The sequence below is a fragment of the Lichenostomus cassidix genome, chromosome 24 (genome assembly GCF_008360975.1).
Source record: "Lichenostomus cassidix isolate B80296 chromosome 24, HeHo_3.0, whole genome shotgun sequence".
NCBI lineage: Eukaryota > Metazoa > Chordata > Aves > Passeriformes > Meliphagidae > Lichenostomus > Lichenostomus cassidix.
The window spans coordinates 5,185,021-5,460,848 of NC_139504.1; the positions used below are offsets into that span (position 1 = coordinate 5,185,021).

The window sequence follows — 275,828 nt, forward strand, 5'->3', positions numbered from 1 at the left end:
TGACAGTGCTGGTGGCAGTGATGGCACAGCCCGTCCCGCCGGTCGGTGGCAGTGACAGTGTTGGTGGCAGTGATGGCACAGCGCGCTCCCGCAGTGTCCCGCCGGTCGGTGGTAGTGACAGTGTTGGTGGCAGTGATGGCACTGCCCGTCCCCGCGGTGTCCCGCCGGTCGGTGGCAGTGATGGCAGTGTTGGTAGTGATGGCACTGCCCGTCCCCGCGGTGTCCCGCCGGTCGGTGGCGGTGTTGGTGGCGGTGTCGGTGTTGGTGTCGCTGGCGGTGGCGGCGCGGGGCGGGCTCAGCCGGTTGCCATGGCGATGCCCCGCCCGCGGTGACGCGCGCGGTGACGCCGGTGGCTCGGTGCTGGAGGGGGCGGTGCGGCCCCGGGGGCGCCGCGCGGAGCCGAGCCGAGCCGAGCCGAGCCGAGCCGAGCCGAGCCGAGCCGAGCCGAGCCGAGCCGAGCCGCGCTGCCCGCAGCCGCCGCCGCCCCCCGAGCCCAGCATGGTGATGGCCGAGCCCCGGCGGCCCCCGGCGCTGCTGCCCCGCGGGCTCGGGCCCGTCCGCGTCGGCTTCTACGACATCGAGGGCACGCTGGGCAAGGGCAACTTCGCCGTGGTGAAGCTGGCGCGGCACCGCATCACCCGCAGCGAGGTGGGCACGGCGCGGGGCTGCGGGGGCTGTGCGGGGCTGTGCGGGGCTGTGCGGGGCTGCCGGGCGCTCCGCTCCGCGCCGCTTTGTCCCTTCCGGCACCTCCCGCGGGGACCGGGCTGAGCCGTGAGCGGGGCTCGGAGCGGCGGCAGCCCGGCCCGGTGCTGGGGGTTTGCCTGCCTGCAGCCTCCCGGGAAGGGCGGGAGAGCGCGGGATGGCACCCCAGGGATGGTGCTGTCACCCCTAGGACGGTGGCATCACCCCCAGGATGGTGGCATCACCTTCGGGATGTCACCCCAAGGATGGTGCTGTCACCTCAAGGATGTCACCCCAAGGATGGTGGCATCACCCCAAGGATGGTGGTGTCACCCCTAGGATGGTGGCATCACCCCCAGGGTGTCACCCCAAGGACGGTGCCATCACCCCCAGGGTATCACCCCAGGGATGGTGGTGTCACTGCAAGGATGGTGGTTTCACCCCTAGGACAGTGGCATCACCCGCTGGGTGTCACCCCTAGGACAGTGATGTCACCCCAAGGATGGCGGCATCACCCCAAGGATGGCGGCATCACCCCCGGGATGTCACCCCAAGGATGGTGCTGTCACCCTAAGGATGGTGGTGTCACCCCCAGGGTGGTGGCATCACGCCTAGGATGGTGGTGTCACCCCCAGGGTGTCACCCCTAGGATGGTGGTGTCACCCCAAGGACAGTGCCATCTCCCCCAGGCTGTCACCCCAAGGACAGTGCCATCTCCCCCAGGCTGTCACCCCAGGATGCTCCTGGCCAGCAGCTGGTGCCACTCGAGCAGCACTTTCCTGTCCCCAGGAAGGTTCAAACCCCGTGCAGTGCTGCCGTCATGCCGTCAATATTTCAGGCTTCCCTGCCCTGGGCACTGCTGGGTTACTGTTATTTTAACTGGTCTGTCTGTGCTCAATTCTCCAGTGCAGCATCCTGCAAGTTCACCAAAATCCAACCATTTTCAGCCTCTTTGTTTCACCACCCCCGTGGATTACTGTGAATACCTGCTGCTTTACCTCCAACAAAACATGATTGCCAGCCTGCCTGGCTAAAATGCAGTCGTGTTCACTTTAAAAAAAAAAAAAAGAAAAAAAAGGAGGTATCTGATGAGAGCAATGGCTCTGAAGGATCAGCTTCCTCTTCTGTGTTGTTTTAGGTAGTTTTAGTTGCTGCACCTAGAGGTGAGCTTTTTGCCAGCCTCCCTCCTGGCTGCTCTCATTGCTGACAGAAGAACTTGCTGTGTTGCTCTCTACCTGACAAAAACCATTAAAATACTGTCCAAAGTGCAGGCTGGAAAGGCCTGCAGCTCTTCATCACCGTGGGCTTGCCTAAATGTGAAATGTAAAATGTAAAATGAATGTCAAATCACTCCTTACAGCAATGGAAAAATGCCTTTAAATCTGGAGCTCAGTGAAGGAAAGCAAAGCCCTGCTGCTCACAGGGCTCTGACCACGCTGGGATTGATGAGCTTTGCATCCCAGACACTGAAACAAAGTTCTCTTCTTGCTTTATTCCTCAAGTTCATAATCAACTCGATTCTTTTGGAGTCTTGCTCTTGCTGGAGAGCCAAGCAGTGTCACTGTTCCCTTCCCAAGTTTGGTGCCATGTGCCAGAACTGCAAATGCTCCACTTGGAGATACTCACTTGTCATTTGCTCTTTAGTCCTCCTTCCTTTGGCAGACTTAAGAGGTGGAGATGAAAACTTTAATCTTCATTTTTATTGTCGTTTTAGGAAGCCTGTTTGTTCAAAATAACAAAGGTTGCAAAAAAACAACAGAGCTTAAAAAGCTCCCTGTGATTCTTTCATCTCTGTCCTGAGGAATTGCTGAATTTTGTTAGTCTTTCATTGCTTTTTAACCAGCTTTTCTGTCCACTCTGCAGCCTTTTTTATCTCCTGTGTGATTTTTTCCAGCAGATTTGCCTTTGCTGGAGGTTTTTGCCAAGGTCTTTGATTTTTCAGTCAGCTCTGACTTCTGCAGGGAGCGTTTCTCTGCACTTGAATTGCTGACTTAGTTGCTGGAAGTATTTACCCAACCTTTGAGGAAGGGGAACCCTGTTCAGATCACTTCTGGTGATGTCAGAGGAAATTTAATTCCAGCCAAATACTCTCTGGAAGAAGCACTTGCAGTCTGGAGCAGCAGCTCACCTGCCTGTTGGATCCCTGAGCACTCTGAGTGCAAATCCTGCTCCTTATTTTGTATTTCCAGCTTGTTCCAAGCTGTTGCTGAAGTTGCAGTGGAAGAATATTCAGTTTTCAGGTGCTGGGAGATGCTGTGATGCTGCTGAGACTTGCTCAAAAAAACCTATTTTCAAAGGACTTCTTGTCAAAGTTTCCCCTGAATCTCCTGATTTGCTTTACAATCAGAACCTGTTTGCTGTTGGGCTCTTTAGCTTCAGTATTTTGAAATTGTTTTTTTATATGGTTTTGACCTTTAAAATATTTGCTTTTTTTTTTTTTTTAACACACAACTCTGCCTAGCCAATAACCATCAAATTAAAAAAGATCTTATTACCTTGAATGCAGCACTTATGGATTGTGTACAATATTGTGTGCAATCCATCCTTTTTATGGAAAAACTACAGATGAGAAGATTAAATTATTGCCATAAATTTCTAGCAAAGCAGAGGTGAGAATAAAATAAAAACAAACACCAAGCAGGAGGACAGTGTGCAAATAAAACCCAGAAATCATAAATTGAATTAATGCTCTGAAATCTCATGGCTAAACAACCAAACAGAAGCGTGGCAGTTAGGAAAAAAAAGGGAGGAAATTGATTTGTAGGATTTTTTAAAGGATTTATAGGAACAGAGGTGCTGCCTGACCCTTTTTGCTGGTTATTTTTTTTTTTTTTTGGTGTTTGGTGCCATTTAAATGGGAGCCACGTGGCTTCCCTGCCCTGCTGCTTTATCCTGCTGCCCAGAAATCCTGTGATCCCAGAGAAACTCCTGCTAATGAGGCGTGGAAATGAGCAGAGAGTTTCCTCAGGAGGAGCAGAGGAGAGGAGAGAACAGAAATAATTGGGAGCATAAAGTTGGAGAAGATGGAGATTTGCTTCCAGGGCAATAGGAGGATGTGTGGAATAAGGAAAAAGTTTGGAATAAGTGAAGGTGCTGCTTGGGGGGGAAAAAAAAAATCTGAATTTTTGTAACCTGCAGGGACAGAACTCTGTTTGCATGTGATGAACTTGTTGTGTTGTGGTTTTGGTTTTTTGTTTTTTGTTTGTTTTTTTTTTTTTTCTCCTTGCCTTGGTTTTTTCCTTTGGAAGAATTAAATGAATAAAATCCAAACAATGCAAATGAATAAAATCCAAACAAAATCCAAACAGTGCAAACTGAAAGTTGGAGTAGCTGAGGAGCAGAAGAACTTTTTTTTCATCTTCTCCTGACAAGCATTTCATCTGCACTTCTTGGCACTTGCAATTCCCAGGGAATAGGGAATGGGATTGAGCAAACTCCAGTTCTCTGAGCCTTTCAGGGAAAGAGGGAAGGAAATATCTGCAATTCCTGGTCTTTTGAAACGGGAAGAAATCATGAATGCTGCAGAGATATCTTGGAATGTAACTCCTGAAGCAGCAAAAATCTGGTGATGAGGGACGGCAGAGGATTCCCTTGTGGTTTGCCTTGTCAGATGAAGGATGTGCTAATGATATATATTAAATTTTGGTTGGGATTTTTGATATATAAACATTATATGTTAAATTTCGGTTGGGATTTTTGATATATAAACATGATATATTAAAATTTGGTTGGGATTTTTAATACATAAACATGATATATTAAATTTTGGTTGGGATTTTTGATATATAAACATTATATGTTAAATTTCAGTTAGGATTTTTGATACATAAACATGATATATTAAATTTCAGTTGGGATTTTTTTTTGTTGTCGTTGGCAAGCTGCATTTTTGGGAAGAAAACCCACTTTTCAGATAGGAAACTCCTCCATGGCTTGCAGGAGCTTCTCCACCTCTAGGATTTCCATCCCTTTTCCTGTCATCAAGGCACAGCTGAGCTCTTGGACAAAAAGGAGTTGAACTCCCTGTTCCTTCTCACATCCTCCTGAAGACTTGAATTCTGGATTTTAATTCTTTTTCAAGTGGTTCTTCTCTAAAACTTTGCCTGGTCCTGGCAGGATGAGGATGCAGAATGAACTGAGGTATTTAATCTGAATTTTAGTGCAGCAGCAGAGGTGGCAGCTGCTGCTAAATTCCGTATTCTCCTCTAGAAAATACATTTTAGGGACATTTTTAATGCACATTTTAAGTTGTACAAGGCTTGCAAAGAGCAAGGATTTTTTTTTTTCATTTTTCCTTTAAATAGCTTTTTATTTTCTTTCATTTTTTTAATTTTCTTTTTCATGTTTTGTTTTCTTTTTTCATTTTTATTTTCTTTTTCATTTTTTGTTTTCCTTTTTCATTTTAATTTTCTTTCATTTTTTTCTTTCATTTCTTTCATTTTCTTTCATTTTTTCTTTCATTTTTTCTTTCATTTTCATTTTTTTTTTATTTTCAACAGCAACTTTTTCATCACCCCAAACAGCTCCACATCACAAGACAAAACGTGGTTTGATGCAATGGGGTTTTTTTTTTAGGCTTTGCCACCTTGATCATCCTTTTTCCATGATGCTTCCCAGCTCCATGTTGTGGAGTTTAAAAACTGTGGAATAATAACTCATGAAAATTCTGTAGGATGTGAACCTCTTGGCTGAATATAGCAGAATCATTATAAATTTATATTCGGTTTGGATAAAGCTGTTTTGCTCAAAACTTCAAACATTGAAAAAAATTTAAATGTTTTTACACGTTAAAAAGTTTACACACAAAAATTTAAATGTTTTTAAAAGTTTCACACCTATCCTTTGAAAAAACAACAGCAAAAAGTTTTTTTTTGGATAACTCAGCTTCAAAATAATCCCAATTTCCCCCTGATTACAGTTTATTCACTCTTAGCAAAATCAGATTTTCCTGGGGAGTTGGAGGAAAGACAAGAGACTTCTAAAAAGGGAAAATAACTAGTTAATTGTGAATTCAGGTGAATCCATAATCAGTGTGAGCTCAGCTGATGAGCTTCACCTCCTGTGGATTTCTGTCTGCTGTGCAGCAGCTGGCTGCACCTTCACTAGGGGTGATTAAAATAAAATAAATATAATATAATATAATAAAATAATATAATAAAATATAATATAATATAATAATATAATATAATATAATATAATATAATATAATATAATATAATAAATAAAATAAAATAAAATAAAATAAAATATAATATAATATAATATAATATAATACAATACAATATCTGGAAGCATTTGTAGGACCTACACTATCTGCTCCTCCTTCAGCACTAATAATGTGATTTTCAGGGTGAATAAACACCATTCAGACATTCAGCACTATTTAGGTTTTTCACCCTTTACACATGCAGTTGCTATATTTTGATTTTTTATTTTGATTTTTACTTGGTTTCAATTTAAAATATCTTCTGTTGGAGTTTTTTTTTTTTTTTTATCTCCTCAGCATCTGGAGTTACCTTTCCTTTCCAGGTGTTGGCTAAAAACAAGGTCAGCAAGCCCTGGATGGGTTTAGTGAGCTAATTAATTGAGATGTTTTTTGTGAATTAATGGAGATGTTTTTTGTGAATTAACTGAGATGTTTATTGTGAATTAATTGAAATGTGTTCCCAAGGTCTGACTGATCAATTCACCTGCAGATTCATTTTGCTCTAAAGGGATCAACTGCAGGTCTCCTTTTTTCCAACAGTGTGTTAATGAATTAATTAAAAGTGTCACTGATGAAACTGTGAGGATCCACTGTGTTTGGATTGTTTGCTTGGAGCCAACAGGTCTTCTTTTAAAATATCATTTTTTGGGACTCAGATTTGCCCCCTTGACTCCAGAAATGGACATGATGAAGCTTTTAAAGAAGATTTTTGTCACTGCAAAGTCCTCAGTTGTTGATAGAAGAGCATCTGGAGCACTTCTTCCTCTTCTGTACCTTCCATTCCATGGAAAACCTGATTTTTCTTGTGGAAATCTGCTTTTTCTCATAGAAAACATGTTTTTTCTTGGAGAAATCTGCTTTTTCTTGCGGAAAACCTGTTTTTTCTTGTGGAAAACTGCTTTTTCTCACGGAAAACCTTTTTTTTTCTTGGAGAAATCTGCTTTTTCTCATAGAAAACTGTTTTTTCTTGTGGAAATCTTTTTCTCATAGAAAACCTGTTTTTTCTTGGAGAAATCTGCTTTTTCTCGTGGAAAACCTGATTTTTCTCATGGAAAATCTCTTTTTGTATTTCAGCTACCTGGAGCTGCTTTATCCCCTTTCCTAATGAGGATAAAATAATGAGGAGCACACTGAGCATTTCTAACCTCCCTTTTGGCTGCTCTTCTGCAGGTGGCAATAAAAATCATTGACAAATCCCAGCTGGATGCTGTGAATCTGGAGAAGATCTACAGGGAGGTGCAGATAATGAAGATGCTTGATCACCCACACATCATAAAGCTCTACCAGGTAGGGTTAGCAGGGCTTTTTCCCTTTTTTTCCCCCCTTTTTTTCCTCCTTTTTTTGTCCTTTTTTGTCCTTTTTTCCTTATTTTTTCCTCCTTTTTTCCTTATTTTTTCCTCCTTTTTTCCTTATTTTTTCCTCCTTTTTCCTCTTTTTTTCGTCCTTTTTTCCTTATTTTTTCCTCCTTTTTTTGTCCTTTTTTTCCTTATTTTTTCCTTATTTTTTCCTTATTTTTTCCTCATTCTTTCCTCCTTCTTTCCTCCTTCTTTCCTCCTTCTTTCCTCCTTCTTTCCTCCTTCTTTCCTCCTTCTTTCCTCCTTCTTTCCTCCTTCTTTCCTCCTTCTTTCCTCCTTCTTTCCTCCTTCTTTTCTCCTTTTTTCTCCTTTTTTTCCTACTTTTTCGTCCTTTTTTCTTCCTTTTTTTCGTCCTTTTCTCCTCCTTTTCTCCTCCTTTTCTCCTCCTTTCCTCCTCCTCTTTCCCTCCTCTTTTCCCCCTTTTTCTCCTCTCTTAGTCCTGCTGAATAAACACGAAGATCCCAGTAAGGATCAGTTCAGCTTTAATTCCATTTTATGCAAAAAAAAAGTGACCTCAGCCTTTAAAAAATATTGATTTGCCAAGTCAAGATGGGTTTTTAGGAGTTAAATTTCTGCCTATTGATAACATCTCCCCCAGCTCCTTTCTGAGTGAATGACACCACAGACAAGTGGCAGAGAAAATTTCAATTAATTCTGAAAATCAGGAAGATCTCTTGAAGGGAGGCTGATGCTTATGGAGATCTCTCTCCTTTGCTATTAAAGGAGTTAAAACTGAATTTCAGAGATGAGTTTATTTTCCAAATTGTCCACTTTTGTATTTATTTCAAATTCCAAATTCCACTTTTGTATTTATTTCAAATTCCAAATTCCGGTTTTGTATTTATTTCAAATTTGTTTTCAAATTCCAAATTCCGGTTTTGTATTTATTTCAAATTTGTTTTCAAATTCCAAATTCCGGTTTTGTATTTATTTGTCTCCTGCTACTTTCAAGCCTGTTAATAAATGAAATCCAAAATCAAATTCACTAAGATCTTGCCCACAGACAAGTTCAGCTCACGTTGAACTCTTTTTTTTTTTTGAAATAAACCCAAAATATGTTGAAATTGTTCTGCTGAGGCCAGAAATAACTTTTTGAAGAGGAGAATTTTTCACTCCCAGTGAAGTTTTTCATCATTTTGTTTGCACTCTTTGTACAAAATTGTGGTAATTCCACATGCAAGGCGAGGATTTCAAAGCTTTAGGAGAGAAAACCATAAAAATAAGGATATTTTGGGTGTTTGTTTGCTTTTTTTTTTTGCTCTTCCCACAACCCTCGTGTGTGATTTCTCATCAACAGGTGATGGAGACCAAAAGCATGCTCTACCTTGTGACTGAATTTGCCAAAAACGGAGAGATTTTCGGTAAGCAAGAGAATATTTCTGTGTTTTTAACATCTCAGTGCACTGTGGTCTCTGGGTAAATAAGGATCTTTTGGGGAGATTAAATATTAAGTCTTTGGATATTTAATATTTCTGTGCAGGTTTTGTCTAGATTTGTAATTTTTCTTCTTTATTAGAATGATTAGAATCCTTTTGTAACTTTTGATGGGATATTCAGCTGATGCAGAAATCTCACACCTTTTCTAGATTATTTCAGCATAAACACCTTTCTAGACAAAGCTAATTAGAATCTAAACATTATAATTATTTTTTTAATGATAAAGATTCATTCTAACATTTAATCCAGATTTCCCAAGCTGAAATTCCCATCAATGATTGCTGCATCTGTTCCTAGGGCATTGATAAGACTGGAAATACAAATTGTGTCTCTGATAAGGAATTGATTATTTGATAAGGAATTGATTATTTGATAAGGAATTGATTATTTGTTCCTCTCTGAGTTTGAACTGAGGATGAACTCGATGAGTGATGTCCTGATTGCCTCACACTGATCCCAGATGAGGATCTGGGAGGGAATGACCAGTCTAGGTGGAAGGAGTTTTTAGGGAATGAATGATCTTCCAGGTGAAAGGAGTTTTTAGGGAATGACCATTCCAGGTAAAAAAGGGTTTTTAGGGAATGACCATGCCAGGTAACAAGGGTTTGGAGGAAATGACCATTCCAGGTGGAAGGAGGTTTTAGGGAATGAATGATCTTCCAGGTGAAAAGGGTTTGGAGGGAATGACCATTGCAGATAAAAAGCTTTTTTAGGGAATGACCATTCCAAGTAAAAAGGGTTTTTAGGGAATGACCACTGTAGGTAAAAAGGGTTTGTAGGGAATGAATGACCATTTAGCTGGAAAGGGTTTTTAGGGAATGACTATTTCAGGTAAAAAGGGTTTGGAAAGAATGACCATTCCAGGTGAAAAGGGTTTTTAGGGAATGACCATTCCAGGTGAAAAGGATTTGGAAAGAATGACCATTCCAGGCGAAAAGGGTTTTTAGGGAATCACCATTCCAGGTAAAAAGGGTTTGGAGGGAATGACCATTCCAGGTAAGAAGGTTTTTTAGGGAATCACCATTCCAGGCGAAAAGGGTTTTTAGGGAATGACCATTCCAGCTCAGCTCAGAGCCATGGATGGACACTCCAGTCTGCAGCCAACCTTTCAGAGTTAAAACCCCTTCAGTTTCAAATTAAATTGAATTAATTTCAGTTGGCTTCCAGTGCCTTTTGTCCTTTTGCTAGGTGTTTAATCTGGTGTTGCCTTGGGACAAAATTCCTGCTGCTTTGGGCTGTGAATCTCAACTTGCTTCTGGTTTCTATTTCACTAAAGTAAAACCAAAAAACCCCCAAAATCTGGTGTAGAAAGCAGCCAGAGGGTGACATGAAGCTGATTGGGCCAAAGGTAAATCTACAAAACTTTCCTAGAAGAGGCACCTTTGGTGTTTGAGTTTTTGCAAGATGCTCTGGGTGAAAGGGAAATCCTACAGAGAAATGCAATCCTGCAGTGCAATCCTGCAGCAAAATGCAATCCTGCAGCGAAATGCAATCCTGCAGTGCAATCCTCTCTCCTCCAGCTCTGACCCCAAATCCCAGCAGCTCCTGAGTGTCCTCAGCAAGCCCCAGCTGCCTGGCAGACAGGTTGCTGTTCCCAGCTTTGGCACAGAGCTCCATCCCAACCCCTGTTTGCTCTCTGGTTAATGCACAATCACCTGCTGCTCCTGCAGGAAAAAGGAGAATATCCCAGATTATTCCAAAGGGTTTGGGATCTTTAAATCAATCCCAACCAGAGCCATAAAATCAAGGGCCAGCTTGGCTTCATTACCTTGTTTGCTGCCCTGCTAACAAATGATGGATTAAGAGCTTAGAGAGCTGGCTGGAGCTCAGGGTAATAATTTAGTTGGTGCCTTTGATATCTGACTTCACCTTGATATCATATGATTTGTCAGTCGCTCTGTGCCTGAATGATATTTAGCTTTTGCAAATATTATCATCTCCCTTTCCTGCCAGGCTTTTGTTTGTTCTTGTGCTTTGCCAAGTTCAGCCAGCTGAGAGTTTGGGGGGAGGTGGGCTGGGAGCTGTGGGGGAGTTTTGCAGAGGAAAAGTTGTAATAAAAAAAAATGTTGTGGTGGTTATAAAGCCCCCTGAAATGGTGTTTTAATTAAAAATCTCCCTCAAAAACAGGCTGGTGATGGCAGGCAGGATGATCCTGCTGGGATCATTGATATCACATCTATTTCAGAAGATAAGATCAATCACATATAGATATAAAATCTATACATTTGCTGCTCCGTGGAATTAATTGCATTTTTTGTAGGATGTCGAAGGCAATTCTAACCCCATCCCAAAAGCTGATTCCCTGATTTTATTCCCCTAAAAGGAGGACTGGAATTGGCTGGAGAAGCTCTTTCTGTCCAGGCTCACCCAGCTGCTGCTCCCCTTGGTTTTGTTGCTGAGGATAAATGAAGTTTTTGCTTTCAGGGCTGACAATGCAATCAAATATGAAACCAAAATGTTCTCTCTGCCTGTGACGCAGTGAAGATGAGAGAGAGGTCAGGATGAGCACCTTTAGGGTGCTTTAGCTCCAGAAATTCAAAAATAAAATAGTTTTATCCACCACAGAGCCTCTGCTGAGGCTTCAGAGGGAGGAGAGTGCTGTGAAGTTTGCAGGAATTAAAGCCTGAAGTATCCATGATGGGAAAGCAAATTATTCCAAGTATTCTTCATGAGCTGTGTTGTGAAAATATTCATCAGGTAGCTATAAAAGAGAAGAGTTGGATCTTTTTTTTCCATTTTTTCTCAGGGCTGGGTGGGAGAACAACAAGTTGCAAGCTGGTTTGAGTTCCTTTGTGCTGATTTTTTGGGGAAAATAACTGAGTTTTGTTGTTTGCTTCCAGTTCATTCAAACCTGATTCACTTGATTTATGCTGATTTTATTTCCCAGATTACCATGAGTCCTGTTATTGTGAAAATATTGACCAGGTACCTATAAAAGAAGGAAAAGAGAAGAGTTTGATATTTTTCTTTTTAGTGTTTTTTGAGATCAGGATGGGAGAACAAGTTCCAAACTGCTTTGAGTTCCTTTGTGCTGATTTTTTGGGGGAAATCACTGATTTTCAGGGTTGTTGCTTTCTTCCAGTCCATTCAAACCTGATTCACTTGATTTATGCTGATGTTATTTCCCAGATTACTATGAGTTCTGTTATTGTGAAAATATTGACCAGGTAGCTATAAAATAGAATGAAAAGAGAAGAGTTTGATCTTTTCTTTTTATTCCATTCTTTCTGAGATCAGGATGGAAGAACAAGTTGCAAATGGCTTTGAGTTCCTTTGTGCTGATTTTTTGGGGGAAATCACTGAGTTTTGTTGTTTGCTTCCAGTCCATTCAAACCTGTTTCACTTGATTTTTGCTGATTTTATTTCCCAGATTACCATGAGTCCTGTTATTGTGAATTTCAGTTATTGTGAAAATATTGACCAGGTAGCTATAAAAGAAGGAAAAGAGAAGAGTTTGATATTTTTCTTTTTCCATTCTTTCTGAGAGCAGGATGGGAGAACAAGTTGCAAATGGCTTTGAGTTCCTTTGTGCTAATTTTCTGGGGGGAAAAACCAACATTTTTGGGCTCTATCTTGCTGTGCAGGTGATTTCAAGCTGATTTCTTTGATTTCTGTTATTGTGAAAGTATTGACCAGGTAGCTCTAAAATAGAAGAATTTGATCTTTTTTTCCATTCTTTCTGAGAGCAGGATGGGAGAAAAGTTGGAAACTTGAGTTCCTTTGTGCTGATTTTTTTTGGGGGAAATCACTAAGTTTTGCTGTTTGCTTCCAGTCCATTCAAACCTGATTTGTTCTATTTATGCTGATTTTATTTCCCAGATTACCACAAGTTCTCTTATTGTGAATTTCTATTATTCTGAAAATATTGACCAGGTAGCTATAAAAAGCTTGATTTTTTTGGTTTTTTTCCATTCTTTCTGATCAGAATAGGCGAACAAGTTCCAAACTGCTTTGAGTTCCTCTGTGCTAATTTTTTTGGGTGGAAAAACCCACATTTTAGGTCTGTATCTTGCTGCCCAGGTGATTTCAAGCAGATTTCTTTGATTTCTGTTATTATGAAAATACTAACCAGGTAGCTATAAAAAGTTTGATTTTGGTTTTTTTTTTTTCCATTCTTTCTGAGATCAGGATGGATGAACAAGTTGGAAACTGCTTTGAATTCTTTTGTGCTAATTTTTTTGGGGGAAAAAACACATTTTAGGTCTGTATCTTGCTATCCAGGTGATTTCAAGCAGATTTCTTTTATTGTGAAAATATTGACCAGGTAGCTATAAAAGAAGGAAAAGAGAAGAGTTTGATCTTTCTTTTTTCTTCCATTCTTTCTGATATCAGGATAGGCGAACAAGTTGCAAAATGCTTTGAGTTCCTTTGTGCTGATTTTTTTTGGGAAAAACCAACATTTCAGGTCTATATCTTGCTGCCCAGGTGATTTCAAGCAGATTCCTTTGATTTCTCCCCCAGACTACCTGGCCAGCCACGGCAGGCTGAGCGAGGCTGAGGCTCGGCGCAAGTTCTGGCAGATCCTGGCTGCAGTGGAATATTGCCATGGCAGGAAAATCGTGCACAGGGACCTCAAGGCTGAGAACCTCCTGCTGGACAGCAACATGAACATCAAAATTGCAGGTAATTCCGGGCAGGAACTCCGGATTTTTAGAGCTGTTTTTATATGGTTTTTATATTTTTTAAATATATTTTTATATGTATTTTGATATATATTTTATATATTTTTATATATTTTTATATCTTTTTTATATCTATTTTATATCTATTTTTATATATAATTTTATATATGTTTTATATATATTTCATATATTTTTATATATAATTTTATATATATTTATATATATTTTATATATATTTCATATATTTTTATATATTTTATATCTATTTTAATATCTATTTTAATATCTATTTTATATATAATTTTATATATATTTTATATATTTCATTTTTTATATATCTATTTTAATATATATTTTATATCTATTTTTATATATTTTATATATATTTTATATATATATTTATATATATTTTATATTTTTTATATTTTTATATTTTATATATATTTTTATATATTTATATATTTTTTCTATTTTTATTTTTCTATATCTTTTCAGTTTTTCTAGATTCATTTTTCTATTTTTTAATGTTATTTAAATGTTAATTGATATATATTTTGCCCTATTTAGTATAAATTACATACTAGAAATATAGATAAAAATATATATTTTCTATCTTTTTATGTATATATTTATGTATATGTTGTACATATATAATATTTTACGTATTTTATATGTATATATTATATTTATATCTATTATATTTATGTATCTATTATATTTTCCATCTTTTATCTATATATTCTATATTATATTTATGTATATATTATATTTTCCATCTTTTTATGTATATATTATATATTATATTTGTATCTATTTTCATAAAATAGATTATTTTTAGAATTATAATTAATAATTACTCCAGTAATTCAGGTATTCTGCCCAAGATTCCTTCATGTGATATTTTTCCATGGTGGGTATCAAAGTCCACAGAGCTAAAATATTTCCAATATTAACCTCCAGAAAAAAAAAAAAATTAGAATTATAGACTTTTTTGGTGAGTTTCTAACATGTCTGTAACGCTGCCAGATGTTCAGGTTAAAACAGAATTAATCAAATAACTTCTTCCAACATTAAGAAAAAACCCTCAAAATGGAAGTTTATTGATTTTTTTTTTCTTTTTTTTTTGTTCTTTCTTGCATGCATGATTTCACTTTAATTATAAATTTAGACACAGCAGATGTTGCTGGCAATAGAAATCATTTTCATTACAATTCCATGCTGACTTTATAGCCCAGAGAGAGTGGAAATGGGGAAAATACTGAATATCTTCATTTGGGAGATTGTTGAACTTCAGCAAAAGGGGAGCTGGAAGGAGTGAAGGAAGGAGGAGGAATTTCCCTTTCTCAGGCTGAGAATGGCAAAAAGATAAAACATAAAAAAAGATAAAACATAAAAAGATAAAACATTTCTGCTCCTTGCTGGGTTATTTTACCCTTTTTTTCCCCTCCTAGTGTTTCTGGGATGGTAAAAGGGTTTTCCCACTTTTCCCAGGTTGGTTCATCATCCATTTTTGGGATGTTTTTCCTTTTCTCATTTCTGATTTCACTTCAATTCACCCCCAGCAGCTCCTGGAGATTTATTCACCAGGCCAGTTGATGGCTTCTTACTGAATAAATACTAAATAATATCATTTACCATATTATATATACTATATATATACACTATATATGTAGCTTATTATCGTATATTAAATAATACTAGTTTACATACTGGTAAATACTGAATAAACACTAAATAATATAGTTTACTATATTATATATACTATATATATAGTTTATTATAATGTACTAAATAATACCAGTTTACATACTGGTAAATACTGAATAAATACTAAATAATATCGTTTACTATATTATATATACTATATATATACACTATATATATAGTTTATTACAGTATGCTAAATAATACCAGTTTACCTACTGGTAAATACTGAATAAACACTAAATAATTTAGTTTACTATATTATATATACTATATATATAGTTTATTATAGTATATTAAATAATACCAGTTTACATACTGGTAAATACTGAATAAATACTGAATAAATAGTAAATAATGTAGTTTACTATATTATATACACTATAGATATACTATATATATGGTTTATTATAGTATACTAAATAATACCAGTTTGCATACTGGTAAATACTGAATGAACACTGAATAAATACTAAATAAATACTAAATACAGTCTGAGGGCTGCAGGTCACCTCTCTGCTGGGAGGAATTGAGCTGAAAGGAAGGGAATTTTGGTTCCATTGTTCATCTGTGCTTTTTTCCTGCCTTCCCCCTTTTCCCCACCACACTTTTCCCCTCTAATTCCTCTCCACATCAGCGTGCAGCTCTGCATTTTGTGATGTTCAGCCTGGCAGAGTTTTCCAGGGATTTTTCCAGGGATTTTTCCAGGGATTTTTCCAGGGATTTTTCCAGGGATTTTTCCAGGGATTTTTCCAGGGATTTTTCCAGAGATTTTTCCAGGGTTTTCCAGACATTTTTCCAGAGATTTTCCCAGGGTTTTCCAGAGATTTTTCCAGGGTTTTCCAGAGTTTTCCAGAGATGTTTCCAGGGTTCTCCAGGGTTTTCCAGACTCTCATCCAGATGTTTTCCTGCCCTGCATGTCAGGGATGCCTGGATGCCCCCAAACCCCTCCAGGACATCCCAGGAGAGCCATTATATAATAAATATATATAAAATATCCATTCTATCCATCCAGCTCCTGGGAGCTGCTCTGCCCCAGGGAATTTCAGCTCCTGAGCTCTCCAGGGACTCCAAGAAAAGCTGCTGAATGGCAGTGAGGAGATTGCAGCCCTGCCCTGCCCCTCCTGCTCCACTTGTGTGTGGCACAGAGTTAATTACAGCTGGGCTGTATGCAAATTGATCCCATTAATGAGTTCTGCCATGGATCTCTGCTGTCAGCTTGATAGCAATTCTCATGTCCAGCCTGGCTGGTAAAGGAGCTGGAGGAAAGTTCAGGCTGCTGGAAAGTTGGTAGTGATTGGTGCTGAGTTGGTTTTTGTATTCTTCTGTGCAAAGGGGATGGATGGAGAGCTGCACAGAGGGTTTATTTGGGATTTTTGGGGTTGTCTGGTGCTGTGCAGGTGGCTGGGAACAGCTTCTTCCAGTTGTTCATCTCCTTCATGGCTCATTTATGGAGCTGGGCAGGGAGAGAGGGCAGCCAGGATTGCTGCTCTGATAGCTGGGATTCTCCTCTTGATTCTCTCTGAAATCTTCTCTGATTCAATGGAGGAATTGAAAAAAAAACCATAGAATAACTGAGGAGTTATTTTGATAAAGCTCTTCTTTGTGCCTCTTGATTCATTCTGACTTGTGATTCATTCTTCCAAGACTTTTGGTGAAGTTTTCTTTTACCCTTCAAGAACACAGCAGTTTTTAGTCAAATAGCTAAACGTGTATAAAGTTCCCTCTGTGTTTTCAGCTACCAGGAGGAAAAACTCAAGATTCAAAAATGTTCCTAAACCTTTGGGTTCATGAGATTGCCACCTCTGATGCTTGAGGCTGGACTGAAATTCAGTAGTTTTGTGTTAATATTGCTCTGAAAGCACTGGGACAGGGAGAATTCAAAGGATCTTTTTGCTCTCAGTAACGACCAGAAACAGGATGAGTAAAGAACTTGAGAGCTTTGATAGGTTTATTTTCTAGGAAATATGAGGTGGTTGGGAGCAAAATAGTCAAATTTTAGCAGAAATGAAGACATGAATGAGATAAAATATTCCAGGCTGCAGGTCAGGAATGCCAAGCCAGGTAGTTTCCTTAGTCTGACATGAATTTGTTTTTGGATAAATCTTCTGGTTCTTCCCAGAGTGAATCAGTTGGATTGTCTAGTTGGATTGGATCAGTTGGATTTTACCTTCTGCTGGTTTTGAGAACATCATTTGAGAGCTTTCCATCTCCCTCTGCTCTCCCTGAGCACAACCTTTGCTGGAGGAATCTCCATCCAGCTCTGAAAACCCAACAGGATGAGGGATGAGCTCCCCATGAACCTCCAGCCCCAAATGCTGGCAGCCTGCAGGGAAAACCCAACAGAATCAGGGATGAGCTCCCCATGAATTTCCAGCCCAAAATGCTGACAGCCTGCAGGGAAAACCTAACAGGATCAGGGATGAGCTCCCCATGAACCTCCAGCCCAAAATGCTGGAAGCCAGCAGGGAAAACCCAACAGGATCAGGGATGATATCTCCATCAACCTGCACCCCAAAATGCTGGCAGCCTGCAGGGAAAACTCAACAGAATCAGGGATGAGCTCCCTATGAACCTCCAGCCCAAAGTGCTGACAGCCTGCAGGGAAAACCCAGCAGGATCAGGGATGAGCTCTCCATGAATTTCCATCCCAAAGTGCTGGCAGCCTGCAGAAGCTGCTGGCAGTGTGTGCAGCAGCCCAGGTAGGCAGAGACTGTTATTTTGAAGGAGGCTGGAGTGCTGCTGGACAGGCAAATATGCATTGACGTCAGGAGTGGCTGCTCAGCATTCAGCCCCCGAAGTGGGTCAGGTTTGCTGCTGCTGCTGCTACCTTTGCCTTTCTCAGCACCTCAGCTGCCCATTGATCTCCCAGGCTCACATTTCTCCTCCAACAAAAGCTCCCTGTGGCTCTGTGAGAGCCAAGCAGATTGAGTTCTGCTGCTCCTTGATGGCGATGGATTAATTCTGGAGGTACAAATGGGAGGCTGGGCTGTCCTGCTGGATGCACAGCACAACTTGCAGGGGAGCTGTCGTTCCTCAGGTTGCTAACAGGGGTTGAAATCTCAGGCTGTTCCCATTTTTAACGGGAAAACAGATTCCACCGGCGTGATGCACTCTCAAAAGAATTATACCTTCGAAATTCAAGATTGTTCTGAAGGGGGTGATGAGGTTGAGAAACCGAATACCACACGACTGTGGAGAGCCAATATTTGCAGATTGCACAAACACTGAGTTTATTCAACTGAGCACAATGCTGCAAATGATGGCTTTTCTTTTTTTTTTTTGGCTTTTTTTTTTTTTTTAACGTGCAGATTCAGGCAAATGTTAAGAAGATCACTCCATTATATAATCTCAGTCCTCTGCTAATGAGTCCAATTTCAGTCCTTTTAGAATTCTGGGGCTGGCATATGGTTTGATTTGTTGGGGTTTTTTTTTTATTTTAGAGCTGGCACATTTTTCCCTCCGACATCAGTGATGTTTCCTCTGGAATGAGACATTTTTGTGTTAAAAATGACCACTTTGGATCCAGAATGGCTGTGGCACATCAGCAATTCCAAAGTAGGAACAAGGTGGAAGAGAGAGAAGTCAAACTCATGATTGTTTTTTGCTTAACTCAATGCTGGCCACCCCAAAAAGTGGGGCAACTCAACTGACAGTGCAGTAATTAAAAACTGAAGAAGCCCCATGGACCAAGCATCCAGGATCCCATCTAAATCCTGAATTTTTTTTTCCTTTGAAAGGGTTTTCATGGGTGCTTTCAGTTCTGGAGTGCTTCAAAATGGTTTCCCAGCCATTTGTGTGGGAAGCATCATGGAAACAAAAAGGGGTGACCACAATAAGTTGTGCACCCTAATAATGCACAATAATGCTGATCTCCCCCACCCAGGGAATTGTTTTGTCCAACAGAACTGGATTTTTTCAAGCTGACAGGCAGTTGCTGACATGCAGAACTCTGGTTTTCATTGCTGTGTTCCATGGCAAAGCCCAGTGCCAACCAGGAGCTGGGTTTGTATTGTCACTGCACGCTGAAATTCAGGGCTCTGCTGCCTCACTGGTCAGAAAAAAAAAAGGGATAAATCGACATTTTACAAGTGCAGGTATAAGGCAGAATGGGGAAATGATTTTCCAGGTGTATCAGACAGTTCTGCCACCCCAGGCACACAGTGGGGAGGAATTCCCAGTTTCACTCTCTGCTCCTCCCGGCAGCGTTCGCAGCCCTTTCATTCATGGATTTGCCACCGAAGCTCAATGGGCTGTGCTGTCACAAGACCATCAGACGCAGCCAAGAGCTGCTCTTCCACCCAGCTAAGCCCTGCCAGTTGTGCAGCTCGGGCAGGGAGCAGATCAGCTCCCAGATGTCCTTGCTGCTGAGGTCCTTCTGGTGACCAGAAATCCAAAATTATGAACCACGTGAAGTTAATAATAACATAAACCTGAGGCCTCTCTCATATCGATTCTGTTCCTTTTGCTGCTCACATTTCTTCCTGTCTCTTTTTGAAGAAATCCCCAAAGAGGTAACTTTAAATCCCAGTCTGGACAGGCAGAGAATTCCACTTTTTTCAGGAATTTTTGAAATCCTTGCATCGCCGTGCTTTCTTTCAGCTGTGCTTACAAATAAATGTTCTTGCACTTGTGGATCTGATAGGAAGATTTACGAGGGTGGCACCTGAGTAAGAGCTGCACTTCAGAGATAAAGCCTGATGTTTATCTGCTGCACTAAGAGGATGTTGAAAACCTGACAAATCCGAGATGAGTGAAGGGGAGAAAGCAGGTTTAATGACACCTACACGGAGTGGCAAAATGCTGCTGGAGAGGAGGAATTGCTGCGTGCCTCCCGAAGTATTGTCACGCTTGCCGGGCCAATTATGTGAGAAGAAAAGTCTTCTCAAAGAGAATAATGGGAATAACAATGGGGAAAAATCACAACAGAAGTCTGGCTGGGAGAGGGGAAGAGGGAAAAGAGGCTGTGATGGGGAAAAGGGGAAAAAGGAAAAAGGGCTGTGATAGGGAAAAAAGGAAAATGGAAAAGGGGCTGTGATAGGGAAAAAGGAGGAAAAGGGAAAAGGGGCTGTGATAGGGAAAAGGGGAAGAAAGGAAAAGGGAAAAGGGGCTGTGATAGGGAGAAAGGAAAAAAGGAAAAGGGGCTGTGATAGGGGAAAAGGGGAAAAAGGAAAAGGGTCTGGGATAGGGAAAAGGGGCTGTGATAGGGGGAAAAGGTGACAGAGTGATGAGGATTTGGGGTAGATGTTGTTTTTCCCCCTCAGCCCTTGCAGCTGGAGGTGTTGCAAAGCTGCAGGAGGATGAGAGGAAGGCAGCAGGGATGTTCTCCCCCGTGTTTCCTGGACGAGGCTGGAATCTGAGCTGGCCTTGGCCGCTGGCAGCCCCGGGCTGGGTGACGTCCCTGTCCCTGTGCTGTGACGCTGCTGTGACCTTCACACGGAGCCCTGGCAGCCAGCCGGGCTGTGCCAGCCGGCAGGGCTCCCTTTGATGGGGGACAAGTCCCAAAAGGTCACCCTGGGGCGGCAAGGAGTGGGGTTGCTGACCCTGATGCCATGCAGGGATTTAGGGTTCCACTCCTAGCAGGGATTCAGGGGAGTGTAAGATGTTTCCTTATAGCAAAATACGTTCATTATCCACTCCAAAGTCCTCTGCACTCCTGGTGTTCCCAAAACTCCATTTCTGAGTGATCTTGCAGAAAAATTCTCTTAAAGGGCTGCTGGAGCTTCTGCTAGGAAATCATTCCTTCCCCAGGGTCAGCAGGCAGATTCCCTCCCAGGCTGCTGCTCTAAACCAACTCCAGGCTCACTTTTCCCCCAGTCTTTGCTAAATCTCTCTGCACTGCTTTGATTCTGAGGGTTTTCTGGAGGTTCTGTAGCTCCTGTGGCACAGGCAGGGTGGATGGGGTTGGTCGGTTCAGCTGGGATCAGCACGGTGGTTATCAGCTTTTTATCTGCTGGTCAGCATTGCCACCGTCCCTCTGATGGAGGGATCTGGGGCTGAACCAACAGCCTGAGCCCTTTGTCACCACTGTGAGCTCTCCTGAGCCCTCCTTGTCACCCCTGTGAGCTCTCCTGAGCCCTTTGTCACCACTGTGAGCTCTCCTGAGCCCAGGTTGTCACCACTGTGAGCTCTTCTGAGCCCTTTGTCACCCCTGTGAGCTCTCCTGAGCCCTGCTTGTCACCCTGTCACCCAGGGCTGCTCCACTCCCAGCAGCTCCCAGCAGCATCAGCCTCTTGCTTCTGCCTTTCCACCGCCGAGTTAGCAAAATTCTGATTGATGTCAGACCTGTGTGAAGCCGTGAAAAGCAACATTTGGAAGGATTTTTTTTTTTATTTCTGGATTGGGGATTCTGGTTGGAGGCTGAGAGGGCTGCAGACAGTCCCAGGATCAGGCTTTGCTGACTCAAATCACTTTGCTTTTGCTCCTCACCACTGGGTTATAAAAATTCTGATTGATGTCAGACCATAGCTTGTCCTGTATGAAGCCATAAAATGTAAAATTTAAAAGGATTTTTGATTTGTGGTAATTTTTTCACGCTGGTGATTCCAGTTGGAGGCTGAGAGGGCTGCAGACAATCCCAGTAGCATTGTCCTTCCCAGTAAAAATCCTGCTGTTTTCCCATCTCTGTTGCTCTTGGCTCAGCTCCTTCCTCCCAGCTCCACAGCCTGGCAGAATTTGTTGTGTATCCAAGGCTGGAGAGCACCTAAGGAAAGCCCAGGAAACCTCAGATCTCAAAATGATCTCTTGGCAAGTCAATAATCTCATTTATCTGCCGTGACTGTCGGTGGTTGGATTTTAACGATGGCTGTTTGTCAACTGGTAAAACTGAGTTTATTCAAAACTCCTCCAGGTTGTGAAGGTTTTGGAATTGAATTGGTTTTGGAATTGAATTGATTTTGGAATTTAATAACTCCACAATAAGAAAACAGCAATCCAGCACCTCAACATTTTCAGTGGAATTCCCCACAAAAGGATTTGGGATGCAATCAAAGTGGACTTTCAGGCCTGAACTATGCATGTGATTATTCTTTGTGGTGAAATGGGAGCTTGGAGTGACTTTTCCTTGGATTTTTTCCCCCAGATTTTGGCTTTGGGAATTTCTACAAGAGCGGGGAGCCTCTGACAACGTGGTGTGGGAGTCCTCCCTATGCAGCCCCAGAAGTCTTTGAAGGCCAGCAGTATGAGGGACCCCAGCTGGACATTTGGGTAAAAAATCCTTTATTTTAACTTCATCCAAGTCAAATTTTAGGAAGCTGGAATGAATCTGTGATTTTTCCTAAGCTGCAGATCTGGAATGTTTTGATTTTTTTGGAAGTTTTTCCTCTTCAGGTTTATTTCTTTATTGCATCAAATGCTGCTTAACACTGCATGGAATTTGAATTCCCTGGCTGGATGAGTGAAATTTGCTTTTTTTCAGTGCATTTTAGTGTTTTAAGTGGGAATTATTGATGAGATTAAAGGGTTCTGAAGCACAGAAACCCAGGAGAGAGGGAACTGTTCTGGGAGCTGGAAATTTGCTCCTTTGTGCCCCAAAATCCTCCAGGAGCAGCTGCCTGGCTGGAGTTGGTGTCTCCATGTCTATTATTGCAATTCAAGAAGGTAGAGAGAGCAATCCCTGCTTTTCTGTAATGGAAAAAGGACTAAAAAGAACATTCTGAGAGAGCAATCCCTGCTTTTCTGCAATGGGAAAAAGACTAAAAAGAACATTCTGAGAGAGCAATCCCTGCTTTTCTGCAATGGAAAAAAAGACTAAAAAGAACATTCTGAGAAGGTGCAGAGGTTCTGTGCATCCTTCAGAGCCTGCTTTTCATTCCTAATTTGGGTTTTTTTGGGTTTTATTTTAATTTTCTGATTTTATTTTAATTTTTTATTTTAAATTCATGGCTTAAATAACCAGGGACAGGATGCGCTCTGTCCTCAGGTTAGCAGGGAGAACACTTTTAGGCCAAAAGTCACCTTTGGGGCTGCTGAGTTGGTTTGAATCCACCCCAAACTACCTTCCCAAACAAAAGTTGGTGCTTTTCCACCCTTTTATTTGTGCTGATTCTATAGACACAAGGAGGCAATGAATCCAATCCTGCTTTTCCAAAGGCTGCAGCCTTGCTGGACTCTGGGGATGGACAAACAGGGAGCAGACGTCAGCCAGGGGACTCTGATGTCAGAGGGGAATCCCTGAATTTGGCAAACATCCCTGAAATAGATCTAAAGGCCCGAAATCATTAACTGGAGCTGCCTGGCCACGCAGAAAGGGATGATAGTGCAGATAAAACCTTTATAAAAGTCTTGAAATTTCACTTAAAACCATTATAAGTGTTGATATTTCAAATAAAACCATTCTAAAAGCATTGATTTTTCACTTAAAACCATTCTAAAAGTGTTGATATTTCAGATAAAACCATTATAATCATTGATATTTCAGATAAAATCATTACAAAAGCATTGATATTTCAGCTAAAACCATTCTAAAAGAGTTGAAATTTCAGATAAAACCATTCTAAAAACGTTGATATTCCAGATAAAATCATTCCAAAAGAGTTGATAAGTCAGATAAAATCATTCTAAAAGCATTGCTATTTCAGATAAAACCATTATCAGCGTTGATATTTCAGATGAAACCATTCTAAAAGTGTTGATATTTCACTTAAAACCATTATAAAAGCGTTGATATTTCAGCTGAAACCAGTCTAAAAGCATTGATTTTTCAGATAAAACCATTATAAGCGTTGATATTCACAAAACCACAAAACAAAACAAAAAACCATTATAAGCGTTGATTTTTCAGATAAAATCTTTCTAAAATTGTTGCTATTTCACTTAAAACCATTCTAAAAGCGTTGATTTTTCAGATAAAACCATTCCAAAAACGTTGAAATTTCAGATAAAACCATTATAAAAGCGTTCATTTTTCAGATAAATCCATTCTAAGCATTGATATTTCAGAAAAACCATTATAAGCATTGAAATTTCAAATAAAACCATTCTAAAAGCGTTGAAATTTCAGATAAAAGCATTCTAAAAACGTTGATATTTCAGCTAAAACCATTCTAAAAGCATCGATTTTTCACTTAAAACCATTCTAAAAGCATTGATATTTCAGATAAAACCATTATCAGCATTGATATTTCAGATGAAACCATTCTAAAAGTGTTGATATTTCACTTAAAACCATTATAAAAACATTGATATTTCAGATAAAACCATTATAATCATTGATATTTCATATAAAACCATTCTAAAAGCATTGAAATTTCAGATAAAACCATTCTAAAAAAACCAAAAAACCACCAAAACAACAAAAAACAACAAAACAAACAAAAAAACCACAAAACATTGATATTTCAAATAAAACCATTATAAAATTGTTTATATTTCAGTTAAAACCATTCTAAAAGCATTGAAATTTCAGATATAACCATTATAAGCACTGATTTTTCAGCTAAAACCATTATAAAAACGTTGATATTTCAGTTAAAACCATTCTAAAAGTGATGAAATTTCAGATAAAACCATCCTAAAAGCATTGATATTTCACATAAAACCATTATAAGCATTGATATTTCAGATAAAACCATTGTAAAAGTGTTGATATTTCATAGAAAACCATTACAAAAGTGTTGATTTTTCAGCTAAAACCATTCCAAAAACGTTGAAATTTCATATAAAACCATTATGAGCATTGATATTTCAGCTAAAACCATTCTAAAGGCATTCATATTTCAGATAAAACCATTGTAAAAGCATTGATATTTCACTTTAAACCATTCTAAAAATGTTGATATTTCAGTTAAAACCATTCTAAAAGTGTTGATTTCACAAAACCACACAAAACAAAACACAAAACCCAAAAAAACACAAAACCACAACAACCAACAAAACCACAAGTGTTGAAATTTCACTTAAAACCATTATAATCATTGATATTTCAGCTAAAACCATTCTCAAAACATTGATTTTTCAGATAAAACCATTATAAGCATTGATATCCCAGATAAAACCATTCCATAAGCATGGATATTTCAAATAAAACCATTCTAAAAACGTTGATTTTTCAGAAAAACCATTCTAAAAGCGTTGAAATTTCAGTTAAAACCAGTCTAAAAGCATTGATATTTCAGATAAAACCATTCTAAAAATGTTGATTTTTCACTTAAAACCATTCTTAAAGTCTTGAAATTTCACTTAAAACCATTATAAGCATTGATATTGCAGATAAAACCATTCTAAAAGTGTTGAAATTTCAGCTAAAACCATTCTAAAAGCATTGATTTTTCACTTAAAACCATTCTAAAAGCATTGATATTTCAGATAAAGCTGTTATAATCGATATTTCAGATAAAATCATTACAAAAGCATTCATTTTTCAGATAAAACCATTCTAAAAGTGTTGATATTTCAGATAAAACCATTATAAAATTGTTGAAATTTCAGATAAAACCATTCTAAAAGTGTTCATATTTCAGATAAAACCATTATAAGCATTGATATTGCAGATAAAACCATTCCATAAGCATTGATATTTCAGTTAAAACCATTCTAAAAGTGTTCATATTTCAGCTAAAACCATTCTAAAAGCATTGAAATTTCAAATAAAACCATTCCATAAGCATTGATATTTCAAATAAAACCATTCTAAAAATGTTGATATTTCAGTTAAAACCATTCTAAAAGTGTTGATATTTCAGATAAAACCATTCCATAAGCATTGATATTTCAGTTAAAACCATTCTAAAAATGTTGAAATTTCAAATAAAACCATTCTAAAACCGTTGAAATTCCAGATAAAACCATTGTCATGTTCTGAGTTAAAGATTATTCAAACAGCTCTGCTGAAGGCGCTGAGCTTGCAAATCCCCAGTTCAGTTTTTGGCAGAGCTCTTTTAAAAATAATACATATATTTAATTGTAAAAATCTCTGCGTTTTCACAAAGTTTTGAGGTCAAAACCTACATTTTCTCCCTCAAAAAAACCCCAGTCTGGTGTGGTTCTCTCCTGCTATGTTTTTGGCAAGAATATTCCCACTGCCAGTGCCAATTGCTGTGCATCCTTCCAGGAATTAGCAACGGGAGGAAAACTCTTTCTGCTCACATTAAATAATCCCCTAAACTGCCTGTTCATAGGAACTCTTCCTCACAGGCTTTTGCAGGCTTTAAGTATAAAATATTACATTTTTTTACTTCGAGTTGAGGGTTGCTTTTGTGTGAGTTCAATAAAAATATCCCAAATTCCCAGCTGAAGTTTGGCTTCACTTTCCAGGTATCACCAGTGTGATATCCTTTTTTTTTTTTTTCATCTAAATCCCCAGAATTATTTCCTGTTGCAGATCTTGGTTTGCCACTGCTGGGAGCTTGGGAACTGAACTGAAAATTCCCTTTTTTTTTCCCCCCACAGAGCATGGGGGTGGTGCTGTATGTCCTGGTGTGTGGAGCTTTGCCCTTCGATGGTCCCACCCTCCCCATCCTGAGGCAGAGAGTGCTGGAGGGCAGATTCAGGATCCCTTACTTCATGTCAGAAGGTAACAGAGCTTTCACTCTCTTGGGAATTAAATTTATTCTCTTGGGAATTAATTTCTTCTCTTGGGAAGAAATTGATTCTCTTGGGAAAAAATTCTGGAATAATCTGGGCTGCAGGAGGGGAATGCCACTGTTGGCCACACCTTGAAAAAATTGAGTTTTTCTCTTCTTTAATGTGAATTTTAATCTCCTTTTGAGAGATTTCCAGCAGCAGGGAGGCAATTCCTGCTCCAGCTCACTGAGCAAGTGGATAATTCTATTTTTTTTCACCCCCACCAGAGTGTGAGCACCTGATCAGGAGGATGCTGGTCCTGGATCCCTCCAAAAGGCTGAGCATTGCTCAGATCAAGGAGCACAAGTGGATGCTGGTGGAGGTTCCTGCCCAGAGAGCAATGCTGTATCCCCCTGGGGAGGAGAATGAAGCTGCCCTTGGCGAGTACAATGAGCAGGTGCTGAGGCTGATGCACAGCCTGGGCATCGACCAGCAGAAAACTCTGGAGGTAAAGTACACTCACATGGGGAAAAATACACTGAAATGGGGGTAAAATACACTGAAATGGGGGGAAATGCACTTAAATTGTGGGAAAATACACTGAAATGGGGGTAAAATACACTCAGATGGGGAAAAAAATATACTCAGATGGGGAAAAAAATATACTCAAATGGGGATAAAATACACTGAAATGGGGGGAAAATGCACTTAAATAGGGGAAAATACACTCAAATGAGGGGAAAATAGACAGATGGGGGAAAATATATTCAGATTGGGGGAAAAATATACTCAAATGGTGGGAAAAATACACTGAAATGGGGTAAAATACACTTAAATGGGGGGAAATACTTTTAAATGGGGGTAAAATACAATTAAATGGGGGAAAATACACTCAAATGAGGGGGAAGTACACTCAGATGGGGGAAAAATATATTCAAATGGGGATAAAATACACTCAAATGAAGGGGAAATACACTCAGGGGTAAAATACACTTAAATGGGGAGAAAATACACTCAGATTGGGTAAAATACTCTCAAATTGGGGCAAAACACACTTGGTGGTAAAATACACTGAAATTGGGGGAAATACACTGAAATGGGGCAAAATGCACTCAGTGGTAAAATGACTCAAATGGGGGTAAAGTACACTTAAATGGATGGAAAATACACTGAAATAAGGATAAAATACAGTCAAATGGAGGTAAAATACACTCAAAGGGGGTAAAATACACTGAAATGGGGTGAAAATACACTCCTGAGTGGGGTTGGGTAAATCCTTACCTTGGCAGCTGGAGAGACAGGAGGGGGAATTGGAAAGTAATTTTGTTTTGTTGAGTTTTTAAGAGGGTGGCAAATAAAAATCTGAGGAAATTTTGGTTTGAGCTTCTAAGAGGGAATTTGAAAAGGAGCATGAAAGCTGAGAGCAGCTGATTGTGTCTGTCCTATCCTGAGCCATTCTCACGAGACATAAATTGATTGTGCCAAACGTAAATTGATTGTGGCAAATATAAATGGATTATGGCAAACATAAATTGATTATGGCAAACATCAAAGGATTCCCTGTGGGATTAACAGCACCCTTTGCTTCAGGATGGGAGCTCAGTCCCTCCTGCAGGTTCCCAGTGTCACCTGATGGGATTTGTGAGTTTCCCATCCATCCTGGGGATCACCACAGCTCCAAAATCAATATTTCCCCGTGCTTCCCACAGCATTCCCCTTCCCCTCTACCCCCTAAATCCCCCAAAATCCCATTTTTTCCCCCGTAAAACACAAACCACACCACCCACCTGTGCTTTTCACTCTCAGTCCCTGCAGAACAAGAGCTACAACCACTTTGCTGCCATCTATTACCTGCTGGTGGAGAGGCTGAAGTCCCACCGCAGCAGTTTCCCGGTGGAGCCGCGGCTGGACGCCAGGCAGCGCCGGCCCAGCACCATTGCTGAGCAGACCGTGGCCAAGGTGAGCTGCTCCTGCCTTTCTTCAGCCTCATTCCCATCCAGAATTGCTCCATTCCACATGAAATTCTGGATTATTCCACCTGGAGTTTTATGCTGAAGCCTGAAATGTGAATAGAGTTTGGCATTAGTGGGATTTCTGGTTTTAACCTCAACTAAAGCTCCTCCTGCTCTCCTGCCCTTGTCCAGCTTCATTCCCATCCAGAATTTATCCATTCCACGCAGGATCCTGGCTAATTCCACCTGGAGTTGTGTCTGGTGGAGTTTCATCCTAAAGCCTGAAATGTGAATAAAGTTTGGCATTAGTGGGATTTCTGGTTTTAACCTCGACTAGGGAAGGGAAAGTGCTGTGCACAGCTAACTGGAAGAAGTCTCATTTTTGAGAGTTTCAAGGCTTTTTGTTGGTGAGAAAGTTAAAGAAATGCCAGTTGTGGGGACTGTGGAGCACTTGGAATGTCTTTAATGGGATCACCAAGGAGCTGTTGAGTTTATGGAAGCTAAAATCTTCCAGGCTCTGCTTGGGTGGTGGAAGCACAGGCACTCTGAAGGGACCTGGGGAAAAGAAAAATGACTTTATGCCCTGCTGTTCCCAGTGAAATGGCAAAGAATAGGAAAGAGGGGACAAAAAAAACCATTGGTGATTAATTTCCCAGGTTAAGATGCCAATTCATTGGAGTATCTGAAGTACCTGATAGAAATGTCATTATCTTGAGCCACTTAATTGCTGAAGACTCTGAGATTTGTTCCTAAATAATGTCATTTCTCCAGGATTTGCACCACTTTTTCCCTCCCATGCCCCAATTTCCTGCACAACCTCTGTGTGCACAGAGCCAGCGTGGTGATTAATTGATCCAAGCCTTGAGGATGTCACATTTGTTTTCTCAAGAGCAGCTCTGGGTGTTCTTTCCATCCCTTCCAGGCCATGGCTGCACACTCAGGATCTTCTAATTCCCCTGATTGATCCAGCACAGCCTCTCAGGCTGCTTTTCCCTCCTCATTCCCTTCACCAGGAAAAGCCAGGAGCAGTTTATCCTGCTTTATTCCAATAATCCTGAGATTTTTATGACTTTTTTTTTTTTTAAACGTTTCTTTTGTTTCATTACACAGCCACTGTGCAGCTTTTTGATTTCTATTGATGCATCACTGGGAGCAGGAAAGGCTTGGCCTGAGATGACTCAGATTTCTCGTGGTCTCAAGTAAATATTCTCTCAGTTTCAGCCTCCTGGGTGCTCTGTGCCCAAATTCCACCTCCACTTCCAGCAGAAATCACAACCAAGCTGCTCAGCAGGGACTTTTGGATTCTGCTGAGGTGAAACTCAGCTTCAGTTATGGAAAATACAGGTTGAGGAACAGTCTGGCAAAGATGGAACTCAGGTTGAATCTCAGTTCTAGCCATAGAAAGTCCCAGTATAAAAAAAAAAAAAGATTAATTTTAGGATGTATTCAAAAAGAATTAATTTTAAGATGTAATAAAATGAGAGAACAGAGGATGGAGGAAGAAAACACCTCCTTGTCCTGAATTGCTGCCCTTCAGAGCCACATTCCCACTTTTCCCTCAGCGACATCCTCCCAAGGGCCTGGAGAATTTGTTTTCACACATGGTGGCACCACAGCTCCTGGCTAAAGCTGATTTTGGGTTCCTTTTGGCCAGGCTGGTGGTGTGGGTGCTGCACTGAACCTGAAATCCAGGTTCAAAAGCAGGGAAAGAAATCATAGTTTTGCTGATTGTGCTCTGCCTGCTTTCCCTGAGGCTCCTCTGCTCCCATCCCTCCTTCCAGACCCAACCTCTGCTCTCTTCCTCCTTCTCTTCTTCCCCACTGCAATCAGTGAAATGGGGGAAAAATACACTCAAATGGGGGAAAATACACTTCAAAAAGTCATTGCAACCTCCTGGGAATAGTCAGGGGGTTTGGTACTGAATAAAAATGGAGATTTTAGCACCAAAAAGCCCCAAACTCTGTCTGTGCTGCTGGGAATAAATCAGCTTCAACAAGTCCTGAGCTTCATGACATTTGGGCTTTGCTTGTGTGTTTTGGGGGTGGAAATGTTGGGTTTTTTTATAGTTTAAAGGCTAAGAATGTTATTCATCTCGAACCAAGGAATAAATCTCGCACTTCTGCTCTGGCAGTTTCTCCACATTGTTCAGTCCACGACTCTGGATGTTGTTTCTCCACCTCAAACCCTTCCAGCTGAAATTCCCCAATGCTGTTTTCCAGGCACAGGCTGTGGTCCCCTCGGTGAAGCTGCATTCCCAAAATCCAAGGCTGCTGCAATCTCCAGGTCTTCCCTCAGCCTCGGGAGGAGAAGCTTTTTCCTTCCCTCCCTCCAGCTGCCAGGCAGAGACAGCGTTCATGGAGGAGGAGAGGGTTGAGACACCAAAGGTACAGCTTGAAATTGGTATTTTTTGTTGTTTTGTTGGTTTTTTTTTTCCCTAGAAGTCATCACAGCTAAAAAAATATTGTTGCCTTTTAAAAGCACAGCGCTGCTTTGTGGAATTTGAGTGTTTCAGAGTTGTAGGTATTTCCCATCCTTTTTTTTCCCTGTAACTCTCCCTGGCTGTGTCTTTTTTCATCATTAATCTGCCTCCTGTTCTTTGCTGGCATTCCATTCTCACCACGTTGCATTTGGAAAGGGGGGAAAAAAAACCCAAAAAATGAGTTTCATTCCCTTGTTCTTCTCAAATTTGTTTTCAAGAGCCCTGGAGATTTTCCTTCTTCTAGAAAAGGGTGATGGATGCAGCTGGAGTGTCCAGAGGGAGCTCCAGCCTGATCCCTCCCCTTGGCCATCCCACTGAAATCCCTCAGAATCAGCATTTAGAAGGGGAAATAGCTCAAAATAATCACATTTATGAAGTATGTCACTCTCATAAAACTGTTGCTCTCCCTCTCGTGCTGCACCACGTTATAACTTGAATTTCAGCCGATTTTTTTCTGCCTGCTGCCAGCTGGGGTTTGATTTCCTGCCTTGCCACTCTGAAGGGTTTATTGCTCCCTGGTTTGTTGCTAACACCAAGAACGTGGCCCTGGCTCTCAGCACTCCTTGTGTGGTCTCTTGCAGCTGGAGAGCAAAAAGCAGTTCAAAGACAGCTGAAAAATTAACATTTCAGGCTTTGTTTTGCATCCCCCTTTTGCTTTGGAGGTGCAGTTTGGGCAGTGAGGTGTCAAGTCTCAGCTCGGTGGGGAATATTCAGATTTTTGTAGGATGTGTTCACTAAAGGTTTCCAGGCTCTGATCCCTGGAAAACTGCAGGATTTGATCTCCTTTTCTGCCACATCAGTGCAAAGCATTTCAGTGGGAAAGTCACAGATGGGCAGGAAGGTGTGCAGGAAATTAAACTGCAATTAAATTTAGAGGTAAAATCCACTAAATCAAAATAGAGGCAGCAGAGCCAGAGTTTTCCTGTGCAGGAATCATCATTTTTTCCTGGGGTTTGAACTATTTATAGCTGTTTCTTGATGCTGCTTTAAATATTTTCCTACCATATAATCTGCCTCAAGACCATTTGTTAAGAGCTGCTGTCGATGTGCAGTGAAACCCCTTTACCAAACACTCTTTCTTTTCAAAATACCAAAGAACTTGGAGGAAAATTCAGGAATGGCTCACATAAAATATAAAATATATAAAATCAGCTGCAGCAGTGCCAGGTTTTGTGCTAAAGGATTTGTGGTGTTTCATCCATATTTTACCCAGTATGATCCTATTTGTGCAGCAGGATGGGAATTACAGACCAGACACTCCAAAAACTGCAGGATGTGAGCCTAAAACCCAAATAATTTTATATGATAAAGATTGAATCAAGGTGCAGAAGGATCCATAGCAAACTGGCTTGGAGAATAAAACCAGAATTAAAATCCTGGAGGAGATTTGGATGGAAAGATCTGAATCCAAACCTGGGGGAAGCTGCCTAGAGCTTTATCAGGCTGGGAAAATCCAAAGAGGGAGATTCCCCAGCTTCTCCAGGCAACCTGTGTGTTTGCAGGGGAACAACATCAATCAAGTGCAGAATGGTGCATTTATGGAGTTATTCCTGAGCACAGCCCTGCAAGGATTCCAGACAAGGCTGGGCTTTTTCCTGGTGTTTATCTGAGCATGAGGAATGGGCACAGGAGGTGTAGGAAGGGGAGAACAGCAGTATTGTACATTCCAGAAGTATTTTATACTTGTGGCTAAGCTGGCAAGGTTTTTAATAACTTTTAAAAGAAAAAAAAGGAAAAAAAACCAGTAAAAATCTAACCCTGGAGAGCACAGAACTGTGGGAATGAGAGTGTTTAGATTTGATTTGAGCATAAAGGGAATGTCAGGAGGAAATCAGACTTGACTAACAAGTCTTGTTTAAGTGAGTTAAAGATCCCAGTTCATTCAGGCTGGAGATTTCTGGGGGGATTCTTTGGGGCCAAAATGAAGCTGGGCACAAAGCAAAACTGGGCAAAACCCAAAACTGGGTAAAAAGCAAAGCTGGGCACAAAGCAAAGCTGAGTAAAAACCAAAATTGGGCAAAAACCAAAGCTGGGCACAAAGCAAAGCTGAGTAAAAACCAAAATTGGGCAAAAAGCAAAGCTGGGCACAAAGCAAAGCTGAGTAAAAACCAAAGCTGGGCAAAAACCAAAGCTGAGTAAAAACCCAAGCTGTCCCCAAAGCCAAGCTGTCCCCAAAGCCAAGCTGTCCCCTCTCCTGTGCCCCAGGTGAACGGCTGCCTGCTGGACCCTGTGCCTCCGGTGGTGATGAGGAAAGGATGCCAATCCCTGCCTTCCAGCATGATGGAAACCTCGATTGATGAAGGGATAGAGACAGAAGGAGAGGCAGAGGAGGACTCAGCCCAGGCCTTTGCTGCTCTGCAGGCAGCAAGAGGGGGGAAGAGGAGACACACCCTGGCTGAGGTCACCAACCAGCTGGTGATGGTGCCAGGCACAGGTACAGAGCTCAGAGCTCCTTTTCTCCCTCAGTGTTCAGTCTGATTAGATGATGAGGAAAAATGTGAGGTTTTAAGAGTGATGAGTTTGAGACAAAAGGGAAAAAAAATAACAAAATGTCCCCAAATCTGCTGTAGGAACTGTAAAATCAAAGCAGCAAATGTATAGATGATAAAACTCATGTGCAACCCCAACAGCAGCTGGGAAAGTCTGGCAAATTGGCTGCTTTTTCAACTCAATGTCCCTAAATCATTCATCTCCTAAAGATGTCCTGGTGGAGAAAATTAAACCTTCTGCACTCCAAAACCAGTGAGGTGACCAAGCCGTTCAGGCTACAGGATTTATCTATGGGGAATAAAAAGCCCTAAACACTTCCCAGACAAGCCAGTGAACATCTGCAAAGGGTCTGACTGTTGCAAAATAATGCAAAAACCAGTAGCAAACCCCCATTCTGCAAATCCCCAAAACTGCATGTTTTACTTGACATTTCCTTTAGGAAACTTGATTTTTTTGGCCATTCGCTCTAAGATAGCCACTGTTGGCAGGAGCAGCTCAAGCCTGTGGCACTAATTCCCACTGCACTGGCCTTTCACCCTGCTTTTTGGTTTCTTCTTCATCCCAGGGAAAGTCTATTCCTTGGATGAGAATTCCTCCCTGGGCAGCATCGACTCGGAGTACGACATGGGCTCCACGCAGAGGGACATCAAATTCCTGGGGGACACCCCTTCCCTGAAGGAGATGGTGCTGAGCAGCCAGCAGGCAGCCAGGGTGAGCCCTCCTTTCCTGGGGCTCAGGCCTGCCAACCCAGCCATGCAGGCGCTGAGCTCCCAAAAACGCGAGGCTCACAATCGCTCCCCGGTCAGCTTCCGCGAGGGACGCCGAGCCTCCGACACCTCGCTCACCCAAGGTACCTCTGCAGCCTGAAGGACTCTTATTAATTATCTCTTTTAATCATCATGACACCCAGGCAGGGCAGGAAGTGCCCTCTGTGCACAGCAGCCACGCTGTGGGTTGGTTATCACCCAGCTTATCTCGTGTTTCCTCTGCTAACCAGAAAATTGATTTTCTTGGTGAGGGTTTTTTATTTTTTTTTGCTTGATTCTTCCCCAGGAATTGTAGCATTTAGGCAGCACCTCCAGAACCTGGCACGAACCAAAGGAATCCTGGAACTGAACAAAGTCCAGCTGCTGTATGAACAGATGGGATCAGAGGAGGAGCCTTCCCTGACATCAGCAGCCACCCAGCTGCAGGAGCTCATCAACAGCCCTGCACAGGTACTGCAGGCAGAAATCCACTCCAGGTTAATGCTTTGGGACAGATCAGGAGAGGATGAGGTGCTGTGGAGATCTGAGAAGAGCTAATTGACAAATAATTTCCCTGTTCTCCTTTCTGGCTTGCACAGACTGGAGAATTTGCAGCTTTTTCCATCCTTGTGGTGTCAGTGAGTGGTTCTGTCAGGTTCCAAACCCACCAAAGTCACTGCTTTGCATAAGGATGTTTTGGATTTAGCAAAGGCCAGTAACACATTTCCATGGTGAAGCCAGTCTGGTGTAATTGTCTAATTGCAGGAAGTGATAACAGCCTGATTTGCAGAGTGAAATGATCCATTTCACTGATAAATGATAAGTGAGTTATTTCAAGTTGTTTCAAGTGGAACAACACAACAACCACGAAACCTCTGGCAGGAAAAATCCTTAAATCAAAGGTTCAGCAAGCCTTTTGTGGAGCTGCAGCTTGTTCTGTTCCCTCTGCAGGAGGAAGGCTCCCAGCAGCAGCAGCAGCAGGAGGCTCCATCTGCTTTCCCCAGCGGTGCTCACCCCCCGTTACTGTCCCGAAGGCAGAGCTTGGAGACTCAGTACCTGAAACACAGGCTGCAGGTACCCCCTGCCCCCGGGCTGAACCAGCACAGCACGGCAGCCTGGGCCTGCCTGGCACCCAGGGAAAGCTCTCTGAGGATGAATGGGCAGAGAGCAGCAGGACTGGGAACGACTCTGTGTTTGTCTGCTGTCAGACAGTGACCCTGATGGTGCAAATAGTGCATTATTGCTGTTTTCCTCCTCCTTTTCCTTTCCTCCTTTCCTTGATCAGTGCTGCTGAATACAGATTATTGCTGTAATGCCCATAAAGGTTCTGCATCAGCAGCTGAGGAGTCACTTCTTAACCCCCTGGGCTTTCCTCTTCCACACCCCTGTTATTTCAAACCCATTTTTGTATAGCTTTAGTTTGTAAAAAACTCCTTTTTCCCTCCAGTTTTCCAGCTTGCAGCTCCTTTCACTTGGGAATAAAGCTTTCCATGGATCTTTTATGGTACAATCTCATGCAAAAATATTGTCTAAGGGTTAGAAGCCAATGAGCAGCATTTTTAATGGGTTTAAAGCGTGGCTCCATGGACAGCTGGGCAGTTACAGGAGGAGAAAATCTTTTTCTTGCTTTCTGGACTAATGGATTAAATCAAAAGCCATTGAAACCAGTTCTGCTTCCCTTGCAGAAGCCCACTCTGCTCTCCAAAGCTCAGAACACTTGCCAGCTCTACTGCAAAGAACTGCCCAGGAGTCTGGAACAGCAGCTCCAGGAGCACAGGTGAGAACCTCCCAACCTCTGCAGGAAAATTACTCTCAAAAGTAATAAAAGAACTGGAACAATCTTTGTCCATTTAGAAATGATTTGAAAAAAGGAAAGCTTCACTTCCAAACTTGTAATAAAGAGGGAAACAACAGTCCTGCCACGTGTTTACAAATTTCTCTGCCTGCTCCTCAGCTCCCAAATTCCCCAGAGCAGGCTTTAAATACAAGCACAATGCATCTCATTCTTAGCAAACTCAATCAAACAACGCATGGAGTCAGCTTAAAAAATTGATTAAAAACCTTATCAGAAGGAGATCTCTGCTCCTTGAAAGATGAGAATTTTGATCTGCTACAGAAGGTAACGAGCAGGATTGGCCAGGGGATTTTCCAACGTGCTCAGAGCTGTGTGAGTGGCCCTTGGGAGCCCAACTGGCACCAAATAACACTTTTCCTGTCCTTGCTGCAGGCTGCACCAGAAGAGGCTCTTCCTGCAGAAGCAATCCCAGCTGCAGGCTTACTTCAACCAGATGCAGATAGCCGAGAGCTCTTACCCCCGGGCCAGCCAGCTGCCCCTGCCCTGCCCGGAGGAGCAGCAGCAGCAGCAGCAGCAGCAGCCCCAGCAGCAGCAGGAGCAGCCAGCCCAGTTCAGCCTGCAGCAGCAGCTCAGCCCCGTGCTGGAGCCCAGCTCGGAGCAGATGCAGCTGGAGCCTTTCGGCAGGCAGTTCCCCAAGGTGCCCAACTCGTCCCGCCTGTCGCCGGCGCTGCAGCCCCAGCAGTTCCCCTACCAGACTCGAGAGCTGCCCCAGGCTGAGCAGTGCCCTTTCCCCCTGGACACTGCAGCCCAGGGCAGTGCAGAGAGCCAGGCCAGCCCCACAGAGCCTGCCTATGACCCCCTGCCCCTCTCCGAACTGCCTGGACTCTTTGATTGCGAGATGATGGAGGCTGTGGATCCCCAGCACGGCGGTTACGTCCTGGTGAATTAATTAGCACAATTCATTAGCGCCGAGGTGGCGGTGAGAGGACAGAACGGAGCAGCATGTGAATTGTTTTTGGTTGTTTTTCGTTCCTAACCCCCCCCCCCGGAATTCGTGGTAATTTTTCGACCCTTGAATTAGCAGGGGAACTAAAAATCCACCTGGCTGGGAGAAAAAAAAAAAAGGAAAAAAAATGCAGGAGGTGTTTGGCCCTGGAGAACAGGGAGTGCAGTTTCGTCCCACAGAGTCTGCGGAGAAGGAGGCAAAAAAAAGTGAATTTCAGAGGAAGGAAAGAGCCCCTTCTAAAAAAATTTGGGGAGTTTGTCAGCATTCATCCCACATTCACTTGAGGAGAGGAGAGCAAGTGCACACTTATCATACTTCTTGGCAATAAAAGCAATAGTTTTCATTGAAATTCAGGGTAGATTTGGGTCTGCGCTGATGGCAACTGAAACCCTCTGGAAGACAGGAGCACGAGGTGGAATTCAAGGGAAGTTGCACTTGGGTTGAGCTCCTGGTCTGGAACTACTCTCAGGCAGCCTCCACTTCCTCCTGCTGGCACCTCAACAGTGTTTCCCAAATCTGCCAAGGAGCTCTTTGCTGTCTGCTGAAGGAACCTGGAGCAAGGGACAGCTTGGCTTTGTCACAGGAAACCTGGGACTGACACCACGGAGGTTTGGAGAGACCTCTGGGTGGGAATGGCAATGCTGGAGGATCAAGGATGAGCCAACAGAGACAGAAGGTAAGGAGAGCCACGAAAGAAAGCAAGAGCTGCCGAAAATGGAATTAAAAATATAAATCAAATCCACCTGGGTGGCTTTTAAATCACCCCTTTTTGCAGGAGGGCTCTGTCCTGGACAAGCTCTGCTTGCTGGAAAGGATCCACCTGTCCCTGGGTTGCATTTAAAGAGAAAAAAAAAAACAAAAACAAGCAAACAAAACTGTGTTTTGAATTTGCAGTATGTGTTGCTGGTGGTTTATTGAGCTTTGTATATTTGGACAATTATTTAGGGTTTTAGAACTTTAAGGATTTAAAAAAAAAAAACACAACAAAACAACGAGCTTATAAAAAAAAAACAAAAAAACACCCCTGTGAAGTGATAGTGCTGTGCCTTTTTCAGTTCTTTATCAGCCTCTATGCTTTTTTTCTGAAGAAAGTAGACAATACCCCATTTATATCCTTGCTGTGGCCAAAGTCCCTTCAGAGCACACGTCCCACCGTGTGGGACATGTTTAGTGTTGGAGTGGCTCCATGTATATAGGGTTTCTACAGGACATTGAAAGTATCACAGCAATACTCAGCATCAAACTCTTGATGTGGCAACCATTTCAAGGGATGCTGCAGCTCCTCGGGGAGCTGTGTTTCCAGAACTTTCCAGCCATGGAATCCTGGGAGAATTTCCTGGAAAAGCCATGGGATCCAAGTCATAGGAGGGGGATGGCTTAGGGAGCTGCAGGGGGCTGAGATCTCCAGTTTGGGGTTTGTCTCTAAGCTGGAAATGCCATGAGACAGGACAGGACAGGGGACAGGACAGACAGGGGACAGGACAGACGGGGGACAGGACAAGCCTTTCCTGAGCAAACATTAAGCACAACTTCATTACAGCTTCGTTAAAGCACAAAGAACGAGAGGAACTGATCCCAGCAGTGTTTGCTGCAAGGTTTGGGCTTTGGCAGTGCAGATCCTGAGGGTGGAGGGAGGTGGAGAATCAGCATTTACAGCAATAAGACCACATTCAAACATGGACCAGAAGGGTTTTGGTCACTGGTGAGAAGGGGGAAGGGTTGGCCAGGTGACCAGGAAGGCACCTGTGTGCTCAGGTGGACACAACTCTGCCACTGCCCAGGTCTGACTCAGCCCAAAACTGCTCAGCTTCTACCTCTGACACCACAGGCATTCTCAAGGCAGAGGGTTTAAAGAACAGGAATCACATCCATCCAAGACACAGAGGGCCAGAAAGCTCTGCTTTAAATAGCTGACAGAGAAGGTTTTGCTGGTGTGGTTTCCCTCCACGAGGAGATCTGTGTGACAGTGGGACACACAGAGCCCTGTGACACCTGAAGGGACTGACAGGGGCAAGGGAAACAAGAACTCCAGCAGAGCAGACCAGGAAAAAAAGAGGAAACAGAGTCCTGTCCTTTCAGTCCTCCTTCCCTACCCCATATGCTCTGGAATTTCAGTATCTGCCCAAACTCACAGAGCTGTGCAGTGAGAGCTCCTTCCAGGACAGCCAGCACTCTGGAGACAGCCCAGTCCTGCTCACTGACTGCCAGAACCATAACCACTTCCTTCCCCATCCAGCTCCAGGATCCTGCACGTTTTGGGACTCAAAAGATAAAAATAATTCTGTCCTGGGGTTCTGCAATTCATTTATCAGGATGTGCCAACCAGTCTGAGCTCCTCTGAGCTCTGCAGTGCTGGGCAGGGGGAAGCTGCAGTATTTTTTAATGTAGTTTAGACTGACTCTTTCCCCTCAGCCAAAAGCATAGTTAACATTTCATGTAATTTCCTTTAAGCCAATTAGGACTAAAAGGCTTCTGAAGCCTCTTCATACAGAGAATATCCATTGGGGCACCACTTCTCAGTCCTTTGAAGTGGCTTTTTGGTTCCAATCTGTTCTGTTCTACCATTAGAGAACTGTGTACACTACTGTTAGAGTAATTATTAGCTTTATTCTCTTGTACTACAGCCTCCTTTGAAGAGACTTTGGTGTGATGTATATGGGGTACAAATTTCATACGGAGAAAAGTGCAATATGTGTGTGTGTGGTATGTTCTTTAATGTATTTTTTTAAGGATTTAGAGGGTTTAGTCTCTGCTTTGGGATAAATGCACTAGTTTTGTGAGCTCCAGTTTGGCAAGTTCATCTGTAGTATTTACATGCAACTGATCTGCTGGACTCTGTAAAGCAGTTACAGTGTATTAATACAAAATAAAGAATATGTGCATTTCATTTTTTAAATTTCTAGCGAGCTGAAGCAGCCCCTGCCACTCTTGTCTTCATTAGAGTCAGGTTGTTTTCTCTCTGAGGCACCAGGAAAATTCATGCCTGCTGCAAACACTGGATTTTCTAGGCTGAGGTTTGCTTCCCGTGGTTTTGACACACTTGGGGGAGTTGGCACCACTGACTCCTGCCAAATATTAATTGGGAGAGACTGGAAAACTCGGTGCCACAGGCTTGTCACAGCACTTCTCACCTTCACTAATAAAAGGCTCATCCAAAATTACTGAAGATGAGATCAAAAACCAGTGGAAAAAACCTCAATAGCTCTAACATCTCCAGTGACATTGCTGTGACCCTCGTGCTTCCTGCTGATACCAAAGTGTGATGTTTGGAGATAAAATGCAAAAGTTATGGAGTTTGGAGATAAAATGCAGTGGGTTCACCTGTCCCCCTACCCCAAACTGCTTTAGCAGGTGACAGCCCCAGCCAGCCTCCTCTGAGGGTCCTGGTGACACACAGGGACACCAAACCCTTCAGACAGCACGAGGGTGACAGCTCTGAGCACCTGCCCTGTCCCCTCCCGTGTCCCCAAGGAGCAGAGGTGCCAGGGAGCCTCCAGACTGTGCAGCAGGACAGCTGCCAGCGCTGCTGGCTTTGTCACCCTGCCCTGGCTGCTTGCCCCCATCTGCTGCTCTGCTGATCCCCAGCTCCCCGCGGAGCCTCGGGCAGCCACCCAGCACCCAGGGTGACGTGCTGCATGTCCTGCCCGGCCACGGACGTCAGCAGGGGTCACAGGGGACCGAGCTGCACGACAGGCACTGCCTGTCCCCTGTCCCCAGCAGCCCCACGAACAGGCCATGGGGACAGGGACAGCGCAGCACAAACACAAACCCCTCGCAGACCCTCGGCCAAGCAGAGGAGGTGACACGTTCAGAGACCTCAGCTGACCTCCCCAAGCTGGTGGGGGACACTGCTGTCCCTGCTGCCCCCAAAGGCACAGGCTAAGCCATCCTTATCCCAGTGCAGACAGGAGAAAGCTGTCCTCCCTCCCTCCCTCCCTCCCCCGGCTGGGCTCAGCGCTGGGCAGAGCCTTTAAATCCCTGCAGAGCACAGCATTTCCCTGCTGGGCTCCGAGCCAGCTCAGCTTTCCTTTGCAGGGTGCCCTGGCTGCCAGCGATCAGCGGCAGGGCTGTCACAGGAGCGCCACACGCACAGGTCACACGGGGGTGACAGCACAGCCACACAGCCCTGCAGCATCCCAGAGGAGCCTGAAAACCGGCTGAACTCAGTGCACACAGCTCTGCTGCTGAGCTGGTCTGAAAAACCCAGGGAGAGAGTTAAAATTCTCCTACTTCAGTGCACAGAGCTCTGCTGCTGAGCAGGTTTGAAAAACCCAAGGAGAGACTTAAAATTCTCTTGTTTCAGTGTGCACAGATCTGCTGCTGAGCTGTCTTGAAAAATCCAAGAGAAGCCTTAAAACCATGTGTGAATTCAGTGCACACAGATCTGTGGCTGAGCAGGTTTGGACAATCCAAAAGGAGATTGAAAATGGTGCCTGAATTCAGAGCACACATCTCTGTTCCTTTGGACAACCCTAAAGGGAAACCCTAAAGCTCTGGCTGAACTCAGTGCACATCAGCTCTGTGAGTTTTGGCCTTTTGGCACCTCACAGCACATCCTAAACACTGCCAGGATAAGCCTGGAAAAGCTTCCCCTCAAGTTCTTTTGGTGCAGGGCAAAGGAAAGGGGATGTGGAGGAAAGATTTGCTGAAGGAAAAGAGAGAAAGCCTGTGGAAGAAAGTGGGGAAAGAGAGAGCTGTAGGAGATAATCACATGAAATCACATTTTCCCCTCTCCTAAGACCTTGCATTGTCACAACTCTTTTCCTGAAGTTACCTGAAGAACACAAAATCTAAGTGGAATGAGTGTTACTGGGCAACAAAAAAATGGGAAACACATCCTGGATTTCATGCTAATATCATTTTAGGGTATTTAATAAAAACAAACCAGCCAGACTCATCCTAACTCTTGTTATTTCCAAGTAAGAATGAAGCTGATGAGCAGCTTATTAAAAAAACAATTGGGGGTGAATTTTGCAATTGATCACCCTGTACCTGAAATTGAGGCATATATCCAATTGAATAAAAAATTACAGCAGGAATTGGTTCTCCTCTCCTCCCTTTCTCCCTCCATTGCTGGACAAAGAGCAAAACTGGAAAATGAGGCATAAATGGTGCAGCCCTGACCCTGATGGGAACGTGGCCAAGCAGGTCACTGTGGGGAAAGAATTGCAAGTTCAGACAGCAGAGGGTTTTGCTGATTCAGGTGATTTTCTGATGGGAATATTGCACTGGAGGGGAGGTCAGATGGCAGAGAACTCGTTTGAAATATGATGAAAACAACTTCTAATGGGGTGACTCTCACAGGGAATCAGCTGGGAATTAGGCAGGCAAACCCTGGAAGGGAGAAGAATCAGGAAGGGAATGGAGAAATCAGGGAAATGTTTCTGCCCACAGTGCTTTGAGGGTCCCATTGCTGCACCTCAGGGTACAGAGAATAACTCAGTGCCACTAAGGTTTCCAAGGCTAAAGGAATAGGCTCTGTGTGGACTAAACCTGATATGCATCTGATTTTGGCCAGGTTATGCTGATTCTCAGTGGTTAAAAATGAGCAGAACAAAAAGTAAATTGTAGGAGAGCAGGGAGAGGCAGGCAAGTGAAGAAATTTGAGGTTAATCTGAGTGTGAAACCACAAGATTGAGTAGAAACTGAAACCAAGCAAGGAACATCCTCTAATTTAAAAGAAATGGCCCGGATGAAAAACCATAGCTGCAGCTCCAGCAGCAGAGAATGTCACCCAGTGCCAGGAATTTAATAACCACAAAGCAAAGTTTGCCTTCTGTCAGAAACCCCACAAATCCTACAGAGGACAAGGAATAAACCTGGGGGTGAAGGAGACAGGGGTAAAGACTGAGAAACAACCCTGACAGCTCCAAAAGGCTCATCCACATCCCCCTGATCCCAGGATAACCATGGAGACACCAGCAGGGATGCTCTGAGCATCATCCCATCCCAGGGAATCCCAAAAGGAGCACAGGGATACAAACCAAACACCCCATGGCAACTCAGCAGTGTGGGTACAAAGGCACAGCAGGTTTATCTTCTTTTTATCTTATTTTAAAAGCTCTATCTGCCCATTTTTCCAGGGTTTTCAATCCAACATCCCTCCCAGGAAAGCTCCATTTTCCCCAGAGTTGTATTAGTACAGAGTTCCAATCTGGGGTTTCAGCAGACACCTCTCCACCCCAAAAAGGTCCCTAAAGGTGGTGATTTCCTGCGAGGGAAACGCCATAATGTGGTTTTCTGTAACAACCCCTGCTGGGTTTGAGTTTTCCAGCAAATAAAGGCTGCAGTGTTTTGATAAGGATCCGTGTGGGGTTGGTTCGCAGAGCAGCAGCAAAGCCACTCACACACCGAGAGCTAATGGGAGGTTTGTTCCCAAAATACCCACAAAAGCACATTTCCCGAGCTCGGAGCTCCGTGCCAAGCCCTGCAAAGGTTAGGCACATTTTGGGAGTTCAGAACTGCCTGCTGGAGAGCAGAGAGCTGGGAGGGAGCAGCGCTGACGTCAATAGGGGAAATTATCCCAGGGGCTGAATCACCTGGGGTTGCCTTCCCCGGGCAGCAGCCTGGGCTCACAGGAGCTTTTTCCATGGAAAATTTTACCTTGGAGCAAGGCAGGGCTCTCCAGGACCACCAGCCCCCAGCAAAAATTGTATAGAATATATTATATTTTTACATTAAAGTGAATTTTTGTGTCTCTTTGAAAGCACCACACGCAGATTACAGAGCAAAACCTCTGAGAAGGGAGAAAATGCAATATTTTCCTGTTCCTTCCCCTATTCCAGAGCAGGCTGTTCTGTTCACAATTAATATCTCACATCTTGGGCACTCAGAGAAGCTCCTGCTCTGGGGATTTAGGGTTTAAACTTCACCAGAAATATTCTTTTCACGGCAAAGGAGGCTGCAGGACTTTGGTTCTTCTCTCCAACAAGCCAGACCCTCCCAGCTCAGTCTGCACCTAAAACCTGCTGGGGATTTAGGATTTCAGTCAGGAAACCCCAACCCAGCACCCCAAAACCAGCAGGTGCTGCAGGTAAATAACTCTAAATACCTCTAAAGCCACAATCCTCCACTCAGAACAATTCCCGAAGCTGGAAAAACAGATCCCAGCTCTCCCCAAGCACCAGCTCCCAGTTCCTCCATCCAACTGGGTGTGCTGGATGGGGTGGCAGAGCTCAGGAACGTCCTTTCCCCCGGGTGACACCCCTGTCTGGGTGACAACCCCGCAGGAAAAGTGGCTTTAACCTCCCTGCCTCCCTCCCTGCCAGCCAAAAGCGGGAGCACATCATTATCAACGCGGCAAATTAGCAGCGAGCCTCGTTAGCGTCAGCAGCTGCGTTAGGGGCTGGCAGGGAGGTGATGAATTAATTATTTATTGGCACTAATCAGGGCCCGGGCAGGGCAGGGCAGATGCTCCTCGCTCTCCCCGTTTCCGTGGAGCTGTTGCCATGCCAACACATCAGTCTGGACCATCCCGCTTGTCAGAAGTTTGAGGTAATTCAGCTCGGAGAGGCTTTAACCCTTCCTCAGGGTGCAGAGAATTCCCACAGGTGAGGATGGGAAGGGAAATTTCCCCAAATTTCCCCTGCCAGGGCATCCACCAACTCTGGGTGCAGCAAGGGCACAAAAAACCCCAAAAAACAAAACTCAAAAAACCTTACAGAAACACAGAAGCACACAGAAAACTCTCAAAATGCAGCAGGAATTGCCCAAAGGCTGAGGTAGCAAACATCCCAGGGCTCAGCAGCCCCTGAGAGGAGCAAGTTGTGCTCTAAACCCCACAAAAAGGTCCCCAGAGCTTCCCCCTCATTGCTCCACACCCCAATTCCCCATTTCCAGCCCCAAATCGCCCTTGGCCGACAGACAGAGATCCCAACCGTGCCAAACTCGGGTTAAAAATCAGCACAACCCTGACCTCCTTCTGGGACCGTGAGGCTTCAACCTTTCCCCTGCCCAGTGAAACCCAGAGCCTTTCACCTCTGCCTCCAAACACTTCGTTTTCATTAATGTTTATTGAAAATAATCACATTTCTGAAAAGAAGCCAGAGCTCTAAGATCAGCTGTTTGTCAGGTCTTTGAGCAAATTTATCCTAAATATTTACAATAATAGGTGCATTTAATATCCCAGAGGGCAAGATGGACTTGAAAATCAAATACTCTGAGTGCCATTTGCTCCATTTCAGCAGTTAAAACAACAGGAATTTGGGGGGAAAGATTTCCAAAACCCCCACTGGGTAATCACTCTGCTCCCTGAGCTCCAAGATGCCCCAAATAACTCCAGCCTGACCCACTCAGATGCCACGATTTAATCAAGATGAAAACAAGGATTCAGCAGCAGCTCATCCCTGCCTCAGAACTGAGCAAGAAGAGCAAAGTGGAAGGAGAAATCACCAAGCAATTCTGGGTTTATTTTGAACACGTTGCCTGGAACTCTGGCACAGCACAGCCACATTTTTCCTCTTCCCCCTGGGGGTGTTTGGCCCAGAATACCAGCCTTTAAAAGGGGCTGATTTTTCTATCAACAGTTCTTAGAAGCCACAATGGCGATTTTAATTGGGGTTTTTATTTTTTTTCTCTGAAAGAATTAATTGTAAGCTGCCTAAAAATAAGCCTGGAGAGACTCAGAGGGGAAGGCAACACCACTTTGGGCAGCTCTGGGAGTTCTCCTTCCATTGTTCCCAGCTGGGTCGCTGGGGAAACCTTTCCAGACCCAGAAGAGGCTCAGAAAGAGTCAGAAATTAAGGGAAAAAAGGGAAACAGCCATACATTTCAGCTGGTAACCAAAAGGAGCTGCAATAGGAACAACAATAAAGGTAAAAAAGGAGCAAAGCTCACCTGGCAACCCCAAAGCTCCTCCAGCCTCTCCTCCATGGCAGCAGCAAACCCAGGCAGCTCTGCCTGCATCTGGAGCACCTTCAGAGCTCTCAGGTGGTGAAACTTTGGGTGATTGGAGCCCCTAGAGCTCTCAGATGATGACAATTTGGGTGATTGGAGCCTCCAGAGTTCTCAGGTGGTGAAAATTTGGGTGATTGGCATCCCCAGAGCTCTCAGGTGCTGAAAATTCGGGTGATTGGAAACCCCAGAGCTCTCAGGTGGTGAAAATTTGGGTGATTGGCATCCCCAGAGCTCTCAGGTGGTGAAAATTTGGGTGATTTGGAGCCCCTAGAGCTCTCAGGGGGTGAAAATTTGGGTGATTTGGAGCTGTCTGTCCCCAGGCTGTCCAGCCAGGTGTGATTCCTCCCCACCTGCAACCCCTTCAGGGGTGGTTTAGGGGCAGAAATGGGGCAGGAAGGAGCCAAGCAGGAGGGAGAGCTCTGAAAAGAGCCAAAGTGACAAACAAAAAGCCTTTTCCAGGTTTTGGGGGAACATCCCTGAGTGATGAAAATAAAATAATAGTCAGGATGTTGCCCTGCCAGCACTGCAAAGCCTTTCCCAAACCCAGCAGGGATGTGGGACAGGGTGGGTTTCCCACAACATAATTTTTGGGGTGAAGGCAGCGTGTCAGAGGTGATTTTGGGCTGGATCTACACAGGAATGGTCACTCCATTTGCTGGCAGCAGCCAGGGTTGGGTGCCAGGAGCACAGCTGGGTTGGTTTCTCCCCCAGTTTCAGCCACCAGGCTGAAGGGCTGCTGTGGCAGGGGTGATTCTGCAGGCTGAAAATGCTCCATGAGGGATTTTTTTGGATGTAGAAGTTCTTGTTTTATAACAACAAATAAATATCCGAACCCTTCATGCCAGTGGGGTTAAAATACAACTGGGGAAAACCTGATTTTTCTCCCCAGGTTGTGAGGACAAGGCTCTGCTCTGCCCTGCTGTGGGGCATTTTTCTGGGAAGGCACCAAAAAATAGGAATAAATTCCCCTAAAAATTTAGGGGAATAAACCACCACGAAAACCAGGCATTTCCAGCAATTCCAGCTGCTCAGATCCCACATCCAGAGCCACCACAGAGGTTCTTTATCCCCTAAATACTGGAATTAAAGAGGAGCTGCTCCCTCCCCAGGGAGATCAGTCAAGTCCTACAGAATTACAGAGCAACCTTTGACATCCATCGTTAAATATTCATAAATATTGTAATAGAGCTTTTAATAATAGCATCTACACATGCTGAAATCCACTCTTATTTATATCTGCTCATAATTGCTCGTTAATCACACATCAAGCCAAGCTGGAACTGCCTGAAAAATTCCACTTGAAGCTTTGAAAATGCCTGTGGGTCAAAGGGGTGGAAGCAGCACAAGGTGGGATTTCAGGAAGGTTGGGATACAGCATTTCTGAAAGGATTGGGGTGAAGGTTGGGTGAGCAAAACACATTTCCAGCAAAAAGATAAAATGCCAACAATGTGGTTTTGGGGCTTTATTGCCCTCTCCCCCTCCCCTGCAAGGGTGTAAGTAGGAACTGAAAAGGTTGCATGGTTTTCCACAGTTTCCAGGATTTTTATCAGGAATTATTCTCCCCACTGCCACTTTTGACTCCATGAAATAAAGGAATTGTGATTTTGAATAAACCCCTCAAAATAGTTTAAAAAGTGCAAAGCACAGGGCAGAAACCAACCAGACTAAAACTGATTGATGAATTAATTTCCCAACAGGAAAGATGAATCCAACTGGAACCAAAGGGTCAAATAAACACCTTTTTTAACCAGCGATTTCTCCTTTTCAAGGCAGAACTTCCAAATAAAGACAAAAGGCTCAAATCACCCTTCAAACCCAGCGTGTTTGGTGCACAGAGAGCTTTAAATCTTCCTCCTCAAGCACCCCAGAGGTTAGAAATCCCAGGAGAGACAAACCCAGGCTAACCCAGTGAGGAGTTCCACAGCCCAAGGGAGAGAACGATTTGGCTATTTTTCTGAGGGCACAAAGATGGGTTTCACTTGGCCAAGCTGCAGGATGCAATTAAGGAGCAGGCTGCCTTCCCCCAGCAGTGCAGGAGAGAAGTTTCCTGCTGCAGCCAAACAACTTTCACAAATCCAAGAGTTTGCCAGGGCAGATCTTTGCCAGTGAGGATCATGGAGCTTTTTGCTAGTGAAGCAGAAAGGGAGGGCAGCAAGTGTAGATCTTCCCTGGGAAAAAAGTGCTTGGGGATGATAGGAATTGCAGAAAAAAGGAAATTAAGTGTCTCAAAAATTGAAAATAAAGAGAGCAAGGACCCGCAGTGATAAAGTTCCAGCTAATGTTAGACACAAGTGGTGCACACACCAAAAATCCATCTAGACAGGGCTGTGGCACAGTGTCTTTATCAGAACTCCTGAAAATGTTGCTGGAGATCATCCTTGTCACCTTTCCTCCTGGATCTTCATGGGAGGAGGATTTCACTTTGGGATTGAGCAAACCATCCTGTGGCTTCCTCTCAAAATTTCACTTTGGGATTGACCAATTCATACTGTGGCTTCCTCTAAAGATTTCACTTTAGGATTAAACAAACCTGTGGCTTCCTCTCAAAATTTCACTTTGGGATTGAACAACCCATCCTGTGACTTTCTCAAAATTTCACTTTGGGATTGAACAAACCATCCTGTGGTTTTCTCTCAAAATTTCCCCTTGGGATTGAACAAACCTGCATCTTCCTCTCAAAATTTCACCTTGGGATTGAACAAACCATCCTGCAGCTTCCTCTAAAAATTTCACTTTAGGATTAAACAAACCTGTGACTTTCTCTCAAAATTTCACCTTGGGATTGAACAATCCACCCTGTTTCTCTTAAAATTTCACCTTGGCATTGAACAAACCTGCATCTTCCTCTCAAAATTTCACCTTGGCATTAAACAAACCATCCTGGTTTTTAGCTTTCTTTCAAAATTTCACCTTGGGATTGAACAAACCATCCTGTGGCTTCCTCTAAAAATTTCACTTTGGGATTGAACAAACCATCCTGTGGCTTCCTCTAAAAATTTCACTTTGGGATTGAACAATCCATCCTGTGGCTTCCTCTAAAAATTTCACTTTAGGATTAAACAAACCTGTGGCTTTCTCTCAAAATTTCACCTTGGCATTGGACAAACCATCCTGTTTTTTGGCTTTCTCTCAAAATTTCACTTTGGGATTGAACAAACTATCCTATGGCTTCATCTCAAAACTTCACCTTGGGATTGAACCAACAATCCTGTGATTTTCTCTCGAAATTTCACTTGGGGATTGAACAAACCCGTGGTTTTCTCTCAAAATTTCATTTGGGGATTGAACAAACCTGTGACTGTCTCAAAATTTCACCTTGGCATTGACCAACCCATCCTGTGACTTTCTCAAAATTTCACCTTGGCATTGACCAACCCATCCTGCAGCTCCCCCTCCCCAGCCTGCAGCCCTCCTGCAGCAGACAGGCTGCCCACCCTCCCCACACCCTCCCCGCTGGGAGCAGCAGATGCCAGCATGCCCTGGCAGTCCCTGCAGCTCCCCCAGCCGTGTCTCCACCAACACCCACTGCTGCACAAACAAAAGCTGCCAGTGTGGGAGACTCTGGGGCAACATTCCAGCGAGGCAGGAGAGACAAAACACCGAAAACAAGAGAGCAGCAGCACTTGAACAGCTTGCCTGGGAGAGTAAATATTGACTGGTTAAGGGGGAAAAGGCAGCTCAGGCTGTTTTTTGGTGAGGAGATCTCCCAAGCCAGCGAGAACACAAAACACAAGGAAGTCTCTCAGCAAATATTTCTGGAAGGTGGTGCTGGGTGAGTGATGTGCACAATGGCTCTGTTCAGGGCAAAGGCACCCCAGAGAGGAGCTGAGAACACTCCAGGGATTGCCATGGCAGGGAAATGGATTCTCCACACCCCTGGAGTCAGAACAGAGCACCAGGACAGCGAGTCCTCCAGCAGAGCAGGAAACCAACCCCATCTCCTCCTCCCGGGGAGGTGCTGGACCTTCCCTGCCCTCTTTTATCAAGGAGTCCTTTCAAGAGGCTGCAAAAACCAGCTTTTGCCTGCACCACTTTCCCTCGGCAGAATTTGCTGCCCAAGCAGCATCAGCACTCCAGTCAGCTGAGGCAGAGCTGGCCAGAGCTATTTAGGGCGTGAAGAGCTGAGCACAAAAACACATCAACAGTTTTCATCGCCCCTCCGGGAGGCGCAAAGTCCACAGCAACGCGTCTGGGAAGTCACCAGAAAACCACAGCACATCCTGAGTGGGAGGGAGTGTGGAATTCACCCCCTGGCCCTGCACAGACACCCCAAAATCCCACCCTGGCAGCTCCTGGAGCTCAGGCTGAGCCCACTCCCTGGGCAGCCTGGCAGTGCTCAGCACCCTCTGGGGGAAAAGCTTTCCTGCTCTCCATCCCAACCCTCCTCTGAAGCAGCTCCAGCCTGTCTCTGCTCACAGCGAGCTGCAAAAATGCCCAAATTCACACCCTTCCCATGCACATCCTCTCCTGGTGTAACTGCAGGGCCCTGCGTGGGCACTGCCAGACAGCCGAGGGGGAAAGCAGATTTTGGGGGTGGCAGCACAGCTCTGCATCATCTGCCTGTCCCAGCTCAGAGCTGCTGCTGCTGTAAATCATTCATGCACCAGAGCCCAGGTGACATTTCAGAGCAGCCCTGTTAACCCTGAGAGCTCCCTGGAAGCTTTTCTTCCCTGTGTTTAAACATTTTAAGTACCTCCCTGCCGTGGGATACACGCTGCAGCCAAAATTCCAGGCAGTTTTTATGATGTAAAAAAAGGAAAATAAAAAGGTCCTATGGTTTGTTCTGGTTTGTTCTGCCTGATTTTCACAAAAAGAAGTCAGGTCACCCATTTCTCCCCTAAATTACTATTCCCCCTCACCTATTTGTGCCCAAAAAAGTGAGTAAGGATTGCACCTAATCCTTCTCAATGATTCCCATCTCCAGGCTGGGAAAGACAAGCACAGCCCTGGATTCCCCACCAGCTGCCACAACTTTTTCTTTGGAGATAAAATATTTGTTAGCAAACTCTGCATGAGGCCAGGGAGCCTCATTGAGAGGAAGCAATGAATCCTGAGTTTTCCACACAGACATGGATTATCTGTCAATAGGTGTAACCCCCCTGGAGAAAATAAAGCCAGAAATAATCCCAATGAGGCAGAGAAGTTTTTGTCCATCCCAGAAGTGCAGATTCCCCCAGGGACACCAAAGGAAGGATGTTCCACTTTCCAGCTCTGCAGGAGCTGCTGCAGCCTCTTCCCTCAGCTCTGGCTGCCCCAAAACCACCTGAAACCCCCAAACTGGAGCTGCAGTGCTGTCACAGCCACAGGGACAGCTCAATTCGGGAGGGACAAATCCAGCAGCACAGAGCCGGGTGCAGCTCCCATCCTGAAATCCAGTTTTCCTGCAGCCAAATCCCCAATTCCCCAGGCCAGGGCTGCTGTCCCGGCTCTGCCCGGTTCTCCTGGAGCGCGATGCCCTCTCCCGGGAGCCTGGGGAAGAGCTGGAGCAGCATTTCCCTCCTGGAGAGAGGGCAAGCCTGGCCAAGGTCCCACCAGCGACCCTCGGCGCTGAAAAGGAGGGGTTTGAAAGCACTGCCAGCACCGAGCACAGCCTGCAGAGGAAGCTGAAAGAAGCAAAAAGAGCTGAAAGATCACAAAAACAGCTGTGATTTGCCACCCTGCTGACACTGGGGTGGATGTCATTCCCACAGGGAAGGATGAGCTCAGGTGGGAAGAAACCCCAAGAGCAGAGCAGGCAGGTTCTGGAGGAGCAGAGATCTCTTTTCTTTGCCAGAGAGAAAATGATGGTTATTTATAAGCAAACCTGTCTCTAAGGCAGCAGTTTCCAAAGTCTAATAATAGGATTTGGGCTTGTTTGTGGTGTGGTTCAGCCAGAACTGCACAGAGCAGCTGGAAAGCTCCTGTCCTGGGAGATGATTCCCAGGAATCTGCTGGGAAGGAGCAGCCTGGTGATCACTGACCCTTTGGAATCTCCCACCTGCAGCACGTGGAGCACCAGAAATTCCTGGGAAAACGCTCTGGGAGAGGCAGGGAGGGGCTGCACCTGCTGGAGAGGGTGCAGGGATGGGGAAAATCCCCAAAATCAAGGTGAAACCCCAACTCTACCCTTGCCTTGACCAGAGCTGGCAGTCTGAATCAACCACCAACCCCACATGCAGTTGTTTCTTGCTGACTCAAAGGGTTGGAGCTTCCCCAGGCAGCTCGGAGGGGAGGATGAAAAACAGGAAAGGTCAAAACAGCCTGGGCTTTGTGCAAGGGAGAGAACAGGGCTGGGCTGGGCTGGGCAGCACCTGGACAGGCTGTTCTGGGCTGGATAATTCCAGCGATCAGCTCCCCACCCTGCTCCTCGCTGAGCCTTCCCAAAGTGCTCATCCAGCACAGAATTGCTCTCTGCCCACTGCAGGCTGGACAGTGAACACCACAAGGACCAGCAGACACCAGAGCAGGCCAGAGCAGCTGGGTGGGACACAGAGAGGCTTCACCCTTGGTGTGGAAAGGTGTCTGAAGCCTGTTCTGCCTGTCAGGTGTAACACTCACCCAGGAATTCACCTGCCAAGCAGAACTGCTGGAGCTGCAGGACACTGAGGGAGAGCATTGCACCTCTGCTCACTGCCAGGAACCAAACACCTGCTGTATTCCCCTGGAAAACATGGATAACTCCTCATTACTGCCAAGTTATCAGCTCCCAACCATCACCCCAGATCAGGAATCCAGCTGGAAAGAAAGGTGGAGCAGCCACAGTGGTTTCCAAGGGGTATTTACTGCACTGGTCACACCAAACACGTGGTTATGGGTTGGGACAACGAGGGACAGTCACACCAACAGCACCACAGAGCTGCTGCAATCACCTCTGCAACTGCAGCTCTGATCTGATTGCAGGTCGGGCTCAGCAGGGGAAGAGGCAACAAGCAGGGCAAGTTTTGGGTTGGATTTCCTGGCCCTGTGGGAAGCTCAGCAAGGGCAGAGCTGGCTGAGGGAGGAGATGAACTCAGAACACTGATGTTGGCTCTGCCCTCACCCAGTCCCCATTTCCTCAGAAACCTCAGGAAGGTGAGCCCTGCATGGGGTGAGATCCATTTCCTAAGGATGGCCACGACTCAGACACCACCCTGAGCATTCCAGATTTGAATTTAGAGCCTCAGCTTCCCAGTGCTGCTCCACAGAGTGAGATTCTCCATGGTGAGACCATCCAGACTCCACTGCAAACCTCCTTCCTGCAATGCAGGGGATTCACAACCTCCTCCTGGGTTTCCACAGCTCTTTTTACAATCCAGCCCAGCCTTGCTCCTCATCCAGCTGCTGTCCCAGCAGGATCAGGTTGGATCTCAGCCTTCCCACCCTGCATTCAGCACCTGGATCACCACATGGATCCCCAGAGCTTTCCTGGATCCCAACAACCTCCAAACCTCCAAACCTGCTGCCTAATCCCCTGCTCAGACCAAGAGTCACACCATGGAGGTGGAGCAGAACTTCCCCTCTGCTCCATCCCATCCCATCCCCACAGAATTCCAGGGATGGGAGTGCAAACAGCTCCCTCCATCCAGCTTGTGATGCTGCACATTGAAAAAATGGAGATATAATAAGCACAGCAGGGCTCTGAGGCATGTTGGACCCACGTAACACATCCTGGCTATTCTGGGAAACAGAACTGCAAAAAAAAAAAAAAAAGGGATTTATCCTTCTCCTCTCTGGATGATTTCAGAACTTTTAAGATGCTGGAGTCTAGAATTCAAAGGATCTCGAAAAAAAATCATCAGAAATAGCAAACGAACACTTGATTTCACAGATAACACAAATGCTCTGATCCCATTAAACACATAATTGTCTCAGTTTGGTTTTTTGTTCCCAAAAGCACAGGTTTGTCCCTGGAAATGTCTCCTGGCCAGAGCAGCTTCAGGCTGTTCCTCTGTGGTGCACGATGCTCCATTCCTGGAGATTCAGAGCACTCCAGTTCGTTGTCAGTCAGCTGTTTTTCCTCTTTTCCCCTCGGAAAAGGAAAACTCCTAAGCTTTGTTACCTGAAAAAAAACTCCCTAGGTGAAAGAAAGCACTGCTTGAGCAGATGAGGACAGTGGAGAGGTGGGAGAGAAGAAGAGAATTTGAGCTGGATTTTCCCAATTTGCAGAACCTGCTGGTGCCACACCTCTTCATTTCCCATCTGGAGAAATTCTCTGGTTCAAGAGAGAACACCACAGGGAGCAGCAGGGATGATGCAGGGGTAATTCATCCTGGATTTTCCAGTGGTTTGATGGAGAGCAGCAGAGGCTGCAGCCTCCCTACAGCCAGAGCTCATCACAGACAGAATCATCATCACACATCTTCCCAGCACCATCTTTCACCCAGGGAGCTGAACGTGGCTCAGGCAGCTGTCCAAGAGTGCCAGCAGATGCTTTGGGGTTGTTGTTGTATTTTTTTTGCTGGCCCAGGTGTGTTTCTAGCCTCCCATTTTTTTCCTGGCTTGCTTCCTGCGGGATTTCAGGATGGTGTAGTTGGCATAGTGGGTGTAACGCTCCGACAGCAGGGGGATGTAAAACGCCCTCAGCAGCCGGGAGGACCTGAAAAACCAGAGAGGAAAAGCAAATCGCTCTGAAGTGCCCAATTGTCCCCTCGCTGGTGCCACCAGAGCCACCAGCACCAGCTCAAGAGCAGCAGCTCCGTGCCCATCAGCATTCCCAGCAGGAGAAAGGGCTGGAATTATTATTGAAAGAAACTGAAATCCCAGCTATCAGCAGCCTGGGGGTCACACAGGGCTCCTCAGGTGGAGGTGAAAGGCTGCATTTACCTCCTGGAATCTCCTTTCTACCCCATCTTTTGGCTGCATGTCTGGGGAGCAAAAGGCAGCTTAGATGGACACTGCACAGTTTTGCTCTTGCGCTGATCTTCTGTGGAAATATCGAATTACAGAGAGCTGGGCAGCTCTAAAACTGCCCATTCACTCCATGCCCTGCTAGTGCCGGGAGCTGGCATCTCACAGCCTGTCAAAAACTGGACCAGTGGAGCATGGAGGGCTTAATGATGTGAAATTAGCACCTTTGATTGGGCTGCTAATTGCTGGAGCCGCGCTGGCTGAGCGCGTTTTGAATGAGTTATTCTCTCACTCACAGTAAAGCCCAGGTTTCAATGGGAAGTGGACAAATAAAACACCCTTCAGCAGCAGCAGCTCCCAGCTTTGTGAAGCTTCAAAAATCTGAGCAACTCATTGAAATCGGGGCTCAGGCAGAGTTTTGCTTGCTCAGCACTGCAGCTTCTCTCTTTAGGTCTCTAAGATCAACTGGATGGGAAAACATCAACCCTTGCCAGCCACAAGTGTAAGCCCAGCCATGGAAAGCCTGGAAAAGCAGCAGAAGCACTCCAATTCAGATTGCTGAGTGGCCAGGGATGGCACAGGCTTGCTGGTCACTGCACCTCACAGCTTTGAGGGCTCTGGACATCCAATTCAAGCCATTTTTTCCAGCAGAAAGATGAACTGTTTTGTTTGCTGTAAGGCAGCACTGAAATCTTTCAAAACCAATGGCAGGAATTGCCAGTGGGAGCTGCATCTCCCAAGGGGCTTCAGCTTGGGCAGTTTCTGCACCCAGCCATTGTCCCTCCTAGCCCAGGGACAGCTCTGAGGTCACAGAGAGGGAACCTTCACCTCCTGTCACCTCCCTGTGTCAGGCTGAGCCACCTCAGACAGCAGATGGCACATGGAAGGGGCTGGGTGACAGATGACAGGGAATATATTTAATGTTCTATTTGCATTTGCTGCTAAATTTGTCCCCCAGAGACTGAGTGTGCAGAGCCTCAATCAGCACAAAGCTCCTGAGCAGCCTGGGGGTAGCCAGGGGTCTGGTTTTCCAGGTTTTTGGGGTTCTGAAGGACACTCAGCAGCTCCCAGGCAAGGCAGAGATGCTCTGCTCTCAAAGCTGGAACCACAGCACTCCTTGGAGCTAAGCCTGTTTCTGCCTGAATTTCAGGAAAAGCAGCTCAGCTCTCTTCCAGCAGTGCCAGAGGAAGCTGCTGAGGGATGGAAGGAAATCCCAAGGGAAGATGTTCCAGTCCCTCCTTGCCAAATTCACAGGCTGACATGGAATGGCAGCACTTGGACACCTGCAGTGGGAGAGATTCTTCCTCAAATGCACTTTGTATCCTGATTTTGGTGACAGCAGAGCTCAGAGAGAGGCAGGAGAAGGGAGGAGAGCAGGGAATGGCAGGAGGAAGCTGAACCTCAGAGCAGCTCCCAGTGCCTCCCAGCTACAGGAATTTCATGACCAAAGCTCTCTGAAAAACCCATTAACGTTTGCACTTCCTCTGGGGGTTAAATTCGGTACCAACACACACATTTCAGAAGTAATTCAGCTACTTTTAAAACTAAACCAGGGAAAACAACTCAAGGAAAGCACCATTAAAGGGAACAAGATAGCCTCTTATCAAACCAGGGTAATGACATGCTCCAACAAGGTGACCCCAATCATTCATTTTTCTCAAAGAATTTTCCCTTTTTTTGATGGCAAATCCAAGTGTTTGGAGCAAGCAGACGGCTCAGCCTAAAGAGCTGGAAAATATGTGCTCCTCAGTGGGGAGCTGTGATATATTTCCCCTTTCCTGTGCCAGATCTGGAGCTCTCAGCCAATATAGAATTAAATGGACCTTGGCAAAGCAGCTTCCTGAGGAGCATAATTAGCTGGTGGCTTGGAGTGCTCTCTAATTCAATTAGCAGCACCATTTATCAGAGCCAGCTGAGATTTACATTTGCACTTGCTGACGTCAATGGGAGACTTGCAGAGAGTCCCAGAAGCCTCCAGTTGAGCAGGAGTGATGGGAGCTGCTGGGGTCATTTGTTCTCACACAGCCAGAGCTGAGCTTTGGGGTGAGCTGGGGAGCTGCTTGATGGGGTTTTTTTTTCCTACCCCAAGTGCTCCTTGCTCTGAGCTGTAAACCTGAAATCTCCACTCGGCTCCATAGTGATGCTTCTGCTCCTCCTTAGCTTTTGTAAAAGCCAAGAAGCTGTGTTTTCACAGTGGTTTCACACTTCAGCACAGCAAGGGGCTTTTCCAAGGCATTGGGTGCAGCCTGGAGCATTGCAGGAGTTCTTGAGCAGCTCCCCAGACCTGTGTGATCCCAGGAAAAGCTTCCCTCAGAGATCCAGTGCCTCTGGGATCCTTTAATTCTCTGATTTCTAGCACAAAACTTGCTGTTACAGCCCTGACACTGCTCTCCTGAACTCCCTGAAGGATCAAGAAGGGACAGCAGTGCACAGATTTGTTGTCTCAAATCAAAATGACTATGGGATTTCCATACCTTCCCCCCTCTGAGGTGTATAAAAGCACCTGTTGCACCCCTGAAACAGCTCTGAGGTTTTCCAACCTCAACAAAAGGACAAGAGGAAATATTTGGATTTTAGACACAAACACCAGAGCTCTCCTGGGAGCTGCTCTGACATTATCACTCCTTCTCCCTGCTTTTCCCAGCCCCCTGGAGGCTCCTGTGCTAGGAAGTAAGAAGGTCTCACATGGAGAACAGGAGGGCACTGAACTCTGGGCTGGTTTTCTAGAGGTTTTTCTCTCTGTCCTGGTGTGAAACCTCCATGAGCAGAGCTCCCAGTGACTTGTGCAGCTCAGGGTTTCTGTGTTTGCAGCAATGGATTAACAACATCCCCAGATCTTGCCCTGTCAGCCTGGAGGAGAACAAACCCAACCTCTGCTTCCCACAGAGATTCAGACACACCAGCAAGTTGTTCAGTAGTGCAGAAGAGATTCCAGCAGGGATCTCTTCCATGGATTTTCTGGTGCCTAACAAAGGTGTGGCCCTGTTGACTGCCTCCTCCTCTCTCTGCCAGCTTTCATAAAATTTTTAAGAGCTCATCCCCTCTGGGAGTGATTTATACCTGTCTTGAATTTGGCTGGGACAAGACACATTGAAAAGCCTCTTGGGAGGAGGTGACATCCACCTCATTTCTTTGGAAAGCAACCCCAAAAAAACATTGCTTCAGCAGGAAGTGCACAGGGAGGATTCTGTGTAAAAATAATCCTTTTCACCACCCTCCTCACATAGTTTCACCCTCTAAAGCAACTTGGGTCATAAATTTTGCAAGCAGGAGTGTGACAGAGGTTCCACTTTGCTGGCAACTGGATTTCAAGCTGGCATTTGGATCTTTCCTCCCTGTGCACAGCTATTTTTGCACATCACAGACTGCCAGCCCTCATCCCTCCCTCTCCAAAGGGCAAATCCTACCTGGAAGCATCCAGGAATGGCTTGTAGGCAATGGTCACCCACTCCTCTTTGTTGGAGGAGTACCTTGGCTCCCTCGGGGTCTCTGTTGCTGTGTCCAAGTCCACCAGGTAGTGGCATTTGGAAATGTCAATCTGCAGGGAGACAGACATTCCTGTGGTTCATTTCCTGGCCTTTCTGTCTGTTCAGCCACAGCAGTGAAAAGAGGGTTCAATATCTAGCAATAGGTAAGAGGGTTTGAATGTTTTCAAGCAAAACCTGTGTGGGAATCCAACAGGAGACTCACATGATACAAACCTCCTCCTCCCTGCAGGGAATGCAGCATTCCTGTGTCTTACCCTGCCTTACTCCCTCAAACTCATCCTTGAGGGATCCCACATTTCACTCTGCCACAAAATTGTACTGCAAATTTCCTCGGCCATGCTAGAGATGCCTTTTCTGAAGCCCCTTTGGGGTTTAATGTAACAATTTAGGCTGCAAACAATTTAATTAGGGGGATAACAGATGGCTCTGTGGCATCACAAGTGAGTGGCAAATGAAATTACACCACAGGAAACTCAGCTGAGGATGCTGAATCCACTTCTTGCTCTGTGTGAGAGGAACCTTCCAGGCCCTGGGAGAGGCTCTGGCTCATTAGCAGAAGGACTCCCAAACCACTAACCAAGTTTTTCTGGAAGTGATGTAGAATCATTCAGAGAAAGACAAGCTGCTGCCTCAAGGACCTCACTTGTCTCATCCTAAACGCTGCCCTGAAGGGGTTGGGACTTCAAATTGCAAATCCAAGACAGGTTTCCCTTGCATTTTCACACGTTACAGTGCAGCCAAGGGTAATATTCCTCCTGCTCAGAGGGCCAACACAGCACCTCTGCACTGATCTGGGGATTCACACAAGACTCTGGTGATGCACAGACCTCGAAATAAAGGAAGAAAGAAAGGAGTCTCAGTGAACAAAGCTGCGAGGGATTTCTAAATTACATCCTCTCCTCCTCTGTTCCCTTTCCTTTTCCTCCTCCCACTCTTTCTTTATTTGATGCAACTGCTCTGCCAAGTGGAGGAGAGCTAAATTGGATGCCATCCTGACTGACAGGAGTGGGAACAGCACAGAGCTGCAGCTAAGGGCACATCTGCTGCTGCCACTGGGGTCTGCATGGTGCTAAAAAGTGCTTAAAACCCCTTCCTCTGCAGCCAGCTGCTGTTAACAGCTTTTAGGCCTGATTTGCTGGTCCTGCTTGGATGTACCTTGGTAAGAAATGAATTCCTGATCTTTTTCTTAGCAGTTTCAGACACAAATGCACCTCCCCAGCTGGGCAAGTGCAAGGAAAGTGCTGCTCAATGTGATTAAGGAAGGCAGAATTGCAAAACAAGATCAAATCACTCTTTCCTTGGTGTCTCATAGCAACAGAAACACTGAGGTTCACTCTTCCATTTCCAAGCAGAGCAGTAATAGATACTTGCACCTGAATCAGTGAGTTCTGTAGCCATTAACTGGCTTTATCCATGGCTCAGATAATCCTCCTGAACCATGTTTTCTCCCCTTTACATGACCAACAGCCTGGTGTTATTTAGATTTACTCACTCTCATAGCCCTGTCTAGTTCTTGCTAATTTTTCTTCTATTTTTTTAAAATCTGAGTATGCTTGTGCTCAGTAAACTCAGGAAAAGATCTTGATCTCTTGGTGGAATCAGCAGGTCAAAAGTAAGAGGTTTAACCCCCCTCTGTTTAATTCCTGAGTTCTGAAGTCCTAGGCCCTTGAGCTTGCATGAGAAATAACCAAGTTGTAGGATGACATTAAGGAACAAGCATGAAACAAAAGTGTGTTTTGCTCCATTAGTCACAGGCTGTGCAGCAGCCAGCTGTCTGTGCTAAAAATAAGCCCCAGTTAAAGATTTCATAAATTAAATGCACTGCAGCAGACAGCTCCTCTCAGGTGGGAACACGCCTCCTTCCCATTTCCAGTAACTACATAATGAGCCTCAAAATAAAGAGTTTTAACCCAGAAGATTGCCAAGATTTAACCTGTTAGTAATTTTCAGTCAGCTAGTGGTGATTTTGAAATATTCCCATTTGTGCTCTGGTTTTGTTTAGGTAACACAGTGCAACCAGGAGATAAATCAGTAATAGCAATATAAATTAACAGATTCCTACTGAAATCACTAATGCAATCAAGTTCCAAATTAAGTTCCTCCTCCTCAGTTGCAAATATGAATAGTTTTGTATTTAAAAAGAAATGAAAGCACACAGCAAAATTTCAACCCCTGCTCAGTGACAAATATTTTCTGTGGGGGACTTCAAACTACTCAATTCTTGTGATCACATGAACACACTCCACTAAACCCAAAACTGCAATAATTACGAGTTATTACTTCTGCTGCTTCTTTTATTATCATTATGTCTAAAAACTGGCAGATGAGAGGCAAACAGAAAGCACTCACAAGAATGGGGAGATTTCCAAGTGCTGCAGAGGATCACTTTTGGTTTGGAACTCCCCAGGAAACAGAAATGGGGAAATCCACTCCTAGACATTATATTAATTGAAATTCCACAGCGAGGTGGGGGAAAGAAAGCAGGAATCAGTGCTTACATATCGAGATGGCTCCTCCTTGTTCTGGTCGTTCATGTCCGTAGGGATGAGCCGGGTGGCCATGGGTCCCTTGGCAAAGGGTTTGGGCAGCTGACCCCTGAATTCTGACAGGATGAACTGCAGCTGCCAACTGCACACAACAGGGAGAACATTTTGGGTGGAGAGAACCAACAGCATCGCCAAGATAGAAACACAACCTCATTCCCAAGGGTGGGATGCCAAAGGAGCAGGCACAGCCCAGATTTCCAGCAGTTTGTGGCTGATGTGCTGACAAAAAACCTTCAGAATCCTTTGGTTTGGCTACTTTAACATTGTTTGTGACACAACAAACAACAACAATAACAAACAATAATAATAATAAGCAATCTCTGCTGGCGACACCAGAGATCCAAGGTGCTGAGGGTTACCCACACACATCATTATGCCCCTTGTTATCAATCTCACCAGACTGGATCTTGTCCCCATTCCAGCACTCACTTGTCTGGCAGGAGGAAGCTGCTGGGGAACCTGTGCCACTCCTTGCCCACGCAGACATTGACTGGCCTCCCCTCTGGCACCGTGTGGATGCTGGGGTCAGTGGCGATGCGGTGGAACTCGGGGTACAGGTCCAGTGGCCCGTGGTAGCCTGTGGAAGGCACAAAATCAAAAGCAAGGCTAAATGAGAGAGGTGTTCAGTGAAAGCCTGGAAAAAATGGTTTCATACATAAATTTTTAACTGGTAAGTCGTTGAATTAATGAATTGGTCTGTGCTAAAAAGTGGTGATTGCAAAACTTCCTCTCCACCACCTTGACTCACATGCTGTCCTGGCTGTCAATGGCCACCAAAACCCAAAAAATACTGATGAGGTGAGAAAGCTCTGATTCCAGGAATGCCCAATCCATCTCCATTAAGGACTCATGGACCTAATTCAAGTTCTACACAGGAAAATCTTTTCCAAGTGGGATTATCTACCTGAAAATTGAACTATCTGCTTCAACACCAGCCAAGTTTTAGATCAGTGGAGTTTACTGGTGGAAGGGCAGCAGATTTTTAATTTACATAATTCTGGTGATCCATTCATGGATGAATGTGCACAGACACACATCTAATCAACAATAATTAATTAATGCTGACCATCAGAACTGATTCTTTTCCCTGCAGCAAAGACAACCAAACTCCTCAAGGTTCTTGATTCCTACAGGCAAAGCAACACAACCTTTGCAGGCTCTAAACCCAACAGGCAGGAAAGCAGAGGGAAAATCTGAAATACCAACCTCTGAATAAGGCAACAGAGCGTGACAGTGACAAAAGGCCAAAGAGGAAGACTGTCCCCAGGGCCAGCCAGTTGGAGGACACTGTGTAGTGCTCCAGGCGGTAGCGCTGGAAGATGAAGTGGTAACATTTCTGAGGGAAGAGGGAAAAAAAGAGGCAACTTGAAGTTAATCAAACTCTGAGGTGCTCAGCAAAATTCTCATTTTAATAAGGGCCTTAGAGCAATCGTCTCCCACCAGATCTTTGGTCTTTTTTAGTTCAGAGCCATAAAAACACATAGAATAGGGTTTAGTCATATTGAAGTGATAATCTGAGGTACTTAAAGAAGTTTTCAGCTCTTTTCCCTAGAAAGGCCTCTGGACTTCTTGGTTGTTGCCAGAACAACAGGGGCAAGTGTCCCTGTCAGACTCTTCTGCAGAACTTCCCAGCACAGCCACACCTGATTTTCCAAGCTGGACTGAATTCCTGTCCAACACAAGCTCCATGACCCAGATTTATGGAACGACCTATGGCTGTTTACCCTGCCTGCACAAACCCCAGCTTTGAAGTGGATAAAAGAACACAGAGCACGTTCTGCATCCAGCTTTGAACACAAGTCACTCTGAAAGTGATAATAGAAAAATTGATAAAAGAAAAGTCCTTTAGGTTTTTTGTTGTTTTGTTTTTTTGTTGGTGGTGGGTTTTTTTTAAAGCCTTTCTGGGAATACCCAGGAGGAAATACATCCAGTCCCTGGCTTGGGCCCTCCCTCCTGCTCTGCAGGAGTGGTTATTCATTTCCTACCCTCAGCTGCTTTCTGTTTCTCTTGTCCTGTTTGCATTTTTCTCATAACAGCCAAATCCACGTGGTTTGGAGGGGGAGAGTGACAAGCTTGTCCTGCTAGGGGGCAACCAGTTCCAGATTCTCAGCTGCATGCTCCACACTGGGCAAAATGTCATCAAACAGTGGTAAAATATGCAGGAAATGTACAGTAAATTTTCCTAAAGCCGTATTTGGCAGAAATAAAAACAAACAAACATTGCCCTGTGATGTTCTGAGAGCACAGAGGAATTCTCAGAGCCAGGAAAGTGGTGACATTCCAGAGCTGGATGGATGGATGCAAGGATTGGAGCTCATCTGGGGAGTGAGGGGAAAGCCAGAGCCAGAACAGTGTCTGAACAAGGGAGGGATGAGTGAATGGAGGGGTGGGCAGGAATTGCAGGAATTGCAGGAATTGCACCAGTGCTGCACAGCAGGACAGAGGAGGAACAGCAGGATGAGGCCAAACAGCTGGAAAAGGCTCCAGCAGGGACTCCTGGCTGAATTCCTGTGCCTTTTTAACAGCAGGAGATGAATAATTCTGAGCTTTGGGAAGGTTTATATCAATCTGTATTAGTGCTTTGCTCTGTGAAGTGTTTCAAGTGATGTTTACTAAACATCCAGTTTTTGGCTCTTCCGAATGTTCAATGTGATTACCCAACATTGAAATGAGATCCCTTTTCCCTTTTTCAACCCAGTGAGGGATTCCTACTAGAACACAGCAAAATGCATTTCCTACAGACCCACCCTTACAACTGAACAGCAAAGGAAGCTCAATTCCATCAGCAGGTTACTAAATCCTCATGGAATCTCTTGGATTTTGTGTGGTGTTGGCATTACAACATCACAGCTCCAGGAATTCCCACTTGGGATTGGAGAACAACTCAAAATCACCATGAAATAACCAGTGGCTGGGAAATATTCTCAGCTGTTTATTAAAACTCACTAAAATTTACCTGCAGAGCAGAGAGAGCCACAGCACCAGAGAGGCAGATGAGGGGATAGATGGGGAAGAGAAACCTCTCCTCTTTGTGGGGCTGGCTGAAGAAAATCAGGATCCAGATGTACATGGGAGCCAGGGTCAGCCAGTAGGGACGGCCCAGATTCTGAACTGCAAGGAACAAAAACTCAGCCAAGGAGCAATGCAAGAATTCCCTCTGTTGCACAATCCCATCTCACACCCAAAGGCCACTCTTGAGACACAAACACGCCCTGCTCTGAGCACCCCTGCCCCTCAAATCCAGGTAACACACCCAGACAGCCAGCAGGCAATTTTCCTCACGGGATTTTTGCAGATTCCTACAATATGAGCAATTTCAACAGCTTTAGGAAGACCAAAAGCAGAAAATAAAGTGTTGCTGAATCCAAGCAAGACACAAAATCCACCAGGAAGTGCCAGTCTGAGCAGGCAGACAGAAGCACTGGATTTCCTGCTGGGCATTGTACACACAAAGATCAGAAAGGGCTTCCTCTGGATCTCCCCTTCCCCTTCCCAACGCTTGTTTAGTGCCTGAAGTTTCCCCAACCTTCATTGCCTCATTACAAAAATAACACCAGGAGAGGTCTCTCAGGAGCCTTCTGCTTGACAGAGGAAATAGCTGATACAAAAATAACAACAATTACCCTGAATTTCAGTCGCACTGAGGAGGGTTCTACACTGCCTGACAATTTCCAGTCCCTTTCCTACCCCCTTACTACTCCCAACAGCCGAGTAAAGCAATTAAGCCAACGGCATTTCACAGACAATAAGAACAAAGCACTTGGCAGAGTTGCTCCTGCTGTTTAGTACAAGAACATCAAGTGAACAGCAGGAAATCTTGCATTTACAGGAGCTCCTACTGAGCTTTTACTGCTTTCTGAGACTTTGTCACTCACAGCAGAGAAGAGATAGAAGCAAGCACCCCTTGACATACATTTTCATCGAGGATAATGTTACTGTTTCTTGTATTCAGTAAAAAAAATAAACAGAGGGAGAGCAAAGCACTGACTGGACTGATGAATCTGGAGGCTGTTGCTGCCACTTGATGAGTTTTCCTTAGGAAAACAGCGGAGAAGAATTTACACTTCCCCTCTGGAGCCACTTACCAAGTGTCATGTGTTTCAACTGATGTCATTTTATTCAAGAAAAAGCCCAGTGTGAAGTAGGGAATATTCTGGTTCCTCATTTTTTTAACTCTCAGTGTATCCACACCCAAAGGGACATTTCCCAGAGCATGGGGAGCCTGGCAGAGCTCAGTCCTGTCAGCTGAAAAATTCACACTGCACACAAGCCCAGCTTCAATCCCCAGAAGGTTCCTACCCATTTCCAGCTGCAGCCAAGATGGGAACAGCAGGTACAGCTCCTTTCCCTTTTAGGATTATTGACTGGGCCATTCCTAACACCTTAAATGTCAGGATGAAGGTTAGGAACAACACACCTTGTTAGGCTTGATTTGATACCACATTTTTCCTCTTGAGATGGAGGCAAGGAACAATCCTGAACTCTAAGGAGCTCTAGGAACTTTCCTGGTGCTCCAAAGGCTCTCACTGAATTCAGGTTCACTTCCAATGAAGAAAAGCTGCTCTTTGGCAGGCAAACCCTCCTGAGCTTGGCTCTGCCAGCTGCCCTGCACTCACCACGGAATTCCTGCAGCAGACACTCCATCAGACAGGTCAGGGGCAGCACCAGCAGGGCCAGGACAAATGCCACCGTGAAATTCAGAAAGCCATTGACGAAATAGAAGGTCCAGGGCTCTGTACCTAAAGGGTGAGAATAAAGGAAAAAAGAGGTTTGAAATACAAGCATGAGCAGATGAAACAGCAGCTTTGCCTGACACAGTTCACCACAGAATCTCACACTCACACCTGCCTGAGAAACTTCATTGTCTTTCTTTTCAGAAATTATTTTTCTTGTTATTTTTTCACAGGGGATGGAATATAGCATCATTTCTGCTGCTCATGAATTCCAGACTACTCCAACAGTCAGCAGAATTCTGTGTCACAGCTCATCCTTTCATTCAGAAAGCACAGCAAAGAAGTAGAGGTGGAAACTTGTGAAACTGGGAAACTTGACCCCAAATTCATTCTTTCTTTCTAACTGCAGAGAAGTAACACAAAACCACACAATGCAATATAATTCTGGAGTGAGGATGTTCACTCTGCGTTGGCAGGGTTAGAAAATGTACCAAAAAAGGAGGAGAAGAGTTTGCATTCCCACTTCACCCCAACAAAGGCTCTGCCACCAAATGCTGGTTTTGGTCCCTCCTTAGCCTCAGCACTATTTAAATGCCCCAAATTCAGCCTGTTCTGACACAAACAGGAGCGAGGCAGCTCTGCCTCCACCCTCGGGAACTGGCTGCAAGCTCTGGAGGATGTAAACTGAAAGCAACTCCAGTCCAACTGTCATTTATTTAGACTCTTGCTTCAGGATGCTTCAAACCCTTAACAATAAGGAATGCCAGTTCCTCTCCACACATTTCCCACTCTCGCAGTGTGATTAGCTCAATCAGCCAGTAAATGACACGCGGGGGCTTTAATCACTGCACTGTTGTGACATGTGTCACATGCCACGGCAATTTCCTGCAATCAGAGCCACTTAAATTGGGTCCGTGTTGAAATTAATCAGACAACTGAACAGCAGCAAGGAAAACCCGAAACCTCTGCAGTTCCTGCAGATGAAAAAAAAGGGGAGAAGCTGCACTGGGAATGTCACAAACATGGCACTGGAGTCACTGGTTGGCTAAGCAACTCGGGTTTGTAGAGGAAAGCTTGAGTTATTAGCACTGAAAGCAAACAGCAATTAAAAATAAGTCCTAATTTTTAAAGGATAACTCCAGGGAGCATCCTGTCACCCTGCTATGGAAAGCAAAGGAAATTCACCCTGAATTCACCTCTCTCTGCTCTGATCTCTGATTTGGCAGCCTGGGGGTCAGGAGTGAAGGACACTTTCTGAAACACAACTCCTCCACAATCCAAACACAGCCCAGACAGCGCTGCTGCTGAACAGATCAGCTGCTCTGAAGCACAGCTTTAACAAAAAAAGGCTGCTCGCTCACATTTTTTTGCAGTGTGACTGAATTGCCCATAAAAAATAAGCACCAGAGCCTCAACTCCTTCTCCAGTGAGGGATTTTCTTCTCTGTGAGAGGATAAAAAAAAATATAAAAAGGGAAAAAAGAGAAGAGAACAGTGCACAGCAGGCAAAAAGCACTCACTAGGATGGGTCACTGGTGACTCACCCATTCAGAGGCACTCAGGCTCAAAGCCTCCCAGGGCTAAAGGCTTTTATTGCTGTTATCCACACGGCTCAAGGTGAACTGAGACACAACTGCGGCCTTCAAAAGGAATGACCCCATTGCATGCAAGAAGTCCTGGCCCAGAACATCATCTCTGAAGCAGGGAGAGACACTGGAGAACTCTCCGTGTTCAGCATTAATGGGAAGATGCTTTCAGAGCACTGGAGGAGATGGAGCTTCCTGCAAGGATCCCACAGCTGGGCAGATGTGGGATACAGGAGAGAGACTGGTGAAAGCAGTGGGAAAAGAACACCCAGGCAGCTCCTGGCACGGTGGTTCCATGGGCAAAACCAGCTGGAAGCACTGTCAGGCACAGAGCAAGAAAATGCTTTGAACTCTGAGGTGTGTGAATGGCTCTGGGAGCAATTCCAGAGCTCACACTCAGGAGTGAATCAAATTTAACCAGGCTGCACCTTGGCCACAGGAATGGTGAGGGCAGCTCAGGCCAGAGCAGAGGAGTTGTAAAATAGGTTTCAGATAAGGAGCCCCACCCCGGGCTGAAGCCTGAGTGCAGGACTGCAGCTGGGAAGCAGTAACTGAGCTGCAATAATTTGGTCATGAGTCACAACCCTCATTCTCAGCGAGTCTGATTCAGTGCTGCTACAATGAACAGTCTGCTTGCTGCATTTTGTGTATTCTCACTGTTCAAGAACCAGCATTCAACAGTGTCACATGAACAGCTCCAGCACGCTCCACCCTAGCTGAACAAAGCTTGCCAAAGTGGGACAGAACTTCTGTCACAAAGTGTGACTTCTTAGAATATAAGTACACAAAAACACCCCAAAGCCTCAGAATCAGGGATACACACTTAGCAGTTATTTTCCCTTGGCTGTAGCAACCTTCTCACTCTAGGGAAACATTAACTGCATGGATAATATTTATGTAGAAGGAGTGTATTGCTAAAAACAAGAGTAAAAAAAAATAAATTGAACCTTGTCTCCAAAATACTGTGGTGCTTACACTGGAGATGATGTGGGTTGGTGACTCTGCTGCCATCATGTGAACGTTGGGAAATCCCAGCTTCCCAAGCCAGGAGGGATTGGCCAGCCTTTCATCTCCCCTGGCAGTGTTATTTTTCCCCAGTGTTTTGAAGCTCTCTAAACACACAGCGTTGTCCTGGCCACACTGCATTAAAGAGCAATTCCAGGCAGGCTCTTTTACTAGCCCGAGGATGTTGTATGAATGTCACTGTGAATAAAACACTTCAGGATAGATTGGTCCCTGGAGGCTTCTTGAAACAACTCATGCACCAGTGTGGAAAAGGTCAGGCACAAGCCCCTGCCAAAACCTATCAGAGACACAGCCTGGAGTTTACTTAGAGAAAACTCCCAGCTCCACACTCCAGAGCCTTCCTGCAGAGGCCAAGAGCCGTGGCAGAGCAGCTGCTGTCCTGCTGTGCCACAGCACAAGTGACAAATCACCACTCAGCACCACCCAAACCAGCCCCTCCATTGAAGCTACGAGCACAGCTGCCAGAGCAAGGCCTGCTGCTGCTCAGCACTGCTGAACCCTCCTGGAACAGCAACCCTGGGCTCAAACACAGCACAGAGATGGTGCAGGCATCCTGTGCTCTCTGCCAGCCCCTCTGAAACCCTGAGAGAAATGCAATACTTTCCTGCTGTTCAGCTCTGGAAGTGCAGGATATGGAGAGAGAGAGAAGGATGGATTCTGCACCACTCCTCACCTCCTCAAGGTTCTGCACCCTGACTGTGAGGAACACCAGCCAGGAACAAGAGTCAAGCTGACACTCACGGGCCACTTGTGCACAGACACTGAGACATCTCCTGGCAGTTCTACAGAAGTGGAAAGTGAACGAAAGCAGCACAACTCGCAGCCTGGAGAGAGTCGGCAGCGCATTCCCAGCTCGACAGAGACATCCCGTGTCCAGAGGCTGCAGCTGCAGCCTTTGCTGCTTTTGCTTTAGGACACGTCAGAAAAAGCACTGCCAATCACGAGCCACGGCACTCAGAAAACCTCAGGCTCCCTTCCCGGCTTGTTACCCCAAACTCACCGTAGAGATCAGGGCCGTGGGGGGTGAAGACGTTGTACAGAACAATGTTGAGAGGTGCCACCACCAGCTTCCCGTAGTAATAGCTGTCCACGATCACCAAGGGCACCTGGAAGCAAGCAGGTAGTAGTTAAAGTGCCAGCAGCTCCAGCTGATTTTCCTAAAGGAACTCATCCCTTCTGTTGCAATCCATTCCCTCTTTGTGTTGTTACAGACACTCACCAAAAACACGATCAAGGACACCACACACCAGTTCAGGAAACTCTTCCACCTCTGCTTCAGGATCAACAAGTCAAAGGCAATAGGAAGCCTGAAAGAGAGACCAGCTGTCAGCTGGAGACTCTGAGAACCCCACTGCAGGCTCTGCTGCCCCTTCAAAGTGAGAGAGAACCACCACTTCACTGGCCTCTGCTTCTACTCCAGATTCCAATCATCCAACTCCGATTTTACTCTTTATTAATGTCAGGAAATCTCCCCAACCTAATTTTTTTCAAAAGCCAATAAAGCAACGATCCTGGACTAAGCTGGCAGCTCAAACCCTGCTGATTTTCTCCTCCACCCCTACATTCTCCCCACCCAGGTGAAAAACCACACGACAAAGGGCCAAAAACTCCTTACCCCAGAGCTGCACTGAAGGGCCAGCCCAGCAGGGCTCCAGCTGCCACCCCCAGCACTGCCACCGAGGTCTTGTCCATGTACCAGCCTGTCATGGCAATCACCGTGGTGTACATGCAGAAACTGCTGGGCAGGAAAGCTGCAGCACAAGGGGAGAGAGGCTTAGCTTAGCTTCTCCACGCCTGACCCAACACCTGCAGCATTTTACACAAGTCTGACAGTGGCTGGGAGAACAGGTACAGCCAGCCAGAGGGGACAGGACACAAAGGCAAATGGCAGTGCCAAAATATCAGCCTGCCTCCTTAGAATGAAAGATGTCCAAGGCAGGCAGGCCAAGAGCTTGTTTAAAGGGCACAGCAATAGAAAACAACACAAGCCAGCAACAGAAACAGGCTGGGAAATTGTAACACACAACAGCGACACAGAGAATGAAATCTGAATAAACACTTATTCTGTCATGGAAAACACCTCCAGCTGAACACAACAAAGATGTGTTAGAGGCATGGATTTTTTTCTCTCTGGAGCTGCCTGTGGTCATTGTTAGTGCCAGTGCCAAGCCAACTCACCTGCAGAAGCACAGAACATCCCCGTGCTGAGCACTAGGAAGGCCAACATCAGCCTGCTCACATGCAGCCCAAACTTCTTGCACACAGCCCTGGGGAAGCAGGACAGAAACAGATACCACAAAATATCCTCGGGATGAGCAAAGAACAGCACCCAACACATGCAGAACCACTAATAATCCATGGAGCACCTTGAGAGCTCTGAGCTGGGGGATTCCCATTACTCAGCTGGGATTCCAGCTGCTGAGTTACACCAGTGCAAAACTCTGGATGGGACTTGGCTTCTCCCAGCTGTGCTTGTGCAAATCTCAGCCACATCAATCCACCTACGAGTCTCACCCCTCACAAAATCCCATCGTCACACGAAAAGCCACAGCTCATCTCCTTAATCCCAGACTGCTGGCAACAGGATAGTCATGCAAGGCAGTGGTGTGGAAGTCAGGAATCAAGAGGCGGCAGGTAAAAATAAAAATCAGGTTTGGACAAGGTAATTGCATGTTAGGGCTACTGCTTTTAGTGGATGTAAACAGCACTGGCTGAGAGATTACAGACAGCAACAATCAATGTATTCCAGTCAAATTCACTGTGATAAGCAAACACAGCACCAGACTCTCCTCAGTCTACAACACTCCCACCCTGCTTGCTGCCAGCAGTGAGAAAACGAGTGGAGTCAACAAAACGCTGGAGTAGAGGTGTGGGCGGCAGAGCTGGGAGTACAATTTTGTCCTAATTGTGGCATTCTGACCAACATCTCATTAAGTTATCACAAGAACACATATTTTCTCATCTCCACATGAGGTTCAAAGCATATTTCCTGTGGCAATAACTGTGCATGCCACTCCCCCTGCTCCCAAACGTTCCCTGCAGACAGACTCTGACACTCACTTGTAGAAGTAGAGCTCACAAATGCAGCTCAGGAAGGCCAGGAAGCATCGGAGGAAATAGAAGATGAGAACCTAGGAGACACAGGCAGAGTCTGAATGGGGCACAGGACATTCAATGGGCTTGTAAAGCATCGGGGAAAAGAAATAAACCCTTGGAAATTGACAATGTTTGTCAACAAACCAGTGTTTTATAAACATTGAGTCTCCTAATTCCAGCAACAAACAGAGCAGCCGTTTCACAGACTAAAGGCACATCTATTCCTCACAAAAGCAGCTTCCACACGTATGATTTACCTTGTTGGTTTGCAGAACCCTGGCGTGGAACCAGGCTGGCAAGGCATGGAGCCACAGGTAAGCATAGGAGCGGATGGCATAGGCTGGAGAGTATTCCCACGTCTGAAACCCCTTCCCATAAATGAGGTAGTGTGTCTGCAGCGGAGAGCAAATAAATAAATTAGCCTGCAGCACACAGAGTTTTCCATTCTCCACCTCTGAATTCCAGAGCAAAAAAATTTCTCATCGAAACAGAGAGATTAGCATAAGGTTCTAAATAAATCTGCATTTACATGAGCAAACTACAGACTGAAACAGAGAGCACAAGGCCCTAAATAAATGTGTATTTGCACAGGCCGAGTACAAATTCCCAATTCCAAGGGCAGGGAGGGACTCACCGGCTCCCAGTAGTTAAAGGTCTCATCACAATCCGAGATGTTGCTCAGCAGAGCCGCACAGAACCTGGCCGAGATGAGACACTTGAAAGCTGTTGATCCTTCGGGGGCCCAAACTTGCCCTGCTTTGCTCCCGGATGATCTAATCCAAAAGGAAAAATAAAATACAAATATGCAGCAGGCAGACTCGGCAAGGAGCTCAAGGTGACAGCGAGCACAGGGCTGAGCGTGGCATTAGTGGGGGATGGCAGTCCTCTCACAAGGCGGGATCGGTTCTGCTCAGGGTCCCCAAAACAGCCCCGCAGGTCCCCAAACAGCACCGAGCGGGGCGATGCTCCAGCACCGGCACCCCGCAGCACGGAGCAGCCGTGCGACCGCGCGGGGAAACACCGACACCGGCAGCCCCTCAGCCCACAGCCCCTCAGCCCCGCTCCGGCCCCGGCGGCACCCACTCTGCCCGCGCCTCCTCGCCGCCCGCGGGCTCCGGCCGCCGCCCCGCCGCTTCCCCGCCGCCCGCCCGCGGCCGCTGCCGCGCTCCCTTGGCCGCCATGCCGACTACGGGCAGCGCAGCCCCGCCGGCAGCCGTGGCCGGGCCCGCTTGGCGGCCATGCCGAGTACGGGCAGGCCGGGCCCGCCGGCCGGGCGGCAGCGGCGGAGGGAGCGAGGCTGAAGCCACCGCCGCCATGTCGGGTGTGGGCAGCGCGCGCCGGGCGGCGGCGGCTGCGGCGCGAGGGGCGGCGGGAGCGCGCGGGCGGCGGGACGGGAGCGCGCGGGGGCAGCGACAGGGACAGAGACAGCGACAGGGACAGGGAGAGCGATAGGGACAGCGACACGGAGAGCGATAGGGACAGCGACACGGAGAGCGCTGCCCCGCACAGCGAGGTCCATCGCACACCTGGTCACTGTCCCATATACACGTGTCCATCACCCACCCAGGTCGGTCCCTGTCCGAACACACGTGTCCATCGCACACCTGGTCACTGTCCCAACACCAGTGTCCGAGCCAAGGTCCATCCCCGCCCTGCCCCTGCCCGGGCAGCGCTGGGCAGGACAGTGAGGAATGGGGAATGCACCGCTGGAGAATGTTCTTTATTTGGGACCCACTGTGCTTGGCGGGTGGGAAAGGACATGGAGGGGCTGGAGTGTGTCCAGGGAAGGGAATGAGCACCAGGAGCGGCTCAGGGAGCTGGGGAAGCTCAGCCTGGAGAAAAGGGGCTCAGGGGGACCCTGTGGCTCTGCACAGCTGCTGCCAGGAGGGGACAGCCAGGGGGATTTGGGCTCTGCTCGCAGGGAACAGGGACAGGAGGAGGGGGAATGGCCTGAAGCTGGGCCAGGGGAAGCTCAGGATGGACATCAGCAGGAATTTGCATTAGTAAGGAGATCGAGTCCACTCTCACAGGACCCTAGAAAAGCTCCACTTTATAAAACGAGGTTTCATTACACACACAGAGAACAGGAAAGCTCTTGGTCCTCATTATCAGGAATTCCCACATTTAAACGTGTGCAGGTGCTCAAAGTCCACCCCTCCATTGTGAGAGGCACTGCAACAACACCGTGTCAGCTCCAGCGAGATGCAGGCGACATTTTCCAGGTCAGAAACTGGCACAGGAGCTGCTGGAGCCCCTGAAACCCACAGGAGATGTTCTACCTCAGAGTCACACCCAGGTGTTGCTGTATTTCCTGCCGAAAGTGCAGCTGCATCTCTGCTGCCTCCCTGCAGCTCAGGGCTCTGTCACAGGACTGGAAAGTCACCCTGTAGCAGAGGCTCCTCCGTCCTGTCCCTGGCTGCTGGAAACTGTCCCTCAACTGGATGGAAACCACCGTTTCACCTGACACCTTCCTGGCAAGGGTGTGGAAAGCAACTTCATCAAACTGCCCCCCGTCAGGAACCCAGAAGCTGACATCGTGCACGTAGGAAGGTGGATAGAGGGAAAAACTCTGGAAAAGCCTCAGCTCTCCCTCGGGAAACTGCCTGAGGAAGCGCCTGTCCGCTGTCCAGAGCATTCTCCAGTCGGATATTCCACACAGCAGCATGGCCAGCAGGTCCAGGTTCAGCGAGGCTGAGACAACAACCAGCTCACTGCTTTTGGACTCGTGAGGAGCTGTCCTGACAACCCCCAGACAGCAGCCCGAGGGCTCTGGGTTTGTCCCCACACAGATGAAGTGCTGAACTTCACCAAGCTGACATTCAAAAGCGGCAAAGTCGTTCGGCTCAGTTTCAAAAGCTGCTGCTTCCTGCAGGGTGATGCTGGGTTTGATGCCAGGAACGGCCTGGTGGAGAGAATTCGTGGTGGCTTGGAGGTTATCCACCAACATCTGGACACAGCTGTCCTCTGTGCCCCTGCTGACTGCAAGGACAACGAGCATCTCATGGAAAACAGGCAGGGAGTGAGGAGAGATCCGACACTTCCTGAAAACTGGCCCAGAGAGAACATGAGCTGTCCCTGGGGAAAAAGCTCCTTTTTGAATCATTGCCTGAGCATCAGGCAGGAGGGAAGGCCTGAGGTAAAACTGCTTTGCAATGGAGCATCCTTGCACATTCTTACCAGTGTCCTGGCCAGAATGGGAAAATAAAACTGTGTTTGCCAGTCCCTGAGACGTTTCCTCAGTGCTGGGAGCCTCCTGTGGGCTCAGAGTGACCCAGAAGATGCTGGAGTGGCAAACCCCACCGGGGTGACCCTGGTGGAGCAGGGGAAGGCAGGAGTTGATGTTCTGCACTGGAAAAGCCTGGCTGAGCCCTGCACTGAGCTTCTCCTTTATCGTCCTTACTGGATGACTTGAATTCAGCTCTAGGAAACCCCTGGGAAAAATAAAAGAGCAAATTATAGACAACACTACAAATATTTCTTTCCTATGGTAGTAATTTGAACACAGCAATTCACCCAAAATATTCTTAAGCCAGTAACTACCTGACCAAGCCAAGTTTTTCCCCAAGGGTGCTGCACACTTTTAGGGCAGTGGCGTTTATCCCCACAATCAATTAACTGCAATTTTCTGGTAAAAAAGTACTTAGCAGTCACCATTTATCTGACTGCTCAACTGGCCATTCCCACTGAAAACAGGAGAGTTGCTATTGCCAAACAGAAACTAATTATAAAACTCACCTATTAATTTTATCCACGAGGACTTGTGGCACTTGGAAAGAAACCTTTTGGCTTCCCACCTGTGTCTTGCAGCTCAGGGGTGTGAAACACGGGGCTGGTGTGCTCCGTGTGAAGATGTGGTTCAAAGCACCCTCTATGCAGAAGGATTTATCCTGACTCCTGGAAATACACAAAACCAGGGCAAAGTCAGTGATAATTTCTGATATTTCATGTGCCACAAGGAGGCAGGACCAGAGGAAGGCCTGAAGTCCCTGCCAGCACCAGCCCCCAGTCCTGCTGTCTTTAGGCTGAGATTGATATTTGCTCTGAAATGGATGCTTTTAACCTTTAAAATCCTCAGAAAGTCTCATTTTTAGAGGGTGGAAGCTTGGCAGGAGGCTTGCATTTTAATCTTGGCTATTATGCTTAGAGATGAACAGGAACTGCTGCTATTTTAATGAAAATTTTAAGGCAAATTTCAAGGAAAATTCAAAGGATTTCCTCTCCAGCAAACAAGACACTAAAAGAATATTTTACTGGTGGGCACTTTAGGATCACAAACATCAGAATTTCAGTTTTGCCAAGTGCTGCTTACCTGTAACCTGTGCACTTGTACCCGTGGATAGTCTCTGCTCCAAAAGGATGGACGTGGCTCAGGATAAGCCCAGCTGCTGCTGCCACAGCCACGACCTGCCAGCTGTTGTGCCACTCCCTGGGCGGCTGATCAGCTGGGGTGCCACCCTGCCCATTGCAAAGGGCCACGTGGACCTCTCCCTCCTCTGCCAGCACATCTGCACAGCTGGAAGGGAAACCAGGTGACAAGGAAAGTCCTGTTAGCAAACCTACAGATGTCCCAAAACCACCTGGAGCACAGCTGGAAAGCTGTGCCGCTTCGGTTAACTGGCACAGAATTATTTCTGGTTTGCTCACCTCTGGAAAAAGCAGGCAAGGAGCTCCCTGTTCTTCACCACCCCAGCCTTCCTCCCGCAGTGGGGGAAGTTGAAATGAATGCGATCAAATTCCCGTTTTTCTGGTAAAAAGTACTCCTTCAGCTTGGTGCAGTCCACAGAAAACACAACCTCAGCTCCTGCAACAGCAGATGGGAAACAAGGCTCTGGTGGTTACCCAGAAGGAAAAAATTAAAGAAAGGTGGGAATGCAAGTCCTCTAGGGCATTTTGAAGTGTAGGAGAGCTGTCAGGCATCTCCCCATGATTATTGGGAACACCAGGAAGCCCGGGCTCTCCTTGCCCTTTGCCCTTGCCCTCTTTCCAGGCAGCAGGAACTTCTGAAAACAGCTCAAAACAGTCGTTCCGGCACCATTTCCCTACTATTTCAGCCAGATCGCATTTTAAGCCATTTGTTTCAGCCAGCTGGGCCATTCCAGTCCCTCCAGCGATGCCTGGGGTGGCGGGGAAGCTCCCAAGTGACACTGCAGCCGGGGGGGGGGCAGCGATGATGCTCTGGGTGACACCAGGGTGACACCAGGGTGCCAGCGAAGGGCTCAGCAGCAGCGCCACCCCTCCATCCCCACCCTGTCCCCTCTGTCCCGGCTGTCCCCGCTGTCCCTGCTGTCCCCTGCTGTCCCCTCTGTCCCTTGCTGTCCCCTCTGTCCCCGCTGTCCCGGCTGTCCCCGCTGTCCCGTGTCCCGCCCGCACCGCTGTCCCGCAGCTGGCGGATGCTCCTCGCCGCTCCCCCTCTCCCGGTCGCCTCCTCCTCGCTCTCGTAGCACGTCGCCACCAAACGGATGCCCGGAGCTCCGCACAGGGACGCGGCGAAGGAGAAGTTGCCCTCGCCGAGCAGCAGGACGCGGCGGAGCGGCGGTGCCATGTCCCCAAACCAGTCACCACCGCCACCGGCGCTCGCTCATGACGTGCGGCTCGCCCAGCGGCCACTGCTGGTGGCGTGGTGTCCCCGCGGGCAGCCCCGGGCACCTCCCGGCAGTGACATCCCCATCCCCGGGGGAGAGGCGGCGGTGCGGCGGAGAAGGATGAGCAGCAGCATCCCCGGGAATGGGAGAAATTCGGGAGAGGGGGTTGGGGAGCTTTCCCGGCCGGCGTGCAACAGGAAATGGGTGTTGCCTTAAAAAAAAAAAAAAGAAAAAGCTGTTAGGAAGCTGAGGCGTCGCGGAATCGCGGAGTGATTTGGGTTGGAAGGGTTCTTAGACCCTTAAATTCCCAATAATCTCTCTCCGTCTTTCCTGGAAGGGCACAATTAGGTCACCTCAAAGCCTCTCAACAATCCCAATTCTCTCAGCTTTTCCTCATAGCAGAGGAGTCCCAGCCCTATAATCAACTCCTGTTTCAACTCATCTTTACCTGTACCTGCAGTTCTGACACTTGGACAATATTCGTGCTGCTTTAATTCCCAAAGGAGAGAAGGAGAGACAGACAGAAAGAGAATAAAAAGAGAAGTGAAGCAGTGGAAAGGTGGTGGAAGCATCGTTTGGTGTCAGATAATTGCAGACATAATCAAGGTGTAATAAGAAGGTGTCTAATTTCTCAACAGGGTGATACAAGGTAAATTAATTACCCTGCCTCGCATATGTGTTTATGCACATGCCTTTGAGAAGAAAGGAAATTATGGTATATAATATATACAACAGCCAGGTCTGGGTGTCTCCTGCTGTATTTGTGTCCCCACAGCTGCCCCACAGGGCAGGGACAGTGTTTCACATGGATAATGACACAATGGAAGGGGCAAAGGAGAGCTCCAGCACAGAGCTGGTGAGCTCTGGGCCAGGCACTGCCTCCCTGTGGCTTTGGGAGAATCATTTTGTCTCTTTTAAAGGGCAGGAAAGTGCCCTGGAGAGGTGTTTGGCTTTGAGACATTCGGGAAAAGAGTTACCACACAACGTTCTAATAATTAAAAAAACCCTCCAAAGGTATATTTAGCCATGCTAAATTTCAGCTGGAAGGGAAGCACAGGAAGCTTTGGAACAGCCTGCTTCAGATTACAAGGGAAACATCAGAGAGGGAATTTTACGTGTGCAGAACTAGGACAATCTGGGTTGGATGTGAGGAGCTCCTCAGTGATGTTTGTGCCTGGAGATGACAGGGATGTTTTCTGTCATTCTCTCCGTGCTGGGCTGTGCTCCTGTGCCACCCCAGAACAGGTATTTCAGGTCACTCAGGGAGTGGTTTTGCATTTCAAGTATTCTCGTCTGGCTGACCTCATCCACTTTATCCCCAGAGAGCTTTCACTCAAAATGCCCATTTCTTGCTGCTGATTTGAGCCTAACAAACCCCTGGGCTTTAGGAAAAGTTTCCCTCATTTCACTCTCTGGATATATTCTTTCTATTATACATTTACTTCCTTTTAATGTGGATCATTTCTGGATTTGAATAAAAACCTCATTGATTTCCAGGCCACCAGTCTGAGCTGGAACCTCCCTTGTGCAGCTCAGTTTCTCAGTTCTGCTGCTCTCCAAATGGAGTAGGAACAAGAAGGACACAGGAAAAGCAGCAGAAACCGTCCGGAACCAATGAACCAGGGATTTCCATCCAGCACAAGGAGCTGTCACACATGAAAGACATGTGGAAAATGTTCTTCCTGCTCTTTAATCCGTGTTTGTAAGCTCTGTGTGTGTGTGTGGTTTGTTCTTGTGTGCAGAGGTGGCTATGCCTGGCCAGACAAACCCAATTAACACCTTGGTTGGGAGAGATTATTAGAACCTGTTAATAGGAACCTTGGAAATGGGGTGGGATTTGGGGTGTTGGACAGTGACCCCACATCACAGAGAGCTCATTTTATTTTCCTCGCCTAAAGCTGCAGGAGAAGGATATCCTCCCTGCTCATCTGAGGTGTAATGTGATCCCTTGTAATAGAACTTTTGTCTTAGCAGGGATAAGGAGCACAGAAAATAGGTCAGGTCATGACTGAGCATGGTGATCTGTGCGACAGATCTGTCCTTTTTGAAGATGAATTTTTTTAAATTCAATTCCAGCAATCCAGACTTCCCTTTACACCCCTTTGAAGAGAGGTGCCAAGCAGAGGAAGATGCCTGAGAAGGACTTTAGCAGTGGTTTGTATCACTCAGCAGCGCTGGCATAAATCAGATTATTGGTGCAGACATCAGATCCTGCTCGCTGTTTGAAGGGCACTAACACCAGAGTTTCAAAGGGGTGTGATTTGCATCATCAGAGCAGAATGTTTCTCCTCTCTTTGCACAGATCTGTGTTTACTGCAGCCCTGCAGTTTTCACCTGCAACTGCTCTGAACCTCAACACTTCTCCATGACATGAGTCACTCCAGAGATTTCAGATACAGTTCTCTTCCAGCCAGCTGTTATCAAATACCCACACTTCACATGGGTTTCAGCTGTCATGGAGCTGTTTTACCTGTTTAATCTCCACGGGAGAAACTTTCCTGTTGCTTGTGAAACACTCTGAAATCTCCTGGCAGCGTTGAAGGGAGAGAGAACACAAGGTGTGATGAGCAAAGTGCTGCTGAACACCCAGATAAGCTGTCCTGGACACACCTGCCACCCAAGAACGATATTCTTTTATCCACCTTTCTCATCCCAACTGATGCCTTAAGGATTTTTAGCTTTTATTCTTCATGTGTCTATAGATTGGTGTGTAATTCTAGGCTTCACAAAGTGCTAAAAACCTCTGCTCCCAGCGTTTTAGACAAAACAATTGAAAAATCCGAGGACACTTTGCTGCACCAAATATGTAAACAACAGTGAACTGGGGTGACTGACGTCATTGCCTGGGGGTGTAATTGGAGGATTAAGGGCCCATATGTTAATTGGACAGAATTTATAAAATATGAAAACTTCGTGACTTGTCATCCATTTTGGGTGTAGCCTCTGGAGTAAGCTCTGTCTGCCCTGAATGTACCTTAAAGACCTTTAATAAATTAACCTGTTTTTTATTCTCCTAACTGTGTCTACCCCTCTGCATCAGGTAAGCCCGCTCTAGTCACCACAACCCCTCAGCCACCCGAAACAAATCAACCCACACTGCTTATCCACGGTTTATTCGTTAGTAAACCTCCTCAGCATAAATAACACGAGGCAAGAGCTCCGTTTAGGAATGGCTCCCGAAAAAGGGTGACTTTGGGGACAGCAGAGCAGCCCCTACTTCCTCTGGGCGCCTGCGATGGCCGGCTTGTCCTCGCGGGTGATGGGGATGGTGCGCTCGGGGACGTCGCTCTGCTTGCGGGGAGCGCTGACCGTCAGCACGCCATCCAGCGACAGCGACGACGTGATGGTCAGCGGGTCAACGTCGTCCGGGATGCGGTACTTCCTGTTGAACTCCCTGGCGATGAAGCCGTGCTCGTCCTGCTCGCCGGGGAGGAGGAGAGGGGTTTGGTTGGGAATGTTCGCCTGGTTCTGCCTTCAGCGCGGGGCCTGGGTGGGAAGGGTGGGGCTGGGGAGGTCTGGGGGCAAAGGGAAGCTTTTTGGGGAGTTCTGGTTTGCAAAAAAAAGCTTTTTGGGGAGTTATGGTTTGCAGAAGAAAGCTTTTCAGGGAGTTATGGTTTGCGAAGGAAACTTTTTGAGGAGTTCTGGTTTGCAAAGGAAAGCTTTTTGGGGAGCTCTGGCTTGCAAAGGAAACTTTTTGGGGAGTTATGGTTTGCAGAAGAAAGCTTTTCAGGGAGTTATGGTTTGCAAAGGAAAGCTTTTTGGGGAGTTGTGGTTTGCAGAAGAAAGCTTTTTGGGGAGTTGTGGATTGCAGAGGAAAGCTTTTTGGGGAGTTCTGGCTTGCGAAGGAAATCTTTTGAGGAGTTTTGGTTTGCAAAGGAAAGCTTTTTGGGGAGTTCTGATTTGCAAAGGAAAGCTTTTTGAGGAGTTTTGGCTTGCAAAGGGAAGCTTTTCAGGGAGTTAAGAGGGTTTTGCAGATGAGCTGTCCTCTTTAAAGAGGCAGAGTGGGCCTGGCCTGCCTGGCTGCAGGTCCTGCAGCACACAGAGGTTACAGGAGGAGGTTTGTGTCCCAACCCTGTGCCAGGCAGAGCTTCCCTGTGCTGGCTTTGCCAAGGGGAACAGCACCAGAGCTCCCTGCAGTGCCAACCACACTGCCCTGGACACCCTCAGTGCTTGGTCTCTGTGCTTGGTTATGTTCTTGGTGAAAAAAATTCCAGAAGTTATGCCAGTAGGTGGGAACAGGGGATGGAGACTGGAAAATGGTGTTACATTCACTCTGGGCATGGCTTTGGGTTTCTGCCTGCCCAGTGTCCACACAGGTGGCCAGAGTTGAATGAATGACAGCAGAACACAACTCTTAAGGATTAGAAACTGATAGCTGGGCCTAGGAAAGGTAACACACAGGGCAATGCACTGATTCATCCTGTGGCTCAATTATTACAGTTCATTTTTAGCTCGCTGGACGCCTCCCTGCATTCCTGGCCTCTTCCCAAAAAGAGGGGAAGCCCAAAAATGCTCATTTCACAGATGATTTTCCAGTTCAGCTCACAGTTCATGCACCATCAGCAATAAACCTCCACCCACCCTCTTGCTGCCCTGTCTGGCATCAGCTGGGGGGAGCTGCACAGAGCGTCTTGATTTCAAAAAATCTCAAATATTTGAGATGAGCACAGGATTGCTTTGCTCCCAGAGGCGAGGGAGCTCACAGTGGTAAAGGTAAAGCAGAGGTACCTGGCGCTCCTCGTGCTTCCCGTGGATCTCAATCATGTCCCCAAGCACCTTCACCTTCAGCTCCTCGGGGGAGAAATGCTTCACATCCAGGTTCACATAAAATTTGTCCTTATCCAGGCGCATCTGCAAGAACAAGGAGGTGGCTTCAGGAGCAAGCAGGTGAGGAAGGCTCTCGGAATGCAGCAGGTCAAGACCGAAGCTGATCTCTCCACACACACAAAATGACCTTTGTTTTGGGATCTGAGCTGAGCTGTGTGGCTCTGGCCCTTGTTGGCCTTGCTTTAACGCCCATCGCTGCAGAACCTGAGATCCTTGACCTGGATTTGGGAAATCTGACTCTTGAGTTAAAACTGACTCTTTATTACGGCTGCTTCACTGGGCAGCCAGACTTAGGTCACTAAATCAGGGAGAACATTATGCAAGGATTAAAATAATACTTTCACTCCTTCTGCTTGGAATAGCTCCATGAGCTCCTTGTAAATAGGACTTGCAGGAGAAGCAAAAGCCTCTTGGCTCAGCCTCTGGAGCAAGGAGATGTCTGCTCCGTGATCCTCTGGGTCGTGGATCTTATTAAAACTCTGATTTTCTGGGTAGGGATTGTTTAAAACAGGCCCCTTTTCCCTCAGCAGCCATGAGCTCCTGCACTGCCTGACATGAGCATCCCTGTGCTCTTGGCTTCTCGGGTGGGAGTGGGATTGAAATTTTGGCACAGCACACTGGGAAATTAGGGAAATCTGGGAAAATTAAGCTTCCTCCTTCCTCCTGCCAGCTCCTGGGGTCTTCTGCCAAGCCCACTGAGCTCCGTTTGCCTCTGCTCCCATCGCTAGGGCAAGACTTGCTCCATCCCAAACAACGCAGAGGCACAAACACAGCCCCCTTTTCCCCCAGCTTTTTCCCTAAAAAACACCACCTACGGGCATCTTCCAAGCTCTCAGCTCTCCTGGGCCTCCAGAGCCACCAAAGCCGTGACAAAAAGCACGAAGAAGCAAAGATTACCTCCGAGAGTCCTGTCTCTAGCCAACTGGGCATCCGCAGGATGGGGGATCGCATCAGGAAGGGGCTGAAGCTGGGGGAAACGGGGAGCAGCTCCGACTCCGGCAGGTGCTCCCCGAAAATCTGGTCAAAGATACGACTCGGTGCCAACCAGGAGAAGAAGGGTCTGCGGATCAGGGGGTTGTGGATGGTGATATCCATTGGAGAGCGCTGGAGGAGCCTGGCAAACGACGGAGCTGCAGTGCCGTGCCGGGAGCGTGGGACAGCTTTATACCCGTGCAGCTGGCCTGGCCTTCCACCCCCCCGAGGCCTCTTGAACAGTGGTGTCAGGGATTTTATTGTCCCACTCCTGGGCTGGGCCCTTCGGCGGTGCCCAGCCGCTGTCTGAGGGATTTGAGCGCCTGGCTGAGGAGGAGGGGGAAGGGGAGAGGAAGAAAAGGAGGCTGGTGGGGCAGCAGAAGGCCGGGTGCCCATTGCCCGCCCCGCTGCCCACGTGCTGTTTACCCGCGCAGTCCCAGGCGGGCTTGGCGGATGTTCCCAGCTGCTCTGGATGCCAGCGGGATCAATGCCGCTCCTATCTTTGGCTGGCGGTGACAGTGACAAGGGGCCCTTGTTGCGGCGCCCAGACCTCCTCACCCGCCAGGGCTGTGCCTCTGCCGGCTCTGGGGCAGGGAAGGTGCCAGGAGGCTTTGCTGGGATGCCCTGGCACCGCGGCTCTGCTGTCCTCGTGGGGTGGGGGAAGGAAGGATGGATTTCTCCACCCACGCTCCTCAGCCTTTGCCCAGTGCAGGAACTGCTTTTCTGGAGAGGAGAGCCCCATGCCATGAGCCCAGAGGTGACCTGGGCATGGTCATGTCCCCACAGGGTGCAGAACATCTCTGTCTGCCTCTTCCCCTGCACTAATGTGGTTTCCTGCTGCTCTTCTCCCAATAATTCTCACATTTATTTTAATTCCTGCCTGGCCTGTGAACCCAAATCACTGGAATGGGTTCAGCCTAGCAACTGTTGAAGGGCAAGAGCTCCTCTGCCTCTGAGAGCTCTCGATTTGAGGAGAATTTCTGGCTCAGAGGCACTGCCAGCACTGCCAGCGCTTTGCAAAAAGGCTCTGAGCCTCTTCCTCTCAGCTTGCCTGCAAGAACAGGGAGCAGGATTTGCTCTGTGCAGCAGCCCAGGCCATAAATACCCTCTCCAAGTCCCCATTACATCAGCAGCACTGCACCTGCTCTCTCACACCGCAGGGCTGAAGGAAATCTCTGGTTTCAGGCTGTGCAGAGCTCAGCTGGGCGCTCCTCCCCGGCTGCAGCACCAGCAGCCCACCAGCCCTGCTCAGTAAAGCTGGATTGATGCCAGGCTCAGAGCCTGGATTAACTGGTGATGTCTGGCACCAGCATTTCTCCAGGTCCCATGACGCTGTGCCAAAGCCCTGGGCAAGAGGACAGCCTGGACATGGATGGGGAGGTGACAGCAGTGGGATGTGGGTCTTGTCCAACTCCCTGCAGCCCTTCACCACTGAAGGAACAAAAGTCTTGAGCTCAGCTTTTGGGAGAACCAGGCTGCTTGTGTGGGGAGCAGGAGGGGTTGGTTTGAGCCCCAAGCTCCCAATGGGACAATGGATGGGGACAGTGATTGGCTTCACTACCCAACGTGAACAAGCACCACACACCCACAGGGGCTTAGGGCCACCAGTCCCAGCCCAGGGACTCCCTGCAACGAGCCTCTTACTGGCCTTTCCTCTGGAGCAGCAGAGCCTGGCATCCGTCCTTCTCCCTCCTGCTCCAGCCTCGAGTCCTGCCTGTGCCCGACTGCCCAACCCCTGCTCCAGGGGACTCTCAGAGGCCAGGAGGACATTCAGGGTGTCCCCGAGGTGTCCCTGGGCGCAGGCACTGCCTGCCCTCCCTGCTGGAATGCAGCTCCCAGCTCCCCCGTCACGCTGGCCCGGCATCCTGGGGCCTGGCGCGGGGCTATTTTGGTCCATCTTTTTTCTCCCACACTCCTCCCTTTGGAATCCACCCAGCCGAGCCCTCGCAGGCTGCAGCCTTCACTCTGCGAGGCAGCAGGGGCTGGGAAGGCACCATGGCTGCCCGCACCGTGCCCCACGCCTACCCCATGAGCTCCGAGTACGAGTTTGCCAACCCCAGCAAGATCTACGACCAGAACTTTGGGGAAGGTAAGGAGGGAGGTGGGATTTGCCCCCCAGCCTTGCACCTTTCTGCCCTCTGCTGCAGGAGGGCTGGTGGGGTTAGCTGGTTGGGCTCCAGAGCAGGAAGCTGGAGCTGAGGAGTTTTGAGATCAAATCGAAGGGGAATGGCCAGGGAATAGTCACAGAATGCCCAGGGAATGCCCAGGGAATGCCCAGGGTCTCTCTCTCCATGTCCACCTCTCCATCCATGCCCACTGCTGCCTGTCCTGTCCCTCCCTCGTGCCACCCATGCACATGCTGTGCAAACATGGAGCGAAAGCGCTCAGGGGAGGGGGGAAGCTTTTCCAGCCCGGGGGATGTGGAGAAAAGCTGAGCTGGGGCGTTCAGCACAAAGCTGGGCAGTGGCTGGCCGAGGGGAAGGAATGTGGGCAGCAGCAGAACCATTCAGCACCAGCACAACAGCGTGAAAAGGCAAAAAGCTCCAAGGAAAGCCCCCCGGACAATGGCACACAAAAGGCCTTTAGTTCCTCAGGGAGCTTTCTTCACTGTCAGCATTTTCCATGCCCATCCCTGGCTGTGGGCTCTGTCCTGCAGAGCTCCCAGTGCACCCACCGGGCCCTCCCTGTGCTCCCAACATGCGAAGCTGGATGCCAGCCCTGGGCTGGCAGCTCTGGGCAGCTTTTTGGGATGGCAGGGCTGGCAGGGATGTGGCTCTGCGACACAAAGGTGGCAACTGCGGCAGACTCCACCCACGGTGTGGTGATGCGGCAGGCACAGCCAAGGTGTTTCCCAGGTCCCAAACCCCTCCTGTCACCCTCCCCGACGTGCTGTCACCTCCCACCAACCCGTGGGATTGGAATTCCCTGGAATTCCCTGGAAACTCCTCCCCGGGTCTCCTTCCCAGGTGTGTCCCCATCGGAGATCTTAGCCCCAGCCCTGTACCACGGCTACTACATCCGGCCGCGGATCAACAAGCAGCTGGAGAGGGGAACCTCGGAGATCTGCCTGAACGAGCACAAATTCCAGGTGTTCCTGGACGTCTGCCAGTTCCTGCCCGACGAGCTCAGCGTGCGCACCGTGGACAACCTGCTGGAGGTGGTGGGGCAGCACCCGCAGAAGGCTGACCGCCACGGCTTCATCTCCAGGGAGTTCACCAGGACCTACATCCTGCCCCTGGATGTGGACCCCTTGCTGGTGAAAGCCACCTTGTCCCACGATGGCATCCTGAGCATCGTGGCTCCCCGGACAGGCAAGGAGCTGAAGGCCAGAGTCAACGAGGTGAAGATAACGCAGCAGGAGCAGCCAGCGGGGAAAGAAGAACAGGCTGAGGGAGGAAAGGAGAAGGAAAAGTCCTAAATGCCCCCAAATCTGGGAAGGTGGGGGGGCAGGGATGGGGAATCCGCAATGCCAGACCCCTGTTTGTCACCATCAGTGCTCAGCAGGGCCCTGAGGCAGCCAGATTTCTGCTTCTCGAGGCTGATGGCTGGGTAAAAAAGGGACTTGGAACTGGAAAAAAAAGCGTGGGGCTGAAGTGTGAGTGTGAGTGGCTGTAATGCAGGTTTTCTCCTAGGTCAGGGCACCGTGCAGGGAGCTCTGCTCTCACCCCAGGGTCACTCCTACCCTCAGCTGTGAGGCTGAATCTCAGTGGACTGTGCTCTAGCCCAGAAGGGCACTGGGAAGAGGGAAAAGATAATCCCAGAGGGAAAAGATGATCCCAGGGGGAAAAGATGATCCCAGCGCCTGGCTTGTGAGCTGGTGGCTGAGTTCTGTGCCTGTGCAAGGTGGGTGTTGGTGTGTAAAAGTGCCTGCAGCAGTCAGGAGGAAAGAGGAATAAATCTGCCTCTGCTCTTCTCTTGTTTTCCTTGGATTTGTGTTGCTCCTGTGAGCAGAAGGATGGACAGTGCCCAGCTGGGAGCCATGCAGGGACATGGAGGGACCTTGGCCACCTCTGTGCCTCACCCCCTGGCCCAGGTGCTCTTTTTAGGGAGCCCAGGGTGTAGTGGCCTCAAGGACAAAAAGGTGTGGAGTGCTGAGCTCTGGGAAGATCCCTGAGCACCTCCAGCACTGCAGCTGGAATGAATGAGCCCAAGTGAATGGGGGAGAAATAAATGCCAAACCACAGCCTGTGCCTGCCCAGCCCTTGAGTTATGGGACATCCTTCACACACAGCCCTTTGTGGGGGGACTGAACCCCAAAACACTGATGGGAAAGGCTTTGCTGGCACCCCAGCCCTGTCTGTGGGGTCAGGGAGGGGCTAAATTGGGTCCTTTTGCAGACACAGTGATGCTCCATGAGCAATGTCCCCGCGGTCTGGTGACACCGGGCAGGGATCGTGTGTGCTGCTGGCGCTGGCAGCTGCTGCCCCGGGGGCTCAGCAGGTGACACTTGCCACCCTTGTGTCGTCAGGGCACACAGAATGCTGTGTCAGTGGCTAAATTTGGGGGTGTTCGTTGCGCAGCTCTCCCGCAGAGAGGAGAAGAAGTCTTGAAATCCTTGGGGATGTGACTTCCCCCTCTCGCTGGGACTCTGCCTCCACTCCTCTCTGCCTCCAGGAATTCGTGGGCCCTGCTGAGGAGCCTGTCCAGCACATCCCTTTGGAAGCTGGAACAGGACACGAGGCTGATTTTTGTCCCCTGCCAGGCACAGTGGGATCCAGACCAGAGCGAAGCACTGCGCAGCTATTTTGAGCTATTTTTTCCCAGCACAGTCAGAGGAAGAGCAGCTCTGCCTGCCAGGCTCAGGAGGCAGAGGGAAGGTGGCTGAGCCTCCCCCAGCCCAGGGCAGCCCAGCTACCCTCAGTGCCCCAGCTCCTGCCCTGGCTCCTGCAGTAGAACCAGATGGCTGTCAAAAGAAAAATCATCTTTAAAACGGGCATTGTTTAAGTCATTAATGAAAATTCCAGAGATAATTCTGGGCTGGGGACTGTCAGTCACCTGCATCCCATTCACCCAACGCCCACCCAAACCCCAGATCTGAGGAGGGTTGGGTTCCTGAGCCCCGTGGCTGTGTGTGGCCATAATTTCCTTAGTCCCCCGTCATAAAAATCTTCCTCAGCCTCACAGACACTTCATGGCAGCAGCTACGAAAGGCTTCTCTTTGTCTCTGATGTGGCAAGAAACGCTGATGGTCGCTGGGATTTCCTGGGAGGTTTCCTGGGATTGGGATGAACTCCCTCTCCGGGCTGGGGATGGGGAATGGCCAACGTGAGCCCCGAGTGGGCAGAGCAGAGCTCACACAGCAGACATGGCACAGGCACACACCGAATGCCATCTGTCCCTGCTCGGCAGCTTTCCGATGCACTGGGGGCTGCAAACAGCACATGGCCAGGGCTGGGGCTGCACTGCAAGCAGATTCTGAGAGAAAAAAGTGCCTGGAAGGGTTCAGATCTCTCCCTGTTTCACTTTTGACAGACAATGCCAGCTTGCTGTGTGCCTGTGCCACACCTGTCACAGTACCTGCCAGACCAGAGCTGCTCGGCATTAGCAGTGACCACACAGTTCTGCTCCCTCTTCCTCGCCCTATATTCCCTCTCCCCCGAGCTCTGTGTCCCCGCCGGGCCCCGTGCGGGGTGGCAGTGCCCGGTGCCGGCCAGGGCTGTCCCTGCGGCCGCAGGATCGCCGGCAGCCCGCCCGCTTTCATCCCGCAGACAGCCCGGGCAGGGAATGCGGAGCGGCAGCCAAGGACTCCCCGGCCCTGCCAATGTTTGTGATGCTTTTCTGTTTGTCTGGTGGAGCTCGAAGCGGCAGCTCCAGTAGTTGTGAAAGAGGCTGATGGGAACAGGCTCGCAGCCTTTTTTCTTTCTCTCCTTCCCCACAAAGCAACAAAGCCCAAGTTATCCCAGAAATCCAAACAGACGCTGGTTCGTTAAAACAACAGTGTCTGTGGCGAGCCCAGAGACACACAGTCTGCAGCTTCCCAAGCAGGGACAGAGTCCTGGGAACACCTGCTCGCTGCAGGACCCTGAGAAAGTGGAACTGGCATTGAATTCCAGCTGCCTGCATGAATCTAATCCTAAATTCTCAATTCTCCAGCCCCACGCTGAGGGGCAGTGTCACAGCAAGGCTCAGTGCAGGTCACAGTGCAGCTCACCCACGACTCAGCTGTGACCTTTCCAAAGCAGAATCCTCCTTCCACCATTCCCAGACAGGTCCAAGCTTTGCTCTGGCCTCGGGCAGATGACCAGTGGTGCTGTGAGCCTGGCTGAGAGCGTGGGCACACCTGAGCAGGGGACCAGGGCCAGCCCCTGTCACAGCAAGGGGAATTAAAACTCCTAGGACACCCTTTGGGGGAGCAGACCTGCACAGAACTGGGGCTGACTGCAGAGTCAAAGCTGAGGGGCAGAGTTTCTGCTCAAGAATGACATTAAAGTATCTTTCTGGAGTATCAGTTTTCTTGGATCTGCCTGAGATTAGGTCCCAGGAATTGGCTAATCGTTAGGTGCAGGAATGAGCAGGGCTCTCTCAGACAGCCTGAAGGGCTCTCAGCAGGGGCAGAGAAGTGAAATACACATTGCTGTTCCTGTCTGACCCGCTGAGGGTGAGCCAAGAGCTGCACTGCGCCTCCTTAGGGATGTCAGGTCCCTCCTGGCGTCCTGCCACTCTCAAAGGCACAGAACTGCACACTGTTATCCAGGTAGCTTTAAAAAACTGGATTTCCACTTTCCCTGAGGCTGTGGGTCAGCAGCAGCAGCACCAGAGCTCAGCCGAGAGGAGAATTCCAAGAAATCCACTCTTTCCCAGGTGATGCTGCACATGCCACAGGTGATGCCACATGTGCCACACGTCTTCCTGCCATCCCGCCCGAGGTGCGAGGATGAGCAGCAGGAGCAGCACTGACAGCTCCCACCCCGGGGGTTCTCCTTTCCTTCAAAGTCCCTCTTCCGTCCCCTTTTGCATCACGGCGCCGGGGGGACAGAGGGACAGCCGAGGGACGGACAGAGGACAAAACCGAGTTTTGGCCGCAGGGTGACGCCTGGGGACACGGGGAGACCTCGCCGGGCGCAGAGGCGAGGTGGCCGCGGGGACATCCCCGGTAGATGGCACACGGGGCCAGCGCAGCGCGGAAACCCGACACTGGCAGACACTCCCTGGGACAGCCAGGGGCCGAGCAGGAACCAGGAAATACAAGCTCTGCCTGTCCAGAAATCGCCGCAGCTCCATGGGGGAAGGAGCGACATGGGCAACCTGTGCAGCTGCGGGCGGCCGTGGTGAGTTTGGCGCCGCGAACAACTTTGGGGAGGACTTTGGGGACTTTGACAAGCTTTGCGCCCTTGTGCCGGGCTGGCCGGAGCTGCGGCTGGCGCTCAGCCTGCCCCTGGCCGGGGAGGGACAGGTGAGCGCGGGGACAGCGCTGTGCAGGTGACCGCGGCAAGGCAGGAGGGGGACAAGGGGTTTTTTTGTCACATCTCAGCCCAGACGGGTTGGCAGCTCGGGGTGCTGCGGCCACTCGGATTTCCCCGGAAAATCGCTGTCCTCACGGCAGAGCTCTCCGGCCAGGTAGGACCAGAAGGTGTCACTCGGAGGGTCCAGCTGGGGTCCAGCCACCCCATCCTGCTCTCAGCCCTTCCAGCCCCTCTCCCTGGCTGCGTTTTATCAACGCTCGGGAAATCCCGGCCGCGTTTTGGAGATGCTGTGGCTCTTTCTCCCGGCGAGGGACGGTGACACTTTAATCCCTCCTGGCTCCTGCCGTGCCCTGGAGCTCCTGCTCGCGGAGAAAGGGCATCACTCGGTGCCAAGCGGGAATATTTTCAGCTCTGGGCGTGCTGCGAGGGGAAGAGCCAGGAATATCAGACGAAGCTCCGGGGACGTTCTCTGTCCAGCGCTGCGTTTGTTGAAAGTTTGAGAAATTCGTCCAGGATTTTTAATAATTCCAAGAGGCACAGCATCACCTAGTGGAGGAAGGTTCGGGAGTTCGGGACGACGAAGTTCTTCCAAGCGCTGAGGAATTTGGGATTTAGGAGCAGGAGCTGTGGGTGAGGGTCGGAAAGGTGATTCTTGACAGGTCGCCCACCAAAAGTCCCGATTTTGATTTCCTCCGTGCTCTGGCTGAGGGTAAATGAGGAATCCTCAGCAGACAAGGAGTGCCTGGGGCACAGTCTGAGGTCTTTAAAGAAAAGCTATTACAGGAAATTTATTCCCAGGGGGAAGTTATTGATGAGGGAATTGTGCCCTCGGGTCTGGGCGCTTCTGCCCTGCGCAGGGCAAGCTTCCTCACCATCCCAGTGGCACTAAAGTGTGCCCAGGCAGGGAAAGCTGCCCAAATCCAGACCCCGGGATTATGTAGGGCAGGAATCGGGGTGGTCTTGGCACGGGGAAAGGGGAAGCAGCCGTGCAGGAGCAGAGCGATGTGCTGGCATGGAGAATCCTCTCAGGCTGGGAGTTACAACACTGACCCGCTTGGGAGGGAGGGAGGGAGGGGAGAGGTTTCCCTGCTCCCATTTCCCGTGTCACACGTGTCCCCATTCCCGGCGAGATGCCGTGATGATCCCGCCGACAGGAATAGCTGCAGCCCACACAGCGCCTGCGGTGCTGCTGCACAGAGGGAGCAGCCTGGAATGCCAGCCCAGCCGCCTGGCTCCCGGCTGAGGGGGCAGGAACCCTGCTGGTTCTGCCCCAAAATGATGCTTTGGGGACAATCCGTGATGTCTGAGGGCTGGGAGGGAGGAAAGGGCTCTGGAACCAAGGCTTGGCAAGGGGGAGACACTGCAGACAGGGGAGGAGGAGGCTGTGAGAGAACCCCACAGAGACAAAGCAGTGCTGCTGGGAGTGAAACCCCCAATTCCTGGGGAGAACCCCCCGGATTTTGCCTGGGAAGGGCTGGAGGTGCCCCTGGGGCAGCCTTGGCCACCCTGCCTTGCCCGAAGCTGCCTGTGCCTCCCCAGCTCAGCAGGCCTGGTTAATCATTGCTGGCCCTTCTGGAGCTCTCTGCCTGCACTCACAGCGAGTTTTGTTTCCCCATGGAGAGCCAAGGCACTGCTACCCTGGCTGTGCTGTCCCTGCCTGGGAGAGCTGGCACGGGCACAGCTCTGCCCGGGGCACTGCAGGGCTGGCTGGAAATGCTCACTGTGGGACACACAGCATTCCCTGGAGCCCCAAAAGGGAGCCTGGAGTGCTGGGCAAGCACTGTGTCAGCTGCTGAGCCCAGCCACAGCCCCTGCGAGCCCCTTGGCCAGCTCCCCAGGGACATGTGTGGGCAGGAGGGGACACACCCGGGCTGCCACCTGCTCCCCGACCCTCTGAGCGTGACATTTCCGTCATACATCTGTCCCAGAACGGGACACAAGTCCCCCTGCTGCTGCCAGCCTGCAGGAGCTCAGCTCCAGGCTCTGTTGTTCCAGCTGGGATGGATTTGGAACTGATCCATCCTCCTGTCCTCTCTTGGGACAGACCTGTGGTTGGCCTGTCTCTCTCTGGTCGCACAGGTAGGGCTGAGATGAGGGTTTGGCTTGGCTCGGGACGAGGGCAAAGCTTGTTTGGTTTGGTTGTGCTCTGAGTGGAAAACTGAGAACAGGGAAAGTGTCAAACATTCAGTCAGAAACTGAAACATTCAGTCAGAAACTGGAACATTCAGTCAAAAACTGGAACATTTAGTCAAAAACTGAACCATCCAGCTGCTCGCTGGGCGAGGGGGTCAGAGCACAGGGAGGGCACAGCTGACCCCAGAAGAAGGGGTTTGTGCCGGTTGGGATCGTGTCCTGCACCCTGCACCTGAGCAAAGGGAGCTGCACAGCTCCAGTGAGAGGTGTTCCCATTCCTTGGGCTGCCTCCTGGGCAGGAGGGGAGGCAGGGAGAGCCGGGCTGGCTGTGGGGTGGGGTGGGTGTGTCACAGGAGGAGGAAACACATCCCACTCCTTCCCTTTGGACATCTTCCCTGCGAGAATCACTCGGGCTCTGCTGTGGCTCTGTGCTGAGCCTCCTGTCTCATCCCCTGGTACCCAGGTGTGCTTTGGGTTGGTGATTTTAGGGGGGAAAGAGGTTTGGGATTTTCAGGGCTGATGTGTCTCTCTGGTTTCAGGAAGTGTCCTTCGCCTTTCAAAAGGAAGAAAGAAAAGCAAGGTAAGGATTGGTGGCGATGCTTTGGAGGTGGAGTGACAGAGCCCCTGGTGAGGTGACATCGGTGGCTGTGGTGGGGACATGGGTGTCTCAGCCTGAGGCTGACCTCCTCTCCCACTCTCCTTTTGTGCTTAACCTCCCTCAAGAGAATTGAGGCAACATTTCTTTAAATCTTAAAGTGAGGAGGGTGATGTGCCACGGGATTTTGGTGAAGGGACTTCAGCAGAGCCTTGAAAATCACCAATTCCACCCCAAATCACATCCAGCAGGGCAGGAGCTGCAAACATCTGTCTGACAACACTCCCTGGAATGAAGTGCATTCCTTAGGCTGCGTCCTGTGGCCTTTGGACCACGCTGGGCAAAACATGTTTGCCAGGAGCAGAGGAAATAACAAAGTTAAAACTGGATCTGACTCCTCCAGGGCCTGACAAGGAGCTCTCTGTGCTCTGCCTGGGTTCTGCCAAGAACACTGCGGTCCACAAGCCTGCTGGCATCCTGGGAAATCTTATTTTTCCCAAAGAAACAAGCAAAGCCTCTCTTCTTGGAAGCATCAGGGCAGCTTTAGGGGTGTGAGATGAGGTGGAAATTTGATTTGTGCCCCGGGGGGGAGAGCCCATGGCAGCCTTGCTGCATCCCAAGGTGGAACAACAAACTGTGTTAACCTCACCTCCTGGTGTTTCTTCTGCAGGAGCTAATGTGAGGCGTGAGACTCCACAGCAGCAGCCTGGCAGGAAGGTAAACAGCTTTCCAGAGGGTTTTTTTTGTGAGTGTGCTTTGAGAAGACAGAGCTGCCCGAAACTCCATGGGCTGGGAGGACACAGGGCAGGATTGAGAGCCAGAAATCCTCTCACCCTGTGAGGATTAGAGCCACTTTAGGTTCTGATGTGGGCACAGTATCCATGGCTTTCCCCACAATTTTGTGCCCTGAAGGGCAGTGGGAACACCCTGAGGTGTCAGAGGTGGTGCTGTGTGGGGTCTGTTGGAGCAGCCCAGAGATCCCAATTCCCAAAACCTTCTCTCCCCAAAGGTCCCCACGTACGAAGATGTCCCCGATGTCCCTGTCTACGCCACGGTGAGCAAGCCCAAGGGCGTGCAGCAGGATGACAACATCCACTACGCTGACATCCAGGTGTTCTCCAAGGCCAGGGAGCGCTCGGCGGCCGAGGTGAGGAGCCTGCAGCTGCAGAACGCCACCGAATATGCCACCCTCAACTTCCCCAGGGCCAGGCTGAAGTACGACAGCAAGAACGGGACCTTGGTGTGAAGGACTCGATGGCTTTTTCCTCCTCCTGCAGCAGGGGAAGGAGCTCACAGCTGGAGAGCCAGGAAAGCTCATGGACACATCTGGGAATCGAGAGAGGCTGTGTCTCCCACTGCAGGCATTCTCACCGAGGAGTTTCCCATCTGCTCCTGCTGGCCAAAATCCCCTCCTGCCCTCGGGAGAGCTGCCCCTGGAGCTGGCAGAGCATCTCCTGCCAGCGCTGAGAGGTGGCAGAGCTGCTGCTGAAAGCTCAGAGCTGCAGGGAGAGGAATCTCCCCAGCCGAGTGCAGGATTTGGGAATGAGGCACATGGAATTTAGGACTAAAGGGAAGTTTTGGCACAGGATTTGGTGTCAGTGTTAAAGTTCTGAGCGTGCAGAGTGCCACGGGGGTGATGCCACCTCGAGCAGGACCTGCTGCAGTGTCTCCTTGCAGCAGCTGCCCCTGGAGGTGCAGCCAGGCCTGTGTGCATGCCCTTCCCAAAAATCAGTGTTCTACAGCCCTGCACACACCTGGCAGCCAGAAATGAGGGATTGCTGAGGGCTACAGAACAATTCCTGTCACTGATGTGCATCCTCACCCTGCCATGCTGACAATGAGGAGCGAGCTCCTGCCTCTGGCTGGGAGTGAAACAAGATAAAATTGGCAATTGAACTGCAAGCCACAGCCTGTGTTGAGGGCAGAGCTCCAGTCCTCCGAGTCCAGCAGCTGTCTGCATGCCTGGGATACTGGGAATGAATCCTGGGCAGCTCTGGAGGGGACTTTGGACTTTGCCTTTTTCTCATTCTGCGCTGTCAGCCTCGGTTATAAACCCCAGTGACACAGAGCACTCGTGGTGTCATCAGCCCCACCCTGGAGAAGCTGTTCCTGGATTTCAAATGGTGATGATAATTTCGTGGAGCAATTCCATGGTCTGAAAGGCTTTTGCCGCTGGGCAGCACTGGCAAGGAACTCCACCCTCGGGCACTAAATCAGTGCCTGGCACATTGTGTTCCTCAGTCAGAGCAGATTGTGGGGCAGCCCAGGTTATCAGCAGCGTTTGAAAATGGTACCTTTTATAAATATACACAACTCTGCATGGTGTAACTCAGCTGCAGGTAAAGAGCATGAGGGAGTTCCTGCTTGTGGGGAAAAATAAAGCTGCTCTGGGCTGTGTTTGCCGAGGTGGAAGTGTTTGAGGACCAATCTCACCATTTTTCTGTGGGTTTTAATGAGCAGCAGAGCCTCTGGAATTGTTTATCTCCCATTCCCCGAGGAGCTCCAGCTCCCCACCCGTGGGGCTGATCCTGGGAGTGCAGCTCATCCTAGAGACAATTCCTTGCAGTCATTCAGATGATTTTTGCCTGTTTTCCAGGCTTCCCATGGAGAACTGTGGAAGCCACGTGTTCTGCAATAAGGATTTCCCTGAAGGACTGGGTTTTGCACTGAATATTAAATGTTTATCTCCTGTACTCCCCGCGGTTGTCACGTGTGTCAAACGAGTGCCGATGTGTTATTAAAGATGCAATATTTCGTTTTAAGCAATAAATCCTCACTTTGGGCGAGGCTTTGAGGGGCTGGGGGGGCAAACAGGGTTGTGATCCTGGGATGGCATGCGGAGCTGGGCGAAGGCTTCTCCAGCTGGCCCCGATCCCAATTCCGGTCCCGATCCCGATCCCAATAACGATCCCAATTCCGATCCCGATCCCAATTCCGATCCCGATCCCAATTCCGATCCCGATCCCGGCCCCACGATGCCGGGGGAGGAGCCAGAGCCACCCCGCCCCATCCCGCCCCCGTTCCCGTGGCAACCGGAGACGCGCACCGGGAGCAGGTAGGGCAGGGTGCGGCTGCTGGTACTCACCGCATCCCATCCCATCTGATCCCATCCCACCCCACCGCATCCCTTCTAATCCCATCTGATCCCATCCCATCTCGCCCCATCCCTTCACCCTTCCCATCCCACCTCACCCCATTCCACCTCACCTCACCCCATCCCATCCTATCCCACCCATCCCATCCCATCCCATCCCATCCCACCCCGCTCCCTGGGGTCCCCACCTCTCCCCGTCCCCAGCATCTCCTCACCCCCAGCACTGCTCTGCTCCTGTTCCTATGCCTGTTCCCCCATCCCAACCCCACAGCCCACCCCAGCCCCACAGCCCACCCCAGCCCTGCTCCTGGGGATCCAGACCCCATCTGGATCTGCATCCAGACTCCCCATCCCCATTCAGACCCCATCCCACCCCGTTTCCAGCGGCACCTGGCACCCCCCAGCCCCTCGGAGGGCTCAGATCCTCCATGGATTTGATTTCCTTTCCCCTCAGGTTCCAGGAGCGCTGGGATCTGTGACCTGCAGCATGGGGACTCTGATGGACACGGTGCCCTGTCACCCCCCGCCGCCTCCTGCGCCCTCTGTGAGTTCCCAGCAGCCCTTTCTGTGTCCTTTCTGTCCCTTTTGGGTGCTTCACGAGGCGTTTGGGGTCGGTGACACAAATGGCTTTAAGCAGCTCTTAGGGTCATTGCTGCTCTCACTGCCCCACAAACCCCACAGCCGAATTCCCGAACCAGCCTCGCTTGTTTTCATCCCCCAGCCATAATTTTAGTGGCAAAACCTGTGCGAGGGCAGGGGTTGGGGTCATGCTGGAAGTGGCCAGGAGATGGCAATGCCACCAACAGAACTGCCACCACCCTGTGGGCTCCGGCCGGAGGTCACCCACCGCAGGAGCAGCTGCTGGGGACACCACTGATGGTTTTGGAATCACTGGGGAGATGATTCCCTCGGGAAAATTCAGGGAGAATGCTGAAGCGTCGCTCCTGTTAGCGAGAGGCTTTTTGAAATTGGCTTCTTGCAGCTGAAAGGCAATTTAACCAATTGTGTAAAAGTGACAGGAAAATACAATCCCTGCCGCAAGCAGCTGGAAATGAGTGAAATGTGTTGAGTGAAACACAAAAGGGAGAAGTAGAATTTAATCCTGAAAAGTTATTTTTGGCCCACACAGCCACCCCAGACCCATCGGTGTCCCCACAATGGCCAGAAGAATGGCTCAGCATGCCTGATTGCTGTTCCCCGGCATTCAGGCAGCTCTTCCAGAGATAAGAAATCAAATCTTTGATGAGAAAATCTCTGAGCAGAGCTGTACCTGAGCCTGGCAGGGAAAAGGAGAACATTTTGCCTTTGCTGTGCTGTGCTGGGGCTCTGCAGGGGGGAGATGGGATGAAAGGTAACCCCTGCATGCCAGACTTCAATCCCAGCTCTTCCTGGCTGACCCAAAAATCTCCACCACCTCAGCATCCTTTCCTGTTATGTCACAAATCTCTCATGAATGTGTATTTATTAGGTAAAAACTGGTTAATAAATATATATAATGTAAGAAATATAAATATATACGATAAATTATTACTATAGAAGAGCATCAGACAGTCCACAGTGAAAGCTCAGAGTGTGTTTTGCTGGTTTTTCCTTCAAAATTAGGTCACTTTCTGTCTCGTGGGGAAACCATTTAGCTTCTCCACACGATTTTATTGGAATTGCACGGGCATAAGCTACTCGATTGCATTTTAAAAAATGGGGTTAAATATTTATTTAATGGCATTTTGAAGCTCAAAAGTCAAAGGGATCAGGGCGCCAACCCCCCATCATCTCCAGCTTACCAGGCTTTGTGCAAAGCCTCGCTGTAATCTGTTGTTTTGCTTAACAGTTGTGGCATTAGAATCGATGAAAACACAAAAATCTCAACTCCCACGGAGTTATGAAAAGCAGGGCGAGCAAACGTGAATAATTTAATAGTGGAGAGGAGGGAACTGACTCCTTTTGGGGTGATTAGAGAAGGAAATTACCTGTTGCTTCTCTCCCTGTATTTTAGTTGTGACAGAGTAAAACAGTGACATTATGCCACTGATCTTTCCTCGTGATGCTTCAACATTTAGGCAGGAAAAAGTATTTGTTTTTAGATTTATCTCACACTTAGAAATGTATTCAGCAACCTGAAAGCACCAGGGTCAGTGCTGCTCTGTGCCTGGCAGGCAGAGCCCCTGACTGGAGAGGTTTTCACCCATTCTGCTTTCATTTTCCTTTTTTCTTTTCCCCCTTTTTTCTTTTCCCCCTTTTCCCTACTTCCTGTAAGGTGATACCACCTTCGAGAGGCTGCCCGGAGATATTTGATACCTATTTCTGTGACGGGTGCACTTACTGATTTAGAAAACCACCTGCGGTTTGTATTTAATTGTTCGAACGCTTTCTGTCGGGGCTTTTTTTGGTGGGTTTTTTTTCATTGAAAAACGCAATATTCAAACGTGCAAACCTTCCAGCTGCCGTGGCGTGGTTTGCAGCTTCCTGTGGCTGCAGAGTGATCTTTTCTCTGTGCTTTCCTCCCCGTGCGAGGAGGAGGAAGGGAGGAAAGGAGGAAAGGAGGGAAGGAGGAAAAGAGGAAAGGAGGAAAAGAGGAAAAGAGGAAAGGAGGAAAGGAGGAAAAGAGGAAAAGAGGAAAGGAGGAAAGGAGGAAAAGAGGAAAGGAGGATGCATCACCTCCCTGCCCTCCTCCTCCTCCTCCTCCTCCTCCTCCCTACCAGCCCCGCTGCACGCCAAGCTCTCTCTGAAAAATCCCACTCCCCCAGCGGCTTTGGGGGTTTCTTTGCGCTCCGCACCGGCTGGAAATGTGTTTCAGATGTTTTCCCCGCGCCTGCATCTCGTAAAGCCGCGGCGTCGCCTTGGCAACCGAGTGACATCCTCGCTCCCTCCTCCTCCTCCTCCTCCCGCCGAGCATGCCCAATGCGAGCCGCGCCGGGGCTCAACTCTGCCCGGGCTGCACAGATGGGACCATGAGCGAGCTGCCCCATGAGCTCCCAGCCTTTGTGCTCGGCAGGAAGAGCAGCGAGAGGAGCCCCGCAGAGCTGCCCGGCACCCCCTGAGCCCCCCTGAGCCCCCCGGGATGATGCTCGCCTGCCTGGCCAGGGGCAGTTTGCTGGATATTCTCCAGGAGGGCTTCACCGAGGTAAAGCCACGTCTTCCTCGGGGTGGGGTTGTGCGGAAAAGGAGGGAGAACCGGCGAGGTTTGGTGGTTTTGGTTTTATTTTAGGGCTGAGGTTCGGCAGAAGTTTGGTGAGGAGTTCGTGGTGGTTTTGCAGCGCGGTGTAGCTCGGGGGGTTTGTGCTCTTCTCGCTGTCCCAGTAAATAATACAAACTGCGAGGCTGGGGAGAAGTTTATTGTGTGAAATTAACTCCTCTCCCCATCGGTTGGAAATCTGCTTTCTAGACTCACATTTCGTGGGAGAAGCTGACAAAGAGCTGGCTTGGGTTTTTCCCCCGTCTTTTTCTATAAGTTGAATCCCCAAGGAACTGAAATTCAACTTGGCCGGGAAAAATGTAATTTTCAAAGCGTTCTTTATTTGCTTATTCTGCTGTTGGGAGGCTGACGAATCGTAAAATGAGGAGATGCACCAAGAAACTCCAGAGATGGGAACCCCGTGGCTGCGTGGGGAGCGCAGGGGGACCTCCCGCTTTAGGGGGCACAAAAATGAGTTTTGTTGGATATTTATGCTCTCAGTAATGCCGGGGCAGCCCTCGGTCTGCTGCCTGTGAGCTGAAAAGGAAGACAAACCGGGAGGGATTTGCTGGAAGCAGAGAGTGGCTGCTGTTTAATTTCTCATTTCCTCGCAGGGTCTGTCTCTGGGGGGCTTGTATTCTTTCTCAGAGCGCAGAACTTAATTTTGCTTAGTGCTCGGTGATTCCTCAGCCGCGCAGAGCTGAGAATGAATATTGTCCCCACAGAAAATGAGTGCTGGACATCCCTGCTGGGCTCGCAGGGAACTCAAGCCGGGCTGAAACCTGAGCCCGGCGGCTCCACGTCGGCCGGAGGCTGCTCTCATCGCTCCATCCCCTCCTCCGCAGGCTTCAGGCTCCTTTTTAGCCGCCCGAGGGCTTGGTTTAGATCGGGCGAACACTTCCTGTGCTCCAGGGCAGCACATCCTCCTCAGGCACGGGCTGGGAGTAACTAATAATGGAATTAATAACGGAATTAATAATGGGAGCAAAAGCCGTTCAGTGCCTCATCCTGGCTGGTTGGACCCACAGAGAGCTCAGTTGGGGAAAAAGTGTGTCTCTCCCACCATAAAACAGATTGGTGGGATTTCTCTGCCTCCTCACCCACTGCAGAGTAGAACAAAAGTAAAACTGAAATCGGTTTTGCGAGGGGAGAAGGTGTGACCTGCCGAGGATGTGCATCACTGCAGGCACTGGAAATGAGAGAGGAACACTGTCACTCCATTCCTGCTGCTGTGATCCCCAGCTGTGCCTCCTCCCATCCCTGTCCACCTGTTCAGGTGTTTATTTACCCAAATATCGATGTGGAACTGTGTCCTGCAGTGTGATCCCAGCTCAGCCTGGTGACCAAACCCAGCTCAGCCTGGTGACCAAACCCAGCTCAGCCTGGTGACCAAACCCAGCTCAGCCTGGTGACCAAACCCAGCTGAGCCTGGTGACCAAACCCAGCTGAGCCTGGTGACCAAACCCAGCACAGCCTGGTGACCAAACCCAGCACAGCCTGGTGACCAAACCCAGCACAGCCTGGTGACCAAACCCAGCACAGCCAAGCGACCACAGCAAAGTTCCTTTTGTTCCCTCGCCTCCTTTTCTCTCCCTCTCTCCATCCCTTGTGACTGAGGCCACCTCAGCCGCCCAATTACGCCCTAATTAGTGCTGGAGAAGGCATCACCATTGTCCCTTCTGCAGCTCCTGCCTGCTCTGCCTCACAGCTCACGCTGGACTGGTGCTTTCTCTGCCATGCAAGAAATCCCAGCCTGCTCAAGGGGCCCCTAAATGCCCAAATTATCACTTCAGACCAGTTTATTTCCCTTTTCCCCCTTCCCTTTCAGAGCCACAAGCCTCACGGGCTCTGTCACCTGCAGACATCTGAAGCAGGATGGTTTTGTTTGATGTCTAGAGGCAGCAAAGTCCCCCGAGGGCATCAGCAGCTCCTGTGTCCCCCTCATTAATGGCCTTGAAGGTGTTTCCCTGCTGGTTTTTGGGATTTCTGCTGCTCCCAGGCACATAAATAATTCCATCCCACAGCTGGACGCTGCCCTGGGGACGTGTGGCTGCTAAAAGCAGGAGTTTATAATGAAAGGGAGCCACACAGTGGGGTCTCATCTGCGGTGGCTCTGTCCATGTGGCCTCAGCCTGTTCTCCCTCCTCGGGGAAATGCAGTTTATTTATGTGCTGACGCTTCTGTCAGCTCTTCACAACAGATGGGGCGCAGAGAAATGTGTCAGAAATGGGCCTGGCAGCTCCCAGCCTGCTTTTTAACAATAGCACACCTTCTCTTTTTCGAGCTGGGGGATCATTTCCTCTGGCAAGCTTCATTATGTGGCTGCTTGGGTGCAGTGAGTAATTTTAAATAATTATTTTTTTTACCCCCCGAGATGATGTTGAACAAACAGTTTGTTCCAGAGAGGACGGGGAGATTTTAAGAGCACAAGCAGAGGTTGTTTGGAAAGGAAGGTCTGCCACCAAAGTGAACTGCAGGGTTACCACCAAGGCTCTGCCCACGAGGGGAAACCTCTCCCCGTTTTGGAGGTGAGAACTGTGCAGGCAGGAAGTGCTGCAGGGCAGGCAGGGCTGTGTTCTGTCCTGGCTGTCCCTGTCCTCTCACTGAGGGCTTGCTGGAGTGTTTTTCTCAGCAGAGTGGGTAATCCCTGAATTTCCCACGTGGAATATTTTCCCTGGTTAGCTGAGTGGCTAATTCCTGCATTTCCCACACATACAGCCTTTCTTCTTCACCCTTTTTTGCCACATCCTTCGGTGGAGTTGAGGTGATGAGGTGCCATCCTACCTGTGGGATATGAATCCTCACTCTGGGGTTAGATTTGGGTTGATTTTGGCTAGTTTCTCTGTTTGGGGTTATTTTCTGGCAGCATGGCCCAGCCCTGGCTCTGCTCCCCTCGGGGAAGGTCTGCTGTGTGACAAAAAGCTCTCTGCTGCCGTGATCTCAGCACAAGGAACTCACACTCACCCTCTCCCTGCAGTCAGGGCTATTTATAGGATTAATAGGATTCACCATGGAGAGCTGTTTTGACTTCTGGCTCCCTCATCCTGCTCAGCCCCAGTGCTCCCCACAGCAGTGAATCCCTCCGTGTTTCCCAACCTCTGGAGAGCTGCTGCTGTTTTTTTTCCAGCCCAGATTTGTTTTGGGGTGAGGCTGGCAGTGTTTCACACCTCCTGCACCCTGGCAGAGCCACGGGCTGCTGGCTGGAGCTGAAGAGCTTTTCCAGCTGTGTGAGCTGACTGGGCAGCTGCTGCCCTGAAACCCCAGAAAGCACAGCTGGGGCTCCCCACATCTGGATTTACCCCCAGATGTGCTTCAGCCGATGATTCCCCGCTCTAGCAAGGAATTCTCATCAGTTTTCCCCCAAAATCTCGTGGCTGGCCAGCAATGGGACTTGTCAGAAGGGAAGGATGTATTTGCTGCTCTATAGGATTAGGGTGGAGCCGTTGGGGTTCAATCCCTGCCCCGATGGCTAAGCCAGGCTGTCCCTTGGCAGGCTGTCTGCACAGAGCATTGGCACACAACACTCAGGGATTTCTCGTTTCCCAACTTTTCACCAGGAATATGAAGGTTATTCCAGCTGCTTGATGGGTAAAAAGTGAGGCTTGGAGAGGTGAAGAGGCCGCCACGGGCAGAGGGAACTCAAAATTGTGTCCTGAATGTGCCTTCAGTGCCTTTCATCCCGGCCCAGGGAGCCTCTCTGGGTGTTTCTTCCCCGCAGCAAAGTTCCTGCCTGCGGATTTCTCAGTCCTGAGGAGCTCAGGCTCCTCACAGAGCTGCCTCTCCCTGCCTGGGGTGGATCCTGCTAAAGAAGGAACAAAGCTCCTTTTCTTCCCCGCAGCATCTCAGTGTTCTGACAGACCTTAGACTTTGTTTGGGTGCAGTGCAACCGTTTGATAACTCAGGCTGAATCATCTGCTCCAAAGCCCTGCCAGTTTGCACTCAAAGCTCAGCTTTTTGCCAGTTTTTGCCTTTATTTTTTTGCCTGTAACTGGCATGGAAATACTGCCGGGGTGGGAAAAGGGCTTTGAACACCAAATGAACATAATGTGAGTGGTGCTGCTGCTTCAGGATCTCACTGTCGCATTACTCAGCCCCTTCACAGCACAAAATTAATAAAATACTAATGTATTTAGGCACAGGCAGGGATTATTTCATCCTGCACTAGAAGCTGGGTGACTCTGGAATGGGTCAGGGCAGTTCTTGGCTTCACAAGAAGTGAAAATCCAAGTGGCAGAAATCATTTAGGGAGTTAGAATGGAATTGGACCTTGCTGTTTACACCTCAGCTCTTCCTGTCAATGACCAAAGGACTGAGAAACGTGTGGAAAACTTCACAGTCAAAAATTCCATGTCCTGCTGGAGAGCTGGGAATGCTGGAAATCAACACCTCGTGCTTCAAATTAGGAGTGTTGTGAAGGAGAACTCCTGAGGGTGTTGCTGGTCATTCTGGCATCACCGTGGTCATAACTGGGTGGTTTTCACTGCTGGATGCATCTCAATACATTGAAAAGCCTGAATCACATCCAAGCATCAACTCTGAGAGACAAAAAAATATCCTCTGCTGGCTTGGAGAGCAGAGAGAATAATTTTCTTCGCTTGGGAGTTTGTGTTTTCTGCCTCTACAAAGGCCTCCTTGAACAATAACAAAAATAAATCAGCAAACTGGAGGCAGGCTGGGTGGAAAATTACAGTTCCCATCTAATTAAGGTAATGTCAGAAAGCTTAGAAATCAGCCAGGCCCTCAGCCACCACATCCTGATGCAATTAGGCTGCTGCAGACCTTTGGTTCAGTGCTCAGGGAGGGAGAAACAGGGAATTCCTTTCATCCTGGGAGCAGCAGAGCAGCACGAGGGCTCTGCTTGCTGACCTTGCTAGACCTGGGGCTTGGAAAATGGGAAATGAGGGCCAAGAGCCTCAAAAGCACCATTCCAGCAGGATTCCCTCAGTGATAAGGATGGATTCAAACTGATCATGTTAATGTCGAGAAAGGATCTGTTTCTGGAAGCAGAGAGTGTTACAGGATCTACTGAAAAATGAGAGTGAGGAGGGCAGACCCTCCTGGCTAAAAAAACCCCGATTTTCTCCATTTGTTCAACAGCAAAATATGCAATATTTTAATCTCAGAGAGGTGAAAATTAACCTCACACAGTGGAATAAAGCTGGGACTGATAATGAAGGGCAGAGTAGCACATCCAGGGTGGTGATCCAGTTATGGTTCATGGAATGATGATGGATGATGGATTGATGGATGATGGATGGATGGATGGATGATGGGTGGATGATGGATGGATGGAGAAATGTGAGCCCTGAGCAGCTGGTGGGAGCTGCAGTGGAGAAATGAGAGCAGCAAGGACACCTTCACCTGGCACCCCAGAGCTGGGCAGGACAGCCTGTGATGCAATTAACTGTAATTATCCAGAAGGGTTTGGAGCTGCTCAGAAAAATGTGGTGTCCCTGGAAGGGCATTTTTATCCTATCAATGGGAAACACAAAATTACCTCCTGATTTCCACAGGTCTGAGTCCTCTCTCCAGGGCAGTGAATGACCCAAAGGGCAATCCTGCCCTGAGCTGTCCCTACTCAAACAGGGACATCTGGAATGTCCCAACCTGTCCTTTGCCCATGGAACTCTGTTGGGAAGTCCTGTAGTCCCTAAAATCTTGCTTTTAGAATCCTCTCCTGTCCTGCAAAGTCTTCCAGAGTAAGAGATAAACATCCCACAGAGATCTGCCTGGTAAAGTTGCTGCTTCTCCCATGGCAAGGTCCAGAAAAAAGGGGCTTTTTTTGGAACACAAAGCTGTGTTAATGTAAACAGGATTAAGCTTAGCTCCACCATAATCCCAAATAATGTGTGTTCTGTATAGTAAACCCCACGCCAGGCTGGTTTTCCTGGGAAAAACTCTGGGTTTGGAGGAAGTGTTGGTGAGGAGTAGAGCAGTGTGAGCCTTGAAAATTCTAAGCCTGGGCAGAGCAGGAGCTCAAACCAAAGAGCAGGGGGAGGAGGAACACTCCAGATGGGTTGTGCTTGTTCCCAGACCTCTGTTTTTGGGATCTTGTTGTCTAAAAGGAACAGGACCTGTGTGAGAGTGGATGTTTTGATGGCTGCAGCCCCAAGTGGGGATGGACCTGTGGGTTTGGGGCAGTGCTGGGGGCAGATGAAGGCTCAAGGAGGATTTTTGTGTGGTGGGATGGGATGGGATGGGATGGGATAGAATGGGATGGAAAGAGCTCCTCTTCTCAGGGCAGGACACATCCCAGCAAACCTTTGTCCTCCCTGTCCTGGGAGACAAAACCTGGAGTATTTTCCAGGATAGATGAAGCAGGAATGATGCCCATCCAAGCAGTAAATCATGGTGCTATGATAATGTTTAGGGCTGTGTTGGGGTTTGAAACAAATGGAATGGTGAGGGGGTCAAATAAAAAATCTACCACTTCTTTTTGAGGTCTGAATCTGTGGATTTAGAGGTGTGAATCTGTGGATTTGGAGGTCTGAATCTGTAGATCAAGGCCCTCTGCTTGTGGCCACAATGTCCTCGTTGCTCCCCAGCTGATGGTGAAGTGAAGCATTTTTGACTCACCAGCTTCAGAAATTCCCTTGGGGTTCTGCTGAGCACCTTGGGAGCTTTGTCCCTCCTCAGATTTCACAGCACTTTTCCATTTTTAGGTCACTTTTCTGTCTGCTGTATTTCCTTGGTGAGTTCAGTCAGTGACAACTCCCTCCCTGCATTTCTGGGCTTTGCTGAAATCTCAGTCTGCCAGGTTTTTGGGTACAGAGTTAGGAAATGCTCTTCAGTCCAACTGTCTGAACTTCTGTAGGAAAATCTTACGTTTAATGGAAAAAATAAACCCAAAACCATCCAACCAAGTCTGTTAATGAAGTGTAAGTCTGCAGAATCACAGCAGCCACTGCTAGGAAATTCCTTTGTCGTGGTGACATCCCAATTCCATTGCCTCCTTTTAATACTCACTGTTTAAAATGTAACTGCTCTGGGATTTGGGAATGGCTTTTTTTTTTTTCCTAATAATAACAATGTCAACCTCCTCATGCTTTTAAGAGATAGAGACTCAAAGCTTGCCAAAAATTCTTGTGAATGCACGAGGAATGTTCTGAGAAAAAGAGTAGAAAACAAAGTGCTTGGTGAAAGGGTTTTTCCTTTCAATGAGGCAGAAGTGGGAGAGACTCCTCCAGAAACTGCAGATTTTCTGTAGGCTGGTCCTTGTGGAATTAGTGCCAGCTCCTAAAATTATTAGAAAAAGTAGAAAATCAAGATTTCCAGGGCTGGGCATTACTGCAGCCAGAGAAGAGCTTGCAGAGTCCTCTCCAGGGCAGGCCAGCAGAGATGGATCAGATCTGCCACTTTTGCTTCTTTTCTCCCCAAACCCACCCTGCAGCCCCTCAGTTGTGTCCCCTGCCAGTGCCCAGCCTGTGCTGAGCGAGCAGAGCTCACTGCACACAGGTCCAGCCACCTTTCTGAGCCAGCAGACCGAGCCATGTGTGATTAAAGTTGGATTTCCTACGTCAGGATAATTAAGAGTGAAGCTGTGACCAGATTGTGACTTTGATGGGCTGTAAAAGCATAAACTCTGCCTGACACTGCTGAGATCATATGGAATGGGGGCTTAAAAGCTGCTGCATGGGCACAATAATGGGAAGCTTAGTGAAAAGGGAGGTAATCCCATAAATGGATCAGTTTGTTTACCCTCCATGTCCCACAGCAGCCTCTCCAGCAGCCCTGGAAGTGTGACAGAGAGGGGGATGGAGAGGGAAAGGTCACTGGGATCTGCTCGTGGCCTTGGGGTCATTAGTGCCAGATGGGTCCTCAAGCTGACCAGGAGCCTGAGGGTGAGTTTCCCTGATCTCTGACACCAACCAGGAACATGAGTTTGAGTTTCCCTCATCTCTGACACTGACCAGGAACATGAGTTTGAGTTTCCCTGATCTCTGACACCAACCAGGAACATGAATTTGAGTTTCCCTCATCTCTGACACCAACCAGGAACATGAATTTGAGTTTCCCTGGCCTCTCACAGTGACCAGGAATGAGAGTTTGAATTTCCCTGATTTTTCACACTGACCAAGGACCTGAGTTTGAGTTTCCCTGATCTCTCACACTGAGCAGGAACACAAGTTTGAGTTTCTCTGGCCTCTCCCACTGAACAGCAGCCTGATTTTCAGTTTTTCTGGTCTCTCACAGTGACCAAGAACCTGAGTTTGAGTTTCTCTGATCTTGTACCTCAACCAGGAGCATGAGTTTGAATCTCCCTGGTCTCTCCCACTGACCAGCAGCCTGATTTTCAGTTTCCTTGGTCTCTCACACTGAGCAGGAGCCTGAGTTTGAGTTTCCCTGATCTTTTACCTCAACCAGAAACACAAGTTTGAGTTTCCCTGCCCTCTCACACTGACCAGGAGGCTCATTTTCAGTTTCCCTGCTCTCTCCCACACACAGCATCCCTCACGAGCTGCAGGAAAGGCTCTGCTCCTTGCTGCCAGGGTCCAAGGCAGCTTTTCTGCGTGCAGGAATAGAAACTGGGCCATTGGAAGTGCTGAGGCAGCTCCCAGGGCGTGGGGGAGATGTACAACTGCTCCAAACGAGCCACGCTGGGAGTGGTACAAGGGAGGCTCTTGTCTCTTCCAGGAAATCTCCCCGGGTTGTCCTGGAATAGCTTAGTGGGCAATAATTCAGGGCTCTTGGCTCACTCATCGTGGGTTTTCTGCTTTCTTGGTGTGAAAATAGCTCGGATGGGACACTGAGTGAACCAAGTGTGGCCCCAAAGTGAGGGATGGGTGCACTGGTTTGGCACAAACACACATCAGATGGAAGGAGAAGCTCTTTGCTCAGCTGAGGGGTTCTGTGCTGCTCCCTCTTCCCATCCTGGGCAGGGATGAGATCTTTGGTGTTTATTTCCAAGGGCAAACCCCTGAGATCTGCGAAGCTCAGCGACAACAGCGAGAGCCCTGCAGCTCACCCTGCCATGCAAACCTTTCATTTTCTGTCTCCAGCAACAGCTGCAGGCATATGTAGCCTGGGTGAACTCGCAGCTGAAGAAGAAGCCAGCAGTGAAGCCAGTGCAGGACCTGCGGCAGGACCTGCGGGATGGAGTCACCCTGGCCCTGCTCATCGAGATTGTAGGTCAGTGCTGCCATCTGCCTCTGTTTTTCCCTGAGTCTCTGCCTCTGTTTTTCCCTGAGTCTCTGCCTCTGTTTTCCCCCTGGCTCTGGCAGCTGTCAGGCAGATGTTCCTGGGGGTGAGGAGATGGCAGGAGGAGAAAACAATCATAAAGCAGATCATCAGTGCAATTCCATTAAAGGCCTTATGGTTTGGAGGCAGTGCCAGCAGATGGGAGGAAGCTGGCAGGGCAGGGGAGCTCCACAGGGCTGGCAGGGAGTCAGGGAGGGTTTTTTGGGAAGGGTGACCTGTTTGCTGGTGGAATCTCTTCTCCCTGGGCAGGGGATGGGGAATTGGGGTGCAATGCCTCTGAGAGTCCTGAGTGCTTCAGCTCTCCTCTGATCCAAGTTTTCCCTTCCTTCAGCTGGTGAGAAGCTGAGTGGCATCGAGGTCAACCCCAGCAGCCAGCAGGAGATGAGGGAAAATGTGGAGAAAGTCTTACAGTTTGTGGCCTCGAGAAAGATCCGCATGCACCAGACCTCAGCTAAAGGTTTGTGGCCCTGGGGGTGATTTTAGCAGTTGAAAGCCTTTTTCTGGCTCTGTTTTATATCAAACTGGTAATGCAGGAGTAAATTAATGTGTCAGTTTGTGGGGGAATTCAGGGTTTTTCTCCCCCTGTGATCTGGAGAAGGTTTTGGGTTGAAAGATGCACAAAGCACAGAAGTTAAAGTGACTTTTTTTCCTGCTGCTGAGCACTCAGAAGCTGGGAATGGTGTGATGAGGGATACAGACTTTGAATCTTTCACCAAAAGGACACATAAACCTGTTAGAGTGAAATGAGACATGGAAAAAATATTTCTGGTTCACTGGAAGCCACGGCCTGGAAATGAGGAGGAGACACAACACACAATCACATGTCTGTGGCTTTAGTCAGGGCTTCGAGTGGCTCTGACTAAACTGTTTTGGGAAATCTTGACCTGAAAGGGTGGCTGATCCTTGCCATGACATCAGTGTGCTGGAAAATACCTCATGTGATATCATTACAAATGATTAATTAACATTTGCAAGGTGCTGCAAGCAGTCTATGGCACAGTTTGCTGCCATGCGTGGCTGTTCTGTCTTTGGTGTTTAAAAAAAGGGAATTCTCTGCTAATAAACTCAGTGATTAGAGCTCAGACCTGCTCTGCTCCTGAGTGAGCACTCAGTAATGATGTGTGCAGTAATTAACTGCGGGGTTGGTGGCTGGAAATGGCCATAAAGGAGAGGCTCAGGGCTGCTCAGAGCACTGAACTGATTGGTGCTGTTGTGTCCTGCAGCACCAGAACAGCCCTGCTGGGTTTAATTTAACTGAGTTTCCACCTTGTTGGGCAGCACAGCTCCGGCAGTGCTTCACCCTAACAACCACAACGTCTCCTTTTGCAGATATCGTCGATGGCAACCTGAAATCCACCATGAGGCTGATCCTGGCCTTGGCTGCTCACTTCAAGCCAGGCTCTGGCAGAGCCAACACCCCCGGCTCGGGGGGCAGGAGCTGGGCAGCACCCCCGGGCAGCCTCCGGCCGCGCTCGGCCGCCGCTGTGGCCCAGGGGGCTGTGGCTGCCCTGGCTGATGTCCGGCAGGATGTCCAGCAGTCCGGCCGGGATGTCTTCAGGCACAGGCAGAGGTGAGGGGCTTTGCCCTGCTCCTGTCAGAGTGGGTTGGATTAAAATTAAAATTGAAATTGAAATTAAAATTAAAATTATTAAAATCAATTTATCCTGAAAGTTCCTGGTGTGAGGAAGCTCCTGTTGTGCAGACAAACACCTAAAAGGTGCCCTCACTCACCTGGCACTGAGCTGGCACTGCCATCCCAGGTTCTGTTCAGGTTTTAGAGCAAAATCCCAGCTGGGGCTCTCTTTATGTCCCTGGAAAAGAACAGGCAGTGATGGCCAAGGCAGAGGGAGCTGTGCTGCCTCATGTTCCCCTCGGTGCCCTTGGTGTCTCCTTGGAGATGTTCTCATGGCAAAAGTCAGGTTTTCACCCCAATTCTGGGCAGAGATCTGGGAGCTTTATTTCCAGAACTGAGGATGTCGTTCAAATCCATTCTGGCTCCTCCATTGCTGCTCCTCCCAGCGCTGTGTGCTGAGTTCTGGGGATGCTGGAGGAATCACACAAGGGAAAATTCTGAAATTCCCCTTTGCCACTTGCCAAAGGTGCTTTGTGGGTGACAACAACAATAATAGAAACGACATTTAACAGAGCCAGGTGCTGGGGCTGGGCAGGGTTTCATTTACACAGCTGAAGGTCATTTGCCCATTTGATATTGGCTCAAGGGAGCACCTCTGGAACAGCCTGGAAATGAGGCTGAAATGGCATATTTTGTTGAAAAAACGAAATGTTAAAGGTTTCCCTTGCAAAGGCCTTGGAGTTCTTCAGGAAAGCCTTGTGCTGTTTGCAAATTCTGCTCTTTTCCTTGCCTTCCCAGAGCTTTTGGAGTTTTCTAGTCCCAAAATCAGGGATGAGTTTAAACCATCGAGTCCTGTTTGCCTGTTTTTTCTTGAAAAGACTACGATCATGGGGATCCCTGCTAGAAAAATCAGCATTTTTCCACCTTTCCTCCTTTCCCTTAGCTTCCCTCCCCTCCCTTTAGGAGACAGCAGAATTCCTGCTGCAGTCAGGCGAGGCTGCCCTGATTTTGTGGTTGTTCCCTCCAGGAACAGCAGCATGGACGAGGAGATTGAGAATCCCTACTGGAGCGTGCGGGCGCTGGTGCAGCAGTACGAGGGGCAGCAGAACGTGCCCTCCGAGTGCCACCCTGCCAGGTAAGGGATTTCATCACCAAGATGGGACTTTTGGCCTTCCCCAAAGTGCCTGTTCTCCTCACCGAAACCTGCTCAGCTCTGGAGGATGAGGCATCAATGTAAAGCAGTTTTTTGTTGTTGTTTTCATGGATATTGGAGAGAGACTTCAGGAAAAGTCGGGAGTTGGTTAGGGAGTCAGGGATGGTTATCCCTGGATGTGTTTAAAAAAAGATTGGATGTGGCACTCAGTGAGGTGGTGTTAGGGCATGGGTTGGACTTGGTGATCTTGGAGGTCTCTCCAGCCTGGTGATTCTGTGTAATTTTGTGTGAAAAAAGGGCTTTTGAAGAAAAACTGCTCCACTGAGGGAGCTGATCCAGCATGGAGAGGTTCATAGTAAAGGGAAGTTGCTCCCTTTTCCCCCAGAGAACCAGAAACCACTTGGAGGAGCAGGAAGTGTGTTACTGAGCACACTGGAGCTCCCTCTGGAAATGGAGCTCTGCTCCAGTTCATCTCATCTGGAGCAGCTCCGAGGGCAGAGCTGCACGGTGGAGCTGCAGCTCTTCAGCTCAGGGTTTGGTTCAGAGTTCCCTGTTCCCTCTGAGAGCCCCAAATCCATGTTCTCCTCCTGCCTGGGCTGCTCCCTGAGTGCCTCTCTCCAATTTGTGTGGGAGAGAGGAGCTCATTTGCCAAGGACAGATTGCCACTGACAGCCTCTCAGCAGGCAGGACATTTCCCCAGCGTTTCTCAGGCCAATTTTTCTGCTCCACGGCACAAACCATTCCCCGTGTACCTGAAAATTAAGATGGCTCGGCCCAACAGAGGGGAAAACCATCTGAATTTGTGTTCATCCCCCCAAATTTGCTGTCTGTCATGGAGAGCACGTTTATAAATAGATATTTGGAGGAGTGTGGGGCTCCCGGGGAGGCAGTGCTGGAGCTGAGCCTCCACATGATGTCAGCAGTGTGCTTTTGAGGCTGCCCTGCCAGGGGGTGTCAGATCCTGCTCTTGGCAGCAGCACTGCATGGATAATGTCACAGGAGCTTGGCTCTGAGCTCAGGAGTGCCACATCCTGCTCCCATCCTCCAGGTTCAGCGAGCTGCGATATTTTATGTATTCTTGTCCCCTAGCAGGGATTGTCAGGTGGCTGCTGTTTGCTCATATTTTGGTGGTAAACAAGAATTTCTCTGCAAATCCTAAATGATTTTGCATCGGTTTTTATTTTTTCTTCCCCATAATGGCATGAATTCTCTGACCACGGTGCAACGCTGATATTATTGCCGATAGGGCAGAGCACAGCGAGGTTCAGATGCCCTTCACATCTTTACAGAAATGATCCAAAATCGAGGGAGTTCTGCCCCTCCAGCTCCTGGGGGTGTCTCTGCTGACACAATCCTGCACGATGAAAACGAGATAATTCCCCTTTCCTCGCAGGGAGAAACGTGCTGAGCTCAGTTAGGAGATCTGGCTGGGAGAAACGCGATTTTTAAATTTTTTTTTAATTAGTGAGAGACGTGGTTATGAATGCAGCCACCCCCTCCATCACAGCGCGGTGTCCCAGGGCAGCATCCCCAGCCCTGCAGCAGCTCGCACAATTCCCAGGCACGGGCAGCTCCAACAAGCGCAGGCAGCCGAAATGATTCATGGAAAAATTTGCCAAAATCAGATGATTCCCATGCCGCCGAGCCCCTCACCCACCCCTCTCCCTTTCCCCTCCCCTTCCAGCAGCATTCCATCCCCCACCGCTGAGGCAGGCGTCTCGGAGAAAGGCACAGCCCGTGTGACAGCAGGAGGGAGAGGAGCTGTGCCTGGGGCTGCCAGAGCAGCCTGGGAAGGTCCCAATCCCCCTGGAAGAGCTCCTTCCCCTGCTCCTCGCAGATGCTCGGCAGCCCAGGGAGGGCAGCGCGGCATGAGAAGCACCCCGGGATGAGAACAGCCGGCTGTGCAGCTAGCTGACCGAAAATGCAGCAGCAGCAGCAGCAGCAGGAGACAAATAACCCGCGAGGAAAAGCAGCAGGAGCCGAAGCCGGGCTGCAGAATTCCCTGACTCCGGAATCCAACCCATTGCTGGAGGCTGCGGATTTGCCTCGCAGCCAGCGAAGACCCTGAGTTGTTTTTTATTTTATTTTTTTAAATTTTTTTCCCCCGTGTGCTGTCTCTGCTGGGAATCTGCTCAGCAGGCTGGCTTGCAAACCTTCCTCCAGTAGTTTGAGAGGAGCTGGCGACCTCTGTGCGGCGAGCTGAGCAGGTGAAGGGAAGGAGGGATGCCTGGAGCTGGGATCCTGCGGCTCCCCGGGACCAGGATTCTGTGAGCAGAGAGGCTCAAGTGGGATCATGGGAGGGAAGCAGGTCAAATGGTGAGCGCTTGTTGCCATTGTGCTTGGGAACAGCAGGGATGTTGATTAAAACTGGGGGAATTCAGGCAGCGCTGAGGTTTGCTGCCCTAAAGCCTTGGCTGTGCTGTGCTGGAGGATCTGGGACTCGGGGGAGGCAGGATGTGGGTTAAGGAACCAAGTGGTGAGAGGAATAAAAGTGGAGCAGTTTGCATCATAAACCTCTCTTGGAAAGCTTTCATTTCCCAGCCCTCATTTCTGCATGCCTTCCCCGTGAATTGTTGTGTACTTTTGAAGGAATTGCATCAGTGGGTATTTCACACTCCGATGGGTTGGACTGATACAGGACCTGTGGAAGTGTTTGCAGCATTAATTTGGTGATGCATGAAGCAGCCTGACCTGTGCTGCTGCTTCAGCTGCCTCTGGCTGTGCCACTGCTTGGGGTGTTTGGGAGGTGGTTATGGATGCTGGGTGGCCTTTTGGAATGGGAAAACTCCCTGGGAAGGGTCTGGGGATGTGGCATGCCTAAGGAAATGTAGAGCTGCTGTGCTGTGGGGACCTATTGTCACCTGAGGTCCCTTCTCTTGGCTTTGGGCTGTGGATCCAGCGCTGGGAGAAGCACATTTGGAAGAAGGAAATGTTATTTCCAGGCTCAAATCCTTGTTTTCCATCCCGCTGGTCCTTTCCAGTCCCTGTTTCACCACCTTCTCCCCCATCAGTGGTGTTTTTCTGGGACAGCTTTTGCACGGCTGAGAAGCAGCAGTGCCTTAGGGTGAGAGCAGCTTGAGAGAATTGGCTGGGAAGATGAGGGAGGCAAAGCTGAGCTCTGTTCCTAGAAGGAAGTGCAATCCCTCCTGGAGCTGCTGGCCATGTCAGACCAGCTGGGCTTCCTGCTGGCACCTGGGCTGTGTGAAAGTTCCATCCTTTCCTCTGGCCCTTGTTGCATAATGCAATCCCAGCAGAACTGCCAAATCAAATCATAAACATCATTAAAAAAAAAAAAAAAAGGGAATTTTATGGCCCCACAAGCAGGAACAGGGCGCTGATTACAAATTTTATAGAAAAAATATTCCTGATGAGGGACTGCTGTGATGGGTTTGGAACTCCTGGAGGTAAATCTTGGAGCAAAGCCAAGTGGTCTGGATCTCTCTAAGCATCATGCCCACACCTGAAAGGACAGGTGCTGTCCCTGCTGGACATTTCTATGGGAAAATGCTTATTCTTTAACTTCCCTTTGACATGGGGGAAGTCTGGACCCCAAAAAGCTGGACTCAGGGCTGTGATTTAAATGAGGAGAGGCTTGCCCTGGCCGTGGGAGTGGGGCAGGCAGGAGCAGCAAGTCATTTCCATCTGTATTGCAGGGCTTTTCCCATTCTGTGGGAGCTGTGGGAGACAGAGCAGCAGTGCTGGGAAGATGCAGGGAGGGAGCTGCTGAAGCCTCTTCTTTTTCTAAACCTATTCTATTATTTCCACACTGTTTTTTCTTTTTTGTTCTCTGCCCTTTGTTTCTGTGTTGGGGGAGAATGAAAAATTAACTCCTGCCCGCACTTGTGAGGATTTAATTCCTGCGACTTTCGGGGTACATTGAATGGGTCAGTGAGCTTCAGCCACCTTTTGATGTTGTCTGGGTGATGCACTCAGGAAGAATTTCTGAGAAAAAGATTGCTTGAAGCTCCCAGTCGGCTGAGATAGCTCCTGAGAAAATCTGTGGGCCCTTTCCAAGAAGTTTTAGTTGGAGAAGATGAGTGAGTGGAATCTGACTCTCAAAAATATTGGGATTTCAAGTTGAAGTGTTTCTTCTGAAAGCTCTGGAGTGAGAGATGAAGGCAAAGTGGCTTTTTGTCCAGCAGAAGGCTGGCAGTGAATTACTTCTGAGTGGTCCTACCCCCGTGTGAGAGTCTGAAATAAAAAAATTACACACCCAGTTTGGTTTGTTGAAGGTTTCTCTAGGATGCAGATAATTCTTAGCTAAAAGTGAATGTGGAGAAATGCTTGTGAAAAATCAGTGCTGATCAACATCACCTTGATCTAAAAGAACTGTTCTCTCCTTGCTCTGCAGTCTGACCTCACCCAGCCCTGTCCACAGCACAAAGAGTGACTCCACTGTAGCCCCCTCAGAGGAGAAGGAAAGACTTGTGATCCTCCAGGCTGAAGAAACAGAGACTAAAACAGGTAAAGCACTGGGACTCTGTGATAAACTCACTGACAAGCTCCCCAGGGGCTGGAATTGTTCAGTGCTGCCTCCAGTGTGTCCTTGGGTCACCTCTGACCCTCAGGGATGCTCTGCAAAGCCCACAGGTGCTTTGCTCCCTCTGTCACACACACTGTCCCCATGGCTGTGCTGGGAAACCTCCCTGAATCTGCTGCAGCAAAGGTATCTGGGATAAAGTGTGTGGAGGAAAATTCAGTTTGCCTGAGGGATGAGGCACAAATCCTTGGGATCAGGCCAGCTGTCCCACCTGTAGCCACTTCCTTGTGGTGCAAGTCCTTCCCAGGCTGCCCTGAGCACAGCCAGCTCCTCTCTCTTGCAGAAGAGACTGACTCTCACTTCCAGCCCGAGTGGCAGGCAGGGAACTCTGGCTCCTACCTGGAGAACTCATGGGAGGAGCAGCTTTTGGAGCAGCAGGACCACCTGGAAAAGGAAATGGAGGAGGCGAAAAAGATGATTTCGGGTTTGCAGGTGAGAGGTTTTTCATCTCAGACAGTGTTTCTTTCCAGGGTCACCCAGTCCTGCATCAGCCATTCCAAGAGCTTGGCTGAACCTTCATATTTGGCTCCTTCTCCCCACGATTATTTATTTGTGGGACCTCACCCTTGCTTCCCCTCCTGCCCCTCAGCCCAGTGTGGGTTTGGCTCTGCCTGGGCAATAGAGCCCCTGATCCATATGGTGAAGGCACTGAACTCTCTCAGGAATATCCCTTTCTGTTTGTGCTGGGAACCATAGTGGCTCGGAATTGTAAATATTTATGTGGCAGTAAACAAAGCAGAGATTGTGTGAGGAGCACAGGCAGCTGGGCGGGCACTTTCCCCGGGGACAATGGGCAGGACACAAAAGAGTCACCAAAAAAAAAAAATTCCTTGGTTCACTGGTAAAATCTGGCTGAGTTTTGTGCCCACTGGGAGCAGGGAGAGGAAGGACTGGCATTGCTGCCTCCTCATCCCCAGGGAGTGAGGAGAGGCAACTGAAGTGGCCAGGCAGGAAATTGGATTTGGTTCATCGATTTTCCTCCTGTTGCTCAATAATTAAGAGGCTCTAGTTGGTGAGAGTTGGGTTGAAATATTGGGGATGTGATGCACACACACCCTATAAGGTGCTGAAGCTGAGGCTTCACTCCCTGGAAAGCAGAGTTGTCCTTGTTTGGTTCTTTCTGTGGGGAAGAGCATGGGCTGACAGACCCCTGGGAGAGCTGTGTCAGGGGATAAATCTTCTTGGTCATTCCTGCAAAAACCCACTCATTTTTGAGAGGAATAAATCAGTGGAAATGGGAAATGAAGCTGGCTGGGCACTGCTGATAGGAGTGACTGCTGGCCAGAGCTTCACCTCACCAATTCCCTTTGAAATCTCTAAAAAGGAGATTTTTTTTTCCCTCCTTTCTCTCCCCAGGCTTTGCTGCTCAATGGGTCTTTACCTGAGGATGAGCAGGAAGGCTCCTTTGAGCTTTCTGAGCGTGGAGCCTGCCCTGAGGAGCAGCTGGTGAGCACATTCCTGTTCCCAAATTTCCCTGCCCTTTGCACTGCCCTGCCCCTGCTGCACAATAACAACACTAATATTTTGCATTCAGATCATCATCCGGAGCCGTCTGGACCAGAGTGTGGAAGAAAATCAAGATCTAAAGGTTAGAGAGTGACAGATGGAGGGGAAAGAGAGGTTTTGGAGATTGTTTTGCTTGATTTTTTGGAGGGGAAATGGGGTGGGAATGGCCCAGGATGGACAACATGATGGATGAAATGGGAAATATTCTGTTAGGGCTCCAGCTCTAGAGGTTTGGATGATGGGAGAAGTGTTTGTTGTTGCCCTGAAGGACACATTTAGGGGACTGGGCAAAAATATTTTTCCTCAGGACTTTCAAAACAGCCTTTGGCATGTTTGTAATTAATTAAAATAGCTCAGGACCTGTCTTGCTCTTGGATCTGTGGGAAAAGGTGGGCTGTGCTTTCTCCTGCAGCAGAAAACACCAACTCTGGTTGGCTCTGAAGGGGTGACAAGGTGCCTTTTAACCCAATTGTGTTGCATTTGCAGAAGGAGCTGCTGAAATACAAACAAGAAGCTCGGAACCTCCAGGGAATAAAGGTGAGCAAAGGGACATTTCATCAAAAATAAACAGTGGTGCTTTAGATGAGCAGGGCCAGCAGCAAGCAGATTTGAGGAATCTCAGATTGTGTAAGGAGGAGTACTGAGAGGCTTGTGTGATAAACTCTGTGATAAAACAGAAATAAACTGTGGTTTATTTCTGAATTTTTAGGCAGGTACAAGGAGCTGGGTTTCCCAGTTTCTGCTCTGTCTGTAGGATTGTGGTCAAATATCCCCTATTTTGGGGTTTTTTCCCCCTCTGTTTCTCCTGAAAAAAGTGAGGCATAAATTGCTTGCTTCATTCTCATGGCTCTTTTATTCCCTCCTCTCCCGGGGTTCACACTCAGTAGCATTGGCCCACTGAACTCATTCCTGACAGCACAGGAAAAACACCCTGAGGTCTCCCTGTCCTGCCCAGAACCTGCTCTGTTTGAGTGTCTGGAGTGGTGAACTCTGCTAATCTCCTCCTGACAGAGGGATTTCTAGAGCTGCCTGTCAGAAGGCAGCCAACAGCAGTAGCTGTCCAAGGTGGAGCTCAGGGCCCTGGGTGAGTGAAAGGTGCAGAATTAGTGCTGCCTTTGGCCTGTGCAGAGAGGATTTCACTGCACAACTGGGTCACACTCGGGGCTTAAGGCTCCTCGTGTCCTGGGCTGACGTTGGCCTCTCTGTGCCCTCTGGATCAGGAGCTGCAGGGCACTGCACGCCCTCCAGAGCTCTTCCCTCCGTAAGATCCAACGTCCATCACTTCTGGAGTGGGAAACTTAGGTTGAAGCAGAGAAATCCCTCTGTCCTGGTGGCCAAAATGTTAACAGGGAAATCAGCTTTGGGTAAGAGAGAGGCAGGAGGGCAGAGCAGCAGCAGCTCAGCCCTGAGTGGCCCCAGAGTGTTTGGCTCCTCAGGGAAGCTCCCTGCCCTCCTGCCCTCCCTGCAGAGATCCCCTCTCCCTAGGATGCTCTGCAGCAGAGGCTGATCCAGCAGGATGCTGCTGTCCTGCAGCTCAAGCAGGAGCTGCTGAGAGCCAACATGGACAAGGAGGAGCTGCACAACCAGAACGTGAGTCGCAGCTGCTGGGGCGGTTTGGGCAGGAGGTTGGTGGCCCCAGGGGTGCTTGCAGAGGGGATTTTGGGGTCGTGGGATAGTGAACAAGCAGCCAAAGGCCTCTGAACAGCACAGGCTGCTCACAGTCTGCCGGCCAGCTGTGAGGCTGGAGATTCCTGACCTTCACTCCCACTTCCTGTCCTCCAGGACCTCCAGCTGCAACAGGGAGAGGTTTTCCCTGGTGGTTTCAGTGCTGCTGCATTTGTCCCTCCTCACTCCCAGGGTTAGCAGGTGGCACCTGCCCTGGGCAGAGTCTCTGTCCAAAGGCTGCCACCCTAAACAGCAGCTCCTTTGACCTCTGCAGGTATTTGGTCACCCTTTAGCACAAGGGGCAGAGGTTTTCACCTCTGGGAATATCTGCTTCACAGCTGGATGTTATTCCTGCAGGCTGACCTCCAGAGGAAGGTTGAAGAGAGAAACCGGCTCCTGGCAGAATACAAAGTAATGGAAACTCTTCTCTTCTCTGGGGCTTTGGGTGGTTTTCAGTTTTGGGAATGGGATTGCTGAAGCAAACACCCCTGGGAATGAGTTGCAGGAGGAGTTTAGTGAGATTTTCTTTGCATTCCCACCAAAGCTTCTTACAGACCTTTTATTGTTGTGGCTTTCGGTGGTGGCTGCTGAGTGCCCAACACTTGTGCAGAGGAGTTGGGTGACCTGGTTGTCCTCAGATCCCTCAGGAATCTGTGTCCTCTGGGACAGCTGTGTGGCCTCAGCAGTGGATCTTTGGCCGAGGGGACTCTGGGCAATAAAAACCTGATTGGTCTTGTCAAACAAAAGCTCTGACACTCAGCTCTAACACCTGGCCAAGCACACCCTGTGCAAGTCACCCAATCCTGGCCGATGACAGATTTTCCCTGCCATGGGAAGATGTCTGAGCCTCCCTCACAACCCTGCTGATTGCCTGGATCCCTGTGTTGCAGAAGGAGCTGTGCCAGAAGGATCGGCACCTGCAGCAGCACCAGAGCAAGCTGGATGAAATGCTCAGGCAGCTCTCCGAGGCAAACTACCAGCAGGTAGGGAGCGGCTGGGCTGCACTGGGAGCTGCTCTGGGTGGCTCAGTGGTGGTGACTCCTCTGCTCCACCTGCACAGGTGGATTTGGAGCGAGAGCTGGAGCACAAGGAGGCCCTGCTGGCTCACTGCATGAAGAGAGAAGCTGAGGAGGTATGGGAGCCTTGCTCCACACGTGGGGGAGGTTTGTCCAGCACCTTGTAGCCACCTATCTCCAGAAACCTTCCCCTTCATCCCTCAGGGGTCTGGCTCTGCCTTCTCGCTCTCAGAGCCCTGACCAAGGCAGGCAGACCCCACAGAGCACCCAACCTGCCAAAAATCCCAGTGCTGAGCACTCTGGCTCAGCCTCTTGGCTCAGAATCCTCAGCGATGAAACAGTGAGGGAAAGCCAGAGACTTTCTCAGCTTCCAGCTTCAGCTCTGACACTGGCAATGGTTAGACCACAGCTCAGTTTTCCTCCTCCTTTTCCTGCTGGCCCTAGTATTGAAGATTTGGGAAAGGCCATCCCCAAAACCTGTCTCTGCACAGTGCCACCTGAACACTGACTGTCCTCACCAGAGCTTGCAGAGCCCTCTGATGTCACAGCAGGCTCCTGCCAGGCTCTGCCTATTTTTTTTCACCTTTGTGTGAGGAATCAGGTCTGTGCTGTGACCAGGAACTCCCTGCACACTTTAGGCAGTGTCTTTATCTGGGAGAGGATGGGAGTTACATCATGATGTGGAAAGCTCTCATTCCCTCTCACTTTGAAGCTCATAAATTGGGATTTTTGGGGCAGTCCTGCCACTCACACTCTTGGTTGCACCCACCTCTTCCCCTGCCCAGGTGATGGCTTACAGCAGCCACAGTGCCCAGAGCAATGGCTTTCTCCAGACAGCAGGAAAAGGAGCTGCTCCAGCCACCCACCGAGGGGTAAGTGCACCTGAGGGGTGCATTCCCAGCCAGACACCCTGGAAACCTTTGATTTGCTGAGACCTGTGGGTCTAGATGGGGAGGCAGCAGGCTGGTCTCACCCGTGCTGTCCTGGGCAGACCAATGACCTGCAGCTGGTCCGGGATGCTCTGCGCAGCCTCAGGAACAGTTTCAGTGGCCACGACCCCCAGCACCACACCATCGACAGCCTGGAGCAGGGAATCTCCAGCCTCATGGAGCGCCTGCACCGCATGGAGACGCAGAAGAGGCAGGAGAGGAGGGTAAAGGCTTCCCAGGGCTCTCAGCTCCTGCCTCTCCCGCAGCAGCCGCAGGGCTCTGAGTGGGAAGTGACACTTGGTTTGTTCTTTCAAACACCCCAGGTTCGGGGGAAATCACCAGCAAGCAGAGCAACCAACGAGTGTAGGGACTCGTGGCCTCCCAAATCCAGTAAGTGCCTTGCACATCTTACCCTTCTGCTGCCAAATCCATTGCTCAGGTGGAGAATCGCCTTGGGAATCTGCCTCTTCCAGCTTTACCTGCACGGGACCTTCCCTGGATCAGAGCTCCCTGCAGAGGGAAGGGAACACAAATTTATGGCTGCTTGTTTGCAGAGCACCATCTCGATGGGACTCTGGGCCACTTGGGCAGTGCTGCAGCACTAATAACCGTGGCAATCGCTGGGAAAAGGGAAGTTGTCCCAGCTTTGCTGCTGCTTTGCACCATCTAGTGGGGACAGTGTTCCCTGCCCAGTGTTTACTGCCTTTCACATCCACAGAACACCACAGTCTTTTTTAACACTGCATTTCCAGGTGTCCAGGGTATTTTCTGCATAAAAGGAGCCTTAAAATTGGAGTCCCTCAGTTGCTCTGCTTCAGCTCTTGTGGGGAAAGCAGGAAACAAGGCAGGGGTCAGGGAGAGAAACACAAATGGGCAAATTAAAATCCACACACACCACCATCCATCCTGGCCAGCTGGGATGGGGAAATGGGGAGGGGAAATGATGCTGAGGGATGATAATCAGTGAGTTGATGCTTTGCAGAGCTGCCTCACTCCCAGAGCACGCCTGTGATGAGCACCAGTGCCTGCACCAAAGTGTTGTACTTCACCGACCGCTCCCTCACCCCCTTCATGGTCAGCATACCAAAGAGGTGAGGCTGGGCCTTCCTGACCCTCCTGTGCCCCTAAAAACATTTTTTAAATTTCCTGGGAATTCTCCCGGCCAGCACAGGTTTGCTGTGTGTTAACTTGGCCCCTGGATTTCATGCAATTGGCTGTGGAGAATTAAATCTGAAATAGTCCCTGAGCTTTGTTTCTCTATTTTGTTTTTGTATTTATTTCCCCTGCAGGTTAGGGGAAGTGACTCTGAAGGATTTCAAGGCAGCCATCGATCGGGAAGGAACCCACCGGTACCACTTCAAAGCCCTGGATCCAGAGTTTGGCACAGTGAAGGAGGAGGCAAGTGTGAGACTGAGCTTTGGGATCAGTGTCACCTCACAGCCCTGGAGGCTGCGGTCACCTCACTTTTAAAATAATGAAATATCAGATGTTTTCCCCAAACAAAACTGTCTGTTTTGCCAGGTGCACATTAAGCTCCTCTTGTGCTAAAATGCGATGTTTTCATCCTCAGCTAGAGCAATTCCATGGATGTGATTGTGACTGCCTGGGAGCTGCGGAGCCCCTTGGGCACAGCCAGTCTGTGACACAGCTCAGGGGACACCACAAAAATCCAAATTGCACTCCTGGCCCTTCCGGGGGCTTTATAAAACCTGCTGCAATGGGAGACCCTGTATTAAAAATGTATTCACTTTCTCTTAAAGGTTTTTTAGAGAGAATTGTTCTTGTGGCATCATTTCTGTGTGCTCCAGTGCAGCCCTGTTCATGCTCAGACTGGTGTGGATTGGATTCATTACAGGTTATTTGGACAGTTCTTGCTTCACAAATTAATCAAGACAAGGGCAAAGGGTCAGCCAGCAGCAGCAGCTGGAGGTTGTAGTCTGGCTCAGAAAAGCTGTGTTTCCTATCTTTAGTTTACCTTTTCTGTCAAAAAAAAAAAAGAAAAAAGCCAGTAATAATCCTGATATTTATTGGTTACAGAGGCCTGGTCTGTTTTTCACCTAAAACCTGAAAAAGGGACTCACACCTCAGCCATCATTCCCATGTCTATATTCCCTGGGCTGTTTAGGGCAATCTGAGCTAGGATTTGATTTAATGCCCCTCACTCTGCAGAGCAGGGGTGTCCAGACTCCAGCCATGACCGAAATCCCTCATTTTATTTTGCAGGTATTCCATGATGATGACATCATTCCCGGCTGGGAGGGGAAAATCGTGGCCTGGGTGGAAGAAGACCACGGGGAGAATTAATGGAGCTTTCAAGTGCTGTTTCTATGGAAACCTGCGAGTGTCTGCAGAGCTCCGAGAGTGACCGAGGAGCTCACGAGCTGGGAGGAGGCCACTTCAAGCTGCCAAAAAAGAGCCTCGGTGGTGGTGCATGCTGTGTGCATGGACAGCTGGCACCTGAGTGCCCGTGGGCAGGGCGAGTTCTGAGGCTGTGAGACACAAATAAGCCACCTTGGCTCTGTCAGCAAAACCCTGGAGGCCTTAAGGATGCTTTGCCCCCTCCTCGTGCTCCTCCATCCCTGCGCTGTGTGCTGCAGGCTCAGCTGGGCATCTCCTGGGCTGGAGGCACAGAAATCTGCACTGATGGCGAAAATGTGAAGCTTTGCCTTCATGGAGGAGAAGCTGCTGAGTTGTGAGAGCTGAAGGTTGGACCAACGTTTGTCCTGCAGGAGCAGAGTGAACTTGGGACATCCCAGACTGACAGGAGCTGTCCTGGGGGGAGGAAGAGCCCTCTGGAGGGTTTTTGCATGGTCTGAAGCAAAGCTCACCAACCTGGCCAAGCTCCCTTTCTCCCAACCTCAGGCTTCCATTTCCCAGCCCTGCTTTCCCCACCTGCTCTCCAAAGCTGTTCCCACTTCTGAGGCGCTCTGGGTTTGCTCTGCAGCCATGGGGACTGTGGGATCTTGGTGCTGGTTTGTTTGCTGAAGGATTTCACGGCTGGGGGAGTTGGGATCAGCTGCTTCTCGAGGTCCTTACACCCCCTGTCCTTGCTGAGCCTCTGTCCCTCTGCTGTCCCCACCTTGCCAGGGCCACCAAGCACTTACCCACACTGGTTCCTTGCTATGCTGAGTCCTGAAGGATCAGGAAAGAACTGCTGGGGAAAGAACAAGCTCTAAAATCCCCGAGGGTGGATTTTCCCCTTTGGTTTTGTGTTTCTGCATTGCCTGTGGGTTGAAAAGGTCAAATGGCAAGTCAGGGCTGTGCTCATTCCCAGTTCCTGTCACCCTTCCATGGACTGTCTGTGTGTGCTGTGCATGAGGCTGGGAGAGGGGGCAACGTGGTTTTACTGTTTTATATTAACATGTCCTTTTGTAAACATGTTCTTGGAATTATTTTGTACCGATTCACATTTGTCTGAGGACTGTGGATATTTTTATACTAGTGCAAGTGCTCTCTGTATATTTCTGCACGCATTATACTGTGTTTTACTCCTTTCCTGGTGGATGCTGAGATGTTTTGTATCGTCTTCTGTTGACACAACACTGGGCTTGTAATTTTATTTTACTATGGAAATCCAACAGGGTGCTATTGGTTTTTGTATCAAGGCTCTTATGTGGTTTTGTGCCACATTGGCACAACTCAACCTGCCTCCTGCTTTGGACAATTTGTGTGACTTTCTTACAGACAGCAGGAGGAAAGATCATCAATGAACAAATTAATTAAGGGAGGGGGGGTACATCCCTTTTGGAAAAGAAACAAAGATTTTCTTTCTCCCCGGACATAGTTTCTCTGTTGCATGATCTCCGGTGAAGAGGGCATGGGCTCGTGATACTGAGATCAATTGTATTTGAATTGCAAACTTTTTCACAAGTGTTTCATTCCTCAGGTTGTACTCATCAGTTTTATTTCACCGAGTTTCATGGAGCAAATTAAGACAGTTTTCAAGGTGTGGAGCTGCCAGCTTCATGTCCTTCTCTGCCACTCAGAGGAGCAGTTCACTTTGGGAAGTTTCTTCCTGATAAAAGCAAAAGATGTCACTTTTCCCTCAGTTTGGCACTGCTCTAACCCTGACTCCAGTGGGTTTTGTTACAAGAGAAACTTACAAGGATAGGAACAGGAAAGCACCTCTGAGGAAAACTGGGCAGAAATAAACAAACTGTAAGCAACGAAATAGACAAGTCTGGGATATGATGATAAGGAAAGGAAAGAAGTTGTTGCTCGTGTGGAGGTGCAACTCGTTGTGGTTTATATTTTATGGCCATTGCTCCTCGTCCTGCCAGGAGCAGCAGCACGGAGAGCCTGGCACCATCCCCTCATGAGATAATGTGTTCTCCCGGAGAATCTCCCTGCAGATAATGTGTTCTCCCGGAGAATCCCCCAGGAGCTGATGTGCTCTCCCTGCTGCCCTGGCCCAGCCTGAGGCTGTTCCCTCTCCTCCTGTCCCTGTTCCCTGGAGCACAGCCTGACCCCCCGGCTGTCCCCTCCGGTCAGGGAGTTGTGCAGAGCCAGAATATGACCCTTTCCTCCAGGCTGAGCCCTTCCCCAGCTCGCAGAGCCACTGTGTCCCGGCGGTGCGGGGCGCTCCGTGAGGCGGTGTCTGTCTGAGGAGTTCCGTGAGGCGGTTGGTGAGCCGGTGTCTGTCTGAGGAGCTCCGTGAGGCGGCGTCTATCTGAGGAGCTCCGTGAGGCGGTCCCTGAGGCGGAGCCGCAGCCAGGCCCGCCCCGCCGCCGCTTTACGGCCGCCCCAGTGTCGCGCCGCTCCGCCCGCACGGAGGTCACCGACTGCCGCCGGCACGGTCCCGCCCGGCTCCAGCCCGGCTCCAGCCCGGCTCCAGCCCCAGCATGTGGCGGGTGTTGGCGCGACGCGTGTCCCGGGGCGCGGCCGAAGCGCCCGGCCTGGTGCGGCCCCGCCGAGCGCTCGGGGCCGGGGTCGGAGCCGGGGCTGGCTCGGCCCGGCGCGGCCCGGCCTGGGGCAGCCCCACGCCTCGGCCGCTGCTGCCGCTGCCCGCCTGGCCCCGGCTCGTCCCGCGCTGCTACTGCAGCCTCCCGGAGCACCAGAAGGTGAGAGACAGCGCCGGAGCCCTGCCCCGGCTGTCCCCCGTGTCCCCTCGCTGCCCGTGTCGCTTTGCTGCCCGCTCGTTTTCCGTGCCCTCCCCGTGCGGCTCAGTTTGCCCCGGGGATAGTTATGGGATCATCAAGGTTGGGAGCGACCTTTGGGATTAGCGACGCGGCAGTGCCGCTGGAATCCCTAAAGCACAGCACCCTCAGGGCTCTCAGACACCTCCTGGCTGGGGACTGCCCCGCCGCCCTGGCTGAACCGATTCCAACGCCTGGCCGGCCAAACGGGAAAAAAGCTGTGATTCTGGTGCCCTTGGCACCGCCGTGCCTCCAGTCCCCCTCCAGCTCCATCACCTCTGGCCTTTATCCCAGCCCCGCTGGTGGTCCCTTGGCAGGCCCAGGCCAAGAGCTGGCTCCCTGTAATCCTTCCTTGGTACAATCATGGGGTGTTCAGGGGTTGGAATGTACCTTAAAGCCATGTGCAGGGACACTTTGACTATCCCGGGCTGCTCCAAGCCCCATCCAGCCTGACCTTGAGCACTTCCAGGGATGGGGCAATCACAACCTCTCACCTCATCACCTCATCACCCGGCGTGGCTTTGCTCAGGGCTTGTCACCAGCAGCTTGGGGCAGTCCTGGGGATTTGCTGATGGTCAGTGCCCCTGGTCCCAGGCTGAGCTGAAGGTTTGTCTCTGCTGTGTTTGATTCCTGCTGCCGGATCAGTCTGGGTGGTGACACTGCCCTGTCCCTCACAGGTGGCCCTGCCAGCGCTGTCCCCCACCATGCAGATGGGCACCATAGCACGCTGGGAGAAGAAGGAGGGGGACAAGATCAACGAAGGAGATCTCATAGCAGAGGTATCCTGGGGACAAGGCTGGGCTGGCCTCTCGTGAGCTGCCTGGGGGCTGGCCCTGGCTGAACACAAATCTTGGCTTCAGGATGACAGATCCCGAGGGATGCTGGTGGGAAGAGTGGCTGGCAGCCTCTCAGGGCTGGTTTGAGGGCAGACTGCCCTAGAGCTGCTGCCTCAGGGTTGTTTTTCCAGAATTAGGGATGCTGTGACCCTACAACAGGCTCTGGGCTCACCATTTCCTCTTCTCTCTCAAAGGTGGAGACAGACAAAGCTACAGTTGGCTTTGAGAGCCTGGAGGAATGTTACCTGGCCAAGATCCTGGTGCCAGAAGGAACCAGGGATGTTCCTATTGGGGCCATAATATGTATCACAGTAGAAAAGTATGTATTTTGCCAACCCTTGACTTGAACTTTCCTCTTGGGCCTTCTGGGGTACCTCATTTGAAAGGCATAGAGATCATCACCTGACTGGGTTTGGGGCTCTGTGTTTTCTTCTAGGCCTGAACATGTTGATGCCTTCAAAAATTACACCCTGGATTCTGCAGCAGCTGCTCCCCCCGCAGCCTCAGTGCCTCCCCCTCCAGCTGCAGCCCCCTCCCCACCACCTCAGCCTTCTCAGGCCCCTGGCAGCTCTTACCCTCCTCACATGCAGGTAAGAGAGCGCTGCTCCTGCTTTAGGGCTTGTTGCACTCTTTTTCTGCCCCAGGGATTGCTACCTGTGGAGCATTTTGTCATAAAAACTGTCTGCAATGGGAATTTATTAACTGCGCCACTTCAGTTGTTGTGTGCTTAAAATAGGTGTTGGGGGACATCCCAGAAAGGTTTTTTCATAAATTTATTTCAGCATCCCAGCTGCTGATGGAGGAGAGACTTGTCCCTCCAGGGTTGTTGTCTTGAAAGAGCTGCTAAGTTTGCATTATTTGGACAGTTGTGGTATAAAAAGACCTTGTGCTTAGTGTGAATAAGCTCTGCTCATATCTCAGAGCAGAACTACAGTCTGTAATGCTCTGGTGAGCACACCAGATGTGTCTGTGGGTGACTAATAATGAATTGTGTTTGTGGATGATCCTTTTGCATTGCTTAGGCTTTGCAGTGGATCCACTGATGGATTTGAGCGCTTTGTGCAGTGGCTTGCTGTGCCATTCCTTTCAAAATCTGAAATGCTGAACCCCACCCCACAGATAAAGCATGTGGGAACTGATTTGTCTGAGATGTTCCTCAAAAAGAATGAATGAAAGGCTTCTTAGTCTGTGTTTTGGCTGCTGCAGTTGCTCCCTTCCCTCTTGCCCCCTCTGCCCTGCTGTGCTCCATGTGTGTGTCACAGTGACCAAGTGACTTGCTAAGCCTTCCTTAGCCTTGCAGGTGGCAGCTGCAGGATGATGGCAGTGATGACTATTTTGATTTTTCCATTTCTTGCCCTCTGCTCTCGCTTGCTCTCCTGCTCAAGCCTTGCTAAAAGAAGCCAAAGCAGCACTGTGGGACAGCTGTGTGCTTTGCTGTCATGGAGCCAAACCTAAGAGTGCATTAAAGCTGCTTCTTTAGGTTGGCATCATTTCTCAGGGGGTCAAACTGTGTTCCTCAGCCTTCTGGATGACCAGGATCTGACTGTGTTGTGTTCTCTGGCTTCCCAGATCACTCTCCCTGCTCTGTCACCTACCATGACAATGGGCACAGTGCAGAGGTGGGAGAAGAAGGTTGGGGAGAAGCTGAATGAGGGAGACTTGCTGGCCGAAATTGAGACAGATAAAGCCACAATAGGTGAGTCCACAGCCAGCAGTGGGTGGGATGCCCCTGGAAGGATCCTCAGCAGCCTCTGCCAGCTCTTCTGGCTGCTCAGGGGGTGATGCTGTGGGACAGGTTTTGTTAACATCTCATCCCTTTGCAGAGCTAAACATTGGAGCTCCTAAAAACACTTGTATTTCCTCAGCAATCCTCCTTAGCAAGTGCATGGAGAGGATTCCCTGCTGGAAAGGATTCTCCTGCAGGACAGGGCTTCAGCTGCCAGAGTCTCCAGCAGCAGCAGCATGTAGAGCAACTCTTCTGCTCCTCAGTGTTGTTTCCCTCCCTTGCAGGCTTTGAAGTGCAGGAGGAAGGCTACCTGGCAAAGATCTTGGTGCCTGAAGGAACAAGAGATGTGCCCTTAGGAACTGCTCTCTGCATCATTGTGGAGAAGGAGGCTGATATTCCAGCCTTTGCTGACTACCAGGCTGCACCAGTGACTGACATGAAGGCAGCAGCTCCTCCTGCTCCTCCTCCTCCACCCGTAAGGAGAAGTTTTGGGCACTGCTGGGACTTTAAAGCCACGTGCACGGACACTTTTACTGTCCCAGGCTGCTCCAAGCCCCATCCAGCCTGACCTTGAACACTTCCAGGGATGGGGCAATCATGATGAGGTGATCTGAGCTGTTCCTGGCACTGTGGAGTCCTGGCTTCAACAGGAATGCTCTGATTTGTGAGGGCAAGGCTGATCTATGTGTTGAGAAGTGCTCACTAAAACCTGCAGCAGGTTTCATTCATTGTGGGCTCTTTCTTGGCCTATTGCTTGTGCCAGTTCTGATTCCTTATCCTTGAAAATGGGGAGCATAATAAAGCTTATGCTTTATTGCTGTATTTTATTTGGTGTATAGCCCAGCTGACCTCCTTCCCAGTGAGTTTCTGATTTAATTTCTGCCACTGGGAGCCCCTGTGCAGATTAGTGATTATCTTGGCTGTTCTCTTGATTGATAATTAGATGGGCCAATTCTCTTGCTGTGCCTTCCACTGATGGATTTGATTCTTCTTAAGGTGATGGCAACTCCTGCAGCTGCTCCTCCTCCTCCCCAGCCTGCTGCTGCTCCTGCTCCAGCAGCCCCCACGGCTGGGCCACCCCACAAAGGAAGGGTGGTGGTCAGTCCCCTGGCAAAGAAATTGGCAGCAGAGAAAGGAATCGACCTTACCCAAGTGAAAGGTACCTTTCCTTTCCATTTCCTTGCTCTCACTATCAATTTTCTGTCCCTGTAAATCTGTATTTTCCTCTTCTTCCTGGCAGGAATATCCTAAGTATGCAGCTGTAATCAGGAGTTGTGTTCAATGATTTCTCTTTGCTAAATAATCAAAATCCTCTCACGTTTTCCTTTGCCCCTTTCAGGTACTGGACCAGATGGTAGAATCACCAAAAAAGATGTGGAGTCATTTGTGCCATCAAAGGCTGTTCCAGTGAGTAGGCCATAAAAATGTAGGAATGGATGTTTCAGGAAGGGAAAGGCTCTGTAGGAGAACAGTTCCTACATGGAACTGGCATTGCTGCATTGTCTGGGCTGTGGTGACTGTAAGGTTGTGAAATTTAACCTGTCAGAAACACAGACGAAGCTTTCTCCCTTAATTTTTCCCTTTTTTAAATACCCCTGACAAAAAAAAAACCAGTGTGATCCCAACCCTTCCTTCGGTTCCTAAATCTTCTTGGGCTGAGGTCATTTTCAGCATTGCTGAAAAGAGGTGATCAGAAGGAAAGCCAGATCTAGGAACCACCACCCTGTTCTTGCCCCAAAAACGTTCTGATCCCATGGTTTGTGTTTTCCCTCTGTGGGTGGAGGTGTTGCTGTGTGTGCTGCACTTTGGGAGAGCCCTTCAGCACAGCTCTGCTGTCTGTAAAACAACCAGGGAGCAGCACTGGCTGTTCTGGGAGCTTCACAGCAACATCTACCAGTGTTGCTCTGCTAAATGACTCAAATACTGCATTTAATAATCAAATGCAGGACCTAGAAGGAGCCTTGTGGGTACTGGAGAGGTGAGAGTAGCTGCTGTTGTTGACCAGAGGCAGCTTGGCCTCGGTGCTGAGCTGCTGTTTGGCTGTTCTGGGAGTGATGCTGGTTTTCCCTGCAGGCTGCAGCTCCAGGGGCAATTCCTGCAGCTGCTGCAGTGGCAGCACCCGAGGGGACCTTCACAGACATCCCCATCAGCAACATTCGGAGGGTAAGGAGGTTTCATTCCTTTCTGAGCTCATTCCTGCCAGCCGTGAATTTTCCGGGCTGATTTGTGTTCCTTGCTCTGCACAGGTCATTGCTCAGAGGCTGATGCAATCCAAACAAACAATACCTCACTACTACCTGTCCATCGATGTAAACATGGGAAAAGTCCTGGTGCTAAGGAAAGAGCTCAATCAGGTGAGTTCTGGCATCTTGGCTTGGGAAAAAAACCACTCTTTTCAGTGCCTCTTGTGGGTCAGTTCTGGACTGGCTGGGACAGAATGAGATTTTTCTCATGTCTGCTGATTCCTGACTTCCCAAAGAGGGCAGCTCTGAGCTCTGCATGGTGGTGAGCCATTATTTCAGGTGGAAAATAAAAGGATAAAAAGCTTTTTTAATAGCAAGAAACACAAAAAAATCAGGCAGAACAATAATTCTAAGCCGAGTTTGCGGAAAACTAAATATTAAAAAAGCTACTTTCTGAAATTATGAAGGAGATGCTTTCACCTCATAAATTATCCTTGAATATTAATGATTGTTTTCTACCATTTCCTGTGAGCTGCAGTGGCTGCCCTCATAAACTGGGGTGATATGTAGGGGACAAACTGACACCTGGAATCTCTTTCTTTGCAGGAGGTCTCGGATAATGTTAAGCTTTCTGTCAATGATTTCATAATTAAAGCTTCTGCTTTAGCATGCTTGAAGGTGCCTGAGGCAAATTCTTCATGGATGGACACAGTCATTAGGCAGTAAGTTTATGGCAAGGTCAGAGCCAGGAACTTTTTTGGTTCATGGCAAAACAGAGGAACTTTTGATGGGATTTGAGGGAGGGGAAAAAATACAATGCAAAGGTGAGGAGTTTTGGTAAAGTGGCAAAACCTTTGAGTCTAAGGCTGGTGTGCAAGGTGAAATAACTGTTGCAAAATTAATTTTGGGTTGTCTGGGCTGTTTTTTTTAATTTCTCCTGTTTGTTCTGTTGCTGGAGTAAGCAGTGCCCATTGTGTGTTGCAGGAATCATGTGGTGGATGTGAGTGTGGCTGTCAGCACTGCCGCAGGGCTCATCACCCCCATCGTCTTCAACGCTCACATCAAGGGCCTGGCTGCCATCAGCAAGGATGTGGCTTCCCTGGCAGCCAAGGCCCGGGAAGGGAAGCTCCAGCCTCACGAATTCCAGGTGAGAAATCCTTGTTCCAAAGGAGCAAAGGCTGTTCTGTGATGTTCAGTAATCACAGAATATCCTGAGCTGGGAGGAACTCACAGGGATCATCCAGTTCAACTCATCAGGAAACTGCAGACTGGGATGAGGTTTCCTCTGCCCTCATATTCCCTCATAAAACAGTTTTTGTGAGTTTGCCCATGAATGTGGTTTTTTTTTTCCTTCTAGGGTGGTACTTTCACCATTTCCAATTTAGGAATGTATGGGATTAAGAATTTCTCTGCCATAATCAATCCACCTCAAGCCTGCATCCTGGCAGTTGGTTCCTCAAAGGAAAGGCTAGTACCAGCTGATAATGAGAAAGGGTGAGTTTTTATCTGATCCTGAACTCAAATTTTGAAATCATGGCTGGTTTCCTAACACCTACCTTAGATAATAATTAACCCCTCCCAAAATGTATTGTTTACACAGTGCTTTCAGCACCTGCTTCAGTTTGCATTTAAGGAAAGCCTAAAGGATGGGTTATAATCCAAGTGTCCTGTAATATAATATTGGAGCTAAAATGGTTCTTTCTCTTGGATTGTGTGGGGCTGTCCTAGTGCTGCAGGGAAAGCTGAGCTCCCTGCCCTAAGGGGAGCACACAGAGGTGTTTGCAGTGCCTCAGTGAAGTTAGTTTTCCTCAGAGAAGGAATGAACACGATCTCCTCTCCAGTATAATTGGGAGAAACATCTGTCACCAAGCACCAGCTGCTATTCCTGCTCTCCAAGAGATTCTTTCTGCCGTGTAGGTGGCACTGCCCTGCAGAGGGGTGTGTTAACCTTTTCCTTTTGTTGTTTTTCTCCCAGCTTTGACGTGGCCAGCGTGATGTCTGTCACCCTGAGCTGTGACCACCGTGTTGTGGATGGAGCAGTTGGAGCACAGTGGCTTGCTGAGTTCAAGAATTTCCTTGAAAAGCCAGTAACCATGCTGCTATAATTTAACAATGCAAAGCAGAATTTTCCTGGGTCACACTGTTGTGTTTTAAACAAGCTATTTAGACTTTAGTGTTCAGACTTTGAGAGAGTTCCTTTTTTTATTTAAAATATGTATTATATTATCTGGTAATGTTATTTACCAGTCTGTACAGAAAAAAAAAAGTTTGCAAAAGTGCTTTTCAGAGCAATATTACATCCACACTGTATATTTATACAGTGAGTTAACTTGCAAACTCTTCTAAAACAGAGTTAAGCATCCCAGATTAAAAAAAAAAAAACTATCCTGGCATTGTGCCAGCTGCTTCTAAACTATTGGGGGTGCATCCCAATAATTTCATGACCTCAGTGTCTTCAGAGATTGGAATTTCAAACATCTCTTCACAGGAGTGCAGGTGAGATGGTCACAGAAAGGTACAATAGGAGGAGAATTCCCATGTTATCTGTTCTGGGGTGGGGAGATGGCACATGCACTGAGGGACTGAAGTGCCTGGGGATAGAGTCTCAAAGGCCAAGTGCTGCTGTTCCAGAGCTTTTTTGGAATTTGGCACTGGCTGGGACCTTCTCAGCTACGTGATCCCTTTTGAGCACTTTAAGGTGAAGGAGCACTGCTGTTTGTGGAGTCACAGCTTGGCTGCCACAGGGAATGTGCTGTTCTCATGGACTTCACTGACATCTGCTTTCTGTAAGAAAACTCCTGTTCCTCTGCTGTTCCTCTGGCTAAGTTAACCCCAGCAATGCCATGGAAGTAGCTATTGTGCAGAATGTTCAAGGTGTGTTGAAGGCCAATGTAGACAAATCACACAGAAAAATAAATCACAATGTAAATCACACACATGATAATCCCAGCAGGGGATGTTAATCATGTGAGGACTGGGATGTTTGGAATTTTTCATTTCAGGCATTCTAACATAGGAAGCTCTGACTTAAGCCACTGGAACTGCAGACCTTCCCTGGATTGTCTATGTTGTCCAGCCTCAGTAAAGCTGCAGAATGTGCTCTCCATGTACATATTGTATGTAAGGTGCTTCTCTAGTTTGTTGGACTCGTGTCCAGTTAACCCCAGGCATTGTATCCTGCAAGGGGTGCAGTGCTGAACATTATGAAATTCCACTTTCCACATGGAAACGTTCATGTAAAAAAGGACAACCATGCAGTAATGACAGAGTGACCAGGAGAATTAAATGGGGGCAGAGTTGGGAAAAAAAAAGGAAGAAGTTCAAGCTGATCCTGTTATTCTGTATATTGCATTAAGTACTGTCTCCTGTAAAGTTCTACAGAATTCACTAAAGATATTGAAAGAAAATACTGTGGAAATTAAATATTTTTGTGGGAACTATTTAGTGTCTGGTTGCTGTGATACCCGGTTTTCATGCCTTGCTTAAGCAAAAAAAAAAAAAAAAAAAAGTGCATTAAGGTTTTGGATTTTCTTGAATGACCTGAACTACCCTGGTTCCAGACTGGCTTCAGTGAACCCATGTTCCATTAAATGTTTGGAATTGACAACTACTAAACCATGTCCCAGTGCTTTTCTCTTCAGTCGTGTGTGGCTTTTCTGCTCTGGGTCCGTGCTCTGCAGCCATCAGTCTCACAGTGAAACTCACCCTATTAACCTGAAATGCAATCGCAGATCTTCCCAAAAATTTGCTTTTTGCTCTCTGCAGCTTCCTGTCTGCAGTGTTCACGTGGGCAATGGGGACTGTGTGTGACACAGCTGGGCAGGCTGTTCCAGCACTCAGTATGTGGGAGAGCTGCTCTAACCCTGGGAATCCATTTATTTAACAAAAAACACATCATTTATTTAACAAAACCACTGTTATTGCTGTCCCTTGAATGGTGTGGTGAAGGGTGTAGGCATTTGTGGTTCTTTACTGCAGCTGTTACCTGTAGGTAACAAGTACTGGAACAAAATATATTCACATACTCTCTGAATATTTACAATCTTTTATTTTTTTCCTAAGTTTGGTGGTGCTACTCTTCCTCCACCCTTCCTTTTGTAATTAAATCTTCTAAAGCCATTTGAGATACTCATCCCCGACAATTAAAAAGCGAATTAAAACCACTCCAAACCTCATCACCATCAAAGATTTTCACTCTGAGCTCTTGTGTAATCTGCGCCCAGGAACTGGGCAGGATGGAGAGCTTAAGGATCTGGTACCCTGGCTGTGGCTGCTATAATTTGTATTTTTCCCCCAAAAAGGACTTCTTTAGAGCTGCCACCTGCTGTCCCCAGCATTGTCCCAGGGACGGGGAGCGGAGCGGGGACAGCGCGGGCAGAGGGATCCGGTGCTCGTTGCGGTGCTCGTTGCGGTGCCAGCCCGGCGGTCCCGGGTGGGTCCGGCTCCGTCCAGGCCGGTCCGGCTCCGCTCAGGCCGGTTCGGTCCGCTCAGGCCGGTTCTGTCGGCTCAGGCCGGTTCTGTCGGTCCGGGCCGGTTCGGTCCCCTCAGGCCGGTTCTGTCGGTGCAGGCCGGTTCGGTCGGTCCGCTCAGGCCGGTTCTGTCGGTCCGGGCCGGTTCTGTCGGTCCCCTCAGGCCGGTTCTGTCGGTCCAGGCCGGTTCGGTCAGCCCAGGCCGGTTCTGTCGGTCCCCTCAGGCCGGTTCTGTCGGTCCCGCCGCCCGGCACTGGCACTCCCGCACTCCGCGGCCCGGCGGCCATGGCGGCCCCGTTGCCCTGGAGACGGCGCCGGAAGCGGCGCGCTCGCGGCCCCGCGCGTTTCCGCGTCCCCCGCCCGGCCCGGCCCGCCGCCGCCAGCGACAAACAGCGACAGCGACACCGAACCCGCCACCGCCGCGCCCGGCACGGGCCCGCCGCAGCGCCCGCAGCATGTCCCGCGTGCCCGTGGGGAAGGTGCTGCTGCGCAACGTCATCCGCCACACCGGAGCGCACAACAAGGTGAGGGCCGCGCCGCGCCGGGCCTGCGGGGCCAGGCAGGGCCTGGGAGCGGGACAGCCGGGAGAGGGGACAGCCGGGAGAGGGGACAGCCGGGGAGAGGGGACAGCCGGGGAGAGGGGACAGCCGGGAGAGGGGACAGACCGGGAGAGGGAACAGCCGGGAGAGGGGACAGACCAGGAGAGGGGACAGCCGGGAGAGGGGACAAACCGGGGAGAGGGGACAGACCGGGAGAGGGGACAGACCGGGAGAGGGGACATCCTGAGGCTGCCAGCACACGCTGGGATGCAGGGACATCCCGGGGGTACGGGGACATCCCGGTGTGACACAAAGTGATGGGGGGACATGCCGGCGGTGGTCCTGCTCCATCCCAGGCTGCGGGAACATCCCGGCGGTGCGGCAGTGTTTGGCAGAATAAAAGGAGTTTGGTAAATCGACATCCTCACCCTCCCTGTGGGTTTATCGCTGTTTGTGTCGAGTTCAGTTGAACCCCATTCCAGTTTCCCCCAGTTTCAGTTTAACCCCGTTTTGGGAATGTGTCTGTATTTACTTAAAAAGTAACAAATCCCTAATAAGTTTGTTTCGTGTTGTACTGTGTATATACATTCAATTGCATCAGAGACTTTGAACTTTGTGTGCACAGGGAGGATTTTAGTGCAAGATTGAGCAACTCCATTAAGTTCAGCAAGCTGCTTCATGAATCCCTGACATAATTCAGCAGGTCTAACCACCATGTGGAAGTTCTCAATTTGGATACAGCTAAATATTTGTGTGAATAATTCTCTGTTTGGGGATGATAGGGCAGGTTGCTGTGAGTTTTCTCGGCAGGAGTGTGGAGGCTGGAGCTCATGTGCTGCATGACTGTGAATTTCCCCTGATGTTAAAGTCGTTTCCCTTCTGTGCCTTTCAGCTTCAGGAAGAGACAGAAATGTGGAAAATAAGGGAGTGGGAGAAGCAGACAGAAGAGACTTACTGGAAGAGGCAGAGCAGAATGCTGTCAGACACCTCCAGGTGAGATACACTAGAGAAATATTTATTTTCTCCTTAATGAGCCCCTGGAAACAGGTCAGGACTCTGCTCAAGCCTGACCACTTGTGTTCATTAAGATGCAAAATCTGAAGCTTGTGATTAGAACTGCACGTTCATGGGGTGGGGTTGTCTGGAGCTGTGGGGCTGGGAGGTGTTTCCCCAGCTGAAGGATGCTACTGTTCCCTCTGCAGCAGTCGGATGCGCAGCGATGGATTCGATGAGGAGGGACACAGGGCAGACTGGAAAGCCAGGAACCCACAGCTCCTTGACCTGGTGGAAGATGATCTCCTCAGGGCCAGATCCTGGAATAAAAAGCTGTATGAATGTGAAGCCAACATGCCAGACAGGTCTGTGTGGGAATTAATGGTCTGTGATTATAATTGAAACATTATTTTGGAGCCCTGTACCAAAAAATCACACATTTCTGTTCAGTGGAGTTTCTAAGCAGGAAAAGCCCAGCCCTAAGCTTACCATTTATTACTTTGCCCAAGGAGCTTAAAAAATCACAAGACACACAAGTCTAGAGTTGTTTTAAAGAAACCTGAGTTGCAGTCTGAGAACATAAGGTGTATTTAAACAGCACCTACCAAATCAGTCCTTCCTCCCTGTTTGAACTCAGGTTCATCCTGTGGCTCTGGGTTTTTGTCCTCAGATACCTTGTGTGTTTTTAATGGATGGTTCTGCTTTCTTACAGGTGGGGGCACAGTGGATATAAAGAGTTATATCCTGAAGAATTTGACACAGACAGGTAAGGCTTTACTGATGGGTTCAGAATCTGCCTTCTGACAAGTTCTGCAGGGAGTTCTTCAAACTGAGTTTTACATTTTGAGTATGGATCAGCCTTGAATGCAAAGCTTTGCTGTTCCATGAAAAAAATCAAACCCATTAATGTGGTGTGAGTCTTCTGAGAATCTTTTGTGTTAATTAAGATATTCAGGTTTAGCTGGAGTTACTAAAATCTATGAATCTGGGAGGAAAATAAATTCTTGCAGTATCCTGAAGAGTGGAAAAACAAGGTTTGAAGACATAATTAATTATTTTTAACCTACACCCAGCAGAATCATCAATATGTGTCAGAATTACAGATTCGATATGAATGAGTTTCATCATTCAGTGGCTTTCAGTTCACCTCCTCCTGTTCCTTTTCCAGTGACCAGCAAGAAGGAGATGAGCAAAAGGCTGTCAACGGGAAGAAGAGATCCCACCTGGGGAAGCAAACAGCCCGCGAGTCTCACAAGAGGAAAAAAACCAAGAAATCCCACAAGAAGAAGCAGAAAAAGCGCTCACACAAAAAAAGGAAGAAAAAGAAAAAGGAGCAGGGGAGAACTTCCTCAGATTCCTCCCGGGGGGAGAGCGAGGGCTCAGCAGAGGAGACTCCAAGCACCCGGAAAGGAAAACACAAGCGCAAGAAAAAGACCAGGAAAGTGCCTGCCAAGGAACCTACCTCTTCTTCTGGGCAGGAGAGTGACTTTTCCCATGCAAGCAGCTCCAGCACCAGCAGCTCTGAGGACACTGAATCCGAGGGGAAAAAGGAGAAACGACCCCCAAGGAAGAGGAAGAAGCGTCCCAACTCCGTGCCGGAGAGGCAGAGTGAAGTGCCGGAGAAGAAGAGCAAGAGGAAGAACTGGAAGGTGGCAGGGGATGAGAAATCTGAGGACAGCTCTGATGAGGACTGAGGGGTCTGGGCTGCAGCTCAGAGCAGGGGGAGAGGACAGAGGCAGGTCTTTGTCATTCAGCACTGCCCACACCCTGCCAGCCCACGGGGAGCAGCTGAGCCTGGGCAGCCTGGCTGCCCCTGGACTCACAGTCAGCAGTGCTGGACAGCACTTCAGATTCTTTGGTTGTGATCAGGATGTTTCTTTCTTAAATTATGTCTTAACAGATTGCTCTTTTGGCTCAGCACAACAGTGGCCAGTAGCAGAGAGGACAGGCTGATCAGTCAATCTGATAACAGAGGAAATGTCACTGTAACCCCACGGCAGTTTTGTCTTCCCATCTCTACCAAAAGCAGAGCTGTGGGGGCATGCAGTGGGTCAGCTGGACACAGAGGGGAGCTGAGGGAATGCTCTCACTCCAGCTGAAGGTGCAGTGACTTCTTCTCTGCTGATGAAACAAGCCAGCAGTGCATTTGCTTGGTTTGAACTCCTCTCCAGAGCCTGCTGTGGGCTGGCCGCTGTGTCTACCTTCCTTCATTCTCTATGGGGATGCTGAAACCATCTGTGCTGACAGAGAGGCCTTGGTGGGTGTTGTGTCCTGTCTCTGCTCTGCCCAGTGTGTTGCTGGAGAAAGTGGTACCAGGCCGTTCTCCCTGCAGCGAACAGCCAAGCCTTTTAATAAAATAAATCAATCCAGATGTGGTTGATGCTTCTGTCATTGTTCTGGAGCGAAGCCCGGGGGCAGAGCACAGGGCTGGGAGTTTGGGTGGTGTCTGTGTTCTCCCTGTGCTGTTTTGTTTCTGCTTGATCACACTGGGAGGAGATGAAATCAGGGACTGAGGAAATGTGTGGGGTGATTGCTGTGTGCTGGATGAGCACAAAACAGTGTCAGTGCCCCCAAATCCTCACTGCAAGCCCTGATTGCTGCTCCTTTTTTAACTCGAAGTGGACAGAAAAACGGGATGTTCACGGAGATGTCTGTTGTGTGCACAAAGGTGTTTCATCAGTGCACATGCAGGTGAGCAGCAGCTGGGACTGCTGTGCGCCTTGTGGGGTTTAATTCCAGAATTGCAGGATGGTTTGGGCTGGAAGGGAATTTGCAGATAATCCAGTTCCAACATGCCAGGGGCAGGACACTTCACTGTCCCGGGCTGCTCCAACCTGCCCTCGGGCATTCCCAGGGATGGAGCAGCCAGCGCTTCGAGCTCACAGGGAGGATTCCCTCCCAAAACCCGCTCACATCTGCCCCGGGAAGCTTTGTTCCCGGTTCCGCTCCGTGCCGCGCCGTGCCGCGCCGTGCCGTGCCGTGCCGTGCCGTGCCGTGCCGTGCCGTGCCGTGCCGTGCCGGAAGCGGAAGCTCGGGCGGCGGTTCCGTGTCCGGGCTCGGTGCCCTTGGAGCGGACATGGCGCTGGCGCTGCTGCGGGCTCAGCCCCGCGGGGCTGCCCTGGGTGAGTCGGGCCGGGGGCAGGGCGGGCAAGGAGCGGGAGCCGGGAGGGTGCGGGACTCCGGAGGGTGCGGGATCCCGGTGGCAGTGGGACCCCCGGTGGCAGCGGGACCCCGGTGGCAGTGGGACCCCGGTGGCAGCGGGACTCTCGGTGGCAGTGGGATCCCCGCGCTCAGCCCTTGCCCCGTTGTCCCCGCAGCTCTGCTCGGCTCGGCTCTGCTCCGCCGCCCCGCCGCTCTCGGTGCCGCCGCCGCCCGCTGCGCTCCGAACCGCGAGAGCCACGGCCCGGCCCGCCAGGGACACGGTACGGCCCGGTGTGTGTGTGTTTGTGTGTGTGTGTTTGTCTGTATGTGTTTGTCTGTGTGTGTTTGTGTGTATGTGTGTGCGGAGAGCTCGTCTGGCCGGGAGCAGGGAGCGCCTTGCCGCGGGAGGTTCCCTGGCATCCCTGGCAGTGCTCAAGGACACGCTGGATGGAGCTCCGAGCAGCCGGGTCCTGCCCGTGGCAGCGAGCTGGGATTGGATGATCCTTGGGGTTCATTCCAGCCCTTTAACTCTCTATGATTCTATCGGGATTAGATGATCCTTGGGGTTCATTCCAACCCTTTAACTCTCCATGATTCTATCGGGATTGGATGATTCTTGAGCTCCATTTCAACCCTTTAGCTTTCTGTGATTCTATCAGGATTGGATGATCCTTGAGCTCCATTCCAACCCTTTAACTCTCTATGATTCTATCAAGACTGGGTTATGAAGGACCAGGGTTTGGTTGGGGACCAACAGCAGTGCAGGGATGTAGGACAGAGGTGATGCAGGTGGTACCCTATGCTGGTACAGGGACTCGAGTTCAAGAGGAGCTTTAAGCTCCCTCCCAACCCCAGCCAACCTGTGAGTCTGTAATTCTTCTGAGCCAGGTAGGGGGTTTGAAGTGGCAGCTGTAACAAAGGGCAGAAAAGATTTGCACGTGGTACAGTGGTTTTTCTTGGTGTCTTCTTGGGTGAGGTGGGGTTACAGGTGTTACCAGCAAGAGAAAAAATAATCCTAAATGCCAGTCGATTTAAGGGAAAAGTTGTGAAATGCTGAGCGTTGTTAGATCAGGAAGTGGTTGTGCAGAGATGTTATTTGTGATAAATAATTGTGAGTGGTGTGTGTACCCTCACATTCAGCAGCATTGTTACCAGTTAATGGCACTTGGATTTGCACTTTGCCCAAGTCCAAACCTCAGGTCCTTTGCTTTCCTTGTCACTTTCTGCATTTCCTTTCTCCTTGCCAAAAGGAAGGAAAACATTTGCATTTTGGTTTAGGTGGGTGGATGTTATCTGTATGTTAGCTGAGCACTTTGGGGGTGTTGTAAAAGATCATTTCAGAGTCAATTCTTGATGTTTTAGACCTGGGCTGATGCTCACATTGTGTTTCCAGGCGTTGCTCATGCTGCGTTTTGGTTTGCAGATCTCAGTGCCATTCCTCCAGCCCCTGGCTGAGGGATTTTCCCTGAGAAGTGTTTCTCCTTGCAGGCACTTCCAAGGCTGCATCTCTGCACTGGACAGGGGAGCGAGCGGTCAGTGTGCTGCTGCTGGGGCTGCTGCCTGCAGCCTACCTGTACCCTGGACCAGCTGTGGACTATTCCCTGGCTGCAGCCCTCACCCTGCACGGCCACTGGTAAGCACAGCACTGCTGAACTCACTGGGAACTCTCCAAACCTCATCCTGCTCTGCTGTGAAAACACCTAGAAAGAGGAAAATCCTCGGTCTGTCCTTTGTCACGCTGCTCTCCCAGTCAGGAAAGGAATCCATAAAAATTCCCTAGTGTTCTACACAGTGTCTTACCTCAGGAACACTGCCTTGGCCCTGGGTGTTTTTAACCTGTGGAAGAACCAGTGTTGTACAAACAGAGGAAACAGAGGGCAGATCTATATAAAAATAATAGAAAAATATTCTTGCTCTAAAGCTCTGTGCACTGGCTTTGTGCATCTGAGTGGTGATGAGGTTCTGCATGATAAATAGCTCACAGGAAATATTCCACTGAGGAGACCTGGATTGTTATTATTCCTTGATTCCTGGGAAGTGGATGTTTGCTCATGATGCTCAGTGTAGTTCTGCTGTGATCCTTCATGACAGCAGGGGACAGAGCTAATTAGGAGTGGATCCAGCTGCATGGTTGGTCAGACTGGCAGCATTCACCTTCTTGAGGTGTTCCTGCTTTGGACTTCCTTGCCACAAGGTTAAAGCAGATTTTTGTGCTAGTTTGGGGTGTCAGATTTTCTTAAACCTCAGTTTTGCCCTGAGGAATTGTGCCAGGGATTCTTGGACTTTCCTCACTCTGACTGGCAGCTTCTTCCCAAAACTTGGTGGCACCCTGTGCCTTCTGTTCCTAGGTAGTTTAAACCTGAACAGGAATTTGCTTCCAGATGTGGAAAAACTCCAAATTATGGTAATTTTTTTGGCTGCCAGTGTTCTAATCTGAACACATACCCAGGAGTCTTCTGTGTCTTTGTGACAGTGGTTGGTCCCAGATATTTCCTTGGTTTTCCTCCTTCTCAGTCAGACAAGAAGGCAGATTCCAAGGATTCTGTTGTCTGGACAGCTGTGCTCAGCACCTTGTGTCCTCAAGAACACCCCGAGCCAATCTGTGTGTTTTTAACAGAATGTGTGGAATGTTTTGTTTTGTTTTTGCAATAGATGCACCCTCTTTCTGAGTGGGAACTCTTCAGGAAGGCTTGATGGCAGCAGGTGACAACAAGCAGCATTTGAAGCATCTTGATAGAATGGTGACACAAAGTGGATGAATCCCAGGGAGTGACCTTTGCTGATGTGAGCTTTTCTCTGTTCTTTTCAGGGGTCTGGGCCAGGTGATCACTGACTATGTGCACGGGGACACCCCCATTAAAGTGGCCAACACGGGGCTCTACGTCCTGTCTGCCCTCACCTTCGGCGGCCTCTGCTACTTCAACTACCACGACGTGGGCATCTGCAAGGCTGTGGCCATGCTCTGGAGCCTCTGAGTGTCCCCAAGTGTCCTCTGAGTGTCCCCAAGGCCTGACACACACGATTGTCCTCTGCTGCCTCTGCTTCATCAGCTCGTGACCGACTTCAGTGCACAGCAAAGAACCAGCTGAGGGTCCCTAGTGAGAGCAGCCTGCAGGGAGCTCAGAGCTAGTTTAGAATATAAATAGAGAAAAAAAAAAAAACCAGATTAAAACTGGAAAATGTCCAGTGAGAGTGAAGTGATTCAAGCTGCACTGGAAATTGGGATGGATTAATTACATCAGTGGCAGACTTGCATAGCTAAAGGGAACTCTCCTTGTAAAACCAGCTTTAATGAGTGTTTTTCTAAGGTAACTGTTGGTTGGTTTCCTCTTCTGTAAAACAAGCTTGGCTTGTGGAAAACTGAACTGCTGCTTCTGGCATCAGTGTGTAAGGCAGACCCTGTAACTCTGGACCCTGGGAGTTGATGTAGAAAAGGGAATTCTTTTTTCTTAATCCATGCAATAAAGAATTTACAGAAATTGTGTGTGTGCTTCTGAACCGTTTTTACTACTTTTGGGTTGCTTCCAATGTTTTCTCTGCAAATGGGTTTACTCTGCCTTACTTCATTTGGCTATTGTAAAACACAGAATATTTTCATTAATTAATTCTTAGAGCTGTCTTAGACTTGAGTTAACATGAGGATAATTAATGTCCCTTGGAAAATACAACATGAATTGACCTGGAAGAGAAATACTTTTGCAGATTGACTTCAGGAGCACATGACTTTCAAGGTTTTTATGCTCATCTTCAGTATTTTTTGGGGTTCTTCTCTAAATACTCTGATCTGTGTCATCCTGGGTGACTGAAAAGACAGCAAGCAGGAGGCTGAGGGAACATTCTGGTTTTTTTAGGGTTTGCAGCATTTTAGAGGGGAACTGAGATTGTAGTGTTTAACTTTCTGCTTCATCCTGTCTGACTTTCACATCAGTAAGGAGTGGGGAACTCTTTCCACATTCTGCTGGTACTTTTGTGGCACTATGAATAGTAAGAGGAAGAGAATTGTGTTACCATCAGAGTGGTTATGCAATGAACAGAACAACCAAGTCACTGTTTGAATTCTACAAGACTTTCTGATGGTTTTTTTTGGGTTCTTTTTGTTTGGTTTTTTTTTTTTTTTAGAAATCAGGATCGGAAATTGTATTTATTTATTTAGAAAAGGTTAGCTGGCCAATTTTTTGTTCGTTTTGTGGGCTGATTTAAATACCAGCATTTGTTATTTTGGCACACATGGGTGAGTCATGGGTAAATCCCCCTGGCCAAGCTGAGAGGCTCTCATGGAAAGTGAGATTTCCTCACGCAAGACACATCTGTTTGTAGTGTTTAAGTCACTTGGGTGAGACATGAGTTATCTGGAAGTTCTGGGAATGTAAAAAACCCAAATCTAATTCAAGAGCTGTTTGACCAACAGCCACTAAAGATTTTAGGGATCAAAATCTACAGGACTGTATAGATATGCACATTTTTCTTCAGTGTGTTAATGCTGTCTGACTGGAAAACATTCTTCTGCTGCTTTTTGCCAAGAATTTGCTTTTTTTAAAAAAAATTTATTTTTTTTGTAAGTACTGACAGTAGTGAAAACATAAAACTGGCTTGTTTGAATAAAGACATACTAAAGTTGCTTTTATAAAACAATATTTTAAAACTGTCGACGTGTTCTATTATAGGTTGTGATTTTCATTCTGAACTTGGCTAAACTTAGATACACTTATCTTCATGGTTTCATCCACTTCATCTTTTGACAGTTTCTTTAGAGTTAATTTTCTTAAGTAGCCTTCTTCCTCAAAGGCCAAGAACATTCCTTGTTCCAGGGAATATTCAAACTTAAAGGCTCTGGAGCAGGAGGACGTAAATGTCTTTTTGAAAAAGATGATGTTGCTTTCACCAGGAATTTCTTTGGGAACTTCTCCTTCCTGAGGGAGAAAAAAGGGAACAGATTACTCCCAGCACAAGGCCTGACCAGTTTAATTCCAGGTCTGAGTTGTTAATTTTGCCTGTTGGTTTTGTACAGATGTGGAGAGGGAAGCAGATCCTTACCTTAAATCTCACAATCATCTCCCCACGTTCCTTCTCACAACACATGTAATAACTTTTGTCTTCCACTTGGACACTGAAGGCCACAGGCAGCCCTGCTGAGGGGGTGGTGGTTTTGTAGCAGTGAATGCTGAACTGCATCCCTTTGCCTGAAATAAATTGATTATTGTTGATTATCTGCCTCAAGAGAGCTTCAACAACTGAACTCAGTGATGTCTTACCATCCCACTGGCAGCTCTAGCTGTCTTCCCATGACATTTTTCCTGGCAGAAGAGCCAGGACTGGAATTGTTATGACTTCAGGTTGTACCTTTTTGACTTTGTGCAATCAAGCCATAACCAGTGTGCACCAAAGCAGCTGAGGGTACCAGCCAGGATTAAAGGATTGACAGGGGGGAGGACTCAGATCCTTCTGTGTGCATGCAGAAGGTGAAACTGGGATGGGTAAGTGACCATCTAAAGCAGACCATCATATTTTCTCCATAAAGAAATGTGGTCAACAAGTACAGTTCTAAATAAATGGCTGAAGCACCCTAAAGGTCAAAGCCAGAGCTGTAAGTTTATTAACTACTACTAGAAGAAAGACCTTGTGGTGTCAATACATTGTTTAGATTTTAAAATGATTTTTTGTAATCCAACATTCAAAAAAAAAAGGGAAATTCAGGATTTTGGGGTCAGAGCCAAGCCAAAATCTTAACAGCCCTTTTTCTGCATGACATCCTGCAGGCCTCAGCCTAACCCAGAAATCTCACCCAAGACACAGAATTTGACTTGCAAATGAAGTTTGAGTCATTGCTCTCAGTCCCCTCACGATGATTACAAAGAATAAAACCACCTCTAGGACAAAGCAGCAGGGCAATGGTGATGATTTCTATTTGGAAATTACCAGATTGCATCTCCTGGTCTGTCACATCCTCAAAAGCTGCCACGTTCAGGTCTGGCCGCACCACCAGCAGTTGGCTGTGCACGTTCCTCAGCACTCGGTGCAGAATCTTTTCCCTGCAAAGGGCATCACATTCCAGCTCTGCAGGAACAATGAAGGAAAATTCTTAATGTTTTAGCTGTTGTCTCCTCAGATCTTGACAGTTTGCTGCCAGATTAGTCTTGGCATTGTGGATGTTGTGTGAGGTGAATTCTTAGAACGACAGCAAACAAAAGGAAGGCCACATTATTTTTCACACCTCTGGCCTGAAGCAGATTTCCCAGAATACAGGAAGTTATAAGCCAGAGGAGCTTCTGTCTTTGCTAGTGAGAATTCAGAAGCAACAGTTCTCTATTTTGCCCAACAATTAAAGTGCATTGAAAGGTGCTGTCAGGGAAGATACTCTCCTGTGCCTCAGGAGGAATTAAAGCAGCGCCAGGAGCAGTGAGATGTAGCTCTGGTTTTCTTGCTGCCACTCTCAGTTTGAAACTTGTCCTCTCTGGGTTAGTAAGTGAAATGGATAATAAAGGTAATAAATGATCTCTCATCTTACCATCGTCATCTTGGTTCCAAGGGAGCCGTGAAAAAAAAAGGAAAGAAAAAACAACATTAAGCTCTGCCCCCACAAGAGAAACCACTCTGCACCCAGGCAAGGCTGGAAGACAAACAGCCACCTACACATCCTCAGTGCCACCAAGTGCTGTCACTGCAGACAGGGTTGTTGTGAGCAAAACAAATGGTGAAACCCACAGTCATTTGAGAACTGGAGTCACCCCCAAAGCTGAGGTATGCAAAATGCTTTCTCAGGGTTATTTCAAGGTGAGCAGGTCACTCTAAGCCTAAAACTGAGGAATAATTGCATGCAAATTTTTGGTTTTATCAGTGCCTTTATTCTAAGGGAGCAAAAGGACAAGAAGCATTACAAATTGCTTTTAGAGAAGAAACTGTCTTCTAACAAACTTTATTCTGTAAGATTGGAAATTACTCGCTCCAAGTCCACACCCCAGTATTTCAACTCTTCTGAGAGTCCCTTCCCAGAATGTTTAATGTAAGCATCAAATATTCCCCTGGCTCAGATCCTTGGCTAACAACACTTAAAACTAAAACTTACGGGAAAATGAGGTGAAATCAGACTGGCAAAGGAATTGTGTTAAATCAGTATTCAAACAGAAAAGATTAATAAATGCTCTAATTACCGTCAAAATAGAGGCAGAAGTTTTTTCCAAGTTCTACTGCACGCACCAGAATCTCTTCAGCACTCATCTTCACCCTGCCCAAAGCACACAGAGAGGAATCAGAGTTAAGCTCCATGCTTCTTGCTCTATAAAGTGATAAAAGCTCAGTCCACACAGACTGATTTTACCAGGCTACCCCTAGAAAAGAATGAGCTTCCAAAATACCAAAAAATTAGAATGCATTCTGACTGCCCCTCAAAAAGTCATCCCTTACATCCCTAAACATAATCCATGTGTTAAAACCAGCTGAGCTAATGGGAAGATCTGGTTCTTCCACTGGGATTTTATTGTGCAATCAAAAACAGTCGGCTCCCTTCCAAAGCTTTTTTACCAGTTGAAAAATACTTCTTATACCAAAGAAATGAGCAATATCAACATGAAGTAAACACCCACGCCCATAACGATTAGGGTTGGTAATGGCGGTGATTTTCTTGCCCCTCTAGCGAACCACTTTGAGAAAAGTATTTGCAATTGATTTTTTCCCTTTCTATATGATCTCTGGTGCAGAAGAGGCAGCCAGGCTCCCAGCAGCATCTTTCTTTGCAAACTGGCACTCCCCAAGCCTTAGAAACGAGATACCACAACTCCCAACCCTGCAAGCTTCATCCCCAGCAGACTAACCACAAAGGCAAGGACGACTCTGTTATTCTAAAGCCGAGGGGCAGGCACAGGCAGGACCTTTGACAGAGGATTAAGGGAAAAGGTGGAAGGGAAATAAAATGGAAGGGGAACACCCTTATATTTATAGGTGAAACAAAACGACTGGCTTCTTCCCTTCATCACAGAATCATAGAATCAAAAAGGTTGGAAAATACCTCCACGATCATCAAGCCCAGCCTTGAGTAGTAAAAGATGATCATCAGACCTTTTACCACGCACATTTGAAAAGAACGGCAGACCCTGAAAGGAGTTTTCAGCTGACTGTCGGACGTGGAATGACTCACCCTGAGGAGCCGCAGGGATGCGGGGCGGCAGCAGAGGTGGCTCTGCTGATCTCTGGTGATCCCTCCTGGTTCCTCGGAGCGAAGCAGAGCGATGGGAACCAGGCGGAGCTTGGGATGGGTGGGTGGGAGCAGGGATAGCTCCCGGTGGTCCCTCCTGGCTCCTCGGAGCGAAGCAGAGCGATGGGAGGCGGGAGGAGCTCGGGATGGGTGGGTGGGAGCAGGGATGGCTCCCGGTGGTCCCTCCTGGCTGCTCAGAGCGAAGCAGAGCGATGGGAACCGGGCGGGCGCTGCTGCGGACGGACAGGAACTCCCGTCGGATCGCGGCTGTCCCAGCCACCCCGGCTCACCGCATCGCTGCCGGGGATGCCCCAGGCGGAGAGAAGCTGCCGGGAGGGGCTTTATAGCGGCCGAATCGAGCCGCTTTCCCAAGATCTCTGCCTACGTCGGCATTTCTGGCGCGGCATTTCCCCTCCTCGCCGGCGCGGGCAGCGCCTATGCAAATCTCGCGCACCAGGGTGGCTTTGTGCCCTCGGTGTCCCGCTGAGGTCAGCGGGCTCGTCCTGTTGCTCCACCAGCATCTCCAGCCGGTCCACGAAGCCTGCTCGGCACTTTGGGAACAGCTACAGTCCGTGCCCGTCCGGACTGCCCTTGCGGAGAGCCGCTTTGGGACGGGAATCACCGCGGGTGTGTTCTTGATGGCAGCAGTGCCGAGGAACGCTGGCACGGGGCAGGAAATCTCCTCTCCCAGCCGTTTGGGCAGAAGAAGATTGATGAGAGGAGTTCAGCTCCTGTTTTGGGATAAAGCCCGGTTCCTGCATCCCGCCCTGCCTTTATGAATGTTTAAAGCTGGAACTGCGGTTATGGGACAGGCCCCAGAAACCAGGAAAGCGAGCTTGGAAATGACTGATTTACCTGTTGGCTATCTGCAATCTCCATGCCTGGATTTGCTGATTCTAATCCTGATCAGAATTTAGGGCGTTCAGCTCTGCAGCTCCGTGGGTAAACTGAAGCGCCCCAAGTTGTGGGGATGAATAAAACCACCCCAACCCCCCAAATCAAACCCAAACCCAAGTCCCCAGGATGTTGTCTCAGCTGTTCGTGTGTCTGTCACTGCTGGTGGAGGTAAAAATAAGAAACCCAAAGTTCATAGGGAATGCTTTAACATCTGTGTGATAAAATCAGGGAGATAATTTTGAGCTTAAAAGCACACCATTAAATCTTATTTGAAATTATAAAGATAAAAGCACTGTCTCTTTTACTAATAACCCTGGACTTAGCGTGGTTTACCTTGGGAGAAGTGTATTTCAAGTAAACAAAAACTATGTGTATGCAACAGAAATTTTACTGCTTTCTTTAAAGTTTTGCAATAAACAAATGAAATTGATTCAAAAGAAACCTAAAAAGCAGGAGAATTTAGCATCAGATTAAAACATCCTGTTTGCAACAGATAAGCAAAGAAAAACACATTTTTTCTAGCTACTGTCTCAGATAAGAATATATATCCTTATTTACAGACTGAATTCCAGCAGGACACAAAAAATATATTTGTATCTTTCTAAATGTAACTGACTTCTGTTTCTTGGCCACCCATTTCTGTCCATTTTCCCAATATCCATTTCGTAACAAATAGTTCCTCCTGCAAGCAGGATCAAAATGCCTCTTGATCTTTTTCAGCTAAAGCACTCTGTTTCAGCCCTTTAAGTTTCTACCTCTGGATAATTTTCTTCAGCTTCAAAATAATATTCACGTGTCTTTTCATCACCCCGGTTGATTTTTAATATATTTGAATTTTGGGCACCAGAGCTTTATTCAGGAGAGTTCCCCATTTGGGTGATTCTTGTTCACAGATTCTTTGCATTTCACTGCAAAAAAAAAAGTTATTTAAAAAATTGATACTGTACTAATAATTTTTCATTTAAATTTAAACATACATTCAGATAATTATTTATTTTGTATCAGCTGTTGGCCCTAATGTTTTTGGCCTATTGATATTCCATATAAAGCTGTCAGGAAGGAGGACTTGGTCTATCAGCCTTTGAGAGCCTTAAAATTCAATTAGGTCATTCAACACATTGAATAAAAGATATTTCCTTCTCTTTAGTGTACATATTCGTATTTTTGAGGACCAGACTCTCAGTCACACAACAGCTTTTGTGGTAAAGGTTAAACTTTCATTTCTCCTGGAATTTATTATCTCCAATCTTAAAGGAACTGCAACTACTTCTAGAGTAATGGCTTAGACAATTTTTCTCCAATTTAAAAGGAACTGAAACGCCAGTAAGAGTGAACTGTCACCCCTTAGATAATCTTATTTTAATGTTGTTTTTAGTCTGAGCTTTATCCATAGACCATCACATCCATAAGATAATGGAAATGAAAATTCAGATGTTTAATTTGTTTGACTTCAGGTGCTCTGTTACTAAAACCTACTAAAGGTGACCCAATTAAGTAAACACCTTAGGAACATTTTGCTAACATACTCTGTCCTATCTGTTTCTTAATGTTTAAACAGTATTGCTAATAGCATAAATGTCTATAAAATATTTGAGCATTAAATGAAATGGGCCTTGGCAGCTTATTAAAAATGGTTTCTACTTTATGGAAGTATTTAGTTCTCATTCTTTCAGCATTCTTTTGATTTCTCGTGCTGGGATTTTCATTTCAAAGCCTCTTTGGATAACGTATGTGAGATTAAGATCCTTTTTACTCCTAAAAGCAGAAAATAAAGATAAAAGGGGGGAACAAAAAAAGAGAACAAGCCAGAGACAAAATTTATGTCCTATAACATAAATCACATATTTTACATAATATAAATCATATCCCATATCACATAAACCACCCATCACAATATACAACTTCCATACCTGATTTACATATGTTATTTACGTTCCCATAACTTCAGATCTGGCAATGATACATTTCACCCTAGGGAACAATACCAGTATTTTGGAAAGCAATAACTCAGTGTGGCGTTTAATCTTTTTGGATGCAGAAAGTTCACTGCTGACTTCTTGTGTCCTGTTTGGTCCTCTTGCAAAGGAGCCCAGGGGTAACTCAATCTTGGCAAAACAAAACACCACTTTTACCTACAGAAGTGCAGCAAATCCTCAGGAAAACGCAATTTTTTTACGTGTTCTTTGGAGAGAGTGAGACAGAAAACGGTCTTGGCAGTTGTGCGTTTTAGTGTTACTTGTTTTAGCAGCGCTCCTCATTTCAGTGGTGTTAGTAATTTCTACTGCCTCATCTCTCATAATGCACTAATTTACGGCTCGTGTTTCGAGGAGGATCCACCGGTCATAAAACGCATTCCAGAGCTTTCAGCTAGAAGGTGAAATTTGACAGGAATGGATGAGGAACTGTTTAAAGCTTTAATTGAACAGCCCGGGCCGGAGCCGCTCCCTCGGCCTGCGCGGCACCTTGGGCCGTGCCTGGTGCCACCGAGCCGGGCAGGGCTGGGAGGGTGCTGCCGGCCCCGAGGAGAGCTGCTGTCCCCTGTCCCCTGTCCCCTGTCCCCTGTCCCCTGCCCCTGTCCCTTTTTAACTTGTCCCCTGTTCCCTCACGGCCACTCCCTGCCCGGCCCTGTCATCCTGAGGGAACCCTCAGCTCCTGACCACCTCGGTGCCCTCAGGGACAGGAGGGGACCAGAAAGGGACAAGAGGGGACCACAAAGGCATAAATCCCCCCGGATTTCGCCTTCAGCACACCCCGCCATCCCCCCACCGTTCTGCAGCCCCTCCGAGGCGCTGCCCCGCCATGAGGAAAGCGCCCTCGCAGAGGAGCAAATCGCAGGTTTTACACGTTTTTATTTAAGCATCCTCCCCCGAGCGAGCGCTCGGCAAACACCCCGTGCTGCCCGTGAGGCAGGCAGGGCGAGCAGCGCGCAGAAAGCGGATGGAAAGGGAAATAAAGGCAAAAAGATGGAGGTGAGCGGTGCTGGGTGAGGAACTCCCTCATGGCCCCTCTGGACTGAACCACAAAGGATCACGGCACTTTAGGGAGGTTTGGGGAAACAGAAATGATTTTTTTTTGTGTGAGGGAACCACAGTTTTCCTGAGGGCTTGAAGGCCACAATAAATTGGGTAAGCACTGGGCAAATATTTATATAGGACTTCTTGAGAATGAGCTTCTGAAGTACACAGCTTTTACTAGATATATACACTACATATATCAGTGTATCTATATATAAATGTGTGTGTGTATATATAAAAATAAATCTGAGTGTATTTATAGTGAGATCTCAATCTGGTACTTCCCACCCACTCCCCAAATGCTGTAAACCCAACTCCACTCACATTTTCCCCAAAAACACTCACAAAATATTTTTAAACCTCTTCTTTTTTTTCGCCTAAACTCTGTGCTAAGCTTGTTTTAAATCCTAGAACCTGTTTTTGTTGTTTTTTTTTTCTAATGTGCTCTGTTGTTAGAATGAAGCTTTAGAAACTCCTCAGTTGTCTGACAAAACTCCTTCTAAGGACTCGCAGTCCAACACTGAACCACTGGAAAAAGTTTTAAATGGTGATGTATTAAATGTACTGGAAGTAAGTATGGAATGACCTAATTTAATGCTGAGATTCATTCAAATGTTGAAATAAAATTGTTTTTTCTCTCTTAACAGAGACGAGCAAAGAAATTAATAACTTGTTATCAGAATATGTTGACATTATAAGGCAAGTTAACTTTGTCCTATTTGCACAGCAATTTTTAAATTCTCTAGGTGATGGATGGGTGGCTGCAGTTTAGGGAAATTAGCATTGAAAACTGTCAAACTCAGACCTTGAAAGAAAAATGCTGTTCTCTGTTCCAACAGAGAGCTAATTTGGTCAGAAACTGGGTATTGATAGACAACACATTTTTAAGAATAACACAAAAATAGTGAGAAAGTTAATGCCATTAACACTGATTTTAACTACAGATTTTTTCATTTTAGTTCAAGAGCAGAGTTGGATTCTTCTTGTGTCCAGGAACTTGATAAAATCTTAGAAGAAGCCAGAGCCATAGAAAACCAGCTAAAGCAGAGAAGGGAGAGCCTGAAGCAGAGATTCACTGCCGTTGCCAATATTCTGCAAAGCTAAACGGAGTTTGTTGCAGAAATGCAGAGCCAAGGTTGTGTTTGTGTATGAAAATAAACTGCTATCAGTGTTGTGATGTCTGTTTCTTAGATAAATATTCCTGGCAGTTCAGGAAACTTTCAACAAGTTAAGTGGCTACTTAGTGTTTAAATACATAGTGTAGTGGTAGGTAGTAAAAATGATTCTGAATATATATTTTAAATCCTGTGACTCAATGGATTAAGACATTAAACCATGTGGTTTTTACTGGTTAACCTATTAAAAATAGTAAAAAACATTTCTGTGAAACATAGATTTTTATTATGTAAGTAGAAAAGGACCTCAGATTTTTTCATGTTAACCATTTTCTGGTCATGTTGTTTCCTTTTTTTTCTTTCTACTTTAAAAAATGTTTTTGTGTTAAAATCTTAATCGAATGTACTTGCAATGTTATTTTCATTTTGTCTCTGAGTGTAAACAGCTTCAAAAGATCAGTTTAGAAATAGGAGAGTTCTATTAGGAATGCTACTTCGGGAGAGTATAAAGTCTTAATTTAAAATACCTTGTAATACTTGCAGAGCTTTGCAAGGCCATGTTGATATAAAACATAAAACTTTGCTGTTGGTGTCAATAAATAAATAGATAATGCTAACATGGTCTGGAATGACAGTGTCCTGTTACTTTGCTATTTGGCTATGTGAGTGTTGCTTGCTGGTACTCACTTTATTTGAGAACACTGAGTGCTTTTTCTTTCTTGTCAGTCGACTCTGTTAAGAAAGAAAAAAGATGAAACATGGAGAGTACAAAGGATCATTTGTACAAACTGTGGGACTTATGTAATAAAGAAAAGCACTCGAATAAGATATATTTACATCTTTACCCCAGTAGTGTGCAGTGATTTCCTCTTTAAATCCTCTCAGACTTAATCCATCCTCCTTTCCCCCTTTCCTTAGCTCAAAGCCCAATGTGCTACGTGTCGCAGTGACACGATTTAAAACAAATAACGAGAGGAACTGGACATGTAGGGTGAGATTTAGATACCTAAAGATGCAGATATGTCCTTAGCAGGATTTTCAAAGTGCCTAAGCATGGTGTAAGCGCCTTACATGCTTAGGAATTTTGGAAAATCCCATAAGGTGCCTATCTGCATCTTTAGCATCTAAAGGCTTTCAAAAGTCTCACCACTGCTCTCCATCATGTTTAGCAGCCTCTTATTTTGTCCCTGATGTTCTCACCTTGCAGTCACTGCCGTTTAAACAGAGAAATGTGGCAGAAAAAGAGAAGAAGACTTAGAGAGTGACATTTTCTAAAATCCTGTGCTGAGGGTTTCTAATTACTCATCACTGTGCTGAGTGTTTCTAAACTCCACACTCATCTGTGGTGATGACACAGCCCAGAGTTTCAAAATGATGTCTGTCAGAGGTCTGAACTCAGCCATTTACCCACAGATATTTATGCAAGGCTTTCAAGAAAAGTTACACAAATGTAATCACTGATGAATATCTGCCTGCTACCTACATTTTAGCTGTTTGTGCTTGGAGAAAGCATGCAGCCTTTTTAGATCATCTGGATTTGGATTATCTAGGTTTAGTTTATGTGGCTGATTTAATCAACTATTACTAAGCATCAGAACTTGGATTTTGGGGTACAATAATTTTATATGTTTTTTCCCTTAGGGGATTAAGTGTTCCTGTTGCAGCAGTTTGCTCTATTTAAAAGTTTCATTAAATCCAATAAAAATTGGTAAAACTCCACTTTTTAGAACAATGAAGAGCTGCTTAGTGCACTTAAATGCAAGATACATTTTCTGAGTAATGATTCCTGTTTTGCTACAGCGATTTCTTATACAGATGGTTGTCATTCCATTTAATAAGATTTAATAGAGCAGGATTTCTGGGATAATAAGAGGAATTTAGAATTTGAGGAGCTACTGAAAGTAAAGTCAGTGAATATGGCCATAGTAACTTAGGTGAGCTTACGAACAGTGTGGTTATAATTATTAAATTTTTTTAATTACAAAGAGCAACAAAGCTTCTGGGTTTGCTGCATGAATATAGGTGAGGATATATATATTTAAAAAAAAAACTAAGTAGAATGAATTACATTAATTTAAAGAGTTTTGGCTTGAAATGGTAAGTTCAGAAAGATAAAAAGATGTGTTGAAAAGAAATTTTTATCACCTCTTTTGAAGCTAAATATTTCAGCAATGGCAACACATTAATCATTCATTTATCTCTCTGTCTTTTAAGGGAGCTTTATATAATTGTTGTGCTGGCCAAAAATGTAGAGTTGGCTGCTCTGCAGTGTTCCACCTGATATCTTAGTATATGGACAGACTCTTTACATACTGTTTTCCTTCGAAACCATTAAAAATTTTGCCATTTTCCCATTTGTTTACCACTCATCCGCCCCACAAATCGCCTCCCTTACGGATTTTGGCGTTTATTGGGAGAAACAAAGCGAGTTTTCTCTTCTGATCTGACACTAAAGGCTCATTCGTGCTCTCCTTGAGGACTGAGCTCCTCATGAAACCCAACTGGCACCCATCCCGTCCCTATCCGCTTTCCAGTTTTACTCAAGGAGGTTTGGACAGAAAAGTAATTGGCTTTAAAGCTGCCAAATCTGATCAGCAAGGCTCAGCTGGGAACTACGTTTTCTTTTAAGCTTCTCCCCTCCTCGTTTAAGCTTCAGCCTATAAATTAACAAGAAGGTCTAAGATGACAGATCAGTAACAGAATATAAATGGATTTTTTAAAAAATCTGGAAGCATCTTAGATGAAGTTCCAGCCCTCTTGGAGTGAAGGGGATCTTGACACTGAGCCTTTTGTGTTTCTGAGCTTGATGTGAATTTCTCCACAGGCTGGAAAGTGTAAGTGGAAAAACTCAATTCTTCTCATTGCTCTTCTATTGTCTAAAATCTAAACATGGGAAATAACAGATAATGCAGAAAGTGTTCAGGTAATCAGTGATGGGAAGTTTTCGCTGAGAAAAGGCTAATTCTGACTGTTTACTTAAAATGAAACTGCCTTTTAGCATTGATGGAACAATGTGGGTCAGAATAGAAAAATACCAAATCTAGTAGGTAAAAGAGTGGTTTATTGACATTCTGTCCAGAACTAATCAGAATTCACTGGAATCTTAATTTTTTTCCTTTGAATTGTCTTTGAAATCCTGATGGTGGAGATGGCATTGGAAAAGAACAGAGTGGGTGTTTTGCATGATCAGGGGGAAAAGCCAGAAAAAAAAAAAAAAGGCAAAGACTCACAACTTAGTCAGCCTAAATCCCATCCTGGAGAGAGCCTGAAGAAAATTTCTGAACTATGACTTAGATAACAATATATTTTTTTTAAATCCTTTATCAAAATAGCTGACTTAATATGGAAAAATTATCAGTGAGTACAGCTTGGTGTAAGGTTACACCATCCTTTATGATACATAAAATAAGATAAACTAGTAAGTAGGGGCTAATATATGAGTTTAAAAGTAACCAATACTCATTTCTTTTTCTGCAAGATCAGCCTATGTGGTATTGTATAGTGATCTGCTTCCAGCTTTGCTTGTTCCTCCTTATCCCAAATGACTTAGAAGAAGGACTTTAGAGGATACAGTCTGTTTTCTAAAGAGCAGCAACCTAGAGGTCACAAATGCTCTCAATAACATACCCTGGAAATTCATTGCAATCTCAAGATGAAGGGTCGAGCAGTAATCAAGATTTCTGGAAACCAGAAATTAAATAAAGAGCTGAGACAAAGTGATCCGTGAGAAAAGGTTGAAGCAGTTGGGTTTGTTGGGAGAAAGCACAACTCAAGGGAGTGCATGATAAGAGATGAGTTAAAGGAATGCAGGACGGGTAGGAAGAAATGAGCTTGATTTGCAGCAGGTTTAGGATAAGTATTAACCTGTCTGTGGAATGGGGTCCCTGGGGTGCTGCGCCTCCTGCCCTGCTCCCCCTCCAGGCACAGGACAGCTTTCAAGAGCTGCTTAATACCATGAAATAAATATTCCAGCACATTTTCAAAGCGCTGGCAGCTTCCTCGAGGCATCCCGAGGGAAAGGGTCCATCCTAGGTCCGGCTCAGTTGGGAACAGCAGAGCACAGCCCATCCTGCTGGACTGGGAGAGAGAACGCGGTGTGACAACCAATATTCCTGCAACCGTGCGATTCACCAAGATGCGAAATGACTACGGGGGGTTGGCAACAAAAGCACGCTGTATCCCGAGTATTTCTGGGAGATGAGCAAGAAGACCAGGCGAGAGGGCTTCCGAAAGGATCTGCCTGCAAGCCTGGCTGCTTTGATCCATAGATCCCCATCTCATTTTTTTCCCGTCCTCCCGCCTCTCCAGCTATGGCAGGGCGCTGGAGCATTTTTTCCCGGCGCGGCAATGCCCTGACAGTCGCAGCTCCCATTTTTTTCCCGGGGCGGCAATGCCCTGGCAGTCTCAGCTCCCATTTTTCCCGGAGCGGCAATGTCCTGGCGGTCTCAGCTCCCACTTTTCCCGGCGCAGTAAGGCCCTGGCAGTCGCAGCTCACCTGGCCCAGGTGCCCGCCGGGCTCGGCGGCCGCAGAGCGCGCAGGAGCCGCGCGGAGCGCAGCGCGGACAGCCCGCGCACGGCTCTTATTGTGAAAGGATGATGAGAGGCAGCGCTCACCTCCCGAGCCATCCCTGCCTGCTGCTCGCCGCCCTGGCACCGCTACCTCTGCCCGGCACTCCCAGCCGATGCCTCCTGCCCGCCGGAATATGTTAGCCAAAATCCTTTTCTCCGCCGCCAGCCTCCTGCTCGCTCACTTGCGGCAATTCCTCCTCGCCTTGGTGCAATTCATTCCAGGTAAAATGCGTCAAAAACAATCCCTTTCTTCCCATCCCTAGGGAAAGGGGTTGCTGCCCTGCCGCTGCTGTCGCGTCGGGAGGACAATTCCATTTCTATTGTCGGCAACTCGGCACCGAGCGATGCGGTGTCTTTGTTAGATGGCAGAGCCCCTGCTATTTATCGAATAGATAAACGGGAGAGGCGAGGATTACAGCAGATACAGATGGTTTAGAGCTGGGAAAGCAGCACACAGCAGATTCTCTGGGCGAGGCAGCCAGCTGGAAGTGGGCTCGGAGAGGCTTCTTTGGAGCTGCGGCGTTGCTGAGGCTTTAATCTGACCGTGCACACGGGGAACTCTCCCGAAGGATTTTTGTACCACAACCCGACTCTGCAATTCGTGTCAATTGCACGGCTTGAGCTGCTTTTTGTTTGGGTTTTCTTTTTCGTTCCTTTGTTCGCTTCGTTTTGTTCATTTGTTTGCCCGAGATTTTCACAAACTGGGAACCAATACAAATCATGGCTTAATTAATGAGAATTTCTGCTTTTGGATGGTAGTGGTGTTTGCCTGCCCTTTAAGCTCAAAGCATTGCTTCTGGGGTATCCAAAGAGCTGAAAGATTCTCAAACCTGCCTTCTTGTGCCACCAGAAGACCCCAAAGAGTAGAATGTATTTCTGCTGGTGTCTTTGGGAAACTCAAAGCCATTTCATGTTCTTTCACTGTCGCCTTTCTCCTTTCCTCCCTTTGAGCCTTCCTTTGCTCCTTTTCTCAATTATTTTTCCCCTCCTGTGCTTTCTGTCGTTTCTGTCATGTTTTTCTTTGCTTCTTTGTCTGTTAAGCGAGGAAGTGGGTGGCTGAGCCCCTGGCCATGGGCAACCAAGCAGCTGCATGGAACAAGGAGCCCAGCACGTCCTGGCATTCCCAAGGCAAGTGCTGCGCCTTCCCTTCGCAAATCCCTGTGGGACACGAGGGGCAGCTCAGGGTCCAGGCAGGGGTCTGGAGGGCACTGATCCACAGCTCCAGGTCGGGCTGGGCGTTGGGGAAAACTGGTTTGCTTCCCTGTTGCTCCGACCTGTGTTTCGTAGGGAACAAAATGCAGCTTGTGCCAGGGGATTATTGCCAGTTGGAATGGTCCTGAGGGAAAACAGAATTCCTGCTTCGCTCTCCCTGCTTGAAGAATGCCTTGACCATTCTGTTGGCTAAATTCTGCCCTTGATTCTGGTGGTCCTTGTGAGTCAAACAGTTAGACTGTGTGTGGAGAGGCGATTCCTCAGCCTCAGGTTGGAACCTGTAGGTTAAAATCGAAATGGATTTTCTCTCTGCCACGTGTTTCCCGGGCTAGCAAATGGCTCCCATGGCTCCTCCAGCCACCATTAATGACTTCATGTCCCACCCACTGCTGCTGAAGTAGAATTTAATGTCTGAGTCGTGGTGACTCCACCCCCAGCAGCTTTCTCTTCAAGATCCTCATCCTTCGTCCCACCATTTCTGGATGGAAACGTCAATAAATAATTAATTCGGGGCTGTCAGTTTGTGCTGGGCAGTGCAATCATGGCGCATTGTGCCGGGAAACAGGGGATGAACAAAGAGCTAGGCCAGGATAACTCTGCAGTAATTGCCTGCTATGTTTAGAAAAGGTTGGAGGAAAGTTACAGCTCCGTGTTTGGCACTGCCTCCGCTCGGAGATGCCAAAGAGCTTAAGCCTGTTGTTAAAAGTCGGAGCTAGGATGGAGACTACTGTGGAGAAATGAGGTTTCTGAGAGGGCAGGTGGTGATCTTTGTTGATTTTCAGGTGTTCAAGCACACACGGAGAGCCCCACTGGGACTGGAGAGCTTGCATTGGGGATTCGAGTTCTTCCATCTTGGAGCATAGCCAGAGCAGTAGCAGGAATGACTTTATTTATGCTCCACTTAACATTGAAAACCAGTCTGTCTTCTGCCTTCTGCAGAGAGAGATTGGTCCTTTATTGGGTAGCTGGGTGTTACAAAGAGTTATGATTTATGACTGTTTTCCCCTGAAGGTGAAACACAGCTTTTAAATTCCTAATTAACTGTGTTCAGGCAGGAGCTGTTTGTGTTCCGTGTGTTCAAAGTGCAGCTAAATGTAACAGTTTTTAGAATTATTATTCTTTTGTGTTGTTCAATAGGGAAGATAATGTAAGATTTTTTTTTTCCTTCTTGCATCCCTCCCTTCCTCCTGGCTATTCTTAATTTACTTGAATCTTTCTGGAAGCTTCTGTTTTGGCTCATCTGGGTCTTGTGATTTGATCCAATTTTTCACACACTTCTACCAGGATCTTCAGCTCATTTGAGTGATTCCCAGAAGAAAAAAAAAAAAAAAAATCCATTCTCTTGCTGTGCTTCTTTCTCCCTCTCTGGTCTGGGGTTGGGACATTCCCTTAAATATTCTTGTGTATGGTCCATTCTATGAAAACTCCACTTTGGAGGGGATGCCTTGGAATGAATTCTAAGGAGATGAATTCTAACTAGATCAGATTTCAAGAAGGATTACCGAGATGATCACGTGAATGGTTATCACAGGACAAGGAAAACAAAAAGAACTTGGCTTACTTAGCTTAGGAAGTGATATGATTCTTCACCCTAAATGCAACACGAGGAAGGGAAAACTACCAAAGCCACATAACAGAGCTGACAGAAAAACAAGAATAATGTCCTTTTGGTAAATTCAAAGCATTTTTCTGATCATTAGGACAAGGGGTAGTTACCTAAAGAGGGAATAGGTGCCAGGAGACATAGAGATATTTAAAACAGAGTTCTTATAGATGAATTTCTGGGACAGCAGTTGGGAGGGGATGATGCAGGAGGTCTTTTCCAGTCCTGTTCAGGCTCTTTTGTGGAATATATCTTCCCAAAATTTCCATTTACAATGCTCTCCAGGAAGTTCCAATGCAGTGCCATGCTAAGTCATGCCAGCTTTGTTTCTGCTTGGAATCAAAATGTCTCCTCAGGGATGCGTTCCCCCCATTTAAAAATTATTTTTTAATTATTTTGCACCTTCGCAAGCTAAATCTGCTTTTCTGCAAACACTTAGTGATCTAAAGGAGGATTTGGGGATTGGCAAATCGAAGAACCACATTGGAATCTCACATTTTACCTCCCTGCGTTCCTAACACCCAACCTGTGGGTGGTTTTGTGTAGAGAAACAAGTTTAGGAAAGTTCTGCCTGCCAGTTCAGCTCCTTTGCAGATATTCTGGCTGAAAAAGCAAATTTCCTCTGGTGGTGTTGAGCTCAGGGTTTCAGAGGAGGTTAATTGGGCAGCAGCAGCACTTGGTCACCTGGATGAAAGGATGTAGGCCAGAAGCAGCAGCGGTGAAAGAACAAAAAAATCAGAATGAATTCAGCAACAGCCCGGATTCCTTTGAGTGAGTGGTGTCTGCACCACCCTGGCTGGTGGAGCTCTCTCTGCCACGTGCCCTTTTGGATCAGCATTTCAGTCCCACCCCAATTTCCCCAATCCCAGGCTGCTTCTGTGCTCCCTGGAGAGCAGCAGAGCAGCTCCAGGGAGGGCAGGATGGGCAGGTGCCAGCCGGGGAGGGGAGGAGAGGCACCCCTGGGTAAATCCCCGAATGCAGCTAAATGGATTGCTAAAACAATCCTTGTGTTGATGAGGCTTTGCAAAGCAGGCGATGGAGCCAATCACTGACATCACTGCTCGCTCACGGCGTTCCAATCACTTCATGCCCCGGTGGGGCTTTTGTCCTGGAAATGGGACTAATAAGGTGTTCTTGCAGTCAGACCAGAGGCTCCATCAGAAATTATCCTTCTCTGCTATTGCTTACCTCCTTTTTAATTTCCTTTAAAAATCTGTTTTGTCCTGTAAATGTCTTTCAGCTCAGTTTCATTTGTGTTCTTCCTGACTTCCATTCTTTGGGGATGGCAGATTATTTTTCTTTTTTCTCTTTTCTATTTTTTTGTTTGTTTTCTTCTCTTAGCTATTTATGAAATTGAATCCAGGTATAAATTTCTTTCATTAAAAGAAAAGTTATCACCTTTTCTAGACTCCTATATTCTATTACCTCCTTTGGGCTGCAGAACAGGTGTCTCTTGTTAACTAAAATTAACTCTTGTTAACTTTACGCAGTAGAGTAAAATCCACTGAATTTTCAGCTCCTGTGGATATGGTAGGTTTTGTAGCTTTGCCTTGAGTATCCACTACAACTTGGCTGCTTGCAGATGCTGAATGCTCTTCTCCCTGACGTCCAATCTCGAGATCTAGCATTTATCACTTTATTCTGGTGAAAATCCAATTCCCTGCTTTTTGCTCTCCCTGCCCTCTTTGCAGGTTTCAAGAACTACCTGCCCAGCCCACCCAAGGAGCAAATCCTCTGCCACAGACCCAGGGGGCTGCAGTGCATCTCCCCTCTAGTGCAGAGTGTGGAGGAGACCCCTGAGCCCATCCCAGCCAAGATCAAAGGACACATTCCCAAATGGATCAATGGAAACCTGCTGAGGAACGGCCCTGGCAAGTTTGAGTTCGGCAATGACAAGTAAGTCTCCTTTACGTGAATTTTAAAATTCAGGTTGTGGCCTGAAATCTAAACCTAAAGCGGATCCCCTTCACCATTATTTGGAGCATCTTTTAGTTTCATTTTAAGTAAGGGGAGGAAGAAATATTGGTGTCACTCACTGGAGAGCAGTTGCTGAGAGGCTGAGTCACAGAGAGGTGACAACTCACCGTGGTGGGCTGGGGGATGAAACATCCCCACCTCTAGTCCTCTGTCCTGAGCAAAAATCTGCCCCTGAGCACTCTGAAATCCAGGGTAGGAATTGGGAGAGTTGGTGTGAGTTGCTTTAGAAGAAAATCGACACTATTTTATAAATACTAAATTAAAGTATTTCCAGAAAGCACCTGCAGCCTGTGGCTTGGAATATGTCATTCTAGACAACTGCCAACCAAGCTGATGGCAGCAACTGGCCAAAGCTGATCTCCTTAGCATATTCCCAGAGTTAGACTATCAGGTTTTCTGAAAGTCTCCCAAATTTCTTGGTTTGGAGAGAGTAACACCCTGCAGGAAGCTGAGAGCTGAAAGCTGCTGGGTTTGCAGTAATAATTTCTATTGTTGTACAGTGCAGCACAGACTCTATTCCCTGTGCAGGAGTGGGTGGTTTACCTGTGTAGATTATTCCCCAAAATTACAGCATTTTCAGGCTTCCCACCCCACATGCACTTGTTCTGGTTTATTTGGTTCAGGTGTTTTCCCAAACAAAGCTGTGCCTGTGAACCAGCTTTTACAAACAAACCAAAAAGAGGCTACCACAGAGCATCATATAACAAATAACTCCTTTATCTCCCATTTCTCTCTCCTGGCAGGTTTAACCACTGGTTCGATGGCATGGCTCTGCTGCACCAGTTCCAGCTGGCCCATGGCACAGTGACCTACAGGAGCAGATTCCTGCAGAGCAGCTCCTACCTGAGGAACAGCCAGCACAGCCGCATTGTGGCCTCGGAATTTGGTACCCTGGCCATGCCAGATCCGTGCAAAAGCGTTTTTGGGCGTTTCCTGTCCCGCTTCGAGCCGCCACGTAAGAAGGGGTTCTGTAAGAAATGAGAAGTGCTCTCAGATTTTCTTGCAGGAACTTGTGGTGAGGTGGAAAGGGAGGTGTGAGGAAGTGGGACAGGCTTTCTGTGAGGCTGTGTTTTTCTCAGGATGTGACCCAAACACAAGCATTATGTAAATTGCTGTCAGCCTTAGCTGGGGGAAGCACAGTTTCATGTTTTAGTGCCACTTCAGCTCGCTCAAGCCCAGATCTGGTTGCAAATTTCCCACAGAAATCTGTCCCTGAAAGAACATCCTGTGCAGTGCTGATAATGAGCATTACACCCTGATGTTCTACCTGAGACCCAGCTTTGCCCTTAAAACACCTCGCCTTGCTAAGCTTGTAGGGTAAGTGGGCTAATCCCTCCCTTCCTGGACTAAGGTGCAGGAGATTATGGAGTAGGGTGAGGGATGCAGTTGCACAGGAATGGAAGTTCCAGTACCTGTAGGATTCTGTGTACGTCAGGGAAGAAAGAGGCTTAAAGGGAAGCAAAGTGTTCCCCAATAAAACCGGAGCAGCCCTCAAATCTGCCACTGTCTGCTGATGGCAAGGAGAGGAAAATAGGGATAAGGAGAGGAGAATAAGGACAAGGAGAACGTCCTCTGTTCCTTATCCCCTCCTGCCATGCCATCTGCCCTTTCCCAAGGTGCTCACACCTTCACTCACTGTGAAGCTCCCCAAATCTCCACCCCACCTCTCTCAAGACATTCCAGACCTATCCACAGCTCCAGCAATGGGTCGTGGGTAGGTCTGGGATTCCCCAGAATGCCTTCCCCAGCTCCAGCAGTGATTTCCATCCCTGTCCTTGTCCTTTTAACCCAGCTTCACCTGCACACACAGTTTCCCTTCGTAGATTAGAGAGATATTTCCAATCAGTCACACGGGGATTAACGTCACAGCAAATGGGTTTATTTGTTTAAACACGTCTAACTTGCCATAATGTGACATGAGCTGTGCACAACTCCAGGATTTCTGTTCCAGAGCCCAGCGACAACGCCAGCGTGAACTATGTGCTGTATAAAGGAGATTATTACGTCAGCAACGAGAACATCTTCATGCACAAGGTGGACCCAGAAACGCTGGAAACGAAGGAAAAGGTGGGATGAGGGAGCTGGGGGACAGATGGTGCAGAATCACACCTTGCTGCTTCTAAGTGCAGCAAAAAGGGGTTTGTCAGCAAATTCCAAAGGGGTTTGTCTGGACCAGCAGCATCTCTTCACGGCTGAGTCCCTGAACAGTTTTGTAGCAACAGGGGTGGAGATGCTGTCACTGCCCAGCTGGGCACAGCTGGCATTTCTCCTCTGCTCTCCCTGCTTGCCTGGGCTTGTCTGCACCTCTCAGCAGAACAGGAAACAACTTTTTTCCGTGCGCAAGAAAAAGTTAACACTGCACATCTCACATCTGCCTCCTTCCCTGGTGCTTTGCTTCCACCTCTGCTCCCTTTATCTGCATTTCACTCCTCAAGCTTTACACCCTCCAAAGCTTCCCTTCAGAGTCTTGACTGAAACCTCTGTTGCAGAGGGGTGATCCAGCTGCCACTTGATTTTCTCACTTCTAGAAAATGACCCAAACATCAGGGGAGTCTTTCCCTCTGTCCTGTGCATCCTCTCCTCGGGGTGTGGCTGGCTGGGACAGCAGGATGTCACCTGGGACAGGACAGCACAAGTGTCCCCCTGCCTGCTCCCTGTCAGGGGATTTGGGCTGGACAAGTACTGAAAGGACTGAGGGTGGATTCTCCCCTTCCAAAATCAGAATTTCCTGCCCGTTTGGCACTGCAAAATGCCAGCTCAGAGCAGCTTGAGGAGCCATTCCAAGAGTCTCTCCCTCGCTCCAGGGTCAGCAGTGAGTCATGAATAAACTGTGTACAAAGCACAGCTACCGATGGATCCTGGGCAGTTGGGTGATTTGCCATCTGCTCTGTTTGTAAACCAGAATGCAGTGATGAGAAGACACGTGGGGTTTTTTAGGTTCAGCTCCGTTGAACCACTTTGTCATTAAAAAAAAAAAAATCCCCTTAAGCTGCTTTTTTAGATGCACACTGGTAATTTTTTTTTCCTTTTTTTGGCCAAGTGAAGGAATGGAAGGGATGATTTCACGGTTAAACTCTCCAGTTTCAAATGCCTAAATAAGACCTGGTTTTCTAAGCTTCTGGTGACAGAAAGCGTGGTGATTTTTTGGGGCAGTGACTGTCTCTTCACACATCTGTCTGTGCTTATTACGGGCAACATTCCCACTGTGTCAGCACCTGTGCCACTAGGAATATTTATGTCTTCCAAGGAGTGGCTACTGCTATTAGTCCTGCTTTACTGATAGAGAAATATTCTTAATTTTCAAGGATTTCAGGAAGACTGCAGGCAGCATAAAGGCTGAAGCCCAAATCCCCCGTTATTAACCATGAATAAAACCTGCTCCTCTCCCTCAGCCCTCCACAAAACTAACCTTTGGGAAAGTTCTGCACTGACTGAAAACCTTTGGCGTTTGCAGGTGGACTGGAGCAAGTTTATTGCAGTGAACGGAGCCACTGCTCATCCCCACTACGAGGCTGATGGGACAACCTACAACATGGGCAATTCCTATGGGAAACATGGTGAGAAGGCCATGGGCAGGCCTGGCTTTTTGGGGTAGCTCTTGGATAGCTGTTAAAGGAACACCCAAAGGGACCCTGAAATTGCTGTTCTGAGTCAAAAGGTCAATATCAGTCTGTCCCATACAATTGGCTTCTCTCTGCATTTAGGTTCAGATGCTTCTGACTTTAGCCTGGGAATATCCAGCAGATTCTCCTCTTCCTCTCCCAAGCTTTGCTGGAAAACAGGAGCATGATTTGTTTTTAGGTCCCATCTTTCTCATCTTGATAAATTTAACAATTAGTCACGTGTTTTTCCCTTACAATAATTAGCTTTTGATGAGCAGAATGAGGTTTTTTGCAGGGGAGAAGATGGAATCTCTTCCAATAGCCTGCCTGTCTTACAGCAAAACTGCATTTATAGGATATTTTTCTTCTTCTCAGAACTCTGGGCATCTTGATGGGATCTTGTTTCATGCACATGGCTGCTCAGAGCTGTCAGTCCCTGTCAGCTCTGTGAAACCCTTCTTTTCTGGAGGCCTCTGAAAACAGCCACTGCCCTTTATTGTGATGCCTCAGGCTCGTTCCACATTTTCCCTGTTTTGATCACTTTTCATTCTTGCTGTTTTCATTTCCTTTTGGCCTCAGCAATGTCCAGCTTTGCAGCACAGGCTTTTTTCAGCTGGACACCCCAAACGAGATTATTTTTATTCAAACATGCTGCTCTTTCCTGCTCATACGCTCACATTCATTAAATGAGCATCACCAAAGCTCGAAGTTTTCATTTCCTATGAGCTTGATTTTCTTCCTGCTCCTGTTATTGCAGGATAGCACTGCAGACAGAGCTGGAATTCTCCCAGACTGAGAAGATCCTACCACATCCTTTCAAGCTTCCTTTTTTTTGGGTTTTTCCTTTAGTAGATAATCCTCTGTGGAATGCTTTACCGCCTCTTGGTTTTCTGCCCAGTTTAGCAGAGGTGATCCCAAGTATTCTTGGGGAACAGGAAGGAGCAGAGCCTGAGTTTGGCTTTAGGGCTGAACAACCCCCAGGTCTGAACACCTTTTCCCCTTTGCAGGCTCCAGCTATAACATCATCAGGGTTCCCCCGCAGGACCCCAGCCTTGGGGACACCTTGGAGGGAGCCAAAGTGCTGTGCTCCATCCCCCCCATGGACAGGGCAAAGCCATCCTACTACCACAGCTTCGGTAAGATTCCATCCCAAAATCCGGGATTTGGGCAAACGGGAGGCAGGAAGGAACTGTCCAGCTCCCTCTGCCCTCGAGGTGTTTTCTTGATTGAAATCTCCCTCCTCAGGAATGACTGAAAACTACATCGTTTTCATCGAGCAGCCCCTCAGGCTGAACCTGCTGAAGATCATCACCTCCAAGCTCCGTGGAAAAGCCATTTTTGATGGGATAAACTGGGAGCCTCAGCACAACACCTACTTCCACGTGGTGAACAAGCACACTGGGGAGGTAGGTGGGTCTTTGGGCCCTGCAGCAGCTGAGCTGAGCTTTAGATCCCAAAAGTGCTACACAGCAGCCATAGGTGGTTTGTGAATTAATACTGAGGTTACAGCAATAAAGGCTTTAAAACTGGGGGGTAGATTGGTTAGAAATGGGATTTCTTCATGCATTTTCCTCTCTAATCATTCATTTCTTTGCCAGCTCTGAAGGAATAGGCAGAAAGAAGCAGTTTGGGGCTCCTGGGACTGAAATGCATGTCCCAGGGTATGAAAAGGTCAGAACTTGTGAAAGATGCACAGCAAGGGGCTGCTGGATTTTTTGGTTTCTCTCCTGTTTTTTGCTCCTTACTGGCTCAAAGCAGCCCTTTTGTAGCAACACGAGGACAGAAGGCAAATCCCAAGGAATGAAAGAGGAGGGGACAGAGAGGATAAATCCCTCTGAGGTGTGGCTGGGAGCTGTGGGGAGGAGCTGCAGCCTTTCCCGTGTCCCTGCAGGTGCTGCCAGGGCAGTGGTGCACCAAACCCTTCGTGAGCTTCCACCAAATCAACGCCTTCGAGGAGCAGGGCTGCGTGGTGCTGGATCTGTGCTGCCAGGATGATGGCACCAGCCTGGCCCTGTACACCCTGCAGAACCTCAGGAGGAGTGGGGAAGGGCTGGACCAGGTGAGATCTCTGCCTTTGTCTCCCCAGGAGCTACTGAGACAAAACAACTGCTGAGAGTTGTTTGTCTGCAGGTTCATGGAATGGAAAACACCATGGGGACAACAATGCCACAACTCCATGAAAACTGAAATTATGATCTCTTGATGGTTTCTTTCCTCTTAGGTTTCACATTCCCTTGAAACTTTTCGAGCTGGTGTGTGATGCAGAACTCCACAGCCTGGCAGAATGTTCTCCTGGTTTAAAATCTTGGTTTTAATGACATTTGTTTTCTTCATCCCTCCGTAATACAGTTTTCCCCCCAAGAAATGATGCAAAATGAGTTCTAGCATGACTTCTAAGTGGAAAAAGGAACTGTGTTCCTCAGGGCATTACTTCAGAAAGGGAGCAGTTTGTATGAAGGTCACAGAAGCACAAATACCACGGAAAGCCCTACATTGTTCCCCCCAGTCACCTCACACCAGCACGTTCTGATAAATGATTTATTATGTCCAGCTCTGTGAAAACCCCAATTTCAGGCCACGTGAGGGGCATTACTTTGCATAGGTCAGCCATGGGAAAAGCAGGGCTGCTATCAGTTGGTCGCCCTGCAGATGTGTTTGTTGCAAACCCAGTGTGCTGCGTGTTCAGACAGGGCTGAACTTCCTCTGTCTGAGTCCTGAGCTGTCCAGAACCAGCTCAGCTCTGACCTGAAAGGAGCTCAGCTGTGTCCCACTGGGTTCTGCTTTCCTTTGTCGTTGCCTTTTGGTTTTTCAAGTGTTTTTGGAGCATATTCAAGTACAGCAGAATACGCTCATCTGTTAAAGTGTGGACAGATGTGTTAATCCTGTAACATAAAACAGTACAAAAGGGTGTTAATCCCATCTTTTTTCACCCTTCTCTGAGCACAAGCCAGCTGGAATCTGACGTGGCTGGAGCCTCTTTCCATCACCCACATCCTTCAACAGCTGAGTGGCATCACCCCCAAGCTTTAGGCTCACACAGGAGTCATTTCAGAACAGAATCTCAAACCTCACTGCACCAGAAGCCTCAGGCATGTCTGGGCATGCCTTGTGTCCTTTCCCCAAACCATGCTCAGTGCTTTTGGTTGCTCACCAGCCCGTGCTTTGTCTGTCAGAGTTCCTCAGCAGGTTACACGAACCAGAAGATTTTAAAAACCGGGTTTCAGGATGAACAGGTGTGATTAAAGTGAAGTTTCACTTTTAACTGTTGAGCTGCAGGTTGGAGTAACTGAAAAGCACCAAAATAGGGTCGTTGTCATCTATTTAACATTTAACATTGTTGTCTATTTAACATTTGGGAAGATGACAGGGTCTAAGCTTGGCTTGAACAGAGCTTTAGTTTAATGGGGGAGTTATTTATTATATTTATGCATAATATATATAATATATATATACTATATATATTATATTTAGTTTAATGGGGGTGTACTGGAATGTGCAGAAAACTTCTTTCCATGATGTTCCTTACCTTACCAGTACGTGGTAAAACATGTAACAAAAAGAAGAATTCAGGGCTGTCTAAAACTTCAGAATTGTCCCCCAAAAGTGTATTTTGCCTGAAATACCTCTCCTCTCTCCATCACCATCACCTTGTGTCTCTGTAACAGGTTTATGCCTCGGTCCCCAGAGCCTTCCCTCGCCGCTTTGTTCTCCCTCTGGACGTGGATTCAAACACACCTGTGGGGAAAAACCTGAACCCACTGCCTTACAGCCTGGCAAGGGCTGTGAAAAATGCAGATGGCAAGGTGTGTATGGAACCACAAATGCATTTATGCAGCATGGAACCACAAATGCATTTATGCAGCATGGAACCACAAATGCATTTATGCAGCAGGTGCCACCCTGTGCCATTGTCTTCCCAGAGCTTTCAGCACCTCTGGGCTGAGCAGGGCTTGGTGGTTGGGCAGCTCTTCTGCCCTGTCCCAGCCCTGCTGTCATCACATCTCTCCCAGGTCTGGTGCACACATGAAAATCTCCACCCTGAGGGCTTTGAGAAGGTTGGGGGTCTGGAGTTCCCCCAGATCAATTACGCTCACTACAACGGGAGGAAGTATCGCTACTTCTACGGCTGTGGATTTGGGCACCTGGTGGGAGATTCCTTGATCAAGGTGGATGTGGAGACCAAGAATTTCAAGGTGAGGTGAAGTCAGATCATGGAGTCCATTCACTGAAGTGGATTTGGAGATGTGGCATTTCCTGGGGGCTTTAGGGGTCTTTGCCCAGATGGGTCTGGGATGAGATTTCCAATTTCTTCCCTCACCTGGCACCTTGTGAACATGGCACACTCACCTCACCTCACCAGAGAGGCGAGGATGGCACCATCACATCAAAAGAATTCATTAAAAGGTGGAAACTCTCAAGTTTCTCAGAGCACAGAATATTTCCAGGTGCCTCTGTGGGGAGCACTCTAACTTGCAGCTCTGCTCACTGCAGTAGACAAGTATTAATGACATGAAACTCATCCATATGTTCCTGAAACTCATCCATATGTTGCTGTGCTTGCTAGATTTGGAAAGAGGAGGGATCCTACCCGTCAGAGCCTGTGTTTGTGCCAGTGCCTAACGCCACGGCAGAGGACAGTGGAGTCATCTTGTCTGTGGTGGTCTCCCCCACTGAGGTAACTTGCTGTCAGCAGTTTGTCAAAGTCACGCGGCGTTAGAAACACTTTTTAAACCCCAAAAAGTGGGTTTGAGGCTCCCTGGCAGAGAGTTCTGTGCTCCCTGTGGTGTGTGGCTCTGCCATGGTCAGGCCCAGGCAGTGCAAGCAGGAGTTTTCCTTGGAATGTCAGTGTTTCCTGAGTGGAGCCTGTGAGTCTCGGTGCTGCTGGCCTGCAGGTTTAGACCTTCTGTAGCCTGGTTGTGCCTTTGGGCTCTGCTGTGGGCACTGTGGGAAGAAGCTCAGCCTGGATACTCATTCTGCCTTTCTCCCCCTCCTGCAGAACCAAAGTGCTTTCCTGCTTGTCCTGGATGCAGAGACCTTCCAGGAGCTGGGGCGAGCAGAAGTCGGGGTGCCAATGCCTTACGGATTCCACGGCATCTTCACTGCCCACTGATGAACTGCTGGGCACCTCCTGGGACTCAGGGCTGAGCCAGGCTCAGAAAAAACCTCAGCTGCTTTCACCTCCCACCTTTCCACCACGTCTGGGATGAAGGAACTGCTTTTTCTCTACTGTAACCTCCTGTATTCCTAACCAAATACAGCCAAGGAAGGCAGAAGCCCCTTCGCTCCCACAGCCCACTGCTTTATCTCCATTTTTTACTACCTTGCTAGACCAGCTGTAGTAGCAGTTCACAAAGGATGCCCTGTTGAGGCTTCAGGGAGGAAATGGCAGCTGAGGTGAGCATGCCCTTCCTTTGGCAGCAACGTGCTCTGAAGGGAAGAGAATATCCACACTCAGGGCTGTGACTTTGGCTAAAGTATGGAAAGAAGAGAGGAGGAAAAAGCAGCTGGTGGAGGTGTAATTACACCCCAGTGAAGGGGTGAATCCCCCCATTGCATCGAGGCTGCCTGCAGTGAACTCGAGGGTAGATGCAGACACTCAGGGGCTGTGCTTGTGCTTTTCTCTGTACACAGTAACAGTAGCAGTGTCCTCAAATAAAACCTTGGGAAGTTTTGCCTTTCTTTCCCTGCCCTCACACAGTCTTGTAGAGGTGGAGGACACATCTCCAGAGCAGGACACAGCTCTGCTGGCTGTTCCTGCCCTTCTCCCAGTTTGACCAGTAGGAAACATGGAGAGCTCCACCATGGCCTTGGGATCCCTCTGGGGTTAAGTAGAGCAGAACAAACTCCAGCCCCTGTGTCATCCAGGCTTCTCCAGCTGCTGGACTCGGGGCTGTAGGTGGGTGGGGGAAAAGTGAAGGCTTCCAGGAGTTCTGTTTCCTCGTTGTGAGAAACCTGTAGAATTTTTTGTGTCATTTCCGAGAGAGAAAAATGAGCACTTTCACCCACGGGGCTTCACCTCCTCTGACCTTTCCTCACCTTCCTGACAGGTCTCAGGGAAGGACACGGCAGAGAAAAAGGACTGAGCACCGGAGAGGCACAGGAGGCTCTTTGGCCCTGGCCAAAGCCACTAGATGGCAAACAGCTCCCGTTGCTGCTGCTGCTCCAGCCCTGCCCTCCGGCCTCCTGTGCCGCCGCCTCCGGGTCACTTGTCACTTGTCACACCCTGCCCTGCCGGAGCAGCCCCGGCGAGCTCACAGCCCAGGAACCGGCAGCAAAATGATGCTGAGAAGTGTTTAATGCACTTCGGGCATCGCTCATTCTCTTTTTTAAACTTTTTTTCTCGATGAGGTGGGAAGCGAAAAGGTGTCAGAGGTTCGTGTGCAGCCTTGTGTGAATTCCAGGGGACTCAAGGCAGGGCTGCACATCAGAATTTTGCCCTGCAGGGCTCTAAACTGCAGTTTTTAAAGCTCTGCTTCAGCAGCACGCAGTCTGGCAGTGCACCCAGGCTGTGCTCCACCATCCCAACAGCTCCTCCTGATCCTGCTCCTCTCTCACACATCCTGCCCCGAGCCTTGGCGTTTTCCCACTCTGCCAAACTGACAGCTCCACTCTGTTATCCCCAGGAGTCCCCAGGAATTAAGGGAATGTGCATTCAAATCCTTGCAGCGCTGAAAAATCCAGGTCGTCTCCGTCCTCCTAAACCTTTCTGAAAATCACCACACTTTTGGGATTCCTCTGCTTGAACTCCATTAATGTCATTGTCGGGGTGGAGCTCCTTCGTGTACACAACCAGCCCTGTGTCCAGCAGCGGCACAGGGGGATTGGAGCATCCCGGGGGGATTGGAGAATTCCGGGGGGATTGGAGCATCCCGGGGTTGAATACAGGGGGATTGGAGAATGCCGAGGTTGAATACAGGGGGATTGGAGCATCCCGGGGCTGAAAACGAGGGGATTGGAGCATCCCGGTGCTAAATACGGAGGGACCGGAGCATCCCCGGGACTCGGCGGGCGGATCCCGCAGGCTGGATCCGCCCCGGGGCCGGGATGAAGCCGGAATGGATCCGCCCCGGGGCCGGGATGAAGCCGGAATGGATCCGCCCCGGGGCCGGGATGAAGCCGGAATGGATCCGCCCCGGGGCCGGGATGAAGCCAGGCTGGATCCGCCCCGCTCCGTCCCCGCCGCGTCCCCGCGATGTCGCCGCGCTCCGCCCGCCTGGCGCGGCTGTCGCGCTCCGTCACCTTCAGCGCCTGCCACCGCCTGCACAGGTGAGCAGCCCCGTACAGGTGAGCAGCCCCGTACAGGTGAGCAGCCCCGCGCAGGTGAGGTGAGCTGCCCCGAGGCTCCGGTCCCTCGCTGCGGTTCCCGATGTCTCCCAGGCTCAGCCCCTTCCCGGAGATCCCAGCTGCAGTTCCGCGCTCGAACGCGGAGCATGGCGCTTTCGCTTTGTAAGCATGGCCATGATCTGCTGGTTTCCTCCCCGAAACGGATGTATTCCGAAACAGAGCCTTGACCTGAAACTGCCTGGAAGGAGGTTTTGGGCTCAGCCTCTTCTCTCGGGTACAAGTGACAGGACAAGGGGAATAGCTCAGGCTGTGCCCGGGGAGGCTCGGGTTGGATATCAGGAGGAATTTCTCCGTGGAAATGGTGGTCAGGCACTGGCAGGGCTGCCCAGCGAGTCGCCAGCCCTGGAGGTGTCCAGGGAAGGCCTGGAGGTGGCACTCAGTGCTCTGGGCTGGGGACAATTTAACCCAGGTTGGACTCGATGATGTCACAGTGCTTTTCCAACCTCAGTGTTCCTGGGATGCTGCGATATTCCCAAAATGTGCCTTGACCTGAAACACTCAGAGCACTGGGACTGCTTCAGAGGGAAGATCCAGAGATCCTTTGTACTTCTCGGAGAGCCTCCCTAAGTTAATTAATGATAAACCCAAATGTGCAGCTTGCTCCAGGCTCAAGGGATTTTGGGCCCAGATGTTGAACATCTCTCCAGCAGTGGTGGCAGGCAGGTGCTGTGAAACAGAAACAAAACCACAGCAAAAAAAAAAAGACTCACTGTTGCCAACAACATCTTCTCATGGCCCAAACCCTGTTGTGTTTCTGCTTGTGCCTCCTGAGTAGGACAAGCTGGGGGTTAAATTTGGGAGAGGGGAGAGCTGGGAAGCAGAGGGAAGTGAAGCCATGAACACCTGGAATGGATCCTGACATGCCATGTCTGCTTTTCCCACAGCAAATCCCTGAGCGATGAGGAGAACCTGAAGGTGTTTGGGAAGTGCAACAATCCAAACGGCCATGGACACAACTACAAAGGTGAATTCCAGCCTTTTTCAGGGCTGGTGCTGCTCTCAGGGTGGGAAGAATCCCCACCAGGGTTGGGCCACTCATTCTCAGCAGCCTAACACAGCTTGCAGCAGCTGGGTTTGTGTTTTTATTAAGAATTAGAAGGAAATTTCAGCAGCAGGTGGTTGAGCCATAGCATGGGTTTGCCATCTATTTGGCTGAACAGATAATAAATATTTATCTTCACATGCCTCTTCTTGAATCAAATCTGCTTGTTTCCACCCTGCAGCGTCATTGTGATTTGAATGGAGGTTTTTCCAAGCAAAAGGCATGCAAATTGAACAGCCTGTAAGCATTATTTGAATGTTGTTTCCACAACTTCTCCTGTTTCTACTCCCTGGGCACATGGAATCGGATCTCTCCAGCTGCTGCAGCAGCTCCCTGGGTTGTTGGCACCCTGAAACCTCTGCTGAGGAGCTGCTTTGTCAGGGGAGCCAGGCTTGTCTCCATCTGCCAGGGCCATCAGGCTTTGGAGAAGGATTTTTGTGACTCTGTGTTGTTTTTTATGGAGTATCCCCTCATTTTATAAAAGCAGCCCCACTGCTGAGTGCTGGGAGCCCTGGGGGTGAGCAGGGAAGGGCTTGTGGGTCAGATTTGGGTTTTGGTTCAGATTTGGGTTGTGGGTCAGATTTGGTTGTGGGCTCATGGGCAGCACAGTGACCTGAGGTTTTTTTCTCTTTTTCAGTCATAGTCACAGTGCGTGGAGAGGTGAGTGCAAGAGCATCTTCTGTCCCTCAGTGTGGCAGAATTGCGTGAATTTCTTGCTTGAAAGTTCCTCCAGTGAGCTGTTCCTCCCTGCTGTCAGCTCTCAGGACAGAGGGGAACCTCTGGAATTGTTTCCAGGCTGTATGGAGCCCTTGGGAACATCCCAGGAGAGCCCTGGGAACTCTCTGACAGCAGAAGGATATTTTCCTCGTGGCTCAGATGAGCTGAGCACAGATATTCCTGTCTGATCTGTGCCACCAATGTCCCTTCTGCTTGCCCTGCAGATTGACCCAGTCTCAGGGATGGTGATGAACCTGACAGACCTGAAGGAGTACATGCAGGTAAAAATAGCCCAGTTTTACTCCAAACCCCCTGGGAGAATTGATCAGAGCTCAGCAGTTTGTCTGGCACCAGCATGGGCACGTGGTGAGGTGGTGACAGCAGGACAGAAAGAAGAAATTAAGGAATGATTAAAGCATAAATGGCTTAGCTCTGTTCTGTGAGGCTCTACACGTCTCCAGCTGGGAATTTCACAGCTGGATTTAGGGCTCTATCCCCTGTTTCACCCCCTGCTGCCTGTCCCTGTGTGGTTATCTGAACCTCAGGCCACCCAGGGACAGGGCTGTCACTGTCCTCTCTCTGCAGGAAGCCATCATGGAGCCACTGGACCACAAAAACCTGGACAAGGACGTGCCCTACTTCTCCGAGGTGGTCAGGTGGGTGCTGGGGGCTCCTGGAGGGACTGGAGGAGTCCTCAATGCCACCTGGGAGCCACCAGGCTTTCCTGGACACAGCCTGGCAGGCAGGACCTTCCCATCCCACCCACATTGGCTGGCAATGCCACCAACCCCACTGTATTCAGGTGTCACCAGCTCCCCTCCAGTGTCCCTCAGCCCATCCTGGCTGCAGCTCAAAAACTGCTGTAATTCCTGACGTTTCAGTCAGCCCTGCTCCTGTTCCTGTTCCCCCAGCACCACGGAGAACATTGCTGTCTTCATCTGGGACAACCTGCAGCAGCTGCTGCCCCAGGGAATGCTCTACAAGGTGGAAGTGCACGAGACAGAGCAGAATGTTGTCGTCTACAAGGGAGAGCAAACCATGGTGAAGTGAAATCAGCAGCAGAAATGCTCCAGAATCACCTCTGGGTTACCCAGCCCTGGGGTGCAGATGTTTCACAAGGAGCTTTGCAGCAATTTGCCCCTTTGGGTTCTCACGTTGGGTTGGTTTTGCTGCTTTGCCTCAAGACCTTCCTGTTTTGCAGAGCTGAGCTGCCCAGCTGATGTGAAATGTGGAGTTGTGCCCTGGTAGATAAAGCAGCTTTTGAGAGAGGAGCCTGGCAAAAATCACAGAAGGTTTTGATTTTTCTCTAATTAAACACTGAATTCATTTATGAGATTTAATAATGTGGGCTTTGGTGGTCTTTTGCTTCTCGATCAAGCAGAGGAACATTTTCGAGGATGAGAACTACATTCTCTTTTTTTCTTTTTGGCTTTTTATCAGTTTATTTCCTGTGCTGCAAGCACTTTTCTTCCTGTGGCCAGCAGCTCTGTCTCTGTGTGTGAGGCTGGGATAGGTATGACCATCAAGAATAAATAAGTGGGTGTAATTAAAAAAAAAAAAGTTATAAAAAGGGTAGTAATTGGCTTACTCTCCAAGGAAACGGGGAATTTGGACAATGGGAGCAAACAGCCCCATTTGGAAAGGTTTAATGAACAATGTTCACCTTGGTTCACTCTGCTCCAGGCTGAGGGTGAAATGTCCTCTGCAGCTACCAGCTCTGCTGGGCAGGGAGGTTTACACTGCCAGAAAATTACCTGTGATGGCTTTCAAACTGCTTGAAAACTGCTTTCAAACTGCTTTTGCATTGAAAATGGGGCCTGAAAATGTCCTCTTCACCTGAGGACAGTTCTGTGCTCTCCCTGCCTTGCTTCAGCTTCACTCAAACTTCTCAGTGAGCTTCAAAAAGCGACATTTACCCCTTTTCTCCCAGTTTTTCTCCCCAGATATGTAAATAATAATTTTTTCCCAGCGTTGCCTCTGTCCAGGGAGGTTTTGCTGCTCTCCTGACCCCTCCTGCAGCCCTGGGGCTCGCTGGTGTGGCTGTGCTGCAGCTGAAATGATGTCAAATCAAAGCTGTGGTGATTCACAGTGAGTCACAACAGCTCACCCACATCATGTGGTGTCTCTGCAGGCAGGAATTCAGCTGCTGGCAAACGCCCAGCAAACAAAGGGTGACATCTGCCCAGCTCTGCCCTCTGCTTTTATTGGCACTTGGGCAGAAAAACCAGCTGAATTGCTGCCCCTTCTGCTGAGGTTCAACAGCCCCACAGCAGTTTGAATATTGGGATTTATCTGTGCCAATCAGCCTGGTCTCTCTGATGGAAATTGGGGAGATGGGAATGAATCAGTTGGCTGAGTGGTTTGGGTGAAAAGGGTTGGAAATTGGAATTAAATTGGAATTAAATTGGAATTAAATTGGAATTACAGCCCCTCATCCTGCTCAGAGGATGTGGAGCTGGGCAGGGAATGGATCTTCCTTCTCTGCAGGAAGAAACCTCCAAATTCCCCGCTGAGCAGGGAGAGTTTTACAGGGACAGAGTGAACTCCCAGAATTAAACATTAAACTCTGAGCTCCTGAGTGAGGAAATGCTTTGAAGGGAGAGCTATTCAGGTGACAGTGCCAGCCATGGAAAGGTCACAGCTGCTCCCAGCAGAGCAGAACTTCCAGCCTGAGTGCACAGAAATGAATAATTCCAGGGTGGGAATGGCAGGAAATGTGCTGGGTTGTGTTTAGTGGGACTGAGAGGAAAACGCAGCTCACATGGTAAATAAAATCAGATTTTGTGGCAGAGCTGAGGGAGCAGGGAGGCTGTGGAAGGAGCTGCTTGAGTTTCACATCGTTGGGTTCTGTCAACCTAAAGTTTGAAGCTGCCCAGGAAATCTGGCAAACAGCTTTTTATTCATTTAGGGAGCTTTTTGTCATTCTGCCTCGCTGGAAGAGGAAAAATCTTATTCTTTTTTCAGTGTTTAAACTGTTTTTTTCAGTGGCCACAGGAGGAGGAAAAATATTTTTTTTTTCTGTTTTTAAAGCCCAGTGGCCACAGGAGGAGGAAAAATCTTTTTTTTTTTCTGTTTTTAAAGCCCAGCAGGTGCAGCTTTGGCAGTGGGGTTGATCTTTTCCCATGTCTGGGGTGAGGTCAGAGCCCAAAAGGAGCCCCAGGCTCTGCTGCCACTCCTCAGGCTGGATTTTTCCAGCCCTTTGTAGCCCCAACAATGAAGGAGTTAATAAATAATCCACCTGTTGTGGGGTGAGGATGAATTCAATTAATGTGGCAAAGGATTAAAAAAATTCTGTCCCAAGGCAAGGCACCTCTGGGCCAAATGTTTCTAATTCAGATTTCCAGGTATAAAAATCCTGCAAAGAGATACCTGAGAGAGGGAAACCAGCAATATTTCCACCAGAAATGCAACAATGAGAGACCCAGGGCTAAAATTCCATCTCACTCTGCAGCACTGAGGGTTTGGAGGGATGGAAATTCGGAAAATTGAACCCAGAATTCCTCCCGTGGCAGCCACAAGATTGTTTTCGTGAGAATTCATCCCCAACCCAAAAAAATTGTTGGGATTTTTTCGAGGTGGGATGGTGCAACAGCCAGTAAAACATCAGGATTGCAGGAAGTCGGTGGAAGGGTGAGAAAAAAAGAAATTTAATGGGGTTTTATCCAGTTGTAATCACTGTGTTAATGATTAATCAATGTTTTAAGAGCTCAGGAGTTCCAGTGAGAGCTCTCTGCTAACTCCAGATTTCATCGCTGTGGCCTGAAGAGTTGATCTGGTTGATCCTCAGAGCTCTTCCCTGCCTGGTTATGTTTGTGAAATCAATTTTCAGCAGGGAAAACAGACAGGAAATGTTCATTTTTGCTGCCAAATAGTGTAAAAATGGATGAAAATGCCATTTTTCCCTGAGGCTCGTGGATGGGACAGAGCAACAGGAGCCACCTCGGGGTAGTTGGGGACAGAGCAGGTGCCACAGGGATATTTAAATGCAATTTCATATTTATTATCCCAGGCTGCAATCTTGGGAGATAGTTGGATCAACAAAGAGATTGGGATGGAGTAATAATTTACAGCACTAATTAGGATTTTATTGTGGGCTGTGCACTGGAATAGCAGCAGATAAAGCATCCCTATCTCTGCTAATCACCCTGCCTGCTCACCAGATGCCAATTTTTGAATGGCTGGGCCCTAAAAAAGTGTATTTCTCCCAAATTCTGCAGGAAAATTCCACGAGTGCCACCGGGGTGATCGAAATTTCAGCTGTGAAATTGTGTTTTCTAGCCTTGACCCCTCCACAGCCTGGCAGGAAACTGGGGAAGAAGTGGGATTGAGGATGAAATAAGTGGAATTGAGGATGAAATAAGGGGAATTGAGGATGAAATAAGTGGAATTGAGGATGAAATGAGTGGGATTGAGGATGAAATAAGGGGAATTGAGGATGAAATAAGGGGAATTGAGGATGAAATAAGGGGAATTGAGGATGAAATAGGTGGGATTGAGGATGAAATAAGTGGGATTGAGGATGAAATAAGGGGAATTGAGGATGCAACAAGGGGAATTGAGGATGAAATAAGTGGAGTTGAGGATGCAACAAGGGGAATTTGCACTGACAGCATGAGAGGGAGAATTATCCTTTTCCTTTGAGGCAAAGCATGGACTTTGTACAATTACAACAACCATGAGTTGAGGGAAAGCTCAGCTTGAAAACAAAACCAGCCTTAGCAGGTGTTTAATCACAACTGCCCAGTTAGATTGTTAATATTTCAGACGATTCTGGAGGAAGGAAACAAAAATCCCTCTTAATTCTGATGTCTGAGAAGTACAGATGGTCAGGGAGAGTTTTTTTGTTGTGTTTTGTGTGAAATTTTCAGGTTCCTTTATTCGCAGGCTCTTTAATCACTTGGGAATTAGGATTAATTCTGCAGAAATCAGGGGGGACTTGAAGGGCTCTGAAAATGGGAAATATGTGAAATATTGCTGTGGTTTGGGCTGAGGAGGAAGATCAGGAGGATTAATGGGGCAGGGATGTCTCACTGATATTTCCCTCCAAAACCCCTTAGGGTCACTCTAGCCAGGATTGCAGAGGAATTCTTTATTTTAATTATTTTTATTTACTTATTTTAATTATTTAATTATTTAATTATTTAATTATTATTTTATTATCTTTTTTATTATTTTATTATTTTTATTATTATTATTATTATTATTATATTATTTTATTTGTTCCTTTCTGTGCTCACCTGTGGGACCAAAGCCAAACATTTCAGAATCATTTCAGCATCATTTCAGCATCCCCAACACTGCAATGAAGGCTGGAAATAACGGGAGGTGCCAAAACCAGGTTTTATTCCTTTTATTCCTTTATTTATTTTATTTCAGTTTAAGAAAAAAACCAAAATTACTCTCCGCAAACGGGGAAATTTCTAAATAAACATTTTACCCATATAAAAAATACAAACGACGACGACAAAATCGAGACATCCACGCAATCTTGCAAAATCAGGTGTTGGAAATAAAAAAAAAGGAACACAAAATGCCCACCTTGCCTCGCCAGAAAAACAGGAAAAAAACCAAACAACAGAGAGAAAACAAAGAGAATCTTTATCATGGGATGAAATAACAAATTTTAGGGGGTTTTGGACCAAATAACAGCATGAATTGCCTGGTGAGGAGCCTGCAGGACCTCCAGCTGCTCCTGCTCTCTCCCCAGTGCAGATTTGGTGAAAACATTGATTTTCCCCTGGGTTTTAAGGTGATTTTCAGCAGCATTTCCCAGCAGGAACAACCAGCCACCCCTCCTGGAGCTTCTCAGCAGCTCTGGAGCCCCAAGGAGAAGAGGAACTTTTCCTCTCCAGGCGTTCTGTGCTCCCCAGAACCCCAGGGGATGAGGAAATCCTGCATTCATGAGTTCCCCTGGCCAGCTGGGCTCTGCCTGCCCAACCTGCTGCCACAGAGGGATCTCTGCAGGGAAATATTTCATCTCGAGGGGAGCAGGGTCAGCTCGGGGGTCAAAAACCCTTCCCAGTTTCCTGTGGAAGTGCAGTTTTCATGCTAACACACACCAGGGAGCAGCTTTGCTGAGCAGGAGGGCAGCCCAGGTGGGTTCCCTGCCCTGAGCCCTAGGAGAGCAGCTTTCCTGTGAGGAGCAGCAGGGGAAGCTGCAGGGCAGCCAGGCAGAGGGAGTTGCTCTGAACCGTGGGCACCGAGTTGGGGGTGCTGGCAGTGGGCAGCCTGGTGGGTTCTGCTCCTGGAAAGGAAGGGAATGGGGTTAGAAATCCAAAATTTGATTGCATCCTGCTCCAGCTGGTTCTGGTTTACTCTGAAATCGCAGAAATGGGGGTCAAACCCCTGGGTACATCCCTGACACCAGGGGAGCATCCCCAGCCCCCCAAGGGGGTGCCAGAAACACCCTGATAGCAAAGCCACAGCTCCCAACCATTCCTGTGCCAGTGCTGCAGCAATAAATGCATCATTGGCACAGCCTGGCCTCTGCTCTGTGGCTGTTTCATGGCCCTTCGGGCAAAAAGGAAGCTTGAAAAGGTTTTAAATTGAGCATTATGACTCGCAAACCCTCTGTCTTTGCCTGGCTGCTGGAGGTTTGGGATATCCCTCAGCTCCAGGCACCCTGAGTCCTTCTCTCCCCAAACCCAGAGCGCGAGTGAAGCCCCTGCTTGGGGTGTGCTTCCTTCCCCAGCTGCTGGAAATGAAGATTATTTACCTTCAGTGAGCATGAAAATCGTCAGCTCGGTGGTCTTATTAGGGAGGCTGAGATAAACCCTGTGGGAGGAGGGAGAGAGGAAAGTTCAAAGGAGAGAAGCTGAGTGGCTCCCGTGGGGATTGAAAGGGGATGTCAGAAGCAGGTGAAGGACAGGGATTTTGGAGTCATCCTGAGCTCACTTATGTTGCCCTCCAGCCAAACTGAGCTTTCTTTGGGTATTTTTAGCACCTAAACACAGTTTCTCCATCACACTTTGGCTGCTCCCCTGCCCTCCTCTGCCTGGGATGGAGCTGTCTTGCACCAGGGTAATTAACAGGGAGCAATCTGCTGGCTGTAATTAGAGCCATTCCCGGCAGGAGCTCTGCTGTCCCTCCTTCCCGCAGGTAAGGCTGAGCAGACCCAGGGCTCTGCTTCCCCTGCACAGACACTTCCCACCCCGTTAGAGCTAACGGCAGAGCTCAATCTAGCCATCTCCACTAAGCCAAAATGCAATTTTACCAACGGGAACATCCTGAAACCCCCACAGCATCCATGGGGTGGCCTTTGGCAGCTTCCTCAGTGCTTCCCAGAGAAAATCTGGGTTGTGTCCCAGCTGGAGGCTCAGCTGGAGCAAATCCTCACCTGATTTGCACAGAGGACAGGTTGCTGCCGGGGGATGTCCAGCGGGTGGTGTTCTGGGTGATGTTTAGCAGCGCTGTGTGGATGGAGCTGCAGTTCCTGCTGTCTGCGTCCTCCCACTGCCCCACGGAGCTGTTCTGGGGGGACAGAGCCTGCAGCAGGTACTGCCCCGAGCTCCCAGTGTGGTTCCTGTCATCCCTGATGGTCACTGGGGACAGAACCGGTTGGACAAAGTGAGTTCACTGCCCTGCAGGACCCCAAGGTTTGCAGGATTTGCTCACAACTCTGGTGACACTCGTGGTGACAAACACCCTTGATGTGCTCCCTGAGCTCCTCAGTCCCCAGGCTCAGCCCCTGCCACACCTGGCAGCGAAACCAGAGCCCTCTGGATGCCATGCAAATGGCAGGGGATGGGGAAAGGAACCTTTGGGCACGGCTGGGTGTGCCTCAGCCTTCCCTCAGCCTTCCCCTGTCCGGTTTGGGGTCTCCCAGCTTTCCCCCAAAGCAGGAGGAGGAAAGAGGAGGGGAGCACAGAGGATCTGTTGGCAGCAGCCAGGAGCTCCTGGGAATGTTCTGTCACGGTCCTCAGCCCCCCTCAGGTCAGCTCTGCTCCAAACCAACCCTGCCAGAACCTCCCGGAGCTGGGGGGAGGCGGGAACCGCCATCAAACCTCAATTCTGTGCTCAAAAAATAAAATAACAGCAGTGAACAAATGAAAAAAACCCAAAAAACCAAAAAACAAACCCAACCAACTGCTGTGGATGTTCCTCGGGTGAGATCTGAAGGAATCTGTGCCAATTTACACCTCCTGCCCTGCAGGAAGGGATCAGGAAGTCTCTCCTCACCTATTTTCTCAGCATTGAGGTTTGGCCAGTCACCCCATGCTTTTGTAGGATTAAAAGCCATTTCCCATGATGGATGCTGGATGTTTGTCAGCATCCCAGGGAGCTCTTCCCCTTCGTCCCCACAGTACTGAGAAGGGCAAAGTGTCTGAGGGGAGGGAAGGGAACCAAACCACTAAACAACTTCTGTGTTTTCCAGAGCATTCAGGTCCTCCTGTGCAAATTTAGGCAGAAAGATGAAGGGAGAAAAAAACCATTCTGAGGAACAAAAGAGAATTTGGGATTGAGCCATAGACAGGAACATGAGATAGGAACAAAGAGGTAACAGCAGTGCCATTTACCATCTCCTGCCTGAAATAAAAAGAATTAACAGAGAAAATGAAGTTAGAGCTCCAGTTTAAACACATCTGAGGGCAGCACAGGAGTCAGGGAAGCAGCTGAGTTGGGACAGAGCTGGGAGCAGAGCTGGAGCAGAGCTGGGGCAGAGCTGGGAGCAGAGCTGGGAGCAGAGCTGGGAGCAGAGCTGGAGCAGAGCTGGGAGCAGAGCTGGGAGCAGAGCTGGGAGAAGAGCTGGAGCAGATCTGGAGTAGAGCTGGAGTAGAACTGGAGCAGATCTAGAGCAGAGCTGGGAGCAGATCTGGAGCAGAGCTGCCTTACCCACGTAGGTTTGGTTGGCCTGGTAAATCTTCAGGTCTGTATCCACAGAGAAATTCCCCTCGGTGGCATTCCCGAGCAAAAGGCACTCCTCTTGGCCAGCTGCTGTCCCCAGGAGGAGGAGCAGAGGCGCCAGGAAGAGCCAAGCTGCCATCACCCCTCGGATGTCACCTCTTCCCCCACCTGCACCTGGAGCAGAGACAGCCCCGTGCTCTCCCAGCCTGCTTTATATGCTTCGATGAGGTAAATGCAAATATTTCCTCCTCCCCATCCAGCTCACACACCCACACCCCCTGGGAGGTTTCACTGACAGAGACACTTCCTCCTGACCTGCCCAGCCTCGCAGAGAATGAGGGGTGACCCCAAATGAGGGGTTGGGATGGCCAGGGGGACATCCCTGAGGAATCCATGGGCTGGACGTGGAGTTCTCCACATTTCTGCATCCCTTGGGATGGTGAGCACTGCTCTGGAGCTGTGGAGGAGCATCAGTTCTGCTCCCAGCTCTGGCCAGGCTTTTCCAGAGGGCAAAACAGCTCCAGAAAATGTGAAAAACCCAGACAGGGAACATCCTGGTTCAAATGCTCCAATGTGGCTTCTGCTCCTGCTTGGAAAAAGCTGCATCATGAAGGGCCAAGTGGAAGGATGGTCTCTCCTAGCTCTCTTTCCCTCCAAATGAACACATCAGGACAAACCCCTGATGCCGTGATTCCTTAAGCAATTTTGGCTGAACACCTCAAATAACATCTCATGAAGCAAACAGCTCGAGTTTCTCTTGCCTCTCCTTTCTGGATTTCCCCATTCTCCCCTCAGGCCTGGGGCTGAATTTGAAGTTGGTTTTGAAGTTGATTTCGAGGCTGATTCTGAGGTTGATTTTGAGGTCGATTACAAGGCTGATTTTGAAGCTGATTCTGAGGTTGATTTTGAGGTTGATATCAAAGCTGACATTGAGGCTCATTTTGAAGTTGATTTCGCAGCAGATTTCCAGGCTGATTTCACAAAGTGCTCCCTGAGCTGTCAGGGCAGCACTGTGGGGTCAGTGCTGGGGGCAAGGACAGCACTTCCCTGTCCCTGAATCGCTGGGATTCCTCCTGCTCACCTTCCACCTCCCTGGGACAGGAGAGAGCTGAGGCCAGAGCGAAACCCGGCGGGTGAGACACCCAGTGATTAGAGGTGATGATCCTGAATCAGCTGCCCTGGAATGGAGATCACTGCAGAAGCTCCCAGGGATGATCCCAGCAACCTAAATGAGCAACACAGCTCTTCCAGGCCAGCTGGATCCCCAAAATGAGAAGGAGTGGCCTCTCTTCTCCCTGTCTGCCTCACACTTGCAGAGCACAGAACCCCAGGATGGTCAAGGACGGAAAAAACCCCAAACCACATCCCCTGTGCCACTCCCAGCAACCCCACCACCTCCCCGGGCAGCTTATTTCAATGCCTGACCACTCTTTTTTCCATTTTTCCCCCTGTTATCCATCCTGAGCCTCCCCTGGTGTGGGGGATAAACCTCCCTGGCGTTTCTGGTGTCCTCACTGGGGTTTTGCCAATCCCATTCATCCTCCTCCTCCTCCTCCTGCCTGGCCCTGCTGAGTCACTCGTGCTGCCTGCGGGGGAGGTTTGGGTTTCTCTCCCTGTGCTCATCTTCCTGTGCCCCAGAGCTCCTCACCCCGTGGGCTGAGCTTGGGGAAGGAGCTGCTGGGGGAGATGTTTCAAGCAGAAGTTGGACAGGAGTGAGAGAAAAAGGAGGAGTGGAATGGAATGGGGGAGTTCAGGACAAAGAGGAGAGCAGTGGGAAAGGTGCCAGGGAGAAAGAGGATGTGCTGGAGGAATGCTCAGTGGTGCTGCGTTGGTTGGAGGTAAATTTGTCGCTAATGTGTGGGCAGTAAAAAATGGAGGTTTTCTGACCTGCTGAGTTCACAGAATCAAATTCCCCTGCAGAGCCTATTTCCTTGTGGTCTTTATCTTGTTTTCTGCTCTTCTGGGAGCTTCCCATGGCAGCTCCTTTGCTGCCCAGGGCTGAGAGGGAGAGAGTTCATCAAAGGGACCTCAGGCTGCTCCTTGGAAATGGGAATTGCTCTTTCCCACCTTTTCTGGAAGCACCATAAGGAACACGGGGAGTCTGTCAGCAATCTGTGGGATGGGGAAAAGGAATGGGGATGGCAGGAGAGGGTTTTGCAAGCCCAGCTGCCTTCGTGGTGCTGTTTGCCCAGGGCAGTTTCACATAAATTGTCCTTGCAAAAGCTCTGGGCGGTGGGGGTGACTCAGTGGGTGTCACTGGGACAGGGCTGGAACCACAGCTGATCTGTCCTCTCGGAGAGAATCCCGCTCAGGAAGGAAAAGGCAGGATGGGATTGTGACAAAAACCTCCCCAGGAGTAAAGAGAGCCTTCTAAGGGGTGGTGGAAATGACAATTTTTATACATGATCTACGCTCTGGGGTTTTTCAGCTTTGTTCCTTGTTGGTTCTCGAACAGGTTGATCTTCTGTGGGGAAGTGGGAGCCTGCCTTGAGCAGAGGATACAGCCAGAAAGCTCTGGGAAGCAGCAAAATCCATATTTTTATCCCTACAGGTGACTGCACAAAGGTTAATTCAGCCAGGGATAAACCCATGGAATAAAGCCAGCCAAACGGGTGTGAAGTCCAGTGGAGGAAGGGCAGAAAACAGGAATTTCTGCAGGAGACTCAGGTGTGTTCCAGAGGATCCTGAGCTTCCAAAGGGCCCAGAATATCTGGAGAGGAGCTGGCAGGGCTCAGAGCAGCCTCCAAAATCCCCCCGGGGAGCAGCAGCAGCCCAGAACACCCCATGGCTGGAGCAGCAGCAGCCCCAGGGTGGGGAATCCAGGATCTACCCCAGCCAGCTGCCAGCTCCAAAGTCTGGATTTCAGGTGCCAAAGCAAACACAGGCTCTGGGTCGGAGCAGCTGCTGCTCTCCCAGCTCGGCTCTGCTCCTCGGGGGCTGGTTGGAAATGCTGTCGGGGTGTTTCCCTGGCTGCCGCCCACGCTGCCAGGGTTGCAGCAGATGGGATGACTCGGGCTTTTCCTCCCTCTTGGCAAGCAGACAGGAGTTATCAGCCTGTCTGGCTGCCTCCTTGCTGGCACCAGGGCTGGGGCTCCTCCCTGCTGCTGTCTGCCGTGCATCTGGGAGGGCAACGGGCTCAGGGAATATTCGGGGCAGGAGTGGAGCAAACAGGCAAGCAGCAGCACTGGGAGCTCGGGCTGTGCTCCGGGAGTGAGGCTGAAACCCTCCAGACACTGGGAATAACCTGGGGAAGTGCAGAAAGCAGGAAACCCAAACCTCCTCCCACCTGCAGCTCACCAGGGTGGGATGGCAAGGGAGGGAGTGCATGTTTGGGTTTTTTGGTTTTGGGGTTTTTTTGCAAAATGCAGCAGTCAGAGAGAATAAACAGCTGCACAGACGCACCTGCTTGGCAGCATGGAAATGTGAGCCACAGGGAAAGCGGCTCAGGCTCTCCCCGGGTCAGGCAGGGGTGAGGGCAGGGCCAGGGCAGGGTGCTGAGGAAAGCAAGGACACAGAGTTCTCTCTCTTCCTGGTGCTGGTCTGGGCTGGTCTGTGCTGCAGCCACCCTGCATCGGGGCATCCTCTCCCTCTCCCTCTCCCTCTCCCTCTCCCTCTCCCTCTCCCTCTCCCTCTCCCTCTCCCTCTCCCTCTCCCTCTCCCTCTCCTCTCCTCTCCCCTCCCCGCCCAGCTCCGGGCAAGGAGAGCTGTGTTTGCTCTGATCTCCTCGGCAGAGCTTTATGGGATTATTTGCTTTGGGTGAAGAACTCGGGGCAGTTGATATTTACTGGCCTGTTTTGCAAATATTGCGCTGGGATAAAGGGTTCTTTTACTGCCTGAGCCGCTGAGCTGGCTTGAAAAGACTCCTTGTCCTGCTGGAGGTGTGGGGTGAGCTCCCAGTGCCGGGATGGGCTCTGGATTCTGTCCCAGCACTGTCCCAAAAGTCACCCCATCCCTGCCTCCCTCCAGGGGGAAAAACAGAGAGGAGAGGCAGCAGGGCTCGTGGCTCGCTGGAGTTGCAAATGAGGTGTGGAATGAATTTTGCATCCAGAGGCGGCTGGGAGGCTGCCAGAGCCCCACGTGTGCTGGGAAACACCTCGGTGCTGGTGCCCTGCCAGCCCGGCAGGAATTCCAGCAGCTCTCCGGGCTTCACCCCAGCCCGGCAGCCCGGGGAGGCTCTGTCCAGGCTGCAAGGAGAAAAGGTGGATTGTTCTCCGCAGGGACGAGGCTCTAAAATCCCCCTTGTAATCCGCGGGAGGAATCGGGAAGGGCAAATCTTTTGGTAAAAGGCACTTCCCCAAAGCGAGCAGCTTAACGAGGGAATTTTCCCGCTGTTTGCCCTTCCTCAGGCAGGTTCCTGGTCCCGAGAGGCAGGAGGAGCAGCAGCCAGGAGCTCGTTGAGCCGCAGATGGGAGCTCTGGGCTCGCTGGCTTCCTCCAGCCTTTCTCCCCGAAGCGCAGACAAGTTCTGCTGCCGGAGCAAAGCCCTGGCTGCTCTCTGGCTGTGCCTGCAGAGCCTTGCTGGAATTAAACCCCTGGTTTAATTTGCTGCTCTCCTCCTCCAGCACTCCTCCTGCTGCTCCCACCGCCGTCCCTTCTGTCCCCAGCCCTGGGGAGGCGACAGAGCAGCTCAGGTGTCACCTTCAGCAGGGCTGGGGGGAGGCAGGGCGCAGATCCTGGTGATTCCCGGGATTTTGCCTGCGGCTGCAGCCCGGAGCTCACCCTGTTTGGTTTGGCTGTGGTGGCACAGAAGCTTTGTCACGCAATCACAGCAGGGACGTGGCTGCTGCCTCGGTGCCGCAGGACAGTGGCTCTGAGGGGAGGATTTGGGCCAGGAGGGAGCAGGAACCCTCGGGAAAAGCAGCTGGGAGGGGGAATAGGTGCCCAGCGGAGCCGGGCAGCCCAGGAGATGGCAGCAGCTTGCCACGGGCTGTGCCAGGCGCGGTGCCAGCTCCGGTGCCCCGGTTCTGCTGGGTGCTGGCACCGGGACAGGGCTCAGCTCTGCCCCCAGCTCGGCCAGCCCGCCTGGAAAGGCTTTTTCCGTGCCTGATTTACATGTTCCGAGCACCCTGAGGAGCAGGAGCAGCAGGAACTGTGATCCAGCACAGCCGGCGCTCTGGAAGGACAGCGCTGGGCTGCATGTGCCTGGCTGGTCCCTCTGCTCCTCCAGAGCCACCTTCGGCTCCCAGGGCTGGGCAGGAGTGTCCCTGCCTGTCCCCGGGCTCCTTCCTGCCTCCGCAAGGGCAGGAACATCCCTGATGCTCAAACTGCGGGCGGAGGCGGCGAAGCAGGGAGACTGGAGGGTGTGGGAGGCTGAGATCGGCTGGCAGGCTGTCCGAGCCTGGACCCGGACCCGGCGGCTCTGAGGAACCAGCAGGGACCTCCTGGGAGAGCTGGCAGGATTAAACCACCCCGGGCAGCTCCCTGGGGCTGCTCTGCAGCCTGGGAGATGCGAGGATGGCAGGAGAACCAGTTAAACAGTTAAACAGTTAAACAGCTCCAGTGCCAACCACCGATCCTGTTGCATCCCCTTGATCTGCCTTCGGGAAGAGTTGTGTGAGGAAACCTCCGGCTTGGAATTCAGGATTTGTCCTCCCAAACCCCGAGCTCCAGGACACAGCCTCTTGCAGAGCCTGGGAGGTTTTCCTGCCTGGCTCATCTCCTGGCAGATGGGATGAGGCAGCAGAGGTACCTGGGAGAGCAGCAGCACCTGGAACAGAGCCTGCTGCTGCTGCTGCCGGAGCAGCTGCCAACTCCAAGGTGGAAAAGGAGAGTTTTTTGGCTTCAGAGCCAAGATGTGTGGTCCTGCCGAAGGAATCTGCAGCTTTATCCCAGGGAGGTGTTTCCAGCTCTCTGCTGAGACTATTTATTGACCTCCTATGGTACGTTTGTCCTTCTGAACCTGCTCAGCAGGAAGGTGACTTACAGCAGGGCTGGAAGGACGATGGATCCAATCAGTGGTGCATGTTTAATCATCCCTTCCTAATGGCATGTGGGGATTTCCTATTTAATCAGTAATTAATGTGCCTGGCAATTAATTTTGCAGGACTCTCGGTGCCCTGAGCGCCGCAGGGTGGATTCTGAGCAGCCCCTTCCTTACTTTGGGGGAGTTCTGAGGAGTAATGAAGTTGCCATAATGAATTGCAAGAGATAATCAGTTTCTTTCCTGATTTCTTCTAATGAGTATGAATTTTTAAAACTTTTTAAAAATTATTTTTTAACGTGTATTTCACTTCTTGGAGGACAAGAGCCAGGCAGGCAAGGGAAGGAAGGGAAAGACTTTGCAGGAACTGAGCTTGGCTGTTCCTGGACAGCTCCTGATGAGCAATCAGCTCTCAGTTTGAGCTCCAAGAGCCTTGAACTGGCTACCATTCACGGAGGAAAGGGCTTGTGGAGGAGCCACAGAGCTCTGGGAGACAAAAGTGCAGGAAAACCCACGGCAGAGCAGGGCTGGGTTATCCAGGCTTTGCTAAAACACTTCCCCCACCTCAGAGCACCTTGACCTGATCGTCTGTGTTTGTGCTTGGCAGCTCTGCGCTCACTGGGGAGAGGGGAAGAAAAACAGAGGAGGAAAAACATTAAAAACGCTTCACTTGAGCTGGAGATTCAGCCCTGCCTTGGCTTTCTGCCGGCTTCAAACACAGCAGCAGAACCTCTTGTGTTTAGCCCCAGAGGAGTCCCTAATGAGTGGAGAAACTGCAAAGCTCTGAACTTGTTTGGGAATGCTTTAGCGCGGTGGCTCCCCGAGGTTCATTAAACAAATGAATCCGGAGCAGTCAAATAGCTGGGATCTTCCAAGTGACAGCGACCTCGGCCCAGGCTGGCACTGCACAGGAGGTGTTTGCTGCCATGGGTGGAGCTGCTCGCACTGAGGAAACGGGAAAAAGGAGCCATGGGCTGGAGAGATTCCCAAAGGGAAGGGGCAGCGGTGTTCCCAGGGGCTCTGGGTGTCCCTGGAGGGGACAGGAGGGTGACAGTGAGGGGACAGGAGGGTGATGGGATTTTCCAGCGGCTCTGGTGCAGGCGGAGTGGGACAGAGGTGTGCGGAGCAGGAGGAGGACAGGATTGCCCCAAAGGCTTTGGGAAAAACCCACAGCAGCTCTCCTGGCTGATTCGGAGCGAAGCCCTGCAGATCCCCGGCTCGGTGGGACACGGAGCGAGTGTCACCCGCAGTGCCCACTGTCTGGGTGCAGAGGGGCTGGCAGAGCCCTTGGCAGTGACATTTCCTGGCAGGGCTGCAGCTGAGCTCCACGGAACGTTCCCAAAGATCTCCGCTGCCTCCAGGGTGCGGCTGCTCTTTCACTCCCCAGCCCTTCCCTGGGCTGGCACTCCCCGCAGAGGGGATTCAGAGCCATCCGGATGGAGTTTGAACTCCGCCGGGATGGAGGGGAAAAGGGAAGAGCTGCACGCCTTGCCCTGTGGGGTCACTGCTCACCCCCTGCCCGTGGCCAGGGTTCAGCCTCTCCCCGGCCCAGCAGCGTCCAGCAATGACAAACTAATGAATGGTGCTGCTTGGAGAGCCTCTGTGGGCTCCGGAGCTGCTGTTTGTACACCCAGTTAGTGACATTAATGCGACCTGACGGGCTGGAGTTCAGCTCGCAGCCTGCCTGCTCAGGTGCTGCTGCTGCTCCCCGGAAGGCATTTCGGAATTGCTGCCGTGTCCCGGAGTTTGCCTTCTCCTGGGTTTTCTTTCCTGATCGCTTTGACCCGGGAATTGGCAGGTAAACCTGTTCTTTTTTATCAGACATACTTATTTAAACTTCAGCTCTTGGTGTTTCTTTCCATTTCAGTGATCGTTGCTGCTGCGAGATGCAAACTCGTTTCTCAGAAATTTTGGGTGAGTGAGACTTCTGTGCTGAATATTTGGTGACTTTTTCTCTGACCTTAGAGACAACTTATGCTATCCTCCTGCCCTGTCCTGCCCTGGCACTTCTTCTGCCCCTTTTCTGAGGGTAAAATTATTATAGTTTGGTTTATCTCGGTTATGATTTTGAGTCTTTCCAGTGATGGATTTTACCTGTTGGAGTTTCCCACCCCCTGGGCTCACAGGGAAACCTCACAGGGTTGAGCTCTCTGATAAAATCCTGATTTTCTGTGCCTTGCTGCTGCTGCACAGCTCCGATCAGGTTCCTGGAGGAAGGTTTTGTTTCCCTCCGAGGACACTGATTTCCCACCGAGACAGGGCTGGGGACAGAGCCAGAGCCACCCAGCTGAGCCCGAGGTGTCACCCTGCAGAAATCACCTCAGATTCTCACTCCAAACACACTTAAATATCGCAAATCCCTGGCAACCCTTGGATTTTATAAACTCCTTGGACTGATTTTTTTCCCCCTCGATGAAATCCTCCCACCGCGGGATCCAAGTTCATTTGTATGAATGATACAGTGATTTAGTTAATAACCTTCCCCGAGTGCTGTGAATTCCGCAGTGTCCATGCAATTTATTATTGAAATGCTGCATAAATCACGCAGGACAGGCGGAGGGGAGGATGGGAGAGGAAGGGGCAGCGGGAATGGGGAAAACAGGAGGAAAACAAGGCATGGAGTGTGGGATAGAGCGCTCTGGGGTTCGGATAAACCCGGATTTCCTTCGATCCCCAGGTTCCCACGGAAGCTCCCGGTAAACAAAAAAAAAAAAAAAAAATTAAAATTTTATTTTACTTTTTCATAATGCAGGGAAAGGCTGAGTCACCACAGGCTGAGATGGAAGTCACCCCTCAGAGCAGCTCCTGTCACTTACAACAACTTAAAGAGCAATTATTTCCGAGATTTTATTGTTTTTTTCCCCAGGTAAATACGTCACAAAAGCACTGATTTGCTCTAACATCTATTCAGCGAGTGTGGAGCGCACAGAAAAACATCAAAGGAGTTGTGGGTTCACCGCAGCTCTACCTGAACTTGGTTTTCCCCTTTTAACACCTCTTTTTTTCTCGGTTATAATGGGGTATTTAACACCTTTCTGCCAAACCGACGCTTCTTGCAACACCCGTATAACTGTGTTTTAGTTTTAATTTCTAATTGTTTTTGCATTGTTCTCCCGAGGTGAGAAGGAGGTGAGAACACGTGGCTATAAATCATTGAGGAGAAGCTGCTCGGAGCGACATCTCCTGCCAGCAGTCGGGCGCTCGAGGCGTGATCCACATCTGAACAAAGCCTTGCAAGGTGTTAATTAGTTCATCGCCGTAATGAGCTCTGAACGTGGGAAAACGCCCGCGAACGCTAATTATGATTGCGGTTATCAGCACGGGTAATTGGGGGTTGAGCTCCGCGGGCGCAGAGCGGTTCAGAGGCACAGCCCGGCTGCGGCAGCGGGCTGGAAACCGGGATTGGCTCGGGATAAACCGGGATGGGCTCGGGATAAACCGGGATGGGCTCGGGATAAAGCGGGATGGGCTCGGGATAACCGGGATGGGCTCGGGATAAACCGGGATGGGCTCGGGATAAACCGGGATGGGCTCGGGATAACCGGGATGGGCTCGGGATAAACCGGGATGGGCTCGGGATAAACCGGGATGGGCTCGGGAAAAGTGGGAACAGCTCGGGAGAACCGGGATCGGCTCGGGATAAATCGGGATCGGCTCGGATAAACCGAGATGGGCTCGGGAAAAGCGGGAACAGCTCGGGAAAAGCGGGATCGGCTCTGGATAACCTGGAACAGCTCGGGATCACCGGGATCAGCTCGGGGAAGGCTGGAACATGGGGATGTCAGGGCTCTGGTGCTCCGACATGCCTCTCAGGCAGCCGAGGTGTCACCGAAACTGCGGGAAAACACAAAAAAAACCTCCAAAAACATCTTTAGAGAGTCAAGGCATGACTCTATTTCCTGGCCAGGATGTGCCACAGAAATCACCTCGGAATCATTCCATGGCACATGGCTTTTCCAAGATTTCCCCATAACTTTTCACACGAAAAATCCACAGAACTTCCTGGGTTTGACGTTCATTGGTCTAAAGCTGCGGAGCCTTTATTCGGTTTCTAATTGCATCCGGATTTCTTCACCTCTGCAGCTGATTAAGTCTTCACTCCCTGATTTCTTATCAGCGCTTTCCGGAGGAAATGTCTCCAACTGTGCCAGAGGCAGGGCTGGGGCAGATCTTCATGGATGGCTGTTGACGTTCTGCTCATGGGTTTTATCTTTATCTGATCTCTTTTGGGTTACTCCCAGTCTGTTGATACCTTACACTCATCCCCGTGGAGTCGTGCTACACCCTTAAAAAAAAAATTAAAAAAATTTCCTTTCACTAAGGCAAAGGCAAACCTAGCCTGATTAAAGTGATATAATTTTTTTTTCCTGATGTGTTTTCTATCAGAGGCTTTGAGAAAAGTATAAAGCTTTGAGAACACCACGTGCAGAATGCCCCTGACAGCCTCTGCAGGGAAATCAGCCACCGATCTGCCTCTGCTGGCTTTGCTGGAGTTAATAAATTCTGCTGGAGAATAAATAGATCCTAAATTACACCCCGGCCTGGCCAGAACTTTTATCTTGCCTGTCAGGACTGTGTAATATTAATTATAGGCTGCTTCAGCTGCCCTGAGGGAGAGCTGGCACATGGCTGCAGCACTCAGCTGTAACTCCCCCAGCTCTTATTTGATTTTTTTTCCCCCTTCATTTAATCAATGCCCAATAAATCTGTAATCTCCTGAATCTGGACATCTGTGCTTAATGTATCCGGGGAGTGACCTAATTAAATCCCAGTTTGGAGCATCTCAGGGTGGCGCTGGACCCTTGGATTCCTGTTTTTGTGGCATCCCAGGGGTGGGGAAATATCCCCAGGGAGGTTGGGGAAGGCCAGGGAGCCCCAAAAAGTGACCCCAAAAAGTGAGCGTGGCACAAACTCCATCACCCCAGCTCCTGCGAGGGAAGGATGGGAACAGGGCAGGAAGAGGCAGTGCTTGTAATTCCCGGGCTGGATCGCCCAGCCTGGTTTTGGCACTGAATGATGGATATCCAGAGATGCAAAAGGAGAATTTCTGTAGTGCTGCCTTCCCACTTGGGCTTTTAAGGACTCCCCGATTGCAGGGCAGCGCCAAGAGCTCACCTTCAGCGGGTGCTGCTGACTGATGGAAGGACAGATGGATTTCTTGCTTTTTGGGAGCTCTTTATCAGCCCTGACCCAGCGAGCTTCGCTCACCACCACCAACCAGAGCATTTCATCTGCAGCTCCCTCCCTCCTCCTCAGCCTCAGAAACGCCTGTTGCGGATGAAATGGATTACCAGCCCGTGGTTTTTATTTCAGATGAACAGGAGATAAATCCCTCTGCGGCACAATGAGATTTGCTGGTTGTGTCTGCTTGTTAATACAGTTTATTTTGCCCGCCGACCACTCCCTCCCCTGAACCCTGTGTGCATTACCAAGAACAGATCCCATTCTTTCACGGGGCAAGAACCTGCTTTGTTTGCTTTGTGCCGATCCCAACAACCCCCGTCTAATCAACGCTAATTGTCCTTAATGCCCTAAATTAACGGCAGCGTTCCCCTCCGTGTCCCTCTGCATCCAAAGTCTCCATGGCAACTCCTCCCCAGGGAGAGCATCCCTGTCTGCCCAGCCTGGGGTCAGCGACAGCGCCGGGCTCAGGCTGTCCCTGCCCTCCTGGACTGCTGGGAGAGGAGCCGGGGGAGGCTCCGAGCAGGGGGGAATGAGGGATTTTAAAAAAATCTGGAGCTGGGAGCAGCCCCAAAGTGCAGCTGGGCAGTGTGCCTCCTGAGGGCCTCAGTTTCACCTGCTGGAAACCAGAATCCAGCTCTCCCAGACTGTCCAGACTGCTTGGGGATACAGTGATGGAAAAAAATATCCAGAACCCAGCTCTCCCAGGCTGCCCAGGCTGCCTGGGGATAAAGTGATGGAAAAAGGAAATCCAGAACCCAGCTCTCCCAGACTGCTTGGGGATGCAGTGATGGAAAAAGGAAATTGATTGATGTCTCTCCCTCTGTTTTTGGGGATGGGATTGATGCTGGAGGAATTCAGCGCTCAGCCACCCTCCCGGGAAAGGGTTTCTCCCTCAGGTCGGGGGGATGTGGCTGTGATGATCCTTTGGGATCCTTGACCATCGCTTCCAGCTCAAACCCCTCGATGATTCCATGGATTCCCCTGGCTCCAGGGGTCAGGCAGAGCTCCGGGCTTCCCCTCGGTGCCAGCAGATGGCAATCCCTGCCCGGGCAGCGCTCTGCTCCCTGCTCCCTGCTCCCTGCGCGGCTCCCGAGCATCCCGAGGCGCCCCTGGCCGTGCAGCTGTGGATTCACCCACGGCAACAGCTGGATCTTCCAGCAGCAGAGGAATTGCTTTGTCTCAGCGAGGCTGGGCGCTCTGAGAGAGGCGTGGGGTGGATTTTTGGGCAGTCGGAGGGCAGGCAGGGCTGGCGCCTTGCTCCGCACGGATTGCGGCTCGGCTGCCGCTGGAATGTTCATCCGAAAGGAGGAAACGCTGCTGGTGTTTCGCTCTTCTCGCACGCTTGGGGCAGGAAGGGGGCAGAGCTGAGGTGCGAGGGATTGCAGAGAAGGGAGATGAGAGCTCTGCGCAGATTTGTGGGGATAATTCACTGCTGGGGAGAGGAACAGGCGGGAAAGGACTGCAGTGTGGTGGGGAATGTGCTCACTGGGGACCTTGACTCCAATCCCTTGCTCTGACTGCCAATCCTGCACGACCTCGGTCACATCCCATCGTCTCCTTTTTCTCTGTGCCAAGAAATACCGTGGGCTCTGCAGGGACAGCAGCTTTCGGGGTGGGACACGAGATGGGGACATCATCAGGGATCAAACCTCTCCCTTCTCACCCCATCCCTCCTCTCCCTTCCCTCTGCAGCTCCACTAGGGGAAATATTCTGCTTTTCTCTCTCACTATTTGGTGTTTTTCATGTTCCCTCCTCTCCCTTCCCTCAGCAGCTCCACTGGGGGAAATATTCTGCATTTCTCTCTCCCTGTTTGGTGTTTTTCATGGCCTGCTGGCTCTGTCGTTGCTGGGAAAACCAAATGGAAGCACAGGGCAGCAAATCCAGGATTGTTTGCTCCAGTGGCTCCTGATGAACTCCTGGCAGCTGAGCGTGAATTTTTCAGTCCCTCCAGCTCCACGTGCATTTCCTTTCCTGCAAGAGGTAGAAAAATCCCAAACGCTGCAATTATTTTGTCTCTGAAAGTGTTTTTTGAAGCAGAGTGAGGCTTGTTTGGCAGTCACTCTGAGTTTGTACCCAGACGCTCGGCCTTGGGATTTCAGGGCTTTGCCAAGGAAATTCAGTCCCCCAGGAGTTCTTTCAGTGGCTTCAATTCCTTAAATTTAATCTAAAACCCCAGGAATCTCTGGGGGTTCCCCTGCTGCAGAGGAGCAGCACAAACTCCTTTTTTAAGCAGCGTTTTTATGGATGGGAGTGTGGCCTAGAAACCTCATTCAGCCCATGTTTTGTGTTTTCTTAGCTTCAGAGGAGAGATAAATCCCAATATGAGCGTTTTGAGTTCCGATTTTTCTGGGTTTCTCTGTTCTTCCTCATGGAGGGAGAGTTTTCACTGCAGCTCCATGCCAGGAACTGTTTTCTAGCTCAGAAAAACAGTGCATTTTTAAACTGACTCTTCTTTTTGCCCGTGCCTCAAAAGCACTCATGAATTTTGCAGTAACATCTTGAAACCTTTCTTGTCTCGTTACATCAAAAGCATTTTCCAGGCAGTGTAGAAGATCAGCCATTCCTGGGACCATTATCATATAAAAGCAAGCAGGTATTGTATAATTTTTAAATAGTTTTGAATAACTTTCTTCTGACAAGAATCCTCTGAAGCATTGTCCAGGTTTGGGGCATTTTTTGGGGTTTTTTTTGGTCATATTTCTCTTAAAAACCGTTTTCAGTAGCATTTTACATCCTGGCCCTTCTGCTTTTGGATAAAATGTCCTCTTTTTTTTTTTCCCTCTTTATTTTTTAATTAGTGTCTAAATCTGACCTGAAATCCTGCAGCATCCAAGCCAAGCCTTCCCTCAGCATCTGCATTCATTGCTGGGGATTGGTTTGTGATTCTGCCTGAAGAACTGGTGAACAAAAAGAAAACCACAGAACCCAAAAGCTCAGAAACTGATGGATAAAAACCACTTCATTGCAGCCCTGTAAAGCTATTTTTGATGGAGTTTTTCAGAGCTACCTGTCCTTTAAATCCACCCAGGAAGGAGCTGAAGCCAAGGCTGAGCTGAGCTTTGGGGAGATTTTGCTGTCACTGTCCCAAACCCCATCTCCACACCTCTTTTTCCCCATCAATATTTGGGATGAAGCCCTTTTTTCACATGCTCTGGTGGTGTCAGCCATCCTTCATTTAAAGTTTTCCACCCCAAAAAACTGCGAGTTTGGCTCTACACAAATTAAACCAGCAAAATGCAGCAGGATCTGCCTTAAAAACACCCTGCCTGAAATTTCCTCCCTGATCCACAGCTTTCACCCTCCCAGACCTGCTAAAAAGCGAGCCTTTTCTCTCTGCCAGCCCCGAGAAATGATCAGCAGAAGGAAATTGTTGCTCTTAAGAGCCTTATTGCTTATTAATGGAGGTAATTAAATGGCTCTAGGCTGGGGCGGGCGTGCAGCTGAGAGCGCAGCTCATGTTCCCCGGCCTGAGAGCTGCACTCAAATTAATAAAAGAATTGATGCAGACAGTGGCTGATGGCTGGGAATTGCTCTCGAGACTGTAATGAACACGCTTGCCTCCTTTCAGCTTCCTTTCACTGTAATAAAGCTAAAAATAGCCCGGGTTGACACTCGCGACTGAGCAGCTGTTGTGCAGCAGCGTTTGATGTCACAGAGCGCCCGGAATGGATGGAGGGTGGAGGATCCAGGCTGCTCCTGCTGCTGGGAGAGCCAGAGGGAAGCAAAGAGCTGGAGAAGATGGAGATGAGCTCCTTGAACCCTCCTGTGCCTGTTTAACGTAGGGCTTTGGGCTTGGAGTTAGCCAAACGCAGAGATTTCTGTGCTCTCTGCTGTTCTGGAGGGTTGGGGAGCAGGGAAACCTCTGGAGCTGAAATCTGAGGGTGCTGTGTGTAAATAATGGGAATATGGAGCAGAAATGGCCCAGCAGTGCCACCCCTGATGGGAGGCTGCAGGGTTTGCAGCTGAAATCTGAGGGTGCTGTGTGTAAATGACGGGAATATGGAGCAGAAATGGCCCAGCAGTGCCACCCCTGATGGGAGGGTTTGCAGCAAAACGCCTCGGTGGCTGCAGCGCTGGGCTGTCCTGTGCTCTGAAGGGAGATGGGCAGAGATAACAGAGGTGGGACTGGGGTCAGGAAAAGCTCAACTGGCACAAAACCCTGAATTCTCCACTGCCCAACCCTTAGCGCTGACGTGTTGTTATTTAGCTCTTAACAGAGGTATGTCGTTTAACTTTTACACATGCATTGTTACTTAACTTTTACACACACATTGCTATTTAACTTTTACACACACATTGCTATTTAACTTTTACACACACATTGTTTAACTCTTACACACATTATTTATCTCTTACACACGCGTTGGTATTTAACTTTCACACACACATTGTTATTTAACTTTTACACATGCATTGTTATTTAACTCTTACACACACGTTGCTATTTAACTTTTACACAGGCATTGTTAACTTTTACACACACATTGTTATTTAACTCTTACACACGCATTGTTAACTCTTACACACACATTGCTATTTAACTTTTACACACACATTGATATTTAACTCTTACACATTGTTATTTAACTCTTACACACACATTGTTATGTAACTCTTACACACACGTTGTTATTTAACTTTTACACTTCATTATTTAACTCTTACATAATCCCAGAGAGGTTAATTCGGAGTTTAACCTGCCAAACCCCACCGGTGAATCAGAGCTGCTGTGTTTTGTTTCGCTCGCGCTAATCCCATCAGAGGTTGCAAAGGTCCTGGGATTGGGGTGGCGGAAAAGCAGAGCCGAGGGACCAATTTGGTTTTTCTGAATAGCATCAGCTCTGCTCTGCTGAGCAGCTGGAACACCCTGCTTCCCATGAGAAAGGCACGAGCAGGAACTCGGCCGTTTGACAGGTTATACAGAATATTTTGGCTTCCTGCTGTTAAGCGGAACATCAATTTTGGGTTCTGGATAAAATACTCTCCGGATTCTGCTGCAGTTCAGTGGTTCAGTGACTTGATTTTCTGGCTTATCAAGGTCCCAGCAATGGGAAATCAAAGCTCTGAGCTGGCCCAGCTTCACCCGGTGGGGTTTGTGCCCACGAGACGTGAGGAGGAGTTAACAGAACCCCTGGAGGATGAGGAAATGCCTGGAAAGACACACAGGGAGTGTTTCAAGGTTTCCACGAGGCTGAGCCCTGCAGGAGCTTCTGAAGGGAAGAGGAAGTGCTGCTGATGAAAGGAGAGGATCAGCCGAGTGCTCTCCAGCACGCTGATGGAGCAGGAGTTCCTTCACCCTGATCAATCAGCTCTCTCCCTCCGCAGTGCTGCCGGCTGGGGGAAGCTGTCTCGGGATGTTCTTTACGGCTCTGCTTTCCCCACTGATCAGTGGAAATCAACCACCGGGAACTCGCACCATCTCCTGATGATGTGATAAGCGAGGAGCGAGGAGCAATCAGATTTTTTGGCAGCGCTCAGTGACAGCCTGTGGCTCCGAGGGATCACACACCAGCTTTTCTTTGTCAGCAGCTCCCCTCAGAAAGTCCCCGCGTGCTCCAAAATAAGGCACACGACGAGGTGTAAAGATATATTTCAGTCAGGAAAACCCTGTCTGGCAAAGAAATCGGGCCTTTCCTTGGAGCTGATTAGATTTCCCTGCCTGAGATTGAAGGTGGTAATAGGAAAGTTGCTCTTTAAAAGCCTCCATGCAGCAACATCTGAGCTTGAAGGAGCCAATCCCATTTCATCCAGAGGCTCCTGGGATGGTTTGGAATCTCGTCCTGCATTGCAGGTGGTGAATAATGAGGAAAAGGCCAAAGAATTCTGAAGCCCCTTCGTTAGGAAATCCCATTTTAATAGGAATAGATGAGTGTTTACAATCAGTTTCGGCACTCGCCCTGTGTGCAGCCACCAGGTGGGAGGCAGAGCAGCACAGTCATCCCGGGGAGGATTTATTGCTGCTCTCCAGCAATTTCTGGGAGGCAAATGTTCAGTCCCAGTGCTTGGATGGAGGCTTTAAGGCTCGTGCTGGGGTCAGGAGCTGAGCCAGCTCCAGCACCCCGTGGGAGCAGCTTCTGAGTGGAGTTTGTGCTTTCCAGGAGAGGAAAACTTGCAGAAATCCTGGGCAGGAAATGGAGCTTTTATCACTCCTGGAAATGGCCTCAGAGGTCCTGCCTGAAGGACTCTGTGCCTGCAAGGGGAGCAGAGAGGGAGCTGTGGATCCTCTGCTCCTGGCTGAATCCCCAAAACTGGAGCCAACCAGCCCAGCTGGGAGGTGGGCGAGTGGGAGCAGAGCCCTGGGATGCTGCCGGCGGGAGCTGGCTGTCGCACGTGTCACATCCCGGTGCCATTCCAGCCTTCCCCGAGCAGTGGGAGTGCAAGCGGCAGGGCTGGGCGGAGGCTGAGCGGAGCTGCCTTTGATGTCCCCCGGGGGAGAGGAGGGAGAGAAGCTGAAAATAGCGGAGAGAAGGCAGCGGGGCAGGGTGGAGAGGGAATCCCCCGGAATGCGTCACTGGAGAGCGTTCGCATCATCCCGCAGCCTCCCCGCCCAGCCGGGGCACCGGAGAGGAATGATTTCAGCAGCAGGAGGAGAAAAGGAGCTGCGGAGGGGAGAGGCTGAGCCAGCCGGGCTCAGCTGAGGGATGAGGAGCTGGCAGCAGCCCGGGGTGCTCCAGGGCTCTCCCAGGATGTCCTCTGAGATGTCCCAGCGCTCGGTGGGAAGGTTTAGGCACTCCTGGTGTGCAGAACTGACCTCTTTTGGTCTCTCTTTTTGACCGAAAGAGAAGCTCAGCAGCACCTGGAGGAGAGGGGAGGTCACTGGGCAGGAGCTGAGCAGGCAGGGATGATCCTTGATAATTCCTGCCATCCCTTCCTTGCCCAGCCCCTTCTCCTCGGGCAGGTGATGTGACAGCTCCCAAACCGACACCTTTCCCGTAGGGAAAACTCCCTCTGCTGCTGTCAGGATTTTCCAAGCTGGAGATTTCCTCCCCTGCTCTCACAGCCTCAGAAATGAACTCTGAACGTTTCCACACTAATGGGATTGAAGGCACGACTGTGCCAGCCTGGAGTTCAACCAGAGCCCCCAGGGGAAACCAGCTCTGCTTTTGCTCTTTTCTTGCCCTTTTCTCGTGCAATCTGCTCCAGCCGAGCTGCCTGGGGTTGCTTTGCTCGCTCCGGTGGCTCTGCCTGGAGATGTCCCCTGGATCCAGGGACATTCCAGGGCTCAAAATCCCAGCTTTTGAGCTCAAAATGGGCCCCGCTGATGGCTGCAGGCCGGGGGTTCACGTGGGGATGGGGCTGGGAGCACTGAACAATAGCTGCGGTTTGGGTTTAATGCAGCTCCGTCCCCGCGAGGATGGAAAATCACAGATCAACTTCTCATATTGGCAAGAACAACGCTAATCCCGGGAGATTTCCTTAATTACAAATAAGAATTTAAGGCAAGCTGTTCCCTTGCCCCCGTTGGCTGGATTATAGCAATTTGTTTTTTCTTCTTGTGGCGGTATTTTTGTGGTTTTTTTGGGTTTTGTTTTAATCTGGAAAATGATCTGCCGGAGGGAAGACAATGCAGACATTGTTGTCTCAGCTTGTTGAATTCCACCTTGGAATTTGGGGCTGTTCTACCTGTCCTGGGTGCCAGAAGCAACTGAATTCCCTCAATAAAAGAGGGATTTAGCATATCAAAGGCTCACCTGCCGAGGAAAAGCCTCAGCTCTAGTTATTGCGGTGGGGCAATGTGGAGCCCTGAAGCTCAGTCGTTGCTCTGTCAGGTTTGTGACGCTAAAACAGAGTTTTTCGGGAAATTCTGCGCTCTGGGAATTAGGCACACTGTAATTGCAGCATCCCAGCCGGTATAATGGGGTGTTGTGGGAAGGGCGATGTGAGGGGACGGGTTTGACCCAGGAGGGCAAAGAGCCACCACCGAGCCACCGGGGGCCGGCAGGTGACACTGGCACAGCGCAGTGACAGCTCCCAGGTGGTGACAAAAGCAGCCCCGAGCCCCCTGGGGGAAGGAGCTGCAGGCAGGGGAGTGTCAGGAGGTGTAAGAAATAAAAGCACAGGTAGAGCTGATGCTGCTGCATCTCCGTGCGAGGAAAACCAGCCTGGATATTCCAAACAGCCCCGGGAAGGGAATTCCGGGATCCACAGGGAATGGGGAGCATAATTCTGGCTGAGGGGGCTGGAGGGCAGCAGAGGTGAACTCCGGGAAGGGAAATCATCTCAATCATCTCCAAACTCTGGGCTCACCACGATCCTTGAGCTGGATCTGGTCGGACAGCTTCTCACGGGATAAAAACCTCTCCCCAGCAGCTCCTCGAGGGACATGCCGGGTGACTGAGGCGGGCTGTGCTGCTGTGACACTTCCCGGGGGTGGCAGTGTGGCAGGGTGGCAGGGTGGCAGGGTGGCAGGGTGGCAGTGTGGCAGTGTGGCAGGGCAGGGTGGCAGGGTGGCAGGGTGGCAGGGCAGTGTGGCAGGGTGGCAGTGTGGCAGGGCAGGGTGGCAGGGTGGCAGGGTGGCAGGGCAGTGTGGCAGGGTGGCAGTGTGGCAGGGCAGGGTGGCAGTGTGGCAGTGTGGCAGGGTGGCAGGGTGGCAGGGTGGCAGGGTGGCAGGGCAGGGTGGCAGGGCAGGGTGGCAGGGTGGCAGGGTGGCAGGGTGGCAGGGCAGGGTGGCAGGGTGGCAGGGTGGCAGGGTGGCAGTGTGGCAGGGTGGCAGTGTGGCAGGTTGGCAGGGTGGCAGTGTGGCAGGGTGGCAGGGTGGCAGTGTGGCAGGGTGGCAGGGTGGCAGGGTGGCAGGGCAGGGTGGCAGGGTGGCAGTGTGGCAGGGTGGCAGGGTGGCAGGGCAGGGTGGCAGTGTGGCAGGGTGGCAGGGTGGCAGTGTGGCAGGGTGGCAGTGTGGCAGGGTGGCAGTGTGGCAGGGTGGCAGTGTGGCAGGGTGGCAGGGTGGCAGTGTGGCAGGGTGGCAGTGTGGCAGGGTGGCAGGGCAGGGTGGCAGTGTGGCAGTGTGGTAGTGTGGCAGGGTGGCAGGGTGGCAGGGTGGCAGTGTGGCAGGGCAGTGTGGCAGGGTGGCAGGGCAGGGTGGCAGGGCAGGGTGGCAGGGTGGCAGGGCAGGGTGGCAGGGTGGCAGGGCAGGGTGGCAGGGCAGGGTGGCAGTGTGGCAGCGACAGGCTCCAGCACGGAGATGCTCACACGTGTCCCCGCAGGTGACTGCAGCTGTGCCCAGCGCGGCTCGGGGGGAGCTCTGGGGACAGGGGGTGGCAGGGCTGGCTGGGAGGGGCTGCTGGCTCGGAGCAGAGCACAAATCCTGGTGACAAGGGCAGGGGGAATGCCCCAGTGTCAGCCACGCCTGCCAGTCCCCTCCCGGAGCAGAACGGACGCTTCCCTCGGCAGGAATGGCAATGCTGGGAAGCCCTGGAGCCTGGAGAGCACAAGAAGAAGATTTTGGGGGTTTGAAGGGAAGAGCTTTGGGGGTGTTGGACAGTTTTTGTGCCGCTGGGCCTTGCAGGGAGAGCCGACCGGGAATGTGGAGGTGGGAATGTGGTTCTCAGCTGGGATCCAGCCTTGCTGAACACGGGATCTCCAGCCTGTGGCATCCCCTGGAATTCCCATCCCAATCCTCCTGGAATTCCTATCCCTATCCCCATGGAATTCCCATCCCAATCCTCCTGGAATTCCTATCCCTATCCCCATGGAATTTCCATCCCAATCCCCATGGAATTTCCATCCCAATTCCCATGGATTTCCTATCCCTATCCCCCTGGAATTCCCAATCCCCTTGGAATTCCCATCCCCATCTCCCTGGAATTCCCAATCCCCTTGGAATTGCCATCCCCCTGGAATTCCCATCCCAATCTCCCAGGAATTCCCATCCCCATCCCCCTGGAATTCCTATCCCCATCCCCCTAAAATTCCCATCCCTATCCCCCTGGAATTCCTATCCCAATCCCCATGGAATTCCCATCCCCATCCTCCAGGAATTCCCTTCCCCATAGAATTCCCATCCCGATCCCACCCAGGCTCCTTCCCTGGGCAGCTCCCCTTTTCTGTCACATCCCCAGAGTTCCCAAATCCCTCGCTGGCTCCCCGCCGCGTGTTTTCGCCGGGGCTGGAGATCAATCCAACTCACTTGGCTGAATCGGCGAGGGGAAGGAATTTAGAAGAGGCAAAACCGCCTCGGTGATGCTCGGCTTAGCTCGTTGCTATGCGACACCGTGCCGTAACCATGGCGACGCCCAGCGCACAGCCCTTTTCTGGGACAGAAAACGGGAATTGGGATCCTGGGGGCTTCTCCACACCGCCGGGAGGGTGGGCTCGGCAGCCCAAATTTGTCCCTGTATCCCGCGGGGTTGCTTTGGCGGCTCCAGCTGGTTATTTCTGCAGCCATTCCCCCAGAAAATGTTGGATTTTCCTGATTGTCAGGCTTTGGATTGAGAAAGCCTGGCCGGAACAGCAATAAAACTGCAGGGGAGCCGAGCAGGCGGTGGTTACACGGGGCTGTGCTGTCCTGAAAGCAAAACAGCAGATTTGTTCTGTGGTTTTGCTGGTGGGGAAGGGAATGGTGTCCTTGCTGAGCTTCCTCCTGCAGGGTTCAATGGCAGCTCACAAATAAACGCTCCCTGCTCTGGCCGGAATCAGCTTCTCATTGCCTCTCCCAGGGAAATGGGCGAGGAAAAGTGGGAAATCAGGGATGGCAATGAGGTGAAAGTGAGGAGTTCTGGAGCTGGGGAGCCACGGGTGGCTGTGCCAGCAGCTCTGCCGCTGCCTGGTCCCCAGGAAAGGCGGCTGGGATGGCAGGGGGTGCGAGGGAGGCTAAATCAGCTCTTCACAGCATCATTCCTTTCCGTTTCCGAGCACAGCAGTCTCCTCTGCATCTCTCTGAAACGCGACCTGCCAGGACAGAGCTCCAGGCACGGAGTGTTCCCGAGGGTGTCACCATCATCCTTCCCCCTGCTCAGCCCGGGCACAGCTCTGCTGCTCTCCTCGGAGGAAAGCACAACCCGCAGGACAGCAGAGCAGGAGGGACCAGCTGGAGACGCTGCTGCAGAGGAGATAATTAAAGAGATTGAGAAGAAAAAGCGGCTTTTGGGAAGGAGGAGCACGCACGGGAGTAGGAGGCTTGGAGTAAAAGATGATAAATGTTTGGGATTAAGCACTAAAGCCAGAAGGGGAGAGTAATCTGGATGATTCCTGAGGAGTGGGAGTGACTGGCTCTCCATCTGGAGTGCTGGCTGGTGCTGTCAGCAGCGCAGATGTGCCTGGAGAGGGCTGGGACAGGGACGGGGATCCCAAAACCTGCCAAAAGCCGCGAGCAGGGCGGGTAGGGCTGCATTACCCACTCCAATCTGCCGGCTGGGTCCAGAGCAGCTCCCAGATTTGACTCTGTTTCCTTTCAAAGGCATCGTGGGAGGTCAGCTCCGGAGCTGAGAGCAGCAATTGCCCTCGGGGGAATCCAGAGGCTCTCCAGATGCGGAGCAGGGAGGAGCAGCCCGGCTGTGGGGTCACGGAGCTTTGCTGTCCTCAGGGGACAGAGCCAGGGTCACAGAGTGCCCAGGGTCACTCCCTGCCAGCACTGACCGCTCCAGCCCGTCGGACACATCCCGATGCCGCGAATTGCAGGCGCAGGGTTGCTAAGCAACAGCGCGATGCTGCAGCAGCATCCCGAGCTCTCACCTGCATCCCTCTGCCTTCCCTCTGCCCTCCCTGCTGCTCCCAGCGCTCTGCCCTTCCGGCTCCTTGCAGAACCCCAGCCAGGGAGCTGCTCTGGGGCTCCGCGGTGGTTTGTGGGGTTTAGGAGCTGGGGGAGCAGCGAGAGCGGCTGTGCGTGCTGGAGGTGAGCCTGGCAACGGCACGGCCTGGTGTGTCTGGGAAAAACTGGAATAAACCCAGGCAGCACCTGGAAAGCTTTGTCCCCTTTGTGTCTCACAGTGAACAAAGCTCGTTAAATGCCTTTAATCTATAAAAGCTGTCAGTGGGACACTGGGAGCTCAGCAGGAGGGGCTGCAGGGCACAGTCAGGCGTGTCCCCAAATTCCCAACCTCATCCCCCTGCCATGGCATCCCTCCCTGCCCCACCTGGCTCAGCCCAGCAGGGGCTGCAGGTCATGATCTCCCGCCCACAATGCCCCAGAATTGTGAAGGATGGAACTCGGCAAGAAATCCAACCCAGCTGAAGTGACAGGAAGGGAGTTCAGGGCACAAGGCAGAGCTGGAAATTCCCAGGAGGACTGGGAATCAGAGAACTCCTGCTCCTTGCTTTTTGGTATTTATCCATTCGCTTTGATTACAGTTGTAATTTTTAAATCAACTTCGAAAGAAAGTTGTTTTTGAGGTGATCATTCCTCCACAGAATTCCAGCCCAGCAGCCTCACTCTCAAAATTTACCTTCCCCAGGCCAGCATTTCCCAAGCAGTAAATACCTTGTCCTGCTCCTAAAATCCATGAAATTCCCATGGAGTGTCAGGGGAACAGCCATGGCAAAGAGAGGCAGGGAGGATTCAGTCGGAGGTGTCTGTGCTGCTGGGATGGAGATAATCAGTTATGGATGGCAGGGAAGGAGATTGGCCACATTTGGGGTTTGAGGCACAGAGAGCTCAGGAGCCTTTCTGCTCTGCCTGTCGGTGCTTCAACCATCAGAATGGTTTGGGGGAGAGCAATGTGAACATCCCACTGATAGAGGGGAAATCATGTCAGTGTGGGGTGTGAGATCCTCCAAAAAACCATTCTGGAATATTCCAGCCAGTCACAAACCCATGTCCACAACAACAGCAGCAATTCCTCCAGAGGAGAGCTGGCCCTGGTGTTTGAATGCTGGAGTTATCCCCAGGAGTGGGGAGCTGAGCGCTGATTTCTGCTTTAATGCTGTTTTTCTCCTCTCTTTTATTTGGAGTTTGGAGTGGAGAAGACTTTTGTGGGCTCTCCTTCACTGCCAGATGACACAGGGTCCTCCCCTGGGTGTTTGTGCCTCGCCACAACTCCCCCTTAATTTGAGGTTTGTGCTGAATAAACACTGCCTTGCTGTTTGATTTCACTTCTTTAAAAAACGCATTTGTGATGACAATAAATTAAATTGCTTTCTGATGTTTGACAAATATAATTTTCAGGGTGGGTTTTTTTCCTCTTTTTTTTCTACAGACAAACATGGCAAATACAAAAAAACAAAAACAACTCAACCAGCCATCAACTCCAGAACGCAAAAAAGTGCATTTTATCACCAGAATGAAATTAGATACCTGTCAAAATACATTTGTCCTCAAAATAACTATTCATACACTTCATTTTCCTGCATAAATAGATACTCATCTGCTCTCTTCTGCCTGTCATTTGTTACTCCCAGCCAGCGCTGGCTGTGGGAGGGAAATATTTGAAGATGCTTCCAAAGCGATGGGCAGGCTGGGTTGGTAATTTTTGCCTCTGGCTTCCTTCACTTCATTATGAACGAGGAGGGAAACATCTATTTAAAGTCAATCACATCAAATTGGCTTCCAAAACACGAATTCCTGGCTGCATCCCCTTGTCTGGGCTCTGTCAGACGAGCAGCTCTGATTTCCCAGGTGGGGCAGAACTCCTTGGGGTGCTCAGGGAGATCTGGGGGGGTTTAGGGCTCTGGAATGGGAAATTTGAGGTCCTTTCCTTAAGGGATTTTAGGGCTCTGGAATGGGAAATTTGAGGTCCTTTCCTTGAGGGATGGAAAGTGGTGGCCAGGGAGATCCAGAGGGTGATTAGGACTCTGGAATGGGAGATTTGAAATCCTTTCCTTAAGGGATGGATGGATGGATGGATGGATGGATGGATGGATGGATGGATGCTCCCAGTCTGTGGTGCTCAGGGAGATCTGGGGGAGTTTAGGGATCTGGAATGGGAGATTTGAGGTCCTTTCCTTAAGGCATGGAAAGTGGTGGTCAGGGAGATCCAGAGGGTGATTAGGGCCCTGGAGTGGGAGATTTGAAGTCCTTTCCATAAGGTTTGTCCCACCAGATTTGTTTGGAGGGCTTTTGGTGAAAGGTCAGCTTTATCAGTCCCAGGGATGATCACCCACTGTCCCTCTGGGACTAAGTCCCTCTGGGACTGTTCTGCTTCCTTAGAACCTTCCAGGTGAAAATTCCCTCTGGAAACAAGCAGGAAGGGAGAGCTCTGAGGAGATGGTGAGGAAACATCCAAGCAAAAAGCAGTTTTCTCCCCAGATCAAACCCCCAAAGATCCTGGATATCACACGGGAAACAACCTTGCAGCACAGCCTCGAGGCCGCTGGGATTTAGGATTCGGTGTGGTTTGGATCCAGCCTTCCTAAAGGTAAAAAGTGGTTTCAAATCCCTACCCTGCTGCTGGAATTCGGGAGTTTGGCTCTCTCCCCTGCTCTGCATGGCACAGGCAGCTCTGGCAGGCAATTCCTGGAGGGAAGGAGCAGATCGCTGGCAGGTTTGTCTGAAGTGTGTGGACTGGGTTTTAATTTGCCAGTCCCAGCCCACCGCGAGGAGCTGTTAATAAGATTTTCTCTCTTTTAAAGTCTTCCAGCACGAGCAGAGCACATCTGAAAACGCTGCAGATAAAAGAACTTTTTTTTTTCCCTTTTTTTTTTTTTGACCAAAGGAGAAAACACGGATTTGAAACCTTGCCGAGCCAACAACACTCATTAGCATCTGCCTTTCTTCTGGAGGGGCTCTGGGGAGGATGGCAGCACACTGAACACTGCGGGTATCAAAGCAAGTCACTCGCAGCTCAGCAGAACAGCGCTGGTGACAAAGTCGCGATGTCACAGAACACCTCTGGGGGCAAAGAAAAACACCTCTGTCTGCCCAGCAGCATTTCCTTGCTTGGCTCCCGGATCTCCCAACATCCTCCTCTCGGCAGGGCTGGGAATTCAGGCGCAGGTTGTTCATTCCCTGGCCTTGTTCTGGTTTTATTGCTCCGCAGCTTTTGCTGGAAAAAGGGGGAAAGGGGTGGGTGAGGAGCTGGGGAGAGGAACAATCCCATCGATCCCATTGATCCCATCGATCCCATCGATCCCATCAGACCCCATCAGATCCCATCGATCCCATCAGATCACATCAGATCCCATCGATTCCACCAGATCCCATTAGATCAAATAAATCCCATCAGGTCCCATCAATCCCATCGGATCCCATCAGATCAAATAAATCCCATCAGATCCCACCAGACCTCATTGATCACATCAGATCCCATCGATTCCATCAGATCCCATTAGATCCAATAAATCCCATCGGATCCCATCAGATCAAATAAATCCAATCAGATCCCACCAGATCCCACCAGACCTCATTGATCACATCAGATCCCATCGATCCCACCAGATTCCATCGGATTCCATCACACCCCATCAGATCCCATCGGATCCCATCAGACCCTACCAGATCCCATCGATCCATCAGATCCTATCAGATCCCATTGATCCCATCAGATCCCTGATCCTCGCCTTTCCTCGGAAGCTTTCCTGGCTGTCTCCTTGCCTAAACGCCCCGCGTTTATCTGCACCAGCAAGGGCTGCTTTTCTGCCTGGATCACCTTCCCGTTCCATTCCCGAATTTGCGTTTAAATTAAGTGGGAACAGTGCAGGTGGGAAGTGAATCCCCTGTCCCCCCGAGGCCCTGGGGGGTTGGACACATCCACAGCCAAGCCCGAATTTCCAAAAGGTGAGCCTGAGTTGGTTTTGCTGCCTCGAGATTCAAATCTGGACATCCCCAGGGTGTGGAAAATATTCCAGTGGGTTTCCTCAGCAGCTTCCTGCGATGCAGAGAGGGGACAGAGCACATCCCAACCCCAAATCCCGCTGATTTAACACCCCCGGAGAGCCCGGCCTTGCCCTGCAGGGGTGGAGGAGCAGAGCAGCGAAACCATCGTTAAATCCGCAATTCGGAGCTGAAATACCCTTTATCAGAAATTTATAACCCATTTAAAACGAATCCATTCAGGGCCCAGCGAGGGTCCTGGCTGAGGGAGGAGATAATTCCCCAGGTTTATTTATATCGTTTGATAGCTTTTATGCCAGGTTAGTAAAAAAGAGTCTGTGCCAATAAAATGCTTTCCCTGCCTGTAAAACTCGGCAGTGTTTTATCTGCAGTGCTGAATGGTGTTGCCTTTTATCTTTCTGTGGGATCGGGGGGGAGGCAGCAGGGAACAGCTCAGCCTCTCTTCCCGGGATCCCAAACCATCCCTGGGCATCCAAACCATCCTTTTTGTCCTCCTCGAACTGCTAATTTGGGTGGAGAGGGAGCTTGGGCACACGGATGGAAGGAAAACCCATTAATGTCTAATCAAAAATCCCTTCAGCTTTCCACCACGGGGAATAAAGGAGATTCAGGGCCCTAGGTGAGATTTGCCCTAATCTGAGGCTCTTTCTCAGCTCCTAAACTCCAGGGATTGTTGGTTTGGACTGAAATTCCCTGTTTTTTCCCCTCACACTTCAGTGCCCAGCTGGATGAGGCTCTGGCTTTGGTCGCAGCTAGAAGGTGCCAGGCAGCACCAGTGCTTTCCTGGTCCTTGTTAAGGAAAGAAGAAAACCGAGAGGGAAATAAAGAACGTGGAACTCCAAGCCCCACAGGGCAGTTTTAGTCTTGGTTTTCTGTGCTAAGCTGTCCCCAGGTGGAGTTTAGTGCTGGTGGGGTAATAATAGCAATTCTAACCACTCCGGTTCGATTGGAATGCAATTTCTGCTGCAAAAATATCTTTATTGTGGAATTTACTGCGACTGGGGAAATGCTGGATAATCCTCTGCAAAGTGAAGCGTCGGGAAAAGGCAACAGGGGTGATGCTGCTGCTTAATTTCGTGACCCAGGAGTGGTGCTGGGAACTCGAATTCTTGGAAAAACATCAGGAAAAAATGCTCCCCTGGGATGGGGGAATTTCACCTGGGAGGGAATGTCCTGCCCAACAGCTGCTCTCGCGTTTTGTGCTCTGGAAAAGACCTCAGAAGGAATTCTCCAGAGGCTGTAGGTGTGAGAGCAGCAGCAGAACGGGTTGGAGGGAATTTGTGATCCGACACGCTGTTATGTAAGGAGTTTTGTTCAGCCACACCGCCGAAACCAGCCGGATTAACGGGAGCGTTTCTCAGGCACGGGGAGGAAAACGAGGTGATCAAATCGGAGCGAATTTCCCCCTTCCTGAGAGAGCCGGGAGCGATCCCAGGACAAGGGAATCTGCGAGAACTGAGAGGAGCTTTTGTGAGAACACAATGGAGAGGAGAAAGGAAACTCGGCCAGGAGAAAGAGGAGCTGGAGGGAGAGGCAGCGGCGGAGAGAGGAGCAGGAGCGGCGGTGTTATCTGTGACAGCGACACGATGTAAACCGGCGACATCAGAGTGACAACGGAGCCTGGCGGAGCGGCAGCTGGGGATGCGGGGAGGGAGGGAGAGCAGCGGCACGTGGCTGCGGGAATTAGTGCCAGAAAAAAGCGGGATGAAGGATGGGGACGATGGTGGGGAGCAGGGGGAGGATGCCACTGGGAGGGGAAAGCATCCGGACACTGAAAAATCCCGATTTTCCGTGATTTGGGGACACAGCCTCTGGCAAAGCAGCAATGCCACCGTGTCCCCAACATCCCCGGGGAGCAGCTTTGCCCTGCCCTGCTCTCCTCCTCTACAGGTGGGTGGAGGCCGCAGGTAAATTCTGCCACTTTAGGGAGCACAGAGAGCTCCTAACACATCTTCGGGGAGCTGAATTCCCCCAAGAAATGCACATTTGAGAGGAAGCAGGGCGAGCCAGCCCGCAGCGCCAGCACGCTGCTAGAAAACTCCTTTCCCCCAACTATTAAAGTAATAACTATAATCAATCTCGCCGCTGCCAAAGCAGGAGGATCCTTGTGAAACCAGCCCTGAGCAGAGCTGCTGTCGGGGGGATAAATATTGCCGGGAATGGCTCGGCGTGGGGATGAGTCACGGCAATTATCCACGCGTTAAAAGGTGGTTATACTGACGTGTGTCATGGTGTGGAGTGTGCGGGGATTTAGCTGGGATTTTGGGGAGGAATCCTTCCTGGGAGGGTGGGGAGGGCTGGGATGGGATTCCTGGAGAAGCTGTGGATCCCTGGCAGTGTCCAAGGCCAGGCTGGAGCAGCCTGGGATGGCAGAAGGTGTCCCTGGGCAGGGATGAGCTCTGAGCTCCTCCCACCCCAAACCCTCTGTGATCCCATGGAATTCCCAGCGTTTCCCCGGCAGGATGATGCCAGGAGCTCCATGGCCATCCCTGCAGCTCCACCTGTGCCTGCAGCCTGTGTCCCTGGGATTCGGGATGGCAGAAGGTGTCCCTGGGATTTGGGATGGCAGAAGGTGTCCCTGGGATTCGGGATGGCAGAAGGTGTCCCTGGGCATGGCAGGGGTGACACTGGATGGGCTTTAAGGTCCTTCCAACCCAAACCATTCCAGAATTCTGTCTGCTTTTCTGGATTTGCAGCAGAACAGGTGAGCTCCGAGCAAGCAGGGTGGCCGTGGGACAGAGGGATCCCTCTGATGTCCCCAAAGCCACCTGATCGTGACGGGATGGCACTCGGGGAGCAGTCAGTCCCGTGGATTCCGTGACAGATTGAACAAGAACGAGCAGTAAATCACCTCCATCCCTCGCTCAGCTCCAGCAAGAACCAAACGCACCAAATCCGCCAAGTGGGGCCAAAACCAGAGCGGAAAGGGGCGGCTGGAACGGCAGGGAACATTTCCAGGCTGATTCCCCCAAAACGCTGCCCTGCCAGGGCTGGAGGAGCAGCAGGGACAGTCCCCGCGCGGGGACAAGGCTGTGCTCGGCTGCCCTGCCTTGTTTACAGCCGAAATGAGCAGCGCAATGAGGGAACGCGCTGCTGACAACTCCCGGGCTGGTAAACCCCAGCGGAGCCGTTCTGCTGAGGTGTCCTGCGAGGTTTGTGGCCCTGGGGATTAATGACCCTGCGCGCTCTGGAAGCCAAATTGAGAGGACAGGGAAAACACTGATTTTTGGCCCCCCTTTCCCTTTGTTTTATTAGCCTCTAAATAATTAACAGGCGAATCGTGCTCCGTGGCTGCTGCTCCGCAGCCCAAGAGGGCCCTGGAGCAGATGAAATCCAGGACTTGCCATTCCCAGTTCCCTAGCAACAGCCAAAGCAGGGGAAGGCGCTGGGCTTTGGCACGAAGAGATGTTCAAATAATTAATATTCATCAGCGATGGCTGGGAAGAGCAGCCCTGCCGGAGGGATGGGCTTGGGGAGGGTGAAATGCGTGAATGGGAACATGGGGGCACAGAGGGAACCTCTGGGAGTTAAAAAAAAATATTATTTATTTTTTAATTATTAAAATTTTATTAAAAAAATAAAATGATGAAGTCCTGCACCTTGGCACAACAGCGGGTGGGAGCTGCGTGGAAAGCATGGATTTGAGGGTTAAATTCTGGTTCTCCAAGCTGGAGGACTTCATTATTTTATTTTTTTTTATTTATAGCAGCTTAAAGCAAGCTCAGAATTCAGATTTCTCAGGCTTCATGCAGATCCCACCCGTGGGCTGAAGGACTGAGTTGTTCCACGCTGTGGCAGCAAATAAATGAGATTTTGGGGTCCTTTTTAAAGATTTTTTTGGCAGCCAGGGGTGAATGGAGAACTTCGCCTGGGGAAAACACAGCTGGGCTGGGAGAAGAAGGAACTATTTTAACCAATTCCCTTGGTTAAAATCAGGACATTTAGAGAGATCAAGTCACCTGCGCGGTGAAGAGGGACAAGGGACAGCAGCAGGAGCGAGTGAAGGTGAAGAAGTGTCCAAACGGGACAGGAATGCCCCAAAAGGACACAAAACTCTGCGTGTTGCATCCCCAAAATTCTAGGTGTGCTCATCCAGATTTTAATTTTTTTTTTTTAGACAACGTGAATTATCCCATTATATTATTATATTATTTTTATATTATAATATTATATTATTATTATATTAGCCCATTATATTATTATTATATTATCCAATATATTATTATTATAATATATTATATTATTATTATCATTATATTATCCCATTATATTATTATTTCCTTGGCTGCTGCAGGGAAACTCTCTCCTCGCCCTGCTCTACATAACCCAATGAGAAGAGCATTGCCTACTGAAGCTTGGAGGTTTTGGGGGTTTTTTTTGGGTTTTTTTTGGGTTTTTTTTGTTTTTTAATCACCAGAATGAGAAAACTGGGGGGTGAGGATGTTAAAACCCAACCAACCAACCCCACCGAGGATCTGCTCAGAGCACTGTGCTTTCCTACAAGTTTTTTTGCGGATGAGCAGCAACTTCAAATTTCCTCCTGCCAGAACAACCTCTGCCAGGATCCCAGGTTCAAACACACTTAATTGACCTCTGACTCGTTAATTGTTCGAGGGGGGGACGATGGCGACACTTTCAGCATATTTAATTCAACTCCCAGAATTCGGCGGCGAGTTAATTACCACCTAACATTTGCCTCTCTAACGAACGCTTCTTAAGACGGGCTGAGCAAGGCAACAATAATTGTAACAATTAATTAGAAATGCAACCCATAATGGCTACAGCTGCTCACAATTAGCAGCTAATTATGTCAAGCACTTGAACCCTTCCGAACAGGGCTGGAGGCTGCTGGGAGGTGCAGGTGGGGAGGGATAAATAATTCGCTCCGCCCACCCCAAAATTTGAGGTTTTTGGAGGTTTTTTTTGGGAAGCGACAACTTCGGGTGTGGTCCAGGTAAGGCTGGAAATTCTGAATTGTTTTGAGTTAGCAAGGATGGGCATGGAATGAATGAGAAAATTTATTATTCTTTTTTATCAATGGTTATCCATGTTTGGAAGACTTTAAGCCCTCAGGTTTTAGGGGAACATCAGTATTTTTAATTTTGTTTCAATGGGAACAAGTGTTTCTAAAAGGTTCCACTCAATGAAAATTCTGAATTATTCTGAATTAGCAAGGATGGGGAAGAAATGAATTAAAACTTGTTTGTTCTCCTTGTTTATCAATAATTATCCACATTTGGAAGACTTTAAGCCCTCAGGTTTTAGGGGAACATCAGTATTTTTTTTGTTTCAATGGGAACAAGTGTTTCTAAAAGGTTCCACTCAATGAAAATTCTGAATTATTCTGAATTACCAAGGATGGGGAAATAATGAATTAAAATATAGTTTGTTCTCCTTTTTTATCAGTAGTTATCCATGTTTGGAAGACTTTAAGCCCTCAGGTTTTAGGGGAACATCAGTATTTTTTACTCTGTTTCAATGGGAACAAGTGTTTCTAAGAGGTTCCACTCCATGAAAAAGCTGCTCTTTCTCAATCCTTCATTTCTTCTCACTTTGGAAAAGAATAATTTCATGTCTTCAATGCCTTGGGCCTCTGGTTGCTTCTGAAACTCAGTCATGGGAAAAGAAAAAAAGCAGAAATATTTGACACTTAACGACAGTGAGAAATCTCTGTTGCTGCTGAGCTGCGATGGGCGATGTCCCCTTGGGCTTTGCCTTTACAGGAGGGGAAATTCATCTATTTCGTGTCTTTCCAGCCATGCCAGGGCAGGAATTCCGTGGTGTTCCACGAGGCAGAAAGCCTTTTGGGGCAGGAATTTGGTTTCTCGAGGTTTGGGCTGAATTTTGAGGCTCTAGTAGCTTTCATATCCCTCTAGAAATTCTCTTTTGGGCTCTCTTTGGTGTGAAAGCACCATAAAAACGGGTTTGTTTGCTGTTGGGAGAGCTTGGAGTCTCTGCTGCTGCTCTGGGCAGCTTCACCCCATCTCCCCTTTCCATTTCTCAGAATCCTGACTGTATTCCAGCACAGCAATTCCATGGAAATGCTCCCTGCCTTAGCTCCCCTGAGCAGGGCAGTGCCAGCAGCAAAAATATTGGTTTTTTTCCCCTGAGGATAACATTACCTTTTCCCCTGAAGCATCTCTGGTAGGCAAAACATAAATTTGGACTAATCTGGGCCCCAGGGGTGACCTTGGGCCATTGTCCCCTGGCTTGCCCCATGCCATGGTCACCCACTTGCTCTTCTCTCCCCAAACCACAGCCTGTCAGCAGCTCGGGTTGTTTTTGGAGCAGAACGGAGGCTGGACTTTGCCAGCAGAGACAATGAAATGTAATAATTGGAGCTGTAAAACCCATCTGTTCGAGCATGAGGAGGTTTTTTTGGTTTTTTTTTTTCCCTTTCCACGATGTGGAATTGCTCGTGCTTTCCATTTATATTTAAATCCTGAGCCTGTGGAGAGAACTTTCCCTGGCAGAGGCTGTGGGGTGAGGGAAGAGCTGTGCAGAGGAATTTCCAGGGCAGGGTTGGCTCTGTGCACCTTGGGAAGGCACAGAACTGCCATTCCCGAGGTTTGCACCCAATCCTGGCGAATTCTGGGGGATTTGGGGGTCAAATGGAGTGCTGTAGGTGGGCAGGAAGGATGTGCAGCTCCTGCTTCTTCCACCTTTATCCCAGGCTGGCAACCCAAGGGATGCTAAAGCCACAGGGATGTCACTCTTCCTCAGGTGTGGCTTCTTGTCATAATCCCCTTTTGAGCCCAGCAGCTGCAGGTTTGTGCCATCCCACCCACATTTGTGGGGCTGAGAGGGGGAATTTGCCCCAAGCCCTCCCCAGGTGCCTGTTTGGGGTCAGAGGCTGAACCAGTCTGGCCAGCAAGGACCCGGTGAAGAATTACAGGATCAGTGTGATGGAACTGTTGGGCTGCATGTGTAAAATCCCATGTTTAGCCTGATTTTTCTGTCCATAACCCCATTCCCTGGCTGCCCCAGTGCTCCTTGCAGCAATGCTTCCTTGCTTTGGCTGTGTTTGCCTATTTTAGATCATAAAAATGATCCTTAACACCTTTAATTCCAAACTCTCCTGCACAAAGCACTTGCAGCACCTTAGGGAAACCAATCTGCAGGGCTTGGGCTCCCCAGAGGTGCCTGGAGAATTCAGCTTTTTATTTTTAGCCAAGGAGGCCACACGTGGCTCCTGCTGCTGCTCAGGAGACACATCCATCAGCAGGCAGACAGGTAGGAGAGCGAAACGTGGAGATGTTGTTTTCCCCTGTGCTGAGGCAATCAGCAGCAAGATATTCTGGGAGCTGCTTGAAGGGGAAAAAAACATCTGGAGGCACCGAAACCAAAAATCCCTGTGTGGCTGTCAGATCTGGGGGGGGAACTGGAACTGAAATGAAATGAAATTAAAGGTTGTTGAGCAGTGTTTTGTGAGCTGGGGAGGCTGCAGTGGCTCTCCTCTCATCTCTCGGGGGATGTGGCAATGAGGTGACAAATCTACACCGAGGCACCAGCAGGGAGGTGGGGTTGGGTCTGCAGGGTGGCTGCTGGTGATTTTGGGAGGTCTGAGGGCTGGAGCACCAGGAAATCCAGGAGTTCTTTGCCTTCCTGCAGCCAGGCTGGAGGAGCTGGGGATGGCAGCACGTGGAGATTCCTCTTGTCAGCAATTCCCTGGGTTTGGTGGTGTGGGGAGGAAAAAATCAATCCCTGAATGCAATTCCCTGGATTTTTTTAGTGTGATGAGGATAAAATCAAGCCCTGAACACAATTCCCTGGATTTTTTTTGGTGTGGGGAGGATAAAAGCAAACCCTGAACACAATTCCCTCTGTTTGATGGCGTGAGGAGGATAAAACCAAACCCTGAATTCATCCCTGAGCACTCCCTGGATGCTCTTGGCTGGAATTCTGTGCCTTTGGCCAACACTCCCACCCTGCAGGAGCACTCAGGGCACCTCAAAATAAGAATGAGCAGCTCCTGTGGCTCAGCCATCAATGGCAGTGAAATATCAACCGGAATGAGGGCTGAAAATGAGTTTGATGTGAAGTTTAAAGGGGATGGAGGTTCATTCAGGAACGTTTAAAGCAGAGAGAACCAGCAATGGGCCAGGAGAATTCAGTCCTGGTTTGCCAGGGGGTTTGGGAAGGGGATGAGGCTGTTCCAGGGAGTGGAAATGTTTCCTCATCCTTTCCTTTCCCAGTCTGTGTGCACAGAGGAACTCAGGGCTGTGCCTTGGTTTGTCTGTCAGGATCCCAAACCCACCCTTTGCAGGCTCTGGGACCCCAGGAGAGCAGGGAAAAGCCAAGGCAGGAAATCTGTATCCCCTCAGCTCCTCTCAGACTGAAACAACCACAAAAACCAAACTAAAACCTGCAAAAACCCCAAACCCTGAACATTTCTAACCTCCCCATTTTGCTCCCTGCTTTCCATCCCCAATCCTTTGCAGCTCTGCTGTTTGAAGGAAGCTTTTCCCACTCCTGCTCCAAACCCCACAGATTCCTGACCCTAATAAATCTCCAGCTGGGCTGCAGAGCCCATTGCTGCCTGAATAATTTCTCCTCTGTTTTAGGATGCAGTTTAGATAATTTTAGGAGTTTGGGGAGCCCATCACTGAATAATTTCTCCTCGTGCCCAAACTCTGCTTTAGGATGCAGTTTAGATAATTTTAGGAGTTTGGGGAGCCCCAGTGTTGCACATCAAGGCTCACATCAGCATCTGTTGGGTTTTTCCAGGTGGATTTTCTGGGTGTGTAAAATTCCCCTTTCCCTGCTCTGTTCCCTCAGTTCTGCTGGCAATCACAACATCTGTGCCTCACACTGCTGCTCTTGCCATGGATATGAGCAGACAGGGATTTTCTCTGCAATAAAAGTCATCAGCAGAGCCATGAAATGCGTTTGGCTCCTTGGCTCGAGCTGCATGTCCAGACAGTAAAATCTGTAACTCAGAGGTGAACGTGCAGTAAAAAAAAGGGATAAAAAATAGCAGCATAAGTTTGCTTCAAGTGTTTTTCTTTCCCTTCTGAAGCTGGCAGTGTATTTAAGGATGTTTGTGGCCTTGTGCTGAGGATTGCCTTGATAAAATTTGGGTCAGAGATGGATCTCTGCGGGTGTTTTAGCACAGGGGAAGAAAATATTTGCAGAAGAGGAGCTCAGGAGATCCCTGCACTGGTTATACTGGGATTGCTGGTATGGTGGCAGTGGGGATGATATCCTCTGGAATTCCTGGTTCAGGGCAATTCCTCCCTCAGAGGATTCCTCACCCCCTGATCTCACTTTGGGCCCCTCCTGCAGGGCTGCTGGAGCCTCTTCCAGGCGTGGATCCATGGATTTGTGGATTCTGATGCACAGAGGTTTATTTTTTTTAAAGCCAGGCGTGTTTGCAATTACCCTAAGTGTGAACACATGCTTCCAATCCTGCTGCAAAGCAAGCCCTGGCTCCTAATGAGATTTATTCCTCCAAGCCTGAAAGAAATGAAACATGGCAGCTCGGGCTTTTCTTTCTGCAGCAATGCAGCGAGGCTGTAAATATTCCTGAAGTGATCTAATCCTTTTGTACTTCTCACCAGGCAGCAGCACTTCCAAGTGATTCCCTTTTAAGGCTCCTTTTCCACCCCAATTCCCAGCACAGGGGTGGTTTTGAGCCTCTGCATTGGCAAGGTTTGGGGTGAATCCTCCTCAGCACTTGGAGGAGAGCAGGGAGAGGAGCCAGGAGAGGAATTGGACATTTTGGGCTGATTCCTGATGGATTTTTTTTCCCCCTTTTCCATCTAAGTTTTGGGACTGTTGTGGCCAGGAGGCAGCGCTGCTGGGTTTGCCATGCTCTCCCTGGAATATTCAGCTCCTGGAGGATCCCAGTGCCCTGCAGGAGCTGTGGGTTTGGGGTTGGCTCTGGACAAACCCCCTTGGCTCAGGGCAGCTCTAGCAGGGCTCACCATTTCAATCCTGGGCAAATCCCCTCAACCTGAGCCTCAGCTTCTGGTTCAAACTGGGCTTTCAACCTTTGCTGCTGTCCTGTTCCAGGCTGGAAATCCAGGGGGAAGCAGGGAAGGTGACAGCAGGATGGATGTGAGGCAGCCGAGGAGTTTGGCTGCAAGCCAGGAAGGCTCCCAGCTGTTTGCACATCTGGATTCTCTGCTTGTGGTTAGAGAAGATGCTCAGTGTTGTGCTGGAGATGGCCTGACAAAAATTGCTCTGGAAAAAAAATTTCCCCCCCTGCTCCAGGTTTAATTTGCCCCGAATAAAAGTCAATTAAAAGTTTGGGGTGTGTAAAGAGTAACTTACTACAGGCTGGAAGTAGCTCTGAGTAGCAGAGGTGCTCCCTGGGAGCTGTGAGGAGCAACACAAATCCCAGGCAGGAATTAAAGGTCTCTCATCATGAGGAATGAAATTAATTAGGAACCTCAAAGGGCATAAAAAATGGCAAATTCTGGGATGTCATTTGCTGGCAGTGACTTGATTAATGCTGGGCTAAGCTCTCTGCTGGGCTGACAGGTGAAGTGGGGCTTGGAGGAGCTGCAGAGACTGAAACCCCAAATCTTTTGGCAATTTGGTGGCCCCAGGGTTGTTCCCAGCTGCCTTTTGGGGTCTTTTCCCATTATTTTCTCAGCCTCATTAGCACTGACACTCAGCCCCTGGCTCGCTGCCCATTATGGACTTTCCTGTCAATTTTTATTGGGATTATCGATTGTTAATTAGCTCTTCCTATAATTACAGCCAGGAAAACCTTTCCTTTGGCACCAGGACCTGTTAACTCAGCTTTCCTTGGGCAAGGCAGGGAATCAGCTCAGCAGATTTGGGTTTTTAACACCCCTGGCACTCATTCCCTTCAGCTCCAGCCCTGGTTTGAGCCTGGAGGGAACCTGGACACCCTTTTTGCACTGCTGCCTGTGGTGTACATGGAATAAAGGGGTAAATCAGGGTGGAATTGGGACTTCAGGCCTTTTTCCTGGAAGGGGAATTCCTCCCCCAAGCAAATCCTTGAGATCCAAGAGAGCATATGGGAGACAATATCTGGGGCTGGAGGGTGTTCAGAGAGCCAGGAGTCCAGCAGGGAGGTGAATAGAAAATATTCATTTTATGGGATATTTGGGGATGAAAACAGACTTGTGGGTGAAAGTGAAATTTTGGGGAGAATTATTTTTCTGTGCAAAAATAATTTCTGTGCGACGACTTAAAATCATCATCAGAGAATTTCAATCTCGGAAGATGTCCTTAGAACTAAAGCTCAGATTTTTAATTCCCAGTTTTGGAAAATGGAACCATGTCAGTTCCTTTTCCTTCATGTGGTCTTTGGGCTGTAAAATCCTCCAGGTTTCCACCTGTTTTCTGGGGGAAAAAGGGCTGGAAAAACTCGTTTGATGTTGTTTCTCAGGAGACAGAGATGACTTTATCCTGCATCCCATCATCATCCCTGGTCATTTCCATTCAACCCCACAAGTGCAGGAGCTGATAGAAACCTCCCCCACAGCAGCCAAGTGCCCTTATCTTAATAGGAAAGGACCTTTGGGGTTAAAAAGGACTGGAGGGAGGCAGGAGAGGGAATCTCTTCCAGGAGAAACGAGGCAGCACTGTGTGCTGACACTGCTGAATTGATTTCTTTACAAGTGGGGCACTTCAGCATCTTCATTTCACTTCAGCATCTTCATTTTCAAAAGGAAAATTTTGAATTCGGTGGGTTGCAGACAAGCTGGGAAGCTCAGTGGGCTGGGACACTGCAAAATCCACCAGGTGGGAAGGATTTGGGCAGGAAACCTTTCAAAAAGAGGCTCCTGGATTTTGATTTTTCGGACACAGTGTGGGGCTTTTTCCTCCTCAGAGCAAAAGGGAGCTCTGATGTCAGAGCTGAGGACAAAACAAGCAGGAATTTGTGAGGAATTAAACATCCTGACAGCTCCTGTCTCTCCCAGGTGCACATTTTGGGTTTTCTCAGCCTTTTCCAGCCCCTGTGGGGTGTGAACAAGGGAAATTCACTTGGATTTGAGGTTAGCAGTGGCAGGAACTGTGGCTGCACCTGAGAAATTCCTTATTTTTCACTCTTATCCTGCCTGTTTCTTCATGCTTGCCTCCCCCTTGCCCGGATGCAGCTCCAGAACAGTGTTTTCTAAGCAAATCACATCTTTTCCCCTAATAACCCCCGAGAAAAAGAGTTCCCTGCCAGCCCCAGGCTGACACGATGCAATTAGGTGAGCTGGTGGCACTGTGCCCCTCGTGCCTCACTCCCTGTGGCCTTCTGGGGACAGCCAGCTCTGCTTTTACTGCCTTCATTATCCTTTTCCCAGGAATTAATAGCTCCTGGGACTGATGGCTGATTGGTGTTGGGATGGAGCAGAGCAGGGGAATTGCTGGTTTGGGCTGGAGGTGCAAGCAGGGGACAGAATTGCTCTGGGTGTCCCTCGGGGTTTGGGAGTTGCTGCTGCTCCCCAGGGTCACCACAGAGCTCTGCAGGGGCTTGGAAGCTGAATTATTGCTTTAATTTTTACAGTCTTGTGGGAAATGTGCCCTGGAACTGCAGGAGTGAGATGGGTTTTTACATGGGGAATGTGGGAGCAGCACTTGGGGAATTCCAGCACAATCCTTATGGGATTCCAGGTTGTTCCCTGGTTCCTGAGAGGTGTCTGTGGTTGGGAAATCCTGTTTGCTGGCTGTTGATGAGCCATGGACAGATTTCACCGTGTGTGGGAACTTTCTGCAGGCTGAGAGTGCATCAGCTGGAATTCTGGGGATGCTTTTTCTCCACACTCTGTGTGATCCCTAAAATCCCCCAAATGTCAGGCAGGCTGGGTATTTCAGTGTGTTGGAGGTGCTGTAAGTGCTGCTCTTGCAGCTTTTCCTCTGTCTTCTGAAAGATAAATTCTATCTTTCACTCTCTTTTGAAAGATGAATTCTCCCCTCCTCTGTGTTTATCTGCTGAGGGATGAAAGAGAATTTTCTGTAGCCTTGCTGCAAAAACCACCACACTGGTGCCACAGGGGCAGGGAGAGGTGAGGGGTGGGAGGTGGGAATCTTGCCTGGGTAAACAGAGAATTTGGGTTCTGCAGAAATGGAGTTCTGCTCTTCACCCATGGCAGCAGTTAATGAGGGTGAGAGGGATCAGAGGGGGAATTTTGGAAGTTCCTGCCTTGGGAGTTGAAGAATTCGGATCTAAACTAAGGGGGAAGGTGGGTTAGCAGGTGGATAAAATGGAAGATAAGGCTGAACTGGGCACAGGAGGGGTTTGAGAGCTGGCCAGGGAACGTGGAGAGCTTTGGTAGTGCAGGGGATGGGTTGGGCTGAGCTGCACCATGGCAATGGCCAGGGGAAAGGCCAAGAGGCAGAAGGGTTAATCCTCTCTGGGTTTATCACATCAGCCCTTGCCCTGCTGCTGGGTGAGGTGAGAGACCCCAAATCCCCTGTGCTGCTCCCCCAAACCCACCGTGCTGCTCCCCCAAGCCATGGTGTGGCTCCAGGGCAATCCAAGTGCTCAAACCCCACACTTTCCCTGCCCAAACGGCTCTCCCCATGCCCAGCTGCTGCTGCCCTCATCCCTGCAGCCATGGAGAGCTCTCTGCCAGCTCCTGCCTTGGCTGAGGGGGAGAGCAGAGGGGATTTGCCCCCCATGTGGGGCTGGGGGCTCAGGGCCACTGGATGGCACTGCTGCCTTGCACAAACTGGGAGGGGAGGAGCTGCCTGGATGGGGAAGGGAGATGGGAATGCTGGCAGGGACAGCCCTGGGATGGCATTTGTCACCTGGCACCATGGCTGGGTCCTCGTGGCACCGAGGGAAGGAGGATCTGGGAGTGTTCTCCAGCCAGGAATGGCCCAGGGAGCCTCAGCTGGGCTCATTCCCTATGGAATCTGGCATTCCCAGTGCCATTTTCCCAGCCTGGATTGGGCCAAGGTGGGATCAGCCAACCCTCAAGGCTTCAGAGCAGGATGGATCCCAAACCCCCTGGCCATTCCTGGGTGCCCTGAGGTGCCTTCAGCCCCTGTTGGGTGGGTCAAGGACAGCACTGCAGACCCCCAGGGCTTTGCTTTCTGCTCCTTCCCAGGTCTGAGCTGACTGATGGGAAAGGGAAAAGCCCAAGGAGCGCCAGGCAGAAGAAAACCTGCAGGGGGAATGAGAAATGACATTTCCTGGGCTATGCTCAGAGGTCACACCCTGTTCTGGACCCTCTTCAGAGCACAGCCACAGCTGGGGGAACCTCAGGCAGAGCAGGGATGACCGAGAGGAAAACTTTGTGTGAGATCAGCAGATGAAAACCCAACCACTTGACCTTCTTTGAACTGATTTCAAACCCATCAGGCACGGAGCAAATTGAGGCTATAACTCAGGTTGCTGCTGTTGGTCACATTACCAATTCCATTCCGCTGGGCTGTTTGTCTTAATTGAGCTGCAGCCTGGCCTATGACTAATTGCCAGGTCACACTGGCCCTAAATTAAAGAGCAGCGTTGGTTTCTTTACTTTTAACAACTTTAAACTCCAGTTATGGTCACATTTCTTCCAAAAGTCTGTGGGTTTTCTCCAGGCAGGCTAAATGGTGTGCTGAGTTCAAACCAAGGCACATTTTTCTTCTTGGGGTGGTTATTTATATTCCAGCAGTGGCTACACAGAAAATGGCCCTGGAGGTTACTTTGAGCTTTGGGAGTTCATTACATCAACAGAAAAAAGGCGAAAAACTGCATCCTGCTCCAAAAACTCCTCAGAGTTTTGTAAGAGGGCTGGAAAGTGAGTTGAGACAGAGTCAAATGTGGTGATTTTGAGTAGAAAGAAGGGTCTGGAAAGGATGAATTATCAATTTTTTTCCATGGCCAGAGTGCAAGGCTCAGTCTGGGGCACTGACAGAGCCTCATTCCCTCCCTGTTCCATGGCACTGCTTAGGGAAGAGCAGGAAGAGCTGCCTGATCTCACTCTGAGCAGCTCTTCCCTACCCAAACCTCTCCCTGAGGCTTTCCAGGCATCCCCACTGGATTTGTGTCCCTTGGCAGGAGTTATCGTCATCCCTCACGGTTACAGGACCTTGCTTGTAATTATTCTCCCTCCAAATCTCACATCCATTTCAAATTATCATTACAAGGCGGCTGGCTAATGATTCTCCCCCCTTTGATTTATTGGGCATTTCCTGTGCCTGGGCTGGGGCTGCCAGGATGAGTTCCAGGCTCTGCAGAGAGACGAGCAGGGCTGACAAGCCCTTTGCTGTGGCTTCCAATTAGGGAGGAATTACAGCACTTCTGGAGGGGAAAATCAGAGGGAGGAGAGCTTGGGCTGCCTGTGGAGCAGGGGAGAGGCTGGGCTGGATTGTTCCTTCGCTGCAAAGCACTCAGAGATGTCCACAGGCAGCGTCTGCTTTGGGGATGCTGCTGAGGACAAGGAGAGCTGGGCTTGCAGCTCCTTCAGAGAGCGAGGACAGCAGCAATGATGAAAGCACTGGGTGTCCAGAATGCTCTGGAAAGGGTTTGTGAGGCTGGGACAGGCTGATCTCCCTGCCTGGGGAGGTGGAGGAGGTGGCACAGGGAGGAAATTCCTGGTGTCCTTCCCTGCAGGGCTCAGGGCTTGCTCCTCTCGCTGCTAGCATCCCCAAAAAAAAGCCAAAAAAAAGCCAAAAAAAGGCCAAACAGAGCAGTGCCCAGGGTCTGTGAAGGTCCTGCACCCTACCCCATGGCAGTCACTGAACTCCCATTGCTCCTGGCCTAGAAAATGAGGATCAAGCCCTGCTCTGTCACAGGGAGAGGCTAATCAATATTCACCAGGCAAGGTGATATTCCAGAGGAGGGAACGGCTCTATCTGCTGTGCCTAATGAACATCTGTCACCTCCAGCGCCGGGGAAGGCAGCAGTGACATAAAAACGTGAGGTGCTGCTGCACACCCAGCCGTTTAGAGCTGTTTCCCCACTCACACCAACCAAATTATCACCTGCTGGGGAGTGCAGGGCGTTCATTCACATAAACAGGGTTTTTTTTCCACCGAGGAATGTGTTTCAGAGATAGAGGCAGCCTCACTTTCACAATTAGGCAATTAACGGGGCTGTTAAAAGGGAGCTGAGCTCGTGGAGCCAAAATGAAGAGCAAGGAGAAATTTGGGATTGGCATCACAGACGGAGAGCAAGGTGTGGTTTCTGGTGCCTGGGATGTGACAGTGAGCTGGCTCTCCCCAAATTTCTTGGAACAGCATCAGCAGCACTGCAGCAGCTTCAGCTCTGAGACATCTGCTGTGCTCTGCTCTCAGTGGGACACGGTTGGTGTAAAAATATTGCATTTGAAGGGCAGAAAGTTAAAATTAAAACAATCCAGGTGCTGGATAATGCTGCTGCAATGCCAGGGAAACTGCCTGGAAGTTGGTGAGGCCCAAAGTCCCTGATGCAAGCCAGGTTTTGTGAGTTGTGACAGAATTATTATATCAGAGTTATCTGCCCTCCAAAGGGCTCTGATCCCATCCTGCCAGCAGGGAATAGCTGCAAAAATGTGGGTCTGACTGGACCTTGGAGCAGATTCTCTGTGCCTGTTGGATCAAAGTTTGGCAGTGCTGCCTCCTTTTTATTTATATTTTTTATGGTTTATTAACATTCACCTGAAGGATGATGGGTGTTTTTAAAAGAACAGAATTCAGAAAAACAGCTTCACCCTCTGCTGTGCCCCAGCCCAGCGATTTTGGCTTCCCCACCAAGCTTCTCCCCCCACTCCCCATTTTTTCTCCATCCAGGAGCCAAAAGAAACGCTGAGAAACAAGAGTCTGTTGAAAGGGGAATGTTGAGGGAGCAAATAAAAATCCCCCACAAGAAAAGAGGTCAAGAAATTATCAATAGAAGAATCTGTCAAGGTGGCCAGTGGCTCAGGTTTGATTCCTGTGAATGTGTCCTCTCTGATTAGCTTTACATCTCGGGGCTATTATCGAAGTGTATTGTGTTGGAAAGCATTCTCCAAAGGCAGAAAATGCCCCACTGCTTCTCAGGCCCCTTTGTGAGAGGCAGGAGTGGGAATGTTTTGTGTCTGGGATGAACCATGGCCTCTCCTCCCTGCCTGATGCTTCCCAGATTGTTCTCTGATTTGGACACACTTCAATGGACACTTTTTAATAATATTTTTTTTTTTTTTTATTCTGTCTGTAGGTCTTTTGTGTGTTCTCTTTGTTTCCTCCTCAAGGCTGAGAGGGAGTTTTGAAGATAACAAGTCCATTTGTCTCCTGATTTTTATTATTTTTTTAAAATTTTTTTTTGACATGTAGATATCGATTTTTGTTCAATTTCCCCCGTTTGCACCTGAAGTCAGCTGGACACAGGAGTAGGGCCAGGGAGACAATGATGAATCACTGAGGAGAAAGATGAGCTGGAAAGCACCAGGAAACTCCCCAAAGACTGAGTTGCAGCTCTCCCGTCCTTTTCTAGGTGCTGGGAGTGAGTTATTCTGACCAAAAGCTTCCCCCAGTGCAGCCAGGAGCACAGGGAATGTTATCTTTGGCTGCTGTTTATTGACCTTTTATTGACTGCCTGGCCCAGCTCTGGGCTTGATGTTAAATTCACCTGAAGTTTATTCCTTTATTCACACGGAGGTGTTGGCTGGGGGTGGATTTGGGGCAGCAGAAGCAAGGAGAAAGAAGAATAGATCATTAAATAACGAGCAGGAGGTGCTGAATTCCCTGATTGCTGTGTCTGGCAGGATGATATTCCTGCCTGGGTGCAGTGGTCCCCAGAGAATTGGGATAATTGGGTTTTTCCCCACCAGATTTGCCTGAAAGCTCTGGAGCTGCTGGTAGAAGCTTTAGAGCAGCTCAGCTCTGCCTGGCTGGAAGGTGGGCAGCAAGGCTGGGATGAGATAAACCTTTCCTTTTGGGAAAATGCCATTTGTGGGACACACAGTGCCATAAATATGGGTTTTTTTCTGGAATGACCCATTTCAGTGGAAATATCCTAGCTTAAAATTGTCTTAAATCCACATATCTCCATTACCATCAGTTCACTTTTTTTTTTTTGGGTGAACTCAGGATGTTCCGTTCTCCCTCTCAGCATTTCCAGGGCTTTCCGAGGAATTTCTCTTTCCCTTCCCAAGAAGCAGGGCTGATGCTCTCCACATCAGGTGGGAACAACCTCCTTGAGCTCGTTTGGAGGGGAGGTGGCTGTCACAGCACCGCCCGGGATGTGACATTTGAGCAGAGCTGCTGCAGGCTCTGCGCTCATCCTGGGACGCTGAGCATGCTAATGAGATGCAAATTGCGCCGAAATATTTAAACGAAAATCAAAACAAGCCGCTTTCCCTGCTCCATGCCCAGCACCCATGGCATGGCAAACATCTCCAGGAGGTTTGGGTGAGGAGGGGAAGGGGAGCAGGGAAAACTTCCAATGTGACCTTTAAAGATTAAAATCATTTGTTCAGAGCAACATCTGGGTACACAAAGCAGCTCTGACAGCTCCACTAGGGAGTTTTCACAAACTGTTGTTCCATATTGGGATCCTATAATGGCTGCACACTTATTTATTTGTTTTATTTTATTTTATTTTGAGGCTATTTGTTGGTAGGGAGGTGGGAGAAAGGAAGAGCAGAGGCTGTGGAGTGAATTTCCAGCTTTGTGCTTGGGCAGAAATGGGATTTCCCTCCCATTTCTCAGGCAAAAATGAGATCAAACATCCCCAACTTCATTCCCTGGAGTAGTTTTTTCCATTTTCCCCAGGGAAGGGAAGCTTTTCCTGACACAACTGATCAACACTTCCTGTCGTAGCAAGATGTTTGTTCTCTCCGTGCTTCAGTGGAGAAATCCAGTGTGGAAGGAGCCACTGGAGCTCTGCAGCACTGCCAGAGGGACTCAGCCCGTGTGGGAATGGTGGAAAAGCTGGGATTTGGTTGGAGGAGAAGCCAAAATTATGGAGAAGCTGGGATTTGGTTGGAGGAGAAGTGGAGATGATGGAAAAGCTGGGATTTGGCTGGAGGAGAAGCCTTGGCAGCAGCTCAGGCTCCAGCAGCAGCTGCCTCCTGTCACTGAGGGGGACTGAGGGACAGACTGAAGTGAGACTGAAAATCAGGGCTGAGATGTGAGCTTTGCTGCTTGGAGGCAAATGGAGAAGGATTTGGGATTTGCTTCCTTGTTTAGAAATGTGTCAGTGGGAGATGTGACTTCTAACTCTTGTTTTTGCTGCTCAGGGGCTGAAAAACTTCCCTTGTGTTTTATTCCTCATTTTCACCTCTTTTTTTCCCCTCTCAGGCCAGAATTCCCAGTTGCCAGGCTGTTGCTCCAGCTGTTCTCTCCCCACACTGAGATTTGCTTCATCTCTCCAGCATTTTCTGTGTCACTGCCACTTCCCACTGCACCCTGGCTGAATTTGGGGACAATCCTGTGGTGATTTCAGACCTCCCCTCCTGCACTGCTGGGGTTTTTTTGCCCAAACTCTGCCCATAACATCCTCAGCCCCAGCTGGGGGAATGGAAACTCAACCAGAGCCCCAAACCTTCCTGCACCTGCTGGATTCCTGCGGAATTCCTGCTGGATCAGGTGCTGAGGATGGGGTCAGGATCCATCCCTGAGCATCCCAGCAGCTCCTCTGGCTGGAATTCCCTGCTCCAGGTGCTCAGCAGCTTCCAGGGGTTGCTGGGGTGTTCAATCTGCACCCTCAGAGCCCCAGAAAAACCCAACTAGGCAGCTTTGCTGTGCTCAGCCAGATGCCTTTAAATTGAATTAATCTCCAGCTCCTGTTCCTGTGCAAACTCCATCCATTTGTCTGCAATTAACTCGTGGCTCTCACAGAATTAAGTTTGGGGTTTTTTTTCCCCTTGGAGTGGGTTTAAAAAAGGAAAAAAAAAGCCCAGCAGCAGCCGATGGAGTCCTGCTTTTCATTCTCCAAACTGCCAACTCCAGGCTCTTTCTCCTCATGCCCAAAAACAAGGGGACTTTGCCTTCGTTAGGTTTTATTGCTTCTGCTGGATTGAACAATAACAAAGGTGCAGGAGTTGGACTGCAGGTGCATGGTGCAGTTAGTGCCCTTAATGAGAGGCTGGTGAGAGGATTTCATGGGGTGGAACCTCAGAAAAACACCAGCAAATCTGAATTTAGGGTGTGAGGAGAGAGGTTTAGCCTCAGTTGTCTGTTTTGCCGTGGATTAATGGAGTGCAGAGATGTATAAGTTCATTTTAGTTATAATAATTTGTTCGGCATGTCTGACTCTGAGCTTTCACTTAATGCAGGGATTATTTCCTAGGTGGGATTTAGGCTCTGTGTGTCACTAGTGGGGAGAAAAAAAATTAACTGCTTTGGATAAACTTGCATCTCACAGATGCCATGAGGCAGCAAGGAATTTACACTAAAAATTATAAAAATATTCAATTTTGGCGTTGCCTCTTGGGAGTTTGAAGCTTCTCCAGCCAACTCCAGAGCTGGAATGTTGTCTCTGCTTTCATAGGCAGCCCTTGGTAAAAAGTTCTGGTGAAATTAAAGGGTTTGGTTTCTTTGCTTATCTTTAAAACTCCTCTGCCCCTGGGGGTCAGCCAGCTGGACACAATCCATGGATGGGTTTGGGAATTGGGTCACTCGGGTTTCATTCATTGTTCCCTGCAAGAAAGGAGACAAGAAGCAGCTCTCCCCCAGCCCAGCGTGTCCCAAAATGGACAAGTTTGTTCCAAATCTCCCACTGTCCCCATTGCTGGGGAGGGGACACTTTGGGGACTGAAATAGGATCTTCCTGAAGAGCTCCTTCCCCTTCAGAGCTGTTCCCTTTGGAGTTAGAACTGAAAATAATGATGGAAAAGGTTTTTTGTGTGAGTTTGCATTCAACACGTGTCTGTGAAGAAAAGCTGAGCAGGCAGTGGGTGTGATTTGGGGCAAAACTGTGAGGATTGTGCAGGAAAAGGTGACAGGATCAGCTGGATCCTGTAAAAAAACCCCAGTATTTACCTTCCCTGCCCTTCCTCGTGCTGCTGAGCCTCCTGATCCATAGCAGGAGGATTCTCCACGTCCCTTTTCACCCTGTTGTTCTGCTGAGCTTGAGCTGTGCAGAGAACAATCCCAGGAGGGTCTGCAAACCCTCCCTGCCCTCTGAATTTCACAGCCATGCAGCTCTTGTCTTTCCATTTATTTTCCTTGGGTTTCAGAAAGGAGAGGAGTAAAAGAGAGGGAAGTGGGCTGGAGCACTTCTTCATCACTTTTTCATCTTTCACTTTTTCATTGTTGTGCTGCCTCGATGAAAAGTTTGCCTCCAGGAGGAGATGGTTCTTTCTGACTCCTCCACCCTTCCCTGCACCCTGTCAAGGCTGCCCAGGGAGCTCAAAGCAAGCAGAGATGCTGTTGGCAGGGCTGAGATCAGCTGTGATTCCCTGGAAAGGTCAGCCGGGGAGGTGTTTGTGGAGAGCAGGGATAAGGGAGAGCAGCAGGCTGGCAGTTTGCACAGGATGAGGCCAGACAGCTCCAGGGGAAAAAAACCAGCAGGGAAAGCAATCCCTGGCTTGGATCATTCCCAGCTGGGAGCTGAGTGTCCATCCTGGTGAAGAGTGTGGTGAGATGTCCTTAAGAGACTTGGAAAAATGGGGAAATGTTGTGTAAATTGGAATTAACTGGAATATTCCCGTCTGATAAATGAGCATGGTGGGATGTCCCTGAGAGCCTTGGAAAAATGGGGAAATGTTGTCCAAATTGAACTGAAAAAACTGTAATATTTCCATCTGATAAACTTGCACCTCTGCAAACATCTTTATGATGGTGAAACCTTTGCTGTTTGGTGACCAAAGGATGTCCTGGTCCTGTCAGGGGTGATGGAGCCAAGAAACGTTCCTCATTCAGGAACACCAAAGTATTCGAGCCAAAGCTTAAACTTTTAGGGAAGATTTGTTGTATTAGAAATATCAGAGTTCTTCTCCTGACCTAGTGGACAAAGGACAGTCCAAAAAATGGGGGAAAAACCCTCTTGGTCATTAATTTGTGGCATTTTGGTCAAGAAGTCACAGTGAAACAAAGGGAAAAGGGAATTCACATGCCTTGATCCATGACCTCAGTAGGCTTTGCCTCCGTTATGAACTCTGGAATCTCTAACTTGCTTTTCCCTGGAGCCTCAAGACTCCTGGAATGAACTCCAGCAGTGTCACTGCCTCAGTTTCCCCAGGTGTTCCCACAGTGAACATTCCAGCTCTGTCAAGCATTCCTGGCTTCCTCCCTGAAGCTGTGCAATTCCTCCCACTGGCTAATTAGGAGCTGGGTAATTAATGGGTGTAAATCAGGGGTCTGGGATGCAGAGCGTGGTGTTAATGCAGGGAGGAGACATTTCCTGACCTGGAGCTGGGGATGCTGCTGGCTGGAAGTCAGGGGATTCTGTTCCAGGGGAATTTGATGGTTTTGCAGAGCAGCAAAAGGGGAAAGGAGGAGTGAAAATGCAAAGTGTGGGGCTGGGAGGTGTTTGGGGTTGTTTGCAGAGGAGATGGGCTGGGGGAAAGCTGCAGGGAGTAATTCCTGGCTCAGCCCACCCAGGCTGCTCCTCTCCCCATCACTGGGTTATCGATGCTGCAGTGAAAGCCACGAGTAAACACTGGGGGAAAGCAGCTGGAGGGAAATGAGGAGTGGAAAATGCAAGTGTGGGGTTGGGAGATTCCCCAATATCGATAACTGCCCTGCCTGGGATGAAGATTCCCAAATTTTTAAGATCCCCAAATGATTAAACTCAGCCCAGATCCCCTGCCTTGCTCTCCAATATCCCCTGTGCAGCCTGGTTAGGAACGAGTTAATTCCAAAGCTGTGTGGTTTGGATTGTCTGCTGCTTTCTCTCTTCTGCTCCTCATAATTAAACATTTCAGCTTTAATTTCTCCAGTCTCTCCAAACAGCGTCATCTTTTACCCACTGAGTTATGCTTTGATACCTTTTCTCTGCTGCCAAAACCTCCAATCATCACATTTCTGTTCTCTTCCCCAAACTGAACAGCTCACTCCTCTCCCTGAGTCATTTAGAGTCTCATTTGAAGTCTCTAAAATAGGAATTATCTGGGAGAATATTGGGAATGTGTTGGGTTTGGAGAACAGCACAAGGTGGATCAGAGGTTTGGGCCTTTTAGTGTCCCTTGGGAGTGGAGATTTTGAGAATTTGAGTTTATTTTTATTATTTTCTTGTGATCCAAGTAGGAATAGAGATGTCTAAATAATCTTGAATCTTCCTCCTGGTTTGTTGGTTTTTGGTTTTTGTATTTTTGTTTTTTGGGGTTTTTTCTGTTTGTTTTTTTGGGGTTTTTTGGGTTTTGGGTTTTTTTTGTTGTTTTTGGGGTTTTTTTTGTTTGTTTGGTTTTTGGTTTTTGGTTTTTTCTTTTTTTCTTTTTTTCCCCCAATCAATTGATTTACTCAGAGCTGCTGTCCTAAAGGCTAATGAGGCAGCACAGAGATTTATGGATGATATTTTCCTAGCTCTGATGGGACTCTTTTAATGCCTAATTAACTCTCTATCAAAGCATCCCAATCCTCCTGAAATCGGAGCCACTGAGAATCAACTCCTCGTTCATTTTTCACCCAGGACTTGTGAAAATTGACTCTTGGCTTTCCTGATTCCCTTGGAGTGAAGCAAGAGACCACCAACACCACAGGCTGTAGGATGAAGCCTTTGCATGCAAAAATTTGGGGTTTTCCATACAAAATGTCACCTTATTTGGTGAAGAGTTGAGGGGATGTGTGAAAAATGAGATTTATTTGTGTGGCTGAGACAGTTTTGGTGAAGTCTGAATCTCCTTTGAGAGAGATTTTGTAGATATTGCAGACTGAGCCAAACATAAACAGCTTTGGGAAGGCGGAAATTCTTTCAATCCCATGAAAAGAACAATATTTGTGTTGTGAGAAGCTGGACACAGCCTGGTGCTGGATGTAAACCCAGCCGTGTCCAGGAGAGCAACGTGAGCATCTCCACGAGGTTTGTTTGGAAACAAAAGCCACCCAGGAATGTGAGGCTTTGGCTTTTCTGCTGGAATGTGGAGGGAGAGAAACCCAGCGAGTCCTCAGGACAGAGAGAGGCCTTGGCCCTTTGAAGCTGATATTATAATTAAAGCTGTATTTATATCAAAGTAAACATTTGGATTGAGAACTTGGAGCTTCCTCCCCTTCTGCTGCTGCTGGGTGAAACTGGGGTGGTTTTATTGTTTTTTACTCCTGACCTTGGCCATTTCCAGCTTTCTCTGCAGCAGCCTGGGGACATCACTGAGGGTCATGACAGGAGCTGCCAAAGCTGCTCCTGGGGCTCTGCAGCATCACTCCTGGCTAATTCCACACTTGGGATGCTTGGGAAGCAGCTCCCCAGAGACCAGGATTGGGATATTTCTCAAAAATGTCATTTAGGAGGTGGTTTGGGGCAGTGGCTGCTGCAATCTGTTGGTAAAATGCTCCAGACACAGAGTTGGGATTGAGCTCTTCCCCAAAGCTTTTGCTGCTGTGGCAGGAAGGGGAGAGAGCAGAGAAGTGCTGAGGAGAGGAGGAGACAGGAGGGAGTTGGGGTTGGGATTTCAGGGACCTGAATCCCAAATTCCAGCAGCTCCTGGCCCTGCCCATCACCACAGGAAGGTTCTCTGCCCCTCAGTTCTGGAAATCAGGGAATCTCCAGCTGGAATTCTGCCTGAACACCTCCAGCCCCGTTTTGTGCTCCTCTCAAGGTGCTCCAGAGCTGATGTCTCTCCTGATGAGCAGAGTGCTGTCAATAAAGCCCTTGCTGCAGCCATCACTTGCTGCCTTTCACTCCCAAGTGGTTCTGCATTTCTCTGTGTCCTGTCAGAGACAGGAGAACTCAGAGGAGGAGTTTGGTTCTCCTCAGCAGAGGAAAAAACAGAAAACCTCTGAATCTCCCTAAAAAATAATTTCCCTGGAAGTGGCTCTTCACCTGAGAGGGCACAGTGCTGATGGAGCAGCCTGGAAAGGGACTGGGGTGTTATAATTATATATATAAATACAGTTTTCTAGGAGTTCTGTGGATCTACAGCTGAATCCTCTCAGTGCCCTTGTGAGAACTTGCAAGAAGTTCTCTTTCTGGGCCATTTTTTATAGCGAGTTTGGGAGAAAAATTCTTCTTGCCTGTGGATGTGACCTTCAAAAAAGAGAGGGAAGGCAAGGCTGAAGCACAGGCTGGAATGTCTCATTTCATGAAAAACACCAGGAAAGTTGGATTGATTGATGTATGATTCCCTAAGGGAAGAGAATTTTATTAGAGGAAATGACTGCCAAAAAAATCTCGAAATAATTAATATCAGCACTTGCAGTTTTTAAGTGCTGTGAGAGAGAGAGAAAATGAGGAGAATTTATAATCCAGAGCACAGGAGCTGAATTGAGGGGCTGTGTGCTTCAGCCAAGGTATTGAACAAGCTGATGGAGAAGCAGATATTTTACAGTTTCAATTAGCACAGATTACTTTATTACTTTCTCCCAGACAGTCATCATTTTTGTGGCGAGGAAGCCTTGCAGATTTTTTTAATTTTCCCCGTGCATGTGGGATGGAGCACAACGATGAGCTGGAGTGACAGGAAGTCAGATCCCTTCAGAAGTTCATCTCTCTGCCAGGATGGATGGCTCAGGGAAGCACTTTTGACATTTAACAGCGTGGAAGTGTCAAAAACGTCTGATCAGGGAAATTAGCAGTGTTTGTTAGCAAATAAGAGCGTTTTAAACTCCCTCTTATTGGGGTGTGTTTGGAGAACAAGTGTGTGAGAATTGTGGAAAGGAACTGGCAGGAGTTGGAGGATTAATGAATCTTTTCCAGGTGCTTCTGCCTGAGCTCAAACTGCCTCATTTCAGTCCCTGAAGTGGGGAATTTCAACAGGGAGTGTGGTGTTTTCAGGGCCCTTAAATGGATTCATTTATCTTATGGGAAGGGCAGGAATGTTCTGGGCTCAGGAGTTGACCTGCTGCTTCCCTTCCATTGGAAACCTTGGCTCTTGTGAAGAATTCCTGAGGAATTCCAGGTTTTCCACCCCAAATCTGCTGAAATCTCCCAGGGGCAGCTCCCAGAGCACAGGTGGTGGATGCTTTCAAGGATTAATATCATTTAAAACCTATTTCCTCTGGCTGTTCAGGGCAGACTATGATTTTGCTGTATTTGCCAGCCCAGATGAGAAGAAAGGCTCTATTTGTGTGCCACACATGTTGCACATTTCATGCTTATGAAGGAGCTAAATAGCTTTAGCAATTATTGGGATCTTTCCTGTGCTGCCACAGCTGTAGAGCAACTTGGTGTCCACATGTCACAAGGTCTGTACTGCCAGACAATATCTGTGATCCTGAGATCTGAAATGTGCCTGGGATGAGGCTGACCTGCCCCTGATCCCACTGGGGTGAGGCTGAACTGATCTCTGATCCCACTGGGATGAGGCTTTCCTGATCCTGATCCCACTGGGATGAGGCTGACCTGCCCCTGATCCCACTGGGATGAGGCTTTCCTGATCCTGATCCCACTGGGATGAGGCTGACCTGCCCCTGATCCCACTGGGATGAGGCTTTCCTGATCCTGATCCCACTGGGATGAGGCTTTCCTGATCCTGATCCCACTGGGATGAGGCTTTCCTGATCCTGATCCCACTGGGGTGAGGCTGACCCTGATCCTGATCCCACTGGGATGAGGCTGACCCTGATCCTGATCCCACTGGGATGAGGCTGACCCTGATCCTGATCCCACTGGGATGAGGCTGGACTGATTCCTGATCCCACTGGGATGAGGCTGAACTGATCCCACTGGGATGAGGCTGACCTGACCCTGATCCCACTGGGATGAGGCTGAACTGACCCTGATCCCACTGGGATGAGGCTGAACTGATCCCACTGGGATGAGGCTGCCCTGCCCCTGTCCCACCCCGAGGATGTCCCCAGGTCCCTCCTGCTCTCCTGTCCCACCCAGCTGTCCCCACCAGTGGCCATTTCCCTGGCAGTTGGAGCAATCAGCTGGCAAATCTTTAGGATTTCCCTCTCTCAGAGCAGTCCAGCCTGGGCTGCTGCTGCCCTTGGTTCAGAGCAAGCAAAGCCATCCCGAGGGCAGCAGCTGAAAGGCAAAGCTTTCCTGTGTGCTGCAAACTCCTCTGCATCCCTCTGGAAGCTTTTCCCTTCCCTCTTTGCAGCTGCACAATCAGTTTTCAGTCGGGTTTAACAAGCTCCTGCTGGGATATTGTCAGGGAATTCATAATCCTGTGTATTGCAGGCTGTTATCTTCCCCACTAATTGTTAATAATAGTTTCACACACGTGGTGGATGCTGCTGATCCACGAGGAGAGTTTGGGAACTGCTGCTGCCTGGGCTCATCTCTGCCCTTCAGGAGGCAGGAAAACGGGCGAAATATCGAATTTTATGATTTATTTTGTTCTGAACGCCACCAGCCGGGGGTGGTAAGTGATTTAAGCAGAAGTGCCAGGGGACAGGGAGCTCTGGAATTCCTCACTGGAGGCTGGATGGCTCGGGGGGAGATGAGCTCTGCTGCGGCAGTTTGTCAGGATCAATAAGGAGGGAGGAGAAGGGATGAGCTGCCCTGGGCTGATGGAGCTCTCAGCAGCCACTGCACTCAACCAGCTGCACTTTAAAGGCAGCATTTGGGAATGTTTGCAGCACTTCCTTCCCTGTTTTTATTTTTTGAAGTGGAGTTTGGCTTACTTTGTGCTGCTGTGGCCAGGGCAAAAATCAGTTGTGTTTTGATCTCTTTTGTGGGGGAGAAAACGGGAATCAATCAAAGCCAAATAGTGCTATTTTTTTTCATTCTTTATTTGAATGATTTCCAGGGTTTTTTGGGGTTTTTTTTTCCCAATGGAAATTTATAATGGACCAAAGGTTTTCATTTCAACAAGCCCCTGTTTCCTTGGGAAGAGTGGCTGAGAACAGCCAGCACTTGATGCAATAATGGGCAATACAACCAAGGCACTCTGGCAGAGCTGAGGTTTCATCCTGCCCTGGTACCAATCCACAAAACTGTGATTAGGCAGCCTAATTCCGAGCTGCTCTGGAGCAGATGTGCCCATTGTCAAATCCCATTTCTGCCTTTCATTGCCTGGTTTTTGTTTCCTTTCATTCCTTCCTGTGCCCAGCACCCCAAAGCAAACACTGCTGGCACACTGCAAACACCCAGCCAGGGCCCAGCAGCCTTTTTGGGGTACAAAAAAGGAGATTTTATCTGCTCCTCTGGCCCCTTGCAGCTGCCCAGGGTTGTCAGCAGGGCTGATAAAGGTTTCTGGCCGTTGTGCACAGCATTATCAGCCTTGCCCAGGGATTGTTTTCCTGGCTCAGGAAGGCAGGATTTGCTCCTGGAGGTGCTGTGGGGAAGACATTCCTTTTCTTTGCCCTTCTGACTGCTGAGTTTTGCACAAATAGAAGATAAGAAATGGAATAACCAGCTCAAAGCACTATGAGCATACTATTAATTCTGGAGTAAAAATCAACGTGGTTCCACTGATTTCACAAACTCTGATAGTTTACACTGTTTTTTCTCTGCTGGCTCTGATTTGGTTTCAATCCCTCAGCAAAACGAGTGGAAATTGCCATTTCTGGGACAGACATGCTGGCCAACAGTGTCACCAGTTCAGCTGTAAATGAGAAAACCACCAAATTTAGGAACACTTTCAGTGCTCCTGAAACTCCCACGCTGGTTAAAGTCCCTGTGGACTGAGTTGATTTGGGTTGGAGGGAGCAGTGAGATGCACAGGAACCTCTCAGGCTGGAAATATTGGCTTAGGTGTAATAATAATAATAATAATAATAAGCCTAAAATTCCCAGTTTTCATCCCTCCCTGACTCTGACACCAATCAGAGCAGCTGGATGACCCTCCAAGCTCTAGAAATATCAATGCACATCTCTCTCCAAGCCCTGCCCTTTGCTGTTTCCCCCCTGCCCCTCATTTCAGGGGACAAACCAGGTGGGAGAGGCCAAGCAGGAGCTGTTTCATGGCTTTGTGGTGTGCAGAGCCACTCTAATTTTAGCTCTCTGCCTTCTAATTAAGGCTCTGAGCTGCTTTTTCCCCTCTCTGCGGTCGTGTTTACCAGGAGGAGAAGAAATAGGAGTTCTCCCAAGGCCAGCTCTCAAATTGTACCCTTAGAAAATGTTGGGTTTAAATTGCCTGTGGTCCTGAGGCTCTTCCCAAGGCCCTGCCTTGATCTCAGCTGAAGAGCAGCACTATAAATAAGTACAAGAGATGGTAAATCTCCCAGTAATGTGCTTCTATTATGTAGCAGGAGCTCTAAAAAAAATCAGCTCAAAGATGCTTTGCAACCCAGAAATTCAAGCTGCTGTGTCAAGCAGTCCAAAGCATGGAAGAGGTGAAGCCAAATATATCCTGCAGCCTTAAATTTAATCCTCACCAGTGCCACGAGGAATCATTTATCCCTGTGAATCACCCAGAGAGGTGATTAATTGCCTGGCATTAGCACCACGTTCTGCTGGGGAATTATCACCCCAGCCATGGCATCACAACACATCTCACCTCCCCTGGCCAGGATGAAAACAGCAGCACGTTCTTGTGTCTTCATCAAGCCCTGTGTTCATCAGGCTGAGGCACCCTAATTGTGATTGCAGTTAGGAGTCAATTAATGCTCCCTCAACATCAAACAGAGCTCTCGGCTGCAGCCTCTGCCAGGTGCCCACGGGGTGACTTTAAAGCCCTTTTTGGTCTCGAATTCTGGGGCAGAGTTTGCATGAAATGGGCTGATTTGTCATCTTTTCATTTCCTCCCTTTAAAATTCTGGTGTTCCTTCCAGAGCAAACACTTCTGGGAGTCAGGGGCACAAACATTCCTCAAAGGCAGCGAGGTTTGGCTGTTGGAGTGAAATGTTCAATGTTCATTTTGTCTCTCCTGATCCCCAGAACTAATGCCGTTTTTGGCACCCTGCTGCAGCCTGCCTGGCCCACAGTATCCTGATTTTTCCAGGCTCAGCGTTCAGTTGGATCTCTGAGCTCCATGAGGATATTTGAGAGGGTCTGGAATGGAGCTGGAGTGTCACACCAGCCCTGCGTGGGTCTTTATTCACTTTATACCTTCTTTTTATTCACTTCATACCTTCTTTTTATTCACTTCATACCTTCTTTTTTGACTTCCCACCCAGCCTGGCTCTCCAAGGCTGTGCTCAGCTCCCTTCAGTCCCTTGGAATGTGACCTACAAGGAGCAGATCCCCTCAGGAAAACAGGACTTTCAGGGGCTGTCCTTGGAGCTTTTTGTCCTTTTTGAGTTTTTGGGAAGGGAAATCAGTGGCTGAAGAGCTGAGAGCACTTCTTGCTCAGGAGGATGTGATTTCTGGCTGGGAGGAGTTTTCTGGTCAGGATAAAGTGGCACAGAGCACAGAAATCCCAGCCTTGCCCACTGGTTGTTAGGAGAGGAGAGGTTCTTAGGGTTTTTTTTAAAGATTTATAAAGGATTGTTCACCCTTTCTGAGCCTACAAACAGACCTTGTGCCCTGTGCCAGTGAGATTGTCCCAGGCAGTGAGGCAAGCAGAAAAGCCAGAGCAAAGGTGACAACAAGGCTGGTGCTGGGGAAAAAAAATCAGATTTTGAGACTGTTTTTTCACCATGAAACTATTTTTTTGTGCTTCCTTTTTACATTAAACTAGCAAAAATAAATGCAGTTCAATTTTCAGCTCTAGATCTGATGAGATCCAAGCAGAACACCCAGAGCAAAGGTGACAACAAGGCTGGTGCTGGGGAAAAGTCAGATTTTGGGACTGTTTTCTCACCATGAAACTATTTTTTTGCGCTTCCCCTTCTCAATTAAACCACCAAAGCAAACCCAGTTCAATTTCCAGCTCTAGATCTGATGAGCAAACGCTGTTTTGCTTCCTCCTCTTAACACCTCTCCTTCCAAACACCACTTGGCTCCCTCCTGGCTGCTGCTGGTGGAGAATTTCCCGGAGGAAACTACTCCTTCCAGCCTCTGGGAAGAGCTAACGAGCAGGAATTGCCCTGGCAGCATCCCCAGCACCTCGTGTCCCTGCCAAGCAGCCAGATGGAGGTGGGCTCCCTTCAGGTCACCGAGAGCCTTGGAGGAGGGAAAACTGGGAAAGGCCATCGCAGCTATTTTTTGATCCCTGGAGAGGAGAGATTAATTTAGATCGTCTGGGAGAGAGAGGGGGAAAAAAAAAAAAGATGTGTTTGGAAACAAAGGGGCTCAGTTGTGAGAGTTGGAGTGGGATTTGTCGTGGAAAGGGAACAAATATCATTACTGAGCCTTTCACAGCAGCAGCTTTGCTCCTGGAGGAAGGAAAGGAAAGGAAAAAGGAAAGGAAAGGAAAGGAAAAACACAGATTCCCTGGATGCAGAGGGAAATTCAGGATGCCCAGTGGTTGATTTGGGACACAAAAATGGTGCTGCCTGGGCAAAGCAGCACAGCAGTCAGTGGGGCAGTGTGAGCTCAGCCCAGAATGGAAAATGTTCTGAGGTTCACCAGTGTGAGTGAAATTAAATGATTGCTGGTGAATTGTCCCACTCTTCAGCAGGGAGTTTTGGAAGCAAATCCTCTCCTCTCCCAAAAATGCTGTGAACTCCACATCAGGCTGGTGAATGGGCAGGGATGGTGGGCTGTAAAATAGGGGAGAGGAGTAAAATGCTGTGGGTTTGCTGATCTGTTCTCCCCTGGCAAATGTTTCAACCTGGAAACACTGGTGGGAGAGCAAAGGTAACCTAGGAGGAAACTAGAAAGGATCTGTGCTGCTGAAAGAGTTCTAGAAATTCACATTTTAAAGCTTAAATATGTTTAGAGTAATCCTGGTCTTACTGAGTTGAGGGGCTTGGAGCATCAGGTAATTTTTTTTTGCCCCTTTTCTCCCACAAATTTCCCCAAATGAACAGATTTTGCTTTCCTGGCAGTGGCTGAAGGAGCTGTGAGATTGGTGAAATACTGAATGAATGGAAACAGCTCACAGCTAAAGTGGAAATGCAGAATAAGAGTGAGGTTGTGTCAATCCATAACCCAATCCCAGGAGTTCCCATTCCCCTCCTGCTCCTCCACTCATCACCATAAAATTTGGTCATTTCTGCACTGCTGTAAAAACCTAACCCAAACCCAGTCCATGAAGTGAAAACCTCCCAGAAATGAAGTGCAACCTTCACTCAGGACTCGAACTGAATTCCTTCTCCTCCCCTTTTCCTCTCCAGGCAGGGAGAAAGAGGAGTTGATCACAGACAGAGGTATTGAGCCAACCTTTCCCCCGCTGGATTGAAGTTTAGCTCAGCCTCTGACCCAAAGGCTCTGCAGATCAATTAGGGCTGACAAGTGCAGCACAGGGCAAGTGGAGATGTCTCAGCACTGAGGGAAATTCTCCAGCGTTTCTGACCTTGGGTGGAGTGAAGCACTCAGGGCATGAGTGAAACAGAGGGGAAAAATCATCTATTAGTGAGCATCAGGGCTGGAGAATATTCAGCTTGCTCCAGCTGCTGGGTGGCTTTGGCTGGGATGGGACCAATGATAAGATTTTTTGGAGGAAAATTTGATTTCCAGCATGGTTTATTTGCATCCTTGTTGTAAGAAGATCCATGGAATTTCACTGAAATATTGAAAATTAGGACTCTTTGCTCCCTGCAAAATATTTGCTGCTGATATCAAATGTCCCTCTTCCTTTTGATGCCTAATAATTCCCATTTCTGGAATCTTTTAGGGCACAGAAAGCTGGGTTTTGGCTGCTGCCATCCTCCCCTCAGCCCTGCTTTTGGAGCTGAGGTGTTTGCAGCCCTCTGCTGCTGACAAATCGCTGCTGTGATGAGATCAGGGAAGCCTTGGGGGCTTCAAACTCCCATTTCTTTTTAATGGGAGGAACTTTAATGGAAAGGCTGGAATTCTCCTTCCTATTTCGGCTCCTCAGCACTTCTGCAGCCATAAATTCTCCCCTCGCCCCTCTGTTATTACTGGTGTATCAATTCTTTCTACTTCTCTGAGCACTTAAATTGAAATAAAATAAGGTTTAGGCTTTATGGATTTTTAATGGAATGAAATCCTGCTTAAAGTTGGAGAAAAAAAACAGTCCTTGGCGTGGAGTGCTTTAGATAAAGTTCTGGATAAATGGGAGCAGCAAGAGGGGAAGATGCAGGATTTCAGGTCTGGGAGGGGAAAAATCTAAATTTTGGCTTTGTGGCTTATTTAAAATCACCCCCTTTTCTGTATTAATTCTGCCTGGTGGAGTTCATCCCGTATTTTGTTGGATTCATTGCATTTTCTCAGCCAAACTGCTGATAAGATGCATCTCATGCCCCACGCTGCATCAGCAGAGGTGTGAAAATCCAGGTGATTTTGGGGAAAAACAGGTGAAAATCTCACCTTTTGTACAAGTGAAGAAATGAAACAAAAGAGGGTTTGGTTTCTTGGGGTTTTTGGGGTTTTTTTTGAGGTTTGGAGTATTTTTTGAGTGTTTTTTGAAATGCAAGTGTAAGTTTGAGTCGGAGGGAGAAAACTCAGGATATTCTGTATTGCAGCATTTTCCCTTTGAGTATTTTGTATTGTTGCAGGAAATAATCTCAGTCTTTAGGAGAAGCTCTGAGCTGCTGACCAGATACATAAATATCTATATTTTTGCAGCACGTCTTGCCCACGGCTCATTAGAGCCTTTCTTTGGGGCGGAATTACAGTTTGCATAATTGACAGCTGGCTTGTCCCATTGTCACCACGCCTGCCCTGGCACCTGGGGGACATGCATTCTCTCATTGTCCCTGATCATTTGGGGATTTTAATCAGGCAGGAGCTGACACAAACAGCTCCCAGGCAGCCCTGATGGCTTCAGTAATGACGAGCACAAAGCTTTTCCCTTGCAAGGGGTCAGGGAAGGAGTTGTTGCTGCAGCAGGCTGAGTGGAAATGAAGTTCAGAGCAGCTCTGGGGGCACTGTGGGGAGCTGAGGATGAAATACGAGGCAATTCTGCAGATTCCTCCCCAGCCAGAGTGGACGTTAATAAAGGGATTTCTGCACTTCTGTCGCTGGAATAATTCTGCCAGGGAAGGGGCAAAGTGCTCTGGGGGTGAGGTGGTTCAGGAAACCACAGCAGTGGCACTTGGGGCTGGGTGAGCAGCTGGAAAAATGAAAAAAAAAATACAATTAAAAAGTGGTTTAGGCCAAGCTGAAGTTGTATGGTAGCTTGAGAAATGAAAAAAAACACAATTAAAAAGTGGTTTAGGCCAAGCTGAAGCAGTATGGTTGCTTGAAAAATGAAAAAAACCGCAATTAAAAAGTGGTTTAGGCCAAGCTGAAGCAGTATGGTTGCTCACAAAATGATTTTTTCCCCCTTTTTTCAGGTATTCCTGACCAGCAGATTTTGGGATCTGTCAACACCTCCAGCCCTGAGGATTTGTAAGGTTGGCTGTGATATTTTTTTTTTTTTCCAATGAGTTTAATTGGTCCTTAGAAATTTTTTTGGTGCATTTTCGTGTAAAGAGTTTTGTGGGCTTTTTGATTTAAAAAGGAAGAGCTTGGTGGGGAAATCAGCAAAATCTCTTCTTTCCAAGCTCTCCTGGTGTTTTTAAATGTGATTTGAAATGTCTTCAGTGAGGATCACAGAAGATCACTTGTCCATGAGGGAGAGTGCCAGTTGCTTTCAGGACTCTGTGGAGTAGCTAAATAAATTAAAAAAGGGGTAAAAAACCCCGGGAAAAATGGAAATACACAAATTTCAGGGAGGTTTCTGAGCAGGGATTTGTGGATTGCTTGGGAAGGACATCCAAATGTCAATTAACAGATTATCAAGAGTCACAGCAGTCACAGCCCTTCCTGGCTGCCTTGAGGAGCAGAAATGGAGTAAATTCACATGGCAGAGGTGCAATGGGATCAGTTTTAGGGTTTCTTCCAACCCAAACCATCCCAGCACCACACCAGCACTGAAACACTCCACCTTTATGGAGATGCAAAGCCCTGCAGATGCATCAGCAGCACTCAGAGGCCCTGCTCTGGGTGGGATATAAATCCACCGAGTTTAACAATCGAATTAGAAGGAAGATGACTGCTGCTCTGCAGCTCTGTGACCTCTGGCAGGAGGCCAGGCCAGCACTTAGTGCGATGGCTCTGGAAAAACAAGGAGGCTGGACGATGCTTTTCATTTTAATATCTATTCTCTGCCCGTCCCCCAGCATGTTAATTCAGCTTTGCTCCAGCCATGCCAGTCCAGGCTTGTATTTCCATTTTCTAGCTGAGTTTTGGGATGTTTTATCAATCCAGAAACAACTAAATCAAGTCCTAGTGTTGCTGTTAATTATAAGGAAATAGGGACTTATTTCAATAATCCCATTTTGTGTTCTGCTTTTCTTTCTGACTTAGTTTTTTAATCAGATAGCAACAGGAAATGGGGATATTTGGGAAAATCACAGCATCCAAATGTCCAAACCTGGGTGCCTCTTTTCCTTTAAGCCTTAACCCCAAAGCTTTATTTTTAAACTTGCTCTCCCTCTGTGGTATCTCTGCAGAGCTTCTGTTCCCTTTGGCAGCTTCAGCAGCTCATTAGGGCTTCTTGCTTTTATTTTGACTCGGGTAATGAGGGCTGTGAAGAATTGTGTCTGTGTTGGTATTAATAAAAACCTCAGTGCGAAGGGCAGAGCTGAGAAATGCTGCTCTGAGAAGGGGGTGGGGATGAGGCAGGGAGGATTCAGCTCTGAGCTCCCTCCTGGAGGGGCTGCCTGTGGGAGGGATGGTTTGGCTGGGGGATCAAACCCCCCACCTGGGGTTGGCTCTGTATTTTCGGCGTTTTTGGTGTTGTCAGGCAGCAGGGAAGGCATTTCCCATCCCATCCCAATTTCCCATCCCAATTTCCCCAATTTCCCATCCCAATTTCCCCAGTTTCCCGTCCCAATTTTCTCAATTTCCCCAATTATTTCCCATCCCAATTTCCCATCCCAATTTCCCATCCCATGCCATCCTTCCCTCTGCTGCAGGCTGGGTGAGCAGCAGAGGGGAGCTGACCCCAGACAGAGCAGATGGCTCAGCTCTGCTGCTCCTCAGCCTCCCACCTTGGCTCAGGGCTTTGCCTTTCCCGGGGTGACTTAGGGACAAGGAGGAAAATCCCCTCCTGCTGCTGCTCCTCCTGGCTGTCTGGTGCTGCTCTCTGTGCATTCTCCAGGGCAGGATTGCTCTGCTCCCACCTGGATTCCTCCCTGGTGCCACAGCAGAGGCACAGATGTCACCTCTCTGCTGTCACCTGTGCAGCTCTGAGCCTGTGGGGCTTCTTCCCCTGCAGTCCCTGCATGGAAATATTCCGTGGAGAATCCAATCTGTGGATTTGCAGGACTGAAGAGGCTTTGTGGGCTCAGAGGTCATGGCAAAGCCTGGCTTTCTGTCCCTGAGCCCACAGGGAAACCCAGGCTGGCACTGCCACACGTCCCTCTGTGCTCCCGAAAATCCAAATTGCCATTCCTGGTGTTCTGAGTCAGCCTGCCTCCAGCGGGGTCTGACAGAGAGGAGGGTTGGGTTGGGAATTTGGGAAAAACCCTTCCCTGTGAGGGTGGGGAGGAGCTGGGATGGAATTCCCAGAGAGGCTGTGGCTTCCCCTGGATCCCTGAAGTGTCCAAGGCCAGGTTGGACAGGGCTTGGAGCAGCCTGGGACAGTGGGAGGTGTCACTGTCCCTTCTGACTCAGGGCATTCCCTCATTCTGTGAAAGCCTGGAACAATTCCTGCAAGGATGAGCTCACAGCTCCGTGATCTGAGCGTGTTTTTGAGGCTGCTGCCGGGTTTGGCTCCTGTCAGGAGAGCTTTGATCCTCAGCTCCTTTGAAGCCCCACGTGTTGTGATCCCCGCCGGGCTCTGAGCATCCTCCCGCCGTTCCCATGGCAACGGGATGCTCGCCATTGTCACGGGGAGCTGCTTTAGGGACACCAGGGGTGCTGCTGAGGACACAGGCTCACCCCAGGAGCTCTCACAGGGGTTTGGTGCTGCTGCCTCCCCGGGAAAATCAGATCTGGGTCAGCCCTCAGGGTGTGCCCCACCAAATCCCATTTTAATTTTCAGTGTTTTAATGTGTGACATCTGTCCAGAGCTGCTCCATCACCTCCAGCTCCACAATCCTGCAGTTTTATCTCCCATTCTCTGCCTGTTCCATCATTTTTAAAGCATTCAAACACCCTGGGTGCTGAGCTGGCTGTGATTCCTTTAAAAATGCACTTAAACAAACCTGACCTGGAAATACGGTGGAAATCCTCTTGTTTAGGGAAAATTCCCCGTTTTGGGCTGCTGCAGAAATCCAGAGGTTTTCCTGGGCTTTTGAACTCCTTCCTCCACAGTTTGGGCAGATTCTGCTGCTGCCAGGGAAGGGAGGATGAAGGCAGAGAGGGATTCCTGAGGGAAATCCTGGTTAATGGTGTTGGAGCATCACTGAAACCCTCACCCTGCTCAGGATGTGCCAGGAATTCAGGAATTATTCTGGTCACTCGTTCAGCAATTCCTGGAGTGCTTTCCTGCTCGGAGTGAGGCTGCAGAGGACTCTTCCTCTCTGCTGGCATTAAATCAGGGCTGGGAAGCTCCAGGAGGAGCTCTGGAGAATTCCTTCTCCCCTAGAGAATTTATCCCACCAGGAAAAAATCCCAAAGGTTTGGTGTAGCCATCAGGTTTTTGGTGTTTCATATTAAAAAAATCCCAATTTTGAGGTGGAAGAAGCAGGAGAGGCTCTGGGATATCCCATGTTGTGTTTTAGGGCACTTGGATCAAATCAGGGATGGTTGGACTCAAACCCCACAGAAATATTGGGAAATATCCAAATTTATGTTCTCCAAGGAAAAATCTGGGGGAGGAGGCTGTGAGACAGAACAACTCCAGATTTGTCCTGAACAGGGAGGATTTTCAGTGGTGTGAAATAAACCCATGGGAAATGCAATTTTCCTTCCCTCAGGAATTGTGCTGCTGGAATTGCAGGATGGATTTGCAGTGAATTTGCTCTGAATGATCCTTTTTGCTCCTAAACCTCCAGGGCTTCACCCAGCACAGAAAACAGAGGATTTCCCCTGATTTTCCAGGAAGGTTTTTTCCCTCCTGGCCATTTTTTCCCCCTGATTCTTTTTCCTGCTTGGCTCCATCCACCCACCTGACTTTCCCTTTTGGAGTTCCCCACCAGGAAAATGAGGTTTTCAAGTATTTTCCCTTCCTTCCCAGGGGTTTCTCTGCCACCATTTCTGCCAGAAAGGAATTTTTACACTCCTCACTCTCCTCTCCCCACCAGCTGATCTCATCTTCCAGCAAGGTTTTTATAAAAACCTTTTGTTGGCAAAAAAAATTCCTAATTTTCTCTGCATTTTCTGTCATTTTTAAAGGCAGGGAAGGTGCTGCTGTCCCAGAATTGTAATCACTTATCTCTCCTTGTTGCCTTTGTGTCAGGTGGCATTGTGAATCCTTATCAGCGTGTCGTGGGGAGGAAATTAAAAGGTCTGAAGGGATTGAAACACAGCTTGGGAAAATTTGTACTTTGGTCACAAGCAGGAGCGAAAAAATTGATTATGGATGAGATTGTGAAGTACATTTCAAACTGATTTTATTTTTGGTTTGGGTTTTTTTTTTTTTTATTTTTATTTAATAAGCACTACAGAGACTAAAAAAAAAAAAGTAAAGGAAAAAAGGAAAAAAAAATATGGTTCATCCCCAAACAGGGCAGAAATCAGACCCCAATAGAGCAATTCAGTGCAGAATTAAATGACAGTTAAATGTATTTAAGTGGAAAGAAATTACTTGAAGTTGCTGTGGATAGATAATGTATTTCAGTTTCCATAAACAACTCGTTTTCCTTCGCTGGAAACACCCAGAGCAAATGTTGCCTCCAATTGCAGGGTAGATTTTCCTAGAAATTTCCTTGTATTCACCTCTTGGGCTGGCTTTGATCAGGGGGTGAGGAGAAAAAATAAATTAAAAAAATTAAAAATTAAATCAGGGGGTGAGGGGAAAAAAAATTAAAAATTCCCTGAGGGGAATTTTTAACTCCTGTAAAACACGAGGAGCCTTGCAATGAAAATACCACTGATTTACCTCCTCAAAATGTGGTTTTCCCTCCGAAAAGTTTTGGTTTTCCCTCTGAAAAATTTTGTTTTCCTGCCTCCTCCCCTTTCCCTGTCTCTCCTGCCTCTCTCCCCACCCACACTTGCACATCCCCTGCTAACAAATCCCCAAACCCTCCTCCTAAACATTTCCCTTCTGCCATAAATCCAACCACACCAGAGGGTCTAAAGTGCCACATCAGGCAGCAAACCCAGCAGAGAAGAGCCTGAAGGAGCTCAGCTCCTCTCCCAGCTGTTTGATCATCCCTCACGTGCTGCCAGAGCAAACAAACCTTTCAAAACAACCGAATGGACATCGTGTCCTTTTCGTCTGCCTGATCTCCTCTGAGATCCACAACTCGCTCTCCTCAATGGTTTCTATAATTCACGATTAAAGTCCCGAGCAGGAGGTTCTTGCATAGATCAGCAGACACTTGTTAGAGACATCCTGGTGTCGTCAAGACATGAATTCAGCCAGAGGTCGTTAGGAGAGAATCCAAATGGAAAGATTTCTTGGGACATGGAGGGGAAAATTAGGGCTGAATGTGAAATAGGGTGGGGAAGTGCTGGTGGGAAGCAGAGTGGGACTGGAGGGGTTAGGGGCAGAGTTTTTGGGTGGGAGGAAAGAGGGAAGAGGTTCAGCACATCCCCATCAGGATTTAACAGGTTTAACCCACAGGTTTAACCCCAAAAACCCCTCCCAGTTTGCTCCCAGCATCTTTAAGCTGAGCTTTATCAGGGCTTAATTTTAAATGTAAAAAAACCAGCAGAGTTTCTCCCTGATATTTAACACCAACCTGGCAGGAATATCCAGATGTTCCAAGCCCCAGAAAACAGCTGGAGGCCTGGATGGTGTGGGGATGCTGCTGCTGCTGGCCCAGAGGAGCTCTGAGCTCTGCCAACCTCCTCCTGCTCGGGCTGGAAGTGTTGGGAGAACAAAGTTCTTGATTGATGGCTGGTGGTTGGATTGGAGCAGATCCAGGGAGCAGGAAGAGCTGCAGCTCCCTGGGAATATCCAGGCAGTGCATTTGTCACAGGCTTGGCTGATTTGGGGATCTGCAGGAGGAGTCTGGAGGGGAAATAAAGGATAGGGAGGGCCTGGGAGCAGATTCCATATTTGGGAGCAGATTCCCCCATATTTGGGAGCAGATTCCCCATATTTGGGCGCAGATTCCCCATATTTGGGAGCAGATTCCCCATATTTGGGGGCAAATTCCCCATATGTGGGAGCAGATTCCCCATATTTGGGAGCAGATTCCCCATATTTGGGAGCAGATTCCATATTTGGGAGCAGATTCCCCCATATTTGGGAGCAGATTCCCCATATTTGGGCGCAGATTCCCCATATTTGGGAGCAGATTCCCCATATTTGGGAGCAGATTCCCCCATTTGGGAGCAGATTCCCTATTTGGTATCAGATTCCCATATTTGGGATCAAATTCCCACATTTCAGAGCAGATTCCTGCCCCTCCTGAGGGTGTTCTGTGATGATTTCTGTGTCCCTGCACACACCTCCTGTCAGGTATTGCCCAGAATATCTGATGGTCTGTGTTTCAGGAGCTCAAGCACAACTCCATCTGCTGTATCAGAGATCTGGAGTCACAACAGACTCCAGAAAAGTGTAAAAAATTCCTCATTCAGTGCCAGATCCCATCCCTGGGTGCTGACAAAGCCGTGGGAACACTCCCTGAGCTGTTCCAGCTTTCCAGAGGTGACTCCTCAGCCCCAAAACTTCCCATCCCAGCTCCCCTTCACCTTTGTCTGTGGGTAATGAGCTCTGACAGCAAATGAAAACATTCTGCACGTGGGATTTGCTGCCCTGGCAGAGTTCAGGAGGATTTCCCAGGTTTTAGAGCAGCAGCAGGTTGGAGAAATGTGCTTTTCAGTGCCACTGGTGTCACTGAAGTGACCATCCTGACGTCACTTCTGTCTTACTGGCAGGGCAGGTGTTTTGTTAAAGGTGTTCTGTTAAAGGTGTTTACCTGGCCTAGGAGCTCAGGAAGCCAAAAATCCATAACTAGATAAATTAGGACCAGAGAGGCTCAGCTCAGCTTTTGTCTTCATCAGGACGAGAAGTGCTCCCAATGGGTTGGGATCTCAAACAGCAATTTGTCACTTAAATAATTAAAAAAAAAAAAAAAAAAAAAGGAAGGATTCCCATTCTCTATTAAAAGGCAACATCATCTTCTTTTATGGAGTTTCTCCCTGCAGAAGAAGCTGTTTTGAAGGCACTGGTGGTGTTGGCAGAGGTGGTGTGGTGAGAATTAACAAACACCCCACTGACAAGCAGCCATTGTCTTTGGCTCCTCTCTAATGTGATTTAACACAACTGCCAGCAAGTCACAATTAATGCAAATGAGTGCAAATTCACATATTCCAAAAGGATTAGAATATCATTAATGTGGGCATTAAATATTTAAACAATATCTCTATGAAAGAATTATGAGCTTTCAAAGCTTGTCTGTGTTTTATGACCACATTAAAGCAGTTGTAATGACATCTTCTGTGCTGGGACCAGGAATTATCCTTTTTTTAGAGGATCACTGTGGTCAGAGCCCCCAGTGTCCCCCCAGGTCGTGGTTCCCTGGGTGTTGTCACAGCTTTATAATCATCCTGCTGGAGAGCTGGGAGTGTTTTCCTGGCTCTGGTGGATTCTGTCCCAAACCCAGGGCTGGGATCACTCAGTTCCCTCTGCTCTGCCAGCTGATCGTTTGGTGTTTCATCTCCAAAGATCCCTTCAGGATTTCCTCACTCCTGGAATTGTCTGATCCATGCTTTATTTCCATGTCCAGCTGATATTTTATTTCCACATTCCACACCTGATAGTGATGCTTTCCCATCTAACCCAAATTCAAGCTTAGTGCTCCAGGTAGTGATGGAATAATCACATCCCATAACCAGCTGCAGTGAGCAATTCTGGTTTTTTTGGGAATAACTTGCTGAAAAGTTTCCCCAGTTTCTGTTGCAGGAGCAGAAAGACTTGGAGATTGTCTCAGCTGAGGGAAGAGCTTGCAGAAAAAAAGATAACAACAATTAGATAGAGCAGCAAGGCACTTATTTGAGTGGCAAATATCAAATTAAGATGAACTTTGATAGTCCTAGTGAAGAACCAGCCTGTCCTGAGCCTGTCAGGCCTTTCCCTGTCTCTCCATGAGAACTAGAATGATCCAAAAGGATAACCAACAGACCACTTTAAATGTTTGGTGATGTTTCTGAGCCCAGGAGAGCTGTGCCAGCCCTGCAATGGGATCTCAGCTCAGCTCTGCACTCGTGCCACAAAGCACTCCTTCAGTGCCATTTCCAGCAGTGCCCTGTGTGCCTGACAAAGGGATTAAAATCAGAAAATCACAGCGAATCAAGAGCATTATCCCTCTCAGGGAAAGCAGAGGGGAGTGAAGAGCCCACTTGTGTGCTTTAATGCCTTTTTTAAGGAGCTCTCTGCCCCAGCAGGGAGGAGGATGGCTTGGGAGAGATTCCCAGGATCCTGGGAGAGATTCCCAGCTCCAGAATTAGGGGAAGATCTTGAGGAAATTGTTCTGGAGGCTCTGGAGCTGCTGAGCACTGAGCTCTGCCGTGGGAAGTGCAGGGAAACACAGTGGGCTGAGCTGATTGCCAAACATCCTGTGCCTCCAGCCTCTGCAGGGTTTGGGATAAAGCAGGGCAGGGCTGGATTGGATAATTTGCCCAATTTGGGTGATTTGCCCAGTTTGGGAATGGGGAAGGTGAGGGATGATCCATGAGGATATTCCATGAGTGTTCCTGGACTCGGGAATAGCAGCTTTTGCTGCTTCCTGCTGTTTCCTTGGCCCTTTTCCATGGGATTGGGTTGGGAAGGGAGGAGCTGGGCTGGGTGCACAGGGCTTTGGAATCTTCAGGGTGTCCCTGGGAAAATCCCTCTTCACCAGCACGGAATTGCTTTGTGCTGCTCCCAAAGCTGGGCTGGGCTGGGCTGCTCCTCCCTGGAGCTTTCCTTGGGACAGACAGACCCACAACCACCCACACCCCACACCCCCCACAACAAACCACAACAAACCCACACCCCACAACAACCAACAACAACCCAACCCCACACCCCCCACAACAACCACAACAAACCCACACCCCCCACAACAAACCACAACAACCCAACCCCACACCCCCACAACAACCACAACAACCCAACCCCACACCCCCCACAGGCAGGGATTCAGGATGCTCCAGACCCTGCAGCATTCCCTGTTTTCATTTCTCACCCCAGTGCAGAGCAGCACAAAATGCAGCACAACCAGCTTTGTGTGAGTCTTTCCTTCACCTCTGGAACCTTCTCAGGGATGGTCAGGAGCCCAGAACATCAATTCCATGACCAATCCGACCAATTTCTGCATCTATTCCTTGTAATCAGCAATCTGTTTCCCTTAACTGCAGCCACCATTTCGTGGCCACGACATGATCTAATTAAATGCACCACATTAATGATTTCCTGCATGGATTTGTGATCCCCTAATGAACGGCGGAACTGCGCCGCAGCCCTGCTTGATTCGGCGTGGATTTTAAAATCATTCCCTCCATTTAATGGCCAAATAATTAATGAGAAATCCGTGCGTGACGCTGCTGTAAAATCCTTGATGAAAACCGCTCTGAGAGGGACATCCAGCTCAGCTGAGGTGGTAGAAATTAGAATGAATTCAGCATTATAATGGATTCATCCTGGCAGGAGGCTGAGCTGTAGATCTGTGCTCACTTTTCCAGCTCCAGATTTCCTGTTTTGTCACTTTGTCCACAAAACCAGCGCCTGGGAGCTGAGGGGTGGAGCAGCAGTGACACCTGAGAGCTGCAGAGTTATTTGCTGTGATGCTCCTGAGATTCCCCTGATGTGCTGCAAACCTGGTGGATAAAAGCAGAGAAACTGAGAGGTTGGAGACAGAGAACTGAGGAGCTGCAGCTTGAAACAATCCCATCCATATTTATTTCTGCACAGCTGCTCTTGGGGGTGACTTGCAAGGGTGACTCCATCCCCCTTCCCTTGCTGATTTGCCCAAACCCCATAAATTATAATTTTTTTTGACCACTGCTTTTTTTTAATAGCGAATTCAGCAGTTTGGTTGCGAGTTAGACATGAGGAAAAGCTGGAGGATTGTTCAAGGAGTGAATGAATGGTTGGAGGAGTTGGTAGAACAGATTTTCTCAGCGAAGGCTGATCTGCCTTGGGGCAGCAGAAACAAGAGAAGCTCTTCCACCCCTCCTCACCCCCATTTGCTGAGGAATCTGTCAAATGCTTGTCGAATTTTCTCAGCAGTTTGTGTAAAGTGAAAAACGCAGGGCTGGACCTCGAAAATCAGGATGTCCTCCTGCAGAAGGCAGTGGGTGACACCGAGAAAAAAGAGAGTGACAATGCACAGCCCTGGGTTCCTGTAGGTGACACAGAGCCAGCAGGCAAATTCAGGCAATTCTGGGGTTTGTTTTCACTTTGCAAAAGTGAAAACTTTGGATTGGTTTCAGCTCTTTCTTGCTGCTGGTTGATCCTGCTGCGGAAAATCCTCAGTGCTGCTGCTTTGCTTTGTGAAATTTGGATTCCAGCATGGGATTTGGGGTTGGATTTGGGGTTGGGTTTGGGGTCTCCTGTGCCAGGCAGGCTCTGGGGCAGCTGGGCACACCAAAGCCAGGCAGCAGGGAGTCACTGCTGTGTCTGAAGGGATAAAATCGCCCAGAGCTGATTCCTCCCAGTGATCCCAGCTCGAGGGCAATCCCAGGGGGAATTTCTGGATCTCTGTTTCCAGGTTTCCCCAGCTGAGATGAGGATGAGCACAGAGAATCCCATTGATTTTTCTGATTTTTCCCTCCCTCCTAGGCACCCGAATTTCCATCACGAAGGGATCTTGGTGAAAGTGCAGAGAGCTTCCTTAGGCTGATCTTAGCGCCTGAATTTTGGGAACCAAATTTTTGGGAGCCAATTTCTTTGGCTGGAGAATTTGGGGATCTCCAGCCCCTCCTGGAGGGGTTTGAACCTCCTCAAGGTTGCAGTGATTCCAGGGAGCTCTGGAAGCTCAGGAATTGCTTGTTTTTCTCCTTTCAGCAGGGTTTTATTTCTTTTACACATACATGTATAAAACCAGGAAATAAACTGGGACAGTGCACGCTGCCTGTGCTCTGCTTTGATCAGGGTGCAGCTCCTCCAGAGCTGCCCTGATTAAATCAGAGTGGAAAATAAATTGAAAGGGCTTCTGTCTGATTTGTGAGGCTTCTTCAGGTGTTAGGGGGAGAGAGAAAAAACATCCAAGGAGCCAGGAAAACAGGATTTACCATTTCATTGCCGAGGAAAACCCTTGCTGACAACAGAGGATGTTGAATTCCCTGTCCTGGCTTGGAATTCGCAGATGGGAGGGAGAAAAGCTTGGGAAGTGCAAGGAAGGAGAGCAAATCCCTTCGTTTTTAGGGAAAAGGGGGAGAGGATTGGTTCAGGAAAGCTCTGGAAAGGGGAATTACTGTCAGGTCTGCCTGAGATGTTAACCTTTCAAGAGGTCAATAAATGGAATGGGAATTGGGAAAGGAGGGAAACAAATGCCAGGAAGGTGAATCAGGCAGGAGAGAGAGCTTTAGTGCCAGCTCAGCCTGGGCTCTGCCTGGGAGCTCCAGCAGGGAAAAAACCACCCTGAAGGTCTGAAAACCCAAAATCTGACGGCACTGAGGAGAGATTTCCCTTCACTCCCCATTTCCAGGCAGCTGGCCAAGCTCAGATCCACTTGCAGAGGGGATTTGGCTGCTGCTGCTGTCCCAGCCCTTCCCAGGAGTGCCACCAATCCCTGAAACACTGACCAGCAGCTCTGTGCCACCCAGACTGGCAAAAACGGTGCTTTTCCTTCCTTTTCAGTGTCCTGAGCCCTGGGTGAAGCTCTGCACAGCCAAGATTTGGGCTCAGATTTTGTCCACAGGGAAATCTTAGTGGGTTTAGCTTTCCTCCCATGGATTGATGTCTGATTTCTGTACTGAAAACCTTTGGATCTCTGCTGTTCCTCTGCTCCCTGGGAGCCACAAAACCCAGAGTTTTGCATGTCCTCTCAGTATAAACACTGAAAAACCCCTTATTTTAGTATTTTCCTGCTCTCCTCAGCCCTGGTTTCACTGCCCAGGATAGCTGGAAAGGTGGCAAAGCTGCTGCCTGGTGTGGTGAGAGGAGAACTGTGCAGTTCCAGGGCAGGAGGTGGTTCAGAGCTGAAATTACTCAAGTGGATGAGAGGAAATCTTTTCCTCTGTGGCCCCTGAGTGTGTATTTCCCTGAGGAATGGGTGAGTTAATGCAGCCTCACTGCCTCCAAAAATATTCCCAAAATTCTGAACTATCAGAGGGATCTATAAACCAATCTATAAACCATTTTCCTTTCCCTCCCTGCTGGCTCTTCCCCCCTTTCTGACCAGAAAGACTCTGATTTGTCCTGGATGGAGAATCCCAAAAATCTCTTTTTTTTTTGGCTGCTGTGAAACCCTCAGCACTGAAACAAGCAGAGATTTCACTGCAAGAGGCAGGAAACCTTCAGAGGATGTTGCCTCTGGGGAAATTCGTTCAGCAAGAGGCTTTATTTTTAATGTGAAATGGAGGAACAAAACAGGGAATTGAAGCTTTTTTTGGTAAACCTTGCACAAGGCCCACAGCCCTGCTCTCTCTTTTTTTGCAGCTTGCTATTATTCATGCCCCAGATTTGCTTTTTTCTCAATGGGTTTTCCGAGATAAAAATGTGCATTCTGAAAAAAAAAAGGAAAAAAAATCGAGGAAAAAAATTCTATTTCTGCTTTGTAACCAACCAGGTTACCAGAAATCTCATTTTTGAAAAGGAGCAGCACATTTCAGTGGTGCACCTGAATTTCCTGCCTGTCAAAATCCCCGAGGCAATGGTAGCAATCCCAGCTGCAGTAATTGGATTATTTTAGACAAGCATGCAGGAGTCTCTGTGTTTCCTCCCCTTCTAAAAACAGCTGCTCCTGAATCTTTTCCTGCTGCTTTGGATGAACTTTCGCTGAGGGTCAGAGCTCTGAGCAGAGCAGGAGCTGCTCAGGTTTTTTTCCTTTTCTGGTTCCAAAGGCAGAAAAACATGAGGAAAAGCTGTCTTTGAATTCAGGCCATGTCTTGATTGCACCCAGTGGATAAAAGGGAAAGAAACTTGGATAAAAACTCCAGCTGGGAGTTGTCCAGTCTGGATTTTCAGGCAGACTTGCATGTTGCTGGAATTTCTTTATTCCTGCCTTGGCCTCACCGTAGAACTTGGCAGATTTGTTGGGAGATCAGTGTGGAACTGAGCTTGGAAAGCTCCTGAATAAACCAAAAATGTCAGAGCAGCGAGGCAAGGACCAGAGCTGGAGTTCTGGAGAATTACAGAGAATTACATCCATTTTTCCCTCGTTTTTTGAGCAGCCAGATTTCCGTCCCAGAGGGGTTTGGGTGCAGGGAAGGTGTTTAGGCTGATCTCAGAATTTTGGGAATATTTTTGGAGGCAGTGAGGCTGCATTAACTCACCCATTCCTCAGGGAAATACACACTCAGGGGCCACAGGGGAAAAGATTTCCTCTCATCCACTTGACTAATTTCATTTCTGAACCACCTCCTGCCCTGGAACTGCACAGTTCTCCTCTCACCACACCAGGCAGCAGCTTTGCCACCTTTCCAGCTATCCTGGGCAGTGAAACCAGGGCTGAGGAGAGCAGGAAAATACTAAAATAGGGGTTTTTTCAGTGTTTATACTGAGAGGACATGCAAAACTCTGGGTTTTGTGGCTCCCAGGGAGCAGAGGAACAGCAGAGATCCAAAGGTTTTCAGTGCAGAAATCAGACATCAATCCATGGGAGGAAAGCTAAACCCACCAAAATTTCCATGTGGACAAAATCTGAGCCCAAATCTTGGCTGTGCAGAGCTTCACCCAGGGCTCAGAACACCAAAGAGTCACCAAACTTCACCAAAAAACCTCCAGAAACACCGTGAGAGGTTCCATGTTTGTTTTCCCCGCAGGGAATCTTTGGAATTCCCCCACTTGGTGACTCTGCTGGGCAGCCCGGGTGGTGTCAGAGTGACGATTGCTGCTGCCAGGGCTGAGCACAAACCTTCTGCTGAGCTCCAGGATGAGTGGAAATACATGGAGAACGTGTTTACCAGCCACACAACCTGGGAGATGCTGCTCCTCCCGTTGCCATGGTTACCACACTTGTCTGACAATATTAGGAGGAAAATGTTCACATTGATTTTTTTTTTCTTTCCCTTGTTTTCCCTCTGAAATAAAATATGACACCTGGGAATTTGAATTAATCCCTGGGCTGGCTGCAGTTGGTTTTCCCTGGGATTCACTGCACAGGGATGGATTTTTCCCCCTTTGGGCTTCAGCAGCCCAAAGAATTCCCTCAAATTCCCTATTTTCAGCTCCTCTCCCCTTAACCCTTTGCCTGCTGTGCTTTCCATGGGAAGGATCCCTGCAGGTGTAGGGGAAGGAGGATTATCTGAGGGGTTTTTTGTGTGCTGGAAGGTGGGTGTGACTTACTGAAAGGTGAAATTTCCCAGCAGTGCTGTTCCATTGGTGCTCAGTGTTGGTTCTCTCGTCTCACTCTGCAGCTCCCATTCAAGCCAAGGCACTGGGAATCGATTTAGAGAGTGGAGCTAGGCTGAATTTCAGTTGGAAATTAGTCAGAAATGGAGTTAGGCTGAATTTCCATGGTGTGAGGACAGGAATAATCACAGGAGGTAGAGTTTTCTCCCCCTGACCTTGTCAATGTGACCCTCAGGACTCTGATGACCAAATGAGGAGCATCCCACTTTTCCCACATTTTCACTTTTCCAGTCACTTTTCCATCTCTGGGCACACCTAAGGTACAAAATTCCCCAGGTGGGAGGCACTGGAGCCTGCAGGAAGGATGGTGAGGGATTTTGGCAGTGACAGGAGCAGGGGGAATGGCTTTGGGGTGACAGAGAGGAGGTTCAGATGGGACATCAGGGATGCAGGAGGGAAAGGTGATGCTGCTCTGGTGTGGAGCAGAAAGAACCCAAGAGGAAGTTTAGTTCCTCCACTTCGCAATTAAAATCAATCTTTCCTCACTGGAATCTGATGATCCTAAAAGCTTCCAGCGTTGAACACTGAGAAGGAAAACTTGCTGAGTGCCAAAGGCTTTCAGTCCAACCCATCAGCAAAACTAAAAAATTAACCTTGCAAAACTACAAAAATAACATTTGCACTTCCCTGATCCTCTCCCTAAACCAGGAGTTGCATTTCTGCAGCCTATCCTGAAATGGGGCTGAGGGATTTTAAGAAGTCGCAAAGCTGAGGATGAGGTTGCTTAGCAATCCAGCATGAAGATTCCTTGGAATCACTGCTGAGCTGGGATGAACGTGATGTTCCTGTCACCAACTGGCACAGAACTCCTGCAAGAGTCACTTTATTGTCAGATTCAGACCTTAAACATTTAGAGGCAAACTTATAAAACATCTCAGGCTTTTTCTTTTTTTTGCTTTAACACTTTTTGTGTCCTTTAACACTTTCTGTCCCTCAGTTTATTCCTCAAAACTGAGGCAGATTCCAAACACTTTGGTATCATTTTTACCTTTTCAGGTTGCTGCAGCAAATTAAAGTCACCTGCTGGTGCCAATCCCCCTGCCTTGAGGCTTAATGATGGCAGAGCTCTGCAAGGGCAGTTTTTGGGGTTTGATCCAAGGATCCAGGGCTGGAGATGACTCAGGAAGGACAGAGGGGTGACATGGCCAGGGCTCTGTGCCTCGATATGATCACACACCAGGTGAGCCTTTGAATGGATGTGTCACTGATTTCCACTGCAAAACACAATGCAGGCTGTACTGGGGGAATTTAATTGGGGAAAGGATTACTGGGGGAAAGGATTCCTCATTGCCTCATCCCTCCAATGGCAGAAGAAGGTGCAGTGCTGCTCCTTTCAAAGGCACTGGGCTGGCTGAGTTCAGTCCTGATGCTTTCTCCTGTCTCAGTGCCTCCTGCTCTTTCTTCCTGCTTTTAATTTGCATTGCACCATTTAACCATCATCACAGCCCCCCTCAGGCTAGTTATTCGTGGAGAATAAAAGCTGAATGGGAGCTGTGCAGGAGCTGGAGCAGCTCGAGAACAATCCCAGGCTGGGGCTGCTCTGCCTTTGGGCTCAGAAAAGTTGGGAACAAATGGAATAAAGGTGCCCAGGAGCAGCTTGGAATGAGGCAGTGGGGAGTGGGAGACGTCCAAAATGGGAATAATGTGAGCTCTCCCAACCCAAACCATTCCAGCACACTGAAAAGCTGTTTGTAATTTCCCCTTCCAATGGCTCTGAGGAGAATTAAAGTGAAAAACCACTGTGATTCTCCCTTCCCTGGGATGTTGAGGCTAATAACAGTTATTGAAGCGAGCAGGAAGGTGTTGGAAGGGGATGTGCTCAGCAGATGGGGTGGAAAGGGCTGTGGCTGAGCTGATTGCTTTCCATGCTGGCCAACCTGCACAGCCCCATGCATTTCTTGTAAATATGGTGATTTTACTGCCCTGAGAGGTGAAACAATAATGTTAATTGATTTGGAGAGCTGCCCAGGAGTGCACTGATCAAGGCAGCAGGTAACTCGTGGGGTCGGTGAGTGGAGAATAAGAAGAATAAAGAAAATTAGAACCTTTAATTCCTGTGACATCAGCACCAAACCTCTGCACCTGGCCAGAGCTCGTCCCTAGAAACCTGAGATCCCAATCCTTTTGCTGCTTCACTTCAGGAGAGATTTCTAAAACATGGAAATTTCTGTGCAAACCCTTTTTTTTCCCCCTCGAAAACAACAGATGCAAGTGAAGAACACAAAGAGGGGGGGAGAAGAGATCTGTTGTGATGAGTGGGAGAATTCAGAGGGAGTTCTGAGTGGGATCACTTGGCCTGTGAGCTCAGAGCAGAGCATCCCTCAGTGCCAGGGTGGGCTCTGCACCCCTCAGTGCCAGGGTGGGCTCTGCACCCCTCAGTGCCAGGCTGGGCTCTGCACCCCTCAGTGCCAGGGAGGGCTCTGCACCCCTCAGGAGCTTTGCCTTGATTTCCAGCAGCTTTGTCCTGTCTCCTTCCCCTGAGCAGCACAGCAGTGTCTGAGCTGCAGCTCTGGGCTCTGAGGACAAGCCAAAGGTGCTTTGGGCAGCAATCCCTGCTCAGCACCCCTGGGGACAGTGAGGTGTCCAGCTGGGTGACACCAGGAGCTCAGCCAGGAGCCACTGGAGATTTTTACCCCCAGAGAGGCTTTCAGCAGCCAGCCAGGGGTCAGGGAGTGCTTGTTGCTCCAGGAGACCTTTTCCTCACCTTTCCATCTCCATTCCCTCTCCTTTTCCTTACCTTTCCTTCCCCTTTTCCTCTCCATTCCTTGTCCATTCCCTCTCCTTTCCCTCACCTTTTCCATCTCCATTCCCTCACCTTTTCCATCTCTATTCTCTCACCTTTTCCATCTCCATTCCTTGTCCATTCCCTCTCCTTTCCCTCCCCTTTCCCACCCTGATCCTCAGCCAGGTCCAGCCAGGATCTCCCCATCTCCTGGGCAGCTGCTGAGCTCCAGCACAGATTCATCTCCCCCCAGCAGGTCCCAGGAGGCTCCCAGGGAAGCCCAGGGTGGGAAGGGAGGCTCTGGCACCCTTGACAAGTGACATGATGGGGAAAATTGCCGTGTCAGCCCTGATTAGGGATGGCATTTCCCTCCCTGAGCTGCTTGTGGCCAGGGGAGCTGGGAGTCACCTGGGGCTGGTGGCCCTGGGGATGCTGGGGTGACACCCCGGGGAGGCTGCTGGGTCTGGGGGGATTTTTGGGCATTTTTCCATGCTTGACCTGCTCCTCACCCCTCCCTGAGCCAGAGGAACAATGCTCTCCTTTCTCGGCAAGGATGCCTCGATAGTTTTGGCTGCTTGCTGGATGAGATCACGGGGAGACCTCACAGAAAACAATTCCTTTTCCTCCTAATTGCAAACCATCAGCACCTCTGAGCCCCAGACGTTTCTCTGTGTCTGTTCAAACCCATTTTCTGGCCCTTCTGACAGTTTAGAGGAACGAGGCTGGCTCCAGCTCTTCTCCTCCTAGGAATTCCTGATACCTCCACATGCTCTTTCCTCCATCAGGCAGGAAAAACTTCAGGAAAAGAGGAATATTTCCCTGAAATCTGCAGCCCATCTGCTCGTGTGAATTTATTTTTATAACAATAAACTCACATCCCACCCGACAGGGACCATAGGCAGCTGCCACCCTGATTACTCCCAGCACAGAAATCTCCTCTGACAGGTTTTGCTTTCCTTATTTCCTCACATCAATTGTTTCTCCAGGAGCCTGGGGCGAGGTTTGGTGTCTTTCCTAAGGAAAAGGAAGCAGATGACAGAAAAAGTGGGATAATCCTACCTGGGCTTGGATATCCAGGTGGTTTCTCCACCTCCAGGGAGGTGAAAAGAATATTCCTGTTGCTGAATTTCCTCGGGAATGGCATTGTCCTTCCAAATTATTGAGACTCAGTTCGTTTATCTTTTCCTAGTGGTGAAGAACCTCACCAGGGTCTAAGAGAGGGAAAGAGGCATTTCCCCAAATTTTCATGATTCCCCAGGCTTCATCCACCTGACTTGCAGGTGAATTTGCCAGAAGGCATTCCTGAGCTGCTGTGAGAGATGGAAACATCCCAGATCTGATGGGGAATCCATCCCAATCCCCCCCAGCCCAGCAGATCCACACTCCAGCCCTGCTGTGTTGGGGAAATCTCTCACCAGGATTTCCCCAAACCCTCAAATCTGACCATTTCAGGGAACTTCAGCTGCAGTTTGAACTTTCAGAGCAGCAGCAGTTGTGTTGAGGGAAGTAGGGCAGGGAGGAGAGCAGAGCTGGGATGGTTTCCAGGGAGGGAGGAGCAGCAATTCCTGCAGGATTTGCTCCCTCTGTTCCCTGGTGAACCTCAGGAGCCACAAAGGCTGCAGAGAGCCTGAGCAGCTGGAAAATATTCCCAAAATCCACGGAGACACCTGGGTTTGCCTTCCCTCCCCTGCCCTTTGCATCTCCTCTCTCTCACTTTGTGCCACAGAGCCCTGCAGGAAAGAACATTTCCCTATTTCCTATTTCCCTATTTCCTATTTCCCTATTTCCTATTTCCCTATTCCTGAGGAAAGGAATCATCCCCATCCAGTTTAAACAGATTTAAAAGGATTTTTAGTGGCTGGAAGTGCCAAAACCACCAGGAGCAGAGGATGGCTCCTCCAGGATGACCAGCAGCAGCCTAAAAGTTGTATTTTTGTGAGGAAAACAGAGCTGTGAAAACACAGGTTGTGCCCTGGGAAGGAATATTTGCATGGATCTTCTCCTCCTGGCTGATATCACATCTCCCAGCCTGGGGAATGAAGCCAGAAGGGTTTTTTGCATGTTCTGCAGGGCTGAGGAAATGGGAGATTTTGGGCTCTGAGTGGAGATAGCAGAATTGCATCAGGCAGGTGAGGAATTGCCTCAGTGCTGCAGCAACTATCACCATCCTGAGGCAGGGCTGTGCAGGGAAATCTCCTCCCCAGGAAATCAAACAGCTCCAAAAACATCCTGCAGGGACAGGCAACTCCTCTGTGAGAGCAGCACAGCAAAAGGGGAAATTCAGATTGATATTTAGCAGAAGTATCCAACTCTTAACACCCCATTTCCCCCAGAATATTCTCTTCTCCACTTGATTGTTCTTTTCCTTTAGCTCAGCTTGGATGCTTTGGAAACAACTCTTCACAGGTTAAAGCAGTGATAAAGCTTTTTTTGGTGCTTAAATTATTTAATGTGCAGCTGACAGAGCAGATTGTCCTGTTGGTGCAAATGCAGCTCCGAAATCCTGCCAGGTAATTGGGATTTTTTGGAGGAGCAGTTGTGGAATTTCTCTCACATATGCCATGTTTGTTGAAGTTTGGGTTCTTTCTGAGATTGGGGGAGTTTTAATGGATTTTTAAGCGTTTGAAAATTCTTCTTTTCTATTTCAGTAAGGTTTTAATTAAAGTAAAAATGTTAATGGCACACCTAATATTCATAAAACCAACAGCAACTCAAAGAAAGTCCATCAGGTTGTGTCTTTATACTGAAATTTGCTGTATGTGGTGTTTTCCCATTTTATTTCTGCCTATCCTTGGAGTGGGACTGAATTGAAATCCCAAACAAAAGTCTTGAAATGTCTAAATCCCCATGAAATTTGACTTTTCCCCTTTCCTTGGCTGGCAAAACCCACACATCCAATAATATCTCTCCATTATCTTGGAGGCAAACAGGCCAATAATTGGGAATTCTGCGTTGCCATGGGGCTGCTCAGTGCTCTGGGAATATGAAATGGAAATCCAAGGAATTCTAATCAACATTCCAAGGAACTCTAATCAATATCCCAAGGAATTCCAATCAACATTCCAAGGAACTCTAATCAATATTCCAAGGAATTCCAATCAATATCCCAAGGAATTCTAATCAATATCCCAAGGAATTCCAATCAACATTCCAAGGAATTCTAATCAATATTCCAAGAAATTCTAAACAATATTGCAAGGAATTCCAATCAATATTGCAAGGAATTACAGTTAATATTCCAAGGAATTCTAATCAATATTGCAAGGAATTCCAATCAATATTCCAAGGAATTCCAATCAATATCCCAAGAAATTCTAAACAATATTGCAAGGAATTCCAATCAATATTGCAAGGAATTCCAACCACTATTCCAAGGAATTCCAATCAATATCCCAAGGAATTCCAATCAACATTCCAACCCACTTGGAGCTGCCCAGGCTGGTTTTGCTGCAGTCCCTCTGAACTCTCCCCTCACTCCAAGCTGGCATCACTAACATATGAATACATCCCTGTGTACTGAGCAGCTCTTTAATAATTACCTCAACCCTTAATTTGCTGCGACTCAATTACTGCAGCGGCTCATTGACATTGCTGAGGTTAATAACTCGGTGATTCAGGGGACAGAGCACAGTACAAATCAAACTGATTGTGCCAATTGTTGCAGCAAACCTGAGCAACAATAGGCAAAGCGGTGTTTGGAGACAACTTTCCCCACAGATCCCTAGGGAGAGGTGATGCTCTGAGAGGCTCTGGAAGGGAAATTCAGGAATTTTGGGCTGGCAGGGTCTGTGCTAAATTCTGGGGGAATTTCTCCTTGTGCTGGAAGAGGTAGATTGTGGATGCAGTGCTGGCGGGATGGTAAAAAATATCAATTTTTTCAAACTCCTCTGCAAGTCTCCTAGAGGGGGAAAACCCCACGGATTTTTGCCCCAGCAGTGCTTTGACCCTTTTGCCCTGAAATTCCCTCCAATATTTCTGCTTTTCCTCCTCTCCTTCCTTGTCACCATCCCTGAGCAGAGGAGCGATGCTTTAATGGATGTGCTGAAGTGACTCCTCAAATGAATCTTAATCACGCGGGCTAATTAGCGGCTGTGTTTGTTAATCAGATGTGAATAGCAGGCTGATTTCTCTAGTTAGATAAACGTCTGCTGCACAACCTCTTGGCAGAAGGGCCAATGTTTGCTCCCCCGCCCCAGCCTAAGTGGGCATTTTAGCAGGTTGCAAACATCATTTCCCAGCTAATTAGGGAGAAATTAAAACAGCAATTCTGGTGTCCAGCGCAGAATCCTGAGGTGATGCTCAGGGTTTGCTCAGAACTCTCTTCCCCACGCGATAAATCAGAGTTGGGATTTTTTGGAATTCATTATGGAATTTCTCTCACACATCCCATATTTGGGTTCTTCTCTCCTTTCTGAGGTTAGGGGAGTTTTTAATGGGTTTTTAGGCATTTCAGAATCCTGGATTTCTATTTCAATAAGGTTTTAATTAAAGTAAAAATGTTAATGGTGCACATAACGTTCATAAAACCAACAGCAATACTCCCCCAGCGACTCACTCAAGTCCAGCAGGTTGTGCCTTTATGCTGAAATATGCTGCATGTGGTGTTTTCCTGTTTTATTTCTGTGTTATAAACCAGAGTGGGGTTTGCTTGCAGGGTTTTCAGGCTGATAAGAACCTGAAAAGATAAGAACCAAGTTAAATCCCTGGGGATGTCCTGGGCAGGGCCAGGAGCTGGGCTGGGATCATCCCTGTGGGTTTCTTCCACCTGTGATTCCATGATTCCAAATCAAACTGAAACCTGGGGCTGATCTAACCCAACTTTAATCTGAGTTTGTGATGCTCTCAAGTCCTTAAACTGAGGGGAAAAGGTGAATTTAGCCTCGAGAGGCTCTGCTCCTTGGGATGTGGGTGTTTCACCTTCCTCCAGCTCTCCCTCCTCACCATCCCATGGATCTCTCATCACCTCCCTCCTGGCTCCTCCAGTCAACAGCCGACTCTAAAATGAGATTTTTTGGCTCTCCAGAATCACCCTGAAGAGTATTTAACTATCTCTCCTAATAATTACACCGAGTTCCCTGCTCCCAACATTCCCAGCAGCTCCTGTGCCGGTGGAAATGCTGAGTTATCCTGCTTTTATCGTGCCTTCCTCTGGATTACAAATAGATCTTATTAACTGCTCCGAGCTGACACATCCATTGGAATAAAGGGGCTCATTTCTTCCCAGGCAGCAGAACAATCTTCCTGTTATGCTAATAAATACGGGAATTTGCATAAATGTAATCAGATGGGGAGGCTGGGATGGAGCCTGGCGCTCCTGGGTGCCTGGGAGAGCTGATCCTGCAAGGGAATTTGGGGGAAATAGTTTGGAACTGGGAGGGAATGAGGGAAGAGGTGTCTTTCTGTCCATCCAGCTCTGCTTCTGCAGGGATTGTGTTGCAGAGCCAGCCCAGCCTGCTGGGAATACATTGTGTACATTAAATATCAGTTTAGAGATGAGAAAAGGCAATTTACTGCCATCTCTGCTGGTGCTGGACAATCCCTTTGGGTGAGCAGTGGTTTGCAGCACCCAAACCCCTAGCAGGGCAGGTTTTGGGGTGCTGGGAGCATCCCAGCCTTACAAACCCTTTTTGCTCTGGTGGTGAACAATCCCTTTCCCTCCAACCCCATCCAGGTAAAGAAGCCAACAAAAAAATGCTGCAGCTCTGGGGAGAGAAGCTGCTGAAAGGCTGGAGGGATTTGTGATGGCAATGACAAATATTTTATGGGTTTTGTGTCTTGGACAGCTCTGCAGCAGACTGGGCTGAAAAAGGAGGTTTTAGGGGCAGAAAGGGGTAATTTCTGCAGCCTGCTCCCTTTTGAGGCTGGTTCAGTGCTGGAAGGATGCAGCTCTTCCCTCTGCAGTGCATTGCTGACAAACATGTCCATCCCTGCTCCTCTCCCCTCCTGCTTTACCCTCCAGCCGCCCTGGCTGTGTTTTTGGAAGGCAGCAAAGTGCAGGCTGCCCTTGTGAGCACATGTGCAAACATCAGGCAGATGTCTGCCTCCCTGTGGGAATCCTCCCTCGGGCCAAATCCTGGAGCTGCTCTGCTCGGGGAGGCTGCAGAGGCAGGTGGAGCCAAGGTGCACCTTCGAGACAGAGCCAGATGCACCCTTCATGCACAATGAGCCTGAAACCTCATCTCCCACCCTGCTATCCCAGCTGGAATTCTGGGATTCTGGCTGGAAGTGCTGCTGAGCCCAGCCTTTCCCATGCCCTGCCTGCCAGGAGTGCAGCTCTGCAGGCAGAACTTTGATTTATTCATTTGGAAAACTCTTCCCGTGCAGCTCTTAGTGCTTCAGGAGCAGAGCATCACTGCAGCTTTGCTTTGCTCCTCTTCTCACAAGGTGAGGATGATCCCAGGGCAGACTGGGGGAGTTTGGCATGAAAATGGCAGGAATTCCACTTACAGAGGAGGGCAGGGGCAGCTTGGGTCACACTGCTTCTTCCAGGGATCCACAGTCTCTCTGGGAAATCCATTCCAGGGCCTCAAACCCTCCCAGGGAAGAAAAGAAATGCCTCCTCTCTCTACAGAGCTGGAAAATCCCTTTTCTGTCCTGTTCTCATTTAGGTTCAGGCTCTGGGGGTGCTCCTGCCTTCCACTCATGGTGTGTTTAAGGGTCAGAGCTCTCTGCCCCCATATTTTCCATCTTTTGGGAAAGGGGGTGATGATAAACTCAGGATCCTGGGGAAGGGGAGGATGATTTAATTTTCATGCAGAATTTTGGAGCACATTGCTCCAGCTGCTCCCTGTGTGACACCTGTAAAGCACTAGGAACAGCTGGATGGGGTGAGAAATGGGAAATCCAAACCCTGAGAAGAGCATTTTGGGGTTTAACCTGATTTCCGTTGTTCTGGACACAGAATCCAAGGGCAGGGTGAGGAATGGGAAATCCAATTCCAGGTGGTCTGGGGAGGATTCCCCGAGGCTGGGATGCAGGACAGGCTGAGTGGTGCCTGGTTGGCTGAATTTAGAACCTTAAAATCCTTTATTTCCCCACCATGACAGCTTTACCCCTGTAGCAGTTCCAGGTCAGACAGCAGCAAGCAGCAGTTTGGGTGAAATCAAAGCCATCCTGGAATCAAACCCTGCAGGCTTCACTCCACACCCACTCAGCTGATTTATCCCAGCACTGATGACCTCCAGTTTGCCCATTTGGCTCCCAGAGGCTCCCAGCAGGTTTGGCTTGGAATTAAAGCAGGAAAGGAGTTTGAGACACTGCAGCCCTTGGAGGAGCTGGGAGGTTTTCCTGAGAAGGTTCAGTGTCACCCTAAATTAGGCCATCAAAAGGAAGTGCTTTTTAAAAGCAATCTTGCGCTGTTGGGTCTGCATTGTCAGAGCTGCCTGCTGATTTAAAGGTTCTCCTGTGAAAAATTCAGCAAATGGGAGTGTGGCTGCTGTGAAAAACACCCTTGCCTGTAAATCTAGAGGGAAAGCTATATATATAGAGAGATATATAAATATATATATGTATAAATGTGATAAACATCTATAACCCAGAGCCCATAAAACTGGGAGTCTGCCATCAGAGCTGGGCAGCTCTGTCAGGGGAAAGCAAACCTGGAGATTTTTTGCTGCTGTGATGATTTTCCATGGTGTTTCTTGTGCTATTTACTTTTTTTGGGAGGCTGTGATGAACAAGGGAAATCCCACAGCATGAAGTGGCTCATTTGTCATAAAGCTGCTTTTTTGTTGCCTTCTTCTTTCTGTTACATCAGTTGAGTCTCCCTTGCTTAATTTCCTGATTTTTCTGAGCATTTTATTTTCTGAACATCCTTGTGGGGAGATGGTGCTGCTGGGTGGGATTTTGGAATTCTGCTCTCCTCCTTGGCTGCTGATCCACATCCCCACAGTGCCTCCTTCCCACTGCTTCACTTTGATTTTTTCTCTTTGCTGATGGAGCTTTATTCAAACACATTTTAATTATAAAAAATATATTTTTATATGTAACATATATAATATATATTTTACAAAATCTGTAATAGGTATTTCATTTGCTTTCTATAATATTTATATTTTCTAATATATATTTCTTTTATAATAGATATTTTATATTAATATAAAATATCTATTTTAATTATATTATTTTATTTATTTTATTTTATTTTATTTTATTTTATTTTATTTTATTTTATTTTTTTTATTTTATTTTATTTTTTGACTACTGGCTGCAATCCCAGCTGCCCTCCCTGACCAGCATCTCCACCCCAGTGCCTCTCACCCAGTTTTTTTACCCCTTGAACCTCTCTGCCATTCAGTCCAACCCTGCCCTTCAACTTGAATCAACTCCTGCCTGCCTGGCTCAGCTTTTCCTGGGATTCCCACAAGCCTGGGGATGGCTCAGGGTGGGACAGGCTGGGCTGAGCTGGGCTCAGGGTTAACACAACAACGTGGCAGGAATTAGCAGCAGGCTGGCCTTTCCCAGAGCCCCGTGAAAAGCCCTTTCAGAGGCACTGAATGTCCCCTGGCAGGGCTCAGGGGTGACCCTGGGGACAAGGGACACTGCAGTCCTGCTGGGTGCTCTGGGGCAATGAGAGGGTTTGGGTTTTTCTGAAAATGGGTGGGTTTGGGATGGACAAAAAAAAAAAAAAAAGAAGGAAAAACAATCAGTTTGGTCAATAAAATTCCCTTTTCCATCAGGAGCTAACGAGATCCAAGCCAGCTCCAAAATCAGAGTGCTCTGGGGGTAAATCCATCCTTCCTCTTACCCATCCCTGGGGATTCCTTGGCAGCCAAATTCCCAAACGGAGCAGAATGGTGTTTGCAGGGCTGGGGAGGTGAGGAGGGAGGAATTCCCTGAATTCCCTGGGGATGGGATTGCTGTCATTGCTGCCTTTCGGGGCAAACATCTTCATTTTGGGGTGAAAAATGATCTCATTGAGCATGGCTGGGGGTGGCAGGTGGGACAGAATTTTGGCCATCAATCAGTTGGTGGCTGCAGGAGTGACTCAGAGATGTCCTGGAGCTGTTCTGGACACAGAATCCAAGGGTGAGAAATGGGAAATCCAAACCCTGAGAAGAGCATTTTGGGGTTTAATATGATTTCTATTGTTCTGGATACAGAATCCAAGGGTGGGGTGAGAAATGGGAAATCCAAACTCTGGGTTTGAGCATTTCTAAGCATTTCTAAGTTTAAGCATTTATAATAAGAGCATTTCTGGGTTTAACTGGATTTCTATTCAATATTCTTCCCCTCTCCCACCTGGGTTTGTCGGGATAACCTCAGTTCCCAGCTAAATCCCAAATTCCTGCCCCTGCCTCCTGGGAATGTCCTTTTCCCACAAACAAGTGTATCTCCTCCCTGCAGGACTCAGGGCAAAACCCATCCTGCTTTCCTGGTGATAACAGGGTTGCTTTCTCCCAGGCAGTAATTTGGGAATTGCACAGATCATTTAATTTTCTCCCTGTTTTGTCCAGGCTCTGCTCCTCCATTCTCACAAATGTCCCTCTGTGGAGAAAACAGAGTAGAAAAGCAGAATATTCAGTGATTGAGGAATCCTCAGGGGGATTGCTCTGCTTTTACTGCAGAGTCACCAGCAGGAAAAAATTGTAAATCATTTCTTGTCTGCTTTCCTCTCGATGCCTAGCTGTTTAAAAATGTAATTAGATCTGCATGTTGCTTGTTTTTAATTTCCATTACGTGTCTGGAACTGTGTTGTTAAGGTTGTTTGATGTCAGTTTGTGAGTGGAAATAACTCTGCTCCGTGCTGGATATCCCTGGGCTTGATTTCAGTTTAGATCAGGGAAATGGATTATTTTTAAAATAATAATTCAAAACAAAAACAAAAAAAAAGCTTTTGAAGACATTTAATACATGTTTTTCCTAAGGGTTTCTGGCTATCCCTGGGGATAAAATACCTTTCTGAAAAAATTGCCTTTTTTCATGCAGGAAGTGTAAGAACACAGCGAAATGCTCTGGGTTTTGCCCCTGGAACATTCAGGATTTAGGAATTCTGCTGCAGTCTTGGGCTCTTTGGAAAAAAACAATTTTTCAGTGTGTGATTCTCAGGACAAGGTGCAAGGGAATCATTTTAAAAATAACCAGACCGATGAATAAAATAAAAATGAAAATAAAAATAAAATGAAAATGAAAATGAAAATAAAAATAAAAATAAAATAAAAATAGTAATAGAAATAGAAATAAAAATAGAAATAGAAATAGAGATAGAGATAAAAATTAGAATTAAAATGACAATTAAAAGCGGCAGGCCTGCCAGGTAAATCCTGTATTCTCTCCACCTCCCAATTCCCCATGCTGATCCCTGCAGCTCATTAATCAGGGAAGAGTTTATTCCTGTGAATAAAGGAACTTCTCCAGGAGTTTCCCCTCGGAAGAACATCCCTGATTCCCAGCTATTAATAACTATTAATTTAATGAGCTTATTCCAAGATCACCCAGGCAAGGTAAAACTGACTTTGCTCACCTCGTGGGAACCCAAGGAGGTGATTTGGGCTCAGAATTATTTGGGTGAAAACCTTCTGCTCATCTCAATTATTTTAGTTTTCCCAGAGATCTCTCTTAACCACACACATTGAATAGTTTCCTCTGCTGTTGGCTCAAATCTCTTTTTTGCCCTTTGATGCTCTTTATGGGCAAAGTTTTTCCTAAATCCTCACAGATTTCACAGCAATGGGACTTCCCAGAATTATCTGCTGGTTCTGAGTTCCTCCCCTTTCTCTCTCTAAAGAAAATCACTGAAAAACCTTTTCCTCCTCAAAACCCACAGCCTAGGGAACAGAACTGAGAGTTGCATGAGGAGTTAGAGGAACAGAAAGTGAAGATGTTTGGTAAAACTTGCTGTGATGCTTCTAGCTGAGGTTTTCCTGCTTTGCAAAGAGAAAAGAATCAATAGCAGTGATTCTCAGGCCAGGCTGGGCAGGGCAGGGAGGAGAACCCACTGCTCTAGCCTTGCAGAGCTGCTGCTGTCTCCCAGCATTAAATTTCTCATTATCTCTCTGCTCAGAGACCAAGATTTGCAGGGCCAGGGCTGCTCGACTCAGATTTTGCTCAAAAACTGATGAAAAAAAGTCTTTGTGCTGCTTGGGGTTCTCTGGGTAATGAATTTATATGGATTTGGAGAGGAACGTTGGTGGGAAGGTTTAACTGGGATTATATTAACTAAGATTATATTAACAGAGATTATATTAACTAAGATTATATTAACTTTGGTAACTCTTGATTAGCAGCAGCCCTGGGAAATCAACCCAGGAACATTCAGGTGTAAAAGTGTATTTCCCCTAAATTGTTCTCCCCCTCTTTGGGGCATGAAGGAAAATGGGAAAGAGGAAATAATTTTGGTTCAGGTATCACCCTGAATAAATGGAAATTATTCCTGAAGCATTTGCAGGGCTGCTTTTCTCCTGCAAAGGATGAAATTTCCCTGAGTGACAATGACCATGAAATATGTGATGGTTTTCTCTGCAGAATGACAGGCAGGAAGTTCCCAACCCCAGCCAGCCAAGGAACTTTCCTCTTCCCCCTCTGGCCATGTCTCAGCAGCTGAATAATTCACTGTGTCCTTTGCAATGATTCTTCCCTGGCTTTGTTCCTCCTCCTCTCTCAGCACTCGAGGCAAATTCTGCTCCTTTTTGTGATGAAAACAGTGGGAACAGAGCTGGGCAAGAGAAATCCCAAGTTTTTCCAAGCAAGGCCAAGCCATGCACAGCAAAACATTTTTCTCCCCCAAGGAGCAATCCTTCAAAGGGCAGGTGCCTCCAGCGCCATGGATTGTGCTGCCAGCAGAGCAGTGACTTGTGACAGATCAACTCCAGAGCAGAGAGAGACACAGAAATGTTCCTCTGCTCTCCATTCATCTCTCAGAGAGCCAAACTGAGTTCCTGGGGAGCTCAGTGAGGACAGGACTGGAGCTGCTGATGGAAAATGAGATCCCAGCCCTGCCAGAGGGGTTTAGCTCAGCTTTTTTCTGGGACATCCAAAGGCAGAGTGTGCAGCTCCTGGAGTTATTCATTTGGATTTGGACCATGGAGTTATTTTCTCCTCCTGGTGTTTCCCATTTATTGTGCATTTCCTGCACCCCAAGCAGTCTCTCCCTGCTGGGGGCTCTTCCACCTGAGCAGCGTTTGGGGTTCCCTGGAAAAAAAGGAGATGATCAGGTGTTAAATCAGCATTTAGGTTTCCCTGGAAAAAAAGGAGATGATCAGGTGTTAAATCAGAATTTAGGTTTCCCTGGAAAAGGAGATGATCAGGGAGATGATGCTGGAGCTGCAGGATTCCCCAAAACCAGGAGGCTGGCAGATGAGGATGCAGCAAACAACACCCACCAAAGGAGAAATCCTGATTTTTAATGCTTCCCTCCCAGTTTTCTGCACCACAACAGCAGGGAGATACCAGCTACTCATGGCCAACACTGATTTTTGGACATATTTACACTGTGCCTTTGTTTTAGCTCACCAAATCCTGCCTGGCTGCTCCAGTTTATCAACCCAATCTCAGCTGCAATGAATGCAGTCCAGAGCCTTATCATTTAATTTCACTAACATCCCTCATTCCTAATTCATCACCGCAGCTCTCTGACAAATTGAATTTGTGTAACACAGTAAACAGAAAAGCTCCAGTTTCCTGTAATGGGCTAACCTTGTTGGGAACACACGTTAAGTGGAACAGGCAGAGCTGGGAAAAGCTCAGCTTCCCTGGGATTCACTCAGAGCCCAACCTGGTTGTTCTGCAGCTGAGGAGAGGGGGATTTGCACCTGCTGTGATGATTTCTGATGGTGTTAATTGATTTCTGGGGGGAAATGGGGGAATCTGTCTGTGTGGTGACAAAGGACAGGTGAGCCAGCTTTGTTCTGGGAGGTTTGTACAGAGAGGTTGAGCAAAGCCAGGGCTGATGGAGATGAAACAGAATTCCAGATTCTCCCCAAAAAAATCTCATTTTGTCCCTCTGAGCTCCCTCCACACTCCTCCCTGGACAGCAATTCCTGCTGCTGCCCCATTTATCTCCCTCACTGCTGGGTTTTCCCTCTCCTGCCATTCTCAGCATTTTTATAATCCTCTGTTTATTGTTTTTCCCTCCCCTGGGAGCAGCCTGGGGGGTTCATCTCCCTGGGCTGACTGGGAATTTCTCCAGTGCCCTCCTCATTCAGCACCTGGCAGCTCAGAGCCTTGGCACCTCGGCACCTGCTGGTGAAGGTGGCATTTGGGACCTCAAAATGCACATTTTCCCCCATTTTCCCTCCCATTCCTGTCAAAACCACGAGCAGCTCCCACCCTCTGCACAGAGAAAAACAGGGAGAGAAATTCTTGCCAGTCCTTTGCATCCAAACAGAATCCAGGGAGACAAAGTCTAATTTTAGAGTCCATCAGAGACAGCAGCAGCTGAGTAAAGTCATTTCTGTCTCTCCAGCTTTGCCCCCGGGGAGGCTGCATGTTTACCTGATAATAAATAACATGGCAAGGTAGAAACAGAAATAAGAAAGAGATTTTTTTTATTTTATTTTTTGTCCAGAGGCAGCCCAGCCCCATTTGCAGGGGGGTTTGGTGCTGGGAGGCAGAGAGCAGTTGATGTGATATTTAATTTAAATCTCTTGAAGTGATATTTAAAGGAGGAAAAACTGCAACTAGAAAGGGCAGGGTTTGGATGGCACATTTCCTTCAGAAATTTATCTCTTCTGGATTTTCTTCTCCTTTTCAGGCTTTCAGTTCAGGTCAGGGGAAATAATCCTGACCACAGAGAAGAGATATTTAGCTTTCCCAAATACCTGAGAAAACAAGGTTTTCCTGCTGGGATTTTCACGTGGAACTGAGAAATAAACACATTTTTGGCTGGGAAGAAAGACAAGAGGAGCCTTTTGACCCAGCTGGGTTTGGCTCTGGGGCAGCAGAGCCACTGGGGAGAGTGGGATGATTCCTTGGAAAAATATCTGGGGGGCTGAAAATCCAGAAATATCCCCAAAAAGTGGAAAACAGGGGAATTATTTTGGATGGAAAGCACTAACCTGGTGCTCAGGAATGTCCAAACTCCACCCCTCAGATCTTCATCCTCCTGAGCATCACTTCCAGAGCAGATAAATCCTCCAATTTCCTACCTTTCCGTATCATTTTCCCCTCAAATTGCCCAAAGCAGGAGCAGAGCAATATTTTAGGATGGCAGTGAAGATCCCTCCTGGTCTCAAAGCAGCCAGGAAGTTCTCAGGAGCTGCCAGGGGAGCAGAAAACCTGAAAATAGCTTTTTTTTTCTGGGGAATCAGAGCCTCTCAAGTGCTCCTGAGCAGCTCAGAAATACCTGGGTGAGCTGCTGGAAACATCAAAGGA

At 48.6% G+C, this 275,828-nt stretch overlaps 13 protein-coding genes and 2 long non-coding RNA genes across 21 annotated transcripts; 11 read left to right on the forward strand and 4 right to left on the reverse strand.

The window, feature by feature from the left end:
- The first annotated feature begins 367 nt into the window (after positions 1 to 367).
- SIK2 (salt inducible kinase 2) lies at positions 368 to 39,871 on the forward strand. The gene is made up of 15 exons (XM_085081934.1): positions 368 to 648; positions 7,058 to 7,174; positions 8,540 to 8,603; positions 13,141 to 13,302; positions 22,087 to 22,211; positions 26,394 to 26,517; positions 26,795 to 27,015; positions 28,314 to 28,466; positions 30,679 to 30,843; positions 33,144 to 33,372; positions 33,994 to 34,278; positions 34,482 to 34,645; positions 35,126 to 35,248; positions 35,860 to 35,951; positions 36,402 to 39,871. Exons 1-15 carry the CDS (start codon positions 499 to 501, stop codon positions 36,916 to 36,918), a joined length of 2,691 nt encoding a protein of 896 aa, XP_084938060.1. The 5' UTR covers positions 368 to 498; the 3' UTR covers positions 36,919 to 39,871.
- A 12,741-nt stretch (positions 39,872 to 52,612) lies between these two features.
- On the reverse strand, positions 52,613 to 76,876 carry LOC146427549 (alpha-1,2-mannosyltransferase ALG9-like). Of its 3 annotated transcripts, XM_085081994.1 has the most exons (18): positions 76,461 to 76,857; positions 75,735 to 75,891; positions 75,400 to 75,603; positions 74,826 to 74,984; positions 71,725 to 71,863; positions 71,348 to 71,482; positions 71,055 to 71,125; positions 70,173 to 70,261; positions 69,610 to 69,745; positions 69,214 to 69,301; positions 68,995 to 69,100; positions 65,327 to 65,449; positions 63,667 to 63,821; positions 61,917 to 62,046; positions 61,140 to 61,287; positions 60,663 to 60,792; positions 58,084 to 58,214; positions 52,613 to 54,425 (listed from the first exon to the last, which is right to left on the reverse strand). In XM_085081994.1, exons 1-18 carry the CDS (start codon positions 76,630 to 76,632, stop codon positions 54,305 to 54,307), a joined length of 2,394 nt encoding a protein of 797 aa, XP_084938120.1. In that variant the 5' UTR covers positions 76,633 to 76,857; the 3' UTR covers positions 52,613 to 54,304. The 3 variants fall into 3 exon arrangements, with proteins under 3 accessions (XP_084938120.1, XP_084938118.1, XP_084938119.1); XM_085081992.1 differs by lacking the exons at positions 74,826 to 74,984; positions 75,400 to 75,603; positions 75,735 to 75,891; positions 76,461 to 76,857 and adding an exon at positions 72,174 to 72,394; XM_085081993.1 differs by lacking the exons at positions 52,613 to 54,425; positions 58,084 to 58,214; positions 60,663 to 60,792; ... (9 more) ...; positions 71,348 to 71,482; positions 71,725 to 71,863 and adding an exon at positions 73,118 to 74,521 and having other exon boundaries at positions 76,461 to 76,876.
- A 2,949-nt stretch (positions 76,877 to 79,825) lies between these two features.
- Positions 79,826 to 82,877, reverse strand: CRYAB (crystallin alpha B). Its single transcript, XM_085081762.1, has 3 exons — positions 82,397 to 82,877; positions 81,401 to 81,523; positions 79,826 to 80,089 (listed from the first exon to the last, which is right to left on the reverse strand). The coding sequence occupies exons 1-3, from the start codon at positions 82,865 to 82,867 to the stop codon at positions 79,886 to 79,888; spliced, it is 798 nt and encodes a 265-aa protein (XP_084937888.1). The 5' UTR covers positions 82,868 to 82,877; the 3' UTR covers positions 79,826 to 79,885.
- Positions 82,878 to 84,388: 1,511 nt separating this feature from the next.
- On the forward strand, positions 84,389 to 86,384 carry HSPB2 (heat shock protein family B (small) member 2). Its single transcript, XM_085081750.1, has 2 exons — positions 84,389 to 84,560; positions 85,438 to 86,384. Exons 1-2 carry the CDS (start codon positions 84,467 to 84,469, stop codon positions 85,887 to 85,889), a joined length of 546 nt encoding a protein of 181 aa, XP_084937876.1. The 5' UTR covers positions 84,389 to 84,466; the 3' UTR covers positions 85,890 to 86,384.
- Positions 86,385 to 89,508: 3,124 nt separating this feature from the next.
- C24H11orf52 (chromosome 24 C11orf52 homolog) lies at positions 89,509 to 95,372 on the forward strand. The gene is made up of 4 exons (XM_085081702.1): positions 89,509 to 89,739; positions 92,547 to 92,587; positions 93,273 to 93,319; positions 93,612 to 95,372. The coding sequence occupies exons 1-4, from the start codon at positions 89,708 to 89,710 to the stop codon at positions 93,846 to 93,848; spliced, it is 357 nt and encodes a 118-aa protein (XP_084937828.1). The 5' UTR covers positions 89,509 to 89,707; the 3' UTR covers positions 93,849 to 95,372.
- A 762-nt stretch (positions 95,373 to 96,134) lies between these two features.
- Positions 96,135 to 123,943, forward strand: DIXDC1 (DIX domain containing 1). 2 transcript variants are annotated; one of them, XM_085081576.1, is made up of 20 exons: positions 96,135 to 96,240; positions 107,868 to 107,997; positions 108,398 to 108,523; positions 109,396 to 109,636; positions 110,667 to 110,774; positions 115,144 to 115,256; positions 115,616 to 115,764; positions 116,689 to 116,778; positions 116,867 to 116,920; positions 117,325 to 117,375; positions 118,324 to 118,428; positions 118,861 to 118,914; positions 119,394 to 119,486; positions 119,564 to 119,635; positions 120,305 to 120,391; positions 120,511 to 120,672; positions 120,772 to 120,838; positions 121,431 to 121,539; positions 121,738 to 121,846; positions 122,672 to 123,943. In XM_085081576.1, the coding sequence occupies exons 1-20, from the start codon at positions 96,184 to 96,186 to the stop codon at positions 122,750 to 122,752; spliced, it is 2,058 nt and encodes a 685-aa protein (XP_084937702.1). In that variant the 5' UTR covers positions 96,135 to 96,183; the 3' UTR covers positions 122,753 to 123,943. The 2 variants fall into 2 exon arrangements, with proteins under 2 accessions (XP_084937702.1, XP_084937701.1); XM_085081575.1 differs by lacking the exon at positions 96,135 to 96,240 and adding an exon at positions 98,598 to 98,817.
- A 1,247-nt stretch (positions 123,944 to 125,190) lies between these two features.
- DLAT (dihydrolipoamide S-acetyltransferase) lies at positions 125,191 to 133,768 on the forward strand. Its single transcript, XM_085081721.1, has 14 exons — positions 125,191 to 125,508; positions 126,261 to 126,362; positions 126,614 to 126,738; positions 126,856 to 127,009; positions 127,989 to 128,115; positions 128,430 to 128,620; positions 129,142 to 129,304; positions 129,485 to 129,552; positions 130,219 to 130,308; positions 130,392 to 130,499; positions 130,935 to 131,050; positions 131,313 to 131,475; positions 131,686 to 131,822; positions 132,304 to 133,768. The coding sequence occupies exons 1-14, from the start codon at positions 125,290 to 125,292 to the stop codon at positions 132,431 to 132,433; spliced, it is 1,893 nt and encodes a 630-aa protein (XP_084937847.1). The 5' UTR covers positions 125,191 to 125,289; the 3' UTR covers positions 132,434 to 133,768.
- A 1,363-nt stretch (positions 133,769 to 135,131) lies between these two features.
- On the forward strand, positions 135,132 to 138,698 carry NKAPD1 (NKAP domain containing 1). The gene is made up of 5 exons (XM_085081724.1): positions 135,132 to 135,321; positions 136,229 to 136,329; positions 136,539 to 136,694; positions 137,042 to 137,095; positions 137,498 to 138,698. The coding sequence occupies exons 1-5, from the start codon at positions 135,253 to 135,255 to the stop codon at positions 138,021 to 138,023; spliced, it is 906 nt and encodes a 301-aa protein (XP_084937850.1). The 5' UTR covers positions 135,132 to 135,252; the 3' UTR covers positions 138,024 to 138,698.
- A 620-nt stretch (positions 138,699 to 139,318) lies between these two features.
- On the forward strand, positions 139,319 to 142,949 carry SDHD (succinate dehydrogenase complex subunit D). The gene is made up of 4 exons (XM_085081730.1): positions 139,319 to 139,451; positions 139,647 to 139,751; positions 140,959 to 141,103; positions 142,280 to 142,949. The coding sequence occupies exons 1-4, from the start codon at positions 139,406 to 139,408 to the stop codon at positions 142,443 to 142,445; spliced, it is 462 nt and encodes a 153-aa protein (XP_084937856.1). The 5' UTR covers positions 139,319 to 139,405; the 3' UTR covers positions 142,446 to 142,949.
- A 1,111-nt stretch (positions 142,950 to 144,060) lies between these two features.
- Positions 144,061 to 163,010, reverse strand: IL18 (interleukin 18). 3 transcript variants are annotated; one of them, XM_085081726.1, is made up of 7 exons: positions 162,889 to 163,010; positions 153,372 to 153,416; positions 147,602 to 149,463; positions 146,619 to 146,692; positions 145,387 to 145,524; positions 144,505 to 144,650; positions 144,061 to 144,380 (listed from the first exon to the last, which is right to left on the reverse strand). In XM_085081726.1, the coding sequence occupies exons 4-7, from the start codon at positions 146,683 to 146,685 to the stop codon at positions 144,129 to 144,131; spliced, it is 603 nt and encodes a 200-aa protein (XP_084937852.1). In that variant the 5' UTR covers positions 146,686 to 146,692; positions 147,602 to 149,463; positions 153,372 to 153,416; positions 162,889 to 163,010; the 3' UTR covers positions 144,061 to 144,128. The 3 variants fall into 3 exon arrangements, with proteins under 3 accessions (XP_084937852.1, XP_084937854.1, XP_084937853.1); XM_085081728.1 differs by lacking the exons at positions 153,372 to 153,416; positions 162,889 to 163,010 and adding an exon at positions 150,688 to 151,096; XM_085081727.1 differs by lacking the exons at positions 153,372 to 153,416; positions 162,889 to 163,010 and having other exon boundaries at positions 147,602 to 151,096.
- Positions 150,983 to 152,242, forward strand: LOC146427558 (uncharacterized). Its single transcript, XR_014856376.1, has 3 exons — positions 150,983 to 151,524; positions 152,026 to 152,116; positions 152,217 to 152,242. It is a non-coding gene; the product is annotated as an uncharacterized LOC146427558 (long non-coding RNA).
- Positions 156,143 to 171,328, forward strand: BCO2 (beta-carotene oxygenase 2). 2 transcript variants are annotated; one of them, XM_085081722.1, is made up of 13 exons: positions 156,143 to 157,475; positions 158,295 to 158,381; positions 161,760 to 161,964; positions 162,789 to 163,000; positions 163,997 to 164,112; positions 165,500 to 165,602; positions 166,655 to 166,783; positions 166,893 to 167,053; positions 167,539 to 167,706; positions 169,313 to 169,450; positions 169,658 to 169,840; positions 170,212 to 170,322; positions 170,644 to 171,328. In XM_085081722.1, the coding sequence occupies exons 1-13, from the start codon at positions 157,367 to 157,369 to the stop codon at positions 170,755 to 170,757; spliced, it is 1,836 nt and encodes a 611-aa protein (XP_084937848.1). In that variant the 5' UTR covers positions 156,143 to 157,366; the 3' UTR covers positions 170,758 to 171,328. The 2 variants fall into 2 exon arrangements, with proteins under 2 accessions (XP_084937848.1, XP_084937849.1); XM_085081723.1 differs by lacking the exon at positions 158,295 to 158,381 and having other exon boundaries at positions 156,145 to 157,475.
- Positions 171,329 to 172,769: 1,441 nt separating this feature from the next.
- Positions 172,770 to 176,083, forward strand: PTS (6-pyruvoyltetrahydropterin synthase). The gene is made up of 6 exons (XM_085081729.1): positions 172,770 to 172,913; positions 173,876 to 173,955; positions 174,671 to 174,693; positions 174,975 to 175,031; positions 175,336 to 175,406; positions 175,662 to 176,083. Exons 1-6 carry the CDS (start codon positions 172,840 to 172,842, stop codon positions 175,798 to 175,800), a joined length of 444 nt encoding a protein of 147 aa, XP_084937855.1. The 5' UTR covers positions 172,770 to 172,839; the 3' UTR covers positions 175,801 to 176,083.
- Positions 176,084 to 180,085: 4,002 nt separating this feature from the next.
- Positions 180,086 to 183,788, reverse strand: LOC146427561 (uncharacterized). The gene is made up of 4 exons (XM_085081720.1): positions 183,583 to 183,788; positions 182,087 to 182,291; positions 181,466 to 181,524; positions 180,086 to 180,994 (listed from the first exon to the last, which is right to left on the reverse strand). The coding sequence occupies exons 1-4, from the start codon at positions 183,731 to 183,733 to the stop codon at positions 180,867 to 180,869; spliced, it is 543 nt and encodes a 180-aa protein (XP_084937846.1). The 5' UTR covers positions 183,734 to 183,788; the 3' UTR covers positions 180,086 to 180,866.
- Positions 182,574 to 183,652, forward strand: LOC146427562 (uncharacterized). Its single transcript, XR_014856374.1, has 2 exons — positions 182,574 to 183,366; positions 183,437 to 183,652. It is a non-coding gene; the product is annotated as an uncharacterized LOC146427562 (long non-coding RNA).
- Positions 183,789 to 275,828: the final 92,040 nt, after the last annotated feature.

What these genes read in the sequence shown, in the direction of transcription:
- SIK2 (XM_085081934.1), top strand. Translation starts at nt 499, where the DNA reads ATGGTGATGGCCGAGCCCCGGCGGCCCCCGGCGCTGCTGCCCCGCGGG. An exon ending in CAAAAACGGAGAGATTTTCG is followed by an intron (nt 8,604 to 13,140) that starts GTAAGCAAGAGA and finishes TTTCTCCCCCAG; the next exon opens with ACTACCTGGCCAGCCACGGC. An exon ending in ACCTGAAACACAGGCTGCAG is followed by an intron (nt 35,249 to 35,859) that starts GTACCCCCTGCC and finishes CTTCCCTTGCAG; the next exon opens with AAGCCCACTCTGCTCTCCAA.
- LOC146427549 (XM_085081994.1), bottom strand. Translation starts at nt 76,632, where the DNA reads ATGGCACCGCCGCTCCGCCGCGTCCTGCTGCTCGGCGAGGGCAACTTC. An exon ending in TACAAGTGCACAGGTTACAG is followed by an intron (nt 74,985 to 75,399) that starts GTAAGCAGCACT and finishes GTGTATTTCCAG; the next exon opens with GAGTCAGGATAAATCCTTCT. An exon ending in GATGTTCTGTGCTTCTGCAG is followed by an intron (nt 69,746 to 70,172) that starts GTGAGTTGGCTT and finishes CTTGTGCTGCAG; the next exon opens with CTTTCCTGCCCAGCAGTTTC.
- CRYAB (XM_085081762.1), bottom strand. Translation starts at nt 82,867, where the DNA reads ATGGGCACCCGGCCTTCTGCTGCCCCACCAGCCTCCTTTTCTTCCTCT. An exon ending in TAGAGACAGGACTCTCGGAG is followed by an intron (nt 81,524 to 82,396) that starts GTAATCTTTGCT and finishes TTGTTCTTGCAG; the next exon opens with ATGCGCCTGGATAAGGACAA. An exon ending in GGAAGCACGAGGAGCGCCAG is followed by an intron (nt 80,090 to 81,400) that starts GTACCTCTGCTT and finishes CCCGGCGAGCAG; the next exon opens with GACGAGCACGGCTTCATCGC.
- HSPB2 (XM_085081750.1), top strand. Translation starts at nt 84,467, where the DNA reads ATGGCTGCCCGCACCGTGCCCCACGCCTACCCCATGAGCTCCGAGTAC. An exon ending in CGACCAGAACTTTGGGGAAG is followed by an intron (nt 84,561 to 85,437) that starts GTAAGGAGGGAG and finishes TCTCCTTCCCAG; the next exon opens with GTGTGTCCCCATCGGAGATC.
- C24H11orf52 (XM_085081702.1), top strand. Translation starts at nt 89,708, where the DNA reads ATGGGCAACCTGTGCAGCTGCGGGCGGCCGTG. An exon ending in TGCAGCTGCGGGCGGCCGTG is followed by an intron (nt 89,740 to 92,546) that starts GTGAGTTTGGCG and finishes CTCTGGTTTCAG; the next exon opens with GAAGTGTCCTTCGCCTTTCA. An exon ending in AGCAGCAGCCTGGCAGGAAG is followed by an intron (nt 93,320 to 93,611) that starts GTAAACAGCTTT and finishes CTCTCCCCAAAG; the next exon opens with GTCCCCACGTACGAAGATGT.
- DIXDC1 (XM_085081575.1), top strand. Translation starts at nt 98,755, where the DNA reads ATGATGCTCGCCTGCCTGGCCAGGGGCAGTTTGCTGGATATTCTCCAG. An exon ending in GTCTTCAGGCACAGGCAGAG is followed by an intron (nt 109,637 to 110,666) that starts GTGAGGGGCTTT and finishes TGTTCCCTCCAG; the next exon opens with GAACAGCAGCATGGACGAGG. An exon ending in CCGAGGCAAACTACCAGCAG is followed by an intron (nt 119,487 to 119,563) that starts GTAGGGAGCGGC and finishes CCACCTGCACAG; the next exon opens with GTGGATTTGGAGCGAGAGCT.
- DLAT (XM_085081721.1), top strand. Translation starts at nt 125,290, where the DNA reads ATGTGGCGGGTGTTGGCGCGACGCGTGTCCCGGGGCGCGGCCGAAGCG. An exon ending in CTTACCCTCCTCACATGCAG is followed by an intron (nt 127,010 to 127,988) that starts GTAAGAGAGCGC and finishes CTGGCTTCCCAG; the next exon opens with ATCACTCTCCCTGCTCTGTC. An exon ending in CCAGCTGATAATGAGAAAGG is followed by an intron (nt 131,823 to 132,303) that starts GTGAGTTTTTAT and finishes TTTTTCTCCCAG; the next exon opens with CTTTGACGTGGCCAGCGTGA.
- NKAPD1 (XM_085081724.1), top strand. Translation starts at nt 135,253, where the DNA reads ATGTCCCGCGTGCCCGTGGGGAAGGTGCTGCTGCGCAACGTCATCCGC. An exon ending in ATGCTGTCAGACACCTCCAG is followed by an intron (nt 136,330 to 136,538) that starts GTGAGATACACT and finishes TTCCCTCTGCAG; the next exon opens with CAGTCGGATGCGCAGCGATG. An exon ending in GAAGAATTTGACACAGACAG is followed by an intron (nt 137,096 to 137,497) that starts GTAAGGCTTTAC and finishes TTCCTTTTCCAG; the next exon opens with TGACCAGCAAGAAGGAGATG.
- SDHD (XM_085081730.1), top strand. Translation starts at nt 139,406, where the DNA reads ATGGCGCTGGCGCTGCTGCGGGCTCAGCCCCGCGGGGCTGCCCTGG. An exon ending in GCCCCGCGGGGCTGCCCTGG is followed by an intron (nt 139,452 to 139,646) that starts GTGAGTCGGGCC and finishes TTGTCCCCGCAG; the next exon opens with CTCTGCTCGGCTCGGCTCTG. An exon ending in CTCACCCTGCACGGCCACTG is followed by an intron (nt 141,104 to 142,279) that starts GTAAGCACAGCA and finishes TGTTCTTTTCAG; the next exon opens with GGGTCTGGGCCAGGTGATCA.
- IL18 (XM_085081726.1), bottom strand. Translation starts at nt 146,685, where the DNA reads ATGAGTGCTGAAGAGATTCTGGTGCGTGCAGTAGAACTTGGAAAAAAC. An exon ending in CTTCTGCCTCTATTTTGACG is followed by an intron (nt 145,525 to 146,618) that starts GTAATTAGAGCA and finishes TTGTTCCTGCAG; the next exon opens with AGCTGGAATGTGATGCCCTT. An exon ending in AGATGATTGTGAGATTTAAG is followed by an intron (nt 144,381 to 144,504) that starts GTAAGGATCTGC and finishes TTTCTCCCTCAG; the next exon opens with GAAGGAGAAGTTCCCAAAGA.
- BCO2 (XM_085081722.1), top strand. Translation starts at nt 157,367, where the DNA reads ATGCCTCCTGCCCGCCGGAATATGTTAGCCAAAATCCTTTTCTCCGCC. An exon ending in CTTGGTGCAATTCATTCCAG is followed by an intron (nt 157,476 to 158,294) that starts GTAAAATGCGTC and finishes TTGTCTGTTAAG; the next exon opens with CGAGGAAGTGGGTGGCTGAG. An exon ending in CACGTCCTGGCATTCCCAAG is followed by an intron (nt 158,382 to 161,759) that starts GCAAGTGCTGCG and finishes CCCTCTTTGCAG; the next exon opens with GTTTCAAGAACTACCTGCCC.
- PTS (XM_085081729.1), top strand. Translation starts at nt 172,840, where the DNA reads ATGTCGCCGCGCTCCGCCCGCCTGGCGCGGCTGTCGCGCTCCGTCACC. An exon ending in TAGTCACAGTGCGTGGAGAG is followed by an intron (nt 174,694 to 174,974) that starts GTGAGTGCAAGA and finishes CTTGCCCTGCAG; the next exon opens with ATTGACCCAGTCTCAGGGAT. An exon ending in ACCTGAAGGAGTACATGCAG is followed by an intron (nt 175,032 to 175,335) that starts GTAAAAATAGCC and finishes CTCTCTCTGCAG; the next exon opens with GAAGCCATCATGGAGCCACT.
- LOC146427561 (XM_085081720.1), bottom strand. Translation starts at nt 183,733, where the DNA reads ATGGCAGCTTGGCTCTTCCTGGCGCCTCTGCTCCTCCTCCTGGGGACA. An exon ending in CTGTCCTCTGTGCAAATCAG is followed by an intron (nt 181,525 to 182,086) that starts GTGAGGATTTGC and finishes CTCCTCCCACAG; the next exon opens with GGTTTATCTCAGCCTCCCTA. An exon ending in GATTTTCATGCTCACTGAAG is followed by an intron (nt 180,995 to 181,465) that starts GTAAATAATCTT and finishes CTTCCTTTCCAG; the next exon opens with GAGCAGAACCCACCAGGCTG.